A 236,454-nucleotide genomic window follows, 5' to 3' on the forward strand; every position below is an offset into this window, starting at 1 on the left:
AATTTTCTCATCCGAATAGCAATTCCGTCTAAGATTATTTTTGGGATGTTACACCTATAATCTAAAATATTTGGAAAATGAAATATTTGAGTAGAGAATCAATTGTCCATTAACTCATCTTGTTGCTGCATAGTATGATAGTATTTAAAATATTGTTGTTACATTATTGTAGAATGCAGTCTTGAAACTAACATTTTAGAAAATAACCTTTTACCTTTTCAATATATCTTTTATGCTTAGAGTTGATTATTTTTTGGGAAGGTATATTACACCTTTTAGGAAGGTATAAACATGATATACCTTTTTTATTTACCCCTTTCCCTTGGAGTTGCTCTAAGTAACTATACAAATTAACTTGACACGACACGATTACGACCAGAAAATGATATTACACGATTAAAACTTGATTAAAAACATGTTATAACATGATTAAAAGTTTTTTCACAATTTAAATCAAAATAATAAAATTAAGGTATAATATATTTTAAGTAATAAAAATAATTAAAATAATAATTTTATTTCTTATCGGATAATTCGGATCCAACTTGACCTAACCCACCCAATAAGGACCCAAACTCGATAATGCTTGACCCAAACCCATTAATTTCGTGTGAATTCATATTGTATCAAAAATTGATAACCTTAGTTGGATGGATAGAGTAAAATTTTTAAAAAATAATAAAATAAATAATTAATTAATTTGAACCACATTTTGCGATTGAAAACTGCTCACAATAAGACCACGAAAACAACCGCAACACTGGTAACCCGCCGCGGTCGCAACTATTTTCGGTCGATGGCCGCAAAACATACACTCTACAATAAGGCCTGGATTTTCAGCACATGCGGCGGCCATAAATAACGGTCTTATTGCTAATGCCCTAACTCTTTCGTAATTTAGAACTAGTGTTGTGTGGTCTATCTCACTATACATAGGTAACATAGCACATAAGACTATGCAATTATGGATTAATATTTTAATTAATGATTAGTTATTCTAATTAAAACTTAATTATAAAATTTAATACTACCATATAAATTAAACCTAATTAACTAAGAGTGAGTAGTGCACTACGTGCACATACAAGTCTTGCACGAAAATATGGTACTCCCTTCATCCCACAAAAGATGTCACACTTGTGGGATGACACGGGATTTTAGGAGGTTTTGTTTTGTGTGTTAATAAAGAGAGAAAATGTAATTTTTATATTCACGTGAGAGAGAACTTTTTCCAAAAAACGAAATGTGACATTTTTTATGGGACAAATTAAAAAGGAAAGGGTGACATCTTTTATGGGACGGAGGGAGTAGTAGATAAATATTGAGAATTTGATTATCTTACAAAGAAGGAAAACTGAGCATGATCTCGCAAGCTTTTTTTTTTGTTTGTTTGTGAGTTTTTTTTTAAAAAAAAATTATGTTCAGTTTAAATCAAAATTGGCTAAAGATGTTTGAGTGATATATGCGGAGGTCTAATTTTAGTTCAGCTATAAGGAAGTAATAAAAAGATGATGTTAAGTCTAGTTAGGAAATAACTAAAGAAATTAAGTTGTGGATGCACAAATCATACCCAGATTCAATCTATGAAATTTTAACAATTGAAAGAGCAGAAAAATTACATACTGAAAAAATACAGGTGATGCAAAGTCGTGTGTTCAAACACTAGGACTACTTAGTATGGTGGAATGGAATGACATTCCTACCTCTATCCCATTCATTTGTTTGTTACAATTTTTTTTCCTTTAGGAATCACCATTTCATTCTACATGAGAATAATCATTTCTTCCATTTAGCTAAGGAATGACCATTCCATTTTCATTCTCTTTTTTTCTTATTTTAAATTTTAACCAAATTATATTACATATTATATAATATTTCATTTCAATATCATCTTAATTTAAATTTTTAAAATTTTATATAGTAATTTTGGAATTTCAAATGATTGAAAAAAAATTCCTAATGCTACACACAATATTCAATATTTATTCATACGAGAATTTTTTTATTTTGATAAAGTAATTCAAAATGTTCAATATTTCTATAGTACCAAATTATATCAAAAAAAATTAATTTGACCTAATTAAAAATTAAAAATTGAAAATTTTTTAATCAAGGAATAACAATTTCAATCCATTTGTTTTCCTTGAACTTACCAAATACAAGAATGTAATGGAATCCTTATTTCATTTTCATCCCCATTTTCTTCTTATTCCATTCCATCATCCCAAAAAAACCCCTCATAGTCCATAGATATGTTAAACGTGTTATTAGAACCCATGTATCATTGTTCTAACGATTTGTGAGATACCCATGTATCATTGCTCAAAACCCATCATCATCTTCGTCAATTGTCACCGATTTATGTCACAATTTATCACCTTTGAGCGAATATTCAACAATTATACGATGTTTGATAAATTAGAAATTGATATCTAAATTTTGAATAATGAAAAACAATATTTTTTTTTTATATTTTTCATAAAATAAATGGTCCGAATCTGACGCTTGAATACTAGACTTGAAGAAATTGAAAAAAAAAAAAAATCTGATTATGTTGGGCCTTTACCAACACTTTGGTTTAGTCTACCCCTTTTAAAAGGCCCAATTGAAATGAAAATGACGAGCCTTTTAGTTGTTTAGCCCAGCATTTAACTAATTAAAGGACACAATATTACTGTATTACTTCTGCAAAATTTGATTTTCCGTGTTAGTGATTTTTAATTTCTTATTTAATGGATATTTAATACTTGGTCATTCCAGATATGAAAATTATTATTATCACTAAATCAACAAAAAATGGAATGAAAATATTATTATCACTATTCACTAATATCAATTTGGAAAAATTCTGGTCGTTACAAAAAAGCATAATCCAAGTATTGAAGAGAGAATATTGCCTTACAGTTACAGATCATAATGATATGACTCATATCACGTGATAGTCAATAAAAAGAGTGCAAGTTTAGGAATGTTCAAAGATTTGGTTTTGAAAATTAAGGGATGAAAGTAATTAGTAATTACTACTCCATTAAATTGTCTGAGATTCAATTGATGTAATAAAAAGTCCCAAGTATAATCATGTAATTGAGGTCAGAATTTTAAAAGCAAAGCAATTGACTGAAGACTAATTACGGCCAACCAATATATATATGATAACGTATTAGCAAATAGTAGTATTAAAATAAGTAGTCCATGATAAAGCTTTGAGAGTATAATTCTTCGCAGTGAAGCTTAAGATTCTGAAAGTTGAAAACTGCCCTTTCCCATCATTCCAAGTAAGTCCCTATCATTTCTGTTCATCATCGTTTGGCATTATATTATAATCCACATTCTTCATATATATTACTTGTAATTTCTTTCAATCCTTTTCACTTAACTTGTGAACTATACGTCATCAATTACGTCATATATATAAGATATAATTTATACTTTGAAAACTAAGCGTAAATCATAAAATCAAGTATATGCATTATTTTATCTAGGCGGCGCCATGTATAAGAAGAGAATAAAAAGAGAATAAAATTAATACCAACCATTTAATAAATATTACACCCATCGTTACTAAAAATTTGTCACATATTTCTATATTTATTCGTTCATAAAAATTTATCATCTTTTATTTATTTTTACTATTTTTTATATGAATCCCACATTCTGATAACTCATTCAAACTCACATTTTATTAATATAAAACTAAAGATGTGTTTCATTTAGATAAAACACAACCATTTTGCAATAATACTTTTCTTGATTCCCATTTTTATTTGTGGTGTTTGAATTAATGACATGTTGTCGATAGTCCTTAACAGCACATGTTTGATTTGTTATTTGAAGTCACATAATAGTAGGAAATTCAAAAACTATCCTCTTATTTTTTCTATATTTCTAAGACTGAAGGCTATATTAGTAATTCCAGATAATTTAAGATTGAAATACTGTTGTATAGATTATTATCACCGAAGTTTTCATGATAATAAAACGATAATTTTCCAGCCTTAATTAAACAGGTCCTTGCCCATTGAACGACCACACATGAGATTTAACCAACAAATCAAACACTAGATTGGCCATTTAATGCACTTTAAATGTCTCCATCTAGCTACCAATTCAAACACATCCTAAGTATATAAAAATAGAACACACATTACACTTATATTTCAATTTATTTTCTATTATTTTTTTAAATCTATGTCGGGTCAAATAGTGATAAATTTTGGGTACGGGATGGGAGTACATGGAAATATTGTAGTAGTAGTATATTAAAATTATGAATTGAAGAGCATGACAACCTATTTAATTAGTTGTCCATTGGTTGCTTTCAACATGCATCTTTCCTCTCCCACAAATATAAATACAACATGTTCACCAATACTTAGACTCCACCTAGTCCTTAACTAACAAAAAATCTCATCACATCACACAAACAGAGAGAGATGCAGAAGGCGATGCATCAAGCGATTCTGTTAATAATGGCGGCGGTTGCGGCGGTGGCAAGTCACGGGAGGACGCCGGAGCAGGAGGCCGACCGAGTGTCGGGGCTGCCCGGGCAGCCACCGGTGAGCTTCGAGCACTATGCAGGGTACGTCACCGTCAACGAGAGCCACGGAAGAGCACTGTTTTATTGGTTTTTTGAAGCCACCAAAAATCCTCAGAAGAAACCTCTCGTCTTGTGGCTCAATGGAGGTATTACACTTACATTTTCACAAACACACACACACGCACTGATTGATTTTTATTCAACTTTTAGTTTTTAGTTCATTTCTATGCTAAATAATTAACTAGTACTAGCATACAAAGTTATTTAATTAAGAATCTATTTGTACTCCATTAAATTAGGAGAATATGTAGGTGAGGCTCATGGGCCAAGCTTGCATTATTCATTTGGAGAGAGTAACAAAAAGAAAATACAAGGAAACTTATACATCAGTTGGACCAATATATTATAGTCAAATTGTATAATTATGAAAATGGTCCACACCACATTTACATGTAGTTTGGACCCTATTGAGTTATTCTACCTTTCACACGTCATTCTTTTTATTCCAACAATACGTATAAATCTAAGAATTGGATGAAATAAATTTAAATGTCCTATCAAAAGATTATTATATTTAGGTTCCGTTTGGTATGATAGATGAGTCTAAAATAGAAGAGTCATCTAGGATCAACAGCCATTTGATATTTAGTAAGCCTGGTGACTCTAACGACTATTTTTTATACTAACAAACTATATCAAGATAAGTTATTACGAAATCAAGTTAGCACATCTTTGATTATTAAAATATGGAGCACTACATTAATCTAATTTTGAATTGAAGCATTACAATAATAAAAACGCTAGAAGCAAAGAACTTGAATTTTTTACCACGTTTAGGAAAAGCTATCGGTGTCACGGTTATATTATACGTAATATAATAGTAGTAACATTTTATTAATCTAGAGCAAACAAGATATCTCTCAATTTATTTTACTAAAATAAGCTAAACACGTGTTACACATCCTATCAATTATTGCACATAGTTGATATACTTAGCCAAACCCTCTACATATGTGGTATCACATGACTCGTGATTTGTTTGTCTTTCATATTTTTGTAATTAACTAATAATCCATCCATGAAAGATATTTTTTTTTAGAAAAAAAAAAGAAGAGTTATTTATTTATTTATGTGGTACTAGACATGTATGTTAATTATGAAAGAAACTCGACCATGACGGTAGGCGGAAAGTTAGAGTCGTATATCCAACATTGAGGGGTTTTGCAATAAATGAATATACATTGCCCCATCTTTTATTTAAAACCATGTCTCATAATTTGGCCCATGTTATGCCATACCATCACGTCCACATGCAACTTGTGTTTAAGGAAAAGAAAAGGAGCATATGTGTAATGTGTGGTTTAAATTCCACTTTAAATCCAAAATATCTACCAAGTTGTTCTATAGATTGTGTGATTGTTTTATTAGGTGCATTCTCTATAGTAACTACAAATTTTGGCAATACTTAAAGATTCTTGAGGCAGATGTGAAAAGACCATCGCATATTTGTTATATACATGTATATCGTTGGCAATTAAAACTATAATATAACTGTTCCATATCAGTCTAAAGAGATAACTAAAATCACTATATAAATCTCATGGACCCTCCTATCTCCAATTGTTTTAGGATGTAATCGTCATATATATGTATGTATACTAGTACTTCCTAGAGTTGTTGAAGCAACAACTAGGTCTACTCTCCGAGTCGGAGTAACCGTTCAGACCAGGTTAGCTCGCCGCTCGCCTACATGGTTCTACTGGGCTAAAATTCATAAAACTCAATTCGAATTAAAATTAAACTCGACCCGTTGAGTCAAATCAGATATATTTTGACAGCTCAAATATTCTCTGCGCCCACCTATAATACAATTTTGACTTAATTTCTACTGCACTTGCACTAAATTATAAGGTAGGATATTTATTTTAATAGTACAATGATTAATTGAATTTGTAATTTCAGGTCCAGGATGCTCGTCAATCGGATATGGGCTATCAGAAGAGTTGGGACCTTTCTTTCCCCAGAAAGGGAAACCAAAGCTTAAATTTAACAAAAACTCATGGAACAAAGGTAGTAGTTCTATAATAATTTCAAATAGTTTCCTAACTACTTATTTTATACTATTAAACTGTGAATGATAATAATTACTATTATTTAATCTACATATGAATATTATTTTATGACGCAGCGGCCAACTTAATATTCCTAGAATCCCCTGTTGGTGTTGGATTCTCATACACAAACACAAGTAGTGACTTAAAGGAGCACATTGGTGACACTATTACTGGTAATATTAAATTCATTTTACCATTCTCCTATATTTCATCTATATTTGTTGTTTCAGCTAAAATAGGTTTCTAATTATGATTTAAAATAATGTTTCATGCTCTATATGATTACATATACTCCTCCGTCCCCAGAGAGTATGAACTTTGGGTTCACAGGTTTTAATGCATTATTGGTAAAGTAAGAGAGAGATAGATAGAGAAAGTTTTTTAAGTAATGTTAGTCCCTCCTCATTAGAGAGAAGAGAGTTTCCAAAATTGAAAGTTCGTACTCTTTGGGGACGCACGAAAAAAGAATAGTGCATACTCTTTAGGGAAGAGGGGGAGTATTTATTTTATGGTAATTTAACATCGACTTGATGTTTTTTATGTAATCAGCTTTGGATTCATACAATTTTCTGTTGGGCTGGTTTCGAAGGTTTCCGCAATTTAAATCTCATGAATTCTACATTGCTGGGGAAAGCTATGCAGGTAGCTACCTTAATTAAAATCATATTATTTATTATTTTTAGTTTTACTATAAGGAAATTATTAGTACATTAAAAATAATTGTTTATATATTTGAAAATGTTCAGGACACTATGTCCCTCAGCTTGCTGAGTTAATAATAGAGAAAAACAAAATAGCATCGGAAGACGATCATATTAATCTGAAAGGCATCATGGTAAGATTTAATTATTTCATCATCTTCAATTAGTTATTAGCATTATAAGTTAACTAATCTGACTACATGTAATAGATCGGGAATGCAGCAATCGACTCTGAAACAGACCAAAAGGGCTTGATTGACTATGCTTGGCATCATGCAGTTATATCTGACAAACTATACGAAGAAATCAAGAAAAAATGCAACTTCAAATTGGAAAATGTGTCGAGCGATTGCAACAACGCTCTTGATAAATACTTTGAGGTTTATAAAATCATAGATATGTACAGTTTGTACACTCCAAATTGCGTCGATAGCAATTACACTACCATTTCCGAACCTTACTCGCATTTTAAGGAAGGTGTTCCAAAGTATATATCCCACATTGTAAGTCCCATGCTCCACTAACTTGGTTCGACCTTATAAGGTAAAACTTATTATTCTTTTATGAATTTTATTTGAAGAAGGGAATTCACGGAAGGGCGTTAGCAGGGTACGATCCATGTGCTTCGGTATATACTAAGGACTATTTCAATAGGCGAGATGTTCAACAAGCTCTACATGCTAATGTCACAAAAATCCCTTATGAATGGGTACATTGCAGGTATGATCAACTTTAGTTTTATTGGTTTTATTATATTATGAAATTTCATACAAGAATGATTATGCACAATGCAGTGATATCCTCGAATATAAAGACGAAGGCATCACTTCTATACTCCCAACTATAAAAAGAATCATCACCTCAAATCTAAGAGTTTGGGTATATAGGTAATTTGCTAATCAATTAGTAGCTTTAATTTCATTTGCTTGATCTGAAAGACTAATTTGTGTATGTAATTATGTTAAAGTGGAGATACAGACGGTAGGGTTCCAGTAACATCAACGAGATATGCTTTGCGAAAGTTAAAATTGCATATCCAACAAGACTGGACTCCTTGGTTCACGAACAATAAGCAGGTAGCATATATAATAATTCCAAATGTCATAACTACTTGAAATGTTAATGTATTTGTATTACTACATATTAAGGTGGGAGGATGGACGGTGGAGTATGAAGGGTTGATGTTTGTGACATTGAGAGGAGCAGGGCATCAAGTTCCCACATTTAAGCCGAGGCAGGCGTTGCAAATGCTTAATCATTTTCTCAAAAACAATAAACTTCCTTCTCTTCCCTTTTGACTTGATTTTTCTCATTTTATATTTCCTTCCTCTAATGTTAAGGAAGAAAATCAAGTTTGCAAATAAATTATAGTGCAACTCTCTTTTCCCACTTATCTCTCTCCTCTCTATTTTTGTAACCTGTTTTGTTCTGTTCATATTTTTGCTAGTAGTACTTTTTAATTACAAATAATTAAAAAGTTAAAATATAACATAACAACTTAGAAATCAAGGGTGTGATTGTTTGGTTGGATGGAAAAAATAGTGGAAATGACATAAAAGTTGTCAATCTCGTGTTTATGGATAAAAAACAAATTTAATGATTGGTATTTGGCTTTGACACATTTAAACTCTAGTAAACGCCAAATTGATATAGTGAAAAGACCACCATAGCATCAACTTATAATTTTTTTCACACATTGTCCTTAATAAATAATTCAATAATGAGGAGGCTCCTCCTCCTTTTCAGGTGCCTCACTGTCAGAGATCCTTCTCCGACTTTGAGTCACTCACTATCCGGACCCTAACTGCATCGATTCCTCTACTCGTCCATATGTCTTTGCTTGAATGGGAAAGAAACAGTCCCATGTACTTTTGTTGTATTATGGGAGAGTAAAATTTCTCATCTTTCTTGTAGGAAAATTTTATCTTGAAATCTAGTTTTCAGTCCTGAAAAGTTGCGGGACAGCTACATTTTTCCAAATCCTCTATGTAATTTTATGTGAAACCAAACAAAATTTAAAAGACAGGAAAAACTGATATTCTTTTTTTTTCAACCGTCCAATCAAGCCTTAAGAATTCCATGGGTCTGATTAGTGGGCTGAAAGCCTATAATACAGCCCAATTTTATCTTCATCCTCATTGGATTTAGGTTTGTAGTAGTAGTTTATTTATTCCGATTGAATTTCGTTAATTTGATTGATATTTATTGAGTCGCACAAAGATATGATGTATCATTGATTTTGCAATAAATGTCATGCCATTTAAATAAATTAGAATTAAAACCCTAAATAAACGTATTTTGTTAAATGACCAATAAATAAGATGTAAACTATTCTTTTATACACACGTACGTATCCCAAACAATATGTGCTTATTTGAATTCTCTAGTTCTATATATAAATGTTTATGAAGTTTTTAAATTATACTATTATCCACTATTATAGAGCATAAATTCTAAACCCAACTGAAGTAAATAATTAGTAAAATCTAAAAATTTCAAACTTAAATTTGCTGGGCTTATTGAATCAACATGCATCGCCACAACTTTAAAAGTGATGCAACACGTAATAACTGTAATTAAATAGGATCAACTGTCTATAGACATGGGTACTTGTCTCCATGTTCAATCAGTAGTTGTTGTCACAATTATATATACAATCAAATGCTCATTGTTTGTGGCACACTAGCAAATATATAAATATAAACAAATATTATACTAATACCCACCAAATCCATTTTGATTCTGTTAGCATTACATTCAGGTATATTAATTTAATTTGAATTGTCTGTCGATTTGTTTTCATTTTTTATGGCCAACAATTAAGAATAATTAACACACTAGGCTAGCTGTTACATTTAAATTCATTATCCACTCTTTAGCCCTATCCTAAACCAAGCGATTAGGTAGCAATTAATTCAAAGCCGGCCCCTGGATCCCCTAATTTTACATAATAAAATAGGTTCACGTGGTTGCATATTTATTTGACGACACATAAACCATAAAACATTTAACTTGGAGTTGAAAAATGTGTACATGTGAGTGGTTTTTTCTTCAAGTGAATAAATCTCACCAAATGATTCATTAACTTATCTTCAGAAGTTACCCATCACAACTATGTATATAGACCTGCCCAAGGTTTATCGAACCGGCGGTTAAAATCGAAACCGTAACCGTCGGTTATGGTTTCGAATCGAAACCGTGAAAATTTACCTGAACCGAAACCGTCGATTTTTGAACCATGGTTCGGTTCAGATTCAAATATTTTCGAACCGAAACCGTGCCAGAACCGCAGGTTCCACGCGGTTTCAAACCGGAACCGCGAAAAACCACCGAAAAACTGTGAAATCAAGCCGAAACCGCAAAAAAACGGTGGTTTGAAACGTGAAAAACCATAAAAAACCGCCGAAAAACCGTCGATTCGGAACCAAAACCGAAACCGCGAAACACCCTTGCGGTTCGGTTCCGGTTCAACAATTTCCAAAACCGAAACCGGCGGTTCCGAACCGTAATCGGCGGTTCCTGAACCGTGGACACCTCTGACTATGTAGTAGGAGTAGAATATTGTGATCCATTGTGGTGGTTCCTTGTACGTTTCTGATATATATGGACCGTTTCTTTGAGGAACAAAATGAGATTTATAGTGATTTATTCTCTCATTATTTTGTCTGGTCAGGTTGCAGAAGACTTGGGGCGAGGGAATCAATTTTTCAGTACTATAAAAGTTGAAATATTGAGCATTGTCTGTTATTACCAAAAATATTTTGGTTTATATTAAATTGTATTATATCTATATTGAGAAATACTAGTAGATATTATGACGTCATTTTGCCTCCCGGTATTCATTTAGCGCACTTGTGTGTTAATTCCTATCTGCAGAAGAGTCAAATATTGTATCCAAATCCAATAGCATAATAAAAAACAATTTTTTCTAGTTATCAAATAAAAAATTTAGATGTATAAGATAATATAGGGGACAAACGGATAGCCTAATTATATTTAGGCCAGCACGACATAAATTGCTAATTAGCTAGCCGAAGTACGAACATTAATCTTTTCAACAAAGAAAAATCGACCACTAATTCATAGGTTTTTTAATCTACTTTTCAATTTAATATTGTACTTAAGATATTGTATATATACTTATATACCACCCATAACCCATTGCTCCAAAATTAACACAAACATGAATTTACATAATATTAATAAAACCACCCATGGCCATGGGCTCTAAAAGGAACACTCTCATTTGTTTCCGCATCTAGAGAATTGACACGGTAAAAATATATTACTAACTGAATTTAAAATATAGATATTGGTGCCTAATATCGTAAAATTTTTAAAATTTAATCTTTTCCATGAAATTTGGCTTCATTAAAATGAGATGGATAATCAAACCTCGTTTTTAGAGGCATTGTAATCATATTAACATCATTTTTTTATGGTAACAATAATTAATGTGATTTTATGACAAATGAGATGTAGCCGAATTCCGTGATGTTGAAAAATTTCAACTATTTAAGTTTATGATATTATATATCCTATTTAAAATTTTGAAAAGTATTGTGATATGAGGCACCAATACCTCTTAATATTGAGGTTGTGTAATTGCTTATGACATGCAATGTGAATTATATAGTGACCAAATAAATTATAGCAAGTGTTAATTTTGCAATAAATTAAAGAAAAATATTACTATGATCACCACGTTTATATAAAATACTAAAATTTCAAACAAGTGAAAATCACATACTACTATTAGTATTAAGCAATGAACCATACTTACCGAAATTAACAATTACCCATTTTAACAAATATAAGCTCCTCCATCTAGCTGGACGGGACCATCACAAGTATCTCAAATTTTGTCTATTCTCTAATTGAACCTGTTGTAATTCTCTCATTTTAGTGATAACATTCTATGCCTCAAAGAGAAGGGTAAAATGTTGACGGTGATTCCTAAACTACCTTTATTATTGGTAAATACACGATACATATAGTAACTACTAATTTACAACATAGCATCCAAATAATTTCCGTGTTCTTATAAAAACATTCGATATTAAAACAAACACTCGTAAAATTAAAAAATGTATACAATTATCTTGAGAAAAATAAAATAAACAAACACCCCCAATTTTAAACAGGCTCGATCAAAATTAAAATCACCCTACCAAAGACAAAAATGTAAAAGATGAAATATACCACACCACCTAACAAAATCAAATTCAAGTGTCATAGGTGTTGATTCCGATGGAGCAAACCTTGCAAAACAACCCTTTTCTTATACTCCCACGAATCAAAATCAACGCCGTCGCTTTCACCGCTTCTGAATTTAACGGCGTACGATTCGTCCATCTTCGGCCTAAATCGCGGCACGAAGTAAAACCATGCTGCCGCGCACACAATCGCCCACACTTTCCCCCAAATTATCATCACCACCAGAGTCACCGATACGATCACCGCTCCAACCGTCGAGTCAACCGGAGCCGGCGCCGCTTTCTGCTTCCTCTGATGTATAATCGGCAGAGAAACCGAGTGCGACAGCTTGCGTTGATTATTATCCGGCCGCTTTATTATCGAACTCGTGGTTGTCGATTTCAATTCGTCTCTGTTTTCGCGCATCTGAAATTTTTGCAGATGTGATTAATTTTATGTGAATTGTGATAGATTAAGAGATGATTAGTTACCTTATTAGTAGTAATTAGTTGATCTGGAGATGGAGATGCGATCTTCTTCTCCTCCTCATCTTGTTCCACGACATCAATTTCTCTACTCTTCAGGATCTCCGGCGGAGGCGCGGCGGTATATTGATCGTTGACCGGAGGAGGAGCAGGTCTCGAGTGGCGGCCGGAGAGTGATTTTCTGTCGCTGTGATCGGCGGAGACTTTATTGGAAATACCGAAGCAGGCAGCGAAGGAGCAGAGGAAGCTGCGTCTCTTTCCTCTTTTTCTCTCCTTTTTGGCGGCAGCCATGGGAGAGAGCGAGAGAAGAGAGAGGGGAGATGTAAGCTGCAGCCTGCAAATGCATGAAGGGTTTTTCTTAATATGTATGCTTAAACCAACACATTTTTGGCCCCCACGTTTTTTTTTTCTTTTTTTCTTTTTTTGTTTGTTAGTTTTTATACTGCATATATACAACGGTGTGAGTGCGTGGTGTAGTGCAAATGGTTTTATAACCTATTGAATTAGGGAAAAATGAAATGTATGGAATTTGATTTGGTTATTTTCTGCAAATTAAATGTTGGATTGGTTAATTATGAATAGACTGTGACTAGCTGACGTGACTTTGGATTTGGAGAAATACAACACTACAATTTCCTAAGTCATCGAATATAAATTAACTTGTGTGCTCTACTAATAGTAATTGCATATTTATTTACTCCTTTTTTTCTTTTCTTTTTTTCACTTTTTTCGTAATTGTGACTGACAGTGTGTAAAAAACACTGAAATTTTACTCGTTCAACCTTTTTTTCACAAAATGACTTAGGTAAATAATCTGTGACTATTTACAACTCCAAAAGAAATAAATTAAAATTATTTTTCGTTTATTTTTCTTTACCCATTTTGACCAAATACCTCATAAAAAGTAAAATGAAATTTAAATCTCTAAAAATTAATAATAATAATAATAATAATAATAATAATAATGTCTTATTTACGACGTGAATTAGTTCGTACTATAGTGATACCAATCCTCAATTGATTGATAGAATAGAATATCCTTGTATACAAAGCTGACGACTATGAATGTAAGATAATAAAGTAGTAGTAGCACTAACTAGTAATATATGATTGGAGAGAAACTACGAAGGGAACGTCCACAAGAAGCAAGATACTAATTAAATCGTTTTATGAATTCCAAATACTAGTACTAATTAATATCCTAATTATCAAATCATCTGCATATATAGGAAGATTTGATTGGGCAGTTAAGTCTTAGTTATTATTGATTAAAAAAACGATTCTAACATGATATTCAAATTGACCGATTCAAAGCATTAATTTAAAATTTATGAGCATACATCGTGGTTTAGCTAAAGAAAAACACACTGAAAACGACCTGCCCTCGACAATATACGTGTAACGTGTGTAGCAGTTAATTTAATCTCTGTATAAGTATAACAGAAGGTAATAACTTACTTATATTTAAACTATATCCGTTTATCATAAAAATAAGAGTTTGTAAAGTAGGTAATTTGTAACAAACGACAAATTGAGGGTCGACAAATTTGAATCAGAAGTTCAACAGATATGGAATACCTCGCTATATAACAACAGTTTCAGTTGCCACCTTTGAATTTTAATAATGTTCTAAATTAAAAATGCACAATTGAGCACCTCTTTTTAGTGTAATCCGTCAAAGTTTTAGGTCATCATATCAAATACTGCCGGACCGAGATGTGTGGGGCCCTTAGGATTGGGGTTTCAACCTTTTTTTTTGTATGATCATATTACATATATATCCATGTACAAGAAAATGAATGAAAGTTGATACAGTTGGATTTGTTCTTAAATTAATGGAACATCTATCAATTACTCCCTCCGTCCCAGATTAAGAGTCACTTTTTGCCATAAAAGTCCGTCCCAGTTAAGAGTCACATTTAGTTTTATCCATATTTGGTCATTCAATTTTACCTCATTATTCATCAAAATTACATCAAAATGCCATTATTTATATTTAAATAAACTAAAACAAAAATTAAAAGTAAAAAGGGACCCACCTTCAACCAACTTTACCATCTCACTTCATTTATTACACACTCTACCATCTCACTTCATTTATTACACACTTCAACTCTTTCTTAAAACCCGAGCCATAACAATAAGTGACTCCAAATGTGGGACGGAGGGGGAGGGAGTATTTGCTTCCATCTTTTTACAGAATGTCTCATCTCTTCACCATCCTGGAGGCTATGGCTCCGACGTTTCGCAAAGCTCCATCACCATCGTAGAGTCCGCTAGCTAATACGTGAAGTCGAGACTTCAGCACTGCATACAGGACAGACCTACACAAACGGCACGTCATATACCAATGATCATTTCTCCTCACAGTTCAAATCATCCAAGTATAACTTTTCAAAGAGTGATCTACTAGCGTGATGTTCGTTATCAGCTTTATAATTTCATGATTCATGTATCCAAATAGATGACGGAATCCTCCTAGAGGTGGAAAAGCATGCAACTGGATAAAAGTTTCTAGTTTTAAGGGACATGAACCTGAGTCATCAACATCAGAACAAATCTATGATTCGTTTTTTCTCAACAATGCCAATGAACTGTGTCTCTGTGCTTAATTAGAGTTGTTGAGGCCCGAGTAGGTTGACAAGTATACCATACTGAATAGATGACAAAACAGAAGCAGTGGCCTAAAATGATCGGCGAAACAAAAAATATGAATACATAACCTAGGGCATCGGAGTGTCCAGCTTCAGGCATATATCATGGGAAAATAGAAATAAAAATTTGCATACGATGCATATTTTCTTCATGTGCTTTCCAGTCATATATGTAAATATACACGCACACATGGCACGTGTGTGTCAGGAATGTTCCCCTTAAAGCAATGTGGCATAAGAACATGAACATACCTTGTTTATTTGTAACCAATTGTTAATGCAGTCTGAATGGTAGGAATGTTTACAAGAAAGAAGTGTCAACATGTCGTCATCTTCAAAGTCTAGCCTACATATCACACAGCTGAAAACCCACCAATAAAATGCTGTCAGCATACCAGCATCATTGCAATTTATTTGGTATATATATACTCCATATACAATTTCATTTTTCAGTTCAGTGTAGATGGAAAGAAAAATTAGAAAAAAATCAACAAATCAGGGCCATTTCATCTCAGTTTTGATTTAAAAAGATGAAAATAATAATGATATGCTCCATTGAGGAATTAATCATAATGAGCACCCCTGGTGGACTAGTGGTGATAGGCAAATAATTATGTCTGAAAGAACAAGTTTACAGTACTTACGAATCACTGATTACTTCCTGGCTGCCTTGTGATTTATAGTTAATTGATGGCAAGGATGCAATCGTCTCTGCAGAAAGGCCCCTGCTTTCTGTTCCAACGATTTCACCCAGAGCAAGCAGCTCCTATAACAGTATGACGCAAAGATAACCATGAAATGGAAAGTAAAGTATGCTACAAGAATAAATATAAAATACATTCATAATCTAAGTTACCTCATATGATAGTTCATCCGGGTAAACCTCCTCCCATGCATCCTAAGGATTGGTATTTGGTAACAGGATTAGGCATGGCACAAGCAAATTAAGTATATGCATTTGCAGTTCCAGTGAAATAACAGTGCTGATGGCCAGGTGTAAGCACAGAGATAAACAGATGAGATACTGCATCAAGCTGTGCTACAGTGCCAAAGTAGCTAACTACATGAAGGATTCTAAAGTTAAGATGCATATGCTCTCAAGTTTCAACCACAAGCATTTCCAGAAACATGTTGGCAGAAACATATGCCCTCTTTCTTACAGTTTTAATAGCATACAGGATGATAAATACGTATTATGTATAACAGAAACTCAAAGACTCAAAGCATGATTTCTGGATCAGCAGTAAAACATGGATATAACCTTCAACTCAGTTGAAGCATAAATATAGTATATTCCCCGTCCCTGGTCTACAACTACACTACAGTCATACGAAGACATATATATGACAAGCAGATCAGATTATACCTGAGAATCACCACCATGATCCTCTTCCTCTTCCTCTTCATCTTCACCTTTGCCAAACAATCCATATTGGAATAGTTCAATCTATGTCAGTAATCACACAGTTCTAATACCCAGTTGAACTAATTAACAAGCAAGTAACCAAACAACTATTAACTTGGACTCTCACTTTCATTCATCCCAGCTAGGGCCAACAATCTAGCTGCCATGTCTTCATCTACAGAATCTTGCATGGCTCTCGCAAATGCCTCATCGTCAGAAAATGCAGATGGATCCAATTCAACATCTTGGTCGTCATCATCTTCTCCTTTAGCATGAGCATGCTCGTCAAATACATGTCCTTCACCATCGCCCACCTCAACATCTGACTCTTCGTAATCCTCTTCACTAGCATCGTCATGCTCGTAACTCTCGGCTTCCCAACTCCCATAATCACTGCCACCATCGACTCCCATTCTCAACATCATGTAAGCTCTTTCCTGTTTCAAAAAATCAAGGCTTCAACTGATTTTCAAAATTAATAGAATGGATCACATGCAAAAATATCCCACCGATCACTGCCATAAAACTGATAAGGAAACAATTCAGCAAGGGTGAAGAACTACGTTACCAAATGCTGTGCAAAAACAGGGAATTATAAAGGAAATATCGAACACCGAATCTAAATGTTTCTCAAACGAATATTTTCACCAGAAAACACAACTAGCTGATGCTACGGGTACGCTACGTACTTGTAAATTAGCTAGGGTAAGAAATCAAAACCCTAATTACAAGAAATCAAGCACGGCGACAAAACTGGAAAGAACAAAATAAAGCTACCGTAACGCAGAAAAGGAAGCGAAAACAAAATTACCTGTTCCTGGAGAGTACGAGCAAGTGCTAGATCGGCGTCAAGTTGACTGAGGTCGGTGAAAGGAGTTCTTCGGGGGCGATTTCCGGCGATAGGGTTATCATTGTCGTCACTGGGATTGCAGCGATTGTTGGTGTTGCCGGAATCGGCCTTATCATTGGTGTTCTCCATGAAGATGATCAAAATGCGAAATTGGGGCGTATGCGTGTTGCAGGAGATGTAGGAAGAGGAATTATTGAGCAAGACAGTAGTACGATTTTGGATATTCCGAGTTTCAAATTCTGTTTTATACCGCTATCGTTTTCACTGTTTTAAATGCTGGGATTAATTGTTTATTATCTAATACTCCGTTCCTAATTTTTGTAATTATTCCTCTTTTTTTTTTTTTTTTTTTGCTTTCCAATTTAATTGCCTAATTATTGGGCCGGGCTATCGAGCTTGAGCCCATTAAAGGTTTCTATAGACGGGTCGAATTGACTTGGGCCGTTCACCCAGCTCGGGAATACCACATAGGAATATTTATATTACTCCCTACATGATTTCTCGTTGATTTCGGGCCATTTCCTATCACTCTTGAAATTGGAATATAAAATCAAACAAAATTTGTTTCTTTCTCAATTGTCACACAATATCAAAAATTGAAACTAATATGACACAATTAAATATGATATGATAACAAAACAATATAGTTTTTGACAAAATAATGTTGAGTGCTAATGAAAAGGTGACGATATAACCGAAATAACGTTTTGTCGATCATATTTTATTTTTCCATATTAGTTTCAACTCTTAAATGTCAATCATCCCTTTTAGTATATGTTAAGACTGAATATTCAAGAGACGTACTTCGTCTTACACATTCTCTAGATGAAAATGTTCTTTTAGCAAGAGTTACTTTGTCTTACATTTTCCTCATATCAAAAGGTTTAAAATTGAGAACCAAACTTTTTCGCATACACGGATTGAAATTGAGCAATATTTGAAAATTTTAGTTTAATTGATAATCTCGATTTATTTAGTTCGATGACTGATTAACCACCGTCTAACCGCCAAACCTACTCATCAGCCTAGCAAATAAGCTTTTGGGACTATTTCTTGCTATGGATCTAACTTCTACCTGTTGGCAAGTGGGTCTTTAACTATGTACTTATATAAGATAATTGACGTTTTAGATGTGAAAAACATGGCCAGCTTGAGATTTCCAAATCTCTATTTGGACAACGACAATGTGATTCTCCTATTTTACATGGGTGGTGCCCCACTTCTATATAGAATTGACTATTAAAATGCAATCTTGTTTCAAATTAGTGATGCATTATTAATGTACTCACCCCTTTTCTAGTGTCTTCTCATAACAGCAGGCACTCACTTGTATGGATGTATTAACACTTATGGAGCAACAATAATGCTTTCCACTTTCCAAGCAAAAATGTAGGTCACTTTTATTTTATAATTTTCAGGTGATAAAATATAGACCAATACTTTTGTAAGGAAAAAGGGTAATGCTTGAAATATGAATTTATGTCGGACCATAATGTCGCAAAATAAGGCATATTGATTTGTCTTGCACTGTTTCATAGGTTCTTTTGTTTATCTCATAGAAGTAGTAAATAAAAAGAAGTTTTGTATAGTAAATAAAATCTATCATCTGTGTGCTTCACCCTTCTTTTTTTTAAAAGAACTTTGAATGATGATAAAATAAAAAAGAAATAATATAGTACTATGTGTCAAAAAATAAACAAAGATATAGTAATAGATTTTGGTATGCGAAATAATTTAGGAGTCCGAAGTAGGCATACATTTCTTGCACGGACATTTATTGCAAAAATATTAATAATATTGCATGCTTTTAAAATGAAGCCGAATTGTGTGGCACCTGCCTTTTCATTTATTAATTATTGCCTTCAATTTGTTCACCCAGTTCCCATTTCAAATATACAACTCTATGTCACTTGTAAACTGCAAACAACTTTATGTCACAATAATTGACATCTACTACCATCTCTCTCACGCGCACATGCACATGAACATGCACACGAGTAAAAATCCATTGTCTGGATATATAATCATGAAATAGTATGTCCAGTCAATCATAATTATAAATAGAAAAATAAAATATTAATCACTTTGTCCCTAAAAAGTATGAAAATTTGATTAGACACGAATTTTAACGCATGGTTGGAAAAGTAAAAAGGACATAGAAAAATTATATTAAAAGTAGTGTTAGTAAAGAGTGAGGTCCATATTATTAGCAATGTAGTTGAATTTTTAAAATTTAAAAATTCATATACTTTTCAACTATAAAAAGAAAATATATAGTTCATGCTTTTCATAGACAAATAAAGTAGTAATATTTTTATAACAATAATGCTATGTAGACACATTATGGCCACCCACACAAGGGTATAATAATACTTAAACACTATTAAAATATTTTAAAAAACTAAACCTAGTTGTTAGTGCATAAGTATTTTACAGGATAACCTTTCCTTTAAAAGCTCTATATTTTGCATTAATGTAGGACTCTTTATTCTTTTAGATTTTCTTCAATAATACAAAATTAATATCCGGACCATATTTTATAAATAAAGGAGATTAATACGACTAAGGAGTAAGGACGATAATTTATATAGTTTGAATTAATGATGATTTATAAATCAAATGATCAGAATATAATTTAAAAGAATGATAAAAGTAATAATGTTAATAATAATAGTGATATTAACACGTTAGATACTACTACTACTACTACTATTATTCGATTATATCACACCTTCAAAATCTTATTTATAAAATATCATAAGATTATTATAATTTTATATTTGAATATTATTAAATAGATATATAAGTATGTTATATGAATATAGTTTTGTAAATTAGGGTATGTAGTACTCCTATTAATTACTCCCTCCGTTCATTATAAATAGATCACATTTGCTATTTTAGGATGTTCCTTAAAAATAGACTAATTCTATTTTCATCCGTCCTATAAAAATATGGATATTTTCATTTATGGAAAGTTATCTCTATTTATTATCCATATATATTAAGTTATTTACAACTTATATCACTACCATTAAAATATTAACACTAATGGAGTCTTATTATCCACTAGTGCTACTTAACTACCATTTTCCTCTCTCTTACTTTATAAATTTTATCTTAATTCTTGTGTCATATCATATGACCATATTATGGGGAACGGATGGAGTAATTTTTAGGGATGGACTGAGTATTATTTATGATAGAAGGGTATAACATGTTTAAACTATTTTATAAACACGTACTATATTGTTATTAATCGACAAAATTTTAATTTTTTTCAATTCATATATGAGATATCGATTAATATTTTGTATTGATTCTAAACACGAGGTATAACTTAAAGCTACAACATACACCAAAAAGTTAACTTATTAAACACATATGGTTTAAGAATTAAATTTAATATTAACAATATTGAATGTAAATTCGAAACCAAATTCACATAATGAATAAATAAATAACAGTACATAAAATTAAAACAATTAAAACATAAATACATATACAAACTAAATTAAAACAATTAAAACATAAATACATATACAAACGATACGTAAAAATATAATTAAACAATAAATAATAGTATAAAAACGGTGCAAGTTTATGATAACAATAAGTAATTCAATTACTAAATGAGTTTAACTTGATCATAGATAAATGTAAATATTAATATCACACAGGAACTTGGATTATGATAGTTCAGTTTGATATCATAAGATATTATGTATAGTATTATATATTTATTTATTATATTATGATGTACTGCATCATTGTAAATTATTAATAAAATTTAAAAATAATGCATGTTAAGGATAAATAAAATCTCAAATTTACAATTGAATTTAAGATCAATAGAACCAGTAGTCGAATTTGAGATAGATTGGATATCTCACTCATCTGAATGAATACAAGACTAAATGAAATACCAAATTGCTCAATTAAATATAAAATCAAATTATATTTTCAATTATTAAACTGAATTTAAGATTAAACAATTGATAATTAAATTTAAATTTACAGTCATTCAGTCGAAATTAAGATAAACTGAAACTTCCAATTATTTAATTAAATTGAATAACAATTGAATGAAATCTACTAGTGCGAACTAAAATACCGACTAAATTACAAACTTATATGATTATAGCGGAATTATCAATTATCCCATCAAAATAAAAAATACTAATAAACTAAAAAATTAATAAAAAGTAAAATAGTATTCATTTTCAATTAAATATGTTAGTGATATTACTTTTAATTGGAAATGTCTTACTACTTTATTATTCGGTTTCCACTGCAATATGTATATTAAGTCACCTTCAATAACAAATACTATGACTAAAAAGAAATAAAATCTGAGAAAATAATAGAAGGAATAATTAATATAAAGCGTATATAGAAAATAATTGATTTGTTGTAGAGAGCTAAGCATATATTTCTGGATGATTTAATGCAGAGGGTAAAATAGTCATGGATATTTTGATACTTTCTAAGTGCATTAAATTTGATTGTAAAATCTGATTATGGCCAGCCATAATGTGGCCATTTAGCATCACTCTTTTTATAATTATGACTAATTAAACACAGTACGACAATATGTCTATACTATTAAATTTTTATTCCATTTAATGAAGCAAGGAAAAATTAGTAATGGACTGGATTTGTTCTTTTTATAGAAAATGAAGTGTTTCATTGGTGGCGAATTTAGGAGCCCTTGATTTTCGAGAAGAAAATTTCGTATTGATAACATCGAAATCTCAAAGGAAAATTCACAAGTTTAACAAATATCCTCCGTAGTCAACTACACTCCTAAACTTAATGCTAAAAGACACATTAATTGTTTGACTTAACAAAACAAACAAGTTCAATAGTAGTACTATATTTAATTGCTGAGAAACCACAAAATTAAATGGTTAATAAAAGGATGATTGGTTAGCAATGGATCCAATGATGATTTAAATGTGCAAGAATTGATGAAAGAAATGTGACTTAACACTTGGTTCGAGGGAGTTAAGCGTGCATGTAAAAATGGATTCTTTGTGTATGAATTTAAGCAGCAAAACAAAAAAGAATTAGTTCAAGAAATAGAAAAAAGAAGGCATTTTTGGGTCTGTGTTTATTTCACGTGATGCTTTTCAGCCATGTCCCCGTGAGCATGAAATTCGAGGAAAGTGCAAGCGCCCACTCTTCCTAGAGAGAGAGAGTTGAGTAGTAGAGATCACAGATTTAAATTACACAAACAAACTGTTAGAATGGAAAGAATCAATTACCAAAGTATGGAAAAATTGGTGAAATATTTTGTGTAGAATACGTTTATTTACTTTCAGCAAATAGGTTGTTTTCTTGTATTCCTATTTAAAAGAGATCAGTTACTTACAAGAAATAATCTTTGAACACAAACCTCCATTAGTGAAACACCCTGTATTGAGTGAGTAGGGATAAATCGCCATAAATTTATACTCCAAATTCTTGACTCTTGTTGTGGGCGCTTGCTTGTCTCTCTCTCTCCACTGGTCAAACCTAATGTGTAGACAGCGACGCTAATTGGCGCTCTTGCTTTACACTTCACTGCCCCCCCCAATGATTCACAATAATCTTGTGTCACTCTCCTATAATTACACTGCTAGATCTGGAGATTCCACCACTTATCTTGATGCTAAAGCTCAAGACAGAAAGTTGTCTCCTTTTCGAGCCTCTATGTTTATTTTCTGTTGATCAAGATTTTGAACCAAATGATTATACCCCTTTCTGTTTATTCTAATCACTGATTTGAGTTTCTATCCAAGATTGCACCTTTCAGGATAAAGCAATGCTCTAGTGCATTCATTCGAGTATTCATCAATGGCTGTTGCTCTCTCTCTGTTTTTGTTGGTGTTGGCTGCATTTCCGCAAGTGAGATCAGGTGATGCTGAGGCTCTGCTCTCTCTCAAAGACTCCATTGATCCATTGGGATTGCTGCAATGGCGGCAGGGGATGGATGTGTGTGAATGGGAAGGTGTGAAGGAATGCCTTAATGGGAGAGTCATGAAGCTTGTGGTTGAGGGGTTTAATCTGAGTGGGAGATTGAATGGGGGGAGCCTTAATCAGTTGGATCAGCTGAGGGTGTTGAGTTTCAAAGATAATTCACTTTCTGGGGAAATTCCAGAGCTTTCTGGACTTGTGAATCTCAAGTCTCTCTTCCTCAATGACAACAGATTCTCTGGGGAAATCCCAGCTGGTCTCTCCCGCTTGCATCGCCTCAAGGTCGTCGTGCTGTCTGGTAACGAGATATCCGGCCACATTCCTCGTTCATTTCTTGACTTGAGTAGATTGTATGAGCTATATTTGCAGGATAATCAATTGAGTGGTGGTGTTCCTCCATTTACTCAAAATAGTTTGAGATTCTTTAATGTGTCTAATAATCTGCTCTCTGGGGAAATCCCCAAAACTCCTGTATTGGTTAGGTTCAATAGTTCCTCGTTCGTTGGTAACACTGATCTGTGTGGCGAACAGATTGAAAAACCGTGTAGTGTTAGTCCATCTAGTAGTCCATCACATTCAGTAGCACCCCATAAAGATTTAGGGCACAGTAAGAGGAATAAGAAGCTTGTTTTGATCATTGCAGTAAGTATAGGAGGATTTGCCTTGTTATGTACTGCAATCGTGCTTCTAATCGTGTGTTGTAGGAGAAGGGGGAAGGGAAAGGGGGAAAGTGATAAGGTGGTTGCACGAGGGGTAGATGAGGGGACACCTAGTGGTGTTGGTAGGGATGATAGTGGTAGGGAGCAAGGGAGATTCTCGTGGGATCAAGGGGGAGAGGGGGTTGGTGTTTTGGCATTCCTTGGGCCCGGTGACCAATTGATGAGCTATAGTATGGAGGATTTGTTGAAGGCCTCAGCTGAGACATTGGGGAGGGGAACGATGGGGAGCACTTACAAAGCAGTGATGGAGTCGGGGTACATTGTGACCGTTAAGAGGCTCAAGGAGTCGAGGTACCCTAGGATGGAGGAGTTCAGGAGGCACATTGAGATTCTTGGTAGGTTAAGGCATCCTAATCTGGTCCCCCTCCGAGCCTATTTCCACGCGAAGGAGGAACGCCTGCTCGTGTATGATTATTTCCCAAATGGCAGCCTCTTCACTCTAGTACATGGTAAGCTGCATCTTTCACTTCAATTACTTGAAATGTGTCTGGTTTTTGTGCTGTTTCTGTCATTATTTTCTACTTCCTGCAAAACTTTTGTATAAAAAGTGATGAGATAATTATGAAATACTCTCTCTCTAGCAAACCAGTTTTCAAGAACACATTGTGTTTCTCTCTTGCTCATGTAAATAAATGTCTACTACTTTCATTTGTGCTTGCTAGAACTGAACTTTTACACAAACAAGTCTTGATTCATACACTGTACTAGTATATATCTTACATTCATCTTTGGTCATGCTTTAAAAAATGGTTCAAACTCGACATTAGAGGTCACTTGAAAGAGAGCAAACCACTTATCATGTTTCTTACTTCTAACACTCCATCCATCCCCGAATAAGAGTCCTATCTAAACGAATTCTATCCCGTACAAGTGGATACTTTGCTTACTCAAAACCACTTTTGCAGGAACAAAATCTGCAGGTGGTTCAAAGCCTCTGCATTGGACATCATGTCTGAAAATCGGAGAGGACTTAGCTGCCGGATTGGTTCACATCCATCAAAACCCGGGCCTAACCCATGGCAACCTCAAGGCCACCAATGTTCTTCTGGGGTCCGACTTCGAGTCCTGTCTCACGGACTATGGCCTAACCCCCTTTAGGAACCCAAACTCACACGAGGAGTCCGGGGTCTCCTCCCTCTTCTACAGGGCCCCTGAATGTCGCGACCCAAGAAAGCCCGTGACTCAAGAGGCTGATGTGTACAGCTATGGAGTCCTCCTGCTGGAGCTGCTGACTGGAAAGACTCCTTTCCAGGATCTCGTCGAGGAGCACGGCTCGGATATACCTAAGTGGGTGAAGTCGGTCAGGGAGGAGACGACGGAGTCTGGGGATGAGCATTCGTCGGGCAATGAGGCGTCCGAGGAGAAGCTGAATGCTCTTGTCAACATTGCGATGGCGTGTGTTTGTGTCGAAAGTGGGAGCCGGCCGGCCATGAAGGACGTTGTGAGGATGATCAGGGAGGCAAGGGCGGAGGCACAGGTGCATGTGTCGTCGAACAGCAGTGATCACTCGCCCGGACGGTGGTCGGACACGGTGCAGAGCTTGACAAGGGAGGATCATTCAAGCATATGAGTGAACATGAATGTGATGGTTTGGTTTCATGCCAATATATGCCATGATGATTTTGTGTATTCTTTTGTTTCTCCAAAAGTGTATTTTTGAGGTTAGATTATATTTTTATTTAGTCATTGCTCTTTGGCTTGGGATGTTTGGCTTTTTATAAATGGTTTGTGACGTTTGGAATACAAGACGGTCTCCTTTCTATTTGTCATGATTCTAATTTCTAACTAAACTATTTTTGCTTCTGGATTGATAATTTTAAATTTTGATTTCTAACAAATATAGCTATAACTTTTCTTGAAAGACACAAATTTAATCACACGCATGATTTATAAATCGAAGTCGATCAACACTCAACTCACTACTAAGGTCGAAACATCTGCATACAAGACTGAATAATTAGAGTAATTTATACAGCCATCTTCAATCAATTTTCCTTCTCATTGATGAAATCTCATCCAAAATCAGACTAGACATTTATTGGGAATAAATTACAACTTCAATAGAACCATGATTGAATGGGTGGCTGCAAATTTGATAAGCATAACTTCTGTCAAATGCTAGTTTCTAGTATTTCACATTTACATATAGAAGGCGGGCTGTGGCGGTAGCTAACTAGTTGTCTCCGAAAACAAGGCACTATCTCATCTCATGCTCCAAAACAAGGCGTCTTGTTTCTTTGCGACCATCTGCATCTGTTGCACCTCCACCAAAAACAATCCCAGCCTTCAAACATCTCCAAAACCAATTATAAACGAGGCATAATACGCTCTTTCTCCGGGAGATGTATGCTAAAAGCTGGTGTGACCTGAGTTATGAATGTTCATCAGCATCCTGGCTCCTGCTTCAGAGGTATTGAACTTGAAGCACCAAATGTCATGCGCTGGAGATATGAAACAGAGAGAGGCAATATCAGTCATGACCCATTGCAATGAAATACGATAAGATATATTGACTCTGGTCGAGGCTGAGCTAATACTCTGAATTTCTTATCATTTACTATGGTTTATTTGTGTGAAGGAAAACATATACTAGCAGCAGATGTTTCATTGCAGAAATAAGAGGAATCTATAGATGAGCCAAAAATGAACATTCGATACTTGTTACAGGTTCTCAAGCTATTTCCAATTTCCATTTTCAATGTGATTATATGATTTATTGACATTAATGATAATCCTGAAGAGAAGCAGCAGGACATACCTGAGATGAATATGGAAAAATACTACAAACAAGTTCCTCATTTAAGAGAACAGGAAGTGGTGGCATTTGACTCATAATCCCAGGCATGTGTTTCATGCTGCATGAATAAGAGGTGAAAACTATAATCACTTAAAAAAGTAAGTTACACGTAAGGGACCAACAAGAGTGACATACTCATTCAAAACTGTCGTTAAGTTGTTCCTCGTACGGAAAAAGAGATCAATGTTTTCCTGCAACTGATACATGGATGTCAAGATCAGGAGGGTCTGAACACAAGTGAAGGATTTATGAAGGAAATAGATTATCAAAAAGTAAATCGAACACAAATAGATCCACCACCTATCAATACTTCATACACAAGACACAGACCCAAAATGCCAGCCACAAGTTTCTTTTCACTTCGTTGATTATATATTTGATTGGCAGTGAACCTAATAAGAACCAACAACCACATCACATAGCATCCATATTTATGGAGCATCTCATAGAAAGAAGATACAACTCAAGATCATTGTCATTTTATGCTAACAAAAAATATCCAGCAAAAAAGATACAAATCATGCACTTTATTCAAGTGCAACTCAAACGACAAAAAAACTTCTAAGTTGAATCTGATTTTCCAGAGGAAGATTGAAGAATTCCGTGTACTCTTAAAGCTGGTACAGGTTGATGGGGCAAAGAAACTTTTATAAATGCAGATTTTCTTTAAGGGAGTCTTTAGGTAGGATTCACGGCCTGACTTATAGTTGCAGTTTCTAAATAGGTTAAGATCCAGTACCAGTTACCTACTTGGTGATAAATTCCATTTCAAAGGATTAGTAGATTCTAAGCTCATATATTACTCGAGTAGTCTTCGTAATTTGGAATGTAATTGTCACCAAAATTATTTTGGACTTTTCGATGGGTTTTTTCAACATTGATACTTGATAGGAAAGTACTATCTTCTCTTCTCTCTAGCTTTCTCTCTGCTTTTTATGTTATCCATCCAAAGATCCGATTTGTTTACATCATTATCATATTGTACGTGACAGTGACCATCCATTAATAGTGAAGAGCAACTGGCATTCCAATATGCATAAAGTTAGCATTGAATAACCATGTCAATATAAAACAGGGCAAACCAAGTTGATATTATGCTTCTCCTCCAAGGTCTTCTATTACAAGTACAAGACAACCAACATAATATTGATTTCAGAGTCGCACTCCCGACTTAGATTTTAAACTTTGAGGCATCGAAAATTCAAGTTTCCAGTTACAAAACCACAAAAGTAAAAAATAGCTGAAATTTTCAAAATGGGCACTCTACTTTCAGTTACCAGAATCATCCATTTCATGGTGAGAAGTTCATTGCATATGTCAACTATTTTGTAGAATTAATAGGATATATTAGATCAGATACATATTGCTAAAAACAATCCTAAAATAATTAAGAAAAAACATTGTTTGGGATAAACATCGTTATTAACACAAACCACATCCACTGTTGATATAATTTCACTGAGAACCGGATAAAGTTCCAGCAATGTTATATTGGTATTTCTCAAGCAGCTGATTCATGTAGCACATGAAACAATTAATTAGATGTTGATAACGCATCAATCAGGACTGGGCACTATGGTATTTCAAGCAGAAATGTTATGGCAAAAGAAAAAAGTTTGACATCATTAAAATTTGGCTTCTATGTGTATGGTCAATTGAGCAATCTCCGGGAATTTGCATAAAAAGAGTGAGAAATTTATCTCCGTCGGAGAATGGTACTTATCAGGTTATACATGATTAATTTCACATGGAGAACTTATGGTCAGGAAATATGTTCATTTTCCAGCTACTATTGGCACAATGGTACTTACACATTAAGACACTCTATCATCCCACCCCTGACCACAACAAATACATTCTTTATTATTTAATTCCTTGCTAGCTGCTTACTATCCTTACATTTCTTGGTCTTCTATAGCTATGAAAAGTGGTTGGGGGGGAGGGGGGTGAGTATACTTAGAACCGGCTTGGAAAATTGATCTAAATTTGATTGAAGACATATCTCATTCACATAAAAGAACTACAATTGTATCAATATACACCAGCATAGATTTCATAATGAAATTTACAAGGGACTGCAATGCTTTATTCCTTCAGGGTTTGAAGGTGCATTACCTTGAGAGTTGAAAGATTTGCAGATATTTGACCAAAAGCATGGTTATTTTCTTCCAATAGATGCCTGGCTCTGGAACTAAGTACTGAAACATATACGGAAAATTAGTTCACTACATTAAAAAAAGAACTGAAACAGGAAAGCGAATGGAGAAAGAAATAAAAGAAAACCCCCATGACTCCAGTTTATGGTCATAGGCAAAAGTGATGCACAGTGTGTGCAGGCTAAGTAAAACAGCAAGATATAAAAGATCTCATAGTATCACGAAGTTGTTCCAAGTAAGAAATAAATCCAAACCCTGGATTATAAAGAAATCAGAGCAATCCCAATAAAAAATGAGACAGACCTCCTGAAAATATGTAATCACCACTTTGATTATGATGGTTTGAAGGTAAAGAATATGCAGCTAAGTTCACCGATGGAGATGAAGGGACATAATTCTTCAGAGATGCCTCCATTACTGTATCCTGAGAAAATAAGTAAGCTTTAAACAGCTAATTTCTCATAAGAAGATAACTGGTGAGTCATTATCAGACAAGCAGTGCATGGTAAGGTAAGAGCACGTTTTGAATAATAGTGTACAAGTTCAAACATTAAAGTATTTTTGGGCACTTCAATTGGTAAAGGAAAAAAATTCAGAAACATAAAGTGAAAAGCAACAGAAAAACTATACACTATAAAAATGATCAAGGTAAAGTATAAGTATCTCGAGGCCACAGCCAAAAATTTTGTAGCAACTAGCATTAGAAGAACAAAATTCAGAAGTACATGATACTTGAACAAGATTTCACGACCTGAGTTTAAAATTAAGCTCATCTCCTTTCCTTTTCACTTCAATTTTACCCTTCTGTAATTGTGCATGTGTGTTTTGGTATTTTTTATTCGTTTTATTTATTTGGGGGGAGTGGTGAAGGCCCATTGGACTACCCTGCTGTCCCAGAGGTATAATCCCACTTCCCTGTGTGGAAGATCCAAACCTGATCAGGCAGCTTGCATTTCAATCAACAAAAACCCAATTGCTTATCTTTTCAATGCATTGCTAGGATAAACATCGTCTTAGGCCTCAGAGGAGTAGTTTTTCTCCACTTGACTTTCTCAATGCTAAATATTTCTAAATTCGCAAGTCACAAGTATACTACTCTTTTCAAAATTAGTGTCTATAAAATAAGACTTAAAAAAAAAGCATTCCATGAATTACAGCAAAGAAGATACAGAGAAAAGCAACATAATGAAAAGTACACACAAGCAAGAATAACACTAATCTACCTTCATGTGCTTCATTTTCTTCCCGAAGCTTGGATCCTCCTGTTTCCTTCGCTTTCTCTAAAAGACAGCAGTCTTAATTAGGCAACTAAACTAAAAGAAGTTGAAACACTCTAAATCAGGCACAGGAAAAGTACATGGCTTTGACATTGATATTAATTATAAAACTAGTATGACATTTTTTGGGTATACACAACAATAAATTGGGATCTCCACATGTAACTTACCATCATCCATCTACACCGAAGAGCAACATCACGTACAGTTTTGTCCTGGAGGTAGGCAGCTATCTTAATATACTGCATAATATGGGGCTCATTCGCATACCTACAGATTGAAGTAAATTATAACAAATGATATAAGTCAACCTTTTGAAACTAAAATTAGATAGACACTGATAGAAAGTAAATCTAAACAAGAACTCCTTAAACAACACAAACTACATACAGCAAGAAGACAGTATGTGCAGCAGAAAAAAAGTTCTTCGTGTTTTAATAGAGGGATTATGTGAAGCAATTGCATCAACCTGAATTGTATGAGTAGGAAACTGGTGCAGCTGATACACCTCAATAATAGCAGCTTGACTACTCATGGCATTACAACATTTTTATTGATTTGGACAATCTAGAGTATACCAGTTTTCCTTTAAGAAAGATACCTCCCTATAATATAAGTAAAAGAATTTCAGACATTGTTCCAGCTTAATAGTATTAAGTACTAACAGCTGATCCACAACAAAAATCTCAACAGATAAGTTCTATACAATGCATTACGTCTAGTGGTACTGTCAGGGTGCACGTAAAACAAAATTTAGGATAACCCAAATTCACATCCAGCTTGGACATATTCAAACGATCAGTGATCATCGCACCAAAGAGAAACAAAATGCAGTTCAGGATCATACAGCAGCAGCTCATTATATATCGAGTAAAGAAATCCACGTGCATTTGAAACCTAAAATAGCATCTAGGTTCTAATCCACTTCCATCAATTTCTAATGGCCCCATGCATTAGGCTTCTATGACTGCAGATTGATTAAAAAAATATGTAGACCGATAGGGAAAACGATCACTAGCAACTAACAAACATCACACGCGTGCTTGTGTACAATTATACTCCTTGATCAATTATGATCGTGCAAAGTGCTCTTCAAAAATGTGGACAAAACTGGTTTCCTTTAATAATCATCTAGAAGGAACTACCTACTTGGCCAGACCTTCCTCCAGCTTATACTGTTCCTCAACAGACCACTCCACGGCCAGCCCCGTGTCGTGCTTCAATCCCGGCACGGAGTCCAGCAAAAGCGGGGACGTGGAAGGGCCCGGGGAGTTGTTCTGCGCCGAGAAATACTGCATCCCCCCGGCAGAGCAATCGACTGCGCCCAAATTCAAGCTTCCCCCGGGGCTACTGTAGTAATTAGGCATGGGAGCTAGGTCATACCCTGCGGAGCCGCCGCCGCTCATCCCCCCGGCGCCAGATTCGTAGAGCGCGCCGTGATGGTGAAATCCGGGGTTGAACTCACCCGCCATATGCTTGTGAATTCGTCTCGGTTGAAATCATAAAAAATCGCAGCTCCACTTGGATTTTATGGCAACAGTTGGTTGGATTTTGGGTCTCCTTCGCATTACTAACCGCCACACTTAGAATTCCAACTCCAATTGCAATTGAAAGCAGAAAAGCGCACTTCCAGTTGTCTGATTGCGTTTGCGACTGTGTGTGTGTGTGAGAGAGAGAGAGAGAGGGGGACAGGGGATTGAAGGAGGAGAGGTGGAATGGAGATGAGCAGGCTATGGGTGTTGGACTGTTGGTGTTGGCTCCTTTTTCTCTTTTGCTCTGTAATTATTGGGTACTGAAGATGCATACATAATTTTGCTAAAACTTATGATTGGCTTTCGGAAATATTATTCAAATGGATATATATAAACAATCAAAAGTGGGATGAATGGATATTTCTCAATGTCACAACTTTCTTCTGTTGCAATACACTCTAAATATTTCTACCACTTCTTTTTTTATTTTTCCACCCTTTATTTTTGCTTACAAGTAGGGGTGCAGAATTATATCGAAACACTGGAAATACCGGACTTACCGTATTGAAAATACCGATTTTTCGGTATACCGTAGTTTTCGGTGAGGTAACTGTATTAGATTTCCTATACCGTGGTATGCCGAATCGTCAATCGTCGATATATACCGACACTTTGGTATACCGATTAATTATTACATATATAAACATAGGTTTGTGTTAAAATGACAACAACTCTTAAAGTGACACCACGTATCCAGCAATATTATAAACACTACACAGCAATACTATAGATTGTTGTCTAGTGTCTAGCGTATTAGATATTGCTGGCCGAGAAAAAATTGTTGTAAATTGTTGTCTAGTGTATTGGATATTGCTGTCTAGTGTATTGAATATTGCTAGCCGAGAAAATTTACCCTGGAGCGTTTTTTATGATTGCCACATGGCAGCTGATTATTCGTCCACGTGTACAAATAATTGGCTAGGAATGGTGGTATGGTGTTATTTTAAGAGGTGTTGTCATTTTAATGCATCCCTATAAACATATATGTATGGGTGATGTATTCATTTTCAACATGCAAATATTGTTCAAAATCAAAACACTTGTTATCCATTGGATCTTGTGATCTAACAATTAGATTAATGTCACGTGTCATCTAATAATATAGATTATTAGTCTAATAATGTAACTTAACTAATAATGTATACTATTTTAGTAAAATAATGTAGTAGCATTTTAGTCAATTACTCAATGGTCATGACCTTAACGTTCCCCATATATATATATATATATATATATATATATATATATATATTTATTTTATATTTATACTAAAATTTAAAAAGAATGACTATATGAACAAGATTTTGATTATGGTGAAGTTTAATTCTTTTGGACTTTTTGAATTAGTTGAACACTAGAATTGTTCTTTTGAATATTTTGGGTATAGTAGATTTTTTTTCCGGTATAACAGATATAACGATATGTCGTACCGCATTTGGTATACCGCAGAAGTACGTTATACCTACGGTATGGTAGCGGTATCAAAAAATACCTTACCGAATTTCCGGTATACCGAAAATTTCGGTATGGTATCGTTATGGTGTTTTGTCATATCGTAACTTTCAGTACGGTATACGATATGACACTCAAAGTACGGTATACTGTACCGAACCACCCCTACTTACAAGTACCATGAACTATATAATGTCTTCCATAAAAAATCATGTATATCTAATAATTGAGATTTTTAAAAAGTATTTTAAATCATAAGAAGCACGTACATATATTTTTAATGTTTAATGTTAAATAAAAAATTGCATGCAATTAAACACAAAAATATGTTGTTCAAATAAAATATAGTATCAAGTAAATTCCGAATTTTACAATTTTAGTTTATTTGTATTTCAACTGAATAGCCTCATATAGTTTAAAGTTTATATCCATGCTGAATATATACGGTTGGACATGGAACAATTATTGGGCACAAACATGTCGTTGAACCTTAACATAAAATGCATAAAATGAAGTCATAAAATTGTTTGAATCTGACCTTTTCATCATGTATTCAGATTATATTCACATATTTTTATGTTAATTTTACACACGAAAAATTTACTCTTATATATATATTATAGTATAATACATACTTGAACAAAATGCATGAAATTACTATAGATGCTTATATTGAATACTTATACACTCCGGTAGATTTTCACGTAATACTACTATTCTAACTAATTTCAGGACTACCATATGCGTTTATTCTATAGAAAATTGTGACCGCTTTCTGTCCAAATATTATTAGAAAATAATAATATACTACTTCTACTTATATTCCAATGATTGTTTTATCTTGTTCATAGGAATAATATATTACAATAATTCATGAGTTAATATTGCATTTGAATTACTTTTAAAATAATTAAAAAAAGAAATAATAAATAAGTTTAATCAACACGTAAAAAGAAGCTAATTAGATTACGAAGTTCATAGATAAATACCAAATCAAATAACTTATTAAATCAAAATATATTAGTATAAGTAATTAATGAAAAAAAAATTCATAAAATGACCTAATGAAATAAAATGCATTAATACATAAACTTAATGAAATAAAAATTTATAAAATATATAGTATAAGGACTTATAAATATATTTTGTTTTTTTAAACTCGCAAAATATCCAAATAGTAGTGCTACCTACATCATAAGATAAGCATTAACATAACATGCAATAAACCACTATCTTTCTGCAATTAAAGATTGAAATAGTACTACTGAAAAAAGAAAACTTGTGAATATGAATCATCATGTGTGCCATAACATAACATGCAATAAAACAAAATAAATAGTACTACTAGTCAAGAATGGGAGATGCAAATTGGCTCCAACACAGCTACCAACCAATTGACGTCATGCATTTCGTGTGATTTGTAATCATACAATAAACAAAAGGACTCCCATACATGTCTCCACATCTATAGACCATGCCAAATATAACAAGTTTTCGAACTTCCAAGATACTCCATTAAGAAATAGATAATAATATAATATCTCATTTTTTTTCTTTTTCCTTTTTAAGGTTAGTACAACAAAAAATAAATTATACTCGTACAAGTATATTCACCACCTTTTTCGGTGAGGTGAATTTCGAAATGTTGTGGAGATGAGCAATGAGAAAGCTAATGTGTGTTGATAAAGTTGATGCATAATTGAATTTGCGAAGTTTCTATTTTTATTGAAAATTTATATACTTTTGAATTTGTAGACACGTGTGACACAGAGACTTAACATCTAGCACGTCATATACTATATAACTTAGCAACAATAATACTTGTTGTAATTTTGAAGTTATTTATGGCTCGTAGTGGAAATAAGTTATCACATTGTCATTTTGCACTTGTGCACTGCGCCAGTGACGGCCATTGTTCCATACCTACTGCAGCCCCCACAAACATTCATTTGCCTATAATTTATACTAATAGTAGTAGAAATAGAAATAAAAGTTCATGCGAAATAATTCCAACTATTTTTGAGGGCGTAATAATACGTCTATATTTTATTACAAGCATTTCAATCATAATACAACTGAGAAACTTACTCAAGTGTAGTATAAGTGACTATTGTTTCGGCAACACAAGGAGTCATTATCCCACGCCAACAAGATGTGTGAATGCATGACGAAACAAACTCATGTGACATAACATTAAGAATATGCATCGATGCTATTGGCCTATTGGACTTTGCGAACATGGTTGAATATGTGTAATAGTGTTAGTTAGGAGCGCACATAAAAATATTAGTCAAGGGTGTGATTCTTAAATTTTATCTGAACATATAAATTTTGTCTGATTTATATTTGTAGTGGCGTTTTCATAATAACTTGTAGTATTAAGTTTAGATAGATTTTAAGATTTTGTAAGAGAAGAATATTTAAAAATAATTTTAAATAGGACTTTAGCTCCTTCAATCTTCATGTCCTCGTTTGCTATTCGACAAGCACACTTAATTTGGTATTATGTGTTAAAAATTACTGTGCAGCCGAAATAAATCAACCAAATTAAATAGAAATTGAGTTAGGTAAGGGTAGGGCAAAAAGTACAGTAAATCTAAATGTATAGTATCACGAACAAATATACTTGTACTACCACATTTATGACTAATTTAAAGATATTGACCAGGTATAGAACTTCCTACTACTAGTGGCTGGGATAACAAATTTCAGCGTTGACTAAAAATGGAAAAATTGGGAATTGTTTTTAAAATGAATAATGGGCTGAAGTTGATTATGCAATACCTGGGCCGAATATAAAGTGTATCTAAGAAAATGTTGCGCTCGCCAAAATAAAATGACGAGCGTGCAACATGCTAGTTTGAAGGAAATGTCATAAAAATAAATTTCCTAATCTAGAGTGTTAATTTTGCATAAATTTCTATTGCCATAAAATAAATATCAATATACTAATATATAAAATTAGTAATTGAAATATAGAAAACAAAGGTTATTAGATAAAAAAGTTAATATTAAAGACTCAAAATCTGATAAAACAACTAGGGTTATTAGCCTCTAAAATTACGAATTTGATCTATATGGGAAAGTCATGAACTTTGACGTTAAGCTCATTTCTCCCAAAATCGATTTTCGTCCAAATGAAATCAAATTTTTTATGGCATGCCATAATGTTTTACGTGGGCATACGAGACATTTAAAGTAACGACGCCATTTCTCTAACCTCAAAACAACGTCATTTCATGATTATTTACAATTAAAATCCTCAAATTTCTGGTCAATTTCCTATATCTTTCAGCAATACATCTTATTCCCCTTCTACTCATCTCTGTCATCAATACATCTTCATCTTCTATGTCGCTCAATTTTGTTCTTTTTCATCTCTTTGGTGAAGTTGTTGTCACCATTCGTCAATTTTCAAATATTTCAACCCTCGTCTCTTTTTACCAACCCGCCTCTTCACACACATATATTTACGAAAAGCCCTTCATTTTTTTCTCACAAAGTCTGGTGAAACCACAATTGTTGATGGCACTCTTTTGGTCCATTGATATTAGATCGTGTTTTTTTTTAAAAAAAATTGCTCCAGCCGGGAAGGGTTTAGGGTTAGATCGTGTTGTATGCGTACTATAATTGATTTTGATTTTAATTGATGATTTTAATTTTTGCTGAGATAGAATTCTCATTCATAACTAGTGATCCTTTTCAAATGGGTGGTCGCAACGACAATGTCTGATGGTGACGATGTCATCAGTAATTGAAAGATTAATCCATGGTAATTAAGATATACTAATTACATACATCCGTCCTGCAATATGAGTCCTATTTGGTTATGACACGAATTTTAAGAAATGTGAAGAAATATGGATTGTATAAATTAGTGAAATACGAGTCTCACTTATGTATATTGATTTTATTATAAAATGTGAGTGTAATAAGTTGATGTAAGAGCGTCTATAAGGGATAAAGGTAAATTGAGAAGATATATTTCTCATTTACCTTCTCAAAAAGGTAAATATACCTTCTTAAAAAACCAATGTACTCCAAGAAAATAAGGTAAATTAAAAAGGCAAATAAAAATAACTAATATTTTACCCTTTCTACCAAGAAGAGGTAAAGAAACATTCTCAAAATGAAAGAATATAATACCTCCTCATATACCCTTTCCATTGGAGCATGATTTTTTTTTAAGAAATGGTAAATATGCTAGTTATTTTACTTTACCTTTCTATTTACCCTTTCTATTGGAGATGCTCTAATGTGAAACCTACTTATTATTTACGGTAAAAGTGAAATAAGACTTTTATTGCATGACGAACTGAAATGACAAAACATGACTCTTATTATGGAGCGGAAGGAGTAGCACGCAATGACGAGAGAGAAAATTTCACAAGCAAGATACGGTAGCATAAAAATTTGAAATTAATTTTAAATTTTTAAATGATACAACGTCCTTTCATTAAAAATATTTTGGCTATAATGTCATTTAATATCCAGCGCACTAGTAATTTCGTTGCCACATAAAATTTAATTTCATAGGCATTCTAAAATAAGAAAAATTAACTGCAATATCAAAATTTATGATTTATTATTTTATTACCTCCATTTATTAAATTCAGGAAATGTACCAAAATTTGTGTAAACTTTTTTATATTTTAGAGTTCAAATAATTTCAACTATCAAATGAAAATGCGTGGATTATTGTTATCATTACAGATTTTGATCGGACTATCCATATGATTTATTATCTCCATTTCTATTGTTATTATTATTATTATTATTAATTTATTACAGAGTTTGATCGGACTATCCATATGTTTTTTACCCGAACCCGACTGTGGAGGTTTAAGAAAATGGTTCCCTTCTTCTGCTACAGACCTCTTCACCGCCAAAACCCTACTATCCAAATCTCATTCCTCGAGAATAAATTGGGCAGCGTCTTCAACATTTCTGCCGTTATTTACGATTGCAATGAGTGATTGGAGTCCGATTTCAATCGGAATCGGATCCCATGCCTGACCCGCTTTCATGCTGCACCGGTTTTGCCTGCCATGTCCATGCTGCTACGCCGGCTCAAAACCTCTCATTGCCGTTCTGTAAGCTCATCGCTGTTTAATTCTTCATGCTGTCTGTTTTCCGGAAATTTGTTAGCTTGGGCCACTTGTTTTCTGTGTTCTCGTTGCTCATTTTCGACAACTTCAACTTTTAGCAATTTTAATGGGCTTTTTCATCGCGATACAGTAGTTAAAATTGTGAAAGAAGAGAGGTGGGATGATTTTCGCCTCGTCGGATTGTTAAGTTCGGCCTTGGCCCCCGTTTGGGTGTCTAGATTATTGATTATGCTGAAGCAGGATCCATTATTGGCTCTTAGGTTCTTTAAATGGGCTGAATCGCAGAATGGTTTTCGTCATACAGTGGATAATTATTGTGTCGTTGCTCATATACTGTTCTGTTCGAGGATGTATGGAGATGCGCACAATGTGCTCAGGCAATTGGTTACATTTCACCGAGACAGGGGAGGTGATATTAGGCGTCTCCCTCTGCTTGCTATCGTGGATGTTTTATGGGCGAGGAGGAATGTTTGCGTGCCTGGTTATGGGGTTTTTGATGCATTGTTCAGTGTATTGATGGAGTTGGAGATGTTGGAGGAAGCTAGGCAGTGTTTCCTGAGGATGATAAAGTTTAGAGTGATTCCGAAAGCAAGGTCTTGTGATGTTCTGTTACGGAAGTACTCTAAGGTTGCAGATGGAGTTTCGGCAAAGAAGTTTTTTAGTGATATGATTGGAGCTGGAATAGTTCCATCGATTTATACCTGTAACATAATGATTGGGATCTTGTGTAAAGAAGGGGACTTAAAAGCTGCGAGGAGCTTGTTTGAGAGGATGAAGGACATGGGCATCTCTCCGGATGTTGTTTCTTATAATTCGCTCGTAGATGGCTATGGAAAACTTGGTGAATTGTGCGAGGCTGTTTGTGTATATGAGGAGATGAAAGCGGCAGGGTGTTCTCCAGACATAATTACATATAACACATTGATTAATTGCTTTTGTAAATTTGAGAAAATGCCACAGGCGTTCAACTTTCTTAGGGAAATGAAAGAAGGATGCATTCGACCTAATGTTGTAACTTACAGCACATTCATTGATGCGTTTTGTAAAGAAGGGATGTTGCAGAATGCTATTAAGTATTTTGTTGACATGAGACGAGTTGGTCTGATTCCTAATGAATTTACTTACACTTCTCTGATTGATGCTAACTTTAAGATCGGAAAGTTTGAGGATGCCCTGAAGTTTGTAAAAGAAATGGTAGAAGCTGCTGTGAAGTTGAATGTTGTTACCTACACAGCATTGCTCGATGGGCTATGTGAAGAAGGGAGGTTGCATGAAGCAGAAGAAGTTTTTACGGTCATGTTGAAAGATGGAGTAGTTCCTAATCAGAAAATATATACAGCTTTAATGCAAGGGTACCTTAAAGCCAAAAGGATAGATGATGCTATGAGGATTCATGAAAAAATGAAAGCGAATAACATCAGACCAGATCTAGTTTTGTACGGTACTATAATCTGGGGGTTTTGCAATCTGGGAAGGTTCGAAGATGTAAAACCATTGTTGGTTGAAATGAAGGACTACAATATAGAGGTTAGTCAAGTAATATACACCACACTAATTGATTCCTATTTCAAAGCTGGAAAAAACGTAGAAGCACGGAATATGCTTAATGAAATGCAAGAGAGAGGTATGGCACCAAACATTGTGACATATTGTTCACTAATTAATGGTTTATGCAAACTGGGATATGTCCAAGAAGCAATTGGTTATTTCCATAGTCTCATAAGTGTTGGTTTGCAACCAAATATTGTCGTTTATTCAGCTCTAATTCATGGTCTCTGTAAAAATGATCGCGTTGAAGATGCCAGAAAGCTTTTCCAGGAAATGCCTGAGAAGTGCTTGATTCCAGATAAAATTGCATATACATCTCTGATTGATGGAACCATGAAGCAGGGAGATATTCAGGAAGCTTTGGATCTGGTGAGGCAAATGACTGAAACTGGTTTGGAGATTGATCTTCATACCTACACATGTTTAATTTCCGGGCTCTCAAGGCATGGACAACTTCATCAAGCAAGAGATTTGCTTCACGAGATGATTGAGAATGGAGTTCAGCCTGATGAAGTTGTTTATGGATGTCTGATACGTAAGTACCATGAGAATGGCAACAGCAAGGAAGCTGATGCCTTACTGAATGAAATGATCGAAAAAGGTCTTTCTCCTGTTAAAAGTGTGCTGCTGGAAAAAACATACGGACCTGAACTGACATAAGCGCCTTTTCTGAAGCATCAATGAATCACTCTATATTGAAGCATGAGAAACGTAGACAAACATTTCATGTTTGGTTACTCTCATATTCCTGAACTTCCAGATTGCTGTTAGGGGTAAGCACTCAGCAATGATTCAGAGACCCTGACCGTATATGCAGTGTTTGCAGGTATACCTTTGTCTTCACTAGTTCACTCCATTCTAGTTACCACTTTTACGCAAAATAATTAGTAGCTATGTCCTAGCAATGATTTTGAGAGAGGAGGAAAAGCATTAGCCACTAATGTGTAACACCCTGCCTAAAACTCCCATGATGTTTCTCACTTTTTTTTGCTTGAGCTTGGATGAGATCAATATGGTCCTCATATATATTGTTATTGAGTTTGTTTAAGTAGTAATATTGACTTGATGATTAGTTTTATTCTGGACATGATATTGGCATATTCTACTTTTTTTAATTTTTTGCTGATGCTTCTAGGAGTCAATACAATTGCTTCTTACATTGGTCCACTGCTAATTGCAACCTTCACAAACTTTTTGTCATCAAACGACTAAAACTTGAGATGGCATCATGGTTTGATGATTGGATTTATCATCTTTGCAAAGAATTTGGAGTCACTATCTCAGAGGCATTGGTACGTTTGGTGCTCGTCGGATCGGCATCAGACATCAGTGTCATGGCAGGTCATGGCATTGATATATAAAAATCTCTGGCCTTGAAGTACAAGGACTGGTAAAATCATTAACTACATCAATATTGTCATTGAGATAATTGCATAGATTTCTTGGCATTTACATGGCATTTGGTTGCTCCCATTTCAGGTTACCTTTGCTTTTGGCACCTTGCACAAGAATTTAGGGGCTGATCCATCTCTTGCTGCTTTCTTCTCCACCATATTTGTGATGATAAGTGAATCTTTCACATGGAAGCCAGAGATTTGCAGACAAAGGCCTATTCAGAGGCTTCGAAGAGTGTGAGAGTCCTCACGTTGCATTTGTGGTAACTGACTTTCTGATAAAAAAACTATTTCATCGTATGGAAATAGAAAGAGGTTTCTGAAAAGTACCTCTATACAAGCTCAGCTATGACTTTTCTTCTCTTGACACATTAGTTTCAGTTGTACCTTTGGGGTGTGCGTCTTGTTAAGGACACCATTAACATCAGCTACAGTTCTCTCAGCTTTAGTTAGTCACTTTCCGAAATCTTCAACAACCTATCTATAATCTGACGAGTTTATGTATATGGTAGCTCAGTCTAATGTTTTAATTGATTGGGTGCAAAGTTTCGTTAGGGAAGAAGATTTGATGAGATTGATGCACACTCATACTTAAGGTATTGAGATCGAAGCTGCATAATCTGCTTTGGCAGCAGGATAGCGGTGCACATTCTTGACATTGATTTGTAAAGATTCCTGATATTCCAATTTAACTCTTTTCTTGCTTGGAAAAGAGTGTTTGTGCAATAGCATTTCTAGTTTAGAGACTTGATATATTTTCCTCATCTTATATTCAGTAGACTTGATAGTTGATGAATCACATTTAGTCAATGTTGAATGAAGTAACTTCAGATCTTTTATTACTTCTCTACGAAACATACGGCATTGATGCTCTTGGCCAATTGAAATACTATCTGCTAAATTTTAGATGTTACATTTTGCTAACCTACAGTAGGTATTTGTGGTACCTGTAGATTTGCATTGATGTGCAAGTGTTTGCTTGGGATTGTGTGCAGTTCTATGCTTAGTACTATATACTAAATCAAGTCTTCTTAGCTATAGAAATGAAATTATGAAGAGAATACATCGAAATTAAAATTCTCATGGTTGCTATTAAAAATGCAGTTATGACTTGTGATGTTATTTTCTCTTTTTGGTTTGAATGGAATCGTAATTTCTAAATTGATTTCATTAACCACACGCAGGACATTCGACTAGATTGTATTCCTCAATTAATAGTTAAATACACTTTCGACATTTTAAGCTATTTGTGAAACTATATGGATTTTTTATTTTAGAAAATATACACATGTATAATAATCCAGCTATGTTACTTTTTAATTTTTATACATCCAACAATTTAAATGTTATTAGTACTAGATTTAGAGTACTTTATGTTAGATGAGTTCATTTTACATATTGAAAGTTTACGTTAGACAAGTTATTTTTAACATATTAAATGTGATTAATGTTCATTATAGAATATACTATGTCAAATATATTAGACTTCTGACCTATAAATCAAAGTAATAATCAAAGTGAAATTGATAGTCACATGGTGGCCGAAAATTCTGAGTCCATGGTAAAACATCCAACCATCAACAGAGTTTGAGAAGAATTTAAATTTGGACTCTACAGTTGGATCACATTATTTAAATTGACGAAATACTACATTTATTGAATTGAATTGAATTGAATTGAATTGAATTGAATTGAATATATTTACCACGATGGTATGGTAATTGCCTAATTGGTAAAGGATATTTGAGGCAGTAACCCAAAATTAAATTCGATGGGAAATACTACGAGAGAAAACTCAATCTTCATCATAATAAGCCCTAAATCCAAACCCCCAAATGTATGATATATGAGGGGAATCCACAAAGAATGGAAATGGCGAAGTGAAGAAAGGGGATCTCTCTCGTCAATTCATCATCTTCCATTTGTCAGAGTGTGGTTGTGTAATTGCATAACGAAACTGCATGAGAGTATCCGCCTCACCATTTAAACCCTAGATCTCTCTCTCTTCCTCCCTTTTTTTTGGTTAATAATGAAAACTGGTGAGCTTAATGGTGGGAGAATGGCGGGAGACGCCGCACCTCAACCTCCTTCTGCCGAAGAAGAAGCGCTTAAGAAGAGCACCGATTGTGTTTACTTTCTCGCTTCTCCTTTAACATGCATTAAGGTTTTTTTTTCCATTCACTTTTTCTCGCCTTTTTTTTTTATGATACCGCATTCGCTTGTTCGTCGCTTTCTCTCTCTCCTGCCTGAACACTATCTTTCTTCGGTTTCCAGGCGTAGCAGCATGATGCAGTGATGAATATGATTTTTTTTAAGGCTTTATTGAATTAAACCTGTCAATTTGATTATTTTCTTTGTATGTGTGAAGACTTAAAATTACTGGTGGTTCAAACAGCTTTGGAGATCTAGAGTTTTGTTTATTCGTGATTTTGCCGATTTTTGTTAGCCATGGATAAACCCTACCTTATTTTTTTAATACTAGTAACGTTTTCCGCTTGCGGCTAATAGTATCTTTTTGACATGTAGGAAGTTAGTTGCTAGTATTTGTCACTCTGTTCATGTCCCTTTTTGATTTTTATCTTGAATCGAGTCTCGATAGAAAGGTATATGCTAGTACAATCTGTACTAGTAAAAGGTTAGGATCCTGATTTGGTTAAAATTAATCATCATCTATCAACCCTTGCATGTTTTGTTCCATCCGTTGTATTAGCTGTTTGAATGGTTTATTGGGACTGGAAGTTTAGGGATTGCTTGTTAGTAGTATTGTTTTATTTGCTAATTATTTTTATAAATCATTAGTTCTATTTTTCAGGGACATGAGTGTGAGTACCGACACAGTGACTTCGCTAGGCTAAATCCAAGGGACTGTTGGTTCTGGTTAAATAGTAACTGCTTGAATCCAAGCTGCGGATTTCGACATCCGGTTAGTCATTTACCTCTCTTGATTGTAAATACCCAGCCTGAAGTTCAGTTTATTTAGATCCTTATCGTGAATATGATATATTGTCCTTAAATAGAGTAATTTGATGTATAATATATATGCAGATGAGAGTCCAAGCACTTCATGACATGCTTAGATAGTACAGAACATGAAATGACAGATTATTAGGTTGACATGGATTATTTTCTAACACTAGTTCTAAATTTTGTTCATCAGCCACTTGGTTTACTTGGAACACAACTACCAACACCCTCAGGGTCTGCCCAACCACTACCACAGACAGCCGCTATGACTCCGGTGCAGGTCATGGATGCAAATAGCATACAAGGGGTGCCCTGTAAATTTTTCCAAAGTGGGTTATGTCTGAAAGGTGACTGGTGTTCTTTTACTCACACACCGAATTCCATGAGATATAAAGCATCAGTGGTGCCTGTTAAAGCAGTTGCGACTGAACCTTCAAATCTCAATAAGGTTGACATCTCAGTACTGGGAAAGAAGATTCCTCCACCAACAAATAAGAGCAAACCTATCATGTGTTCTCTAGATCAACAACTCGCAGCAGGTGAAGTGAAACCTGACGTCCGTAGTAATGAACTTCCTAAAAACAAAAGGATGATCGAAACATCGTGCATCAATGAGCTTCCTGACTATAATAGCCGTCTTGTTTCTAATGAAAACGTGGTCCGTGTTAAACAGCCTTATCAAATGGATGACCCTGGGATGATCGATGACAAGAATGTAGGAGATGACTCAAGGGAACCCTCACCTGGTTTTGATGTTCTTGTTGACGACGAGGGGAGAGATTCTGATTTTTTTCTAAGTGAAGACCAATATGGGATGTCAAGGGAATATGAGGCACAGAACAATAATGAAAACAATAATTTGACCGAAGAAGATATATTTGCTGAAGCTGATAATGATAGGTACAGGTATATACATGGCTATGAGCCACAAGGGTACCCCAGGGGTCAATATGGTTTGGAGCAGAACAGAGCTTCATCTGAGAGGATGTCAGCAGGTCACAATGGGAGGCCTTATGGTAGGGGTGAATTAGATCTACGAGATTGTTTGACAAGGAAGAAGCAGCATCATGGTTTGAGGTCTGTAATTTGTCGTGAGCAGGTTCGTGACAAGCTTGCTAATGATCATAGCCATGAAAGATATGCTCCCCGGCATGAGGATGCTCTTAGCAATCGCCTTCAAGGGAGAATAAGGTTTCCACGAAGATCATCATATCCAGCTGATAGGGAAATGATTAGGCGAGCTGACAATGGTAGACTGTCTTCTGCCAACGGATGGAAGAATCATAAAGGCCCTCACTTTAGAAGGGTTAAGAATCATAAAGAATCGCATTACACTACGGATCAACAGCAACCAGTTAAGAGAAAATATGACACCCTTGAAAGAAATGGGAGCAGTGTTTCTTTTGAAGGGCCAAAGCCTCTAGAGGAGATTCTGAAACGGAAGAAAGGAGAAGGAACTGTCAGCATTAGGAATTCTTCCGAGGGTGAAAATGGTAGTAGGATTGGTGAGAGTTCAGTGTATGAACAGAGGGACTAGGTGGTGGGGTGGATTTTGATGAGTATGAGAGTGATAATGGTGAAGAGGAGGAACATCTTGATGGCAATGGCGACGAGTTTGCATAGAAGCTGGGTGTTATGTAGACCTGAAAGGAAAAATGAGATTGACTGATTCAATTCGTTTTTTTGATAATTCTTGGATATTTGTTTTGGGGTAACAAGTAGAGAAAGATGGTTGGTCCCCTTTGGTCAGTGGGAGTTTTTTTTTTTTTTTTTTGTTGCTTTGCAACTCCTCCTGACGGTATATTTTTTGTGCTACTCATTAACACCACCATTACTCAATATACTACTGCACTCTGCACTGCCTTCCTCACCTGTATTTTATTTTCCTTATTTTTCCGTTTTGTTAGTTTGCTTTCTCAAAACTAGAAGAATGAAGAAAACAGAAGTTAGAAAAGTTGATAATACTAAGAATAGGAGATGGATGGTGGTAAGAAAATTTTCTATAAACCCAGAATGCAAAACTTCACATACAATATGCAACAATAAACAAAAAAAGGGACCTCAAAAGCAGCTGTACCTAAACAAGAGTTTTTTTTTAATTTTACTTAAATTTGAAACAATTAAGTAATGGTGCACGCCATGCCATGATCAGCATCCAAAAAACAACATACGTTACAGATTTCAACATTAGAAATAAAAAGGAGTCATCATCTGCAAAATAACTTATCAATAATGCAAACCTCTATTCTACATCAACTTGTCGACCTCCTGCAAGCTCTAGTTTTGCATTGGGTAACGGGAATCATTGATGTCAAATTGCCGATTTCGGTTCCAAAACTAAAACCACTGGTTCGACCTTCGGAAACATTGAGTGGTTGAAAATCCATCCAAGAAAAAGGGATGAATCAACTATGATAGGAAAATAGACGATCTTGTAACGAGGAAGTCTACGATTTCTACACATAACAACGTGTTTATTTTTGTAACGATGTAGGTGGTGGGAAATACATCTGCAATTCAAGTGGAGTTCGTAGTTTCTTTAACTATATAGTAATTTTCATTTTTTTAATTTATAAATTCATTTAATTGGAAATTACGAGAAATGTGAAAAACAAGTGAATAATGTGTAGTGTTCAACCGTTGGATTTTCTTATTCCAACTAGAGAGTGTTCACTCTAGAATTGTCCAGACAAAATCACTTCATCATCCCACATTTAAGACTTACAATAAACTTAGTATACATTTTTTTTAATTTGTACTGGTACAGTATTTTTCATTTGATCCTACTTATATTATCTGTTTATCATCAAAAAAATGTCCCTTCTTTTGTCCCATGATATGAGATAGCAAAGAAGAAAAGCTGTCAAAAGAAAAAAGTAGAGGCAAAAAACAGGCCCCCAAAAATCAGAATAAATTTTGGAAAAAAGAGGTCCCCCCGTCTTGCAATCTTATTCAATTTTTTTTCTCCTTTTGGGTGTGAAAATGAAATCTGGTGGAAAGATATTGACCTTATTCCCTACATAAGAAAAAAGATTCTTATGCTTATGACAAATTTAATAAAGTAAGCCTTGATATCTATAAAAATATAGAGTTTCCACATCAAAAAGAAGAAGATATAATGGTTCCAAGAAACCTCACCCACACAAACCAGGCTTTTATCTGGACTCAGAAGTGATTCCATCATCATAAGGAATAAAATATATTTTGATCCTGCCATTCTGAGCTTTATCTAAAAATATTATTGGGATGATGTGACACAAAGTTTTCTTGATATATATAGTGGATTTTCAGATTTTAATCATGAGATTTATTAAGATATTTGTATTGCACGTATGGTAATGTTAACACGAGATCAATATACAGTAGCCTAAAGGCATTTTATAGTGGGGGTAGTACTACAAAACTAGTAAAAATATTTTACTACTACCATTATTTACACTGTACACACATATATGAGACATGTACCAAATCTAATCACATGTCTCAACAATGCAACAAAATCTCAATGTAAGAAACTTTATCATATATTTTCAACTTCCAACATGTCTACACCTATCATCTATTTATAGACAACTTGCTTTACATAGAAATGATTTAATTTCTACTCAAAAAGCTGGTTTCCCATTTTTAGGCTTTCTGATACTCATGGGTTAGATTTTGACACATGAGAAATAGTAAATTTTAGATAATTTGGGCAAACTAGAATTTACCACCCACCGCATTCATTATGTCACAATCTTTGGTCCACACATTGGATTTTGATGAGATAAGCAATTTTATTTGATCATGCATTCTATCTTTAAATATGTATCTTGTCTCAGAATTTTATGAATCAAACTTTCTATTTTCATGAAACTTCTAGAGATAAAAGGGTAAAATTGCTCACTTGTAAATTTTGACTACTGAGGAGTAAGAACATTTTTTATTTAGAGAGAAATAAAAGTAAAATTAATTAAACACTCGAATGCTGCATTTGTTTATGAATAGAATTACAATTAAGATAGATCATACTCCAACAATTTAATCAAGAACAAGATTAACAACTTATGAGTCGTATATATGATAAATCAAGATGATAAAAAAAACACAAGAAATGTGAGAATGGCAAAGCTGAAGAAGAACAGAATGGACAGAGACAGCACAAAGAGAAACATCATCTGTCTGTGTCACTCCATCCCTCAATCTACATACACTGCTAACTGTACAAATAAAAGTCACTGTCACACTCTGCAACCCCCCACTCACCACTCAACCCTCATATACACTCCCCTATGTCCATCTATCCATCTATATAAACATACTTCTTCCACCAAATTTAACTCCCAACATAGAAAAATTAGAAAAAAGAGAGCTCTTTTTGGCCAGAATGGGAGGAGGAGGTGAAGTAGATGTAGCTGCGCAGTGTGAGTCAAATGGTGCAATTGTTTATGGGAAAAGGATGTTGAAGAGATTGGTGTGGAGAGTGAGAGCCGAGATGAGGAAGATGAGGAAGAAGCAGAGGACTGATTTCAGCTTCTGCTATGATCCTTTGAGCTATGCTCTCAACTTTGATGATGGCAATTTTGGGTTTTTTTGTACATAGATAGTGTTTCAATTTCTGCTATGCTCTTGTACAGCTCTTTTTTCTTTTTCAAGAATGATGTTGTGTTCTTCCTATTTTGAGGGATTAAGTTGTAATGAAGTTGCTAATTAATGGACTAATGTTAGCCGGTTAGGTTGTACTCCTACTAATTATTTTGTTGGAATAGAGTTTCTGAACATATTAAAGTCTCCATGCTTTATGTGAAAAATATTACTACTACTGCAGTAGCAGTGGGATTTGAATCCAGGTTCATTGTGGTCCTCACAAATAGAAATGACTCAACTATGGGGGAAACTCAACTATGGGGGAACATGGGAGTAGCATTTTATTCCTTTTTCCTCCATCCTGCTACAAGTAAGACGCTCCAAATCGGACATTGTTTTGCAAAAATGACAGAGGGAGACGTTGTTTTGCAAAAATTACAGAGTACTTTTTAGATTGGAATTGAATTATCTATGTGTTTCTGGTTTAGTGTTCTCTAACATTAATATCTCTAGCATTAATAACGGTAGTACTCCATACATTAGTTTAACGGTATTACTGTACTTAGTTGTTTAATGGGCCGGGTCGGCCCAACCCAGGTCAGGCCCACCATCAAATATTTTCTAATCCAAAATTTTTATGTTACTCCATCTACAAGACTACAACAAAATATTTGAATGAATATATCTTTTATCCATTTTTATAACCACATGGATTCCAAGTAGACTGCTTTTCGGGATATGGATTAATTTGGATATTAGTAATTTATTGTCACATATAATAATTCACCTAAAAATTGTTACTCCCATTACGGCATTACTTATATTAACGACAATTACTTTTGATAATTAATACTTACTTACTCCCGTACAACATAAATTGTTAATGGAACTTTTTTCTTTTGTTTTATTTAATTTATTTCCATCCTTTGCAAGCATGAAGGAATAGAGCCAAAGCTACAAGAAATCCAGCTCTTGAGGCGGAGTTGTCGACTCAATCTGCTAAAACCCCCAACTACTAAACCTCGATTGCATCGAACCCTACTCCATTTTCTTCAAATCTCCTCCTTCCCACAATTCGTTCCTCCCATCTCTGTCTTCTACGGAGAGTGCCCCGATCAAGATTGGATTTTTCCCGCTCACTTCTGAGGTACCAGCTCTCCTGACAAAGATTTATACTTTCCAATTAATGGGTCTGACTTTGTTTCTCTGTTTGTTCCTTTCAGCAAATTAACTGATTCGCTTGATCTGACAATGGACTCCGCGGCCATGACATTTTGCAGCAATTCAGTTTGCTCGCGCCCCGTGAGTAATCTGATTTAGCATATCTTTCTCCAGCACATCTCTTCTTGCGTATGAAGTTTTGATTTTTCGTTTTCTTCTACGCCATTTATTGCATGCTGAGTAATGTAATACTATGTGCTTTTATCCGTGCGATGCAATTCGATTTTGAAGGGTTCTTTGCTCTTTGATAAAGTAATTGGACTTCTTAAGATGTTTGATTATTGAGTGTTTGATCCGTCTAGAACATGTTTAGGATGTCATGGGCTGTGATGTCTGCGTGATCCAAGTTAAACCATGTAATTCATAGTTTTGGCCTTGTTTCTAATTTTCTGATGTATTTTGCAATGAAGGGTTTATTCATGGAGGCTACGCCTGGAATCAGGAGCTCCCAGTGTAGCTTCATGACAGGGAATAAGTTTAATTTCCTTCGTCAGAGGGTCCAGGCTTCTCGGACTGGTACTAAATCTGGAAAGCGTGGTGGCGCGCTTGCAGCCACATGCCGTGATGATAAAATTCTGGTGGCTAACAGAGGAGAGATTGCTGTTCGTGTCATTCGGACAGCCCATGAAATGGGAATCCCTTGTGTAGCGGTTTACTCAACAATCGATAAAGATGCACTTCATGTGAAACTTGCTGATGAGGCTGTATGCATTGGAGAAGCACCAAGCAGTCAATCGTAAGGACTTAAACATTATCAAATCATATCACTCCATCACAATTATAGGAGGACTTAAACATAAAATTCTTGATTGTAGTGAATAAACTAAATTTCTTTTTCTTTCAGTTACTTGGTAATTCCGAATGTCTTATCTGCTGCAATCAGCCGTGATTGTACCATGCTTCATCCTGGATATGGGTTCCTTTCTGAGAATGCTGTTTTCGTTGACATGTGCCGAGAGCATGGGATCAACTTTATTGGGCCAAATGTAAGTTTCAATTTAGAGTGTTTTTATAGGGTCAACATCATACCATCTATCCTTAAATGTGGCAAGCTTTCTTGCCAGCAGAGTTGGCCACTCTGTTGCTACATTATCAGTGCAATTTGGTGAGATATTTGGATAACTGTTCTAGTAAGTTATGATTGTTAACATTTTGTTCCCTTGTTTAGATTTTTGGTATACTTTATTTTCATATGTTAAACAATTTCCTTCCATGGCCATTAGGCTTTTGTCCATATCAAGTAACCTCTATATTGGAGGAAATTACTACGGAGTAGTATATTGTAGCCTTATATGGTTAACCTTCTTCCAATTGAGATGTGGTTTTTCCAAGTTATGGCATTCTATTTATAGTCTCTAAAGTTCCTGGATGCATTAAAACTATTGGTGTTGAAACCTGAACTGCAGCCTGACAGCATTCGGGTGATGGGTGACAAATCAACAGCTAGAGAAACAATGAAGAATGCTGGAGTTCCGACTGTCCCTGGAAGTGATGGTTTGTTACAGGTACTGCTTTTTGTAAAGAATGTTACTTTATAAAACTTATCATAAGAAATCCAATATTGAATCATCATTCAATTCTTCACTTTTTATTTTCTCTTTATGAACTACTTTTTGTTCTCAGAGTACTGAAGAAGCAATTAAACTTGCTGATGAGATCGGTTACCCTGTCATGATAAAGGTATGTTTAACCTCTTGACAAACCAAAAGTACGAATGTAATTACTTGCTCATTTAACTGGAGGCATGATTTAATAGGTAGCATAGATGTTCATGCTAGTCAAAGAGACGTAACATGGCCCATTAGTAACAAAATTTTACAAAGAATTCTCGGTTTGACTTAGCTCACTAAACAGAATAAGAGCAAGAAAATCTGTTGGAAGTTAGAACTTCTTAACGAACTCATATACTCAGTTGAAAATTTGAAATTATATACCATCTTCTTAATTCGTTTTATCTTGTTTCTGGTTTATGTTACTTTGACCATATAGGCATATATACTCAGCTAATTTGGTTTTATATTAATAAAGTTCAAAAATATTGCACTTGCATAAAAAGTTAGCCCTAATATATACATGGGCTTCTGCATGGGAACTCCATGGGAAAATCTACTACTGTGTATGCTAATTTAAGGCTTTTATTCTCTTGAAGGCAACAGCAGGTGGCGGAGGACGTGGAATGCGCCTTGCAAAAGAGCGTGATGAGTTTGTGAAGTTGATGCAGGTACTCCATTTCTTACATTGCTGGGTTAATACACTGTTGACTTTTTTTTTTCTCCGTGGTTCAGAATATGACTACCTGAAAAAATGAAACAGTGAGATGCACATCATAAACCTATTTTTTACTGTGTTTGTGGAAACGATCCCTCTTCCACAAAAGATCTATTTTCAGATGCCCTGCATGCTCATAGTTGTGCAAGCCAATGACTGACTATTTGTGACTGACATTGTGCTCTATAGTTTGTGATTGACTGTTTGTTACTGTCAAGCACACTATTTCTTTTTTTCTTTGGAGTCGCATGGTAAGTGAACAAGTTACAAATAGACGTCACCTTGATTTCTTTTTGTTCAAAACTATACTTCGTCGAGGTTCTACCTGGTGTAGGAGTATGGTTTTGGTTAGAGAATCTCCAGTGTGTTTGTTTGCTTGTGTATTATTTCCAGAATGTGGTGTCCCTTGAGACCTAACAATAATTTTCTTGCAAATTCTTCCATGCATTTGACTATTTCATTGTGATCAAGTATCTGCTCATTTTGACAGCAAGCTAAAAGTGAGGCTGCAGCTGCATTTGGTAATGATGGTGTATACCTTGAGAAATATATCCAAAATCCAAGGCATATTGAGTTCCAGGTACACTTGTATTATTATAACATAAATTTTGAATTTAACTTGATGTCGTTTTAACTGAAATAACCAAACTCAAAATGCGGATTATATGGTATATATTGACCTAATTGTTCTATGTTTATGAAGCTATTGCGCAGTGAAACTTCTCGTTGAAAGTATTTAAATGTATGAGAATTCTTATACTCCCTCCGTCCCCATAAATTGTCACTAGTTTCCTTTTCGGTCCATCCTCAATACTTATCACACTTACTTTTTGCCACATTTGGTAATGGACCCCACATTCCACTCACATTTTATTATAAAACTAATATATAAAAATAGGACCCACATTTCACTTACCTTTTCTACTCACTTTCCAATACATTTCTTAGTACCCGAGTCGGGTTAACTTGTGACAATTAATGGCGGACAGGGGGATTATTTCGTTTTCCTGCTATTGTATCTTTATGTTGACATTTTTGTCTTAACGAGCTATCAGTGACACCTTATGGTTGATTATGCCTTGCAGGTTTTGGCTGACAAATACGGTAATGTCGTACACTTTGGGGAGCGTGATTGTAGCATTCAGGTAATATAGCCTTTATTCCATGCCAGACCTTTCTGCTAGGCTTCATGGTGTGAAAGCACGTGACTTTCTAATTGCGTCAATCCCACAAATTTTAGCTGTTTAGTGAAAGCTAAAGTAGCATAGATTTTCTCTGTAGTGGACATATCATAACAGCAAACAGTATTCGTTTGAGCTTTGATCAAACACCATACTTTAGACCAGTACTTAGATCAGTCTGGGCCCAGTCAATTGTGGAATCATGACATATTAACTTTAGTTATTATTTTCCATTGTAGAGGAGAAACCAGAAATTGCTAGAAGAAGCACCTTCCCCTGCATTGACACCAGAACTTCGGAAAGCCATGGGTGATGCGGCAGTTGCAGCAGCTGCATCCATAGGCTACATAGGCGTCGGTACAGTTGAATTCCTCTTGGATGAAAGAGGCTCATTTTACTTCATGGAGATGAACACTAGGATCCAGGTGAAAAGATCAAGGCTTGGATTATCTACTACTCCCTAAATAAACTACCCGTCTCATGTCATCCTTGGCATTCTCCAATAATCTTTCTCCTTGGTCTGATGTTAGGTTGAGCACCCTGTTACTGAAATGATATCCTCTGTGGACCTAATTGAAGAACAGATTAGTGTAGCACGGGGTGAGAAGCTCCGTTACACACAGGTAATTTGAAGGATCTTTATGATGTATGACACCCGGAAAACAAAGTGTAATCTTCAATGATATGAGCATTTGTATATAGGATGACATTGTGCTCCGAGGACACTCAATAGAATGTCGTATTAATGCAGAAGACGCTTTCAAAAATTTCAGACCGGGACCAGGTATCACTCAATTGTGTTTTTGTGTCATTTTGAAATTCATCATGAAATCAAATCCACCACCGAGTGAAATTATTCGATCATGTTACTTGAACAGGGAGAATTACTACTTATTTGCCGGCTGGAGGTCCATTTGTGCGAATGGACAGCCATGTTTACCCAAATTATGTGGTTCCACCGAGCTATGATTCTCTTCTTGGAAAGGTTGGCTGATTATGTGTTTCGGACGCTTGTAATTTTTTTAAAAGCATTTCTTGGACATCTAGCTGAACTGCTTCTTACTATCATTTAGCATGATTGAGAACCTGCAACGTTATAATATATTGTTCGATGCAATCTTATATATCCTTGTTTCCTTTATCAGTTCATTAGTGTTTTCTTCCATATACCCTAATATGTACGATGAATCTTATACTTCAGCTTATTGTCTGGGGTCCAACGAGGGAAAGGGCAATTGAGCGCATGAAAAGGGCTCTTAATGACACCATTATTACAGGTAAAAGAGACAACTTTAACAACCTAAACCTGATCCTGTCTTTATATTTGAAATTATTCGTTGTGCTTGTGCATCTGGTGGCTTTCTACATACCTCCGGAGTCTTGTGCTCAATTTACTGTTCATTAATACGTTGATATCTTTCCATACTGAGATCGTTAAGTTCTTAAATGTATCTCTGTGGCCAGGTGTTCCAACAACGATCGATTACCATAAGCTCATCCTAGAAGTCGAGGTATTCATCCATAGGAATTTTCTTGGGCTTGCTTTCTTTAATAGTCTAAACAAACTTATATATATGTATTCATCTCTACATGCTCCAGGACTTCAAAACTGGCAAGGTGGACACTGCTTTTATCCCAAAACACGAAGAAGAGCTCGCTGCGGTAAGCTACCAACTCCTTCATAGGATACAAAAACCAAAAGGGCCTATTCCAGAAAGTGTGAAGCGTATTATTGGTTTGTTTTTTGTGATTGCAGCCGCTGGCGGATGAACCTTCTATGAGCCGGAACGAGCTGATCAGCGCGGCCTAAACTTTGTTGTGTGGACGGACCCATGCTCGTGTTCTCAAATGTATTTTTGTTTCTATTTTTCTTTTATTACATTGTCAAATGAGCTTCATACCAATAATTAGTTTGCTTTTTGGTAGAAAACTAAATACAGTAGCATAACTGCCGCCCTTTTGAACAATTGAAAATATTTATTGTTTCTACTTTCTATGTTGTTGTCGAGATTATTTAAAATGGGGTAAAGAAAAGAGTGTTGCACGGTCACATTTATTGTGATAAATTTGTACAACACATGGCATCACGTTAAACAGTTGATGTACAAATCAAGAATAGCTGATTTCGGTTGAAGTGGGCTCAATTTTGTGATAAAAGCTACCCCTCTAATTAATAAATTTTGAATATTTCTTGACTTACTATACAGAGCCCCAAATTATTGTAAAAAACTCCAGCGTTCTAAAGTTAAATGATGAAAATTTCTAAAAGTTAATATGAAATTTTATAGTATGCTATCAATAGAATTTTTTCTTTTTCAAAGAATTCTTAATTTTATAATGAGGGATTTGTTTTGAAATCTCAAACTATTTAAATACTACTACAAAATAAAGAAGTTGAGATGAACAAAAAGAAAAGAGTCAACTGATATAACATTGACGAAAGCCGGAAAAAAAATAAAATGTCTATCTATCATAGCACGAAAACTGATTTTATAACCCAACTCAGAAAAGAAATGAGAGAGAGAGTGGATTATTGTAGTACTGTCTACCTTCCTAAAAATGCTATGCCAAATACTCCCTCCATCCGCTATTAGGAGTCTCATTCTTTGGCGACGCGGATTTAAGAAATGTGGACGGATGAAAGTTAGTGGAATAAAGGTCCCACTTGTATATATTAATTTTAAATTAAATGTGAGTGAAATGAGTTAAGTGAAGGTGAGACTCTATTATCATTTAGAGTGACCACAATGGTGGTCCTCTTGGGCATGCCCAACAAACTTGGCCCTTGCCCATAAAACTTGGCCACCACAATGGTGGCCCTCCATACCACCAATTAAAATTATTTTCTTAACATTTTTTTGTTACATTTTAATTTTAGTTATAATAAATATTGTTTGCATATAATAATTAAAACACATAGTAAATATTATAACAAAATTTTCGCTGTAATATTATAAAAGGGAAAATTATACAACGAAAATTTTCGATACAACACGAACAACAAAGAGAACCGATATCACGCGGTGCCCCCTCCTCTACGGTTCCAGACCTCTTCAACCAAATCAGCCTGCAGTGTTGAATGTGATATTTCACTCCGCATATCGGTGAAGCGCTGAATCAAATATTCATTACTACGTGGTACATGTTAGAGTTTGTATACTAGAAATCAGGTTTCGAGTGATTGAATACTGTAAAACTCTTATTTTATTTTCCAATAAATAAAACAGATTATTTTTTGTCATAATGTTGTTATGTTTTACATTTAATGGATGTTAATGCATGTTTAAATGTATAAGTTAACTTAACAAAGTCTAAGTCTTTGTTTTAGTAGACCGGTTGTGAGCGTCGTCCACTTTAAGGTAATACGGTCAGTTCTAAACAAAGAAAAAGATGAATTTCACAACCTAGATGGAATTTGACTATCCATCGAGAAAGGTTGCAATGTCAGTCCGCATATTTCTAAGCCTTACTAAAATAAGATGACATTGGTGTGGTATAACACTGAACGGATCTAACAGCAAGACTTGCCTTAGGCTATCTACTGAAAGGCAAGGTCTTGATAAATATTTATTTCTTAATCAATGTAGGTTAGCATTGAGCATACGGTATTGACTATGCACTACTTTGACTTATCAAATGGTGCGGGTTTTTCGTAACCCAATGATCCTGATATATTGGGTAGTGGTGATCAATATCTAGCGGTGCTAAGATTGCTATTATATTGAATTGTGCGCGAGCTGAGTCTCGTTTGATAATGTCCTCAAGAGGAGCGCGAAACAAGGTTTTATTATTCGGAACCTAGCTAGTTGGAGTGTGATTACTCTATGAATAATAAATAAGCGTTTCATGCTAAGTCCACTCTTGGAATTAATAAGAAGTTAATTAATTAAGTCAATAGCAGACATTAATTAATTAATGGACATTTTAATCTTAAGTACGGGAAATGAAAGATAAACGGAAACCCGGATTACTTGTAATTTCGGATTTGGATGGGGAGAGTTCAATATTACTTCTGTAGTGGCTGCTCGTAATATTCCAATTATAACTTATATTAAATTGTGGGTTCAATTTAATTAGTAAAAAGTAAATTGGATGAGCCCATATCCAAAACCTTCCATAGATCCCTGTCTGGGCCCAATAGAAACTTAATATAAATAGGAGAATAAAGGAGACAGAAAACACAATTTTTCATCATTGTAATTTTCGAAAATTCCCCTCCCAAGCTGAGGAGATTTTCGAATTCCTCTCCTATTCCAAAAAGGATTTCTTCTGTCTTCTTTATTTAAGTCCTAGTATTCTAGTAAGATCAGTCCACACTGATATTGGGATACAGTTCGGGAACCAGAGAGAAGATTTGTGGTTTAGTACTCAAAGCATCACGTGGAGAAGAAGCTAGCCATCTTCAATTCTTTGGAGAATTAATTAGGTATTTTCTGCTCCGTAGAAAAGCATGTTTTAGGTTTCAAATATTCTTAAAGCATGATTAATTCAAGTTATGAGCATGATACATGTGATAATTACGCGAATAGCTTTTGTCTAAATAATCTGCTAAATAGATCTAACTTTTATGTGATTAATTTATGCGCCCGCTTCCGCTGCCGGTTCCAACAATTGGTATCAGAGCCAGTCTTTGGCTCTGATTATTTGGATTTAAATTTCGCGAAATTCATGTATGCATGTATTATTTGATTACGAAGCATGTTCTTGTGTTTTTGTTATTTTTGTATATGCATGTTGAACTCAAGAACATTCAAATCATAGAACTTGAATTATTCGAACGCACGAGATGTGCGATTCGTCGGCGCTTACGCCGGGACGAATCGCACTACATGCGATCGAAGTAGGGTTGTCGAGCGAGTGGGAGCCGAGGGTCGACGGACTTGGGGCGACGCGCCGGCGAGCAAGGGCTCGCGCGCACCGCCGGCCAAATCCGAGGGAAACCCTAGGCGGCACCCGCACGAATTCGACGAATGCGTCGAGCGAGTGGGAGCATAAGGAGCGATCCACCGGCGATGCACGGACGATTTCGTTTTGTGTGCATCGCCGGCGAGACCGCCCAGCCATGCAACTCCCGGCTAAACGCGACGGGGTCTGGGCACGAGACGACGGAATAGTGGCGACGTGATCGCGAGCAGAGGAGCTCGTCCACCCCGCCGCCATGATCGCGCCTGCCTTGAACCTCCGGCGCTGAAATGCCGACGATGCGATTGGGTGGCGAAGCCACCAGAATCGTGAAACCCTAACCCTAGACACCGCCTGAACCTTAATTCGCGCGAGGCGCATCCGGAGCAGCGCCACCCTCCGCGGCGGCTACTGGTTGACGCCAGATTGATGTGAAGCAAAGGAGACGCCAGAGCTGCGCGGCTCCAGCCGCGGGGAAAGCTCAACGGCGACGCGGTTCGCGGCGTGCAATCGCCGCGAATTAGGGAGGAAGCGGCGCGCCTAGTGCGCGCACCTACCGGCGGCTCGCCGCCCCGGCGAGCGCCTCCGGAGGATATCTTCAAATCTTCGTCGTGTAGATTCAAGCCAACCTCGAATCGCAAGATATTGACGAAAGATTATTTTAATGATTATTTAATTGATTAATTAATAGAAATTATTAAAAATAATATTATTTAATGAAATAAAATATTTTGGGAAGATTTCCCTAGATTTTAGGAATATTTGGATTATTTTCTATATCTATGAATATTTTATATCCTAGATGATATAGATAAGAATAATTCAATAGTTTCCTAAATATATTATATCTAGAATCTATAATAAGATAGATATATATAAGATTACATTAAATAATATAATTTAATTCTCTTCCTAATTTTGAACATGGAAATTATATGAATTTAATTTTTCATGTCTAATTAAGATTATAAATAATGTACTTTATTTTAGATATATCATATAGTATGACATGAATAAGAATTAAATTCTAGAACAATAATTCCTAAACTAAGATATTAAAGATAATAAAAGTTTTAATTATCCAGTCAATTAAATACCAACAGAATTTAATTAGTCTTAATCTGCCTTAAGGCTAAAGGATAATTAATTAAAACCATAACACAATATCTAAGCGATAATTATGAACTAAAAGTTTATATATGGTCTCCATCGGTTGGACTGCCAAATTTTGTGAAGCTGATTTTCTAATATTATCGCCACCTACAGAGTAGGGACAATAATCCTACGAAAACAGTAAGTTCATAAGGGCGGACTTCTCAAATAATGAATAGAATGAACTAGAAAGTGGTTCCTAATATTATCGCCACCTACAGAGTAGGGACAATAATCCTAAGGAACTACGAGTTTCAGAGTTCAATCAGAATATATGAGATAGCTTGGTTTTGTTATCAACACATGAACATTGTTATGGGAGTGTGTTGTAGAAATAAAATTCTGTAATGCTAAACCTGATGGTCGTGCTTAGGCAGCATTAGTTATGTCGACCTCCAGAGGAGGAAGCTATTGATATGTCGGTGTTGTGACCAGTAAATTGTCAAAATTTTAATGCGTATTAACCTCCAGAGGAGGATACAATTTATTAATTTGGCTGTTGTAAGATTTTGAAAAGTTTTATGGTTAATCTACTCAATTTCCTTACATAAGTTTATGACAAATAGTAAAATCTTCTGTTTGCAGTGCAATAAAATCCGTCAAGATGTCTTTTAATCCTCTTTCTGCCATTCTCAAAGAAAACAAACTCGAGGGCCAAAATTACATAGAATGGAAACAAAACTTGGATATCGTTCTCACAGCCGAAGAGTACAAATTTGTGCTCACTACTCCACGCCCAGCTGTGCCGGTAGCTAATGCCGCGCAAGCACTGCGAGATGCACATAGACGGTGGCATAAGGCGACTGAGATGGCTAAGTGCTGTATGTTGGCTTCTATGTCATCAGTACTCAAGCATCAGCATTCTGCCATGGAAACTGCCGCCGAGATCATGACAAATCTCGCAAATCTTTTTGGTACTCAGAATCGAACGGCTAAGTCTCAAGCCTTTCGGAGTATCATGACGAAGTCTATGAAGGAAGGCTCGTCTGTGAGGCAACACGTCCTCGAGATGATGAGTCACCTCAACCAGATTGAGGTTTTGGGAGGGACGATCGATCCCGAGTCCCAGGTTACTATAATCCTTCAGAGTCTTCCCCCTAGCTTCCAACAGTTCAAGCTCAATTTCGAGATGAACAAGCGGAATTACACTTTGGCAGAGCTGCTGACTGAACTTCAGTCGGCGGAGGACCTTATGATTCAAGCTAAGGTAGCTATGCTGAGTTTGGCGCCTAATTCCTCTGGCTCAAAGCCTAGAAAAGGAAAGAAAAAGGCACCCAACCCAGTGGCAGCTAAGAATGCTAAGGGAAAGAAGAAACAGCGAGGTGACAAGAAGCCTACTGGAAAGTGCTTCAAATGTGGAGAGAAGGGTCATTGGAAGCCCGATTGTCCTAAAAAGGGCAAGGCTACAGGTATGCACCATGCTCTAGTAGTCGAGTCATGTTTGGATTTGACATCTACTCATACTTGGGTTATTGATACTGGAGCAACTGATCATATATGTTTTGATCCTGACTTAATGCAGGTGACAAGACGACTACATGATCGTGAGATCGAAGTCCAGCTGGGCGACGCTACGAAAGTGGCGGCCGTTGCAGTGGGAGACTTTTATTTGCGTTTTTCTAGTGATAGATTTTTGATTTTGAAGAATGTTTTGTTGATACCTTCTTTTAGAAGAAATTTAATTTCAGTTTCTAAATTGTCTTTTGATGGATATTAGATTTCTTTTAATGACAATTGCGTTATTAAGAAAGATGGTTCTTATATCTGTCGTGGTATCATGGAAAACAATCTGTACACAATCACTTCTACACAATTTAATCAACGTAAATCAGAACTCAATGCTACATCGAAAATTTCTAAGAAAAGAAAAGAACCTTCAACTTCAATGAATGAAACGTACTTATGGCACCTTAGACTTGGTCATGCCAACGAAAGAAGGATTCATGCGATGGTTGATCAAGATCTTATTAAAGGTCTTGAGAAGGAACCGTTTTCGAAGTGTGAGTCCTGTCTCGAAGGCAAGATGACTAAGAGACCTTTTAGGTCAAAGGGGAATAGGGCCAAGGAAGTACTTGAGCTCATCCATACTGATGTGTGTGGACCAATGTCAACCGAGGCAAGGGGCGGTTTTCGATATTTCGTCACCTTTACAGATGACTACTCGAAAATCGGATACATCTATTTGATGCGCTACAAGTCTGAAACTTTTGACAAGTTCAAGGAGTTTAAGTCTAAAGTAGAGACGCATCATGGTAAGAGTATCAAATGCCTGCGATCTGATCGCGGAGGCGAATACCTAAGTGCCGAGTTTTTGGACTATTTATCAGTGGCGGAAATTGAATCCCAAACGACTGCGCCGGGCACATCCCAGCAGAATGGCGTGGCTGAAAGAAGGAATAGGACCTTATTGAATATGGTCCGCTCGATGATGAGTTATGCACGGTTACCTGTTTCGTTTTGGGGTCATGCTTTACTTTCAGCAAACTATCTCTTAGACAACTTACCCTCTAAATCAGTTCCTACTACCCCATATGAGTTGTGGAATGGACGAAAGCCCAATCTGGAACATCTCAGAGTATGGGGGTGTCCGGTTCATGTATTGGAAAAGGATCCAACTAAGCTGGAATCTAGGACGGAGGTTTGTGTGTTTATAGGATACCCTAGAGGAACGAAAGCTTATGAATTCTATAGTCTCAGAGATCAGAAAGTGACTGTGAGCACTCATGCCACATTCTTAGAGGAAGACTATGTAATGAATCATAAGCCCAGTAGTGAGATAGCTCTTGAAGAGCTCACTCAAGTTACAACTTCCATTAACCAAGAACAATTACCTAGTGTACTAATAATTCCAGAAATTTCAACTAATACTCCAGATATTGTAGTGCCGCGCCGCAGTGGGAGGGTCTCTCATGAGCCCGATAGATACATTGGTTTGGGAGAGTGCATGGATCACTCCTCGGACAGCAATGTACTTGATCCCTGGAATTTTGCAGAAGCGCAGGCAGATGTCGATCATTGCGAATGGGTGAAAGCAATGGATTCGGAACTACAATCAATGGTAGACAAGGACGTCTACGATCTGTCTGTCCTACCCGAAGGTTGTACTGCCATTGGGAGCAAGTGGATATACAAACGTAAACGTGGACCCGATGGACGAGTTAAAGTCTTTAAGGCAAGACTAGTGGCTAAGGGGTATACCCAAAAGGAGGGCATCGATTACGATGTGACCTTTTCCCCAGTGGCCATGCTCAAATCGATCCGTATACTTTTGTCTATAGCAGCTTACATGGATTGGGAAGTATGGCAGATGGACGTCAAGACTGCGTTTTTAAACGGGAGTCTTGAGGAGACCATCTACATGGAACAACCCGAAGGCTATGTGGTAAAAGGCAAGGAACACATGGTTTGGAAGCTTAAGAAGGCCATTTATGGCCTCAAGCAAGCATCTAGATCATGGAACCAGTGTTTCGATCAAACAGTTCAAAAGTTTGGATTCGAAAAATGCCCCAATGAAAGCTGTGTATAAGAAGGTTGAAAAAGGAAATGTTGTGTTCTTAGTTTTATATGTAGATGACATTCTTCTAATTGGAAACAATAAAAAGATGTTGTCATCAGTGCGAACTTGGTTGTCCAGCCAGTTCGAGATGAAAGATATGGGTGATGCGGGACACATTCTCGGAATCAAGGTTCTTAGGAACCGAGCTAAGAGAATGTTGTGCTTATCCCAAGAATCTTACATCGATACAGTACTTAGACGCTTTAGCATGCAAGATGCCAAGAAAGGTTTTCTACCTTTTAGACATGACATCCATTTATCTCAAGAGATGTGTCCTAAGACAGCATCTGAGATAGCAGAGATGAGAAGAATACCATATGCCTCGGCAGTTGGTAGTCTCATGTATGCTATGCTTTGTACTAGACCCGATATCTGCTTTGCTGTTGGCATGATAGCAAGATATCAATCAAATCCCGGCCAAGGACATTGGACTGCCGTAAAGAACATACTCAAGTACCTTAATCGGACTAAGGACTATGTTCTAGTTTACAATGCAGCCGAGCTCTGTCCTTTAGGATATACAGATTTAGATTTTCAATCTGATGTAGATTCGAGGAAATCAACTTCCGGATATGTGTTTACCTTAGGAGGTGGAGCTGTAATATGGAAGAGTGTAAAGCAGAAATGCATTGCAGACTCTACCATGGAAGCCGAATATGTGGCCGCTTCGGAGGCTGCAAAAAAAAAAAGGCTGTATGGCTTAAGAACTTCCTTCTGGACTTAGGTGTGGTTGCGAATATGCCCAAGAGCATCACCATTTATTGCGATAATTCTGGTGCTGTGGCAAATTCGAGGGAACCACGGGCTCATAAGGCGAGCAAGCACATAGAGAGGAAGTATCATATCATTCGAGATATAGTGCAGAGAGGAGACATACAAGTGGTCAAGATTGAGTCAGAGAACAACCTGGCAGATCCTTTCACGAAGGCATTAGCGGTAAAGCCGTATGAAAGCCATGTTGAAGGAATGAGAGTTCGACTAATTCAAGACCTCAATCCGCTTTCAGTATAAGTGGGAGAATATTAGACGTTAGCACATTTTTTTTGTATACTCGAAAGTGTTTTGAGTATAAGTGGGAGATTGTTAGAGTTTGTATACTAGAAATCAGGTTTCGAGTGATTGAATACTGTAAAACTCTTATTTTATTTTCCAATAAATAAAACAGATTATTTTTTGTCATAATGTTGTTATGTTTTACATTTAATGGATGTTAATGCATGTTTAAATGTATAAGTTAACTTAACAAAGTCTAAGTCTTTGTTTTAGTAGACCGGTTGTGGGCGTCGTCCACTTTAAGGTAACACGGTCAGTTCTAAACAAAGAAAAAGATGAATTTCACAACCTAGATGGAATTTGACTATCCATCGAGAAAGGTTGCAATGTCAGTCCGCATATTTCTAAGCCTTACTGAAATAAGATGACATTGGTGTGGTATAGCACTGAACGGATCTAACAGCAAGACTTGCCTTAGGCTATCTACTGAAAGGCGAGGTCTTGATAAATATTTATTTCTTAATCAATGTAGGTTAGCATTGAGCATACGGTATTGACTATGCACTACTTTGACTTATCAAATGGTGCGGGTTTTTCGTAACCCAATGATCCTGATATATTGGGTAGTGGTGATCAATATCTAGCGGTGCTGGGATTGCTATTATATTGAATTGTGCGCGAGCTGAGTCTCGTTTGATAATGTCCTCAAGAGGAGCGCGAAACAAGGTTTTATTATTCGGAACCTAGCTAGTTGGAGTGTGATTACTCTATGAATAATAAATAAGCGTTTCATGCTAAGTCCACTCTTGGAATTAATAAGAAGTTAATTAATTAAGTCAATAGCAGACATTAATTAATTAATGGACATTTTAATCTTAAGCACGGGAAATGAAAGATAAACGGAAACCCGGATTACTTGTAATTTCGGATTTGGATGGGGAGAGTTCAATATTACTTCTGTAGTGGCTGCTCGTAATATTCCAATTATAACTTATATTAAATTGTGGGTTCAATTTAATTAGTAAAAAGTAAATTGGATGAGCCCATATCCAAAACCTTCCATAGATCCATGTCTGGGCCCAATAGGAACTTAATATAAATAGGAGAATAAAGGAGACAGAAAACACAATTTTTCATCATTGTAATTTTCGAAAATTCCCCTCCCCAGCTGAGGAGATTTTCGAATTCCTCTCCTATTCCAAAAAGGATTTCTCCTGTCTTCTTTATTTAAGTCCTAGTATCCTAGTAAGATCAGCCCACACTGATATTGGGATACAGTTCGGGTACCAGAGAGAAGATTTGTGGTTTAGTACTCAAAGCATCACGTGGAGAAGAAGCTAGCCATCTTCAATTCTTTGGAGAATTAATTAGGTATTTTCTGCTACGTAGAAAAGCATGTTTTAGGTTTCAAATATTCTTAAAGCATGATTAATTCAAGTTATGAGCATGATACATGTGATAATTACGCGAATAGCTTTTGTCTAAATAATCTGCTAAATAGATCTAACTTTTATGTGATTAATTTATGCGCCCGCTTCTGCTGCTGGTTCCAACAGTACACCCATCTGCAGGGGAGGGGTTGCAATACCGTGACTTGTGCTAGCACCATCTTCCGGTGCCCAGCGCTCTACAGCAAAGCCTTCATCATCAATTATCATATTGTGCAATATGATACACGCAGTCATGATGTCTGCGACATCATTTTCGTGCCATAGTCGAACTGGACACCGTATAATGGCCCATCGAGCTTGGAGGACTCCAAAAGCCTGCTCAACATCCTTCCTAGCACCCTCTTGTTTTTTTACAAAATAGGTCTGCTTCGGCCCAACTGGTTGTCGAATCGTCTTGACAAACACGGGCCAACGAGGATATATTCCATTGGCCAAATTGTATGCCCTGTTGTACTGCGTGCCATTGGCCACGAAGCTGACCTGCGGACCCTCACCCCGGGACTCATCATTGAAGGGATGCGATGATTGTAGAATGTTGATGTCGTTGTTCAATCCCGCGACACCAAAATACGCATGCCAGATTCGCAAGCGATAGTCAGCAACGGCTTCAAGGATCATCGTGGGATGTCGCCCTTTGAAACCAGAAGTGAATTGCCCCTTCCAAGCCACCGGGCAATTCCTCCACTCCCGGTGCATGCAATCGATGCTGCCCATCATGCCCGGAAAATGATGCACTGTCCCGTGCATATTTATCAGTCGCTGGCATTCCTCGACCGTTGGTTTCCGTAGATACTCCCCTTTGAAGATTTCTTTGATACCCTTGCAAAACTGACTCAGCGTCTTAAGGGCAGTCGTTTCGCCCATCTGCAAATATTCGTCGAACATGTCAGCAGGCCCGGCATAGGCAAGCTGCCTAATTGCCACCGTGCACTTTTGATATGTCAACAATCCGGGTCGACCGGTGGCATCATGACGCAAGGTGAAGCATCTGTACCGCTGAGACAAACAATACGCAATGTGGATGAAGAGTCGTTGCGACATTCTGAATCGCCGACGAAAAATGTTCGGCGGATAACGGGGGTTATCGCCGAAGTAGTCTTCCAGCAACCGCTGGTTGGCTCCGGCATGGTCACGGTTGATATACCGCCGACGGTAGATCGGCCGAGGGACCGCCGCCGCCGCCTCCTCCTCGTCCGCTTCAGCTTGCACCGCTGCAATGAGTTCTTCGAACTCCTCATCGATCGCTCGTTGAAAATTTTCATTGTCGGAATCCATGTTTTGAAACTAAATTGAAATCAATTGGAAAGAGTGGAGTTTGGTTTGGGGTAAAAAAAATGGAGGAGAAATGATGAATATATAAAAAAAAATTAAAAAAAATAAATAAATTCGGAGGCCAAGGACCGCGGCTCTAGGCCCCTACAGTGGTGGGCCGAGTCGCGCGCCCAAGAGCCTCGGCCTGGCCGAGAGCTCGGCCCTCTCTCGTCCACCTCGCGCCTGGACCGCCTCCGGGCCAAGGGCCGCGGCCCTCCCACTGTGGATACTCTTATAGTAAGAGTGAATCAGGATTCCTATTTGTGGACGGACTAAAATGGAAAAATGGGACTCCTATTCACGGGCGAAGGAAGTAATTATGAATTTCATATACACGTACTCCATGTTTATCGTTGTGTCATAAATCCATGAACTTCACCAAATTATAATGTTTCATATTAATGGTTTAATTCATTCGGTAATGAAACTGAAATTCAAATTATTCATTTATTTGAAGATGGAGAGCGTGTTTTGATTCGCTACTTCCTACTTGGTGGGCCCCACTTCCCTTTGTGTATTTTCTCAATCAAAATGAACACCCTCTGCTCCACTACCCCACTAGTTTTTGCACCCACACAACCCTCCCTTTCTCTCTCTCTAATATAATATGCTCTCTTATTTATATTTTCAAGATAAACTTTAGAAAATATGAATTCAAAATATTAGGGAAATATTAGTTATATTTTTATATATTAAACAGTATTAATCAAATGATTTAAAGGATAATGTGATATGCTTATAAATTTTAGGAAATGAAGAGTGCTAAAAACTATCAAACCTTTTGTTGACGGAAGGAGAGTGTGTAATGTTTCCTTTTTTGGGCGGTTTGATTTTTTTGGATATCCAATCAATGCCATCCCGAAATTTCATGTAACCCCAACCTTTTCTTTTTATTTCCATTTTCGCATCTCTGCAATATGACTCGTGCATTTAATGAAGGCTTCATTATTATTGGGATAATATATTTCTGCCTCCTAAAGTAACTTTTTCAGTCTCTAAATTTTTAAATACACTAATATGGACAATCATGAATTACTAATAAAATTAGAAAATTGTACTAGTACGATAGTAACTAAATAGTACTACTACTCCAGTAAAATATATACTAATTTAATTTATTATATTGTTTGATTAATCATTAAATGGTTTGATTCTTTAACGTTGTACTTGTTAATTATGACGTCTACCACCAAACAGCTTTATGTCATACCATGAAATGGTTTCATTATTTTTCACAATAAATCAAGCGGTTCATTTATTGCTTTTAAATTTATCTAGATGCGTTTTTCTCTATGATTAATTACTAGTGGAGTACTACTAATCAAAGAGAAATGATATGCTACCTCTATTACGGGCTCCTTATGTGAGCAGCACTCTCGTTTGACACATATTTATTGTTGTTCATTTCTATTTATCTATTTGGTTTGATTCTAATAAATTAAAATATGTTATTACAATTTTTAATTTTATAGAATTCATAAAATCAAAGCTCGATTTGCTCGATTTCTCTATAATTTCAAATAAACGAATTAAATAATAAATCAAGCTTTGATTTTTATGGATTTTGTGAAATTAAAAATTGCAATAACAATTTTTAATGTATTAGAATCAAACTAAATAGATAAATCGAAATGAACAACGCTAAATATATGTCAAACGAGAGTGGTGGCCACATAAAAAGCCCACGTAAGATATGTAGCTTATCATCCGCGTTAATAAAACAAACAAAAGTAAAATAGTCTAAATAAAATGCGTTTTTAACGACTTTCCAAAATTAGATTGAACGTTCTTCCCTACTCTCTAAGAAGATTGGATTTTTAAAAAAGAACCCTCTAAGAAGATTGGATTTTTAAATTATTTAATGATCTTTCATTGGCCTTCTTCATAACAAATAATTGACTGCCAATACCATCTCTATGTTTTATTTTATGGCTGAAAAACTTATTCTTGAAACAACGAAATCCAGTTTGAGATTAAAGCCCTTTAATTATCCATTAATTCTTAGTATTCTGTTGTGTGCAAGCTTTTGGTAAACTGTCAAAAGATGGTTATAAAGTAAATATCAGTTGAAAAGGTTGTGATTCTTTCGAGTATGGATACATTTTTGACAGATTTGTACGCTTCTTCCTGTCTTTGTCATGTGTTATTGAAATGGGTGTTGGTAGGAAATGAGAATCACTGAGTTTGGACCTCTTCATCTTTTTTCTCTCTTTGTTATTGCAAAATGCTGAAAGGGTTTTTCTGACTTCTACATTCTTCAACTCTAAATGTGTAGAAAGTTTTGGTCTTTATGTATGTTGCTCTCCCAAAAAAAGAGGGCTTTCCCCGAAGAGAGAGAGAGGTTGAACTGTAAAAGTTTAGTGTAGTAGAATTGATAGTATTTGGCAGTGGGCCTGTGCAGTGAAAAGAGGAGCTATCAAAATATGGGGTGCTTGGCCATTGGTAATTTGTAGGGATGAGTGATGGCAATTTGAGTGCTGTTTTTATCCATTCTACACTTCTGGGGTTTCTTGTTTGGTACCAAGGTGGTCTCTTTCACACTTTACACACCTCTAATTACTCTCACTACTCAATATACACTCACCAATTAAAAAGTCTCCATCTTTTTCTGTTCCATAATTGCAATTCCTTTTTTTACTAGTAAGTAAATGCTTTCGTTTTTATGATTTTCAGATATTTCTCATGCTCTCCTAACCAATATTGCCTTTTTCTCATCAATAGGGGCTCACCATTTCACACACACAGTCCAGTTCTTGAATTTGCCAAGCAAATTTCACTCATTCATCATTCACTCCACCACCACTTTCCCCCTCCTCTGTCCTTGATTGCAATAGATTGGCTAGATCCCAATTCCAAGATTTAGCTTATTTATTTCTTGATTGCCTTGTTGAGTTGTTGGTGGGAGTGGGAATAGTTCTGCTGAGGGGTGTGAAAAAAACAATCTTTTCAAGAACAAGAACTGAAATTCTAACAATCCTAGATAGATGCCTGCTGTTGATACAAGTAGCTCTCTGTGGAGTAGGGAGCAGGATATGCAGTTTGAGAAGGCAATAGCTGCTTATCCTGAGAATTCTTCAGACAGATGGGAGAAAATTGCAGCTGACGTTTCTGGGAAATCAGTGGAGGAGATTAAGCAGCACTATGAGCTCCTAGTGGAAGATGTTAGCCGCATAGAATCCGGTTTTGTTGAGGTTCCTAGCTACAATCCTTCCTCAGATGGGTCATCCAGCCTTGCTGGTGATGATGTGCCTGCTAAAAAAGGCGGCAGTTTTGGCCATTTAAACTGCGATGCCAAGTCATCCCGCTCCGATCAGGAACGCCGTAAGGGGATTGCTTGGACAGAGGATGAACATAGGTAAACTTCCATTGTTCCTCAGTTTTGACCAATTTAATGCCACTATCACATAATTTGTTTTTAACTGGAACTGTGTAGAGGATGAAAGAAACCAGGCCAGTGATGAATGCAGATTATAGCAAATTTCATTGATTTGAATGCTACTTACATCTCTAATCTGAGCCAGTGATGATTTTTTGTTACTGATTTTGCTATAACTAACTATATCTCTATCTGTATTTTGATATAAGTTGTTATTAGCAGCCCTAATGCCTAGGTTGTTGCTTTGAGTTCAGTTTCATTGATTTCTTTCTCTCTATCCACAGTTCTGCCTTTCATTCTTCTTTGCAAAGTTAAAAGCAGTGTTCCAAATCTACTGATATTGAGATAGTTTGTTGTTTGATTCATGAAAACTGGTATTCTGTGACTGCTTGTCCAATTCCAACACAAAGTCTCTATTTTTATGATTATTTTCCTTGTATATATCTTTGCTCTATGAGGAGATTGAACATTCCCAACTGCAATAGTTGCTATTTCTGCATCATCTCACCAAAACACTCCTTTTCATTCAATCACCATGTTAAGCAGTCAGGAAATTTCTGCTGTTGATTTGTAGTACTTAGTTGTTGAGTAGCTCTTGTGTGGAAACTGAGTGCTCATTTCTCTCCGTTGATCTCCTCTGTTACACGTTCTGAAAACTCGACACCAGCTACATTTAGGCAAATAGTGAGGAAAACATGGATGTGATAGTTGACTGATGGTGTCATTTTCATGACCTCTCCCAACAGATTGTTCCTCCTTGGTTTGGACAAATACGGAAAGGGTGACTGGAGGAGCATTTCTCGTAACTTTGTGGTGACGAGGACCCCCACGCAGGTGGCCAGCCACGCTCAGAAGTACTTCATCCGCCTCAACTCCATGAACAAGGACAGGAGGCGTTCCAGCATCCACGACATCACCAGCGTTGCCAATGGGGACGTGTCCGTGCCCCAAGCTCCAATCACCGGCCAGGCCAACGGAGTCCCACCTGTTAAACCCGGAAAGCAGGTGGTGGGTGGTGCAGCAGCTCATGGAGTGACCATGTATGGCGCGCCAACCATGGGGCAACCCATAGGCGTTGTCTCAGCAGTCGGGACGCCAGTGAGCCTCCCTCCACCACCACACATGGCCTATGGCGTGGGGACACCTGTCCCGATGGTGCCTGGCGCCCCGATGGCGTACCACGCCTCGGTTCACAGGTGATCATTCTCATCATCCATTGGTTGGTTCACAGGTGATCATTCTCATCATCCATTGGTGATGAATCATATGGACTGATTAGTGATTTATTTCCACTTGAGGAGTAATAAATTTTCCATTTAGAGCATCATTTTGATATTATTTTTGCTTATTAATGTGGGAAAAAAGATCTGTATAGGTGATTAGGATAATATGGTTATACTGAGACTTCAGAAATTTTAAGCATTAATTAGCTGTAGCAGAGATTTATATTAATATGAGGAAGAATGAGACTTCGTTTTTAATGGTGGAATTGGTTAACTCTTCATCTCCTTCTTGTTTCTCAGGTACCATTTCTAGTTAATAAACAGATAAAAAATTAGTACTTACTATTAAATTCTTGGAATTATATTTCTAGGAATTTTTTTATAGATAATTTAGGTAGGTAAATGCCTATAAATTGGTCCTATGACATCCAATGTCACGATATTCATTTATTGGATAGTACTATGAGACAAGATATGAATAACCAAAAAAAGAATGACATACAAGTCCAATACTTTTGCACCAACTCCTAATAATAATAATAATTATTATTATTATTGTTATTCGTTGTCATTTTATTATGGAGAATCAAAAATAATAATTGGAGTTGTAGGACTGAAGGGTCTGGTCAGGTCCGGTCGTCTACATCATTGAATCGCCACCATTAATATAATTTATTGTAATCTACATCATATAAAAATCTACAACAGCGCCCACCATTTATTATGAATCTACACCATTCATTTCCATCTATATCTTATGTAGAGAATCTACATCGTTTGAATAGACCTCTATAAAAATATAAACAGTCACAATCCTTGAACATCTACTTTTATTTAGTTGCTACTATTTTACTTCTTCTTTGAAATCTCAATCACACTATGGTGAAGATAAACATCTTTGTTATGTGTAACTTAGTATACACATTTTCCAAAATTATTCTTTTTAGAATACTTAAAACACAAACACAAAGAAAGTGAGTGAGAATACTAAAGTCGTGTTAAAGCATCTATCTGAACATTGCTACAAAAAATACTAAAGTCGTGTTACTATTCATGATATTTTGAGCAATCAATATTGACCCCAAAATGTTCTAAAATTTTAATGTAAGTTAATGCACCTAATTAAAAGCCCAAGCCCAAATAAATAATTTAATCTCAATAAAAATATCGCTGCCAAATCGGTTAGGAAAACTTACAATGTCTTTTTTACTGGACAACACAACTTTGGACAAACTGTGAACAAAGTAAATTAATGCTATTAACATTAACAAAAATAAAGTAAATAAAAAATATTCAAATAACATATCATTCCAATAAATACCACTTTTGTTTTCTATTTTACAAGATACAGCCTGAGCTTATATATCATGCGATCGCATAGTGCATTATTTAATTCAGTGGCGGATCCAGGATCCGAAAACGGAGGAGGCGGAATATATAGTAGTAGCTTGATTTAGTGCGAATATGGCTATTTTTTTCGTTGTTCGGGACAACGCCGGAGGCAAGCGGAGGAGGCGGACATGGTAGTTTTACATCCCGATAAGGGGAAAATAGTCGCGCGGAGGGGGCGACCGCCCCCTCTTGCCCCCTAGATCCGCCACTGATTTAATTCTTGGTGTGGAAAAAACATGTTAATAAAAATCATTGTTATTGTTTCCGAAAAATACAAATATAAACATGCCAAGATTAATAAAATACTAACAACTTAAGTCATGCACATGCCAAGATTTGATTCTGAATGAATTATTTAAAAGGGTATATAAACATGTAAACTTTTTCTAGATTAAAAAAGATGCACTTAAAAGAATGCTGATGTAATGGCCTACTGATTATTTTTAAAAAGTAAAAAAAAAATTGCCACTATTTTCCTTTTGTCATGCATGGTGTTTCTCAGTGTGTGACTTACATGTTAAGCAACAATTTAAATTATTATCTTATTTTTATTTTATTAGTTATTCCATATTTGCTTACCCCAACTAACTAACTTTTTCTGGTCCAACTAAATTTATCACTCTTTGATGTAAGTATAAAAAACATATATATACCTAATTCCATGTCTATGAGTCATCTAACATATCACATGCTCATCATCATTTTACTTTTTGCATGGTTTGGACGTTGCTATGCAGCCGAAAGTAATTACGATTTTATTTTTTTTTCGTATTCAAATATATTTAGTAGTGTTAAATTGAACAACTAACATATCAATTTCAAACCATTAACTTTAATTTATTCATCATTCTCAAATTTCATTTTGCACTTTCATTACCTCAGTTTCAGAGAAATCGAATAAAATAGATTTTACCAACTTTTAGGAGTTTGTCTGATTTTTATGGTAATCAGGTCCAGAGATTCCTCATTATATTTAAATCAACAATACTTCGCAAGTCAATTCTCAATATATTAAAAAAAACATTGAACCCCATAGATTAATAATCACCATATCAAGCTTATTAAAAGTTTATACTCATAAAAATAAATTTAGTATTCTTTCTTTCGCAACCAAGTCTTTCTATTTTAATTCGTCCATAAATATTAATCACCTTCTATTCATGATAATGGTAAGTTTATTTCTATATAAGATGAAAATCATTCTCCACTAATAATAATTCAATCAGTCTTTTGCTTTGTCACTCTCGTACTTTACACATTTCGGACTAAAACTCGGTCATTTGTTACCAAGTCTATTATTACACTTTACATAATTTCTTGAACATGGATCTTGAACCAAAAAAACAAAGCACTCAAAATCTTATCAAGATTCTTTTGCAAGATTGATTTTGGTAGCAAATTGGACAACCCTAATTTTGGTGGGTGCATTAAAATTTGAAGATGGTGGGATGGTTGCATCAGAAAGGGGCTAAGCCAGCTCAAAAGGTGTTGCTTACACACACATTTCCAAAAACTTGCAACATGTTTGGTCTCTCTTCTAAATTGTAAAACAGCTCATTCCTAACTTGCTATGCACCTTTTTCTTTAGGCCTCTACTCATCACATATATGTCAATTTCAGAGCTTTGCTTTGGTCCATGAATACATCAGCCCCTTTATATTGAAAGGTAGAACCCAAAAATGAATATTTTTCAATATTATCTAATCACTTTAAAGAAGCAATCAGAGAAACCAACTTTGTCAAAAAAATGAAAAAAGGCTCATATCTTCCCACCTTGCACATTTGGTGACACAAAGCTGACTCATGGAGCTAAAAAGTTGAGATTAAACCACTGCTCTTCTTCCCTTATATATTGCCTCGAAGGCATGCTCGTATCGTACCAGAGCAAGTTTCGGGCAAGGGAGAGACGAACATTCTAAAGCATCTGCGAGCAATGGAAGTGAAACATATCAGAGCGAGGTTTGGGAAGACGAGCATGCTAAAGGAACATGCTTTTGGGGCTCCGATCAGCTCATCAAAGTACGCATTCGCGTATAAGGACAGTTTGAAAGAACTTTTACCTGATCCTGCTGCACAATACCAACTGCTGCCTTCTCCGGCCAATCATTATTCCAAGATACGAACTGGTGAGCGATTCGTTCTTGATCACTCTGATATTGAAGAACAAAATGAAAACTGTTTATCTGAATCTGACCTTTACAACCTTGATGATATTGCAGATAGAGGAAATTCAGTGATTGCTAAGATGATCAAGCTCAGCAAAGCCATGGATGTCATTGCACAAGGAATCAGAGAGCATGGTATACACTCAGTGAATGTAACAGAATCTATGATCACATCTTCAATTTTTCCTGATATACAAATGTTGATGATTCCTGCAGTGAGACTAGGGCCGAAATTGAGTGAAACGGTTAAAGGAAAACTGAGTTTAGGCGCGAGGATCCTGCAGGTGGGAGGAGTCGAGAAAGTATTCAAGCAGAAATTCAATGTAACAGATGATGAGAAACTGTTGAAGGCTTCTCAATGCTATCTATCAACGACAGCCGGGCCAATAGCAGGACTCCTCTTTGTTTCAACTGAAAGAGTCGCCTTCTGCAGTGAGAGATCCATCAGAGTCTCATCCTCAAATGGAAAGCTGCTAAGAGCACATTACAAGGTAAGATCATCGCTTCGCTTCAGTGTTTCAAACTCAAATACATTTATATTTCAGCCAAAAATAAAAGTATATATACATGCAGGTGATGATCCCCCTGAGGAAGCTAAAGAGAGCACATGAAAGTGAGAACGCGAAGAAACCAGCAGAGAAGTATGTGCATCTGGTGACAGGGGACAATTTTGATTTCTGGTTCATGGGATTTCTCAACCATCAGAGAACATTAAAGTATCTCCAACAAGTAATCCACCAAGCAAGATGAGAGTTGAGACACAATGATCTTTTTGGTTTTAACCTAGTACTAGTATTTGTTGTTTCTTGTTTCTTGTTTCTTGTTTCTATCCCTCATCTTAGGATGTGTAGTGTAGATGCTAATCAGGGCTATACTCTCTATCCTGTACAATTTGTGAAAAGATATAATCTAGTACTAGCAATGATCAAATTCACTTCTTGTGAAAGATCAAAAGATCAAGGGTAGCAATTGTAATTAATATACTTGTTTCCAGTACTCAGCCACTCTGATCAAGATCAAAGAAGTCGCAGGACATTTAGTAAATATCCCACAAAAATTAACCTTACATCCTACTGGAAACTGCAATCCAGCCTCGTACCATCTTACTTCAGTTACATCAATATATTCAAGAGCTTCACAAGACTTTAAAAGCTTCCGGATTCCATCTACTGTCATTACTTAACCTCACAATCCTCAAACTCAACTTAGAATCATCTATTCCCATTTCCCAACCCCTGAAAAGCAGCATCCAACATCAACAAACTCAGCTTAGAATCATCTACTGCGTGTGCAGTGTGTAGTACAATTTAAAAAAAAAAATAGTTTTCTTTAAATCATAAAATTGAGATGGTATTGAATTTAATTACTATAATATAAAATAGTAATATGTTGTAGAAATTTGTTAAAATGTAAAATAACAAAAAGGGATAATGGGATGGTTACTCCTTGGCTAAATGGAGTAGTTCCTAAGGAAAACTGAATAGAATGGAAGCATAAATACCCTTCAATTCAATTGTATCAAGAATGTCATATATTGTTGTTGAGCCAATAATTTCTTTTTTACCTAAAATATCTTACTTTATTCGTCCCATAAAAATAGATACTACTACTATTTTAAAAAGGATAAGCAATTGAAGTATTGTTAGTGAAAATTGATGCTCGTCTCATTATAGAAAAAAAATACTAATAGAAGTAAACTACTCTTTTTTATGAGAGCATCCACAGTGGCTTTAGGCTAGCCATAGGCCAGCCACAAACTCCTCCTGCCACATCATCAGCACTAAAATTCCTCCTGCCACATCATCAGGACAAGCAACTGGACAAGCAATAGGCTAGCCACAACAATCCAAATTAAAAAACAACTAAATTTACGGAATTAAACACAAAATACGGAATAAAATTTATGACACATATATGGGAAAATTCATTAATTTCATTAAAATAAAAAAAGTACATTAATTAAAAAAAATACAAAATAAAAAAAATACATAAAACAAAAAGACTATCGTCGTGCAGTCCTCCACGCCCACAACTCTTCAATTAAATCCTTTTGGAGTTGAATATGAGCATCCACATGGCGCATGTCAGCATGTGCCTGGAGGCGACCGATTTCATCGTGAGGTACCCCCTTCGTACGTTGGGGGTGGCCACGCCGTGGCTTGGACTGGCTTCATCGTCATTGGCCCAACTAGTCAGTTGTACACCTTCATCTTCGACTATCATGTTGTGCATGATAATACATGCGTACATTATAGAAGCAATGAGTCGACATGCCACAAACGCGTTGGACCCCTAATTGTCGCCCATCGGGACTGGAGCACACCAAATGCGCGTTCCACGTCCTTGCGCGCCGACTCCTGTCGTTCCGCAAAGTAGGCCTGTCCTCATTTGAGCATCTGATCGTTTTCACAAAGATGGGCCACCTAGGGTATATCTCATCCGCCAAGTAGTAGCCCATATCATGCCGGTTGTCGTTGGCGACAAAACTGATGGCCAGACCGACGCCCTGGCACTGCTCGTTGAAAAGGAGCGACGAGTTGAGGACGTTGAGGTCTTTCTTCGACCCGGCTACCCCAAAATACGCATGCCAAATCCACAGCCGATAATCAGTTACGGCCTCGAGGATCATCGTGGGATTCTTTCCCTTGTAACCGGTGGTGTAGAACCCCTTCCAGGCAGCGGGACAGTTCTTCCACTCCCAATGCATACAATTTATGATGCCTAACATCCCTGGGAACTCATGCTTCTCCCCGTGCATCTGCATCAGATCCCAACAGTCTGTCGGGGTAGGGCTTCAAAGATACTGATCCTTAAATATTTCAACGACGCCCTCACAGAAATACTTCAGACACTGCAGGGCAGTCGTCTCACCGATGTGGAGGTACTCGTCCCACATGTCTGCCGCGCCTCCGTAGGCCAACTGCCTGATTGACGCAGTGCACTTTTGAATAGGGGTGTGGCCGGGTTTGCCCGCTGCGTCGTACCTGAACTGGAAACACAGGTATCGACGCTCTAAAGCGTCAACGATACGCATAAACAGCTCCCTGCGCATCCTAAAACGCCGCCTGAAAAGTTTGGCCCCAAACCGCGGCTCCGGAGCGAAGTAGTTGTCATATAGCCGCTGATGTGCAGCTTGGTGATCCCGATCAATCACTGTTCGGCGGTGGACAACGGGTCGAGGTCGAGGTACCGCCGGCTGCAAAGCCCTTTGTATCAACCGATCTATCTCACCGGACGTATAGGCCTCCAATGCTTCGTCCATTTGCCGTTCGTACTCCTCAGCATCTCTACCACTACTACCACTACTACCACCCGCGTTACTCATTTCGCGTTGTTGCTCTTGTACAGAAATTAGGAGAGAGAGAAAACTCGTTAACACAAGTGGTGCGAATAAAAATGACGTGAAAATCGCATATATATAGTGTTTCGAAAATTTAATTAAAAAAATAAATTGCTGGCCGATCGTTCGCCAATCACCCGCCTGCAATGGCGGTCAGCCGATCGGCGAGCGCATAGGCCAACGCTTGCAAACCGGCGTGCGCTCGCCGAAATTCTCGCCGAAATGGCGCTCGCCTATTTCGGCACATCCCAAACTATTTATACTATTTTTATTTTAAGTAAGAACCGGGACAGTTAATTAATACTCCATATTAGAGTTAATAAAATGGTCTTTTATTAAGTTATCTCACATTATACTTAAAATAATAGTCGTAATTTAATTAAACTAAAATTCAATCTCAAATTTCTAATCTAAAATGAAAATTTAAAAGTGCTAGTAACATAGTATAGAGGAAGTACTACACCTCTATTATTGGAGTAATTTTGTTATTTTTATTAATTTTCGAAGCTCTGCATTGAGACAGGTAGACAACATTAAAAATCAAATCTTATCATTTGAACTCAGTTAAACGTGAGACAGAGCATTCTAACCTTGTGCTCAAGCTTTACAAAGACTATTATTAACAAAAATTCAATCTTTTCATAACTATACACCTCGCAACCTCGTAAAAACTTCAGTTCATCCCCATGCTGGTTCTCCTCCCCCACCATTTCCTTCTCGCCTTCTCAGCCGAACCCTCTTCGCCTCCGAGCTTGTTTAGTATCACTTTCGTCTCCCTCAATCTCGACCCGTAGTCCTTCTTCCACGCTTCGAACATCTGCTTCAGCCTCCGGAGCTCATGATCCGGGTCCAAGCTCGCCTCGCTCTGACCCGACTTCACCTCCACCAAGAACTTGGCATCATCTCCGAATACCTGACTCCTCTGCTCGAACTCTTCAGCCAGCCGGCCAATGACACTTAGCCCGGCACTTGTTGATCTTCCCCCGTTTTCATGGATCCTCAGATTGTTGCCCGTGTCCCGGCTAGACTCTCTTTCTTCCATTTCATTTACTGAGGCGTCTGAGCTTCTCTTGGAATCGTCGAAGGCAAGGCTCTTCTTTGCAATGGAAAGGCTTGACCGCAGCGATCTCATCTGCTTCTGCCACACCTCCTCCATAGACTTCATTTTTAGCTCATATTCGGACCAGCGATTCTCGTACTGCTGAAGTCGTTGGTGAAGGATGTCGTTCTCCTCTTCCTTCTCTCGCAGGGCGGCCTCAGCCCGGAGAACACGGCGTTGCAGTTCGGCAAGGAAAGATGATTTTACCGGCACTTCTTCTGGTTCATTATACTGATCCACAACAAATTAAAGTCATCACATCAACATGTCCCATTTCTACATTATTAGTACAAAATATTTGTTCTAACACTGTTTCTTCACATTCATAACCTAATCTGGAGTCAATGCATACAAAAAGTCGCAATAAAATGTAACAAAACGCAAATCTGAGTACCTTTCTTCCTCCTGATTGCACCAATCCTATGTCTCCTGAGCATCTTCTGACCAACCAACCGCGGATAACTAGAAAAAAAAGGCGAAAATGGGAATGTAAATATGAGTTGTTAGTAACACTTTCAACCCTATAAGGTCTCCACAAGGAACGGAATCACAAACATAAATCGAAGCAATGTCGAGTTTAATCACACTATCACTTTCAAGAAAGCAGATGTCGAGAATTTAGAAGACTTTGCACGTAGATTTCAAAGATTAAGCATTAAAAATGCATAGGCCAGTTAAACTAGCTAATGTTCAGAATTTGCGAAAACTAGTTGATCAAGTTTAACGAGCTATCTAGTATTATAGTTGTGTGGAATAACACAGATGATGATTACCTGATTGCATTGAGATAGTTGCCTCCCTTACTCTGTTGAACTTTTTCCTCAAAATCCTAGCTCTGGCATGCTTTTGGATAGATATAGCTGCGCTATGCCTGCGTAGTATGCCTGCATACTCCTTTCTAACTCTTTCACCACGGATAACTGCATCAAGAGAGGTTCCCCATCAAATACGGTTTTGTAAGGCTAAAGAAAGTTAATACATATCCACGAGGACATACATGACTGTAATGTGGCAATCCCTCTCCTAAACTCCCTCAGCTGGCAACGAGCCTGATGGCCTCTAAAGCAACTCTGGACACGCAATATCCCATGGAGAGTGCGATTTCTTGTATCTTCAAGTACCCCAATCTATACGTTGATTTAAGACCAAATATTAGCCAAACAAACAGATTGATTGACTGCTCAAGCCAAGAGGTGTGCAACTAAGGTCACACATCAGGACTAAAACAAGCAAGTTCCCTAAATATTCTGACCTGCCCGGTTCGGAAAAACAATTTCGTGTATCCAACTTGGTACATCTCGGGGAGAATGTTGAACTGATGAAGAATAGCTACTGAAACACTGAGCGGGTCCTGAGACGCTACATGCTCTAATAGAAGAAAACCATACCTGATGAAGGGAGGAGATTGGATGGATAAACATAAAATAGAAGATAAAGAGTTGCACAATATTTATTTATAATATCTCTTTTACCTTCTTGCAAACTTTTGATGCGACATTCTGGTGGGAAAACCAGATCTTGATATCCTGACAACTTCTAAGACTCCACAACACCGCAACTGTTGCAGTATGAGTCCTTGATTATAGTCACCAGGAGATTGGAAGTTGTTGGGCTTTATACAGCGTATGAAGTGTGGAGTCGTGCTTTCAAGACGTTGCATTAACTGGAACAGTTGGCTCTGAAAAAAACAACATTAGCAAGAAACCATCATGATCAATGAGTAAGGGAAAAGAGAGACAACAAAAGAAGAGCACTTGATCTAAAAGAACAAAAAATCCAAAAATTGGATAATTCCAATTCACCCTCATCTCCAAGTTTGTTTAAGTGTTTGAATTAAATAATAATATTAGACTAAGCACCAAAATACCTCCTAACTCTACAGCTGTAAAATACACAAGTCGGCATGGTTAGTAAGACTTGCTTTACCTTGAATTTTGTCGTAACACTTAATTTTTGTGAATCCGCTCCACCAGATTTATGTAGTGCCCCTACTACAGGCTTCTCAGATTGATTGCGCATGCTGGATGCAAAAGCCCGAGGAAGAGTGCACGTGCAAGAAGAAAGAAGTTCGATTGAATCCAAATGGAGTAAATCCCTGTTCTTCTCAAGAAAACCAGTGGTGTCATATGTAACCTGCCATCAGAGATGAAGTTATTGATTCTCCAGGAGATAAAAGGAGTGTTCAAATGAATAAAATTAACTTCTAGAAGTGTCTTCCGATAGTATGAGAAAGTGATCATGAGATAATAGAGCCAGCAATCGAAGTGGCAATGCCAGTAGTCCACTTCCATTTTACTTTCATAATGAATAAATTTATAGTAAGATAAAAATTTAATACTAGTAATATTTTGAAAATTATCCTAGGGACGACATGATTTGAAGCGGCGATATGTCGCACCCTAAACAAACACGGTACCAATATGATAGAAGTGAATACCTCTCCAGCATAATGGCAAACACGAAAAACTTTCTCCCTTTCTCCTTGAAAACAAGGATTTGAACTTAGATGTTGCTTGAGCTTATTTGCAAAGCTCAAATCTGTACCATTTGGAAAGGTTGATTCCTCATCAAGCAGTGACTGTAACCCTAATGGTTTCTGCACCATACAAAACCATTCAGCAGTCTAGCAGAAAAAGAAAACAGAATACTCCAGAGCATAAAGATCTTGATGTTATTCATATAAGATATAAAATTCCATCCACCTTAAAGAACTTCTGACCATGATAAGATTAGAGATACATCCACCTAATTATAAGAAAGATACAAGTAATCTAACTAGTACTGAACAAGACTGGAACAGAGTGCTACAGTTTTAAAATCATATTTGGCCAAAAATATAATAAGAGCATTAGTTGCACAAATGTTGACAAGGTTGAATGTCAGACCTTCTCAAACAGATTAAGGCAATCCTGATTGTCTTCAAAATCAACTTTTGCCCAGTCAATACCATCTTGAATGTATTCCTGGAGAAACGTTTAAAAGATTCAAAATCAGGCCCCATTCTAAATATGTAAATAATACTTGGACCTTCATAACACATTAAGCATGCCACGCGATAATATCAGAGCGCATAGATGCTTGGATCAAACTTTGGAGAAGAAATGACTCATAAATCTTCCAGTGTACATAAATTGCTTTCATAGACCAAAAGTGTGTGTTGCAACTAGACTAAAGGGCAGAACATGAGGTTCAGGTTATCCGTATAAAAATATATATATGCATATGGATTATTTAGTGTTTACTAGGAAAGTATCTGGCATGTGCGAAGAGAGTTTCAGGGCATCTAAGTCCTTCATTTTTTAAAATAATGAATTTATGTGTCATAAAGATATTTAATTCACCTTCTGAAATACGAAAAATGGTTTTCACTTTTCAGAGATAAATAGCAAATTATGAAGAAAGTGTGAAACTACATTTAAGTAGAGACATGACATGGTTACCTCTTGCTCCAGTTTAAACAAGTGGCGATTGAAGTGTTGTTGTAATCTCTCGTTGGCATAGTTAATGCAGAACTGCTCAAAACTATTTCGCTAATAAACAGAATAAAACAATCATCAGAAGAATATAAGCAAAGATTAAGAGACAAGTTGAAGCATATATAAAACACTCACCTCAAATGATTCAAATCCATAAATATCAAGGATACTGATAGATCTGCCTGTACGCCTCTTGCCGACTGCTAGTGATTTATTTATCTGTTCCACTAGCCAGTCAAACAAACATGCATAGATCGATTTTGCCAATGCATCTCTTGTATCCATGGCCTGTGATACCAATGTAAGAATAAAAAATCAGGGCCTTTGGCATGTGTACAGGTTGAAATTCCACAATCCCTTGGCATTTCAAGATTAAGTAGTTTCACACAAACTGTCCAACCTGTGCTAGAGTGAGTTTCTGAATGATTGTATCATTTCTTCTCCCTACTCTCATTTTTCGAGTTGATAATGCCAGCTTCAGTTCCTCCACTTTGCACCCAATCAACGTGGCAACAGTGGTTAGACCTGAAAATGGGATGCCCATGTATTATCAACAAAATTCATGCATCTTGCAAACATTATTCGAACCACAAGCATAATCAAGAATTTCAAATTAGCTGCACCACATTGAAACAAGTTGCGAACTATTCAATGATCAAGTATACGTTCTCTTTAACTCATGAACATTATTGCAACACCCAGTGATAAAATGAAATATGCAATATTGAAACTTTTTAGCTATGGTAGACATAAACGAATAGAGGTTTTCTTTCTTTATAAAAGGAAAGCATAGCACATCGGCATTGCCACACTTAACAAGATAAAATTTGTTTATTTCAAAAATAGATTCAGGCAGATTCATTTTAGGATATCCACCCTGATGTATTCTCACCTTCATCAATCACTGGTTCAACGTGATTTTCACTATCAACTGAAGTAAATGAGACATTTCCAAGCCATAGTACTGCAGCCAGCATTGCAAATACGCTATCCTGATCTTCCTTACTTACATGAACAATGTCCAGAGCGTCCTGATTTTACAACAGAGAACATATAGCTGAATTAGTTTTAGTTCAACAGTGCAAGAAAATGGATGAAGCATGGTGAGAGCAAGTCCATTAGGATACCAGTACTATACGAAATTGTTCAGCATCATCAACCCCGGATATCTTAAAGCAATTGCTTTGCCTCAAATACTTGAACTCATCAGCATTCTTTAAGTTCAATTTGTCTGCAAAAGAACAAGAAAGTACAGCTGAACGAAAAACATATAGCCATGACAGAAGAAAGGGGCAACAGTGACATACAACCAAAAGCAAGCAGATATAGGAAGGGGCAAGAGAGATGAAACAAGGATAATGGTAAAGCTTTACCTTTTAGGCTAGATGAAGCCCCAGCACAAAGTTGATAAAATATATGATATGACCTTTCTCCCTCCGAACATTGAACAACTCTTGACTGTTCACAAAAACAATCCACCTTATTTTTCTGTGTACTGTATACCTGAGAGAAATATCTAATAGAAAAGTTAAGTAGATTTGTAATTACCTTCTCTAGCAAAACTGTATGGAACAAGGAACCGCATTTGACGGAGCACCAAAAAAGAAGCAAATTTAGAAGGGTCTCTATAATTCTGCAACAGTGTGCAATTATTTTATTAAAAGAATATGTGTGGTAGAAGTAATCTTACAGGTTTGAATCTTGGCACCCGATATTTTTCCAGTTTCACTGAAATGGATTTCGATCAGTTTTCCCTGCACATAGTCTTAATTACTTGAACTCACAAACAGCAAAATATCGGGTATGCACCCCAATAGTAAGTTGAAGTACTGATATTTCATGCTAAGCAACCAAGAAATAGAGGATGGCACAATAAACAACTTACAAATCGACTTGAGTTGTTATTTCTTAATGTCTTGGCATTACCAAAAGCTTCCAGAATTGGATTCGTCTTTAGTATCTCATACTCGATGCCACTACCACCTCCCAGAGCAGCCAAATATTGCATGGCTATCTTTGCAGTCTCGGTTTTTCCAGCTCCACTTTCCCCACTAGATAAAAAAAGATGGACAGAACCAAACTTGTCAAATATTATCATTACATGTATTAAAAAAGACATTAAGTGAGAAACAGCCTGCATGGATATTTAAGTACACTAGTTATTGAAAAAGAATATGTATAAGGAACCAAGATTCTGCGAAACAAAGTTGGCTGCTAAATAATCAAGGGCAAAAAAATTGCATGTGCAACTTGGATAACCAAAAAAAGACTAACCTTATAATGATAGATTGGTTTACTTCATCTGCAGAGAGAGGATAAAACAAATTATTGAGTTAAATTAATTTCATCAAACTTTTGCTTAGCATTTCAGGATTAATTTACCTCGGATCATTTCACGCATAGCGGTATCAGTGATGGCATATACATGAGGGTTGTCCAAAGATTTGCGCTTGTAAGCTTCAATATAATCATTTCCATATAACAAGACTTTTTTGAAGGGATTAACTGCCACCAGCACTGGGCCTGCTTTAGTCTGAAATAAACTAAAAGGTGAGAACCCAGTGTTCACTTGAGCTAGAAAACCAGGAAATCTCATGAAAATTTCATCACTAACATACTAACTTACATAAATCAAATCACGATCATATCTATACTGGAGATTGTACAAAACTGACGGTTCATTTAGGTAACTTAATTGCATAAGATCATCTACACCATCAAGAATATCAGGATTTGCTGGTGTTAGAGTTTCTGACCTCACTTTCAGTACCTACACAAGGAAAATTGTTAAATGAAAAACAAAAGGTAGCAGTTCAAGAAAACACAATAATGGAAACCAAAATTTTGCTCACTTTTCCCTCAGGCAATGTTATCACTGAATCGTTACCAGTAGTCTGAATAACTGTCCCCAGCTCCCAGTTACCATCAGGAAGCTGAACCCACGACTGAATTTTCTGTAAAATAAGCTCACAATTCAAAGATGATCACATCATAAAAATGAAAAGTATGATGTTCATATAAAGCTCTTTCCTACGTAAAGTTATAGGAACAGCAGCAGGTTCTATTCCACCATTTTGGTAATTTAAGAACGTATCATTAAGCAGATAAAGTGATGGCGTGTCACACAATAGCGAACAAGTTCTATGAAGGAAGGAACCAGATGAATAATTGAGACAGTCTCCAAGGACACGTATGAGAAATCAGGGTTACTCATAGAAACAGACAGAATAAGTGCCTCAAGGAATGTAAATGGAAATGTCCTCTTGACATAAACAGCTTCTTGGGATTTTTTCCTCTCAGTCTTGCATGGATGGCAAGGCATGCTTTAGTGTTCATTTTCTCTGTCAATTAAATAGGGTCTGACGTAATATTGGAAAGGGTAAAAAGATATATCCTCTGCATCAGTCTCGGTCATATCACAGAAACATACTATTGTTTCATTTTATAAATGTGACATCCAAAACATTAAGCTATTTCTCAATTTTAAAATGAAAATCAAATCATGCTCTAGAAATGCTTCACTCAACCCTATACAGCAGATTGCAAAAATCCAAAAATGTTTTGACTTTCAGCTAGTCATTCTATCAAACCCTCTCTTTAGCATACGAAAATGCCTTTGTTTATTATTACCTCTGACTAAGCAGAGCCTTATTCTTGAATTTCTTTTGTATTTCCATGTTCCCCCTTAATTGCATAAGCAAAATTAAGACACGCTCAGTCCACACAAGCAGATGTAGCTTCAAAAGGCAAGAATCCCATTTCATGATATGCAACGGAGACTAACAAACGAAAAATAGAAAAGTAATATTTCCATAAGTACCTTTTTCGATGCGTGTGGGGTGGTGTCACTCCACTTCGAATCAGTATATGATTGCTTAATCGGCCGCACAGGAGTACTTATATCCTTACTATCATCACCATCATCAGCCAAAGAAGCCCCATCTTTGTCAGGCACGTTCAAACTACCATAGGGTGATTCATCACTATCATGACCCCTACCATTAGCTGCCCCATCTGAGCTATTTCTCAAATTTTCAGCATTTTCTGATATAGTATCAAGCAACATTGTCCTATCTGCACCTTGATTACCCGCATACCTAAAATCAACGGGCAACGACTTGATCGACTGATAGGAACGCTTATCATTAACCGCAGACATTATACTCAAGACTTGAGAGGGTCCTCCAATTCAATCAACGGCAATCAACACCCCTATAATTGGATCAAAAGGGAGCTTTTACCTCCCTTTTTGTTCTTCAAAAGTGAATCCTACTTCAAATCTAAAAACATATATACCTAAAAAACACTCCACAAAATTGGGCAAAAATGATCCAAATTCCCCCAAGCAAAAAGACACTCAATACAAATACAAGTCCCTTTACAAACTGAAAACCAAAGCTCTAAACAGATTTTAACCCCCGATCGCTCAGTTGTCGTGAAAAAGACAGCAAATGAATTGGAAAATGGAAATGGGGCAATTTGAAAATCAAAATTGCATGCAGTAAAGATGGAGAGAAGAAAAGCGTTACAGAAAGCAAAGACGGAGAGAGATATGGCGGGAGCAATGACAATATAATACTAATAATAGGATGGATTTGTAAGCAAATTGTTCAAGATATGGAGGAAGATGAGATGGCAGAAAACAGAAGTAGCTTTTTGCTTTGGTTATTCCTCTTTTCTCTGTTTTGGTGCTTTGTTATTGGACGCTTTGAAAGGCAAGTATATCTATGGTTTTGGAAAGCAATCAATTGATTTTTCAAAAAAAATTAGATTGCTGTATTTGCATTTTGCGTATATTTCCTCCACTCTGTGAAATAAGATTTTGTAGATTTGGGATTATAGATATTCAAATCTTGAATAGAAGACCATTTCGCATTTGGTTTGCCGCCTCGCTGTAACAGTGACAACGAAAACTGACGTTTTTTTAATCCAACGGCGGAGATTCAAAACAGCTCTGACTCCCTCCACCGTCTTTCGCTTTCCTCATTTATTCATACTAGTTAATTACTCCATATTATTAACTCTAATTACTGTCTTAATTGTCCAACACAAAAATACCGCTTATTTTCACTATCCCCTGCTAAAGTAGTCGTGTTTTATGCTTTAATAATACAGATTATAATTTTGATTCATCTTGAAACATCAATTCATGTTTCCTAATTCGTAGACACAGTTACAATATAATTCATGCGTTTATCATCTATATTAAAATATAAATAGTAGAACTACAATTAAACAATTAAATTGGAGTACTCTTTTTGTCAATAATGTAGACACAATTTGGAAATTTTGCCGTCCGTCATGACTCATGGTGGACTGATGATCTAATTTCAAGTGTGACATCAGCAACCTTGTTAAAAAAGATGTTTCATGTTTATTCGACGTCATTTTTATAATTATCACAGAATATTTGTTTCAATTAATAATGCTTTGGTCTATGATTATTAGTTTTCATATGATTATTTTTCTTCTTTTGAGTGGGTCTGCACAATTAAACTTAAACGTCATGTTATTCTAGTTTCTGAGTAAACAATTTTTTGATAATACCGATTTATTCAAAAACTACAATTTTACTAATGATATATTCAAGTACATTTCGCATTCAAACACTAACCTAAGTCAATTTCTAAAAGTAAGCTATCTACTCCTTTGTGTCCACTTTTTAAATATTTTAGTCTTAGGGCTATTTAGTAGTTTATGTCACGAATTTTGATTAAATTTCGAAATTTTCCATGAACTTAAAAGTTTGTCGTAAGTATTAATAACTTTGATCTAATTTGGGATTTTCTATAAATTATATTTCGGCCAAATCGAATTATATGTGACTCATCGGGAAATCTATGTGGACTAAACGGACAGAAAAGAAAGGACTATATGTCATCACAATAATATACGAGCGCACGCGCAGGCCGCAGGCGTGCAAGGGTCGGTTAAATATCGGAAATCAACAAATCTATGTGACCAAATTTTGTACAACAAAAATCTAATTTATTTGACCAAAAATAGGTTTATTTATGTATTTAATTAAAATATTTAGATGCATATATAATACATGGAAAGTGCATAATATTGTGGTCATATATTTATAATTTTTGTATAATTTTTTTATTTTTTTAGAATCATAAATATAATTAGTGCATACTTTAATTCAAATATTAAAAACAATAAAAAGAAAATTCAAATATAAATATAAAAAAATGAGGTTAAAGGCTAATAAGTCTTTTTAACTTATCCACTTACTATATTTATAATTTTAATATATAACTAATCCATCAAATTATTAATATAACCTTAATATAGTAATTTTAATATATAACTAATCCATCAAATTATTAATATAACCTTATTTTGATTGTACAAAATTTGGTCGTTTGTCGTTACTCTATTGAAATACACATTACGATTTGCATATTAAATCAGTTCACATCAAGTCTATGGTCTAGAAATAAACTTACAAACTGCTGAAAACGGTGGGGTCATTTTAATCATGACTATTTAAACTCTCGCTTTTGAAATTTCAATTAACTTTAATTTTTGTCAATCACAATCATTAGGTATATGGTGATTGAATAATGATCCATTAATTACGAAAACGAAACTCGCGGAGTTGAATATAAATAAAAATTATAATATTTCATTCGTTATTGAAAATTTTTCATTTCATTTTCATTTTCGTACGTCCCTAAAAATTTAGCACCTTCCACTTTTATTATTTTTTGTTGTAATTCCACATTCAAGTAATTCATTCTCACTCACATTTTATTATAAAATTAATATATAAAAATAGGACTCACGTACCATTAACTTTTTCAACCCATATATTTACATTTCTTAAAACTCGTGGCGAGTCATATGATGACGAATTATTAGGGACGGAGAGAGTAATAAATAAGAATGAAACTCGTTTGGTGGAGATATAGATTAAGAGCATCCATAATAGAATTAGGTCAGCCACTCTCTCTCCCTGCCACGTCAGCAGCACTAAAAATCCACCTGCCACATCAGATTTAGGCCAGCCATAGGCCAGCCGCAATAAAAATAATTCAAAAACAACTACATTTACGGAATTAAATTTACGATTAAATTGCGGAATTAAATTTACGAGACATATACGGGAAAATTCATTAATTGCATTAAAAAAAAGTACATTCATTTAAAAAAATAAATTACATAATAAAGAAAAAAACTATCGCCGTGCAGTCTTCCGTGCCCACAACTCTTCAATTATATCCTTTTGGAGTTGTATATGAGCATCCACTTGGCGCATGTCGGCATATTCCTGGAGGCGGCCGACTTCATCGAGAGGTACCCCATGTCGTACGCTAGGGGTGGCCGTTCCGTGGCTTGGACCGGCTTCATCGTCATTGGCCCAACTAGTCAGTTGTACGCCTTCATCTTCGACGATCATGTTGTGCATGATAATGCAGGCGTACATTATTTGGGAAACGCATTTGACATCCCACAAACGCGTTGGACCCTTAATTGCCGCCCATCGAGACTGGAGCACACCAAATGCGCGCTCCACGTCCTTGCGCGCCGACTCCTGTCGTTCCGCAAAGTAGGCCTTCTTGTCATCCGTCGTGTGCCTGATCGTCTTCACAAAGACGGGCCACCTAAGATATATCCCATCCGCCAAGTAGTAGCTCATATCATGCCGGTTTCCGTTGGCCACAAATGAGACGGCTGGACCAATGCCCTGACACTTCTCGTTGAAGAGGGGCGACGAGTTGAGGACGTTGAAGTCGTTGTTCGACCCGGCTACCCCTGTTAGGTTTGGTATACTGAAAAGCATGTTTCGAGCAAGTTTCGCATGAATAGAATCTTGCTTGTATACGTAAAACTCTGCAATCCACTTTTAACCTGATTCAGTATTATTCGAGTAGTCTCGCACGAATAGAATCACTATTATTATTACATTGTGTTTGCTTTTGCATTTATAAGTTGTTTTATAAACATTTAAATGCATAAGAAGTAAACAAAGTCTAAGTCTTTTGCTTAGTAGACCGGTTGTGGGCGTCGTCCACTTTAAGGTAACACGGTCAGATCTATGCAATGCTTTGCAAAAGAAAAAGAAGAATTTCACAACCTAGATAGGCTTTGGCTACCTATCGTGAAAGGTTGCAATGTCAGTCCGCATATTTCTAAGCCTTACTGAAATAAGATGACATTAGTGTGGTATAGCACTGAACGGATCTAACAGCAAGACGTGTCTTTATGCTATCTACTGAAAGACTAGGTCTTGATAAAATATTATTTCTTAATCTACATATGTTAGCATTGAGCATACGGTATTGATTATGCACTACTTTGACTTATCAAATGGTGCGGGATTTTTGGCAACCCAATAATCCTAATATATTGGGTAGTGGTGATTAATATCTAGCGGTGCTAGGATTGCTATTATGTTGAAACGTGCGCGAGGTGAGTCTCGTTTGATAATGTCCTCAAGAGGAGCTCGAACAAGGTTTTATTATTCGGAAAACTGGCCAGTTGGAGTTTTATTACTCTATGAATAATAAATAAATGTTTCTTGCTAAGTCCACTCTTGGAATTAATAAGATATTAATTAATTAAGTTCATAGCAGACATTAATTAATTAATGGACATTTATATCTTAAGCGCGGGAAATAAATAATAAACAACGGAAACCCGAATTACTTGTAATTTCGGATTTGGATGGGGAGAGTTCAATATTACTTCTATAGTGGCTGCTCGTAGTATTCTAATATAAGCTTGTATTAAATTGTGGGTTCAATTTAATTAGTAAAAAGCTAATTGGGAAGTTCATATCCAAAACCTTCCATAGATCCCTGTCTGGGCCCAAAAGGAACTTAATATAAATAGGAGAATAAAGGAGACAAAATGATCACAATTTTTATTCTCAAATTTTTCAAAAATTTCGAACTTTCCAGCTGTGGAGGATTTCGAATTCTTCACCTATTCCCAAAATGATTTCTTCTGTCTTCTTTATTTAAGTCCTAGTATTCTAGTAAGATCAGCCCACACTGATATTGGAGTATAGTTCGGGAACCAGAGAGAAGATTTGTGGTCTAGTATTCGAAGATCATCATCGTGGAGAAGGCGCGAGCAATCGTCGATTTTTTGGAGAATCAAAATCGATAACCCTAAACCGTAGAAATCATGTTTAGGATTTATTTCCTATGAGCATGAATTATTTGCGTTCTAGCATGCAATTATCTGTTTAACATGTCAATTGATTAATCGCATAATCGGTCAAATAGATCCTACGTCCGATTTATTTGTTTTGTACAAGTCTTCCGCTGTGCAAGGGGCTCCAAACCCCGGCAACCCCAAAATACGCATGCCAGATCCACAGCCAGTAATCAGCTACGGCCTCGAGGATCATTGTGGGATTCTTTCCCTTGTAGCCGGTCGTGTAGGCCCCTTTCCAGACAGTCAGACAGTTCTTCCACTCCCAATGCATACAATCTATGCTGCCTAACATCCCGGGGAACCCATGTTGCTCCCCGTGCATCTGCATCAAATTCTGACAATCTTGGGGAGTAAGGCTTCGAAGGTACTGCTCACCGAAAATGTTTATCACGCCCTGACAGAAATACTTCAGACATTACAGAGAAGTCGTCTCACCGATGTGGAGGTACTCATCCCACATGTCTGCCGCGCCTCCGTAGGCCAACTGTCTGATTGTCGCCGTGCACTTTTGGATAGGGGTGTGGTCGGGTCTGCCAGCCGCATCGTGCCTGAAGCGGAAATAAAGATATCAACGCTCCAAAGCGTCAACGATACGCATAAACAACTCCCTGCGCATTCTAAAACGCTGCCTGAACATGGTTGCTGGAAACCGCGGGTCCGGAGCGAAGTAGTCGTCATATAGCCGCTGATGTGCAACTACGTGATCCCGATCAATCACTGCTCGGTGGTGAACAACCGGTGGAGGGCGAGGTACCGCCTGCTGTTCCACCCTTCGCATGTACCGCTCCATCTCGCAGTTCATGTAGGCCTCCATAGCCTCGTTCATCTGCCGTTCGTACTCCTCAGCATCCCCACCACTACCACCATCGCTACCGCCGCGTTACTCATCCCTCGATGATGCTCTTGTACAGAAAGTTAGAGAGAGAAAAAACTCGTTAAAACAAGTGGTACAAATGAAAATGAAACTAAAATCGCGTATATATTGATTTTCAAAAAAAAAAAAAAAACTGAAAATAGGCGCTGGCCGATCGGCACGCCACAATGGTAGCCAGCGCCCTTGAATCGGCTAGCCCACGCCGATTTTCTGGCCAATTCGCCGCTGGCCGATTGCAATGGTTCGGCCAGCGCCGCGAATCGGCTAGCCGGCACCATGGATGCTCTAAATAGGGTATCATCATCTTCTGAAGTGTACAATTGTTGATTTCTTTGAGTATCCATAATTTGAAACACTCAAAATTCTTTTATTAAAAATAGTAGCGAGCATTTCTTTCGACCAATAAATATCGTCCAACCATTAATCTCCTATATTAGGAGTAATTTTCAGCTCTAACTTAATTTTCATTGGTGAAGACACTCTTTATACAAAAACCGTGATGGTTTAGCAAAATATGTATCCAGTGGCAGTGGTACTCATGGTTCGATGGTGGGTCGATTGATGAATTGATCCCTTCCACACCTGTCGATGGCTATTGCATAATTTGATTTGTGGAACAAATGAGTTTATTTCATTTGTGGCGTTTCATAATCTCACACTAGTATTTAGTTGACGTATAACTTTTAATCTCTCATAGTATAATACTGCATCAAATTTACATAGCTTCCATTTTTTAACGATTTTACGTTTTCCAACACAGGAGTGAGTCATCGTTGGATGATTTGAATACTTTAATGCACAATGGGAATTTTAATTTTTTTGCACAAAGATTAGAAAAAACAAACTTTTATGCGATTGATTTTAATTTTCAGAAATAAGTTTTGTGATTAAATTAAAGTTGATGACAACAATTCCTATAAAAATAATACTGTCGTCGAAAAAAGTAAAAAACAGAGCTATATTCTTCATAATTTTATTTACTGAATAAAATATTTGGATACATAGTCATTCTACTGTAACATGGTTAACCAGATGTAGAAAATCAAATGATTAATAAAAGTAACTACTAGTAATAACCCATGATATTGTATGCAGAATCATTTCACCCGAACATGGCTTGTTTTTTTATAGTAGTAAAATAAAATAATAAAAATGGAAATGAGAACAATATAATGACGAAAAGGAAAAGAAAAGAAATGCCCCCATGCAGGATCGAACTACAAACCTTCAGTTTACAAGACTGATGCTCTACCACTGAGCTATAGGGGCCACTAATTTTCAAATTCACTAATTTGAAATATATTAGTGATTAAAGTAGAAGAGAAAATGATTTTAACAGTAGAGGTGGAATCGAAGTGAAGAAGTAGAGTAGAATTCGCAGCGGTGAGAAAGGAGTGTTGAAAACGTGTGATAAATAAGAGGCTTTTGGCCTTTCATGTGGCTAAGTCTTTTGGCTTTTTATGTTCTTGTAACCTCCATTTGGTTTATGATGTCCCTTAATGCTAAGACCTTTGAGTTAGCCTCCCCTATCCTATAAATAGGTGGAGTTTGGAAGAGGGAAAATACACCAACAAAAGCATTACATCCTCTCTCAAGCTCTACATCATAGTGTGCATCTTAGGAGCATTGCATAGCTCGATTCTCGGAACTCCATCAAGTTCGCCGGTGCCTAGCGGGTTTGAGGTGCTTCTACACGCTAGGAGGAAGTCGTTTTATCTTTGGGGGCAATACGTCATTCCGTGAGCACTAGCCGGGGCGTAATTTGTCTTGCGGAAAGAGGGCTTCCCTCGACTCGACTTATAGTTCGGTCTGCTTTATTATTTTCGTTGTAATTTTCATTCCAGTTATTGTTATTATTTTCCTTCGATTATAATAGTTAGAGTACCGCCTGTAACGGCTTAGGAATTTTATCCCTTTATTTCCAACAATCGCAAGACAAATTAGTGTACTCTTCTAAGACAGGTTATACCAATCGAAGTTGGAGGAAACATGAGCTCCAAAGCTGGAATGAAGAAACGAACAGTCGCAATGTCGATGTGCAATGAAGTGGTTAATTCCTTGAGATCTATTTTCTTGAGAATTGTGTTTATCGTTTGTCATTTGACAAGCAAGACCAATTTAGACTTGGTAGTAATAATTGGGATGCATGTGGTGTTGAATATACCAATGCACATATGGTTCAATATAATTGTGTACTTATTGATGGAGACAATATTGTGCAAATTATTTGAACGTGTTGTTATAAACAACAAAGATCACGAGGTGGTCGCAATGGTCTCCGACGTGGACCATGGTAATAATCCAAATGAATGGTTTGTTGATACGGGTGCCACATGTCATGTGTGCTCCAAGAGAAGCGTTTTTTCTACTTACAAATATGTTGGAGGTAGAAAAGTACGCATGGAAAACCAAGCCTCTTCTAAGGTAGTTGGTGTGGGTAATGTGTTCCTAAAACTAGGATCTGGAAAGGTTCTTACCCTTAAGGATGTGCTGCATGTCCCGGACATCCGAAATAATTTGGTGTCAGGCTCACTTCTAGTAAATCATGGATTCTCACTAGAATTTGAGTGTGAAAAGGTTATATTAGTGAATGGGCTTTTTGAGTTGAATGTTACAGTCATTCACCGTGGAAAAGCAATATGCAATAAAGAAGATGACACATCCTCTTATTTGCTTGAGAGCTCTGATTTATGACATAATAGATTGGGACATGTAAATCTAAATGCTATAAAAAGATTAGTAAATCTTAATTTACTAAAAGTTGATAAGTTTAACTCACAAGAAAGATGTGAAGTGTGTGTTGAAGCCAAAATGGCTAAGCTGCCGTTTCATTCGGTAGAGCGGAGCACAAAACCTCTTGAGTTGATCCATACAGACGTATGTGATTTGAAATTTGTGCAAACAAGAGGTGGTAAAAAGTATTTCATCACATTTATAGATGATTGCACACGGTATTGTTACCTTTACTTATTAAGAAGTAAAGATGAGGCAATTGAAGCGTTTAAAGACTTCAAAAATGAAGCCGAAAATCAACTTAATTGTCGAATTAAGTGTGTTCGAAGTGATAGAGGTGGTGAATATGTGGCGCCGTTTGCAGAATTATGTCATGCAAGTGGTATAATTCACCAAACCACGGCTCCATATTCTCCTCAGTCGAATGGTGTTGCTGAACGCAAAAATCGAACACTTAAAGAGATGATGAATGCTCTATTGATTAGTTCAGGTTTACCCCAGAACATGTGGGGGGAGGCTGTGTTAATGACGAATTATATCCTGAATAAGATTCAACTAAAAAGTAGGGATGTGACTCCCTATGAGTTGTGGAAAGGCAAGAAACCTTCGTATTCATACCTCAAAGTGTGGGGGTGCTTAGCGAAGGTAGAAGTGCCACCTCCAAAGCAAGTTGCAATAGGCCCTAAAACAATTGATTGCATCTTTATTGGCCATGTACTTAATAGTAGTGTCTATCGTTTCCTAGTCCATAAGTCAGCTGTGGCTGGCGTGGCTGAAGGAACAACGATTGAGTCAAGGAATGTTATATTCTTTGAGAATGTTTACCCTTGCAAGAGGCAGGAGAATCGTTCTAGTGAAAGAATGATGGATGAATCCACTAGTACTAATCCTCCAAAAAGGACGAGGTTAAGTCCTGAGAATGTAGAACCAAGACATGGTGAAAGAGTTAAAATTGCTAAGACATTTGGTCCCGACTTAATAACTTTTATGTTGGATGATGAACCAAAGTCGTTGGCGGAAGCGCTGTCTGGCCCAGATGCGTCATTCTGGCAAGAAGCGATCAATAATGAAATTGAATCAATTATGGGAAATAACACATGGGTGTTAGTAGACTTGCCAGAAGGTTGTAAGACCTTAGGGTGCAAGTGGATCCTGAGAAGGAAATATAAAACTGATGGTACTATTGAAAAGTACAAGGCTCGCCTAGTTGTGAAAGGCTTTAAGCAGCAAGAAGGATATGACTTCTTCGACACGTATTCACCCGTTACAAGAATCACTTCCATTCGGGTGCTTCTTGCGATTACTGCTTTGCACAATCTTGAAAACTGCATTTCTGAATGGTGAATTGGAGGAAGAAATTTATATGGAGCAACCTGAAGGGTTTGTAGTACCTGGCCAAGAAAGGAAGGTATGCAAACTAGTGAGGTCTCTATATGGATTAAAACAAGCGCCTTTACAATGGCACTTGAAGTTTGACAATGTGATGTTGTCAAATGGGTTTACTATCAACGAGTGTGATAAGTGTGTTTACATTAAGAACATAAATAATGGGTTCGTTATTGTGTGTCTTTATGTGGATGATATGTTGATTATGGGCAGCAATAGTGCCATTATCAACGACACCAAAAATATGTTGAAAAGCAATTTCGACATGAAAGATATGGGTCTAGCTGATGTGATTCTCGGAATCAAGATTAAAAGGAATCCTGAGGGAATAGCTTTAACACAATATCATTACATTGAGAAAGTGCTTAAAAAGTTTCGCTCCTTTGACTGTGAGCCAACTAAGACTCCATTGGAACCCAACGTGCATTTGAGTAAGCACACGGGTGAGCCTGTAGCTCAAGAAGAATATGCAAGGATCATAGGGAGTTTGATGTTTATCACAAACTGCACCCAACCAGATCTTGCGTGTACGGTGAATAAGCTGAGCCGATTTACGAGCAACCCAAGCAAGGAACATTGGAAAGCTCTGCGTAGGGTTTTGAGATACTTGAAGTATACTCTTAACTTTGAGCTGCAGTACACAAACTATCCCCAAGTACTTGAAGGGTACTGTGATGCAAATTGGATCTCTGATTCAAAAGACTCGTTCTCGACGAGTGGGTATGTGTTCACTGTGGGGGGTGGAGCTGTTTCGTGGAAGTCAACGAAACAGACGTGTATAGCTCGATCCACCATGGAATCTGAGTTTATCGCTTTAGACAAAGCAGGGGAAGAAGCCGAGTGGCTTAGAAACTTCCTAGAAGATATTCCATGTTGGAAGAAGCCAGTGCCGACAGTAGTGATACACTGTGATAGCCAAGCGGCTATAGGGAGAGCACATAGTGGCTTATACAATGGTAAGTCTCGACACATTCGTCGGCGACATAATACCGTGAGGCAGTTGATCACAAGTGGTGTTATCGCAGTTGACTATGTAAGGTCGGTGGATAACTTAGCGGATCCGTTAACGAAAAGTTTAAACCGTGATCAAATGCATAAATTTCTAAAAGGAATGGGACTGAAAACCATATTTTAAAAGATGATTATAGTGGTAACCCAACCATACGATTGGAGATCCCATGAGCTTGGTTCAATGGGAAAACAAAACTATATGACTCTAGTTGTAACACTCGGAAGATATTTTATCTTCGCCCATTCTTTTGAAAGCATTGAGTGTTGTAACCTGCATGTGGTAAGAGGCTAAGTTTTGACTTTTAATGATTCTTAGAAGCCTCGAGGAGGTGGGTATTGCAGGATGCCTGGAAAAGAATTACCTATGTAAGTGAAGAAGTGTGGGCCGCTTCAACATGTGAATCACTTATGAATCCAAAGTGGTGTTCCATGGCCAGTAAAGGACACAAACGTGAGAACTGATGAGTTTGTAAATAGTATTGTGTCAATATTATTGTCTCGGTATACACCAAGGAGGAATGGTTCAAGGCATCACGTCCACCAGGCCGCCGGTATGCCCGATAGTGTTGACTATGGAAAGTTTAAAGCCCCAAGCTACTATTCCAAATGCAATATTGTTTCCCGAGAATTGAGCGAAGAGTCTGCATGCATGCATACACGTCTTGTGTTGGTTTGAGCTGGCAGTGCTCTAACCAATGTGGGGGATTGTTGAAAACGTTTGATAAATAAGAGGCTTTTGGCCTTTCATGTGGCTAAGTCCTTTGGCCTTTCATGTTCTTGTAACCTCCATTTGGTTTATGATGTCCCTTAATGCCAAGACGTTTGAGTTAGCTTCCCCTATCCTATATATAGGTGGAGTTTGGAAGAGGGAAAATACACCAATAAAAGCATTACATCCTCTCTCAAACTCTACATCATAGTGTGCATCTTAGGAGCATTGCATAGCTCGATTCTTGGAACTCCATCAAGTTCGCCGGTGCCTAGCAAGTTTGAGGTGCTTCTACACGCTAGGAGGAAGTCGTTTTATCTTTGGGGGCAATACGTCATTCCGTGAGCACTAGCCGGGGCGTAATTTATCTTATGGAAAGAGGGCTTCCCTCGACTCGACTTATAGTTCGGTTTGTTTTATTATTTCCGTTGTAATTTTCATTCCACTTATTGTTATTATCTTCCTTCGATTGTAATAGTCAGAGTAACAAGGAGTTGGAGAAGATGAGCGTGGAGCCTGAGGGGATTGAAGGAGCAGGTCGATATGGAGGTCAATCTACTCCAGGACAGTCTCAACAACATCCGCTCCGCCAATGCCCGCCTCCGTCGCCCTCCACGACCTCTCTCTCCGCCCCCGAGGTCCACACTCCATGATCTATTCCTATTTCCTAGTATTCATGGAGTTTGACGGTCTCTTCATTTAATTTTTTTGTGGCAGGGAAGAAGATGCTGGCGCCCTTGACGGAAAGTTGGATGATGCGGAAAAGGTCTTAGTGGACGTCGGCACCGGTTATTTCATCGAGGTTAGCGCCACCAATTTTCTCTATTCACTTCAATATATCATTGTACGTATATTGTTTTTTATTTTTTGGAAAGTAGAATTGTGTCTTCGAGCCCTAGCTTTTATTTCGCAGTTGATCAATTAGCATGCCTTGCACTTCACAATGTGCTGCTTTTACAGCTCGCTCTTTGTAGTGGTGGATCTCTTGAAAATTTGCTGAATTTATGGGGCTTTTTTTTGTTTTTCTTTGAGGTTGTGATTTGTCTCTGCTGTGCTACATAATATGTAAATGTGAAAGTTTTGTGTACAGACTACAGAGGCTTGATTGTGTGTTTATTGCTGGAAAGTTGAACTTACTCCCCCACTTCTATATGTATGATGCATGTGTGAATCTTAAGGCCATGCTTGGTATGATGGAATGGAATGAGAAGGGAATGGAATGAAGATGGGAATGGAATGAAGGTGGGAATGGAATGACAATTCCATTCCATTCTTGTGATTGGTGAATGTAAGGTTTACAAATGGAATGGAATTGTTATTCCTTGATTGATTTCATTCCTATGCTTGGTAACTACAAAATAATATATGAATGGAATGAAATGAAATATGAATAATTAATATGTTGATTCTATTAAAAAAATATTTATTCAAAAATATTTTTATCAATATTTTGGATCATATAAATTTGTACGATACACGTAAATGAGTGTGTGCATATGTGGTGTATGTATGTGTTGATGTGTGTGTGTATATGTGGTGGTGTGTGCGTATTTGTTGCTGTGTGTGTTGCTGCGTGTATGTTGTTGTGTGTGCTGTATGTGTTGCTGCGTGTGTGTGTGTGTTTTGCTGTGTGTGTGTGTGTGTTGTGTGTGCTGTGTGAGTTGTTGTGTGTGCGTGTGTGTGTTTGGCTGTGTTTTGTGTGTGTGTGTGAGAGAGAGAGAGAGAGTTGCTGTGTGTTTTTGTGTGTGTGAGTTGCTGTGTGTTTTTGTGTGTGTGTTTTTCAATTATTAAAAATTTTAAAATTTTAATTTATGCTAAAATTGGGATGATATTAAATTTATTTATAATATTAAATAATATTTATATAATTTTGTTAAATTTTAAAAATAAGAAGAAAGGAAAATGAAATGGAAGGGAATGACCATTCCTTAGCTAAATGGATGGAATGAGTTTTCCCATGTAGAATGGAATGACCATTCCTAATGGAATGGTGATTCCTAAGGAAAATTTTTACCAAGCAAAGGAATGGAATGGAGGTAGGAATGCAATTCCATTCCCCCATTTTATTCCATTATACCAAGCATGGCCTAAGTTGTTAGTCTTTGGGAATGGTAAAAGAACAATATGGGGATTTAACGGCACAAAGGCAATGCGGCCTTTTGGGTTGGATAAGATAAAGTTTCTGAACCAATTTAATAGGATATTGCATAATAGGGACTCTTTATGTCTTATAGTGAGGTTAGAAAGGGTGGCAAATTTACAACTTTCTTGAGATTATCGTGTAAACTCTTGATGATGCATGGCATGCTCCTTTATTACTTATAAAGCCAGAGATGCTGCTTCTTTAGTTGATATTCTCATCCCATTTTAATCCATGTTTCTCTTTTCCACCATGACATTATGTCAATATGTTCACAATGGAAAAGCATGAAATTACTGTACCAATCTCAAAGTATTTCTAAAAGTCACATAGGTTAGCACACTGACTAATTCCATCAGTATTTAAAAATTATAAGATGCGGATCTTTATATAGTAGTAGTAATATAGGCTATATAGCTAATATTCTGTGAAGTTGGTCTATATCTTTATGTTTGCTTCAGAAGTAGTAGACTATTCTCTAGTCTCACCCTTATCCTAACCTGTTATTCTGTTGATACAATTTGTACTCTTTCATATCATCTAGCCTTGCATATTTCTGGAGATAAATCCCCAACTTAAAATAATTTTGTTGATTGAAGTCCTAAGTCTGATGTTTCAATCTAAGCAGAAAACTATGGTAGAAGGCAAAGATTACTGTGAGCGTAAAATTGCTCTGCTCAAGTCGAACTATGACCAACTTCTCGAGGTATGTGTTCTGAAAATTCTCACATCATTTTTCAGATGCTAATATCTGTTTATTGATATCCTCGGCCGTATAAGTGAGAAATTACTCAAGTTACGTGGGTGGAAGGCAGCTCTTGATATTTTGTCCTTTTTTCTTTAATTGACCTTGTTTTTCTAAATAAGATGCCAGTTTTACCTCATATTTTTAATTTGCAACCTCTCTTGCTTTTGCATTTTGAGTAATCAACATCCAATTAGTGTGTTTCGTCTAGGGGAGTGTACATCTTACACATGGAATATCACCTTAAGGACATTCTCTCGACATGAAACCTAAAGATTAGTTGGTAAGGTAGAAGCTGGCCTATAACAAATTTTCATCAAAATCAGATTAGTAGATTAACATTGAATCTCAGGGACCCACAATACTGAAGCACTTAGTGACAGTATTCAAGTCCTAATGTGAAGGAGATGACATTATGGCTTTTGTTCTGTGAATCATTATCAAGTGTCAAACTGATGGAATTGTGCCACAGCCGCTTTAAAATTATTTGCTCATGCTACTAATTCTCCTCTTCTCTGACCTTTTGCGTAATTACTCCAGTGTGCCAATTTCATTCATTATGATTGTATATTACATGGAGCTCTCACACTTAAAATGATACTCCCTCCGTCCCATAAAAATATGTGTACCGTCCCACAAAAATATGCATTCTATTTTTGGAAAGTTATACTCCTGTCCCAAGATAAGCAAATCATATTCCTTTTTGGGATGTCCCACTATAAGTGAGTCATTTTCCTTTTTAACAAAGAATCTCCAGTGACTTTATTCTCTACCTACTTTATTCTCTCTTTACCTCTCTACTTCTCTCTCTCTTCATACTTTCCTCTCTCTACTATAACTCTTTCAATATCAATTCCTTAAATCCCGTGTCTAAAAGAAGTGCTTCGCTTATCTTGGGACGAAGAGAGTATCAATTTAATAATGTAGGTCCCACTATTTACTAACACTACTTTAACTATCATTCTTCCAATCTCTCTAACTGTGTCATACCATTTTCCTCCTCTCTCTTACTTTTACCAATTTTGTTTAATTCTCGTGCCATACCTATTGTCCATGTTTTTATGGGACAGAGGGAGTTTACTATAATACGAATACTCTTGAGATCATAATCAAAACAAAGCTAATAAGTCACAAAAATATTGTGTTAAGACTGTAGATTTCAGACTACAGGTGAGCAATACAAAGCCTATTACCACTGTATGCAATTGGTATCTTGGTCATAACTGAAACTAAATGCAGGTGGCCGCAAAAAAGGGAAGTATAGCAAATGAAGCAGGGGCTATATTACAAGCAAAATTGAAACATTTGCCCCCCTCACAGTGATTGTGTTTTAGATTGTAACAACTTGCCTTGGTATGTGCCATATTTACATTTGGTTCTGCTTTAGAAACATATAGTAGATGGTTTGATAGGAGCATAGAGAGTTAAAATGAATATTGCTGTTTTGGGATGGCAGTTTCCGATTGTATTCATGTTTTATGCTATGGATGTGCGTAACTAATCAGTTAGCAAAATTCCATATAATTTTCTTTTGTTCATTCAAATACAGAAGTAAATAATTCTCTGTATACTTTAGAACCGCTTTGTTTCATCTAATAGAGCAAGAGAACCTTAGTAGAAATTCAAAAGGCAAAAGTCATGCTTCGCTGGGAATAACATTCAAGAAATGATAGATCTCATCCTCGTCAATAACACCCACATCCGTTGAGCAAACTGCACAGCAGACGCGTTTAAATGTCTCAGCTGCACCGGTTTGATCTGTTTCAGCTTGAGAATTTCTTGTGTTCCTCTTTCGTCTACTTCCTGGTTTTGGCACTTCCTCCTTTATTCTACAGTTGACAACAAAAACTGCTCGGTATTGGGTCACGTACTTGTCATGCCTGCATTAACAGAATGTAAATTTTTAAGTTAATAATCCAAGAGTGGATATAACCTGATTATGCATACATGAGTCCAGTGTTGATGCAGAAATTCATAAGTCCGATGGTGTAGATGCATCGGATTTTTGGGAGACGAACCAAATGGTAAAAAATCATAGGGAGTATTACATAAAGTCACTAGCTAATATTACATTTGAATACACAAAACTAAAGTCATACAAGCAAATAATACATTTATTTTTCAAACACAATATCCAGTAGTTTGCGTTTTATCCCTACATCCAGTGGAGATAAGTCATCTTTCTCCAACAACTTAATTAACATTTTCTCTTTCATCTTCATATCGGTTCTTTGTATCTTTTCACACTCTAACTCCAGACGAGCCTTCTCTAGCTTAACCTCATAATCTATGGCAAACCTCCATGCTCGAATTTCCGTAGCTAATACTTGGCAGAATTAGATTGTGTTGTCTTACATTTTCCTTTTCTTTTTGCCTTGCATCTGCCAATAGGCTGAGAAATACTTGAATTTTCAGATAAGGGAGTTTTTGGATTTGAAGAGATAAAACTCTTTAGATGCAATCCTTGTCCTTTTTAAGTTGTGAACACTTTGTTGATCAACAACATCAATGTAATGAAGAACATGTGCTATATCACAAATACTCCAGTTGGGATGATAACTCATATGCAAGGGTTGATGAGAATAATTTGGTTTATATTTATTTTAAGCATTATTAGAATCAGTGGCAATAGCCTAAGCAGCCATTATTAGAATCAAGCATAAGGGGATTGGAGGCCTTCATATTTATGAACTCTTCAACAATGTCCACAAAGCTCAAGAGAAATTGAGCCTATTCACCTATTCTTCCTATTTCATTTTTCTTTTACTTTTTTAAAAAAAAAAAATCTAACCTACATTGAATCAATTTACAACTAAGGCAGCAACAAAATGGGAACGTAACTAAAGGAGGTGTAAAAGGCACTACATTCATATATTTGGGGAGTTAAAAGAAAATATGGAGATTAATTACTAGAGAATCAACAAAGGGTTTGAGTTTCCCCAATGTAATCGGAAATTGGAATGAGAAGAGAAGAATACCTCTGGCAATCCAAAGAGAGGGTAGTGAAACAAGCAGGGCAGCTGAGCACAGCGTCGGAGGTTCGGCCTCCTCTTTGTTTCTCAGCCCATGATTCGTTCTTCTCATCCAATTTTGGGTCGTAAAATTCGGGCTTCGTGCTGTAATCAATCTCTTCATCATCCGATACTACACCCAACAAAAGTCACAAATTAAACCCTAAACCCCCAAAAATTCACAAGACGAGAAGGTAGATGGTCACCTATTTTCTCAGAGTCGCGATTGGGGGAATCTTCAGCTTCAATTTTTTCATTCATTTTTGCAGCCTCTGGAATTTTAAATATTTCGCTTGTTTTTTCGTATTCCGAATATGCGCAGAGTACTAATACTATTTTATATATATGCGGCCTGCATGCACGTGACGAACAAGATCTTCAATTAAAATTTGTTTAAAATTTATCAATAACAATTGAAATATAATAAATTTAATTTATAGAGTATTCTGGAGTGCGCCTCCAATTTTATTTTATTTTTACTTTGGACCGCTGATGAAATTAAAATCACAAATTTTAATTGAAATTTTAGTTAAAATGAACTTATGCATATTAAAGAATTTCCCATGAGTTCAATTTTTCCCTAACTAAAATTTGACGTGACACGTATAATAAAAATAAGCAAAACAATCAACATAAGAATCGCTTTTGATCAAGTGTAAATGATGATATTATTTTGTGTTTTACTTAGTTAAAAAATCTCTCATACATTTTACCGAAATTCTAAATCATATTCAAATACCAAATTTTGTAATTTTAGGAACCAATAGTCCTTTTTTTTAATATATATTCCATTGTGGATTGAACTTTTTTTTAGCTAAAGACACATTTAATTTTACTTATTTTATTCTTTCTTTTATTTTACCATCTCTTCTTTCTCTTATTTTATTCTCTCATCTACTTTATTTATCTCACTAAACACAATTTTTTTTAAATCCCGTACAAAAAAGAAACATATCAAATATCGTGGGATAATTTTTTTTAAATCCCGTACAAAAAAGAAACATATCAAATATCGTGGGATGAACGGAGTAGGTACTTAATAGGTAATTGACGATAATACTACAGCATGTAGGGCCTTCTTAGCATGACTTTAAATTTTTATAATTATAATAGTACTACAAGTCTACAACACAACATTTCACCAGGATGATGGTGAAATTAAACTGATGTTGGCAAATCTATAGGCCCAAAAGCTGCACTAGCATTTTTCCAAGACAAAACCTAATACATTGGGGGAAAATATTTACACAAACAAAGTAGCAAAATGTTGGTGATCATTTCCTCTTTTTGTCATCTGGCTTGACAATCTGAACAGGAGCTGCTGGTATCCTGATCCACCATTCCTTCAACCTTCTCATCCCTCTTTCAGTATCTTCCCTTCTCAACGGCATATATCTCGTGAAATACTCCAGAAAACCCATCAAGATCACATATCTCACTGGCACAAATACAAGTCCCAAAGCCATTGCAATCAACACCACACTCAGCTTATCCGTCGCCTGCCATTCAAAACACAAAACTCATTGTTACAGCAACAGCATCTAGTTTTAGAAGAGCGGCGAATATACCTGTGGTGCAACAGCAAAAAGAAGTGCTCTTATTTTTAAAAGAGCGACATTGCCACTTTGAATTAATGACTCAACTTGCGATATTGCTTCTTGTAACAGTAGCAGCTGCTCCACTGCATTCTTACTAGGGGGAGCTACAATTTTGCACGCCTCCAGTTGTCTTCTTCTCCAAAAGTATTTGCGCCACAGCATCACGAGTGCCATAAATACCAAAATGGATGGTACTAAGTACTTGCTCCAACCCCTGAAAGTTGTAATGCACCTTTTACATACAGTTACAACTTGCAACAGATTTGGTACAACCCCATTTTGTAGATGCTACACAATTTTAAGCAAACAACTCTCTTTATAACTTCTCAAATTGCCTAATAATCACCAACAAGTCTATGAATACATGTCTGAAACCTTTGCCTTAGCTATATCCTATTTTTGAAGATCAGAGGAGAAACTAAAATTCAGCTGAACATTAGAGGATTCCTATAGCTTATAACCCAAGCAGGAGAACCAAAGAATTTCCCTTAGTGGGCTGTGGACTAAAAGAATTTTTGGGAACAGCATGCCCATCTCATATAAACAACTTAGATCAACAAAGTGTCCAATTCTAGAATTTTGGAGATCATTTTCTCATTTCTTCCAGGAAAGTATCACTCAAGCAAAAACGGGTGTCTTCTTAAATCCAGCATTTAGGAGCAAAAATAATTTTGAAAGAAACAAGCAAGATTGTGTGTGATTATTACTACAAGAACTTTGCCTGAGAGCATATTGAATAAAATGGTTCAAACAAGACATGCACACAGACATGATGGTAATTGATCAGTTGCAGTTAAACCAAGTTGATAAGGTATTCTGTGTGACCTGTGATGTGATAGGAGTTTTTGTAATTCAAACATTTTTGACAGCCTGTGACTCGAAGTGGCATGATCTTGTGCCGTTGATAGAGTAAGAGTAGTGCAGCAGTGTAAGAGAAAGATATGACAGTGTTTCTTACCTAACTATCAAATAGCTAAATATTACCACAAACACCAATGACTTGTAGGGATCGTTCCAGGAAGCCAGACGTTCAATCCGGCCATATATCTCAAAAACTGGGAAGAGCAACTCCTGCAGACAAAAGGCTATCATTTATCAGGGGAAAAGCAAGGAACAAGATACATGTAACCCAAGAACGGTATTCACTTAACCGACCAAACAAAGTCATATTATCTACTTCTAGCACCTATTGGTGGCATTCTCCAAGAGGAAATATGATCTCATATTCTTATGATATGAAGAATAATCACTGTTAAATTTTCTTTCATGAAATTTGCCATCAGATAAACACATTAACAGTAAGAAACGGGGTGGAATTTAGGCAGCATTTACTGTCTGTGGGCATTTGGCAGAATCTTCTCTTTAGTTTTCCCTTGTACTTACTTTCCATCTTTCACATGTTTATGCAGCTGAAATTTAATACTAGTATACCTTCTCTGCCACAAAAAACTTTTTAGGAATACTAGTCCATCTAAAATGGAATATAGCTTTCAAAATAACCATTCATGTGAAGTAAACTCTGACAATTAAGACTTGTTAATCAATACCTTCCCGATAAGGCAAAAAAGAGAACCAAATTTTAATCATCTAGAAAACCAAGTTCACTTACAGAGGCAATTAATAAGTCAATCAAAGAAGCATCATTAATTAAAATATAAAATTAATAGCTTACAGCATCATACACATTATATATTTGCCAGCAAATTGGAGAAAAAGGTTCACTTATATGCTAAAACGGTTGAACCTGCATCAAGAAAAAAGAAGGAAAAAAGAATGTAACTGGAAAATTAATGTAATAAGGGAACCTTCATCACTGCTACATTTGTATCGATCCCTTCAACTTTCACTTGATCCACAGTGGCTTGAGCAGCTTCAGCCTTTCCAGTGTCCTGTTCCAACTGCTTCACGACAGCTTCTAGAGGATTTGCTACACCAACATGAAGATTCCCAGCGGGATATGTTGCTTCTACATTTACTTCTCCCTCTTTCGGTGAAACAATTCTTAGTCTAATAAGCGTCAGAAATGCAACAGGGAATATGGGCTGTTTATTTGCTTTTGGAGAAACAGAAACCTCTTGTTGGCCAGCACTAGGAGTTATGAGGGCCATTTGACTCGCTAGAGTTTCTATTATCATATCTCCACCTGGAAGACTTTCAGCCAAGTTAAAACACAACAATGCTTTGTAGTTGGACAATGAGATGCGGAAGGCCTCTCTAACTGCATGAAACTGAAAAATTCCAAGAATCGCCCGAGCAAGCACTTCTGATTGCTGATTTCCCTTCAAACCATATTTCCTATTGAACCTGTGGGCCCGTAGAATCTCCAGACAGATATCTAACCAATAGTCTCTCCTCGAGCAACCTTTAAATTCAGGAAATTCCAGATACACAGGCTCTGCTCTATACCAAAACTAGAGTCAAGACTCACAATATAATTATATTATTTAAGACTACATGTATATTGTGTAAATGAGCTAGGGACCATACGTGGTTGTTGACTTGTACATAACAGCTTTATCAAAGAGACGAGCACCCAGTGGTCCAGTTAATTCAGGCTTTACAACTTGTTTCGTGTCAGTAGCTAGATCATATTTTACAGCTTTGTCATATATACCAACGCCAGGCTCAAAGTAAAGGGCATGGTTTGTTAATGTCAACCGCCCTAAAATGGTCAAACAAGATGGACAGCCAATATAAGATAATGGTTAAATGTTAGATGGTTAACATTTCAAATATCAAAACTAGACTACATCAAATAATTATACGCAACACAAATCATATTGCAAACCTTTAAATTTTAAAATTGTGAAATCATCTAACAATTACTTATTTTTCTAAGTAGATACATTCAGATATTCATTATTAAAATCATTTTAAGATGTACCAGAGGATATAGAATAAAACAATTCCATACAATGCACAGTCGTTAAAGACATAATTGAGAATATAACTGTTCTGTCTGAGGTGATACTCTTATTTCCTGGGTGATTCATTCAGATATTATCATATTACAGAGAATCTTAGGCAGTTGCAAACGGCCTTAATGGTTTTGAGTCTTTTGACCTACTAAATCAGCTCCAAAAGGAGACGTTACAGCTTACCTGGCCATGCAGACATGCCAATATGCTGTAAAACTGGCTGTGTAGGAACTGTGCCATCAACATCTATAATAATTTCATCATCAGCAAGTGAAAGAGCGGCAATAGCCTGTGGTCCCAGTGCATTTTGTGCTGACTTTGCAACCCTGCACCACAAGTAGGAGTCACTAAGATTTCCGGAACATACATAATTGGCAATCCATCCCATTTTCAGCTAAAGCCCAGATGAAAAGATACATGCACCACACTATAAATATTTATTAAAAAAATGCAACTTGGGGAAATTATCATTTAAAACAAATGTTAAACAACAAGTTATCAGGGTGCATACGATGCAAATAGTTTTAAGCACATTTGTTTTTGCTGTAAAGTACTCAATCAAATGAAGGCAAGTTGAGAGGCTCTCAGCATCTACGCATCACTAAAGGTAGTTTTGTTATCTTTCAGTCGTTAAATTTTGATAGAAAATACTGAGATGAGATTCATTACAGGGATTATATCCATCTTTGAACTTAACAAACTAACCCAACTACTTCAGATCTGCTACAAATCAAGTTCTTTAAAAAGATCAGGCAAAGCAAATACAAAGAACATGGAGGAAGTTAGATAAAGGAAGTGATGCATACTTATCAAGACTTCGAAGGTATTTGTCGTATATCAGAAAATGAAGTCGGGAACCTGAAGAACTGGTTAGAACATCAAAAAGATTGTGAACCGTGGTTACATCTGCAATAACTGGACAGGCAGGAGCTATCCGAGCAAATGCCTCTGGCCCAACAGTTTTCTTGTCATCAACCTTATGTTTACAATAACATAATTGACATAAATGGTGCTGGTAATATGATATAACAAATTCATAAATAAAAAATTTCCAGAACATATGTAGCACGAGTTTCTTAATAGTCAATACTAACACTGAACTCATTTGAGTGATAAAACCACCTGAAAAGCCATTTTGGTTGAATTGGAATAAAATAATGACCAACCATCTTCACCCTCCACGTCCTGATTGCTGCAAGAAGCTGTTTCCTGCAATGACATATTACTCATGAGACCAAAAGTGATAGCGAACTGACAATAAAACAGGAATTCACTTCACACACCCACCCTCTTGTGAAAAGTCTAAATAGTGGAGTACTCCATTAGTACAAAACAATTCAAACAATCATCTGATAGACATTATACTTTTGGCAAAGAAAATATTAGTTCCAATCGTACTTTATCAATGAGGTTACTATCAACACCAGGATCATCCCATGCGACCATCATGTCAAATGTCAGGTGGCAAAATTCCTTGTCAGTTAAATAATTGGGTTTTGTGGTGGCCAAATGCAGTGCTTTATATGAGCAGAATTCAAGGAAGTTCCTAGCATAGGATGGAGGTTGCCTAAGATTATCAGGTAGCTCAACATCGAATAGGGCCTGTAACTCTTTGGCTGATATGCCAAGAATCCTACAAGAAATTTATAGAGTTAGAAATCATTCTTCAAATGGACATAACTCATGCACAGCACAAGGAATCAATGAAGTGTTTCTAAGGAACAGTAGAAACAAAATTATGCAGTAATTACTATATTAGCTGTACTTAATGGCAATGATTCAACCTGCACCATGGAATCATCTTCGAATTGATGAAGGGAATTCGCAAGTGAAGTAAAACTTACAGGCAATACAGGCAAACATAAAACAAAAATATACAACCCCTTTAAAGATATCATAATATAACGCTATCCCTTGTCATACATTAATGTGTTGATACAAAGAAACATAGTGCCAACACACAACATGTGTGCCGATACAAGTATTCACATGTTTTTTAAACCCTATCAGCTAGTATAGAATAGATCTAACACACTACAAAAGTTCATGTTCGTCACTATTCCACTTCTTGTAAGAAAGAAAGAAAAGCAGAGAACAATCATACAAAAATAGTTGGATATTTTCAAAACAACTGGAAGTTGGAGTGAGTCACTTGAATTTGTGTGTAGTTGTTTATCTCACTTCCTTCTCTCATTACATTGCTTCATCTTAGGGTATCACTGTTTTATACTATAAGGGCAAGAAATTGGAGTGCATTGAGAATCAAATTAGCGAGACCACCTATTGACTAGCCCAAATTACCGAGACGATCGTATGATCCTGTTAAAGTAATTGCACCGAGAGAAATGACACCACCGTTACCGTACAACACACAAACATATCAGGAAACAACAATATCTACCATACCAAGTGTATTCAACATAGAATGGCACAGAAGGGTGAGAGACAGAGTCGAAATCAATTACTTGGAGCAACGAGAAACAACGGAGTTGGTGTGAGGTGCGAGAAAAGGAAGCGGCGGATTGTCGTTGGGAGGGTTATCGGCAGCGGCGGCGCTGGTCTTCTTTGAGAAAATTGATTTCAAATTCCAGAGACTGTCGTTCTTTGGCGCCGGCTCTGCATTCTCCTTGTCCATTGATCTCCGCGGAAATAGAAAAACCCCAAAGTTTTTGAGGATTTGGTTGCTGGTTTTCAGTTTATTTTGCCGACTCAATCAAACAGATTCTTTTCTTCGTCATTCATACTCCTAGTTTACCACATTTTTACGTAGAATTCTAAAAACAAATCTTTATTTCTAGTACTAACTTATTTTTAAATCTAATTAAATTAATATAAAATTTAATTTTTCCACTAATAAAATATTAACTCGTAAAATATTAAATCTAATTAAATTAGTAATAAAATTTAATAATGACTCAACTATGAAGAAACTTCCCGAAATAGAAAAATGACTCAACTGTGAAGAAACGGAGGGAGTACTTTTTTACCTATAATAAAAATAAAGTCGGATTAAAATTATAAAATATTCAAAAGTTTAATTTTTGTTATATGTAAAAGTATAGTAAAATATTTTATCAATTTTAACAGTAATTTTTATATAGATAAAATATTGTTTATTTTTAATAGTATTAAATTAGTTAGATTAATCTAGCTAATTAGATTCATAATTAAGTAACTAATTTAGTCAGAACACATTTGTTAAATTTTAAAAAATATATATAATTCTAGACCAAAACATATTGTTTTGAACCAAAATATTTTCTAGATCAAATATAAACGACCAAATTGAAGTTTAGTTTTTCTAAAACAAAACACTTTTGACAGGTATTATATTTTGTAAAATTTTTTGAAGAAATATATTTACCTTTTTTCTGCACAAAAGGTAAATACAGTTACTATATTATTTATATAGTATTTATCGGTTTATTATCGTTTTTTAATAGCTGAGCCATTTTTTCACGTATTTTAAAAATATTATAATTAAAATAAGAGAAAATATGAATACTATGAACAATCTTCCACTGAAAGTGGATGAAGTATTTTTTAAGTAAGGTTACCAGCAATCCACACACGTATCACATAGACAATCCATAGAACGTCGTGCATTTAGTTTCTGCGCGTTAAAGATTTGACCAGTTTAATTTATTATACTACTCCCTCCATCCCATTAAATATGGGACATTTACTTTTCGGCACAAGATTTTAAGTAGTGTTGTTTTATGAGTTAATGAAGAGAGAATAAAGTAAAAGAGAAAAAAAAATAGAGCGTGTATTGTTTTCATTTTTAGAAACGTTTCATTTCTAATGGGACAAACTAAAAAGAAAAACATTTCATTCCTAATGGAATAGAGGGAGTACTCCCTCTGTCCCCCATTAGGAGTCACACTTCTGTTTTTGCACTCGTTTTATAAAAATGATAATAAATAGTTAAGGTGGAAAAATGGTAAAGTATGAGAAAAAATAATGTAGAGAAAAATCTTGTATACATTATTCTCTCTTACTTTAACATTTATTCACTTTAACTATCTATTACAGTATTATTTTTATAAAGCTGAGTATAGAAACGGAAGTGTGCCTCCTAATGGGGGACGAGGGAGTAACTAGCAGTAGTAATTAATAACATTAGTGCACAACTCAAGGCAAGCAAAAATGCTAGTCATAAAAGTAAGTAAAATAGATACAGTAACACTTATTATAAACAATACCTAAGCTAACCTTATAAGCATCTATTATTTTAGAATAATGAACCACAATAACAAAATAAATCGATACGAATAAAACTAACCTTACTCTTACGCATCTCTTATTTAATGGTTGAAGAATCAGAAGCATATGCTTTAAATATACAAAGACACTGCATCCCGAAAACCTCGCGTACACAGTCAGCCGGATTTGATAGAACAAAAATCTTAGGAAAATTGTATACAAAGAAGTGGATATATTCTCTTGTTATGCTAACTTCTGCGTAGAGCAAAATTGGTGCAATAGATGCAGCATCAAGATGCATTGGCTGAATCATCACTTAATTTTGTTTCCTCTTCAGATTCACCGACCATCTTCTCTAGTGAATCCAAATCCCCAACTTCTGAGACAGTGTGCAGCCTAAGCTTTTCAGCATCCTCACTGAAAAAAGGATAGAGAAAGAGGTACAGCTCTTTAATGGCCCTGATGGTAAATCACAATTTCATGTATGTTTAAATTTTTGGAGATGCTACTTACTCTGTCACACCAAATGCTGTTTTTACGTTTAAGGAGCTGTCTCGGGAACAGAACTCGGGAAGCTAATCAATGACACAAGAAGAGATGATCAGCCAATGCAATGACATTAACTTCAATAAAGTTTATTACTACATCTGATCTGACTATTGTACCCACCACATATGTGTAGAGTTGGCAAGATGTTAAAGTGGTTTCAAGACCATGATGAAGGATGAATATGGGTTTATATATCGAAGATCAAATAAATCAAAGGCAACAATCATTTCTAACATATTCTCATAGGCAAATGTAATGCTGCTGCTATCGAAGTAGAAGTTTACCTCAGACAGATAATAGATCTTTCCAAACAGAGCTTGCACAGCTAGTTTCCTTTTGAATCCTTTTTCAGAATATCCTGATATATCCATGACCACCGGACCTGAAAATGCATGCAAATTCTAGATCAGTAAATGAACTTGGTGAAGATCAATTAGCTGTTATAAATCTAAATCCCAGTAGATCGGTCTCTTCAAGGGCTTAAGGAAGTAGGGTACTAGTTACTAGGAAAAGACGAGAAAAACAGTTCTACCTTAACCAGCAATTCAGCAATCGCTCACACACACAGCGCTAGACGATATTTGTGCTAAAGTCTCATCGACAGCTATGAACAAGTTCAGATATTTTTCAGGTTAAGTGCAAAATTAAAAGCTGTATATGTTATTGATTGGTCTAGAAACAACAGATGTTTTGGACACTTAAATCAGACGATAATCAGCAAAAAGTTCACATATGGTTACCTTTATCGTTGACAATCCTTCCTGAAATCTCATTCAGAATGCCAGCCACTTCAGAATCCTCCAACTGTGTTTCTTTCCTGAGGTGGATCAGATTTGCTATCAGGTCTGGATTAAATGGTTTCTCGTTCAACACATAACGGATGTATTTACGCAAAATCTCTTTCATGTCAAAACCTGTCTGCAAATACAACACAAAAAATAGATGAAGCAGTTTGCATGGCACACATGGTTCTCTATCAACACACTTGAAGGGAAACAAATGACTAGGGTATGTAATAGTACTATATTTTAGCTGGCACTCCCAGGGAAAATTGTAGTATCACTTGATATCAACTACTGGCGGAATCTTTTTTTACTTTTTAGGGGACAGGGAAATGTCTCATGGATTTCAATAGGGTGTTTCTCAGAAACTTCAATGGGCATGGGAGGTGTAAACTGAATTAAGTTTTGACTTCCCATTCTTCTAAAAAAGATTTAAACAGTTTTATGGAAATAACTTATTCATGGATTATGCTTGCTATGTGTGACTCACCTTTTGCATCAGTTCCTTCAAAGCTGACTGGTTTACTTCACCGATTCCCTTAGCAAACAGCTCATCCAGAGATATGCATAGCATAGCATTTTTGTTGACCTGAAAATTGCTAATCTTGTCAAGCAAACAAACATGAATACAATATATTTTCATAAAGCCTCACTACTTCTAAACGTATATTACTGACAAGAATGGCTAAGTGAATGTAATAAACCACTTTGCTTATTACTATCTGTTAAAGTAGTTACACAGCTATATGCAAATACAAAATAAAGGAGAAAAGTCAGCAAATCACAGGCGGAAGGTGATTTGCGACTTGGCTGGATCATCAGCTCTCTATTGTAAAGAACTGAAGTACCACATCCATAAGCCTTGTACATTTTCTGACTGTTTCTGCTTCATGCTACGTATTGTATAGCCCTTCCACTTCTTCTTTTCCTTCCTCTTACATAGAAAGATAGAACCGGTTCAATCATTCCCTTCTGGTCGGAGGATAGGATCAGCATTTACTATTCAGCTGTGTTGTAACAAGTTTTAGCAACTACTGAGCATATCTCGAGCCAAAATAAGTTGTACTATAAGGCTATAAGCCTATGACAGTTGGGTTGTCAAATACATGGAGGTCCAATCCAGTTGAACCAATCTCCGAATGTGAGAAAGTGAGAGAGGCTTATTCCAGTTACCAATATGGGCGGGAGATATTGAACGATTCGAAAGTTAACATTAATCTACTAAAAACTGACGCATTGCATACTGTACTCATCATTTGTCATTGCACCAACACAAGGATTGCAATTTTCGGGTATTCTACCTTTAAAAACAGAGAACATGCTACAGTTAAACAATCTCCACATGACCATCATCGGTTCTACCGTTCTACCAAACACCAGTACAGTTATCACGCAAAAATGGCACTCCGATAAACACAATGTACGCATTGAGATAAAGTAAAACAACATAACATTGAAACTGCCGAAAGAGGGGAATGCAAACCAACCAATTTGCGGCGTTTCTCTCGAGGGGAATTGAACTTCCTGACGGTCTTCACGACGGCAATGACGAAAGTGACGCCGAGATAAGCCATCGGGATCGCCAGCATCCACGGGAGCGAGCTCTGCCCAACGCGCGGCCCTGGAATGGTCTGAGTGACAGAGCCAGTGAACTCGACCAAATCCAGAGCCTTCTCCTGTATCCACGGAAGCTCCTCCTCCACTTCCTCCTCCTCCTCCGCCTCAGCTTCCTTCTTTGTATCGATGGTGTTGCTCTTGCCGCTACTGGCCGCCGCTCTTACTAATACCGGGCGAGAAGCAGCAGAGGATAGTGTCAATAACGGAAGTGTGGGACCGAATTGAAGGGCGAAGGGTTTGCGATTGGGAATTAAGGATAAGGGTTTGGGGAATGGGGAAATGGAGGAATCGATTGAAGTGTGGGAAGAGCTGCAGCAGAAGCTGCCATTGCAAGTGGTCATGTTGGGTGGAGATAGAGATGATATTGGATGATGTCGGATTTCAACGGTGGAGGAGTAGAATGCCGACGAGGCGGGCGGCGGAGGGCGGACTTGAATCGGCGCAGGCTGCCGTCTAATGTATGGGGTGAGGCGAGGGTTATACCTTCTAGAATCAGTAGTACAGCTATTAATGTATGTGCAACAATTTCACCTTTTTGAAGTTAATTTCATTTTCTGATTTTCATGTTAATGTTTCATAGGCTATATGCAGATACTAAAATAATTTTAATAATATAATTATAAGCATTGAGAGTGAAAAAGATGAAGGACAATTTTTATATCTATCTTGTTTCAATTTTCCAAGCTGTTAATGTAATCCACTAAAATTATGTGTTAATTTATAGGCTGAAACATTGGATAAGAGGGGCTTTTCTATACCGTAAAAAATTAAAAATAATATCGGCTATTCACTAAAACAAGTATTCGCACAAATCGCACAATTAAGTTAGATAAGAGCACTTACAATGTCGGGAGTGAAATAATTTTAAAAAGAAAATTTATGTACGGTGGGGTTTATGATAGTTTTACTCTTTTTTCTTCTGTCGTGCTGATTTTTATCATGCGTTTAGTTGGTTCTTCGGTAAACGTCAAATCTTCTTTATTTTGTAACTGAATGAAAGGATGAAACAAGTCGACAATTTCTTACATCTCGTAGACGTAGTGAATAATAGTGGGGCTTGGGATGAAAAGAAGAAAAAAGAACATAAACAAACTCAATTAAATTAGGAAGAAAAGGCAACCATCCAGATTCATAGTTAAACTGAAACTGTAGGCTGCTGTATCCATCTCACTTGATGCAATATATACAAGGGATGCATAAATAGCCTTGGCTGATTTCCTTCCACCCCATCTCCCCTTCTTAACAAAAACAACAATATGAAAGGGACATAAATAGTCAAGCTTTCAAACCAAAAACTCTCTCCAATGCAGGTTTTGGACCCTCCTGGTCTTCATTCCCAAGTAACTGCAATCATTGAGTTGGCAAGACCTGATTCCTCAAATGTTGAACTGACATCAAAATCCAATGTTGTTGATGCACCAGGAATAGCTTGGCTCAGGCGAAATGGCCGGTTACCATCTTCCTTCAGCTCAAAGGAGCAGAATGACCATAGCAGTTGTACCAAATGAACGATTAAAAGGGATCACTTGAAAGCAAACTTGGTACTGCAGCACTTGGTAAGACTAAGAGGGTAATGGTGGTGTGTAGCAGGAGGAAAGCATTAATTCCATAATAAGTTGATACTTTGCATGTGATTCTCACTGACAAGAGTCTTAGAGGAATGCTATAATATTTGATACAGTACACAACAACACTAAGTGTCTTAAGCAAGACTCCAAAAGAGAGATAGTAGTACGCAGAAAATTCCACTGGATTCTGCGCCCATCAAGGAGACGCACTCCAACCTTACAAAGCAGACTCTTGTCACATTTCGGTTCATCAGGAAAAGGTAAATAAGTTGGCCTCTTCACTTGTGCCTCAACAGTGGGATCATCCACTTTCTTGGGTTGACCTACATCAATCGTCTTCTGATTTTCCATAGAGATAGCCAGGGCTCTCTGCAGGTCCTCATCATTCTCAATAGTGTTATCTGCAGCTGTTGAAACATTTATAACAATCATCAGTAACTACATCAAGTCAGTACATCGTTACTAAATGGACGCTTGAAGTCTTCCTGCAGTACTCAGTTAGGCAGAGGCCATGAGGAATGCCTATTTTTTTAAGAGATGGTATTATATTAATAAAACTGTGCAATTGAACTCAACAATTCAGTTTGTTACAATATACGCATGGAAGCTATTGAACAAAACATTAAAGTCAGTAAATCAAGGCATCCATGACGCACTAGAACAATTAAGATGAGAAGTCATACATTCTCTGCCATGTATTACTGGCCCATCATCAAGTAAAGGAACTTAATAAAAATTCTAGCTGACAATCTTACACTTTCTTTGTATTAACTAGCTTGAAAACATGAAAAAATATCATCGACAATTGAAGAGAGGTTTTAATCAGAAAATATCCTTTTGCTAGAATATGACGATTTTCCAAAATGGATCAACTAGCCATATCAGTTGCTGCCAAACAAATCAACACGGAAATTACCATTGGGTACAATATTGAAGTTCATGCTTATTTACTTGATTTAATTATACTTCGTAGGAAGAGATCTTCAATCATTATTTTATTGAATCAATACTACCAAAACTTATTCACAAAACCACCAAAATTGCACAATCAGCAAAAAATGATGATTAACAAAGTGACAATATTATTTGGAACATTCAGAAACAAAAATCTTGATGTTATCCAGCATATATTGACATATTTACATGAACATTTTTCTTGAATAATGATTAGTGATTTGCATATGGCAAGCAGAGATTTGATGTAGAAGTAGAAAACCTGTAGTTAATTGAGGATGTGAAATAGGAGACTTCAAGCTTTCTCTGGGTCGTTTATGCGAGTGACTGACATGAAGATCTGAGGGGCTACCGTCCATAAATTGTAAAAGATCCTAAACATGTCATGACCAGAAAAGTATCAATGCACAACCCTAAATTTAAAGTATGTAGTCCTCCACGGGCATACACGTTTAGTTTCGGAAAAAGAAATAGTTGAAAGAGAAATACATGGAAAACTCACCTCCAGCAAGTTTTGTGGCTGAATCATTCCACACCAAGAGCGCATTTTTTGACCCGTTATGGGATCAATCACCATAATGACTGGAATAGAGTCTAATTTGTAGTAAGTACAAACTTTGCTCCCCTCTTCTGTATCGTCGTACACCTAAAGCATATTAAATGTCTGGAACTTAACAATTAAAATAAAAAAATCATCTAGGTTAATAACTTTTAGAGTGTTTTTAGCTACCAGTGTTTATCACTAAAATTATTACACGAGAAAGAAGAGTGCTCAAGAACATCTATATCTGCTAAATTTTAGAAATCACGGCCATAATTCCAGATGTTATAAAATACAAATGCCATCATACATCAGTTGTGCCCCGTGTGCAACCATAAAGACATTAAAATTGAACACAAACAACTTTTTTCCCTCTCATATTCCAGCACTCAAAATATGAATGCATCTTTAAATTTTCGTCTTGTTCATCAAAAGCATACATAGCATACGTAAAGTGGAACATGCAAGAAATGCGACTGTCCTATCACAGTATCAACATAAGAACATCTTGATGCAGAAAACACACAAGCCTTAACATGATTTCTTATCATGTAGAGATTAAAATAACCCTAAAATAAATGTAAGGCCCAGTGTTCCAAATTGACAATTAACATATGATAACACAAACCTGCCAGAAGACGAAGTATGTCTTGATTGTCTGAGAAACAGCTTCATTGGCCCAAGTGTCACAGTTAAGCTGCAAAGCAGACAAAAATATAATTGTTTCAGATAGTAAGAGAGAAACACTGGGGGAGGGGAGGGAAGGGAATATAAAAGCAAGTACCATATGGGAGCTAAATTCCTTGGTGGACTGCATGTTGACTAGGAGCCATTTGTTCTGATCTCTTGCATTATCTTTAGCCTGAAACAAAATAGACCAACATCAAATAACAAATCAAACAATGAACAAATCAGCCATACAAGAAGTTTTGTGAACCAGGTTCTCAGCAACTCAGCAAATAGTATTCTCAAACATAGTTTTCTATCGATTATGACTTTCTGAAGTTAAAGACCGAATCAGATAAAAAAGATGTCATGTTAATGTCTCCTTTGAACCTGGTTTTTTTTTCTCCACTCACATTAGTGATATCTCAAATGAGTTGGTGTTTAATTTTCTCTTTTGCTTATAAAGATTGTTTCTTCTTATTTTCATCACATACATAGGTATCATTCACCAAATAATTAGGCATTACTAGTCAAAAATCAATTACACACTTTCCATCCAAGTTTGATATTAATACCAGTGAGTGCTAAAAGCTGCTATACCATGTTAAAACATAATTAGATACAAATTACAGGCAAGGTTTTTTTACTGAAGCTCAGAAGAGAAAGTGTAACATTCCAAAAATGAGTCTAGATGAAAATTAATATTTTAAATATATATGTGTGTATGAATTAATAATTTCGCTATATTAAGAGACCTCTACTTACTAAATGATCCTAGAATGTGGTGCAACAAAAGTGTGGAATAATATAAATATTATTAATCATGTGATATGTATATTTAATTCAAATAAAAGGATTTCTAAATATATTTTCTATTTTCCAATTTTGATGATACACGTGTGATGTAGATAAAGTGGGGAAAATAAGTTTCCAATGTGTTGTATATGTAGAACAATCTAGAGATTAGTTAAATAATTGTACTAAATTAGAAAATGACATTTGTCCACTCTTATCTCCATTAAAATAAACAAGTATTTAATATATGAATATAAAGAAAAGGTTGCTAGAAAATTCTAGAAAAAAAAAAAGTTAGCAAAATAAAAGACCTTCAAGTCCCTCTTTGGGGTACTCTCTCGGTCTCCCTCACTCAACAAAATTAAGAAAATTTTAGGATATATTTCAAAGAAAATTCGCTATGAGATCGTGTCTTTGGGAGCAATTGAGATTTGCTACGAGTTCGTGTAATCGAGGCCATGTTTCAAAGAGAATTAAACAAGATCAGGTCTTTGAGAATATATTAAGTAGGGGTGCTACAGAAAGTGGGTTAAAAAAGAGTTTGAATTTCGACCTTTAACACCCGACCCCACCCAAAGCAAATGAAAACCCAAGGTTATATATACATAAAATACATTTTACCTTTTCAAAGGGGTCATGGTACATTATGACAAATGGAGGACGATATAAAGAGGCAAGATGATCCTGAATTTTATCAACAACAGAAGATGATGAGCCTTGTTCCGCTTCTCATATTCCAGGTCGCTTCATTTCCTCCTGAAAATTGCGGAATGGAACTACAGAATGAGTTCCATGAATCTCCCGTTCTTAGTGTTATGCTGGATAAAGCAAAATGTGATTAAATAATACCATAGCATAGAAGTTTTAGCAAACTTTATTATTACATTAATTATACCTGGTAAGAAAAAATACCAAATAAAGAAGTTGACAGTAACAGTTCCTTCAGATGATATGTCTAAACTAAAAACTACTTCTCTGAACAATGCATGAACATATATTAATACAGAAAAACATATATTAATACAGAATACTATATTATACAAAGGTGCCAAATTAACAACCTGCACATAGAATCATGGATGATGCTAAATGATCAGCTTGACAAGGAAAACCAAATTTAGAGAAGTGGAAAAGGAATGTTCTTATAAGATCTGACATACATTAAACAAAATTAAGTAAAAATGGGTCATAAAATAAAGCTATAGACATCATAAAAGTGTGAAAAATTATGATTTAGCAATTAGAAAGGTTGGATACCTATAAAGTATTGGACTATCATAAAGAACATCTCTTTTCACAAGTAAGAGCAACCACTATAGGGGCGGCGCGTCGGCCGCCCCGGAGGCGGCTAAGCCGCAGCGGTCTATAGGGGGGCACGCGTCCGCCCCGCGGGCGGACGAAAATGTTGGGGCGGAAGGGCCATCGCCGGCTTTGCGGCGAGGACGGGCCGGATGAGACAGAAAAGCGGCGGCCGCCGGCTTTTCCTTTTTTTTTTTTTTTGAAATTTGCAGAGATGGGAAAAAGTAGTAAGCTAAGAAGATGAGAGGAATTATTGAGGATGAGATGAAAAATGGAGAGAGATTTGTGAGTTGGCTTTGGTATATTGTAAGGTAAAGAAGTAAAGTAGGTTGTTTGGGTGAAGAAGATGAATTCCAACTTGAGATTTCATGGATGTCTCGTGAATTCTCGTTTCTAAAGTGTTGTATTGTATTGGAGAGAGAGAGAAAGAGTTTTTATTAGTTTTTATATGTTTTTTTTTTTAAATGTTCGTTGTGTAATTTTCCGGTATCCATTAATACAACGAATATTTGGTCTCATCGTACTTTTTAATTTTATTATTATCTCGTTTTTTAATTATTTTTAGTCCGATAATTTTAATTGTAATTGAATTAAAATATACAACAAATAAAATAAAGTGAAATTTGTCCACCAAAAAGTGTCCACTATTAATGCGGATACTTTTTTTTGTGGCTGTGGACAAATAAAATGGGGCTATGGACAAAAAAAAAAAGTTGTCCACCTATAATGGATGCTCTAAAGGTGCCCGCACACCGTCGGTGTCATCTTGTCTAACATCTGGACCACCCAAATCCTTCTCTAAATCATGAAGGAGCACATCATTTCCCAATGGAGAACCCACAGGAGGTTGACCTGTCCTGCGTTCATTTCCAATAAAATAAAGTTGAATAGCTTCCTCAAGCTTCCAGCTAGTAGCCTGCATCAAATGAATTTTTACGTTAAATTAATGAGAAAACTATCCAAATCTGATATGCTAGCAACAGCATATACTACAGTATTAGTGTTCCAAAACATAAAACAACAAGGCATAGACACACTGCAGTTTTAAAATATCACTATAACAATAAGAGAACTCGTGAAGATATCTGGACAACACACAACAGGCATAGAGATCTCAAACTATTCCTTTTACAAGATAAAGGTTCCCTCCCAAGTTGTAATTTTGACACAAAAATATTTCAGCAATGCATAGGACTGAAAGTCATTATGGTTTTGACCCCTGCTTCAAACAATCTTATTAATCCTTAAACAGCATTCCTTACCCATCAGATGTTACTTGCAGTTGGTGAGATTGCTCAATCCCGCTGATTAGAAGAAAATTCAGATTCCCAATGCTTCACATCAGAATTATTACTACTACCAAAAAAACAAAGAAAAGCCAACATCTTCAAGAACCATAAAGGCACATTACAAGGATTGGGAACAAGTTTAAGGAGAGACATTGGCAATGTAGGTTACATGAATAAGTAGATCGAGTTTGGCAGTAAAAAATCTGAAACATAAAAAAAAATAAAAAATAAAAACAGAAATCCAAAGCACCTGGAGGAACTGGCGAGCAGTGCCAGCGGTTTGGCCGACGGCGATCTCCAAAAAGGAGGAAACCAAGCTCTGCTGATCCACAGCTGATACGACGCTCTCCATTGGCGTTTTGTCACACCTAATTATTGGAAATTAGATTCTTGGAGAGAGTATGAAGGAGAATATCAAGAGTTTTCAGAGAGATGACTCTCAAACAGTGTACTAATACTTCAACCGGTAGAATCGAACTCCCTCCATCCCATAATAGATGACATACTTGGAAAATGACACGAGATTTTAGGAGGTGTAGCGTTTCTTCATAGTGGAGGCAAACTTTTTGGCACGGGATTTTAGAAATGATTGTTGGGTGTATTAAATAAATAAATTAAAAAGTAAGAGAGAGGAAAAGATAGAGAGAATAAAGTATAAAGTGAATAAAGTTGAGAGAGTAAAGTAAGAAGAAAAAAAATTACCACATATGAAAATGACTCACTATAAAAAAACTTTCCGAAATAGAAAAATGACTCAACTATGAAGAAACAGATGGAGTACTTAGAGCATCTCCAACGGCGGACGTCCGGTCGGACTTCCGCGACGGGCGACCGGGACGTTTGCCATTGGAACACATCGCCTCGGATACGAACGTCCCGTGAGGACGTCGGATATCCGCGCGACGGGTGGGCGGACGTCCGCCATTGTGGCGTGGGTCGGACGTCCGACTTAAAGTTTAATTTTTTTTAATTTAAAACTCTATAAATACGGCTCGTTGTACTTCATTTCATTCCGTAAATTGAGTAATTGTGATTTTATTTTATTGCGGAAAGTCATAGTGGAAGTCCTACATTGTGCAGTGGGATGAGAAGTCCTAGTGACGTGACAGGAGGTTTTTGTGGGAAGTCCTAGTGAGAAGTTTGCCACCGGAGATGCTCTTATATTAATGCGAGAGAGAACCAAAAAAAAAATGTGGGGCAAACTAAAAAGGAAAGTATGACATCTATTGGAGGGAGTATTACTCTCTTCCCTTCGTCCGTATAATTTGTCACCATTTATTCCAACACGATTTTAAGAAATTTAATACAAAGTGGATTTGGTTGAAAAAATCATTGGCACGTGGATCCTACTTTTATATATTAATTCTATAATAAATTAGCAGTAGAAATGAGTTACTGGAAGGTGGGGTCCACTATAAAAAGTACTCCCTCCGTTCCCTCATAGTCGAGGCGGAACTTTTCGGCACGGAGTTTAAGAAATGAATATTGACTGTGTTAAATAAATAGATAAAAAGGTAAGAAAAAGAAAAAAGTAGAGAGAATAAAGTAAAAAGTGAATAAAGTAGAGAGAATAAAATAAGAGAGAGTAAAGTAAGTAAGAGGAAAACGTTACTATATGGAAATGACTCAACTATGAGGGAACTTCCCGAAATGGAAAAATGACTCAACTATGAAGGAACGGAGAGAGTAATAAAAATAAAAGATGATAAATTTTTAGAAACAGATGAAAATGAAAATAGACAAATTCCGAAGGACGGAATGAGTATAATATACTCACTAGTTTTTACCAAGCACATTCTATTAAACATATTTTCAATCTCATTTATTAGTATAAAACTAACTATTATGTCCTATTAAAAATAAAATATTTTTTAATATAGAAATAATTACATTTCTATTTTTTTACTAATTTATGAATAACAACACATAAAATCATGCGTCCAAAAACAAAGATTTCACATTTAACTATATTTTTTTAAAGTAGAATTTTTATATTTTACTACATTTTTAATTCCCTTTCTATTACATTTTTTTAAGTGCTGAGTCAACGGATGATTATCAATAGCACATCAAGGAAATATTAAATTTATTTAAAAATTAATTTTAGCCCAAAAATTCAATACGTTTGTAGATAACTCATTTAAGCAAACGATCTCTTAATAACAAGGCCCATATATAATTTTGGCCCAATGCAAGTGTTTACCTTTTGCTTATTAATTTCTCCTGGTTTTCGATCGAAAATTGGGCGGCGGGGAATTTTGACGAGGGTAAAAATGTCATTTAACACGTGATATAGTCTAGGTTACCAAAAACTTATTTTTATCTAGTTTTTAATCTTGTTTGACAAACAAAAACTTATTTTCACCTTTCAGGTTATAACAAGATTTGAGGTAATTTCCAGGTATTTATGAGCGTTCTATGTTCAAGGAGTATAACTCTTGGCAGCCATATAATTGATGTTGGGCCCACACTGTTCAATGTAGGATTAGGCTTAAATGAATTCTTCTAATTAGGTGGTATTTGTATCTCCATCGATTCTCGGGCTCAGAATTGAAGACAACAACACTCCACATGCATCCCTCTCATTTTCGCTTCCCCCATTCCAATTATACCAAATGTGTTGGGTCATTTTGATAAGCTCCTATTGAACAGAAAATTAATTACTTAAAACAAAATTGCCCATAATTAAAACACGGCTTATTTCTTTGTCATTGAACACTTGTCCGAAGTTTTAATTATGTAGGCCCAACAACACTAAACCATCCTATGTTTTATTTCTACTCATCCCAAATCAAAGAAACTGAATATGTCCTAAAGAAATTACAATAAACATATAAATGAAATATGATAATCAACTCGTGAAAATGAGTACTTCTCCCGTCCCACAATAGGAGTCATATTTAGTACGAGCACGTATTTTAAGAAATATAAACAATAGTGGATTAGAAAAATTAGTGTAATATAAGATCCACTTTTTTATATTAATTTTATACTGCAATAAAATATGAGTGAAGTAAGTTAGTGAAATGTGAGACGTACTTACCATTTATAGTAAAAGTGAAATATGACTCTTGTTGTGGAACGAATCGAAATGACAAAATGTGACTCTTATGGAATGAATGGATAAAAGGTGATGAACTCATTTGCAATCAAACCCTAATTTAGCAGTCAAGCCCGCTTGCATAGTGTCCCCAAATAATATACACCGATAAATCATCTGTTCAAATTCAAAAGTGATTATAAAAATTAACAGACAACACTCACATAGAAGTGAAACGGTCACAAAGAAACTGCTCATACATGCCATTGTAACTAAAGACAAAAAAACACAGCTCAAAATGGCTACTTTAAAGTTTGAGATATGTATATCTTGGTTCCGATTTCCACTATATACTTGTGTTCTTGCAAGAGGAATCATGTCCTCAAAAGTCTCACATCAAACTATGCATTCAGATTCTCATTGCCGATCTCAATTTTCTGGGCAGGTTTGTCACAAATTCATCCAAACGCGCGGAGAGAACTGCGTAGAAAATGAGGATATAAGCCTACCACTAATAGCTTAGGGAAATTAACATGTAACGTGTTACGTAATGCAAATGCAAAGCACCAATATATAAGTATAGATTGACTTCAGGTGTTGGTAAATGATTAAGGGACCATTTACTAGTAGTACTATTTAGGATTTACAATATACATGATTGAGTATTTTACAAGGATTTCTGCAATCCAGTAAAAAGTAAGGTATCTCGCATAGTAAAAGTAATCAAGGGCTTTAGGATATCGCAGAATTTTCAATCCATCTTAATAAACAACAAATTAGCCTATAGTACTATTTTTGTCTATCGAGCCATATCCTGAATTGTAAACGCCCCTAAGTGCAGAAGATGTCTAAAACTCTTTTCAAACTATTTAAAACTAACAATCAAAATCTGGACCATTAGAATAGTGAGTCAGTTAGAAGCCTTTTTCTATTCGTCTTGCAGGAATTGAGATGGGAACTAGGTTCACTAGCAAAGGATTCACGACTGAACTTGATATGAAAGACACAAGCATCATGGAAAGAATGACGATATGATCATGTCAACAGTGATGAAGTGGATATAAACTCACCTTGTCCACGCCCTCCAAGTCACTCACTCTCTGCAAGCAAGATGAAGAGCTCCTCATCAGTTATTGCTCCCATCTCCATGGCCCTTTCTAAAGCAGTGCAGCCTCCACCATCCTTTATAGACGCCCGTGCACCTCTGGTTAATGTGTGGAGCAAACAAAGTGAGACTACCATCTGATAACGAATCAATACCTTCACAGATAATATACACAACATATGAAATGTGATGTATGACATTTTTTTTGGAAGATGACATTATTATTTATTATGAAATACGGGAATGGCATGTTACTGTTTTGAACCTTGCTTTACAGTGCATTTGACGGTTAACAATATGAAAAATGAACAGTACAGAGCTTCGAATAAAACCAATACCCAGGAACTCATCTTTAAGGAAAGACTGTATGTATGATACTCTTCTTGCTAGTTAAACCAGGCAATAGAGATAGATAAACAAAGATCTTTTAATAAGGATTGAAGATTACTATTATTACTTTTTTGTTAGAGGATTACCTTCTTAGCAAATACTTTGCCATCACATTGTTTCCCTTCATGATGCAATGTTGCAGAGGAGTTCTGCCATGATAGTCATGCTTATTCACCTCAGCACCTAACTGCAACAACAGCTCCAGCATAACCAAACTTCCACCATGGCATGCCAAATGCAATAAAGAACAACCCTGCAGACAGCTACCGGGATCACCAGAAGAGTTTATCCTCTCGCATGTCGCTGGATCGGACTGTTTTATTTTAGTATCATGGGAGCATTCATTTGAACCCATGTCATCATTGTGCGAACCGCAGGCAACCATGTCTTCGTAGGTTGAGTTGACTATATTATGATCTGATGCTATAGTGAGTCGATACACTTCACGCAGATTATTGCTTCTAACTGCCTCCCAGATGGTGGAAGCAGACAGATTTCTGGGTGTGCCAGCTTCTTTATTTACAAGCAGTTTGCCGACATACTGCATCATTGTAACCAAAGACTCTCAGTCTTCTAAAAACAAGTTGAAAGCAACGTGAAAGAGAGGAAGGACAAGAATATCACAAGGATGTAAGACCAAATACAGTCTTTCCATATCAAGTCCCTTGTGCGACAATCAAGCGGAGAGATATTGGCTAAATCCTCATTGTACTGCCCTCCCCCAACAACAAAAAAAGAAAAACAAGGACAAGAATATCCATATCAATTAAAGAAAGGACTCGTCCCCCTAATCATGCCAATTATGAACTATTGAATCTTCCTGATATGCATTCCTTTCCGAAGTGCATGCACAAAAGAAAAGACTATTCCTACCTCAATTACCATATCAAAGTTAGGCAAGCACATGTAATTTGTTTCCATTAGAATACTGGGGATATTTCTAATAGTTAGTGTACTGTAAAAGCTAACATAAGCAGGATTTCTGAAGAAATATACCTTTGCTTGAATGTATAACTCCTTTTGATGAGATGTATCCTCTGGGCCTGGTTTGGTAACAGCAGGGCCTTCACTCTCCATATTTCTGCATTTAGTGATTTCATAAATCAATTTGGACTATTGTAATCAAAACAATTTGGAAGTGATTAGTAGTTTCTTCATAAAAAAAATTAACTAGAAGTATAATGTGTGTGGGACATACTGTCAGTCCCAAGTCTCCATGGTATATTTTACCAGGTTGAATCAGTAGAACTCTGCAGATTACCTATTTTAGCCGGTTCTCCTCGGACCTAAATAACATGAGCCAAGCCTCCTCTAATTCTTCACAGTTCACATCATCATTGTTACTGTTACCGCTATTATCTAATGTTAGTTGTGCAACCCAGTATCCTCAAAAAATTTCTCTTCATGAATTATCCTGAATGTGTACTTGTGTATATAGTTTAGTTCTTTTGGGAGTGTTGCAGATTAAGTTTTCATTTCCTAGGTTATAGGTAGATATTTCAGGTATGCCATTTTCTTGTACAGTGGGTAAACCTTTTTGTATACTAAATTCCGTTTCTACCTATATTTTCCATTAATAATTTAGGAAACACCATATTCAGTAATAAATCAGAAGATAGTCAAGTTTCAGGTAGAGGTCCTTGTAACCCTCTTTACGTATGCACTTTGGTTGCAGTAAAGATTAAAGAAACTTACAAGTTTTTGTGCAGAGGAAGCAACTCCTCCCAGACAGAATTGCAGTATGTATTACCCAGTATCTGGAATAATTCCAAGACAGTAGGTTCCCAAACTTTGACATCCAAGGTGACTGACCTAATCTGTAAATGGCAGGCAAAGAATATTTAACTTTGGCTAACGAGGATATGGAAACTTGCAATAGAGAAAACGAAGTTCAAGTACATCTGATTTTAAACCAAAATACAAATGTCATACTCCCTCCATCCCACCATAAGTGAGGCGTATTCCTTTTTGGGCCGTCCCACTATAAGTGAGGCATTTCCTTTAATGGAAAAAAAACACTCTATCTCTCTCTCCTACCTTTTCTCTCAACTAAACACTACTACCTAAAAACTCGTGCCAAAAAGAAATGTCTCACATGTAATGGGACGGAGGAAGTATCTTTTTTCTGTTTTTGGATAAGAGACAATTTTATTTTTCTGAAAGTGAAAGAATTGTTCAAAAGGCCTTAGATGTTGAGAACATTCTAAGTACAACATACAACTCAGTCGCCAACTACCTATAATGCAGTAAAAGCTTCAAACTCCTTACGATTTAACACCCACCAAACAACTCTAAAACTTAACCCTATCATGCACCTATTCTTAAAATTCATCTGTATCCTAAAAAATCAAATCGTACTCCTTTTAAGCCAAAAGTATCACCCATCACTTCCCCATTTTTCTGATAAAGCCTCCAAACTTAGAGAAAAACAAGAAAGTATGGTAACATACACAGTAAGCCCAATCCCCCAGAAGTCAGTCAGTATACATAACTTATTACCAAGATTGTTTGAAATATTTGAATAACATTTGTTTCATTTTACATGGAATAGCACAGATTATGTATTTTCCAAAGATGTTAAACTAATTCAGAACAAAGAGAAGATCAAATACGTAATAACTAAAACAAATTACAGAAAGAAGTACATCAATAGATATTAGATCCAACAACATTATATCCAAAGGGGATTAAGTATATACCTTAGATATGTGAACTCCAAGATTACGATGGATCCCTGAGCACTCGATGCATATTAATACGCCAAGATTCAGAGATGCCCAATCCGGTCCTGAAGCACTGCATTCAGCACATTGGTCATTCCCAGGAACTTCTCTCAGGATCCTGGAGACAGAATCAGCTCGGTTGACTCTTGTGTCATCTGAAGTGCTTCCAGCAATATCAAATTGTTGATTAAAAGACGCACCGGAGGTATCATCACCAATATTCCCCATATCTAACTGTAAACAAAATAAATAAAGAAATGCTTTCGTTAAAAGAACTGCACTTTCCATAAGACATTTCAGACAATTGATTTACAAGTCTCATAAGTATACACTTCACCTGGTGCAGGTGAGAATTCAAGAGGGATGCAATGACTCCTCTGATTTTGTTCATCCAGTCAAGCCTATCAGCTTCAGTTTCAGCCTATCTCGGCAAACAAAAGATGAAACAACTAATGAGTGATGGACTATCAATAATACATCTAATTCTCCAGTACACAAGCGTGACAATTCGCAAGCTAAATTTGTCCTATCTAACATAATTTCCAGAAAGACGCAACATAACAGAAAACAGAAATTAATGATGGCAGTGGTACAAAAAATTAAAATTTCGAACATCAATGTACTTGAGCATTCTCAACCTATTACCTGTAATGTGTAAGTTTTGATTGGTGAAATTATTCGAAAGCATAGTCGTAAATCAGTATCCTCAGCATCAATCTTAATTGTTGAAGTACGCAAATCCACTGTGCTACAGCCTAAGCTTTCTTCACCCATAGATGATTCTCGGTGGTGCCTTGATCGGAATCTAGCAAATACACGATGATTATTCTCAGGTGGGTGGGAAGGATGCAGTGAAGGAGAAACCTGGGAAGTAGATGAAATTAGCATGACTACTTCAACGAGAAGGTGCTGAAGCATACTACTCGCCAGATCGAGTGGGCAGAAATAAGATATACAATTTCTTGTCAAATTTTGTAGAGAGGTATTCAATGGACAGAAATATTTAAAATTAACTGACAGTTAACAAGCACAGACCCAATTCTAAAAGGGATTTCATGTTCACAAACTAAATAGTACTGATTGAAATCTCAAAACTCAGGTTTATAACTCTACACTTCATGCTGGCATGCTGAATGCAGATATACATAAATAGCAGTGCTCAAACATTCACATCAAAGTGCACATAGAGAGCATATCACAGGAACAAATAGCAGGTGACTGAAAAAAAGTAGAAATAAGGGACACAAATATGACACATAAGAAATGCAAATCATTGATTTGAATATCACAGTGTATAGCATACCCCTGGTCTGACACCTTTGTTTCTGTAATAATATAAAGTCCCCTGACTGTCAAGTACAAAGAATCTCCTCTTCCAATCTGCTCTGAGGCTTGAAGATCTTTTTAAAAGATACCCCTGCTTGATCGTCTGGACCTGAACAAATGAAATGGTGTATGATGTTTCATAAAGCATGAAGCATCATTTTTCACTAGTAACAATGCTGGGAAATTAACATTATGTGTTCAGATCCATTGGGTGTAAAAATGAATCCGTTCAACAGCTTGTGTTTGGATTATAACATAATTTTGATCATTCCGTACAATTTAATACTCCCTCCGTCCACAAAAAATAGTTCCATTTATGGACGGCACGGGTTTTAATGAGAAATTGGTAAGGTAAGAGAGAAGGAGAAAAAGTGGGTAAGGTAAGAGAGATAGGGAGAAAAAGTGGGTTAAGTATGGGAGAGAGGGAAAATGGCAAAATGGGACTTTTTTTCGTCGACGGAGGGAGTAAGAATCAGGAAATCCTGCTACCATATTCTCTGGCTCAACCCAGACTAGATATGAGTCACAACTGCACCTCTTTCATAGGTGAAGCTCTACAGCGTTAATATCATCCATAAACTTGACAAGCATAGTCAAATTTAAGACCCAACAGTAACGAGGAGTAAGTTCTTGCTCTGAATAAATGTGAATATTCATGTTCTTGTCTCTTCCTTGTCATTTAGATTCATTCAATCGCAAGTTTTCTTCCCCTAGTGCGGGGTAACTACTGATGAAGATGCTGGAACTAGCATATCCGTGGTCTGTGTTGTAAAAGTTAACCAGGCATAGCCTCTCCACGGCAGGTCTGGACGTTGGTCACTCATGCATTTATTCGTAAGTAGGAAAGTACTCAATTTCTGATAACAAACTGTTAGCAACACAACTCACCTCACCTTTAGAAGTGGCCAGTATAATTGCATCCTTGCTCTTATAAGCATCCACGCGGTATCCATTCAACCCAACAGCATTTGAGGAGGTTGCCAAATTATTTGATGCCTGCAACTGGTTCAGCTCTGATTGTGTCCTAAACTCCTGGATCCTTTTAGCAAGTTTATCTTGTTCTATTTTCGCCTGCTCCTTTGATTGCTGTGCATATGTCAACACCTGAACTTGTAGAGAGAATAGCTCTTAATCACGATGAGATAAACCAGAATAGCACATGCATAATGTTTTGTGCGCGTATGTATGTTTGTGCATAAAATAAGATGAGAGAGTGTTCCTGCAGAAAGAAGGAATAATCTAAATGATTACAACACCTAAGACTTCACTAAAGAAAATAGATACTAAAATATTTACTGTTGTATCCGAATGAACAATTCAGGAAAGATTGCATATATCATCTTACAGCTTTTAATAAATTATTCCTAGAGAGCGCTGGAAGGAAAAAGATTTGCCACTATGATCTAACAACTTTAAAACCAATTCATCATTTGCCTTCAAAATAAGACTTCCACGAGTTAGGATGATTACCGTACCTGGTGAATAAATGGCTCCATTTGGTTCAGTAGGTTGAACCCCTATAAACATATATTGACATTTTGCTCAGAATATACCAACACCATGCATGAGCAATAATAAAAAGTAGTAAACTGACAACATACCAATTTGTAGTACCGTAAGTGTGCATCCATAATTGCACTAAAAGATTCTAAGAACTCAAATTTCTTTTTAGCTTCAACATTCGTGAGAGCATTTACCTGAAATTCTTAAAATCAAAGGCAAGATAGCTCAAGTGATAGCTTATGAAGGAAAATTCGTATTAAAGAGTGAGAGGATCATTTGATCAGTATACCAAATTAAAGCGACTCCTTTCAAATGCTGACTTTGAGTTTTGTAGGTCCTGTCACATAATTAGCAGACAAGAGTCCATCATTTAAAGGTATTATAAGTTTAAGGTATAATTCAAGCAAGTCTATATATGATAATATGATTGCACATATGGCTACCTCACTCAATTAATATGACAAAGTAAAAGAAACCATGAAATGCCACCAAAATTGCATGGTAATGTGAAAGAAACCAGAGAACCCAAAGTTTAAATCACAGTCCATTTAATCAGTGAGACCAAGACAGGTCTTGCTCTTAGAACCCTGATGGGGAGTACAACTTAACATGCCTAATCAGTTACATGCTTCATCCATCACTAGCTAAGTACTCCTATTTTTTTCTATCAATTTCCCAATCCAGTATTGCAAGAAGAACTACCATGAGACACATAAAAAAGAGGTGAACCACACATACCACTGAGTCACTGACCACATCAAGGTGAAAAGATATTTAAATAGCTCACTACCCCAACAGTCAATTAAAATTTATGCTGTTAAAAATACATGTTTATACGGGAAGCATTTTTTTTTAAGAAATAGGAGAGTGTTTCACTCTTATTGATATGATACCTTAAAAGATGCATGGAAATCTGGTTACGTTAAAAAAGAGAATGGTTTTCACAAAGGTATATTAGATGAGATTAGTAGTGCTGCACAGATTTTTTTTTTAGTGTACTCTAAGATTTGCCAACTATGACTCAAGAAATCATGCAGCAACAGTAAATATAAGATTACCACAGAGAGTGCATTCCACCTAAGTTCCAGAGGAAATTTGAAATCAAAAGACCACGGCCCAAAAGTTATAAAGAATAAACTCCATAACAACGGTGTGTCAGCAGGAGTAGTGATAGATGAAAAAATGATTATGTCCATGTAAGTTCAAGCAATAAACATTTACTGAAAGATGATAAGCGTGATATGAGTATGAAGGAATTAGAAAACATACTTCTTCTAATTCAGCAACAACTTCATCCCGTGCTGTTTTCTTCAAAGAAGAAAACTTTTCCCGTGACTGACAAAACCAAAGTCAAAGAAAACTTAAAGAATAGTAACATAAATTGCATGTCTAAAAGAAAGTATCACAATACCAAATTCAAAGTACATAACTTGGATTTCACATTGGTATTATAGGTGCCAATCTAAATTAGCAACGTATGGGACTTTGACCTGATATAGACAATGTGAGGTGCAAACTTGAAATATGTGTCTCTAAAGGCTTGAAATAGGATTCTAAATTTTGAAGGTCATGAACAATTGAGAGAGGCAAGGATTTCTTGTAACTTATTGTGTGGTCTTTCAGCTAACGCACACCATGTGTGGATAAGGGGACTGCTCGCTTTCTTTAGCTCCTACCGATCAATATGGACTTATGGCTAGCTGGGTAGTATCTTCACCAGGTACATAGTGATGAAGAGGTGTAATATCTGAAGCAAAAACTAGCAATGCAGATATATTTAACTATTCCAGTAAAAGTTGGTCATTTTTTTATAATAGAACAACTAGGAGTCGTTTTATCAATGAAACATACAAGCATAAGAAGCCTGAACTGAATAAACTATCAGTGCTTTGGAGAACCAAATTACAACAGAAGCTTCAGAAGTGGTCCTGTGGGGGGAGGGGTATTGGCTGTTTGGGGGAGGGTATTGGCAATTTGACTATTAAAGTTTTTAAAAAAAAAGAACAACGTTAAGCATCAAGCCTTTGGGTCATTGGAATTCTAGCAATGACGTTTAAATACCTGGTCATACGTATATATGGCCTTGTCAAACCGGCGACGGGACTCCTGCAGGAGGAAATTTGTAAATAAGTATCATATAACAAGATATAATACTCCCTCCGTCCCATAGTAGATGTCACACTTGGAAGATGGCATGGGATTTTAGGAGATGTTATTTTGTGTGTTAAGTGATGAGAGAAAATACAGTTTTATAATTGATGTGAGAGGGGACTTTTTCCAAAAGAGGAAATGTGGCATCTTTTATGGGACAAACTAAAAAGGAAAGTGTGACATCTATTATGGGACGGAGGGAGTAACAATTAGCAGATTAGATATACCATTGTATCTCTCTCCAAATTTGATCTAGAAGCCAAAACCATATCATTCATTCATTCTACTATTAACTAAGAGCTGAATGCTGAAAGAAAGCAGATGCAAAAGGTTACTTGCCTCACGGATGCCCCACTTAATTACTTATCAATGTCAGATGACAGGCTATTTCCTCTAGAAATGCCATATCAATAAGGCAATGAGGATTCCATTCCTTCCACTATTTAATTTGATACAGGTCTTTTTTTCTAACACAGATCTCAGTTCCATCATAGAGGCTAGTGAAAGTGATAAACAGTTAATTTTTTGACAAATGAAAGTATAAACAGTGTATTTTTGGCAAATGTAATGCTACGAACTTTTGTCAAATTAAGACACTTCTTATAACCAAAAGATAATATTCCACGTGAAGCAAACAACTAGAGAGAGTATTTTTAAGTCTTTGATAGAAACATAACTTATAGATCAAATTTGGAGAGAGATACAATTATAATCATTGGTGGATGGGGCCTACCTTTGCATCTTGCAAATCTACAGACAAGAATTGAGACAGGCGGTCCACAAGAACATGCTCAACCTACAGTACAGGATATTCATCATCTCTCTAAATAAAAGAATGGGATTTACATTTTTGGTTTCATACAAATAATTCACATTTAAGAAAACATAACATACTCACTTGAGAACGGAGAAATTCCTTGTATGTAGCAAGCTCACGTAGCGCATTGATAAATTTTGATAAAACTGGACCTGTCAGAAAGTCAAGAAAAGGCAACAAGAAAAATACTCAAAACTCTGGAGGCCGTCACTCTCTCATGATACAAGAGAAAATCTCTGGAATGGCATTACCACTGTACTAAATTCATCAACATAACTCTAACAATATAACAAAAAAATGTTAGGGACGTTTGAGAAAGGAGACATGCTACCAGATAAAAGATCCTTTCTATTTATTTAATCATAAAAGATGGATCTTCTGTCTTCTGCAGAAAGCGTATGAAGTCTAATAAAAAAATGTATGGCAACAAAAACTAGATGCTGCGCATACATAGAATAAATTTCTCCATTAGACATAAAATGATATAGTTCATTATAGGTTTAAATTGGCTGCATGAGTTTAGTGTTTGTGGGGGTCGCATAATATTTCTTCTTCAAATGCACTTTGCATACCTCCAATGGATACTCCAAGAAGATCATCAAGCCCACCACCAAAGGCTTCTAACGATGCAGCAAAGCTCATGTCACCATTGAATGCTTCACCTAGCATATCCCTACATCATATCCCCAATTCAGAAAAAAATGCCTTTCGCAAATTAATGAAGCATCTAATATCTGGTCACAGCCTTTCTCCAGCATCATGTATGTATGTTAACTTTCGGCCAGATGAACAGCAAAAAATACTGACACATGACCTAGGTTGCGTCCCATGAAGATAAATAGATAAGGAAAAATTTGGGCGGAAGTAGGCATGGACAACTTTTATCATTACCCTCGGCTTTTCGAATCCATCAATTCCAGTTTAGCATCATATATAGCACTATGGTGAGCTATGCAATATGCAAAACACTACGCCTATCTCTATCAATCAATTTGAAGGGGTGGCCATTACGCCATTACACGGTGCCAATATCAGGAACTAAGAGTCTGAAAACCATAATAACAAATCAAGGATGAACTACAGTGTTCCAAATCTTCATTGGAGATGTGTGTAAACCTTTGTTTCAAATGGATCGAGCTATTCTTATAGTCTAACTACCAGCATTCATAAATCATCGCCCCACAACCAAGTTTATCACGAGTTCCCTAAATCAACACACACACACGGTATATGTATTCATGAATGTAGAGCACAATAATAAAATTGGAGATTTGTTAGCAGTGCAAGTTAAATTTAAGGTAGAGGAAATTTTCTCACGTGTACTTCTTACAGCTTTTGTACAACTTCTGGCATCGATCTCTTAACTCATCCGATGTCTGCTCCAGAGATCGCACCTAAACATCCGTCTCCGAATTAAACGAATAAAAAAATATGGAAGTTCTCATAAATTAAGCAGAACAAAATATAGGTACGCAAGTATTTTGCCTGTTTGTGGAACATGGGGGAATCGTCTAGCCTGATAAATGAGGCCATGTTTCTTCGTCGAGGAGTTCGGAGAAAGGGAAATTGAGATCTGGCGGGGAAAGAGAACTATGAAGCGAGAGAAAGATGACGAAACGACGTCGTTGTAACAGAAAAGGTTTCCTTCCTTGGTGACGCCAGCCTGTCGGCGAATGCACTCTCACTAATTTGGTGCCAGATTCAAGCACAACTCAGGTAAAATGTAGTCGTATAAATATTGAATTATATTAGAAAATCCACAAAATATTTTTTTGAACATTGAAATTTTAAGAAGATTTAGCTCCCATATTTCTCGAAACGTTTGTTAGTTTTATTAAAGGATAAATGGCTGGAAAAACTACAAAATTTGATTTGTTAATTGAGAAAGGATAAAGGTACATAAAATTTTTGGATATATTCGCAATTACCATGACAAAAAATTCATCGTCTATACAATGTGTAATACATTATTGATATTTTTAATTGTGAAAATCTAAATTTTATTAGTATTTTCTTAATAATTTTAAAAGTTAGATTTTCATAAGCTAAATTTTGCAAAAGCTATGCGCGGCTCGCTAATGATAGTGTAGATTCATTATTTTATTCTATTTTATTTATTGAAGAAGGGATAACTTATTCTTTTATCAGTTATAAAGTGGAAATAGATACTAAGTTAACACTCCCTAATTTTCAAAACGATGCATTATCAATTTATAACAATCCTTCTCGAATTTGATAGTACATTCACTTTAATTACAATTCACCAATTTTTAAATATAAATAATTAAATTATAGTTATAGTCTAATAGGAGTAGTCATGAATTCATGATAGATGTATATTAGTACATATTTTATCCAAAACTGTTTTATATTAATACAATACACAGTGATTTTTTCGTTTGTATGTAAGTATATAACTACTCAGAGAGATGGTAGTAATAAATACTACTACTATTTTACTATATTATCTCTAGTTATTTTGCTTAATTTTTAACAACCAATTTAGAATGAAAATCATTGTCAATTTTTTGATCATGAAGGATTGCGGTGAAAGCATTTGTTTTGTTAGATAAATATTACTACTACTATGAGTTCAAGCATTGCTGTATTCGAATCATGAATGAAATTCTATTTGTTATTATCTTATTCATGAATTTAATTTACTTATTCACAGTTATCATTTCCCACGCAATAATTTCATATACTTGATTTCGACTTTTTGATAGGCTATAACTTCTTTACTACTATCATAGATTCATAGAAACAAGAATCATATTTATCAATACATATAATATAATTTCCCAATTTATGGGATTATTATAGTTGGGCTTCATGACACCCAAACAATGCAAAGTCATCCCCGCCATTTATTAATTAAAGATCGTTGTATTATGCTCCTACCATATTACATCCGTCATTATTCAACCTATAACAAAAATATTAACATGCAGAACTTTATTCACAGTCAAATTATCAAAAAATCAGCATGAACAATTAATTAGTATGATACGTATAATTTAAAATATGAAATTATTGAAAAGCTTTATCCGTTTTCAGGGCCCAATTTGACATCCACCAACTCCACAAATTGAAGACAAAATTTGCCCATGACAGAAATGGACCACAAACCCAAGGAAATGTACAAATATGAGCCCATATCTATGACGTTTCATTTTCCTCTGCAAATTATATGCATTTATTAGTTAGTTGAGAAAATTATTAAGATAAGTTACTTTATCTAAAAATTACTAAAATAATTTACAAGGATGTCGCAAAATACATTCTACGGAGTACAATATTTTTCCGGCCCCACTAACCTTTATCTTGTACAAACAATATTGTGGGCATGTTAGAAGATGTATGCTAAATTTTCGATATATTAATATTTTTCAGTTCTAACACTATTAATTAAATAAGTCGCGTGAAGTTCCAAAATTGTTAAACATTTGTGAAGTGTGAACTCAAGTTAGTTTAGTCAAAGAGATGCAAAATTCAATGAATTATTGAGCTATACGGAGTATATTATACGTAGGCATAATTGTAAAACACATATATTATAAGATTCTCCTCGTAGTTTAATTATCTACAAATTGAATTAATTAAGTACATGGAGCTTAACTCGTAATGGAGTTTAGGAAAACAAATTATCACATAAGACAATATACGGAGTGCGTAACTTAGAGCACTCCCAATGGAGTTCCCTTATTTCTCCCTTATTTCTCCCTAACTCCTGCCACATCAGCGCCACATCAGCATCACATTTTATCCCCAGTTTTTAGCCAACCCCTACAATGGTTTCTCCCTTATTTCTCCCTTATTTCTCCCTAACTCAACATTTCATTTTTACATCATCACTAATTTAATTGTTTTATTTTTATATATAATAAAGCTAGCTTATTTAATTTATAAAGATAAATCAAATAAATAGTAATAAAGTTCGTTGTATTAAACACGGGTACACATTACAACGAAGAAAATTAAAAAAAAAAAAAGTACACGAATGGAAATAAAAAATCAAAAAAAAAATTCAAAGAAAAAAAAATTCAAGGGCGGTGGGCGCGGTTTCTATTTGCCCACAATTCTTCGATGATATCGTGTTGTAGTGCTTGATGGGCCTCCTTCTGGTGTATGTCCATGAACGCCTGGAACCGTTCATGTTCGTTGTGCGGTACACCCTGGCGGGCGGACTCGGTTGAGACACCGTGACTCGATGATGCAACACTTGGGTCGTTGGTGACGTCGAGGACGCCTTCGTGTTCATCTTCGATGATCATGTTATGCATGATGATGCACGCATACATGATATCGGCAATATCCCCCTGGTAGAAAAAGCGCGTCGGACCCTTTACCAGTGCAAATCGCGATTGGAGCACCCCAAATGCCCTCTCCACATCCTTGCGCGCAGACTCTTGCGCTCGGGCAAAATACCTTCTTCTATCTCCGAGTGGGCATCTGATCGTCTTCAGAAACACGGGCCATTGCGGATAGATGCCGTCAGCCAGGTAGTACCCCATGTTATGCACATTGCCATTGGCCGTGAATTCGATGGAGGGGCCTAATCCGTTGATCCGCTCGTTGAAAAGGGGCGAGGAATTGAGAACATTTAGGTCGTTGTTCGACCCGGCTATACCAAAATAAGCATGCCAAATCCAAAGCCGTTGGTCGGCAACGGCTTCAAGAATGATGGTCGGACTGAGCACGAGACGATGAATCAGAACTCATTTAATAAAGATGGAGAGAAAAAAGATTGAAAATTTGTGTGAATGAAGTTTGTGGGTGATGAATGGAGGAAGAGGATGAAATATTTATAGGGGTGGGATAAAATAGCCGTTCGGCCAAAAAAAAAAAAAAAAATTTTAAAAATCGCCGATTATCGCCGAGCGTCGCCCACAGTGGCCGGCGATCGCTCGGCGATAATCCGGCGATAAATCGCCACTCGGCGAAGCAACGGTAACATTATCGCCGAATTATCGCCGACTTCGCCACAATGGCCGGCGATAATTCGGCGATAATCGGCGATTTATCGCCGAGAATTCGCCACCTCCATTGGGAGTGCTCTTACAGTACTAAGTTTGTATGCTAAATTTTTCACCTAGTTTTAAAACCCAAAGATTGGTCCATTAACGAATTCATATATATTCAGATAATAACTAGATTTAAAATAATTACAGAGACCAATTAATAGTTACTATTAGATTTGTTGATCTAATGACTTTAAATAATGTGATATATATATAGAATTTTATTTTTATTGATTTTGGAAAATTTTATGATTGTCAATTGTATTTAGATGACCTTCCCTGAAATTATTTAAATATTTCTCGTAACATATTTTACGCTCTCAGAGCATCACCAATGCAAATAGGCCAGCCATAGGCCAGCCACTATCTCTCCCTGCCACGTCAGCAGCACTAAAAATCAACCTGCCACATCAGATTTAGGCCAGCCATAGGCCAGCCGCAATAAAAATAATTCAAAATATACTATATTTACGGAATTAAAATTACGATTAAATTACGGAATTAAATTTACGACACATATACGGGAAAATTCATTAATTGCATTAAAAAAAAGGTACATAGATAAAAAAAAAATTACATAATACAGAAAAAAAACTAACGGCGTGCAGCCCTCCGTGCCCACAACTCTTCAATTATATCCTTTTGGAGTTGAATATGAGCTTCCACTTGGCGCATGTCGGCAAATTCCTTGAGGCGGTCGGCTTCATCGAGAGGTACCCCACGTCGTATGCTAGGGGTGGTCGTTCCGTGGCTTGGACCGGCTTCATCGTCATTGGCCCAACTAGTCAGTTGTACGCCTTCGTCTTCGACGATCATGTTGTGCAGGATAATGCAGGCGTATATTATTTGGGAAACGCATCTGACATCCCACAAACGCGTTGGACCCTTAATTGCCGCCCATCGAGACTGGAGCACACCAAATGCGCGCTCCACGTCCTTGCGCGCCGACTCCTGTCGTTCCGCAAAGTAGGCCTTCCTTTCATCACTTGCGTGCCTGATCGTCTTCACAAAGACATGCCACCTAGGGTATATCCCATCCGCCAAGTAGTAGCCCATATCATGCCGATTGCCGTTGGCCACAAATGAGACGGCTGGACCGACGCCCTGACACTTCTCGTTGAAGAGGGGAGACGAGTTCAGGACGTTGAGGTCGTTGTTCGACCCGGCTACCCCAAAATACGCATGCCAGATCCACAGCCGGTAATCAGTTATGGCCTCGAGGATCATCGTGGGATTCTTTGACTTGTAGCCGGTCGTGTAGGCCCTCTTCCAGGCAGTCGGACAGTTCTTCCACTCCCAATGCATACAATCTATGCTGCCTAACATCCCGGGGAACCCATGCTTCTCCCCGTGCATCTGCATCAAATTCTGACAATCTTGGGGAGTAGGGCTTCGAAGGTACTCCTCACCGAAAATGTTTATCACGCCCTCACAGAAATACTTCAGACATTCCAGGGCTGTCGACTCACCCATGTGGAGGTACTCATCCCACATGTCTGCCGCGCCTCCGTAGGCCAACTGCCTGATTGCCGCCGTGCACTTTTGAATAGGGGTGTGGCCGGGTCTGCCAACCGCATCGTGCCTGAAGCGGAAACACAGATATCGGCGCTCCAAAGCGTCAACGATACGCATAAACAACTCCCTACGCATTCTAAAACGCCGCCGGAACATGTTTGCGGGAAACCGCGGGTTCTCTGAGAAGTAGTCGTCATACAGCCGCTGATGTGCAGCTACGTGATCCCGATCAATCACTGCTCGACGGTGGACAACCCGTGGAGGGCGAGGTATCGCCTGCTGTTCCACCCTACGCATGTACCGCTCCATCTCGCGGTTCATGTAGGCCTCCATAGCCTCGTTCATCCTCCGTTCGTACTCCTCAGCATCCCCACCACTACCACCACTGCTGTCACCCGCGTTACTCATCGCTCGATGATGCTCTTGTACAGAAAGTTAGAAAGAGAGAAAACTCGTTAAAACAAGCGGTGCAAATGAAAATGAAACTAAAATCGCGTTTATATAGGTTTTAAAAAAAAATTAAAATTAAAATTTGGCGCTGGCCGATCGGGCTGCCACAATGGCGGCCAGCGCATCGGCCAGCCACACGCGAACGGCTAGCCCTGACCGGTTTTTTCGCCGAAATGGCGCTAGCCTGCTCCAATGGTTCGGCTAGCCACGTGAATCGGCTAGCCGGCATTGGAGATGCTCTTATTCTTCATGTATACTTCAAAATCTTTTTATCATATTAAATAAATTTGTTTATGAAAAACACATCTTTTAGAAAAAAGAAATTTAATTACATTGATTTATAGTATACAGTAATTTTTATATTGATATGCATGTGTACATGAGGGATCACTAAGATGCCACCATATATTGGATAACACCATACCACCAATATAGTCCGTTAGATCTCATTTATGGACGTCTAGGATTAAATTTCGTGAACAGAACACGGATTGCAGTCTACTGTATTAGATATTGCAGTCGTGGTAAACTGCAATATTGTTGTGGGTAAGACTGCAATATTCAATGAATAACACTGCAATCTGGTAACGTAAAATTAGAAATTTCCTATTTTATCCCTCCGAGTTTTTACACGTGGCAGCATGACAAGCACACGATTTTCAGATCTAATGACCTAAAATGATGGTATGATGTTACAATAAAGAGAATTGTCATCTTAATACATCCTTGTATACATGTATTACATAATTTACATTATTATAATATGATAAATAGTATATTGATATTGATATTGTGCAACTGCGCCAATTAAAAAAATGTAAATCCGTAAAGTTAAATTGTGTTTTTACTAAAAGCACTGTATATAGATTTGAGTTCACTCTCTTTGTTGTGGCTGCTTTTCTTTTTTTGTTTTAGAAATGTTATTATTTTCTTTGTTTTCATTCTATTTTTTTTATAATAAAATGTGAGTAAAATAATAAGTTAATTAGTTGAATATGAAACCTACTTAACATTTATAGTAAAAATTAGTAAAAATGAACCTAATAGTGAGAAAAATGCAGTGAGAATTGCATTTATCCACGAGAAATAAGAATTGCGCACAAATACATAAATATTATTAATGAATGTATCAGTACTAATATAATATTTGTGCACTGTATTACTTTAACGTGAAGGAGAAAATGATCAATCATGATATCACGCATCCACTTAACTAAAATCCATGGAGTAGATTGTAAAATTTAGTAATGGAGTAGTGTATATATACTATATTAAGAATGATTTCCCAACTTGTACTGATACAATTATAGCATGAAAAAAAGAATTGGATGCTAGTTTGATGGAATTAATTGAACAATAGAATTTCCCAAGTTATATATATAAATGAGAGAAAATTAATTTGTGGCTGAAAATAACCTGGTTATAACAGAAACACTGTGCTACTCATCAGCATGGTCTCATGAGGTAGAGTAGCTTAATATTGTAATGCAACTTCGACCATTTACATGCTTCTTTTTGATTTAGTGCATCTTTTTTTATATATATTCTAATGCCGACGACTAAAACGTTATTAGTTATTAAACATGCTATAGCTAAGTTTTTAATTGATTTAAGCTCCACTTGCTCGAACATATTAATTAGCATATCATTATTTTTCGATATCTTTAATATTTATATTATTATGCCTAGTATGAGATATCTTACTATGCATGAGAATACGTAGCAAGTTTTGTTGTGACATATCTATATATATTCAACCTTTGGTTAAAACTTAAAATAATAAAAGAAAAAACATGAATTCATTTATGTAAATATATGTTCTTTAAACTCAATATTAACAAAGTAGTGAAAATGAATTTATTAAAAATCAGTAAGGTGAAGGCTGAATCTGGGATTACTACATGAGTTGGGAAAATCATCTTGAAAATTATGCAGATTGGTGTCGGAGTTTGTGAAGCGTTCAAATCTCTCAGACAAAAAGAAGTTCCCGAGGGCCCTAAGCTTCAACTTCACTCTTACTTGTGTGCTGAATATTGCTCTAACTGGTCTATGATCTGACAATTTTGATTCCACTCTTTCATAAGAATGCTGCTTCACTCCTTCACCTTGCCATATTATTCTGTCACACCTATTACAAATATATAACAATAATTAATCTTTAAATTTGTGTTCATTTATCAATAAAAAAAGTTACCATGCAGGAGCACGTTTCTTTTCGCCCTCAAATATGCCGTAATATTCATCTGAACCAGGATAGTATTTATATGTTGGCCCAAAATTTATGTTTCCCTCGTGCCAACCTTCCAATACTTGCCCTTCCGTCAGCTCCATCCTTAGCTGAATTTGTCACCAATTTAATAATTTTGTTAATATTCATTACTCAATAAATTAATAATTAATTATATTAAAAACTATATAGCTAATCATACTTGATCATGTTCCAATAATGCATTCCAGTCTCCTTCATAAACTAGCAGCCTTGTGGTTGATTCAGGCAAGGAGATCCTGTAATTTAAATCTCCAAGGAATATCACCCGGCTGCACCAAAAGAAATCTCAACCAAATAAATATAAATATAAGATGAATAATTAATGGTGTAATGCAGAATAAATTATGTTTAATTATAAGCAATTAGGGCAATGTTTATTCTTCTTTGATTAAAGTAGAGTAAATTAGCCGTATTGTAACATGCCTGAGAAGAAAGCAAAACAATTTATTTCTTTGTTTCAAAAACAAACCATATAATTTTGTTCCGAGGTGGTTAAGCTACCAATTAAACTAATTAGTGTCGAAAACAGTCAAACAAAAGCATTATTATTTATTTACACTCCATGTGATTAGCAAACCTAAAGTTTAATTCGACAGACGGCTTGAACGATATTGACAAGATTAAACTTATAAACCAGCCAATTAGTGTTGGGTTTATTGACTATTCTTGATCTCATTTTGGAATTTTCTCCTTGTCCTAATAGATGAACAAACACTAATCAAGTTTAACGATTATTAATTCGTAATCAATTGTTTGTTGTTATAACGAAAAGATCATTTAATTTGTCCTAATAGATAAACAAAAAGTAATCAAGATTATAATACATGATTATTCACTAATCGGTTGTCTGATGCTATAACGAAAAGATCTTTCGGATGCATTGTCTCTTCCAAAATCCACACATTTAATTAGTGTTTTTCAAAACAATAAATAAATAAGCGCATATATATATAAATATACCACCATAAATTGACTCTGATCAAAATTACCCTTACCACCTATCAATTAATTTCAACATGTTATAGTCATATTCTTTTGTTTTTAACTATTTAAAAAAATTAGTTACTTTTTATTTTTAATAAGTTTTCTAGTACAATAGATGCATACCATTCCTGAACCGCTTGTCTTTATTTTTCTTGAAAACATGTATCGTCCACTACCAAGACTATTAGCAATCCGTATTATATTAACATGTTGCACAAACATGTGGCTCAAATTATTTTAGGTTAAAAAAAGAGAAAAATATGTGGTTCAGATTATTTTAGGTTAAAAAAACAAAAAAGAAAATAAAGGTTAATAGGATTACTATTTTGAATTGGAAACGTACTCATGATGAAGAATATCCGTGGGGAGATGAAGTGAAGAACCACTGGAAAAAATGGTTCTTGATAATATTTCTTGGATATTTGAGTTTCTATATTTGTGATGGGCTTCTCTCCCACCTGAAGCCAGATGACTGCACACAAAGCAGAAGCTTGTTTCATGCAATCGAAATCTTACCGACACAGAACCCTGCACCAACAAATTATATTAATTTCATGCAAATTATATAGCTGGCTAGGTTTGAATTGATGATGGAGGAGTTACCTTATTTCCTAAACAACCCATTATGCCGCAGCCAACGCAGGAGACGCTGGGGTTTCGGATGTAGGGCCGGAGCTCAGCCCGAACCCAAACCGAAATTAGTATCCCAACCATTTGCTTACTGATGATGCATTTGAAACTCGAATATTGTTCATTTATTTTGTGTTTGGTGTCTATTTTCATGAGAGCAGCTCTTATTAGGGAATTCCACTTTATCGAAATCTTGCTCTTCTCCGATCCCAGCACGTTTCCCGCTCTCAAAGGCACCACTTCTTGAAAACTGATCATGTCATGCCATCTTAATTAAATTCTAGTCAATTGTGTCGCAACCTTTAAAATTTCTATTCATTTATTAATTAAAAAAAATGAATTTTACCCGAAAACGTAGATATCGCAGGGGCTCGTGTGGTCTATCAAGTCATCCACGGCAGTATTTTCCGTTGGTTCAACACCTCCAACGTTCCAAGTGCTAACAAAGACCCTTTTATTTCAATCATAAAAGCAAATGACTTTATTTTCTTTATCAAGAAATGAATAGAAATTAAAAGGTTAGACGACCACCGAGCCAACACACGCACACTAGCTCTATTACATTTATACGTACTTGTAATTTGGTGTCTCCTCGTCGGAATCCTTGAGGAGTGTGGCAGTGGGAGCGAAGCAAGGTGGGATATCCATGAAGGAATCGTCACCGGTGGGATAATCGGCGACGAAGTTGTTGCCTCCCAATCTCTTTTTGAAGATCTTGCTGGCCACTAACCTCGGCCACAACACCTGAATAATCAAGAATTAGTCATAATTAATCTGTGTGTACATGCTGTTTGTAACAAAGACGCTTACTTCTCCTTTGATTCCAGACATGACGATCAATGTTTGACGGCTAAATGGTTATAATGATCGAGACGTAGTATTTGGAGACAAAGAATACAAGGCTCATCACAGTTCAATCGTGTATATTTGAGAGAGAGAGAGAGAGAGATATGCAAGTTGGAATAGAAGAAAGAAGGTAACTAAACCGAGTGACGTATGTGGTGATTAAGGATTGATCAAATGAGCGCCGAGGAAAGAAAAAATAAGGTGTCACATAATTTATGTCTATTTCGCTCGTACAATCATAATCGTTTTATTTATTCAATTTAAATAGATTTATGCAATTTGTCTAATAATTCAATACAATATTAGTAGTATATACATAAACCCTTGATTCGGACCCGGCATAGGGGGCAGTTCCACAAAGAACTTTAACGACTCCAAAGCATATCAGTTGACATCACAAAATATATCGGTTTTTTATATTCAGTCAAGAACTGATATTAATGAATTATCGAAATGATACTGAGTCGGGAATTGATATGTTTTGTGATGTCAACTGATATATTTAAAAGAGTTATGAATCGAACCATCTTCTATGCGTATATATTGGTGCGTGTATTTTGAGTTACAGTTAGTGGGTGGACAGATACGAAAATTTTAAAATGCACGTTAACGTTACGCCATATTAGTCCATATTGGGATGAAATAACAAGAGATGTAAAAATAATTAAGCTGATTTTGAATATATAATAGTTGTCACTCTCAACACCCACAATCATGTTTGTTGAGCTGATTGGAGGAATATTGACATTGTTGGCCAATAGAAAAAAAGGGATGGGTCATTTAACTTATTTTAACAGACTTATATAAAATACTTTTTGTAATTTTGCGTGGTGGAATTTGAAAGAGATGTGATGGTGCATTTGTCTGTATTTGTAATGAAAAATTACAAGTAGCATTATAAATATTGGCATGCACAAACACACTGCCCGCATGCACAAACACACTGCCCCTACATGAGGAAACCTACCTGTAGCCATGTAGGTGGACTCTATATATTACCTATGTTTAAGCCGAAAATCAAAATATATATTGGAACTAATCTTGATTAGCGAAATCTTTATGCGCTCATCAAAATATTGTCTATTAGTGGCATGATTTTAATTTCATCAATAAATATGTTACACATCTTTAGGTGCAATGGATTGAGTCACTCACTTAAATATCTATCTAAGTGGTATAATGAGTGAAAGAGATAAAAATGTACTAGCCACTGCACAAGTTGAGGGAGATTATGTGGTTTTGAGGGGTTAATCCATCAAAGTTTTTGTTTGTGAAATGGGACTGATCCATCCAACACCATTTGACTTACAATTTTTGTCATCTTCTATTTGGTTTTGCCTGTCAATATTGAACTGAATATATTATACTTAGTCTCTGTTTTGCATTGCTGTGACCCAAGCCTAGCTAGCTACTCTATAGCTCGATTAATTAATTATACTTAACTAATTAATACAGCCTCTCTATTGTAATTTCTAGGAGATTATCTCCTCAGTATTATGGAAATTAGACAATGGTTTACGTGTATGGAAGTAAAAAATTTTACATGCATGCACGAATGAATATCAATTCACAGCATAAGGAAAAATAATGAGAAAATTATATTATCAGTTATACCGAATGTGTAACTAGTTAATATATAGATATCACTCTAGTAATATACTACTCCTTATACTACTTTTCTACTCCTATAAGACTCAAAGAAGAATCTTCTTGTAATTAATTAATTAATTTCCATAGGGGTATAATTTAAGTAAGTCATGATAGATGATGTTTATGTGTAAATTATATATATGTTGATTTTTTTATGAAAATGATAAATGCAAGAATTATTGTTCCAGATTATTTATATATTAACTAAGGAGAAAAAGATTTTATTTGATCCTCCATTATACCCGATTTATTGAATCAATAATAAACATGAGCCCTACTGATCAACGTAAGCTATAAATAATCCATTTACAAAATAACGAAAGACCTAATCCACAATCCCTAATTCTATTAGCCCCTCAACAATGCAATAATAACAACTGTATATATATGTATATCCACATCTGAATTATAAGTTCTATCCACATACCTAACCAACATCTTGTCTAAAGGTTCAAAACCTAAATTTTTTTATTACATTGTGAAGAGATCAAGATAAAAAACAATAACAAAAAATTTCAAAGAATTGAGAAAAAACACTGTTTTTGATGTGAAAGCTTATTAAACATATCAAGAATTAAAGGCTGTCTACGCCTCAAACTCAAACAGCCGATCGATCATATTTATTAGTGCATTATATTATGCATTAAACATATAATATGGACAAGTGCTCAAATTATGGATCGAAAAAAGAGAGAGACTATTATTTTCAACAGTATTTAGGTAAACGTAAGGCGATTATAATTTCATCAAACAAAGATTTATTGCTAAATGAGCTAGCTAGGATTATTTAGAAACAACAATATGAGAGTTAGTATATAGGCCACTAGTAAAGCCATATCTAAATACCAAGAAGGGTGACAAGAGCGGATCTTGCAAGTGGCTTTGGATCTTTGGGTGAGAAATTGTGGCCATACAAACAGTCATAGTGCTTTTATATAAATGGAAAATATTAGGGGACTTTTCAATTGGATTCACTATTTTTGGTGTGTACTTTAGCACGTACACACGACATGCATTACATTTCATAATTAAAAATTAATATAGTTTGTAACATATCTTAACAAAAGAAAGTAAATATGAAAAGTTAAATATCTAATACTTTAAAGTATAGTAAAATATCCACTTTTTTTCAATGAAAGACAAAAAATATCTAGAAGTATTAATTTTCATATGAATGAACTAGAAAAATAGTTATTCTTATATCAGTTATGTGTTTGTTTCTATGCATTATTTTGTTTAAAAGATTGATATTTGCTGTTTTATACTCATTACTTCTTTTACTCTTGGCCTTGTTTGAGGGCTTGGGTTGTTTGGAAAATACAAGAAAAAAAAATGCAAAGTGTTATTCGATCAATTAAAGTGACGTGTGAAATGCCCGACATTGTTTAGCCACTTTTAAAGAGTCATAGTCGCAAATGTCAATATTTTAAAAAAAACACTAGCACTCCTATAGAAGTGTACCCAATAGAATAAATATTTTTGTAATTTACCCTTATAAAATAAAAAATTCAACCAACCTATATAAGGATAAATAGACAAAAATACTTATTGAAAAAAAATAAGAAAATCAAACAATCAAAAGTAAGTTAAAGATAAATGGAGATCGATTCAATTGTTGTGTCGTGTAGAGCTATTCAGACTTTGTCTTAAAATAAAGTTTAACAAAATTTTTGAAAACTAAGCAGTCACACTCACACATATCATCTAGACGCTTCCACTAAACATCCTTTAATAACATAAAATCGGAGTAGTTTTCATATATATCTCCAAATAATTACCACTTAAAAAATTTTCCGCCGGTATGAGATACATAAGTATGGACCGAATATAAAGTTGGTGCGAATATCCTATCATACAACATCCAAAAGAATTAATATATTCTTCCTTAGCATTAAAATGGAAAACAATAATTAATAATCAATAAATTGTTTATGAAAGCTGGCCCAACATCCAAAATTGTTTTTATGAGCCCTAAGTATACCAAAAAAAGCCCAAACTATTTATTTTATTGGTTTAGACGAAGCCCAAATTTTGTTATCTTGTTTAGGGGAAAAAATATTACTGTAGTATACTTCTATAAACGACTTAGTATACTTCTATAAACGACTTAATTACATCTTAACGAGTATGAATATTATCTGCGTACCCTGATTGAACCCCCTCACGTGATGTCGGGTCGGAGTGTGGGGGCAGCCAAGGCGACGGAATCGCCTTTTTTTGCTGCAACAAGTATGAATATTTTCAGAAAAAGAATAACAACTTACAAATGCTTCTGACAAAAAAAAAAAAATTTAGAAAATTTAATTTTGAGTAAATTTATACCCCCTTCATAAAAAAAATAGACTAATAATATTACCATTATGGTCGTCCCCAAAATTAGACCAAGTCTAAATATGAAAATATTTTTAACTAATTATACACCACTAATAATGTGGATCTCACATTCAATAACACTACTTTCACTCATTTCTCTCACTTATTTTGCTAATTGTACATTAAAATTCGTCTAATTTATTGTCTAACTTTTTTAGGACTAAAGATGTGTTACGTTTCCACCGACATTTCCAAGTACCCACTTGGCCAATTTTCAAAGCCATAATAACTATCAGTTAGCATGAAATTTTATGATAGTCAATAAATTTTTCTAGTTGTGCTCTTACACACGATATATGCTAATTAAATGAGATCGTGAAGTCTAATTAGTTGGATTAGTCAAATAACTAAAAGGCCTTTTTGTTTTTTGTTTATAAGAAGAATATAGACGCCGAATATGATTATAAAAATATGTGGAGTGATTCACCAAGCTTAGGTAATATCTGGTAGGATATCACATTCAAAATTCGTCTCCCTATAGTAGTATTTTGCTGCCAAAGTGGCTTTATCTCCACCTAACAAAGTAACAAATCATATGGAAATTTAATTAAGTCTTAAGAAAAGTCAATGGTGTAAACCAATTATAAGAACTATTCATCCACTTTGGGCAGCAATTATAAGAATGTTTTATTCGTACTATTGAATAGAGAGTATTACAAAAGAGAAGTGATGATAAAATAAAGCTAAAGGTCTGCATCTATCTCCAAAACAAGAGGATGGGGTCCCAAAATGGAAGCCAAAGTGACCCCTTTGGCCTGTGAAAGTTGGCTAATTTTTTCTAAGTCTTGATCACTCAAACACCAATCAAATATTTGGAGATTTTGTGCCATCCTCTCTTTGTTGAAGCTCTTGCTTGCTATGCTCACTCCTTGCTCGTATACCCACCTCAATGCCACCTGAGCTGTGGTTTTTCCCATGGCTTTCGCGATATCCGCTAGAACTTCATTTCCCAGTATTCTGTCGTCTCCCCATTTTGTGTTGTTTGCTCCTAGCGGAGAGTAGGCCGTCACGTGAACCCCCCTTTCCTTGCAGAATTCCCTCAGCTTCTTCTGTTGCCAATATGGATTCATCTCCACCTAAACCCAAAATAATACAATAGGATGATTAATTAGTCAAAACTCAAAACTAGCATGAGAGAGTATATATTGCGTAAAAATCAAAATATTGTTGAACATCAAACTAACGTCCATCCTATGGGATGAAAGTACAAATAATTACCTCCACACAAATTAGGAGTAATTTCACATTCTCATTCTTAAGTATAATTAGAATCTTAAAGAATATGACTAAACTATATTCTAAATAATAAAAATTGAGTATATATATTAGATTAGTTATGTGGAAAATTAGATGAAGTACCTGATTGAGTGTTGGTGGGATTTTGGCAGTGGAGAGAAGTTGATCAAGGGTTTTGATAGAGAAATTACTAACACCTATGGCTTTTGTGAGGCCTAAATTGACGCACTCCTCCATCCCTTTCCACGCACCCTTGATATCCAAAGGCTTGACGATTTCAACCGGAACCGGAGTTTTTCTCACCATTTCCGTCAGCCTCACCGGCCAATGGATCAGGTACATATCCACATACTCCACTTTCAGATTTCTGCATTAATATTATTATTCAATTTGGTTAAATTAAATTACTCCATTAAAGTAGTACTCCATAAGTGTATTACTTACTGGAGGCTCATTTTGCAAGCGGGCACGATCTGGGTGGGATCGGTGAAGCTGGCCCACAGCTTGGTGGTGATGAAGAGGTCGCTGCGTGACTCAATGAGGCGGAGGCGGATTGCCTCCGCCACGGCCTCGCCCAGGGCCGTCTCGGAGCCGTAGGCGAAGGCTGTGTCGAAGTGGCGGTACCCGGCCTTGATCGCCTCCAGCACCGCCGCTTTCGTCGTCTCCAGGTCTGCCATAGGAAACGACGCCGTTCCCATCCCAATCACCGGCATCGCCTTCTCCATGCCGCCGAGCTTCACCTTTGGGATCACGGCCATTTTTTTTTAAATTTCTTTTGTTGATTTGCTTGTTTACTGCAATGCTTATTTATATAGATAATTGAGATGCATGTATTTGTGGTCGTTGTAGGTAGTGCCCTAGAGCCAAACTGAATGCCTACTAAAATGGAGGCGCGGACCAAAGGCAGTTTTTGCTAATTAAATTCTTGTTTTTTACATCTTCTCTGCCATGACTAATATCATGAGACTATCCATATAGGATTAAATTGTTGGATTTTAGTTGGATCCATCTAGGATTAAGTTGCAGGCCATATGGACCAAACATGATACATATTTAATCATGAGATTTAGTCTCAGCAACCGAACACCCCCGTAGTACTAAATTAATCCGACTTTGATTTGTTTTTAAATATAAAATACGTAGTAACAGATATACTTGGAATTAGAAGTAACATTTTCTTATTATTTGAAATATTTAATCAAATATGAAGATAATTCAACGACTTTATGAGTTCCAATTACATCATATTCTTTATATGGAATTAACCACCAAATTTATTCGTCCCTTTCTAAAATACCGAGATTCCGTGCGAGAGTTGCGTGCAATTTTGAAGGTGTGCGTTTGTGACATGCATGTTATAATATTATACTCCTTTCATTTATAAATGTGATAGGCACGAATGTATCTATATTAGTATTGAAGCTTATAAATCATAGAGTTAACTTATAAATTACTTTTTCGTTTACCCTAAATAAAGAAAAAAAAAAAATCCACAATTTCTCCTTTCCAATTAGAAAGCGAAATATCGTGGAGTACTATCGATTTTACTACTTCCAGAGTCAAAGTCATATCCGTGACTCTTTTCCATCGGTCCAATCATTATTATTATCATTATTATTATTATTATTATTATTATTATTATTATTATTATTATTATTATTATTGGAGAAGAGGAGCTTTGAGTTCAAACATGTGTTCATACTGAAAGTACTCAGTGTTCACCATGGAATATTCTGCAATTAATATTTTTCGTATTGATCTAGAAGTTTTTATGAATTTGATATCTAAAATCTTGGACTGTTTGATATAATTAAGATAAAAGAAGATACGGATACACACTTTACATTAAATATTTTTAAGGTAAAACAGTTATAAGTTATAACGGTTAATCTAGGCCATCCAATGCAAATATTTTTCTTCTCAAATTGTTTTTAGCCGGGGATCTTAGAAAGAAAAGAAAGTACGATTAATGTTTACGGAATGTGATCAAATGAAAACTCTAAATATTGTACAAACTCAAAACTATGATCTAGACCATTGAAAAATATCAACAAATCATAAAAAAACATCAACAAGAAAATGTCAACAGAATTTCAACGGTAGTCAATGATTGATGTTGTGTTGATACTGTGTTGACATTAAAATCTTGAAATTTTATACTGTATTGATATTGTATTGAAACAATGTTGAAGCTGTATTGAGAAATTTTGAATTTGTAAAATATAAATTTACATTCTATTACTACCCTACTATCCTAATGTTTACGTACATATATTTGGTCCGGTGCGGGGTAGATAATATTAAAGTAATACTAGTACTTTTTAAATAGTTGAAGATGTACACCGTTTTATTTTGTTGATGAAAGTAAAGTTGTGTATTGTTGACTTTTGTAGTAAGTGCCAAAAGCTTTATTCATGTTGCAGTTATTAGAAGACGGGTAGAGACGGCTACGATCAAGGTTTCTAGATTGGGCTAACAATATTAGTATTATTATTTTATTTAAGAGAGGATGACTTTGATGTTTGAGTCCCCTCAATGCATAAGAAACATAGTATTACTCATACATTAAATTAGACAATTTTTATAGTACTAGTACTATATTTTATTATAAAATATTGTTATAAAATAAAATTTGTATTAGTGTTGATAGATCAATCAGTAATTTGCCAAATCGTTTCAGAATAAATCAAGTTCTATTTCCGTGTACAGACAGTTGTTATTTTTTTGCTGTTGTGATTTTACTTTTAAACAAGTTTAACATTTAATTATATATAAATAACTTGCATGAAATCTAATTCAGTCATTACTTTGCTTATACTCCATGACTTTATATTTATTACATACGTTTGCTAGATTTAAAATTTATAGATTTATGTATAAATAAAAAAAAATCAAAGCTATATACTCTTCGATCAATTTGTAATATTAATAAAAATAAATTTACAATTTTTTTTGGAAAATAGCTCTAAAATTAATTATAAGCTAATTCAAATTTATTTATTCTTGATATTAAATCAAATCTTATTACAATCTTTAGCTTAAAATAGTTAGAAAATAAAATAAGTTCAGGGACAACAGATGAAAAAAAAAGTACTCCTTATGTGAATATTTTTCATTTTCTATAAACTTGTGCCTTGTGGTAATGTTTTTCAAATTACAAGAACCTAAAAGGTGGACTACAACTGAGGGTCTGAATTTACATGTTGTAAAAGAAATCCAATTCCTTCTGAAAGTTGTCTTGCATTTCATATAGTATCCTATCATATATATGTGATATAGTTTCATTTATATAAAGCCTTTTGCATTTTATAATTTTGATTTGTCTTAGTTATAGATTTGTGTTATTGGCACTGGTATTTACTAAGCGTGATGGCCTAAAATAAATAAAAATGAATGATTGTTTTGGATTATTATGGTTTGATTCGAAAAATTAAAGATGTGCATTTTCTTTTTCTTTACTGCATCATGTCTTCTTTCGTCGTCAATATCGTGACAACCGTTTAAACTATTTGATATTTAATTTATAAAAGAGATTATTATCATTTTTTATAATAACTAATATACTAATATATACTCCCTCCGTCCCCGGTTAGTCGCACGTTTACTGTTGGGCACGGAGGTTAAAAAATTATATTAAATAAATAGGAGAGATGAAAAAAGTAGGAAAGATAAGAGAGAGTAAAGTAAATGATAGAATGAAAAAAGAGTGATTAGATGTTTTGTCTTTTGTTAAAAAAGGAAAGAGTGCAAATAACTTGGGACGCCCAAAAAGGAAACTAGTGCAAGTAACGCGGGACGGAGGGAGTATTCAATAAAATCATTACTCAAAAAAAAATTGTCGTTCACTAAGCCGCATATACTTGGATTGTATCAGCAAAATTTGAATAGAAGGAACGCGTGGAATGCTTTGTTCGATCTATATCATAATCGGAATTAATTATCTAATGGAAAAAGGCTGATGTATTTTCTACTATTGTGCATATTTTAAGTAATTCAAGTTTGCGTGCGCGGATGGTTTTGACTTTGGATATGGAAAATTCGTTTGTTGGACTTTAATAAATATAGTAAGAACTAGTATCTATTGTGGCCCATAATCAATTAATGTCACGGCCGCCTTCACTCTTTCTCATTTTTTAAATACTAGTACTAGCTAGTACTCCCTCCGTCCCAATAAATATGAAACGTTTGTTCTTCGGCACAAGATTTTATGTAGTGTTGTTTTGTGAGTTAAAGAAGAGAGGAGAAAGTAGAGATAAAAATGTTTCTATTTTAAGAAACGTTTCATTTTTAATGGGACAACCCAAAAAGAAAAACGTATCATTTCTAGTGGGACAGAGGGAGTATATGCTAAATTTCTATTTCGTGCTGTCATTTCGTTAATAAAATTGTGTCGTATGTAGTCCATCTAGACAATTAAAAAGACCATTAGATTAAATTAGCATTTAGAGAGACACCTTCGTTTAATAAGTAGGAGTACTAATTTAGCTGTTTACCGTTGTTTGTTTAGTTTGGCTTTGCTAGGTCAATAGATCATCAACCAACACAAATCTATATTTAGATAATATGAGAACACAAATACTTGATCTTCATTTGAATTATTCCAATGTTGCGTCATGCGTGTGGAATTCAATGGCCTCAAATTTCTCACGAGTTAGTGGGGCTCGAATGATACAATATAGGTTAGTTGATTATATTTCTTGAAGAAGTAATGAAATATCATTAGGTCGATGGTCGAATTATGGCGAACTTTGAAATTGAAAATATTAAATTACGAAATTTTAATTTTTCTCAATTATCTCATCCATGCATAAAATGTCATCTTTTAACGATATTCAAGACGACATATTTAATTAATATAATACTATTTTATTTATTTTATATTCCTTCACTTTCTAAATCATCTTCTTATTTGATTGAAATATTGTTGTTTTTAACCTCCCAAAGAGATGTCGATATTTGCACGGATGTGACAATTGAGAAAAATGAAACTTTGTGATTTAATATCCAAATTTTAAAATTCATTAGGACGGACCAAAATTTGATCAAACTTCGTGATTTAAATAACAATTATCCTTAAAAAAACATTTAAAAATGAGAATGCTCATTTACGGAGTATTAAAATTTCACTGGAACGGAAATGGGACTTTATACAAACTGAATTTCATGAATTATTCGTTAATATGTTCCTTATATTTCAATTCACACCTTCTATTAGTTTTATTTAACTTTAACCATTAACTAAAATTAAGTTGTACATCCAAAGCACATGAAAATTTAATTCTACAAAATCATAAGCATTCTACACAAGTCGAAAAATACAATTTAAATGGAGAACAAAAGTTAAACCACAGAACCTTTAATCTCAAAGAAAAGTTGCACCAGACGAAAACGATTTCTTGGTAGACCCTCTTCTTTCAACATTTTGTGGAACTCATCAAATTCTTCCAGTGTATCAAAACCAAAACATGGTTGAAGGTCTTGATTACCGAGACTCTCTTGTTCCATCACTATTCTCACCGTTGAAATCGCAGCAGACACGCTGCAGCTTTCCAATCGAATGACTTGAAGTGTTGGTATTTCTCCAATATCTGAAGGGACTAGGCTCAGTTTAGATGCACCGCAGATATGAAGAGCTTCGAGTATTGGGAAATGAGAGCTGTTTGCATTCCAGTACACCAACTCATCACAATCAGACATCATCAACACTTTGAGGCTAGAGAATTCCTGGTCACACTGCTCCCACTTAGATCCTTTGACAGAATGCAGTTCTAAATATCCAAGATTGGACAAGGATTTGATCCTCGTGTTCAGTTCTTCCCAATCAAGATGACAATTCAGCAAACACAACTCCTCAAGCGAGCTTGGGAAGCTCAAGCTTAGAACGACATCGCGCCACTCTGATTCAGAACCAAAGGATAACTTCAGCGATTCGAGTTTACTGAAGAGGGTGAGATTGTGAAGGCAATATTTCGAGCTTGTTTTGGGATGCTCGTAATCTACAGCCAATTCCTTTATGTTGGGAATTCTTTCGCAAACCTCTTTTGTCAATCTCAAATTTTTCACTCCCACGAGTCTTTGTAGGTTTTCCAAAACAATGCATTCTCGTTCTCGCTGCTTGAGAACAGGGTCAGCAAGACAAACTCCATCGAGCTCGAGATGCTTGAGCTGTGTCATCTCCCATATCTCATATGGTGCAGTAACACACACACCATCGTGATGTATGATTAGTGTTTGTAAATTCCATAGTTGGGATATTGATGAGAGAATCAGGTAGGGGCCGGGATAACAACAGGTAACGTAAAAAATAAGACAGCGTAAGTTAACTTGCTGAAAATGAGCAGCAGGGAAACATCTTCCTCCACCCAAGAAAATATGAGTGGCATAAGCTGATACCCTCAGTAATCTTGAGAAAAGTGAAGACCTATCAAATTCAAGCTGCCCTAGCCGTCGGGGACGGAGTATAAGAGAACGGAGGAGCAATGGGGGTGATTCCAGAGCACCAAGACTCTTCCCCTCTGGAATCACAATGCGATGTTCCCTTCCTACACCTTGTGTGGTATCAAGCACACACATAAATTCCTCTTTCTTGGCTACCTTCAAACACAACTCTCTCACTATATCATGGATAACGCAAAATTGAGCTTTTCCATTCCACCTCCTTTCAACAACTAAAATGAGATTCCTGTCAATCAAATCTTTCAAGTAATCCTCTGCCACCTCCTCCAAACTTGAGGATCCATTTGGTTTAATAAACCCCTCAGAAACCCAATATCTGAGAAGTTTAGAGGCATCAATCCTTTCATCTTCCTGGAAAATCCCCACGTACAAAAAACATGGCTTTAGACAAGCAGGGAGGTGGTAATAACTCAAACTAATTATGTTCAAGCACTGCTCATCTTCCCCTATACTCGAAATCGGGTTTATAAAACCAGCAACCTTCTCCCAATATTCGACCGCCCTAGATGATCTTCTAAGATGCCCACCAATCACAACTATCGACAGAGGAAGTCCTCTGCATCTTTTCACTATCTTCCTCCCAATTTCCTCTAACTCGACAGGACAATCTTCTTCTCCGAATGCCTTTCCACGAAACAAATCCCAACTTTTCTCCTCATCCAGAAAGTTCATTTGGAGAGGGGATGAGCTAAGATGAGCTGCCAAGTTTGCTAGCCGAGTCGTTACAACGACACAACTCCCATTGCCATTATCCGGGAAAAACATATGTGTATCATCCCAAGCTTCCAAACTCCACATATCATCTAACACAATTAAATACCTTCTACCCCATAGCAATTTATGCAACTCTTCTCCTAATCTACCAGCATCCCCATCGGTTTTTCGATTCTCAAAAAGTAGCTGTGTAAGAACATTGTCTACACTAAATTCTTGAGATATTGTGGCCCAACAGCGAATATCAAAATGCTGCTGGATAAGTAAATGGTTATAAACATTTCCAGCAAGAGTAGTCTTACCCATTCCGCCCATCCCCACGACTGGGACGACGCGCTGACTGGAATCTCCTCCGGTGAATGTGAGCATCTCCATAAGTCGAACAACGGCAGCATCGAATCCCACCATCACATTGTTCCCTAAAGACCTAAATTCCGATGAAGTATGTGGCGAATATGTGTTAGAATTAAACCCAATTTTGGATTTATTAAACTGCTTCGCCACTATCTCGACGACAAAGTGCAGATCTTCAATTGATTTCTGCAGATCGAGCGAGAAATCAGGTGATGGGGTTCCAGTAAGGAGTTGATCAACTACGTGGGATTCGATCACGTGGTGAGCCGCGTGAGCAGCGGATGCGATTCGGGTCTCTAAAATTTCAGCGGATTCTGTGGCGTATCCATGAGAATCGAAGGTTTCCATAAAATCGATCAAGGAGTGGACGATTTGGGAAAGGGTAGTGATCTGTTTGGTGTCGAAAGAAAAGGAATGAGTGGGATGGTTGGGAATCAGCTCCAAATCGTTCATGAGCGAAACTAGAGCTGCGTAGGCTGCCATCGATCTCTAATTTCAGTGGGAAAGGAGGCTCAATACTTGACTGAGAAGCTTCATTCATTCAAATTTAGTCTTGCTCATGCTTTTACTTTATTCAGTGGCATTTCTCTTTCGTCCCGCGCTTTTTCTTTTACTAACTCACTCTGTCCCCTATAATTGTCAATTTAGTTCTGGCTATGAGTGACCAAAAAATTCAAAAATCGAATATCCAAATCGAATCAAATTGAAATTTTGATATTTGCTTTGATCTTTTTAGATTTTTCAGTTCTGATCTGTTCGGTTCAGACAGAAAAAGAATAAAAAAATCGAAAAATCGAATTATATTTTAAATATAATATTATACAATATATATTCTACAAATTATATTTTTAAAACATAATATTATACAGTATATATATATATATATAGGGTCTTGTTAGGTTGAGATTATTTAGCTAAATTGAGAAATGAGATGCAATATGGGCCACTAATCCACAAGATTAACAAAATGTCAACAAATACTACATTATGTCAACAAGGGGGTATAATTGTCTTTTCATTAAATTGTGTTTGAAATCATTTTCTAAAATCCTCTCTAAAGTTCTAGCTACAAAGTCTTCAAATCTTCAACATTCAAATATTCAAATCTTCAAATCTTCAACATTCAAATCTTCAAATCTTCAAATCTTCAACATTCATATCTTCAAATCTTCAAATCTTCAACATTCAAATCTTCAAATCTTCAATATTCATATCTTCAAATCTTCAACATTCATATCTTCAAATCTTCAAATCTTCAACATTCAAATCTTCAAATCTTCAACATTCATATCTTCAAATCTTCAAATCTTCAACATTCAAATGTTCAAATCTTCGAATCTTCAAATCTCTTCAATATTCAAATCATCAAATCTCTTCAATATTCAAATCATCAAATCTTCAAATCTTCAACATTCAATAAAATAACACTTATAATTCACATATCAATACCGAGAATATCGAATGTCAACAACACGTATTAAAATGTCAACAACTAAAAAACAACACTTACAATTCACATATCAATACCGAGAATATCGAATGTCAACAACAAACATTATTTATGTCAACTACAATGTCAACAACAAACTTTATTTATGTCAACTACGATGTCAACAACAACTTTATTTATGTCAACTATTATGTCAACAACAAATATTTTCATGTCAACGACGTATATTATTTATGTCAACAGCAATGTTTTACTTATAATTCATGTCAACAATAATGTTTTACATATAATTTATGTCAACAACATTTTTCATAAAATTTATACCAACGATCTATACATGTCAACAACATTTTTCATAAAATTTATACCAATGATCTATATAATTCATGTCAACAACAAACGTTATTATGTCAACGAGCTATATAATTCATGTAAAAAATAAAAATTTTCATGTCAACAACTTATATAATTTATGTCAACAATACTATTTTAGGCAATATCACAAACACCTTATCTACACAACTCAAAAATTCCAGCAACATAATCGAATTAAAAACTGCATCCATATATTTCATAAATTTCATCGTACAATTAAACACACGCAAATTTAAATCTACAAATATTGACAAACACCAAACCCAGCATGGCTCCGAACAAATACACAAAAAATACAACCTAAACTCAACTCTTCTCACCATCACCCACAGCTCCATCTCATCCACAACTCCCACACCTTCCACAACATGACTCTCCACATCTTTCTCCACCACCAATCACACTATTTCTATTCAATTTTTACAGTGAACAAACACTTCATTTATTGTTCAACATATGAACACAACAATCACTTATTATCTCTTTGCATCATCAACAATCATATACACAATAATTAATGTCAACCACAAATATTTTCATGTCAATAACCTATATTATTTATGTCAACAACAATGTTTTACGCATATCAACAACAACATTTTTCATAAAATTTGTGTCAACGACTTATATAATTCATGTCAACAACAAACGTTATTATGTCAACGAGCAAATGCAAGTGATTTACGAAGCAGATTTGAGAGGCATAAATCGATTTAAATAAAAAATTGCAAGATCTGTGCTGAAGTCGCGAGATAAAAGCGAAATTCAGCATTGAAATGAGCAGAAATCAGTATTTTCAGATTTTTTCCCAAATGTTCAAGCATTTTGATAAAAACAGCGAAAATCGTGAAGATGAACCTCAAAATAGTCGACTTTTACACAGAGCTCCGGCGAAAAAACAAAGGTAGCAATTTCTCTTACTAAAAATCAGTTCACATCCAACACAATTGATAATGCAAAGCTTAATACCTCCAAATCCATACTCGAATCAACAATTAAGCTTCCGGCGAAGCGACGGCGTGAGAAGCGAAGCTGTTCGGAGCTTCGTACAGCAGGAGCGGCGAAGCGCGGTGAACAGCGGCGGCGTTAAACCGCGCGTGAGAGAGAGAGGGGGCTTGTCTGGAGGCGTCGAGGATTTTCCTTTGATTGTATTCGAGGATTTCCTTCGGATTGGATCCGGCGGAGCTTGATTTGTCGCCAGAATTCGGCCACCTCGCCTCCTCCTCTTCCCGCCACCGTCCACATCATGATCCTCCGCCTTCGCCGCGCCGATCTCTATCTCCAGTTTCGCCTTCTCCGCATCATCGTCTTCTCCGAGCTTCGATGTCAGCTCGCAGATATGCTCAATTCAACACAAATTCAAAAATTGAAGCTCAGTTTTCCCTGCCGCCGTCCAGATACTGATCGTCCGCCTCCGCCGCGCCGATCTTGATCTCCGAGCTTCGATTTCAGCTCGCGGATCTGCTCAATTCAACACAAATTCAAAAACTGAAGCTAAGGTTCGTGAGATGGAGATCTTCGTGTAATTGAGAAGAGGATGAATCTAAACCCCTTTCCTAACTAAAACATGGAATTACTATTCTACCATTTCATAATAAATTAATCTAAAATTATTTTTTATGTGGCAAAATCTGGACCACTCATTTAATAAAAATGAGTGGCTGATATTGCATCTCATTTCTCAATTAGCATAAAAAATCTCAATTGATCACAATCCTATATATATAGGTACATGATCAATTGAGATTTTTTAGGCTAATTGAGAAATGAGATGCAATATCAGCCATTCATTTTTATTAAATGAGTGGTCCAGATTTTGCCACACAAAAAATATTTTTAGATTAATTTATTATGAAAGGATAGATTGGTAATTTCATCAATTGAATTCAAGGAGAGAAAACACTACAATAGCTGCTTCAAATCCTTCTTCTCTAACATCTGCTTCTCCACGATCATATCCACCATCGACCTCCTGAAATCCCCCAGCGGATCCTCCGATTTCTTCACGATCGCGAAGCTCTCCTTCACCTTCCCCTCCACCGTGCACGTAATCAGCTTCTTCAGCATCGACAGCCTAGTCGGCGCCGGCGAAGGCGAATTCCCCTCCACCGCCGCTCGATTCGACGATCAAGATGATCTCCTGCTCCGGCGGCGGGGATTTCTAGGGTTTGCGGCGTGCGATTTCTCTCCGATCAGATACAGATCGGAGGAGCATCGCGGAGATGAGGAGGCGAATTCCCCTCCGCCGCCGTCGATGCTCTGGAGAAAGTCGTCGAGCTCGGCGACCAGATCTCGAACCTCACCCTCGCCGACGCTCAAAAGCTCGTCGAGTACCTCCAGGACAAGCTCGGCGTCTCCGCTGCCTCCTTCATCTCCGCTCAAATCGCTTCTGGAGATCGTCTCCCACGAGATCTGCAGCAAGACGAGCTCGTGCACGCTGAAGCTACTGGTGCTGATGCTTTCATTTGCTTCGTTTCTGTTTCTGATCAACTCCAATATGTAAGTGTTGCTTTCATTTGCTTCGTTTCTGATCCAATTTGCTAGATCTGTTTGTGAAATCAGTGCCTTTGCTTTGTTTTGCTTGATTTCGAATCAAAATCATGTAATTTAATTCTTAACTAACCTTGATTTTGTCTACGGCTTAAGTGAACATTTAGTTTTCAAGTTGATTTTGTGTATTTTAATTCGATTGTGTTGCTGAAATTTTTGAGTTTTGTAGATAAGGTGTTTGTGATATTGCCTAAAATATTATTGTTGACATAAATTATATAAGTTGTTGACATGAAAATGTTTATTTTTTCCATGAATTATATAGCTCGTTGACATAATAATGTTTCTTGTTGACATGAATTATATACGTCGTTGGCATAAATTTTATGAAAAATGTTGTTGACATAAATAATATACGTCGTTGACATGAAAATATTTGTTGTAGATATTAATTATATATAAAATGTTATTGTTGACATAATAGTTGACATAAATAAAGTTTGTTGTTGACATCGTAGTTGACATAAATAACGTTTGTTGTTGACATCGTAGTTGACATAATGTCTTTGTAGTTGACATCGTGCGAAAATGACAATTATACCCCCTAGTTGACCTAATGTCTCAGTAGTTGACGTTGCGCGTTGACATTTAGTTGTTGACATTTTAATACGAGTTGACATTTAGTTGTTGACATTCTGGCTATTGATATGTGAATTATAAGTATATCAACTTGTGGAAAAGAAAAATCAATAGGCCAAGTATAGGAAAAGTAAAATAAGGGAAGAGAATGGATTTTCTATGAGGAAAGAAAAAGGAAAAAAGAAAGAAAGGGGTAAATAGAAAGAAAGGAAAATGGAAATGAATAGATAATGATAAGTAGTAGAAATGAGACGTGTCGTCTAGAGAAATAAATGGAGAAAAATATAAAAAGAATTTTAGAAAATAGAAAAAGAGAGTTGAGATAGAAATCAAATTAGTCTCTATCACTCTACTTTCTCTATCTTCACGTCTCTCTCCCTCTCCATTTCCATTTTCGCTCCTGCTTTCTCTCTTCGTTCACGTGTTCAGCTACACCTCAACGCCGAGCTCGTCGGCGAAGTCGCCGGGATGCCAGAACTCACACAACTCACCCCAAGTCCTAATTTCCCTCGTTTCTCTCCATTTTAGAGATTGAATTTCAATCCCACTTTGATCCAACATCCAAAATAGTTATATCGGAGGAAAACCAAGTTCCAGTGCAAGTAACAAAGGAGATGACATGATCTTGGAGTAAACGAATAAATTTATGGAGTTTTATTGACGTGTACAGTCTGTACACATATTCTATAATTTAATGCCTTTTACTTTGTTTAAATATTACTACATGTGTTTATGTGATTAGGTTTGTTATGTGAGTTGACAGGTTTGTTATTATATGAAATGGTATATTGATTAATATTTGATTGAGAGATGTAATATAGATAGATGGTGTACGACTTTCCTGGTAACAAAGCTATTGTTTTGTAATGGATATCGACAAAAAATTTAGGGACTATATCCTAAAATGTGATTACACTACGAGTTTAAGCTCACCCCTTCTTCTCCTTTTGCAGAGTATAGTAGTGAGGAGTCTCACTAGTTGGCAGCTGCACGTCATTGCGCGTGTCTAGTCATTGCGTGTATAGTTGGATAGAGTTTTATTATAACATGTTGATAATTATTTAATAGTGTGTATCTGTTTGTCGGATTCAAAGGAAAAAAAATATACATACGGAGAGTTGGGTTCTTATTAAGAGGTTGAGCTTTACCAAAAGGTGGCACCAATTATTCGGTTTTGTAAAACGAGTAAGGGGTGTTACAAATTCAATAAAATAAAACTCAACGAGTGGTGTGAATAAGATGAAATACAACAAGCCATATATATGGAGTTTGTTAGTATGTCTTTTTTTTTAAACCTAAATTTAGGTCAAAACAAAACAGAATCAACAAAAGGGGATTAACAGAATCAAACCAACAGAGTCAGCTAAAATAGTCATTACAAGGCCTTATCAGCGTTCAAAAGAGAGGATTACAAAATTAACTAGGTTTTAAATGGCACTACAAAATACTAATATATAATTTAAAAAGTGCATGTGCAAAACCGCATCCTCCTCGCTAGCCTTTTCTCCTCCTAAAATCAGCCTACTCCTCGTCCTTGTTTTCTTTGTATTTTTCAATTGCAGCTGAGTATCTTTCGCTCTTCTTCCGATTCCCCCCCTCCTTCAGGAATTCCTTCAGGAAAGGGATCCATTCACGCCGACATCCATATTTGCCCTCCATATCGTAGTAGTTGTCCTTGTCATCGGCTTGGAGCCTCTTCAGGACTTCCTTAAAGTTCTTTTCGTCGATTTTAAGTTTTCTGGGGCAGGGGTTGAATGACATGCATACCTTGAACTGTTGCTGTTGCTCGGTGCAATTTTCGCAGAAATCACACCTCTTCGTACAACACTCCTCGATCTTCCACTCCGTAGCCTTCTTTATCCTGCATTCCTTAATCGGACAATCCCGACGGTGTTTGTCAAACCAATGTTTGGTTATGTCAAAGGGACGATTCAAAATGACGTCCTTGCACGCTTCGTTGCACCGTACAAGTTCAGTTTGAGGTTTTTTCTCGGCGATTCGTTAGCTTTGATGGGATATGTAAATGAGAACGATGTGAATGAGTTTGTTAGTATGTCTTGAATCTATATTGTTTGCCGCTAGCCAAACGGGGGTTTCGCGTACACAATATTGGTGAACCACGTAAATTTATGTCTCTTCGTTTCTGTTTCTTATCAACTCCAATATGTAAGTTTTGCTTTCATTTGCTTCGTTTCTGATCCAATTTGCTAGATCTGTTTGTGAAATCAGTGCCTTTGTTTTGTTTTGCTTGATTTTGAATCAAAATCATGCAATTTAATTCCTAACTAACCTTGATTTTGTCTACGGCTTAAGTGAACATTTAGTTTACAAGTTGATTTGTGTATTTTAATTCAAATGTGTTACTGGAATTTTTGAGTTGTGTAGATAAGATGTTTGTGATATTGCCTAAAATATTATTGTTGACATAAATTATATAAGTTATTAACATGAAAATGTTTATTTTTGCCATGAATTATATAGCTCGTTGACATAATAACGTTTGTTGTTGACATGAATTATATAGGTCGTTGGCATAAATTTTACGAAAAATGTTGTTGACATAAATTATATATAAAATATTGTTGTTGACATGAAATATATGTAAAACATTGTTGTTGACATAAATAATATACGTCGTTGACATGAAAATATTTGTTGTTGATATTAATTATTTGTAAAATGTTATTGTTGACATAATAGTTGACATAAATAAAGTTTGTTGTTGACATCGTAGTTGACATAAATAACGTTTGCTTTTGACATCGTAGTTGACATAATGTCTCTGTAGTTGACATCGTGCGAAAATGACAATTATACCCCCTAGTTGACATAATGTCTCAGTAGTTGACATTGCGCATTGACATTTAATTGTTGACATTTTAATACGAGTTGTTAACATTTGATATTCTGGCTATTAATATGTGAATTATAAGTATTATTTTTTAGTTGTTGACATTTTAATACGAGTTGTTGACATTTGATATTGATACGTGAATTATAAGTGTTATTTGTTAGTTGTTGACATTTTAATACGAGTTGTTGACATTCGATATTCTCACTATTGATATGTGAATTATAGGTATTATTTTGTAGTTGTTGACATTTTAATACGAGTTGTTGACATTCGATATTCTCAGTATTGATATGTGAATTGTAAGTTATTTTTTAGTTGTTGACATTTTAACACGAGTTGTTGACATTTGATATTCTCGGTATTGATATGTGAATTATAGGTGTTATTTGTTAGTTGTTAACATTCGATATTCTGGCTATTGATATGTGAATTATAAGTGTTATTTGTTAGTTGTTGACATTTTAATACGAGTTGTTGACATTCGATATCCTGGCTATTGATATGTGAATTATAAGTGTTATTTGTTAGTTGTTGACATTTTAATACGAGTTGTTGACATTCGATATTCTGGCTATTGATATGTGAGTTATAATTGTTATTTTGTAGTTGTTGACATTCAATATTCTCGGTATTGATATGTGAATTTTAAGCGTTATTTTGTAGTTGTTGACATTTTAATACGAGTTGTTGACATTCGATATTCTCGCTATTGATATGTGAATTATAAGTGTTATTTGTTAGTTTTGACATTTTAGTACGAGTTGTTGACATTCAATATTCTCGCTATTGATATTTGAATTATAAGTGTTATTTTGTAGTTGTTGCCATTTTAATACGAGTTGTTGACATTCGATATTCTCGCTATTGATATATGAATTATAAGTGTTATCTGTTAGTTGTTGTCATTTTAATACGAGTTGTTGACATTCGATATTCTCGCTATTGATATGTGAATTATATGTGTTATTTGTTAGTTGTTGACATTTTAATACGAGTTGTTGACATTCGATATTCTCGGTATTGATATATGAATTATAAGTGTTATTTTGTAGTTGTTGACATTTTAATACGAGTTGTTGACATTTTAATACGAGTTGTTGACATTTGATATTCTCGTTATTGATATGTGAATTATAAGTGCTATTTTTTAGTTGTTGACATTTTAATAGAGTTGTTGACATTTGATATTTTGGCTATTGAAATGAAAATGACGATAATACCCCCTAGTTGACATAATCTACTTGCAGTTGACATTTCAAAATGAGTGGCTGAAAATGCATATCAATTCTCAATTAAGCTAAAAAATCTCAACCTAACAGGACCCTATATTAGTTCTATACTCCCTCCGTCCTGCTTTACCAGTCACATTTACTTTTTCGCATTTATTTTATTAAAATGATACTCCTATAAATAGTTAAAGTGGAGAATTGGTTAAGTAAGAGATATCATTTTTATAAAACGACTGAAAAAAAGTATTCGGGACTGCTAAAGCAGAACAAGGGGAGTATAAAATATGAGTGAAATGAGTTAGTGAAATGTTAGTCCTACTTACCATTTATAGTAAAAAGTGGAAGTGAACAATTAATAGGGGACAGAAGAAAATGACAAAAGTGGGCAATTAATGGGAGACGGAGGGAGTAGTAATCTCTAGGAGCATCCACAATAGCTCTAGACCAGCAATAACCCCGCATATTCACAACCCCAGCCAAGCAACAGTCTAACCGATGCCCTAGCCCAGCAAATAAATTGACAAATACTCCCTCCGCCCCAAAGAATATGCACTTTGGGGACGACACGGGTTTTAATGTAAAATTAGTAAAATAAAAGAGATGTAGAGAGAAAAAGTAAGTAAAGTATTGTTAGTGGATAATGCGTCTCACCTCATTAGAGAGAAGACACTTTCCAAATTAGAAAGTACATATTCTTGTGGGGCGCACGGAGTATGAAATTAAATTGGACAAAAAATGGAGAACGTGCAAACATAATTCAATAAAATAAAACTCAACGAATGGTGTGAATAAGATTAAATACAACAAGCCGTATATATAGAGTTTGTTAGTATGTCTTTTTTTTCAATCTAAATTTAGGTCAAAACAAAACAGAATCAACAAATAGAGGGGATTAACAGAATCAAACCAGCAGAATCAGCTAAAATAGTCATTACAAGGCCTTATCAGCGTTCAAAAGAGAGGATTACAAAATTAACTAGGTTTTAAATAGCACTACAAAATACTAATAAATAATTTAAAAAGTGCTAGTGCAAAACCGCCTCCTCCTCGCTAGTCTTTTCTCCTCCTAAAATCAGCCTACTCCTCGTCCTTGTTTTCTTCATATTTTTCAATTGCAGCTAGTATTTTTCGCTCTTCTTCCGATTCCCCTCCTCCTTCAGGAATTCCTTTAGGAAAGAGATCCATTCACGCCGACATCCATATTTGCCCTCCATATCTTAGTAGTTGTCATTGCCATTGGCCTGGAGCCTCTTCAGGACTTCCTTAAAGTCCTTTTCGTCGATTTTAAGTTCTCTAGGGTAGGGGTTGAATGACATGCATACCTTTAACTGTTCTTGTTGTTCGGTGCAATTTTCGCAGAAATCACACCTCTTTGTTCATCACTCCTCGATCTTCCACTCCGTAGCCTTCTTTATCCTGCATTCCATAATCAGACAATCCCGGCGGTGCTTGTCAAACCAATGTTTGGATATGTCAAAGGGACGATTCAAAATGACGTCCTTGCACGCTTCGTTGCATCGTACAAGTTCAGTTGGAGATTTTTTCTCGGCGATGCGTAAGCTTTGATGAGATATCAGAATAGGAACGATGTGAATGAGTTTGTTAGTATGTCTTGAATCTATATTGTTTGCCGCTAGCCAAACGGGGGTCTCGCGTACACAATGTTGGTGAACCACGTAAATTTATGTCTCTTCGTTTCTGTTTGTTTTGATTACTCAATTACTCTATTCTGTCAAAATATAGTTTAAATAAAAAAAATCGAACAGCTCACCGATCACCTCTCATCAATGCCTTAGCTCTCGGGCATTTCTCTCTCCTCCGTTCGGATGGCCGCTGGCAATAACGCCTGAAACTACAACTGCTTACGCGTTCTAAAAGTAAACAAGTAAAACTGCAAACAGGTCGAGCAGATTTACCAAATCAAACTGGTCAAGCGGAATCTAAACCTAATCGCGTGACGTCAACTTCGTTGTAAGAGCTGACATCAAAACTTAACCCACAATACTATTGACTAGTATAGGGAAGTAAGGATCGATCCCACAAGGAAAAACGTGCTAAGAGTGTGTTCGGGACGTTTCGGAAGGTTTAGGTTGTTGTCACGTATTCTAGTGGGTTAGGCTTAAATCTACTGGATTCGGCATAATTAAGAAACTATTCTATCTAACTGACCTAGAGGACTGAAGAAAGTATGGAAACATGCCTACAAAAGTATTGGACATGAAATAACTTGTAAATTGAAGTTAAACTACCTAGAGCACCTGTAACTGAAGGAGCACGAAACTTTCCCGAAATAGCCAAATAAAACGTAAAAGTGATGTAACACCCCCTATCCAACTTACACTCAGTCGAATAGGTGACGTCACAAAGAGGTATCATAAATTATGGTGAATTAAAAAAAATCCAATCGTAAACCAATTAAATAATTCATGAGAGTTCTAAATTCGTTACACACACAGCGGAAGCTATTGCTACGACAAGTATTCAAATTCTATACATGGCATATCTAACACGATTGGACACATACATCGCAAACCATGATCAGTAACTCTCTGTGGATGTAGTCGTCGTGCTAATCTGATATAAAAGAATATCCAATGACATTTTCTGAACCAACAAAATTGCAACACTTCTAAGACTTTAATCCTAATCCTCTACAAGTAATAAGCACATTATTATATTATTTAGGTCTTACATTACTAATTCTGTTTATCCGCCATTTATCCCATTATTACATATATATTTGTAATATACTCCCTCCGTCCCACTGAAGATGGCCCACTTTCCTTTTTAGTTTGTCCCATTCAAGATGACCCATTACTTAAAATGGAAACCCCTTTATCTCTACTTTATTCTCTCTCTCTTACTTTACTCTCTCATCTAACACACAAAATAAAACCGCATAAAATCCCGTGCCGCCCAAGGAAGATGACTCTCTCATCTAACACACAAAATAAAACCGCATAAAATCCCGTGCCGCCCAAGGAAGAGGTCATCTTCCTTGGGACGGAGGGAGTATTTATTTATCAACACGTATCAGAATTCAATATCATATTCCCGATAACTAACATATATTCAAAACTAACGGTGCACAACATAACAATAGAATATCTAAATTAATTAGTTAACTAAAGTTCAAATGTTAGGTCAATTTGCATCAATAGGCACATAGTCACCACAAATCACATCACACAACCATTGCACCATCATCATGTTCAGTTTAACCTCTTGGATACACAGATGATTTACCAAATCAAATCAATATCAATCAATCACGCGTAATCAAGCCCAACGTGAATACACGCATCACATTATTTATTCTTCATCCACGTGCTTGGCGACACCATAGGTACACTAACAGTATATGCCCCCGCGTGAGGCCCGACCGAAATCATATAATATTTTCACCGCGTGTGGACGGATCGAATAAGTTGCAACACAGTGCACTCATATACATGTACCACCTGGCCGTATAGCTCATGGGGCAATTCATCATATATCATCATGAACCGCCTGGCCTTATAGCCCCATGAGTGAACATAGTGCACCCACATACTTATACCGCCTGGTCATATAGCTAATGGGGCAAATCATCAAATATCATAAACCACCTGGCCGTATAGCCCCATGAGTAAATATGGTGCACAAAACATATCATTGCCACCGTGCGTGGCCCGATCGAATCATTCATGCCAATTATTCCCAGCGACATCAACCAAGCACGTGGCATCACATTAATCATCATGTTAACGCGTAGATTCATCACATTCCTAATTCATTCGTCAATTCATTCATTACCATATCTCATCCAATATTTTTCCATATTTTGTGCCTCATGTCCAAGTATACTAATGCATCGCAAGCATAAACAATCAAATGTAAATCATAAGTTTACGATTAACACGTAGCAGCATATAGCACCACACAAGAGAATTAAGCTATTAAATACTGATTATATCACCTGATAGACTTATAAGCATAAGCCCTTAACCACCTTAACGTTCAAGTCACTGCAAATCCTTCTTCCTTTTTACTGTTGCCGATAAACTTTTCGCTTCGTTTACTACTCACACAAAACTCATAATAATATCATAACCTCAAATTATTCTTTAAGCTTTAACAAACTTTTAATTCCTATATTTCTTTCACTCTCAATCTTATTCCCTCAGAGCATGTTCAGTTTCTTTGGTATGGAACAAATAGAAATAAATCTTGATTTGATATATATGCGTGGAGCCCACATATTTGAGACTAAAAACAGGGTTCAGTGTGCAAGATTTAAACTCAGTTTTGCCTACAAATAATTTATTTATTTATTCCATTTTATGTCTTTTGACGAAAATGACCTTAAAATTTTAAAATTCCCAAATATCAAACAAGATTAATCTGCACGGCAGGCGACAACACGTCGGAGACGGAGCTGAATTCTGCCGATCTCCTTCAAATTCAGTAAACTTTCTGGAAGTTATTTTCTTCCATGCGCAGTGTGGAACCTCTTATAAACCCAGATTTCACAGCAAACTAATAGCAGATGTGGCCGTCTCCTCCGCGCCGCCCCTGCTCATCGTCGTCCAGTCGCTCGGGTCCTGCTCACTCGGCTTCGATTCAGCACCGTCAGTGCTTGAATCGCTGTCCGACTCATCTCCTCTCCCTCTTCTATTCAATCGCTGTCATCTCCTGCACCAACTCTTGCTACTGCGTCGCCGCCGACGCCGCCGCTGCGTCAGTCTACCACTCCCCACTCTTCCATCTCGATCTCACTCTCCTTCGTCTTTCGTGGCGCCTCGCCGGCGTCTAGCGGCTGCCGCCGCCTCGCCCCCAGCACCCAGCGTTCTTCTTAATCTCTCTGCTCGCTTCTCCACGTCATCGGCGAGCAGCTCCTCCACAGCGCCGTTGAGCAAGCGTGGATTTGCCTAGAGTTCAATTGATTTGTGAATGTGGTAAAAGAGGGGAAAATTGATGGTGAGGGCCTCAGAGGTAGAGCTGTAACTAAGCCACCATTTCTTGGAGTAATTAATTGCCAAAGATTTAAAACCCACATCCATCCACAGATTTGTTTTTGGCTATTTTTTATATGAATAGTGCGGGCCTTGATAAATTCGAGGGCTTGATAGAAATGTATCTCGGAAACTGAACAATGGATATGACCCCTAATTGAACCCATTTCCAAGCATTTCTAAGCATTTTCGGGAAACTGAACGCGTCCTCAATTTTATTCAATAGTGCTCATTAACATTTCATATTTACTTCATAATCTCATTTATTCATCATCTCTCAATATTAGAATTACAAATTACTATTGACGCGATAATTATTCATAGTCAAGTTCCATTATGTTACAAATTCACTAAATATACTAAATGGTTAATAAAATTCTAAATTCAATTCTATATACTTTTAATGTCTTATTGACCACATATTTCATTTTCATACTTATTTACGTCATTAAACTATCTAATTAAAGTAGACAAAGCTTCTGTTACTCTTCTCCCGATCTCATTATACAATCCAAAGAATATAACTTTAATAAATTCATATAAGTAACCATATCATTAAATTAATCCTCAATTTAATTATACATCATCATCCATGACATATATTCACTTTTTATCGATTTTATCTCATTAAACCGTTCAAATAAAATTTCTAATGTTCCACCACTATTTACAACTTATTATTAGGGCTTAACATTTTAAGTGATATAAATATTTTATAAGTAGTAAACATCCTTTATAAACTTTCCCATGAATTCATGTTATCCTTTATACTTCCCCACGGTCCTAATTTCATCAAATCAAGTCTAGGACTCATTTCCATAGTCGAAAAGTAAATTAATTCATTAGTTATATGAGTTTAATTTCCCTTTTTAATTATGCTGCATTACTGATTCATAAACCATGCCTCAAACATCAAAGCTACTCTTATATCCTTTCTTGGCCCAATTTGTATAATCATTCGGGTGTTAGTCTCATCACTTCCATATAATTATAATTTAGACATAGCTATAAATTTTCTACATTATATCAATAATCATCATAGTACCAAATAAAATCCATAGCCTATGTTAACCTCAAAATTATTTTGGCATTCATTAATTAGACTTCATACAAGTTCAATTCTTATTCATTAAGTATCTTTAACATACAAGAAAACCTATATTTATCAAAGCCAATAAGAATTCCAATAACACTAAATAATTCCATAATCTTTGTGTCTTATATAACCAAAGTTAGAATACTTAATTAAGTCCAATTACATACTCTACTATTTAGCCTTTTACAATCACGTATATCTCTATGTTCCAATAAATTATTCACATTGCTAATCACCTACAATTTTCAAATTCTAGCCTTCATAACTCAAGCTATGTAAATCAAACATTAGAGATGGAAGGTTACCTCGATTATAAGATCTCATAGCAAGTCTCGATTTGCTCCCAAGGACACGATCCATTAGTAAATTCTCCCTCAATTATAAGATCTCATAGCAAGTCTCGATTTGCTCCCAAGGACACGATCCCTTAGTAAATTCTCCCTGAAATATGGCCTAAAAATTACATAGAAATTTTCTTATTTTTATTTTTGGAGAAGGAGACCGGAGCCTCTTAGCCAAGAGAGAGAAATATGTATGATGAATTCCTCCTCCTCCTCAAAAGAGCAATTATGTATATATATAAATATTCTTTATTATTCTAGAAAGTTTCCAATAATAATTAAATATTTCAAATAGTATGTCGGTTAGCATAGTATATTTATATATACATATTTTTTTAATTTACACTCTTTAGTACATTCTGGAACATTAGAGCACTCCCAATGGAGTTCCCTAAAAACTCCCTTATTTCTCCCTAACTCCTGCCACATCAGCGCCACATCAGCACCAAAATTTATCCCCAGTTTTTAGCCAAGTGCTACATTGGTTTCTCCCTTATTTCTCCCTTATTTCTCCCTAACTCAACATTTCATTTTTACATCATTATTTTTTATATTATTTAATTTTCCCTACAAATGTATTTAATAAATAGACTAATAATGAACAATTCATCGTTGTATTAATCATTGGAAAATATAATACAACGAGAAAAAAAAAACTACAAATAAAAAACGCAAATAAACAAAGATTTAAAAAAAAAAAATCTAAGACGGAGGGGCCGGAGGGGCGTCGGGATCGAGCCCCAGCGTACTCTGCAGGTGTTGGATGCATTTCCAGAGGGCCGCCTTTTCTTCAGGGGTCCCGCCGCCGGTGAAGTACAGCGTGTACATCTGGGTCAGATTGGCGACATTGCTCGAATAAGTGGCTTTTTCTAAGTCGATGACGGATTCCGACGCGACTTCCGACGTTGCGCCCTTCCCCTTCCGCCTCCCCTTCGCCTTCTTCACTCCCTCCGGGCGCTCGTGCGGACCATCCCCACTCAAGTCGATGTGGGCCGCGCTCCCCTCGCTCTCCGAAACGCTAAGTCGCGAGCGCACCGATTTCCCGTGCAGCGCGTCGTGCATTCCCGTCCGGAATTTGGGGAGATCCTTCAGCTTATCGTAGATGTTCCAATACTTGAAGCCCTTCGTCGACAAGTACTGGCTACTATACATCCGGATGGCCTCATCTCGGACCATGTGCTCGTTCTGGCCACTCGTCATGTGAGTCATCAAGTTAGAATAAATACCGTTGAAGTGCCCGCAGTCCCTCATGAGGCGCTCCCAATGCCGACGGATCGCCTCGCTGCCATGGTCCTTCATTGAGGCAGTCTTGTGGCTCCTGTACTTCGCGGCAATCCGCTCCCAGAATATGATCTCAGTCTGGTAGTTGCTGCGCTCCGCGTCCTGTGACGTGTCCGCCCAGCAGTCGGCTATCAGCTCGGACTCTTGCAGAGTGTAAGTAGTCCTTACCCGCTTCGGCCTCTCATCGGAACCCGTATCAGTCGCAGCCGACGACGCCGGCGCCTTCCCCCTCCCGCTCCTAGAAGGCGGCTCGGTGGGCGTTTCTTCCACCTCGAAGTCCTCCGCGCTCAGTGTCGCGGCCTGAGATTCTTGGTCGCCTGGGGTTGATCCGGGGGTGTCGAACTGGGGCCGATACACATCGTCGGCTGGAAAGGGCATTCTGCCGGCAGAGTTGAAGTACGGAGAAAGTCTCCGCGCCGGAGGAGTCTGCAAAGGAGACGGACCCCCGTATGGAAGTTGGCCGGGAGGAGAACCCATCGCCAACAACGACTGCATCCACTGCTCGTTTGCTTCATCCGTGTTGGGAATTTGTGAACTCGACTCTTTCCCCTTACCCTTATCCTTACCCGATCGGGAACTTTTCTTCCAAAAGCTCATAATTTTGATGAAAATTGAAGATTGGGAGAAGAGATTGAAAATGGAGAGAATGAAGATTGTGGGTGATGAATGGAGGAAGTGGAGGAAATATTTATAGGGGTGGAATGTAAAATAGCCGTTGGGTTCAAAAAAAAAAAAAAAAAATTTTAATTATCGCCGATTATCGCCGAGCGTCGCCACAGTGGCCGGCGATCGCTCGGCGATAATCCGGCGTTAGAACGCCACTCGGCGAAGCAACGGCAACATTATCGCCGAATTATCGCCGACTTCGCCACAATGGCCGGCGATAATTCGGCGATAACCGGCGATTTATCGCCGAGAATTCGCCACCTCCATTGGGAATGCTCTTACACATGTAATCTCCATATATTTCCTCATTTATATAATATTTTATTGTAGGATCAATTTAAAACAATTAGTATTCTAATTCTAATTTACTTATGTAGTACTAGTAAATATATATATTTTCTAATCTTCTGTAAACTTGCAAGCAAAATTCAATTTCTACGAAAGAAAAACTTACCACATTCTAAGTGAGATGTATTTTAGTATTAATTTATTATTTTACATACCTAATATAATTTACGTATTTTCTATATTTATTTAATTATATATGTTGCTTAACCATAAATCTATCATTTCTTTTATTGGAAGACTAAATTCGCATCAGTCTATTTTCAGGGTGTCACAAGTGAAGTAGGGACCAATTTCCCTAACTAATTAAGCTGTGAAAAAGCGTAAAGAAAAAAACAAACCGCAGATCTGAATCCTAACCACCACTACTTTATCTTCTTCATGTAATCAACGCGAAACAGAGTAAAACAGAATACTCCTTCCGTCCACAATTAAGAGTCTCATTTCTAAATGGCGCGGGTTTTAAGAAATGTTAAGAAAAGTGGGTTGAAGAAAATTAGTGGAATAGGGGTCCCACTTGCATATATTAGTTTTAAATGATATGTGAGTGGAATGAGTTAGTGGAATATGGGGTCTCTTTACCATTTATAGTAATTATGAACCGGGACTCTTATCCGTGGACGGACAAAAATAGAAAAACGAGACTCTTATTTGTGGACAGAAGGAGTAACAAACACCATTGAAACAGAGCATGCTTCAGAACAAGACATAAAAGCGAAATTCAAGGTAGGAATACCAGATCTACTCTACTTGACCAAGCGGAATTGATAAACGAACAGTAGTAAGCCATAATCATGCACATTCGAAACAGCATAACTTAGATTTACAAACTTAAACTCTGATCTAACGCGGATCCACTGAAATTTAACTTCATAAAACTCAGATTCATGAAATCAGACTTGAATTCAACAGATTTCAACACCCTACAACTAACAATTGCTAAACGTATCCAACAAAGCAAAATCCAAATATCAACACCATGAGATCCAAAGAAATATCAACAAAAACATCCATAGCATCGGATATAAGATTAGATCCACGAAATCCAACTTCGAGATTCACAAGCTAAGAAGTTCAAGACTTTAAAATACTTAAAAAAAAAGGAAATCATCCAAAGCAGAAAATAAAGGATTGTTTCTTCGCCCACGTAGGACGGTGGAACACAAGTATCACGAACTAAGGACACCACCAGCCAGAAATAAACTCCCCTCCAAGTACGCAAAATTAGAAACTAAGAAAATGAAATGAAAATGAGCTCAGGAGACTTGAGCTAAGAGGGAGAGCTGCTTGTCTTCGATCTCCATCCCTTTATATGAGGAGGCTTGAGGCTCTAATCCCTAAGGCACTCTCTCTCTCTCATTTGATGCTTGTGCCCTTAAAGAGGTATCTTTGAAATCTGTTCTTTTTCTCCACTTCTTTCTTCGATCTCCATCCCTTTATATGAGGAGGCTTGAGGCTCTAATCCCTAAGGCACTCTCTCTCTCTCATTTGATGCTTGTGCCCTTAAAGAGGTATCTTTGAAATCTGTTCTTTTTCTCCACTTCTGCTCTTATGGCCGTCTTCATGATTCTCCTTGGTCAGTTTGGCGGCTTGTGGTACTTCACTTCAAATTCTGCTTGATTTGCGTCTGTCTGGTCGATTTGCAAAATGTTCCTGGACCCGACAGATTTTCTACGTACCTGAATTCAAAATTACACATTAGCTCCCCGAAAGCACAGAAATTCACCTTAGAACAAATACACGAAACTAGCCTTATCAGTGCCTAGCCGCACACAAGTGGCTAGAGCCTAGACTAGGGTGCTATTGTGGATGTTCTAATTAGTAAATAGATATATACATATATTTTTCTTTCACTTATTTTTACTTTATTTTTTATTTTGATTTTAATTTTTATATATATTTATTTTATTCTTCGTCGTATCTCAGTTTCATGTCACAATTTCAATTCTTCTCCAATTTACTCCATATTTCTCTTTGTATTTCAATCATTTTATTTTTTTCACTTAACATTTTTTTTTTGCGGATTAAGGTTGGAAAGGCGGAATACGACTAATCCTGTTCAACTGGGTTTGCGGATTAAGGCTGAAAGTCTCTCAACAGGTGGGAGGGTTTGAGTCTGTGACCTCAAGATCACCACAGTTTCGCGCTACCAATTGTGTTTGATTTTTATCTCTTTTTAATTAGACTAAAGTCCGTGTTTGGCTATTAATTTCACTATTTATTTGGCTATTACTCCTATTTATTTGGCTATTCCAACTTTCAAGTATTTATTTGGCTATTAATTACACTATTTATTTGGCTATTCCAACTTCCAAGTTTCAATTATTGTGTGGTTGGTTGGAGGATAGTGTTTTAACGAGTACACATATAAGAAGCTTTTCCCATATTGGTGGGATAGTCTTTTCTTTTCCAAGAATGTACACTGTTTGGTACAAATTGCCCACATTAAGAAAACTAATTAACGTGTGTTTGTTACAAGCCTTTCTACAAATTGCCACATGTGAGAAATGATAGAAAATGACTATAAAACAATAAAGTATAGATATATGCCGAGAAGTATATAGACATAGTACAAAAGAGTAGTAGGTGTAGGTGTATTTCATTACTCAACATAAGCCACATATATATAGTACTCCCTCCGTCCCGGCTAAGATGACACATTGCTTAGCCGGCACGGGGTTTTAGGAATTATTGGTTAAAGTGTTTAATTGGAGAGAGAGAAGGTGGGTGTAAGTATTAAAGTAGAGAGATAAAGAAAGATGGATATTTTAATAGGAGTGAGAAAAAGTGGTTGAATGTATTAATTGGAGAGAGAAAGTAACCAAAAAAGGAAATGTGTCATCTTAGTTGGGACAAACTAAAAAGGAAAACGTGTCATCTTAAGCGGGACGGAGGGAGTACAAGATACTAAGCTAGACTATGTCACACCACCGATGTGGGATACTAAATATTCTTAATACTACTAACATTCTCAACAATGACAATGACCCTGAATTCAGTAGTGGAATGTCCATCTGCCCTTGTTCATACTTCATCCGGAAAAAATGGCGGCTACAACCTTCTCTTTCGCGCCATCGTTTTCTCTCGACCTCCCTGATCCGAGGTGAAGTGGCGGTGAGCAAATGGATCAATGCTCCAATATTGCTCCTTACAATCACGGCCAACACATTCTTCTCGTCCTCCTTCGTCACCTCCACTAGGTCGTCGAGCACCTTGTGCTTCACCTCCAAATGGCCTATCTGGAGGCGGGTGTAGAACTCCTTCAAGTTGCCATGGATTGCAGCCTCCGGCTCTGCACAGCTACTCGTTGCAGCAAACGGGAATGACACCTCCCCTAGCACCCATGTCTTGATCAACAGCCCACAATCACGAAGATTAAAGTTCCTAGTAATCGCATCAAGATCACTCTGCATCCGAAGCTTCCCCTCATATTTCTCTCTCACACACAAATCTGTCAATTGAATCACGTCTTTCAACGTCTTGACATGGCCTGCAGCTGCTCCTTGCACATAGCATTGCAACTACCTAACCCACAACATCAAAACACACAAGTGGAAAAGAAAAGAAGAATATGAGAAAGTTTCTACCTTTGTTCTTTGCACAAAACATTAGTGTGTGTAGTTTCAATCGACATCTAAATCGCGAAGGGAATTAGGAGATTAACTTTTGAATTACAGTCGAACCTCAATTAACGATTGCATGTACCAAATTGGTGTACAGAGGATGACTAATTGAAGCAAATTACATAAATTGCATGAACAACAGGTCACACGAAGACTAATTCAAGTGGAGAGGAAGTGTAATTGAAGTACATGCGATTCCAATGAAGTAGAATATGAGGAAAACGAATCGATACATATATTTCCATATAAGTGCACTACGCCATCAGTGAGGGGTAACGAAATTTCACCATACAAATTTCCCAAAATCGTCGATTATCCACATCAAGTGAACTATGAATATGAGTAAAACGAGCTCACCTGAATTGATAGAAATTGAACCGGGGCTTCCAAATGCGTGCGTGTTTTGGAGTCAATTTCAATCTATGCACATATAATTCAATTTGAATCGGAAGCGAATTGGTAACACCCAAATTAATAGAAGCGAGATTGATCCTCTTTGAAGAATTCAACACCATCGACATACTCGGATCGGAATTCGTTTACAACGGCGGTGGCAACTCGTATTGAGGCCCTCGCGAAGCTGCCATTATATGAAATCAATGAGACAGTTGAAAGGGTAAAATGGGTGAAGAATTTGTTTTCTAGGTTTCTGAGAAATACCACCAATTTTCGCCAATAGTGTTTTTTTAGAAACGTTGATTGTAATCTCAACTCTTGTGAAACCCAACGAATTTGTACCGGGTCGCCCGATTATTTTCAGATCTACAAAACATGAGAGAAGGAAGGAGAACAATGTTTTATGCGCTCATTTCTTACTCTATACCCCCTACCATTTAGAGTATCTGCATTGCGTTAGGCTAATACGACGGACGTACCGAAGTAGGACGAACTCTCATCCGCGGACTACGTCGGCTAGTCCTAATGCTAGCCGATCACTCGTCCGCTATTGCGTGGACAAGCGATCTGCTAGCCGATTTTTATTTTTTTAATTTTTTTTAATTTATACTCTATATTTACAATTCGTTGCACTTCATTTTTTTTAAATATTTGATAAATACCAATAATTAAAATGAATTAATCATATTTTTTTTTTTATAATTTGAACTATGTGTTTAATGAAATTCGTGTTGAATTTTTAGTTCTGTATTTGTGAATTTGTTTGCTTGGCTAGGACGTCGGCTAATCCTAATGCTAGCCTATTTTAGGCTGTGAGAAGTCCTAATGATATGACATATTGTGAAAAGTCTAGTACTGTGGGCAGTGGTGTTTTAAGATAAATTCTAGTGATAGGCTATGGTCTAGGGAGTACTACTAAGAGCATCTCCAATGTTACATAGACCAGCAATAGGCCAGCAATAGGCTAGCCATTCTCTCCCCTGCCACGTCAGCAGCATTAAAAAATCTACCTGCCACATCAGATTTAGGCCAGCCATAGGTCAGCCGCAATAAAAATAATTCAAAATATACTACATTTACGGAATTAAAATTATGATTAAATTACGGAATAAAATTTACGACACATATACGGGAAAATTAATCCATTCCATTTAAAAAAAGTACAAAGATTAAAAAAAAAGTACATGATTTTTTTTATAAAAAAAAGGCTTCCACACACGAGCCCCGCCACTCTCTACTCCTCATCGCCTTCGCCGTCGCCGCCGTCCTCTCCGTCGCCGCTGCCGCTGCCGCCACCCGTGGTATCTGAGCCCATGTCGGAACCCCCTAGTCGTGCCCTCGCGACATCCAAATCAACCCACATGCTCTCGAGCATCGAGTGAAGAAACATCTTTTCCATAGGGTTAGTGGCGGTCCTCCAATCTTGGAAGACCTTGTACATCTGAGCCCGCGTTTGGTTACGCGAATGGAGAGTGTACTTGAGTGGGGCGGCGGGTGGGAGGGCGGAGGACTGGACCTCGCGGGGCGATAGGGGGGATCCGCCCCTTGCAGCCCGTTGCGCCCGCTTCTTTCCAACCGGGCGGGGACGACCAGCAAATGAAGAAGGGGATGGAAACTCCTCAGCATCCGGGGGGAGGTCGTGGGATCCGCCGCTGCTGCCGCTGTAGTCGCCGGTATAGTTCAGTCTCTGCTTCTTCGGCCACCCAGCGTCGCACCCCGCACGGAACTTCTCGGAGTCCTTCAGCAACAAAAAGCACTCCCAGAAGTGGAACTCCTTGTACGTCCCCGCCAAGGGGAACTGACTCTCGGCTATCCTCCGGGCGTCCTCCTCATTCTACCCACTAGTGAGCTGACGGAGGGCGTTGGCGTACAACGCCGAAAAATGGCCGACCGCGGCCCTTATGCGCTCCCACCCCTTCCGGACCTCTTCCCCGCTGAAGTCCTTCCCGTGCGGGCAGTGCCTCCTGTAGGCAACTCTAATCTTCGCCCACATGTTGACGACCCGCTGGTTGTTCGCAACCAGCGGATCGTCGCACACCTCCAACCACCCCCTGGCCACCCCAGCGTACTCATCCTCCGTCCACTTCCTCCGGCCGGGGGTGTCGTCAACAACGGGCTGCGACGACTCGCCGACCGCCTTGGCCTTCCCCCTCGTCTTCTTCTTCTTCGCCGTGGCCCGCCCTGCTGGAACGGGAGTGTCCGGATCGCCGAGATCGATCCCCATGTCATGCAATGACAAAAGGTCATCGCCAGTGAACTGCGTCTCCACTGGGGTCGACGTTGTGGGACGAAGCCGTCAAAAAATCCATAGAGGGACGATAGACCGTGTCCCCCCCGGTGACCCTTGCATCCCCCCGTGTTGCATCCCCCCCTTCATCCCTCCCTGCCACATCATCCCCATCATCTGCTGCAGCATCTGCTGCTGCATCTGGGGCTGCATCTGGGGCATACCTCCCCACCCGCCGCTCCCCTGCCCCCCACCCGGCATCCCCCACGGCATACCCCACGGCATACCCCCCTGGTTCACCCCTGCAATCCCCCGGCGCACCGGCCATCATCCCCATCAACTGCCCCCAAGGGACGTTAAACCCTGGGCCCATCTGCCCGCCCCATCCAGATCCCACAGGTACCGTGGGAGTCTGAGATCCACTCGTCACTGGACTGGACTCGTTGTTGTGATCCATCGCTCGATAATGCTCTTGTACAAAAAGTTAGAGAGAGAGAAAACTCGTTAAAACAAGTGGTGCAAATGAAAATGAAACGAAAATCGCGTTTATATAGTTTTTTTTTTTTTTTTTTTTGAAAAAAAAATTCGGGCGCTGGCCGATCGGGCTGCCACAATGGCGGCCAGCGCATCGGCCAGCCCACGCCGATCGGCTCGCCGATTTCCGGCTAGCCGCCTCCAATGGTTCGGCTAGCCGATCGGCCAGCGACGCGAATCGGCTAGCCGACCATTGGAGATGCTCTAAATTGTCAATTCCCTCCAACAAAAGCATTTAAACTTTGAAGAGCGCGCTCTCGCCATTTTCTCTCAGCCAGACACCAGATCAGCGGCGCCATGAAGAGAGCTCGCTGTACATGCCTGCGATCTAGAGTGATCGAGTTCCTCATTCGATCTTCTCAGGTCTGCTATCTGTCTTCTGCACATATATTTTGATTTTTTCTTAAATTGTGTAGAATTCAGCATGGATTTGAGTTTCTTTCGTCTGTAATTCACTGTAATACATTTGGAAAAAGTTGCTGGAAGTTTCTCCAATTGTCAAGTACTCGGCGCTATCGCTCTTCGCCGACCGTTTTTACCCTGCTCTCTCCAGGTAAGTCATATGCATCTATATAATTTTTATTTTTCACGATTTGGAAGAATTGATGTTGCCGATTATTGCGAAAGCTGTAGCTATATGCTTAAGGCAGAGATGGCTAGTATGCTTTTGCAGTAAATTCAAATTTTGTTTTACCTTTTTATTGATTGATTGTGCTAGATGATTAAATGCATATCTGATGTTTGTATAACTTTAGGTCTTGTAATATGATCGATCACGCGCAGCATCAACTATTGTACTATATGATTCAGCTCGTTTACTATTGAAAATCTTGCTCAACTAACATATTAACACACTAAACCCTATGTCTGTGAATGAATACAGTAACATTTATAATTACTCGCATACTTTCTTACTCTGATAACAGAAGTACCTCGATTTTTTTTATCACTGTGATGTTGATATGAAAGATGCTTGCTACATTTTTGTTATCTCTGTACGCCTCACACGAATTGCTTGTATCTTGAATTTTACAAGGAAATGTGCATGTTTTCCATAACTTTTGTTTGAACATTGATGATAAATGTGAAGGCATCTCTTGGTTTTGTTTCTTTCATCTAGTACAGTGGTGTGTGACAGAGATCTTGAGATACTGTTTCAAGTTTCACAGTGCTAAAACATTTCTTTAATGCTGGTATGAGATTTAAAACTATTATCTGTTTTTCTTTCGTTGGCTATGATTCCCCTGCCTTCTGCTAGATGATAGAAGTTTCAAAAGGTTTTCACATTATTAGTCTCACAAAAGTTTATTTATTTGTAACTTTCATGCTTTAATAGAAACCTTCTCATTCACTCAGTTAATTTATTGGAAGGCACCAACTCTTCACATTGTTATCTTATTCTGTTTATATGCCTCTTGAAGTGCTAGGTTTTCTTCAGACTCGACCTGGTTCACATCTTGATTGATTTCATCCCTTTTCTTTTTGTTTCGTATGACATGCTTTGAACATTCTTTGTATTGGCCACTTGGGTTTGTTTTTAGATGTTTAGATCATCTTTCGTTCCGATCACTTACCAATTCATAAAGAGGGCATATGCTAATGTAAACAGTAAGCTTATTCACAACCAAGATACAAATCTTGAGACTATTTGAACCTGCCCGAATTCGTTAATCTGATACTGCACTGGTGGCGTTTATTGATTATTTCTTTTTATTTTTGGAAAATCCTTCAAAGACTCAAAGACAGGAAGGTGACAAAAAACTGGCTTCTGCATCCAATTGAAGAATGTAACTTGCAGCTATTTGCTCTTGTTTCACTATGGATATCTAGCAAAGTAGGTACATTGTTTATCAGCCCAAATACTACTTCCATCTTTCTTGTCATTAAACTTTTGTTAATTTTCAGGTACATGATTCACCTCCTCTATCTGTTCAAAAATTCAAATCCTTGGGAGACAAGTTTATCAAGGAGCAACATTACACTATGGGAGATATTCTGGAAGCTGTAAGATAGTTGTTTCAGTAATGTTTATAAGTTCCTGCTCCATTTTCCATTAAGCATGATGGCTGACAAGAAATCTGCAGGAGATAGTGTTAATGCAGGTAACAGTACAATGTGCTATTCCTTACTGATGCTATTTTGACTTGTTTTTGTTATCTGGATCACCTTACTGTTCGCCGAGTAATCAAATTGCTTCAAGGTTGTGCAATTTGGGATTGGCATGTCAAAAATTACTTTTTCTTCAGTTGAGGACCTTCTTGTTCAATTCAAGTAAGCTTTGTTACCAACAATGAGTTCTTTCTGCCCCCTCAGTTTGAAACAGTTTCATAAACTGATTATTTTTGGTTGACTTAGGGCAATAGCCCAAGTTGGAGAGCATGTGAAATTTGAAGCTTGTATGGATGTTATGGATCTGCTTTACGAAAATGAAGAGACATCAGTCCTTTACAGCTCTCCTGAGGCTCTGGCCGCATCAGTAGTGGTATGTGCTAAATTTCTTCAGCTGCCATGAGACCTATTATGCATTAGCATGTATTCATTTTGAAATGATCCTTCCACACCCTTCTTAGGTTGTTGGCTACATCATTACAGTGCCTCCACAAAGGTGGGAGTTTCCAGTTCTGCCTTGGGGTAAGATTTCATCAATTACCAAAATAGTATTTCTATTCTCACTACCATGTTAACCTTAGAACATGCATCATCAGTACTAGCTGCTAATCTGAAAGCAACAATAGGTTTTAAATGAAGTTCATAAAATTTGAAAATGAGGATTAGACTTCCATTTTTTCTCTTACATCATTCAAGACTATAACTGCCTTTAATAGGTTAAGTTTTTTCATCATCGTCTTAGTATGTAAAAATTTTACGATCGAGGAAAAATATTTTGAATTAGAGAAATGGAGCAACTGAGCATTAACTTAGGTGGTGTTCATGTGCAAGGATTTGAACATTTATAGATTACATTTGATTAATGATGTTTATAACAAGATCATTCGTGTGTAGATTTAGATTTACTACATAATTGGAAAATCTCCTGATAAATGCAGGCTAGACTTTATTTTTTCAACTAAAAAATATTCCAAGGCAAACACAATCTTGTGGATTTTCTTCTGAAATCTTTATTTTATTTTTCATTCAAAGTGGGACATAAATTTTTGTTTGGGTTGGTACAGTCTGGCATTTGTTGAGACAACCAAGTTAACTGAATAGGAACATATTTTCCATACTTGGGAAGACAATATGGTCATTTCGCATTGCTTGAGAAGGATTGTTTTAATGAAAATCAGTCTTAATTGTGCATAGAAATCATTAGATTAATCACTAATTGAACGAATTGATTATTCATTGACGTTTATATGGTTGGTATACTGCCCCCTTCTACCAACCACCCATCACCATTATTTGGTTTCTTCATTTCATCTATATGCCCATCTTTTCTCAAAGTCTGCTAAAACACCAAACCAATCTCTTGGTCAAAGTTTCACATAAGAATCCAGCTTGAGAGAGCCTGTTTTCTTAGATACCGAGCTCACCATTAACAGCTCTTTTAGTCATAATAGTTATTCTTATTCTTTCAATTGTTTAAAATGTTGAACCATCCCTCGTGGAAGTTGTATACTTGTATATAGATCATTTGACTCAACCAGTGTCTTTCAAAGTGAAATTGCCTAGACACATAGTATCTCGTACTGCACTCAGTCTACCTAGTAAATAGGTATATGCATAAATCAGCGAGTGACCAAATTGATGTTTTATGTGTGTTTGTATCTCAGAAATTCACACAAGCCACATTAGTATTTTCTACCTAGCAAAATATTACTGCAACCCCCTATTACTTAGTAATATCAGCAGTCGTTATTTTAATTTACATATCTGCATTTAAGAGCAGCTAGGTTGTGGCTGTCTAAATTTATTTGTGGTCGAGCTTTAGCAATTACAACAGTATTGTACCTTACAATTGCCGTGCGGCCTAGATAAGATAAACAGAGACATAGGGAGATTTCTGCCTAACTGTCATTATATGCCCACAACCATGTAGAAGCTCCTGTACCCCACTATTATCAAGGGTTGCTGTTTATAACATAGTTTAATGATTAGCTGTTAATCTAGATAAGTCCGGATCTCTGGATGTTGATTGAAATCCTAATATGATTATATTTCATTCAAACTGTTTGCTTTCTTTTCTTGTTGATACTCCATAAAAAATGTACAAGTACTTAAACAATATTTGTTCCTTCATATTCATATTTATGCATGCTATAGATTTTCAGTCCAATAACAAGAATGTGGCAATGCAATTGTGTGATTTTATGAACTAAAAATTACTATACCAAATTGTAGTGAAATTTGTTACATCTTGCAAAGAAGAGGACATACTGGATACTGTCAGGGTGATTCTGAAGCATATATTCGAACCCCAAGCAGACTATTATGTAGCAAATGAGTAAAATGTAACATCTGAATCTCTGATTATGAAGGTGAGATAAAGATATTTTGTTGATTTTGTGTGGTTTTGAAAGGTAGTATTACTAATATTTTGACATTTAGGTACCCAGTAGGACCACCAAAGGACTATCCATGATTCCGTCCTATCAAGAAGACATGAATTTAATTTGAGCTTTTCCACTTGGTGCCCTACCTGCATTCCCAGACTCATTGATGTTTTTTGTTTACCGAATACTTGAATAAATTGGGGTGACATTCTATATTTTACGGTTTTATTGTGGTGGATAAAATGGGTTAGCATAGCTGTATGGCATTTAATTCACTGCAATCTTTTCTTGTGTTTTGTAACGGCATAATTCCTATTCACAGGGCCCTGCCTATGCACGAATTGGATTTTGGACTCTCTCTTTACCCCTCAGTTATATTGACAGACCAATTTTACCTTTTGATTTGCTTCGGGCCTACTTTATTCTGATAGCTTCAGTTTCTAAAGTTGTACAAGTATTCGATAAAATAAAATAAAAAAGTTGTTTGGGGTTTTGTTGCTGTTGGGGCTGCTGACAAGGCTGATAAGGAAAATGCGGCATTTGACGTGTGTTTTGGTTGGTATGACGATATAATATGTGCTGTATTCACACCGGTCAAATTTCTATAGTTGCATGCATTTGATGCATGTATTTGTATATAGATTACTCCCTCCGTCCCCGATTACGAGTCACACTTTGACCGGACACGAGTTTTAAGAAATGTAAAGAAAAGTTGGTTGAAAAAATTAGTGGATTGTGGGACCTATTTTTTTCTATTGGTTTTATAATAAAATGTGAGTGAATTGAGTTAGTGGAATGTGAGACTTACTTACTATTTATGGTAAAAATGAAGTGTGACTCATAATTGGGGACAGACCGAAATGGAAAAGTGTGACTCTTAATCGGGGACGGATGAAGTATTATAGTATGCACTTCTTTCACCTATTCATTCGGGTATTTATACAGATATGAACATACACTACTCCATAATATTTTAATAAATATGGATGGATCAATAATGACAATGTGATAATACCAACAAAATAAATATGTTCTAATATTAATGCATGGAACAAAACGACATTCACTTCATTTAAGTCAAGTCCATAAATTCATTCGGGTGATATAGAGTTGTTTTAATTTATTTTTTAAGAATGTAGTAATATATACTTGATTTTAAGGGAAGAAGGAATTAAATTTTGTATATATCAGGGGTTTGAGTCTCTCGAGGTAGTATTGGTTCTCCGAATAAAAAATTGAGACCTTGTATAATGCATAGTCATTTTATTTGGAGTAATGTGACTTACTGTAGCAAAGCGATTTAGCACTAATAATACAGTTCAATTGATTCATTTAACATTCACTCAATATATTCTTTAAGTAGATTCAATTAAAGATTTTGTTTAAAATATAGACAAATATGGACTAGGTAATTACGTCTTATAGACTTTTTAATTCTCAACACGTCCAGATGAAGATGATGGTCTAACTTTTGGAGAGTAATAAACTTCATCCACCTTTTGCGCTCTTCCCTATCTTACCTCCTTCCTCCCCTTTACATTGAACAACAGTGGCAAAGCAGCCCTTTTCTTCTCTGGCACGACCTTTAACCACACTCGATCCCATGTTTGATTTAAGCCGATCATTTGTAGTCAAAATATATGAAATGAGATATAAATCACACTTTTCAAAAAAAAATTAAGAGAAATTTTAAGAAAAACAGCTTAAAATTGGGTCACAAATAAAGAATAACAAGTACTACTCCACTAAAGCATCCCAAATGAAATTGAACTTAAATTGGCCGTCCAAAAACATGATACTACTACTGTACTACATAGGGTTGAGATTATATAATAATGGTCAACCATAGTTTTGAAATGTCAACTGTACCAGATGTCCTCTAAGGTTAAGGACACACAAAAGAAGACATAAACATTAATTTACTTGAATAGTATAGCCTTTTATTATTTTCAACAAACTAGGCCAAAAAGCTTTGAGTTCACATATGTTTATCTTGAATCGGAAATGGTCCCTTAAGAGCACTCTCAATGGGTCGGCGTTAAATCCGGCGAAAAATCGCCGATTATCGCCGGATTATCGCCGGGCGTTGGAGTGAATTCGGCGATAATTCGGCGATAAAACTCCCTTATTATCGCCAACTCCCTTATTATCGCCGAATCATCGCCACCCACTGTGGGCGCGATTCGGCGATAAATCGGCGATAAATTTTTATTTTTTTTTTAAATCTTTGTTTTTTAAATCTTTGTTTTTATGGTTTTTATTTGTAGTTTTTTTTAAATCTTTGTTTTTTATGATTTTTATTTGTAGTGTTTTTTAAATCTTTGTTTTTTTAAATCTTTGTTTTTTATGGTTTTTATTTGTAGTTTTTTTTTCTCGTTGTATTATATTTTCCAATGATTAATACAACGATGAATTGTTCATTATAAATCTATTTATTAAACACATTTGTAGGGAAAATTAAATAATATTAAAAATGATGATGTAAAAATGAAATGTTGAGTTAGGGAGAAATAAGGGAGAAATAAGGGAGAAACCATTTGAGCAGTTGGCTAAAAGTTGGCTAAAAACTGGGGATAAATTTGGGTGCTGATGTGACGCTGATGTGGCAGGAGTTAGGGAGAAATAAGAGAATTTTTAGGGAGAGCATTGGGAGTGCTCTAAATTGTAATGCAAGTTTAGTAATAACAGCCACATATTTTTATCATAGGTGCTATATGTGTCTGGCTACAAAAGAATCAAATTCTGTTTTTTGGGACCAATTATTTGTTAGTAGTACTATTTTTAATAAAATGATATAGACAGTAGAGCTAAAGTTTTGGTAGTAAAATAAACCCTATTCTCTTTAGTACTAGTATATGGGAAAATAAGATTAGATCATATACTATATTTTCTTAGTAATTCTAATTCTCTCTTTAGAGCACTCCCAACGGTGCCGGCTAAAAGTCGGCGTTTTTTCGCCGTCTATCGCCGAGTTATCGCCGACCAATGGGAGAGGTCGGCGATAATTCGGCGATAAATATATTTTTTGTTTTTTTTTTTAATTTCCCCCTATAAATACACACCTTCTCTTCATCCTCTCCCCATCCTCATCCCTTTTCTCTCTTCATTCTCTCCTCATCCTCATCCCTTTTCTCTCTTCATTTATTTTCTCTCTCTCCATCTATATTTAATTTTCGTCGTTGTAATGTTTAATTTCCATATATTTAATTTCTATTCCTGTACTATTTTTTTTATTAATTTTCGTCGTTGTAATGTTTACCTTTGTTTAATACAACGAACTTTATTACTATTATTTGTTTTGTCTTATAAATTAAATTAGCTAGCTTTATTATATACAAAAATAAAACAATTAAATTAGTGATGATGTAAAAATGAAATGTTGAGTTAGGGAGAAATAAGGGAGAAACCATTGGAGCAATTGGCTAAAAGTTGGCTAAAAATTGAGGATAAATTATGGTGCTGATGTGGCAGGAGTTAGGGAGAAATAAGGGAGGTTTTAGGGAAACTGTTGGGAATGCTCTTATCGATGTGAGGCATTGATTTATTTATTTTTTTCCATTTTCCAATACCTCCACACAAACCCTTCAAGGTGAAGCTTGAATGGTGAGACGGTGTATATTTTATATATTGATTGATCTATCGTTTTTTCAATTCGCCTTCCTATCAAAACTGTTAGATCAAAATTTTTTATATATTTCGATCCAAATAATCTATAGGATTAGTTTAAGCTTCAGCCATTGGCAGATATAAGAAGAGCCAACAAGAGACTCAATCCCCTACTGAGTTAATTTTTGTATTCCTATAAATATCATCAACTTTTTTGGTTATTTATGTGATCATTTTGCAAAATCTCATATCATCACTATAGATATAACTATATTGCAAAATTGAGAATATATACACAGCTCATACCAAAACAATTTTTTGTCACAATGCTAGAAGTCATGTGAGAATTATATATAGTATAATGCATGATTATAATTTAATTTTCATATCCACGTGAGATATTGTATGCTTTTCATTTTCAAACACTATTATATAGAAAATCTATTTGAAAAAAGCCACTTAATTGGTCACCTTATTGTTATCTTCTTTTGTTCTTTTCTTTTTCGATCGGCACAGATGATGAAAAGGAAAGTGGTTGCACTACAATTAAGATAATTTATCTTCATCTATATAAAATGCAATGAATACCAACACATTTAATTAATATTCCAAACTTTCCCACTTCCTAAATAGGGAGTAGTAAAACTTTTCTTGCAAGTTAATCAATACTACTGAATTAAGTACTAGTTGGTTCATCGTCTGTTGTATTTGTATACTTTTTTACGGTTGATTGGCCGTCCATGCACACATTTTCATCCTTATGCAAATTTTATAAAATATTTTAATATTATTATTTTGAATATTTTCTTATCAAATGCTCTTTTTCTAATGTAGTCATTGGATAATTGTCATGTTTAGCATACCAATCAAATTGAAGTGCCAGCGCATTTTGTTGACATCAATTATGGTGTTAAAACATACATTACATATTAAAAAGAGGTGATATTATTGTAAAACAAATTTAAGTTTGTCCATCCTACAAATAGTGACGTAAATTAATTTCCAGATACATAATCTCACCCAACTTTACCAGGATATATGATCAATTATTAGACTACCAACTAATTGAATTGAACTACTACTCTTTAGATATTCTAAAAGATTATGATTATAGCAAATAATCTCCTGGAAGAAGGTCCATAATCATGAGGTGGTTTATTTTACCCATTGATATTTAATCCAAGTTCATAATCATGAGGTGGTTTATTTTACCATTGATATGTAATATTCAACTTTTTCAGGAGGGGTAACTGGTAAAGATGGAGATCAATCATCATAATCACCTTTTATGTTTCACCTTTTGATTAGTATACCCATACTTTAATTTCAATCATGGAAAGAAAATAAAATTAGATAGATGTGACAAGAAATGGACCCCTCCATCGAGAAATATCACTGTATTATATGATAGGGCACCAGCTTTTATATGATTATTTATCATTTCCTTGGACAATGAAAGTTGAACAGAATGCAATGGGTACATTGTCATTTTCTACACTACTGTCATATTCTGCGCTTACAAAACAGGTAGAAATAGGCACGCCTCAAATATATTACTACTAGTATATCTTTTCCTTCAATTAATTGTATAGTAAACTTCAATATGAATGCTATGATTTTATCTAGATTATAAATATACATGGCATCAATTAATCTGCATGAACTTATGTTTTAGGCTCCCTCGTTCCCCTAATTCTATCTTTAAAAATAGAGATTTTGAGGATAATATGAATTTTAATATAAAATTAGTAAAATATAGTAAGAGAGAAAGTAATAAAGTATTAATTGAAGTAGTGTTAGTGGATTTTGTACAACATCATCAGTAATTTAATGCGTGGTTAAGAAATTTTCAAAAATAAAAATGAACTAATTTTATGAGATGAATTTAAATGGTAAAAGAAAACTATTTTTTGGGTATGAATAAATTATATCAAAATTAGTAACGTGTCTCATTTAAAAAATAGAAAATAATACGCATAAAATAGTGTAACATGCTTTAAATATCTACAATACGTTAGGAAAACATAAAAGCTTTATATTTGATTACTTGCAATTATACTAAACTATTGGTTTGAGGATGAAGGACTAGTCATAGTTGATGGCATATATTCTCTTGATAAAATTCTTTCACTTTAGATGTTGGTATACATTGTATGTTATAAATCATCATAATATCGTCATTATTGAGTTTGGTTACATTATATTTTATTAGGCAATGATTGGGCTGGAGCGACCTAATCCACTACATTATGCATCCTCAATATATGTAATAAAGTACTTTGACATTGTTATAAAACCATAATTGAGTTTGGTTACATTATATTTTATTAGGCAATGATTGGGCTGGAGCGACCTAATCCACTACATTATGCATCCTCAATATATGTAATAAAGTACTTTGACATTGTTATAAAACCATAATTGAGTTTGGTTACATTATATTTTATTAGGCAATGATTGGGCTGGAGCGACCTAATCCACTACATTATGCATCCTCAATATATGTAATAAAGTACTTTGACATTGTTATAAAACCATAATTGATTATAGTTATACTATAATAATACAGTCCCATGCACCATATATATAGTAACTGCGTGTTTGGTCATGCACAATTTAGTTATATTTGAGGTGTCTATTTAGACATTATTGCACACGTACCCTACTTAATTAATTCAACTTCTTCTTTTCTTTTTCAATGACAAACAAATTCCGAATATTTTTAGTTAAGTAGAACTCTGAATAATATATCCAAATAATGATCACATGTAGATTGTTTTTCTGGCGCATTCGTATCAGTTATAGATTAGACAGTTGTTTTTGGTTTTTCGGTGTCATATTATATATACTAGTACTATAAAGATCATATATTCAATCGATCATTTCAAAATTGACTGCTTTATGTTCGATTTTTTACTTTTTAGTTTGTGATAGTTTTTCTAAAAATGTGCACACTCAAGGAGTATATAAGATTATTTGAATTTCCAATTAATTAAAAATGAAATATTTTACAAACTAAAATGATGTTCATTTAATTTATTTACTACTCGACCCTCTTACCATTTATATTTGGAAATATCAAATTATCTATTGGACCGTTAATGCCATCACATTCCACATTCATCTGGGATTTTTGAAAAAAAAAAACATTCATTTAAAAAAAATTAGACTTGTAAATGGTACTCCCTCCGTCCCCCATTACTTGACACGGTTTGACTCGGCACGGGTTTTAAGAAATGTAATGGAAAGTGTGTTGAAAAAGTTGGTGGGATGTGGGTCCTACTTTTAAAGTATTAGTTTTATAATAAATGTGAGTAGGAATGAGTTAGTGGAATATGGGGTCCACTACCAAAAATGGAAAAAATGAAGTGTGTCAAGTAATGAGGGACGGACCAAAATGGCAAACTGTGTCAAGTAATGGGGGACGGAGGGAGTATGAGTTTTAATGCGCAATTAGCAAAGTGAGAGAGTGAGAGAGAAGAGGAGGAAAATATGATAAAAATAGTGTTAGTGGATGATGGAATTCACATTTAGAATAATATATAGCGTTAATAGTGATCTAAAACTTTCTATTTTAAAAAATATTAGTATAATTTAGTGGACGACTCAAAATAATAAAATTAATCTATTTTGTAGACACGATAGTACTACAATATTGTAAAATGTTAATTTGACTATGATATAGTAGTACTACCATATTGTAAAATGTTAGTAATTTTGACTGTGCTATAGTAGTACTACCATATTGTAAAATGTTAATTTTGACTATAATACTAATACTTTCTTCGTGATTAAATAGTGTGAATTGACTTCTATAAATAGAGTTATTGGGTCACGCACGAGATCTAATTAGCTGAGTTTTCCTCCTGAAATACAGATTGAATTAAGCATTAGTATGCATAATCTTTATTCAAAAGCTAGAGTGATATATATATGAGGTGATGATTGGACGAAAAAAGGATACAATGGTCAACTAATAAAATTTTACTCTATTTGATTCTTTTATATACTCCATATAAGTGAGAAACTGGATACACAAATAATGATAATCTTCTGTTTATATGCATTTAAAATAATCGTAGATGAAGTTAAATTTAAATAATACGAAAGACAAAAGACATAAATAGGGCTATTTATACGTAAAATAATTCGAGTAAATAGATTGATGACATGTTTCCGCAAAAATGGTCGGCTTGACGTAAAAACAAGACGACAGTGGCGGTAGTGAGAGATGGAGTGGAGATAGCAATTCCGCATGACTAATGGCAGATTATATACTGTAAATAATTAATGAAAAATATTCCATTCCAAAATCCTCTCTATAGATTAGCATAGAATTCGCACAGATCCACCTGCATTTGCGCGCAAGTTAGCCAAAATCACCACTGTCATCATCATCATCTTCTCCTTCTGTTTTCCACCTGCGTTAAAAGAGTATTAAAATGCAGCAATAGTTGTGATTGTGATAGCTGTTGCCGCCTAATAATTGGGTTGGCGCTACCTCCTCCTCCTCCTCCTTCATTTCTTTTTAGTAGTACTCTTATACCTAATTTTTCCAATTTTCTCCCTTTTCTATAAACTAATGAAATTAAACAACTAGACGCAAACAAAAAAGTCTGTTTTCATCCGCGGGGTTGGTAGTTGTGTGTTCATTTGCGTTGAATTTAGCTTCAGATCTGTTAGCGGCAGAGAGAGAAGTGGAAATGGTGGAGCATAGTCTCTTTTTGGCTTCGCCTTTTAACAACACATGTAAAGGAGACAGTGAGAGAAGGAGCCTTGATGCTGCTGCGCTTTTTCCTTTTTAGCTGTGAAAGCTAATATTCTCTACCTTGCTTCTTCTTCAGGACTGTAAAGCTCAACCCTTTAAAACATTATTTTTTCCAAGGGTTTCTTTTGCCCTTTCTCCTTTGCTCTGTTTGCCTTCTGCACATTGTTGAGTGGTGGTGGTGGTGGGAAGAAATCTTAGAAAGGGAAGCGTTTAATCAGTGGTGAAAATGATGACTGCTGCGTTTGGGAGTGATTCCATCAGTTTCCATACAAGCAATACTTGTAATACTCTGCTCAAAGAACTTCAGGTTTCTCTCTCTCTCTCTCTCTCTCTCTCTCTCTCCCCCCCCCCCCCCCACACACACACACGCACGGCGTTGAAAATGTTGAATTTTGACATCTTAAGTGCAATTTCCCTTTTTGGTTTTCTTGAGTAGTTTTCATGATTTCTGTTTAACTTTTTTACTTTGATTTTTTCTTCTTTCTTTTTCCATTTGTTAAAGGATAAGGGTGGAAATCTATGTATGTACTATCATGTGTGGATATGTAATTTATTACTAGTAGTACTTCATAAATTTTTCTGCATTCCTTTTTTCCCCTTCCAAGTTTTATCTTGAAAATTTTCCTCTCCAGTAAGCCTCTGTTTCTTCAGTCTCAAGAAGAAAGATTAATTTTTTATAGATAGTTTCTCTGTTAAAGTTTATAATTTGTATATGACCTGTATATAACCTGAGTTTTCTAATGATAAAGAAAAGATGTAGTACTATTTCATATCTCCTTGTTTGAATATCACAATATTTTTGTTTCCTTAGGTAAGACTGTGATGATGGTAATAGAGTGTGATTTACTTAGTGGTTTTGTTATTGTTTTGATGCATAGCAACTATGGACTGAAATTGGGGAGACTCAATCTGATAAAGACCGCATGTTAATGGAGCTCGAAAGAGAGTGTTTGGAGGTATACAGAAGAAAGGTTGATGAGGCAGCAAATGCCAAGGCTTGCCTTCATCAATCTATTGCTTCCCTGGAAGCTGAGGTTGCAATGCTTATTGCAACTCTCGGGGAAATCAACATTAATTCGCTGGTAATGAAGCGGGTTTAGCACTTAAAACAATCAGCACTACCATTTTGCATACTTTATTCTTTAATCCAACCTTCTTTTTCTTCCTTCCACTGAAGTATTATAGAACATATCGTCCAAGAATGCATAATAAGTACCTTTCTACTTTCACTTCCAAATTTGGCAAAGCCATAGTGATGGTTTGAATCACATGATTATGAGTGAAGCTGGACTATGCACCCAATTCTTGTCAAATGGACTGAGCTGAGTAAAACAACATAAAGCAGTACAAAATCATGTTTATCAAAGCTTTGAAAATTTGTCCTACTTGTTTTTGCTTAATTAATGAAGTTTTCTACATATTATTACGAGTGGCCCGTAGTTTGTAATCGGCTGAATGACAACTCCCTTGATTCTGTATTCTTGTGGCGCTATATAAAACATTTATGGTGTATTGCATTACACTGCATCTGCGATAATCTTAAATTCTATTCTGTCCTGGTTATGCTATCTGTGTTATCTAGGCTATTTGTTTACTGAGCTTTTCAGCTCCTTGTTGCATTGCTTAAAATTGCATTAAGAGACCAAAGTTAGAACCATTCATTATTATTAATATCAACTCGACTTCCATTATAAACGTTTGATTGGTTATATAATATTGATGGGGTGATATTTTCCTAACCAACAGGTGCAGTCTGACAAGAAAGCCCAATCTTTGAAAGGGAAACTAGCCTCAGTCAGACCGTTAGCGGAAGACCTAAAACTAAAGAAGGAGGAAAGGATGAAACAATTTGCAGATATCAAGTCACAAATTGAGAAAATTAGCGGCGAGATCTCTGGTTATGGCAGTACTGCCAGTTCCATAAGTGCCTTGACTATGGAAGAGCAAGACTTGTCAGTGAGAAAACTCACGGAACATCAATCAAAACTTCGTGTTCTTCAGAAAGAGAAGGTAGACGAAGTAGTGCATTAAACATGAAAAATTCATGCAAAGAGTATAATCTGTATTGTGCATCCACTATTTCTGCATCTTTCCAGTCTTTATAATGAACTATATAGCATGGAAACTTTATATGGCCTTATTATTTAATTTGGAAGTGCTTTATTCACAGTTTGAACTACTGTTTTCGCTGAAGGATACTGTAGAAGTCCCAAAATTGATCCATTAGTTGCAACGGATATTTTGCTCGACTCTGGTTTTAAAACTACTCTTCTTCTTCTTGGCAGTCTGAGCGTCTCCAGAAAGTCATGGATTATGTTAACGAAGTCCATACTTTGTGTGGTGTCCTCAGTATAGATTTTAGCCAAACTGTGAGTGATATTCACCCAAGCTTGCATGGTTCAAGTATGGGGCTTGTTACGAATATCAGCGACAGCACATTGGAGGGACTTGATCAAGCTGTCCTTAAGTTGAAAACAGAGAAAAAGTTCCGTCTTCAAAAGGTATTTGGACTCTGGTAGTCTTTTGTCTGAATATTTTATTTTCTTGCTCATTAAGAACTATGGTTGCTGCAGTTGAAAGATGTTTCTGGGTCTCTCTTTGAACTCTGGAACTTGATGGACACATCGAAAGAAGACAAGGCTAGCTTACTGAGAATTACTTCTGTCCTTGGTTTGTCAGAATCAGAAATTGTGCAACCAGGCGCTCTTTCGCCGGAGATAGTTCAGCAGGTAGAGAAGCAGTATGAACTGCCCAACTGTGCGGCTTCTTTCCAGCAACGTTAGTTGATTATTTTGGAATGTCATCTGTGACAGGTATCGGCAGAGGTTGAGAGGCTCACAAAACTAAAAACAAGTAGGTTGAAGGAACTTGTGCTGAAGAAGAGGTCGGAGTTGGAAGATATTTGTTGTAAAATTCATATTCAACCAGATCAAAGCACAGCTGCTGAAAAAACCAGTGCATTGATTGATTCAGGTGATTAATCTGTTTCAATAAGTACTTCTCGTCTCTCATCTCTCGTCCCTCTCTCTCTCTCTCTACAGTCTTGTTGATTCTTAGTAAAATTAAAGGGTGGAACTCGATCATACTGCAGGCTTGGTGGATCCAAGTGAGCTCTTAGCTAACATCGAGGCACAAATATGTAAAGTCAAAGACGAAGCTTTAAGCCGCAAAGAAATAATGGAAAAGATAGACCGGTGGCTTTCTGCATGTGATGAGGAAAAGTGGCTTGAAGATTATAACCTTGTAAGCTACCATATCATGTTTAGGATGTGCAAAACAGATATCAGAGTTCTGTCATTACCAATTTATCATTTCTTTTTTATTGATCTTCCAGGATCACAATCGTTACAGTGCTGGAAGAGGTGCACATATAAACCTTAAGCGCGCAGAGCGAGCCAGGATCATGATAAATAAGATTCCAGGTACTTTATCGGACTGTTGATGATATCTTTCCATATCTTAGCTGATCGTATTTCTGGGGTTAATGAGATAAAATTTGCAGGTGTGGTTGACAATCTAATTAGCAGGACTCTTGCATGGGAGAAGGAGAAACAGAAACTGTTTCTTTATGATGGAGTGAGTGATTTAAATTCTTTCAATAAATTGCAAGTTTTTGAGTGTTTTGCTCATTGTAATCTGCCTGTAATATGCAGGTGCGTTTGGTGTCAATTTTGGAGGACTACAAACAAGCCAGACGACTCAAGGAAGAGGAGAAGAAGAGAGCTCGGGTAATTAAGATTTGATTATCTTTGTGAAATTCTTTGTTGATAACATGGTAAAGAAATAAAAGAACATTTTGTGTTGGCTTGGCGATAGAGTGCTTAATGCGCCTTATGTTTCCTGAACAATATGCTTGTAAGGAAAACAATCGAGCAATAATTTTCAGTGGTTCTCATGTTCTTTTGCCCATCTACCTTTTCTCAATTTAGGATCAGAAGAAACTGCAAGATATGCTACATACTGAGATAGAATCTATATATGGGTCTAAGCCAAGTCCCAGGAGAAGCAACAGCTTCAGGAATCAAAACGGTCATCGAGCATATGGGAATGGATCGGTGACACCCTCGCCTCGTCGCAACTCAGTTGGTGCTGCAACTCCCGAGCTCCTTACACCACGTTCATATTCAGGACGCCAGAACGGCTATTTCAAGGAAATGAGAAGGCTCTCCACTGCACCTCTGAACTTTGTTGCTATACCCAAAGAAGATACCATCTCATTTTCCTCTATTGGTGGCTCAGAGCCCGAGTCCCCTCCTCAAGTCTGAAGTATGTAGACATTACTGATCACTGTCTTGGTAGTTCTTGAAAAGTATCAGCTCATGTCTCAGTTTGTTGTGCAGATGATGCGGTGGAATCGACAGAGGCTTGTCAATATAGGTGATGCACACCATCGTTTTAGCGTGTATTTAACTTGCTTCTTGCTGATTTATGGAAGTGTGGGGTAGCATAGTATAGTGTTGCTTATTATAGGAAATAGCTAATTGCAAATACTAGTGTATTGTGCTGTCGAATTAGGAGGGAGTTTTATGTTATTGGCGTTGGTTTGCTTGTATATAGGGCTTGCGGTTGTGGCCAGAGTTTTATTTTTTTTAGAGTAATCTGCTGATAAAGATGTTTGCGTTTTTGGATTATTGGTGTTTGCTTGGAAAGGTTAAAAAATGCAATTGCTCTAAATTCACATGTTCTAATGTAGTGTAGGATTAAGTACAGCGTTTGCTTTGATCTACACTAAAGACATTGTTTGAACTGTGTGTAAATTGGTTAAACGGTAGAGTGGTTAATGTTTGAACTAAAGGTAACGAGTTTGAGTTTATCATGGCGTGACCTTTAAAATTTTATGTTTATTTGCCAAAACTAAAATTAGACAATGCCTACTCATCAATGCTAAACGTTTCAATTTTGGGAATAAAATGTCATAAAAATTTTCGGCTCACCAAATGTCGATGTGGTATTCGAAAATACACGTGCCCTAGTATATATACATGGCATTTGTATCTGATGTGTAAATTTTAGGGCTATTAAAGAAAACAAAACGTCAAACAAAATTGATCATGCCCAAAATCTGGTTATCATGATACTTGTATTGACCTTGTCATATTTGATTCTGATGCCCAAAATTTGGCTGGCTTCTCTAAGATCCTTCATAGAGAATCATTCTTATCCATCTCATTTCTATCAGCTCATATGGTAAACATATCATAAACATGCAATATCAAGATAAGATAGTTTTTGTGAAACTTCTTGTAGTAATAACAACAGTTAGTTAGCAATTTAGCATGACATCTTTTATACTAATGAATCCATCAAACTTCTTGTACTTCTACTTTGAAGTTTGTTTCAGATCATATAAACTAACTTGCACAAGATATAAAAATATCTTGACACAGCTAAGTTATTGCGGACGACGTGGTTTTTTTAATAAACCCAGCTTGGTCAAATAAGTTTGGTACAATGCCTCTCGAGCAACTTGATATTCTTATACTCTATTCTACCCAATAAACGGACGTGCTCATGTTTAGGTAAGTTCAAAAAACGTGTGATTACTGCATCTGCACTGAGGCTATTTTTTTGAAAAGTTAGTCAACTCTCCTTAACTTTGGTATCGAGGGTAATTCAAATCCGCTCAATATCATATAAGAAATGGGCCTCTCAACTTCATATGAAAGGAGGGTCATCTATTCTTTTATAAATGAAATAGAATCATCACCAAGTCATGTGAAATGAGATTTAGAATTTTAACAAAGATATAATTATTCAAGGAAGAGCACTGCAAAAAGCGAACTTGATTATTCAAGGAGTAGTATATAGTAAGGCCATGTTTGGTAGGGGTGATAATGGAAATCCATGAACAAAAATGACTTGTTCATGGATTTCCATCCCTAGATAAGTTATCACCCCTACCAAACATGCCATAAGTATGCGGAGAGAAAAAATCATGAATCATATAAACTCAGACATTTGCCGTGTCTTTTCCTCCATAATGTCTCACTCTCTCTTTTCCTTGGTCTTCCCCATCTTCCTTGTTGTTTCTCTCTTGTGTCCATCCACAAGCAGCAACATTGCCATTGCCATTGCCAAGCCTAACTGCGAGAGCAAATGCGGAAACATAACAATCCCATATCCATTGGGCATTGGCTTGAGCTCAGGCTGCTCAATAAGCCCCTGGTTCGACGTCAACTGCGATTCCTCCTCCGATCCCCCTAACCATTCCTCTCCAAAACCAACACAGAAATAGTCGACGTGTCCAACAACGAGCTCCGCGTGTCGCCTCACCTTGTTTCGACAGACTCGGCCACAAAACCGACGGTCTAGAATCTCGGATCAACGTCTCCGTTCAGCTTCTCAGACAAGAACAAGTTCACAGTGCTCGGCTGCTGATCAACGGGATGCATCTCAGCTTGCTCGAGCATCAATGATCTGGCCGACATTGGAGGCTGCCAAACAGGCATTCCAAAGGGATTGAAAAGTTTCAATGCAACTCTGATTCCTGTTATCGATCGCGTCAAGATTTGGTCCTTCGCCCCCTGCGGATACGTGTTTCTTGGAGATTCGAGTGGTCAGGGTTGCTGACCTCAAAGACCCGGGTTTCGGGAACAGGATCGTGGAGAATGTGCCTGTGGTTCTTGAGTGGAGCGTTGGCGAGCAGAGTTGCAAAGGAGCTCGAGAATCACCTGCTTTTGCTTGTCATGGTAATAGCGATTGCGTTGATTTCGATATTGTCATCAAGGATTTCAAGGGAATCCATATCTTAGCCCAGGATGCACAGCTGCTTTCTTTTATAATTTCGAAAAGAAGTACTCCTTCCGTCCCAAGATAAGTGACCTACTTCTTTTGGGCACGAGATTTAAGGAATGATATTTAAATAAGTTAAAGTGGAGAAAGTAAAGTATGAGAGAGGGAAAAGTAGAGGAGAGAAGAGAAAATAAAGTAGGTGGAGAATAAAGTAAGAGAGGTGACTTTTTGCTAAAAATGGAAATAGGTCACTTATAGTGGGACACCCCAAAAAGGAATACAAGTCACTTATCTTGGGACGGAAGGAGTATATTTTTTTGAGAAATGATAATGAATGAGTTAGTTCTATTGTGTCGCAGATATTAACATATGTGAAAGTTATCCGTGTCATGAACATGGGATCTGCAAAAATTTGGATGGCACTTTCGACTGCACCTGCAAAAAGGGATACTCGGGCGATGGGACGAAGAACGGGCATGGTTGCATAAAGAAGTCTATGTCTCTTATTGCCAAGGTTTCTTTAGGTAACAGATATTAAGAAAAAGATGTTTATTATGTTGAATTAAGAGACAGAATAAAGTATAAGAGAGAAAAGTATGACATAATAGAAAATGAATTAATTAAATCGTGTATAGAAATGACTCAACTATGATGGAACTAAAAGAGTGCTATATTTCATGATTTTTCTTGATTCTATTTTCGTTTTTTTTTAAATGGATGGAAATAATTTGCAGGTATCATTGGCTTATTGACATTAGTTACTGGTATGATTGTACTAATCTTTGGAGTGAAGAAAAGGAAGCTTATGAAACAAAGGGAGAAATTCTTTGTGCAAAACGGTGGTGTGCTTCTGAATCAATTGCTCTCCTCAAATGAGAGTAGTGTGAAATCACCAAAGATCTTCACAACTGAGGAGCTAGAGAAGGCGACAAATAACTATGCAGAGGATCGGATACTAGGAAAGGGTGGTTATGGCACAGTCTACAAAGGGATTCTCCGTGATCATCAAGTTATTGCAATTAAAAAATCAAAGATGATTGATCAAACTCAAATCGAGCAGTTTATTAATGAAGTGTTAATCTTGACACAAATCAACCACCGGAATGTGGTCAAACTGTTGGGGTGTTGTCTAGAGGCAGAAGTCCCTCTCTTAGTGTATGAATATGTCTTAAATGATACACTCTTCCACCACATCCATAACAGTGGAGGGATGCCTTGGTTTTCATGGGACAATCGTTTGAGAATAGCAACTGAGGCTGCCGGTGCATTGTCCTATCTTCACTCTGCAGCTGGAATGCCTATTATCCACACAGATGTCAAATCTCCCAACATATTGTTGGACGAGTACTACACAACTAAAATTGCAGATTTTGGCGCGTCAAGATTGGTTCCCGTTGATCATACAATGGTTTCCACTCTAGTCCAGGGAACCTTAGGTTACCTGGATCCAGAGTATTTTCATACATGCCAGTTAACAGAGAAGAGCGACGTATATAGCTTTTGGGTTGTCCACAAAACACAACAGTTGTAAATTGGGCTGGGATGTCTGAGACCACCCATAGCTAGGCCCGTCCAAATCAAGTCAACATCAAGAGTAGAGATGGAATCAAATATTCATCTTTTATCACTAAAAAAACTATTAAGGATATTTTTTAGTGCAATTAAAGATGTTAATTTGTGTTTCTAACATTACAAAAAAATCTCTATTTACTAGCAAAAAATTTAGTTGCTAATTGTCATAATTCCGCTGGTAAAATTGGTTAGCAGCGGATTAACAACAGATCTACGACACTACTAAAAAGTTTGTTGCTAAAATTTAGCAACAGCTTAAATTGTGCTACTATTGTTTTAGTAACGAATCGGCAACATAATGACTTCGTTGATAATTGTTGGCATCAAAAAGGGATCGAAAACTTTAGCAACAAATTCAGTTCATTACTAACTGCTAGCAGCGGATTAGCAACGCCCTTAATCCGCACCTAAATTGTTGGCATAAAAAAGGGATTGTAAACTTTAACATCGAACCTAGTATGTTACTAATTGTTAGTGGCGGATTAACAATGCACTAAATCCGCTCCTAAATTGTTGGCATAAAAAAAGGGATCGAAAACCTTAACAACAAACTTAGCCGTTACAAATTGTTAGCAATGGATTAGCAGCAAACTTAGTCCGACCTAAAATTTTCGGCACTAAATAGGCACCGAAAACTTTAGTAACATACTCAATTCGTTACTAAGTTTAGCAAAGAATTAGCAGCAAGCTCAGTTCGGCCCTAATGTAATATTTTTTTTTAAAAAAAATCACCGATTGGTATGTTCGCTACTAATTTTAAGTTTTACTCATTACTCCCTCCATCCCACAAAAATATGCACCATTTCCCTTTTAGTCCGTCCCACAAGAATATACACTTTCTAAGTCTTTTCTCTCTAATGAGGTTGTTGCAAAAGTTTTATTTTTTAGAGTATTCAGCTGATAAAGATGTTTGCGTTTTTGGATTATTGGTGATTGCTTTGAAAGGTTCAAAAGAGGTGGCCAAACCCAACCGGACCGGCGGTTAACCGCCGGTTCCCAACCGGCGGGTCGGAATTGGAACCGGACGACGGTTCCGGTTTGTAATCCGGTTTAGGGTTTATAACGGGCCGGTTACGGTTCAAAAAATATGAAACCGGTTAACTAAAAATATAGCCGTCGCCGGTAGGTTCCTAGGGATGCAGGCGTAGGGCTGAAAAAGGTCGGAAAACCGCCAGTTTGGGTCGGAAAACCGCCGGTTTGTGTCGGAAAACCGCCGGTTTCTGACACAAAACCGTTGGTTCCCGATGGTTCAGGGCTAGGGTTGCAGGCGTAGGCGTAGGGTTGCGGCGTAGGGTCTGAAAAGGTGTCGGAAACCGCCGGTTTTCGACCATTTTCAAAGTCTCTTTGGATTTTACTATAGAATTTAAAAGTTATAACAATAAGATTTAAATAAAAATAAATAAAAATAAGAACCGGAACCGGCCCGGAACCGCTGAAAAACCGGCGGTTAGTAGACATGGCCAAACCAAACCGGACCGCCGGTTTCTAACCGGCGGTTCGGAACCGGAACCGGAACCGGACGACGGTTCCGATTCGAAATCCGGTTACACGGTTTTTACGGTTCGGTTACGGTTCAAGAAATATGCAACCGGAACCGGCGGTTAACCGCCGGTTCGGAACCGCCGGTTAACCGGAAAAATAGCCGTTCGCCGATAGGTTCGTAGGGTTGCAGGGGGTAGGTCTGAAAAAGCACGGTTAACCACCGGTTTGTGTCGGAAACCGGCGGTTTGTGTCAGAAAACTGGCGGTTCCTGACACAAAACCGCCGGTTCCCGCCGGTTCAGGCGTAGGGTCTGAAAAGGGGTCGGAAACCGGCGGTTTTCGGTCAGAAACCGGCGGTTTCTGACCGAAAACCGGCGGTTTCCGACCGTTTCAAATTTTGAATTTCAATTTTTTTTTTTTTAATATCAGATTTTCCCCCCATTTTTATCTATAAATACCCCCTTCTTCATCACTTCTACTCACCCTATTCTTGTGTTAACAAGGATTTCTTTCTCAATCTCCAATTCTCTATTCTCTACCTCATTCTCTCAATTTGCTCTCTACTTGTTTACTTAAGTTGTTCATCAATTTTCATAATTTGCACTTCATATTAGTTACAACTTACAACTTGTTCAACACTTCAACTACATTACTATAAAAAAAAATATGTCTTCTTATCGTGGTGGTGGTGACCGTGATCGACGGGGCAAAGGAATTGCAGAAGATCAATCTACCCGTCCGAGAAAATCACGACGACCTACTCGTCGAGAAATTTTGGAGGAGGTTTCCCATGCTGAGGCTGTTCGCTTACAAGTAAGTTATAAAATATTTTGCATATTACTTTTTTTATACATAAAGTCATAACTTAATAAGTTTGAGTTCATGATTTTTCTATGTTCATCATCTTCTAAATTCTAATTCGTACATACTACGTATACTATTTGTAGATGGAAGAAGATCGTCGTGCAGCTGCAGCCATTGCACTATCCCAATTGGGTGGTCATGGCACGGTTGGCGCCGAATCCGATGCTGATAATTACATCTCGGTCGATGATTACGATATTGATGATGTTAATGTTAATCTGAACGATGATAATGAGGACAGTGACGGTGGTGACCACGAAAATGAGGAAATGCCCCCCCCCCCTTCACAAGACGGCCGCGGAGAAAAAACTAAATATAAATCTGATATATTTGTGAAACATTTCAAAAAGGTCCCAATAGTTTCTTCCGCTAATGAAGTGCCGGTATTTTTTATGGCATATTGTAACTACTGCACCAAAAAATACAAATTCAAGAAGTCCGGGGGATATGGCTCTCTCATCCGTCACATGCAGACGATTCATCCCGAACTATATGGGCATACCGCTAGCCAAACCCAACTCAACTTCCAAAGTGCGAGTGCCCATGGCTCCACCTCCGGTTCGTCTCAAACAGGTACGCCGTCCTCCGCTCTTTTAAGATATGATCATAAGCATACTACTGACGTTATGGCTAAATTTGCTGCCATGCATCATCTTCCTTTTGGTATTTATGATAATCAAGATTATGAAGATTCGATGAAAGAGTGTTATAATTTGAACTCAAAAAGACTACCTAGAACTAGTATTCAACGATCTACCAAAAATCAATATACTGAAATGAAAAAAGATTTATCACGATATTTGAGTAACTTGGGACACAAAGTGAATATTTGCTCTGATGTATGGATGATACGCTCGGATTTTGCACTGTTTTAAGGCCATTATTTGGTCCGTTTTTACTATCAAAATCACTCTACATGTCCATTATTTGCATATTTTATACATTTTGGTATTTTGACGTGTTTTGTGAGAAATGTGCATATTTGAGCCGAAAAGGAGAGTAAAAACGCATAGTCTGGAAATCTGGAGTCAGACGGCGACCAGCGACCGCCGCGAAGTTGTACGGCGACCGCCGGCGCCCGGCGGTCAGAGCCATGTGGCGGTCCGCCTCGGAAATTTACGCTAGGAGAAGAGTCTCGCCCGGCGACCGCCGGAGGACATGTGGCGGTCCGCCACCGAAGGGTCAGAGTCTCTGGACTCCAACGCGGCGACCGCCGGCCAAGGTGCGGCGGCCCGGCGGAGAAAGGCGGCGAATCCGACCAGCCCTAGATTTGCTCCAAGACTTACCAAATTTTGAAGATCTTTTCCTTCTATGATGAGGAATAATTTTCCCCTATAAATAGGACCTCAAGCTTCATCAAAAGGGAGAGAACACATTCATAGAGAAAGAGAGTTACTACTTGCAATATTCATAGAGATCAAAAGCTAGAGTACTTCAATTGTGCAAGGAGTTGGAGAAGGATTTCAAGAACATCAAGAACGACAAGGATTCTACCTACGGGTTTTATTTGCTTTAGTTTTATGTTCAAATTGTTTTCCCTTCAATCTATGTTTTTAGTTTATTCAATTATGTGTAACTAAACTCATAGGATTCTAGGGATGTGTTAGTAGCAACTTTGGTTATACAATTCCGTTTTCTATTTAATATCCGTTTTGTTTTTACTTTGTTTCTTCCCTAAGTTAATCATGATGCTTCGTAATTGAGTGACACAATTATGTATGATTTAATATAACTTGCTTCATAACTGTAACAGAGTTCTAGCGAGTTAGATTCACTTAGTAGACACTACAGTTAGCTTCCTTTAAAACGGCACTGTTAATTGAGAGTGAGGACTTTTCAAGGGTCTTAGGAGCTTTTTGGAGTTACGTATTAGGATTGACAACCCTAATGTTAGTAATCAACGTTTGTATCGCATGAGCATAAGCTAGGTGACTCGTCCTTTCAAAGTATTAACTGTGCTAGGGTATTGTAGTTTGGAATTTGTATAACCATAAAAGTGAAAGCACATCCCTGGAATTCCCTTATCTCTATACTTTTCTCTCCGTGATTTGCTTGCATTTAGTTGTTTACTGCTTTTAATATTTTCTGTTTTCAAAAATTTTCAAAAAAAATTCTTGTTTCTCCAGATAGTAATTGAGTTCTAGTAGGAGATAGACACTTTGTGTACGTCTTCCCCGTGTTCGATATCCGGTACTAACCTTTTGCTATACTATACCTACTCTGTATACTTGCAGGTATTTATAGTGCAAATAAAAAGTGCATCAAGGTTTTGGCGCCGTTGCCGGGGAAGACAATTCACTTTGGAGTAATATCTTCAAACGGATAATTTTACTACTTTGGATTTTTATTGCTTTCTGTTTTAATTTTTTTTTTAGTTTAATTTGTTTTTGTTTTCGAGTCTTGCAGGTTTTGTATGCGAACGCGTTCTGGCAAGTACATCTTAGAGCCGCTTGATTTAGAACTTGAAAGAACTCGTAGAATAATAAGAAGTGAAAAAGGATCAGGAACAATGGGTGACCGAACAGATATTGAGAAGCTGCATGAGATGGTGAAGTTGCTGATGGATGAGAGAGATGCGGAAAGAGCAGCCCGAGAAGCCATGGAAAAGAAGAACAGAGAAACATTACCTGTGATGAACATGTTCAATCATGGGAATATGATCACTTTTCCTGACGGTCCTCGTATTGATGCTAACAATTTTGAGTTACGCATGCCCCTTATCCAAAGGGTCGAGCAAACTCCTTTTGCAGGTAGGGCGACTGAAGATGCTAACCGCCATCTCTCCAAATTCGTGGAAATCGCAAACACTTTGAAATTTAATGGTGTCGACGACGATGCCATACGGGTAAGACTTTTTCCATTCTCATTGATTGATTCTGCTAAGGAGTGGTTTGAGTGTATGCCACTAGAAAAGGTCTCCACATGGAAGGACATCGTAGCTACCTTCCTCGACAAATACTACCCGCCAGGCACTATTTTGAAGCTCAAGAGTGAGATCTTTCAGTTTATACAAGGCCATGACGAGCCCCTCTATGAGGCATTTGCTCGTTTCAAAGCTCTTCTTTGAAAGTGCCCAAACCATGGTTTTTCCATAGACCATCAGGTAGGAATCCTCTATAATGGATTTAATGAAAAAATATGTGATATGCTTGATTCAGGGGCAAATGGAGGATTTCTAAGAAAGACAGGAGAGGATGCCATGGCGGTGATCGAGGAGTTCGCCACCAACAATCGGGGGTGGTCGAAGGAAAGGCATGCCACGAGAAGAGTAGCAGCCATAGAAGAGGCCGAAGAAAGTTCTTTTGCTAAGGAGCTAGCAGAACTTAGAGTCAGGATTAATCAAATGGACGTCTCGAGGAAGGAAGATCCAATTCCGGCAACTTCCATAGTGGCGGTCACGGCACCCGAAACTGCCGTGTCAACTGTGGAAGAAATCAACTACGTGCAAGGAGGCGGTCCCAGAAATTACAATAACAATTATCGCCCTAATCAGTGGGCGGTAATTTCAATAATTATTAATGGGAACCGTCCGCACCCAAATCTTTCTTATTCTAACAATAATTACTTGCAACCCGCTGCAGGATTTAATGTTAGCAAAGGAGGAGTGGTTGAGCCGATGAAGAAGGAAGACAAGTATGATCAAGGAATCACGAAGATTTTGGAAGTAATTACGCAAGATAGGAAGATTAATGACACCAAGATCGGAGTGGTCGAAGCAAGGATAAACAACCTCGAGCAAGGAATGAACACGATCTCGGCAACTATAACCAACATTACCACTCAAATGGAGCAAATTCAGAAGAAGTTAGATGAGGATAGAGCAAAGGCAGCAGCAAGAGTGGATGATATTAACAAGAAGTGGGTGGCGAAGCAGAAATCTGGGGACTGCCCAGTCGCCGGCGGACCGCCGCACACCCCGCAGCGGCCCGCCACTGAGACGACAGAGTCAACCACGCAGAAGGGGCTTGTTCGGAACAATGGAATTGTGCTCCCTTTCCAACCAAGGAGGAAGTTTAAACTCGAGGAGCAATTCAAACATTTTTTGAATATATTTTGCAAAGTTCATACTAATATTCCCTTGGTCGAATCATTGCAGGAAATTCCAAAATATGCAAAACTTTTGAGGGAAGCGGTGATGAGAAAGAGGAAGCCGACCAAAGCCGACCTTAAGCTACCGCATCATTGTAGCGAAATCATCCAAAAAGAGAGGGCAGTAAAGCAAAGGGATCCGGGCCAGTTCATTATAAGATGCCGGATTGGAGAAGGGAAAGTTGACAAAGCACTGTGCGACTTAGGATCGTCCATCAATCTCATGCCACTGAAGTACTACGAAAAGCTCAACATCGGGCCACTCAAATCTTCAGACGTAACACTCAGGTTGGCCGATAACTCGTCCATCAAGACTGTAGGTATGATTGAGGATGTCCTAGTTAAAGTTGATGATTTTATTTTTCCCGCCGACTTTATTGTGCTTGACATGAAAGTAGACAAGAACGTCCCTCTAATCTTAGGGAGAGATTTTCTTGCCACTTGCAAAGCTTTGATTGATGTAGGCCGTGGCGAGATCACAATCAGTGATAATCATAGTCAATCCACCTATAAGATTGAGAGCGAGATGCTAAAATTTGAGGAGGCAAAGCGGGCAAAAATGGAACAACAGTGCAGAGCAGTCATGGCTACCGACTTGACCAAGTCCAAAGATCCCTTTGAAGCGGAGGATCCTTCTACCTCCACTATCTACATTGTCAAAGAGGTAAGACATTCTTCTAAAAAGGGTGATGCTAATTCTTCTACATCTGCTCCACAGAAGAAGAAACAGAAGGGAAAGAAAACACCCAAAGAGGACCCCGAGATATACGTCATCAAAACCAAAGAGGGGAAGTACAAGTGGTGGAAGAAGCTAGGGACCAAGTTGCTCCCTATGCCAATTTTCAACACTCGAGTTTTTGATCCGCCCAACTAGTGGGCCACTTCAAGTCGAGCTAACGACTTTAAACAAAAGCGCTTATTGGGAGGCAACCCAATTTTCTTTTACTTATTATTTTTTTTTCTCGTTTTTTTTTTATTTATTTATGTTCTGTTTAAAAAAAAATAATAATAATATACGGGTGGCGGTCGCCGCACTTAAAGCACGGCGGTCGCCACACGTGTGTTAACATGTGCAGGAAGGATCGGGCCTAGGGCAGGCTTAGGGCGGGCCAGAGTAACCGCTGCACGGGCCGCGGCGGCCCGCCAGGATTGCTGTTTATGAAGGCCCGTGTGGCGGCCCGCCACGAGAGACGCGGCGGTCGCCACACGCAGTCCAGAGACGGGATTGCTCCATAAAAGGATAATGGGATCAAAAGGGAAACCGGAGAATGCGAAGAACTATGGCATTAGCCTTGCCACGGAAGAGCAAAAGGCTATGTGGAAGAAAGTGTCGGCCCGAGAAACGGCACCTTCTAGATATCCCCACGATTACCCTCTCCAAACTTTGGGGATCATGGAGGATTTTTGGAAGTTGTGCGACGTGGGTGATGGGAATGGCCTCGTCTACATGTTCCAAAGGAAGTGGCCATCGTTTCGAAAGTATACTCTCGAGTTCCTTAGCTCGCTAAAGGTCACTAAGGATCGCCGCCAAAATATTCCACTTAGCATCGATTTCCGCCTTGGGAACCGTTGGCACTCGCTCACCATGGAAGAGCTTAGTGGGATCTTCCATTGCTTCGACCCCAACCCCGAAGAGGACAATGAATATGAATTTTCCGAGGTTTGGGGGGCGATGACGAATGAGCAAGAGCATGCAGCGGGCTATGCCAAGTCTTCATCGATTCGCAACCCCGTCTTGAGGTACCTCCATCGTGCTATGACTCAGCTTATGTTTGCTCGTATCGATGGGGAAAGTGTCTCCCAAACGGAGCTCAACGTGATGTGGTGCCTACTCAACAAGAAGGGAATCGATTATGGGACCCTTTTTACTCACTATATGGATAGGATCACGAAGAAAGGCGGGGGCGTCATTTGTTGTGGGGGATTGATTACGGCAATTGGCGAACATTTGGAGATCTCTTTTGCCGGTATGACGGAGGATTGTGGAGAAAGGTTTATCACCTATGAGGTGCTATTTTCGGTGGGGCTTTTGAAGACCGATTATTGGGGTCAAGGGTATTTTATGCAAGTAGCGGGGGATCACTTTCCCGTTCCACTCCCGCAATTGACCAAGGTCGATGTTTGGGCGAACCAAGCCAATTGGAAGCTCGACACACCCGCCCACCGGAGAGCTATCGAGGCTAACCCCGTAAATGGGGAATTTAGAAAGAGGAACATTCCCTCTCGCATTCCTCAATTTGAGCCCGATGAGGATTCCGCGTTTGATGCCGTTGATAACTATGAAGAGGGCGCGGAGCATTCACAAGCTCAAGGGAGTGAAGCACTGCCACCACCGCCACCCCAACCACGACGAGAAGAGGAAGAAGAAGAAGAGGAAGTGGAAGGACATCGCCGCCGGACATGAACGAACCGCCGCCGCGGGAGGCCAAATCCGGGAGAAGAGTTTCAAGCCAACACCTCCACCCAATTAGGAGAAATTTTCTCCTATATGCAAAACATGTCCAACACTTGGGACAATCGATGGGCGGAACAACAAGCGGAGAATGCCTACAACCGCCAAGGGTGGACGGCTCAAGGCGATTGGCGCACGGCGGAGCAAGAATTTTGGGAGCAACAACGTTTGGAAGACGTTCATCGGCGTCAACAATATGAAGAGCTCCGAAGGATGGCCGCCGAAGCTAGAGAGGAACGAGAGACAATGAGGAGTGATATCACGTACCTCGTTGGAGCTTTCGAGGATCTTAGCGCCCGTTTCCCTCCACCTCCTCAAGATTGAAGAAGTCAAGCTCGATGACTTTAAATGAGCGTTTGTACCATGTTTTTGGATATTTTTGAGACAATTTATTTCCTTGTTTTAACAATTTTTGCTTTAATTTTAAGTATTTTTGGTTTTGGTTTAATTTTGTGCTTTGCAAAAATTTTCGCAGGATCTGACCTCTCCGTGGCGACCGCCGCAAGCGCTGCGGCGGTCCGCCACCTGAACGCTGGAAAGCATCTTTGACGTACGGCGACCGCCGAACAGCTGCGGCGGACCGCCACCTGGGCACAATTTTCCAGCGCGATTTTTCGAAATTCTTCGAATTTTCGCCCCGCTCAACCTCTACGCGAAATTTTTCAGGGTACGTTTTTTTTTTTCAGTAGTATACTCACGTCCCTACCGACTCTACAAACTTATTTTACACTTTGTTGTAAATAAGTTTGGGGGGATGAAGTGGTGGACCGTGAGTTTAGGGTTTTCTTTTTGTTTGTTTTTGCTTTAATTTTTCAAAATCCCGTAGGAGTTTTTTGTGTTCTAAAAATGTTTTCTTGAATCCATGTCATGAACATAACATGAAGAACTTAGAAACACACATGCTTAGGGACACATTAGACCGAGTTGCCAATGATATTATATTCCATTTATGTTTAAGTGTGGCTTAACGTTTTGATATGATGGTTTGGTGAAAAGGTGCATAATTAGTGAATTGCTTGTTCGCCTTGAATCGTGCTTATACCTTGTGAGATTTGAGCCTTAAATTCTTTCTTGTGTGATTTATCTGTATGCATGTATATGTTTCTAGAACTTGCTCCTAGTCTGCCTAAGTTTACATAGTGTTTAAGTTGATTTAGGAGGATGTTAGGCCGTCTTTTCTTAGCTACTTTTATATCCAAAATTTTCGACCCTCTCAAATTTTTCCTTTGGAGCCAATTTTGAGCCTTTAAGCCTTTTCTTTGGAAGCCAAAATAAATGGGGACAATTCCTTGGGTTGGTATAGTTTTTGTTATCTTCTTTTGTAAAGGAATTGGAGAGATAAGGAGAAAAGTTAGAGAAAAGTAGTGTGCTTAAATGTTGAAAAGTACAAGTTGTGAAATAGTAAAAAAATTCAAAATATGTGCTTGATTCTAGAAAGGATGCTTATAAAAAAAAGAGAAAGAAAGGTTGTGAAAAAGAAAAAGAAAAAAAAAAATTCGAAGGATTGAAAGTAAGTTGAAGGAGAAAAATAAAGTGTTAGAAGTGCCTTAAGTTTTAGAAAAGTGGAGTCGTCTTAACTCTACTTGGGATATTTTTGTATTTGAGTCACTTTTTAGCCAAATATTCCTCACCTACCAAAGAGCCTACGTTACAACCGAAAAGAAAGACCTTTCGGACTTTTGATGCTTAATCACATTGAGTAGAGGAGGGATTAGACTTTGAGAAAGCCTATGGTAAACTTTGCATGATGCATGATTTGAGTGATATACACTTTACCTTTATACACTTTGAGAGTGAGAGAAAGAACACTTCCCATCTTTGGAAGTTTGCCACATGTGAGTGCTTGAATTCAAGGTGTTCCACGAGTTAGTAATGAAAGTGCACTATTAAGCCTTGCTTGATTTGATTGTGTTAATTCATGCTTAATCTATTCTTTCATCTTTTGAGGCAATTATGACGTCTAGTCCTTGTGCATTCCGTGCGTCTATTCTTGTGTCTTTAGTGTTTTGTTCGAGGACAAACAAAAATGTAAGTTTGGGGGAGTTGATACGCTCGGATTTTGCACTGTTTTAAGGCCATTATTTGGTCCGTTTTTACTATCAAAATCACTCTACATGTCCATTATTTGCATATTTTATACATTTTGGTATTTTGACGTGTTTTGTGAGAAATGTGCATATTTGAGCCGAAAAGGGGAGTAAAAACGCATAGTCTGGAAATCTGGAGTCAGACGGCGACCAGCGACCGCCGCGAAGTTGTACGGCGACCGCCGGCGCCCGGCGGTCAGAGCCATGTGGCGGTCCGCCTCGGAAATTTACGCTAGGAGAAGAGTCTCGCCCGGCGACCGCCGGAGGACATGTGGCGGTCCGCCACCGAAGGGTCAGAGTCTCTGGACTCCAACGCGTCGACCGCCGGCCAAGGTGCGGCGGCCCGCCGGAGAAAGGCGGCGAATCCGACCAGCCCTAGATTTGCTCCAAGACTTACCAAATTTTGAAGATCTTTTCCTTCTATGATGAGGAATAATTTTCCCCTATAAATAGGACCTCAAGCTTCATCAAAAGGGAGAGAACACATTCATAGAGAAAGAGAGTTACTACTTGCAATATTCATAGAGATCAAAAGCTAGAGTACTTCAATTGTGCAAGGAGTTGGAGAAGGATTTCAAGAACATCAAGAACGACAAGGATTCTACCTACGGGTTTTATTTGCTTTAGTTTTATGTTCAAATTGTTTTCCCTTCAATCTATGTTTTTAGTTTATTCAATTATGTGTAACTAAACTCATAGGATTCTAGGGATGTGTTAGTAGCAACTTTGGTTATACAATTCCGTTTTCTATTTAATATCCGTTTTGTTTTTACTTTGTTTCTTCCCTAAGTTAATCATGATGCTTCGTAATTGAGTGACACAATTATGTATGATTTAATATAACTTGCTTCATAACTGTAACAGAGTTCTAGCGAGTTAGATCCACTTAGTAGACACTACAGTTAGCTTCCTTTAAAACGGCACTGTTAATTGAGAGTGAGGACTTTTCAAGGGTCTTAGGAGCTTTTTGGAGTTACGTATTAGGATTGACAACCCTAATGTTAGTAATCAACAGTTAGCTTTTAGTGAAATTCCAACTGTGTTTTTAATTGCTAAATGCTTGGATCCGAAATGGAAATTAGCTGGCACAACTAAGATCTTAGATTTCTATTATGAAAATTTGCGTTCTATTGATCTTAGTCCACTTCAAAATTTGTCTTTTGATGATAATGAAACCTCGAGAGTTTTTGAACTAACCATTCCTGATAGATCACTTGTTCAAGCTCAATTTGAAAGTAGTTTGCGTACTCTCTTTGCCGAATATGAAGAAAAGTATAACCGTACCCACCAAATTTATCCACGTACACAACATGCTCCTCAACCGCAGCAATACGGCGGTTTTGGTTTTGCTTATGATGACCCCGATGCTCAATCACAATTAGCCGACTTATACGGCTACGACACAAGCTCAAGTTCAAGGTCCACCTCAATGGGATCGGTAAGCGAGTTAGATTTTTATTTGGAAGCACGCCACCATACTTTTAGTGATGCAGGTCCGACACCCGCCCAAATCGACGTCCTAGAGTGGTGGGGAACACACGAGAAAGATTATCCCATACTTGCGTCAATGACTAAGGAGATCTTTGCAGTCCCGGCTTCCACTGTAGCCGTCGAGTCCGCTTTCAGTGTTGGAGCATGTGTCTTGGACGTGAGAAGAAGCAAACTCTCCGCGAGAAATATGGAAGCCGTGATGTTACTTGATGATTGGGGAAAAGCTGCAAGGAGAGCGCAATAACCAGATTGGGATGCTCGTGAAGAGAGTGAGGAAACCTTCACCGACACCGAGGATGAAGGTGGAGAATGAAGGCCAACCGTCGTCAACCGCCAACCAACAAGGTAAGCAAGGTAAGAGAACTACGTGGACTTTGATTCCTCAATGCAATTGAGCATTAAGGATACGTAGGCACCTCAACTTAAATTTTAAATTTAAGTTGAGCTCAAGTCCTTTTCCTTTTATTTCTTTTTTTTTTTCTAATTGTTTCAACTTTACTTTTAATATGTTTTTTTTTAATTGTAATTTTGTATTTAAATTTTAAATTCAAGTGTATAGTTGTAGTATTGTTGTATTTTGTAACTTGTAATTGTAATATTGTATTGTAGAAATTTACATTCAAAGTTTCAAATCAATAAAATTGCAATTATTTATCGTTGTCGATTCTCTTTGGATTTTACTATAGAATTGCAATAAAAGTTATAACTCTAAGATTTAAAAAAAAAAAAAAAAAAAATCGAACCGGAACCGGTGAAAAACCGGCAGTTAGTAACCGGAACCGGAACCGGCGGTAACCGGCGGTTAAACCGGAACCGGATAACCGGTATCCGGGCCGGTTACGGTTCATGATTTTGACGAACCGGAACCGCCGGTTTTCGAACCGTGGCCACCACTAGCGGTTAGTAACCGAAACCAGAACCGGCGGTAACCGGCAGTTAAACCGGAACCGGATAACCGGTATCCAGGCCGGTTACGGTTCAAGTATTCGACGAACCGGAACCGCCGGTTCCGAACCGGAACCGCTGGTTTTTGAACCGTGGCCATGTCTAGTTTAAATAGTGCAATTCACATATAGTGTAGAATTAATACACATTGATCTACACTAACGAAACTAGACGTGGAATCCGTCTATTTATGCTCATACGTGGACACACAACAAACCCCAACTACCTAATGCTCTATTTCCTTTAAAAACCTCATAATTTCAAAAACGGAAAATGCATAATTTTAAGGGAAAGATCGAAATAATTGCTAATATGAGGAGAGAGCATTCTTTTCACTCAACCACAACAATGGTGGATCCATTCGTGGAAGGCCCAAGAGTCCACACATCAGATCCAAAGTGGGCTGTGCCCGTCAACATCAGGTGTTCACTGCACGATTTTTTCAAAGAAAATGATACCTAACAAATTGCTGCCAGTCCAATTATATAGTAAGGGTGCGTTTGTTTGGTCTGATTGCTTTGGGTCAGATAGTGTTAGGGCAATCAACAAAACCTTGATTGTTTCACTTTACCATATCTTCACCGAGATTTGGTTGGTATGATTCATACCACCAAGAGAGTTATACATGCTTTGATTCAGCATTCAAAAATCTGAGATAGCATATAGAATGGACACAATTATCCTCATAAAAACTGCTTATTTCCAGCTTTGTCCTCATCAACCCTAATTCATTTTTGGATACAAAATAAAAGACCCGCCCCCAATTTGAAGAGTGAGCGCCACTTTCCCCACTTCACAAAATTGGAGGACCGCTTCCCCTGAATCAAATTCCGATAACGTGCTGCGTTTTAAGATTCACCGGTATGTTTTCTATCAACCTTCACTTCGGATAGGGCGACAATTTCTGTTTTAGCCCAGATTATTAGGTAAATTTTGAAACCGTTTCGGATTGTAGGCTGGGTTTGTTGTCATTGCGACCAGAAGCAAAGCTTGATTTTCAATGGCATCTCAATAGCTAGGAGGTACCGAAGAAGATGGTAGCCCATCACACGAGGGTAATGATGTTTCACATTTTATAATGTTGTGTGGAACGAACTCGGAAAAGAGATGAAGACGCAATGTTAATGGGCTGTAGTTTGGTTGCAGGCAGTACCGACGTGGGCAACACAAAGAATGTGAGGGTCGATAGGACCCGGCGAACTTGGTCAGCTCGCGAGGAAGAGATACTCGTGGCTACGATGAAGGAATTGGCAGCGAAAGGTTGGAGGGGAGATAACGGTTACCGGGCAGGATATCTAACACGTATTAAGGAGGCGATCCAGATCGAATATCCCAATACTGATATCCTCCCTCACCCCCCACATTTACTCGAAGATATCAACTTGGAAGAAGAATTACGGGTCACTCATGACGATGCTTAACCATAGTGGAATCGGGTTCAACTCGGACGGTAACTACAAAATTGAATGTGATGATGAACAATGGGTTCACTTTGTGAAGGTATATGATATTTTAACTCTCCAACATTTTGAAAATAAAGGCTCCAGAATATCTTATGTCTATGCATTTGCTACATCCTAGTACGTTATGTTAATGGGATTGGGATTGCTATGCTCCCAAGCATTTGAACTGTGTTCACAATTGGTGTTCACAATTTTTGATGCTCATAATTAATCTACCTTGGTGTTCACAATTTTTGGAAGAAGTGAAGTTCAGTCTCTCGTTTTGCTCTAGTGATGATAATTTCAGAAAGTATGTAGTTGTTGGGGTTAAAAAAAAAAAGAGAGAGATTTTTTTTAAGTAAAACTCTTAAATGTAGTCATAAAACTTAAACTTTTTTGGAAATTATAGTAATGTTCTCAATTAATGCAATTTATATAAATAAGAGATGGCTCCTTTTATCACCATTGTTGTTTATGAGAACACCCTGCATAATTGTAGCAATAATACACTTAGTAAAACATAGAAGGCTCAAATATACTTGTGTTAACACAAAAGCTAAGTTGTATATTGTGGAACTTGGTTCGTCATACGGATGTTGATCTTAGTTTGGTGCCAAGTATTCCATTACCCAATATTAATTCCAATTAACTAGTAATTGGTTTCATTTAAAAAAATGGGGCCTATCCAGAGCAGGGATCAATATCCAAAATTGGATAGAAAATGTCCACATTAATTATAACAACTTTGAGTACAAACGATGATTCAGTGAAATGTATTAATTCTTAACATGCCAACAAGTGAAAAAATCCACACGAATACTGTCAATACGAATCTAGAAGGTTACAAGTAGATAACGGCATACACGGTTACATTGCAGTTCTCTCCGCCCACATAGCTCTTGTAAGATCATCTCGTTTCTTGGTCCATGCTGTTGAAGGTTCAACGCTACTGATATATTCCATATTATCCGAATCAAGCTCGTTTTCTTCCTCATCGTTTGCTTCATTTGCCAGCTCTGCCTCAATTGGATCTACAGCCATTTCACCTCTGATGTAGTTGTGTAGTAGGAAGCATGCTATGATCAAGCCTGTTTGAACATCTATCGGGTAGAAACTTGCAGATCGGAGTATACCCCATCGCATCTTCAGCACCACAAACGATCGTTCGATGACATTTCGGGCCTTTGTGTGTCTCAAGTTGAACAGCTCTTCCGGGGTTTGTGGTGCTTGCCTACCAGGGCCCCATTCCTTCAAATGATAATGCACTCCTTTATAGGGGGTCGTAAACCCCTCGGCATTTGCATACGCGTTATCGCAAAGGTAGTAACAACCTTACACAAACATAAGCAACCGAATGACTACATTTGGCTTGGCGCCTTTTCAAATTGGATGGTTACTGCAGTATACAACCAGCATATGATGCTCATAATTGGTTAGATTTTTACCTTTAGGCACCTTTAGACCGAGGGGTCTACTGACTGCTTCCCGCAAAATCCTTGAATCGCCGGCGGACCCCTCCCATCCTTGCAGAAGGTAAGTGAAGCGGAGGTGAGGGTCACATACGGCAAGTGTGTTTGTCGTGATTTGCCCTTTCCTGTTTCTGTAACGAGGTGCGTCAGCAACCGGAACTCGTACGTTGATATAGGTGCCATCTAATGCGCCAAGACATCCCTGTATTGATTAACCAAAATGAATTAAACAGAGATATATGAATTCTGCCAGTGTGACTAATCTTAAACATGGTGTTGTAGCGTGCAAACCTGAAACCAATTCCAACGCCGGTCAGAGCAAGCCTCATCAATAGGAGTGGGCTTTGCTAAAAAAAGATTGTGAAGCGTCAGCACTCCACGGAGCACAGTGTGTATGTACTTTGATACGGTTTGGGATGACCGCATGAATCTGAACCCAACTATCCGAGCCTTCGTGTGGTGGGAAAGAACACATAAAAACATAGAAACTTGTTCTTCTACAGTGACGAACTTCTGATCTATCAAGCCTACACGATCACAAAGAATACGACAAAGATGCCCAAATGTGTTCCTATCCATCCTTAAGTTATCCATACATGCCCGATCACTGACACGAACAAGTCTATCTAAATGCTTAACATATTGTGTCGAGCACATGACATATTCCAAGCCTATCCCATCGTTTGCGCTTGCGAGTTTCTGGGCCAATGAGCGTGATTATAAAAGATATGAGCAACATATTGATTTGATGATTCAGAAGTATTTCCTCCAATAAAATCAACACGGTTGTCAAATCATGACGCCTACGTTCACCCTGATGAAGCAAAACAAGATTTGTAACTGAACGCAAGGGGTCTAAATTAGCATAAAATCCTTAAACATGTTCAATGTCAGTACACCACCACATCTTCAACAAAAAAAGGTTCAAACCACTTCGGAGGAGTGAGTGTACATATGCACAGAGGTGCTGCCAGTCAGTGAAATATAATCAACCTCTCAAATATCCCATATCAAATGCAATTGTACACAAATATGCAGCAGTTAATTCTATGTAGTCAAGTATTCAAACCCATATCAACTTTCATGAAGCACAACAAACTTTTGAAATCAAAAGCAACTCATACGATGTGAATTATGAAATACAATCCAAAAAAAACATAGGATAGTGGCCAGCAATCAATTATAAAAACTGCATTTCAAACGAGTTCAAACATCCAAGAATTGGGCTTTCATTCGGCCATTTGCCTGAACTGGTTCATAAAATCAAAATAGCGACCAGTCAGACGGTTGAGATGAAGACGTTTTGCTCAATTGAACTCCGCATAATTTTAAAATCGATACAACCCACGTCTAATTGGATAAGTTTGGGTAAGCATCGAACTAATTTAAAACAAATACAATGTCCATTCACGACTCACAGTGTGTACCTTACGAATGTCGTCTTCAATAGCCATTAGAATCGAGCGAGAGTCGACCTAATCTGCCGAGTAATCGTCTTATTAGTTGAGCGGCCTGCACAATATGAACAGATTTCAATTCAAAACAAAGTAATACGAGTTCAGAGAGGAATTGCAGTAAATGGGTGCACCTCAATTCGTCGGCGCCGCGGATTTTTTCACAGAACGACGACGGGCGCCTGGGGCAATTTGAGGACCATGTGATATATCAAATTGAAATTGGGGCTAAATTCGAAGGAAAAGGGAACGAGGGGAGGGGTGTAGTGGACATTTGAGCAAAACGAAGTCTAACCAGAAGAACGACATAGTTCTTATCGGGGAGTAAGGGCGGGGTAGCTCAATAAGGTTTTGGTAGGTTGCTATCATAATTGCTACCGGGTCAGTGGGTATATCCCGGGTAATTGGATTTGTATATCATACCAAACAAAAATAGGATAGTGGTAAGATAGTGTGGCCTAACAGACCAAACAAACGCACCCCTATGTGGAGTACTATTTAATTATGTTCCTAATTGTTTGTTCATTATACTAACTGCATGTGTTCTAAGTTACGTAACGTAAGCTCTTCCTGATTTCAATAAACACTCTTGTTTTCTTGCCCAATCATCCTCAATTTCCTCTCCAATTTTAGATATATAAGCTGACATATTTTGTTCTTCATGTGAGTAATTGATTAATTGTGATCTTGACTTGTATCTAATTTATTTTCTTTTTTCTAAAAGTACTGGTAAATGCATTTTTTTTTTTTTTGTCTCAGTGTTATACTGTATTAGAGAAGTAAACAACCGAAATTGATCCTTTTTGGTCGAGAGTTTAGAATATTAGTACTCCATAAGTTTCTTTCTGAATTTTGAAGAGTTGCGATATTTTATAGCTTTATATGTAAATTAGTTTTAGATTGTTTTTGCTTGATTGGCCATCTTATAAGCCAGAGTTTATCATTATTTAATTATATTCAGCTTTTCTAGATAAAAGTACATTAGCATATGAAAAACATACTTTTATGTAAAGCTATGGTCGCTATAGACGTATAGTCAATGGACCTACATGCATTTATTTAACTTTAAAATATTCAAATTTTGCGACTATAGTTTTTAAAACCCTACATTAGTTACAAATCACAATTAGTAGGTTGCTAGAGAATCATGTGGAACCGTCAATGATATTCGAGTCATTAATGAATAATTTGTTACCACTTGCAATATTTGAAAGTTCTGTTAAACACGACTCAGTCGGCACATGATACTTTAAATTGAAGTATCAATGATAAAACAATTTACTTATGCAATATATTCAAGTGCATTCAACAAACCCAAATTACTGAATTCAAACCTGTCTGTATAACATAAAAACTGAATCCATGTTAGAAATCAAATACTAAAATCGCATTGATCACAAAAATACACGAATGAGGGAGAGACAATGAACACGTTGATTAATTGAACCATGGGATACTTATTAAATAATGAATTATGTATATCAATTATCATGATTGCCACCAAACCTCCAAATCCATTTCAATATATTAATCATCAAATAGGGTATAAATATACTCACAATAGATGTATACACAAACGTTTAAAATGAATCCATTGGATACCTGTAATTAATTATAAATCATACTCCCCGCATTCTTAAAATATGTACACTTTCTACTTTCATCCGTCCTATAAAAATATAGATATTTCCATTTATAAAAAATTATCTCAATTTATTATATATATATATATATAGGGGAGTGTTATATTGCTAACTCAATGCTTAATTGCTAACTACAACTCAATAATAGCCATTAGATGTTCAAATTAAAGGCCTAGATCATCAACCACGAAATGTCAATACGATCAACAAAAAACGTCAATAAGTCATAGGATTAATTCCAAAAAATATCAATAGGGGTATTAATGTCAAGTTAATTATGATTAACTTTTAAAAGAAATCTCAAAACTTTAAATTCATATAACATATATCAAATTAAAGATAATTTTATAAGGATTCCAACGATATACTACATGCACATGTTCTGACGTCAAAATTTGAAAAAAAAAATCTAGAATTTTCGTATTTTTCGTACACAGGTTAATGTCAATGCAGCTAAGATAATATGTCAATATAAAGCATATACAATGTCAATCCTAAATTTGTGTTGACATTCTCAAAGCATTGTGTTGATATTTTCGAAACACTATATTGACATTTTCATCCAAAACCCTAATTTGGCGTTTTTTTTATATCTTTTTCGATTAAATTAATAAAAACGAAAATTACACGTGGCAAATTGTAGACCACACATTTTTTAAAATCATGTGGCCTTAAATTAGTTGTAGTTAGCAATTAAATGATGAGTTAGCAATTAATCACTCCCCTATATATATGTATATATATAGGGTCTTGTTAGGTTGAGATTATTTAGCTAAATTGAGAAATGAGATGCAATATGGGCCACTAATCCACAAGCTAAACAAAATGTCAACAAATACAACATTATGTCAACAAGGGGGTAAAATTGTAATTTCTTTAATAAAAAAAAGCGTGAAACATCCAAACTGATTTCAAACCAATTTCTAAAATTTCTCTAAAATCTCTCTTCCAAAATCTTCAAATCTTCATCTGCAAAATCTCGCTGATCTTCAAAATTCAAAACGTAAACATTCAAAATCTCGCTGAACTAAATGACGAATGAAGAGGAAAATCTGAAAGACGGATTGGTAGGAAGAGAGGCGGTAGACGCCGCTGGAGGCTTCTCGGAGGAGGATTGGTCGCTCGTTGATGAAGATCGGGAGGGTTTCGGTGGTGGAGGAGAGGAGGAAGGTGAGTATGTACACGAAGAGACCTAATCGCTTCTCGATCCCCAATTTGTCTAATCCGATGTTGATGTAGATCGTGCCGAGCACGATTCCGACTCCTATGGCTTGCAATGTGTTGCTGACGAGCAATTGCTTCGTTCTGTAAATCAATTTCCAGAATCGGAAGGATAGGAGTGTGATTTCGTGGATTCTCGAGCTTCCAGATCTGATTTTGTGTTCATTGGAGGAGGAGAGATGGATTCGATTGATTTTTCTGGCTACTGCTCCGGCTGTTCCAGTGGTTGGAGGTCGGTGAGGATTTCCATGGCAAATTTGAGGGGATCGAGCTAAGGGGGGGGGGACGGTGAAGCCGTTGGAGAGGAGGAAGGCTTCGAGGGAGGAGTTGTCGCCGTGGTGGATCACGAAGCAGCAGCAGCCGCCGCAGGGCGTGCCGCCGGAGCTCTTCTCCGTGCTGCAGTAGGTGAAGAGAGCGTTTGTGCCGTTTTGGAGCCACCAGCAGCGCAAGGGGGCGGCAGAGGTGGTGGAGCTCGATCGGATTCTCCAGGTGTTTGATGAATTGATTCAGAAGGTGTGTGCGTTTATGCGTGTGAAAGTTTAGAGTGAATTGACTCTCTAATCTAATTATTAAGATTCGATTTTTTTCCAGAATAAAATGTTCTTTTTTCTTGTTTATAGTGATGGTTGAATGTGTTCTGTTTTTCTAGCAAATGTTTCCTTTCTTTTCAATGAGGGATTTTTTTTGGTGGATTGTTTTTCTTATTCTTGAGCCGAAATTGTTCTTGATGGAGTTGCTGTCTTTCTTAATTCTGCTGATTTTTTATTGGTCTTGATATCTTACCATATCTAATTTCTCTCTCTGTTTGCCTCTTGAGCTAAGATTTCCATAGCTTCTTGGTTCCTGAAAGAAACATATTGATCTATTTGAGAGAAAGAGTGAGTGAGAGAGAGAGAGGAAAACATCTTGATCTTGTAAGGAATAGAGTGAAAAGCAGCACTCTCAATATTGATGATGACGATGATGATGATGATGTGCAGAGCCATAAAATAGTAGTTATCTTTTAATTACAAGAATTGTTTTAGTTGTTGACACTATATACAAGTTGTTGACAAGATGTTGACATTTCGCCTTCCGATATGGAAGGCGAAATGGAAGGCTTCTCGATCGACGCTGCCGAGTTCCCCGATTTCTTAGGCGTCATTCTGCTCGATAGCATTGATTTCAACGATCTCTTCCTCGGAATCGAAGACGGCTACGTTTTGCCCGATCTCGAGATGGATGCCGAGAGCTCCTCGCCGACAGCATTGATTTCTACTCTTTGTTGGATTTTGTAGTGAGATCTGCAATTTTACTCATTTTTCCTGAATTGGAATTTGTAGATCTAAAAATTGGAACAATAAGATTTGTGAGATATTGAATCCTCGTGTCGAAATTGTTAAATTTTTTAATTGACTAATAGATTTTGTGTATGTTGGTGGAAGCTCTGCGATGTTTCTGAAAGTAAGTAATATGTCAGCTACACTTTCAAGTCATGTCAACTACACGTAAAAGTCATGTCAACAATTATATGTCATGTCAACTACACTTTCAAGCCATGTCAACTACACTACAAGCTATGTCAATAATAATTATAAGCCATGTCAACTACACTTTCAAACCATGTCAACTACACGTACAAGTCATGTCAACTACACGTACAAGCCATATCATATCAACTGCACACACATATAATGTCAACTATGTGTACAATCCATGTCAACTACACATCAAATGTCAACAACTATGTAGTTGACATCAAATGTCAACAACTGTGTAGTTGACATAAAAAAAATAAAAATTTTAAAAAAAAAATTAAATTTTTTTTTTTTTTTTAAATGTAAAAAAAATTAAAAAAAAAAAAACCATGTCAACTACACGTACAAGTCATGTCAACTACATGCACAAGCCATGTCAACAATTATAAGTCATGTCAACTACACTTTCAAGCCATGTCAACTACACTTTCAAGCCATGTCAACTACATGTCAATTGATATGTGAATTATAAGTGTTATTTTTTAGTTGTTGACATTTTAATACGAGTTATTGACATTCGATATTCTAGGTATTGATATGTGAATTATAAGTATTATTTTTTAGTTGTTGACATTCGATATTCCGCCATTTTAGAAATGAAATGACGATAATACCCCTAGTTGGCATAATCATGTCAACTATACACCTATAATGTCTACTATAAGTGGTTGACATTTGATGCAGCCACTCATTCATAATTTTCGTGCGATGTCAACAGCGTGTAGTTTATGTCAACTAGGGGTATTATCGTCAATAGCTTGCACATCAAATGTCAATAGCCTGCATCAAATGTTAACAACTTATAGTTGACATTATATGTGTATAGTTGACACGAATTATATATGTAGTTGACATTATATGTGTGTAGTTGATATGAATTGTATATATAGTTGACATGGATTGTACACATAGTTGACATGAATTGTAAATGTAGTTGACATTATATGTGTGTAGTTAACATTAATTGTATATGTAGTTGACATAGATTATATAGGTAGTTGACATGCATAGTTGATATTAAAAAGGGGAGATAACTAAATCTTAGCAACTAATTTTCAAATGAGAAATATTACCAAACAATCAGAGTGCAAAATATTTCATGCTTTAATTTGGAGAAATAAAAGAGAGAGACACGTAACATTTGCCTCAAAAGCAGAATTCTTTACGTATTTTCCGTTCCTTTCATACTTGATAAATCATCCAACGACAATAAAAAAATTGTACATTTAACATTTCTTCAATATCGAGAATATCAAATGTCAACAACTAACAAATAACACTTATAATTGACATATCAATACCGAAAATATCGAATGTCAACAACTCGTATTAAAATGTCAACAACTAAAAAATAACACTTACAATTGACATATCAATACCGAGAATATCGAATGTCAACAACTAAAAAATAACACTTATAATTCACATATCAATAGCCAAAATATCAAATGAACTAAAACAAAGTTGAGATATCACAGTTAACAGGCAAGAAAAAGCAATAAAACTGCCAGACATCCAATTCAATCATCAAATAAAAGTTCAATCATCAAATTGGTCAATCATCTGCGTCGGACTCACTACCAGAGGAACTCCCTGAATCAGAATCTGTAAAAAACAAGCTCAAACGAATGAACATCTGTTTCTGTTTCCGTTTTCCATACTTTCACCCCCAACACAATGTAGAAACGCAAGAAGAATCAGAATCAATACCACTCGAGGATGACGAATTGCTGCTTGAGCTGCCAGAACTGCTTGAGCTAATGCTGCCATTGCCTCTGCCATCATTCTCCTGTCCAACAACACCATCATTCTCCTGCCCAACAACACCTTCTTTCACAAACTCAATCTCCACAACAACAGGGAAACTCGTTGCTGGCATATCGTCATCAATATCTACATCTTCTTCATCATTTTGTTTCATCATCTTGCCACAATCATCATTCTTGTCGCTCAATGCGCCCTACACAACATTACCAACAACATGAATAAACAGTGAAAACACCACAAAAAAGACAAAAATCTTGATGCAAATTTAACTTACCACATCAGCATCAGTAACAGGACTGGAGGGAATAGAAACTCCAGCAGTTGGATTGTTGTTCATCATCAACGCTTGCAGCTTTGTCTTGCTCACCATCTTCTTCGAATTGGTCACAAACCGATCAAGTTCCCACAACGTTTCCGTATCAAGAGCCTCAATATCAAGCTCAATTTCATTGACATCCTGTGCCAAATGCTCATCCCTCTTCCTGATTATCTGTACAAGTTGAGGCATCTTCTCTTGGGGTAAATTCTGCAACCCAAATCCAAGTTTTGTTGACATCCAATTCCTGATAATACTTCCAATTCTATAAACAAATCAACAATTAAGCTTGCAAAAAGTTCAAATCCTATAACAAAAGTAAATATTGGAAAATCAATCTTTCAAATGAGTTCACATCTAATACAATTGAATCATCTACTGCAAAAATATGGTAATATGGTTGCAACAGAAGCAAAAATCTCATAAAAACGTTGATAGCAAAAACACAAGTTAATAGCAACTCATCAAACCATGATCAAGGAAAAACAACTACTTAGTCTATAGTCATCACAGCAAACACTACAAGGCAAAAAAAAAACATAGACGTATCAAAATGCCTCTATTTTACAGAAATCAGTAAAACATGAAAAGAAAATAGATGAATTTGAATTAAAACATGGTACAACCACAACAAAAATGCTTGTTTCAAATAAATAAAAATGGAAAAGAGAACAAAGAAATTCACCTAAACATGATCTACTTTCCCCAAATAACCACACAGTGTTAGCTCAAACAATCAAAACATGAAAAGAAAATAGAATTAGCCAGAAAAGTAGAAACAGAGTATGAGAGATGCGGTGAAATGAGAACAAAAATTGAAGTGCATCTCACCCTATCAAACGATTTACTCCCAAATTTAAACAGACATGCAGAGTGAGCTTTCAGGTTCCTGTTTTTGTGAAATACTCCCAAAGTTCACCATCTCCGATCAGCATTTCACCTTCTCCGATCACCTATATGTAGTTGACATTATAGGTGCGTAGTTGACATTAAAATTGAGAATCTAACTCTTAGCAACTAATTCCCAATTAGGAAATATCACCAAACACCTAGAGTGCATTATGATAAAGCTTGATTCCTCACTCCAACACAATTGATAATCTAAACCTAAAACTTTCAATTCCATAAACGAATTAATAATCAAGCTTGCAAAAAGTTCAAATTTTATAACAAAAGCAAATTTTGATGAATCAATCTTTGAAATCAGTTCATCCAATTCCATAATCTGGCGGTGGTATTGAATTTGTCTCATCTTTAATTGTTGAATCTGCAGCTGCAAAATCTTCAAATCAAATTCGTTGGATTCATTGAAAAGCAGCAGCTAATAAGATGTCATCATCACTCCTGTCAGCGAATCCAGCACTAAATTCCAGTAGATCGTCGATGAGGAGACGGAACAAGAAGAAAATCCATAGCCGTCCGCGTTAATTGATTGATTATTAGATTTCGACTTCGTCAGCTTGTCTGCCGTCACTTTAGGCGACGGCATCCGGCTCCCTGCTGTGGCAGCTCTTCCGGCGGAGACATGATCGAGCTGCCACCACCTCGTCGCCGTCATATCAGCGCAATCGCAAGCGCAGACGGCGCTCAAACATGCGCTACATGATCGCTGCAAGCTCAATTCACAGCTGCCACAGCCTCTGTTGTTTCACCCTACGTTTCGAGACGGAAATCGCACACCGGCGCATCCGCGCCGCGTCACCCCCACGGCGGGCATAAGCTCTTCTTCAGCACTCCCCAATTGATGCCTCGCCGCTCAATTGCAGTCGAGATTGAGAGGTTTTCTTCTCTGTTTTGGGATTTTCAGATCGAAACCCAATTTTTCTCTCCCAACAATGAATCAACATTTACCATTCTACCCTTTCATATTAAATTAATTTAAAAATATTTATTGTGTGGCAAAATCTGGACCACTCATTTAATAAAAATGAGTGGCTGATATTGCATCTCATTTCTCAATTAGCCTAAATAATCTCAATTGATCACAATCCCATATATATATATATAGGGTCCTGTTAGGTTGAGATTTTTTGGCCTAATTGAGAATTGAGATGCAATCCCAGCCACCCATTCACAATCTTCGCGCGATGTCAACAGCGCCTGGTTTATGTCAACAGGGGGGTATTTTTGTCATTTTAGTTCTAAAATGTTTCAGCTGTATTCAATACACGCCGTAAAACTCTCAAACATTTCTCTGAGTTCTCTCCCAAATTTCTCCTACAATTCTGCATCTTCTCTTCCCTTCGTCGCTATTCATCTCCTAATCTTAGACTTCATTCAGTTTTCTACATCAATTAATTTCCAAAAATGAGGATCGAAGAAGTAGTTGAAGTTGAAGCACCGATTGTAGCCGGAAAAAGGCATTCCAAATAGGCGGTCGTGGAAGCGAATTCTTCAGGTTAAGAAATTGATTCAAATTTTAAGTATATTGCTTCGATTTTAGTGTATTAAAACAGATCTGGATTTGTTTTCTTCTGAATTCGATTTCTGCTGATTTTTTATTGTTGATTAGCGATGGTAGATTCGGAAGAGGGGGAAATCAACAAGGCTGCTGGAAAAAACGAAAGAGAACATGCATCTGCTTCCAGTTAAGGATTTGTTTTAATTTTTAAGATTATTGACATTTCATACAATAGCTATTGACATAGTTATGATAATAGACTTGTGTTTCTATAAACAGCATATACTTGTTATTGAGATGATATTGTATACTGTTGACATAGTGTATGCTTGTTTGGATTGCTGTTGACATTATAAACTTTAACAATTGATATAAAAGTAATAAGATAATTATGTTTGCTTTAAACATGATATACTTGTTATTGACATAGTGTATACTTATTAGAATCGTTGTTGACATAGTCAAATTGACATAATAGTAACCAGATAATTGTGTTTGCTATATATGAGATATACTTGTTATTGACATTGATTTATTATGTACTTTATCTATTGACATAATTTTAAGAATATACATGCACTTGTTGTCGATAGGGTATACTTGTTATTGACATAGATTTATTATGTACTTTATCTATTGACATAATCGTAATAACATGCATGCATTTGTTGTCAACAGGGTATACTTCTTATTGACATGATATCGTGTATAACTGATATTGATTTATTCTGTTTGATTTTAAAATTTTTAAGATTATTGACATTTTATATACTAGCTATTGACATAGCTATAATAATATACTGTTGACAGTAGTAGTGTATGCTTGTTTGAATAGGTGTTGACATAATTATATTGACATAGTGTATGCTTGTTTGAATGGTTGTTAGGATGACTGTAGAAAACATATAAATGTTTCTAGGTCATGTTGTTGCTCATGGACCTTTTAGGGAGGAACGGCTCCCCTGTTTTGGTGTTGGTCTTGGATGGCTCTTGTAAGTTTATCTAGCAGTCATTGTCTACTTAATTATTTCAAAAATGCTTTTCTTAAGAGATAATGTATGCGGTGCAGCTGATAGTTTTATGATAGTTGAATGATTTACCATCTTGTTCAATGAAATAGGAACTTCTCTGATTTTGCTGCTTTTTTGCTAGGTTTATTACTAGTTTCTTTCTGGGTGCAATCCCCTGGTATATAAGAGCTTTTCTACTGCTATGTGTCCGTATGGATGACAGGGAGAAGCCTGGACTCATTGCATGTGGTATAGCTGTAAGTCTTTTCAATCTCTACTAGAATCTCCTCAAGTGTCAATTCATGGATGTTCCCAACAGTTAGGGTCTTAGGGATGATGTGTAATCATATTTTGGTGTTTTATGCCTGTTTTTTTTATCCAGTGGATTTTGTAATTTTATTGTCTCTGAATAAGTATATGAGGTTTCTCTTGTCAATCAGTACCCCCTCCCACCAGTCATCATATGTGTTTTGCTTCTTGATGCAACTGCTTGAGTTGATATGCACTTGGAAGCCAAACGACTTCACTTGAATCTGTGGCCGACAAGTTTCTTCATTTGTCCAAGACGTTCCTTCAAGACAAGCCTGATACTTTTGATCACTGGAAAACAATATCTGAATCAATAGTTATTGCTGAAAAAGAAAAGGAAGTTCTTGAAGATTTGACCGAATTTCCAACTTTTAAATTTGGTCATTTCTTTGATGAAGTAAGTACATCATTTTGTTTACATACGTTTCTCTGAGTTGACATTAGATTACTCCTACAGTTTATATACTAACATTGTAGAACTAATTTACAAGCAGTATGCAGAAGAAAGAAACAGAGAAAATATCCCTACATCGCCAGGTTATGATCCTAAAGGGGTGAGCCAATGAATCAGCCTCTCCTATCTCACCACCAGCTGCAAGCCCAATGGATGACGCACAAGTTGAAACGAACAAAGAAAAGCAACAGGAGAAAAGGAAAGAGAAAGTAGAGAATATTGTTAAAATAAAATAACTAAAACTAAGATTAAATAGTATATTGTTTTTATAAAATGACTGAATTGTTGTTGACATGGCTTGAAAGTGTAGTTGACATTTGGTTATAATTGTTGTTGACATGATTTGTACGTGTTGTTGACATGACTTATAATTGTTGTTGACATGGTTTCTATGTGTAGTTGACATGACTTATAATTGTTGTTGACATGGTTCTATGTGTAGTTGACATGGCTTATAATTGTTGTTAACATGACTTATAATTGTTGTTAACATGGTTCTATGTGTAGTTGACATAGTATGTAACATAGTTGACATGGCTTGTACGTGTAGTTGACACGATATGTACCGTAGTTGACATGACTTGTATGTACCGTTGACACGATATGCACCATAATTGACATAATTATATTAGTTGTTGACATGATTTTTAATTGTAACTAACCTTAAAAACATGAATTATAATTGAGCATAATT

At 36.6% G+C, this 236,454-nt stretch overlaps 21 protein-coding genes, 2 long non-coding RNA genes, 2 other non-coding genes and 3 pseudogenes across 38 annotated transcripts; 12 read left to right on the forward strand and 16 right to left on the reverse strand.

Moving 5' to 3' along the window:
- The first annotated feature begins 4,355 nt into the window (after window positions 1-4,355).
- Window positions 4,356-8,741, forward strand: LOC125203951 (serine carboxypeptidase-like 34). Of its 2 annotated transcripts, none has more exons than XM_048102478.2 (10): window positions 4,356-4,683; window positions 6,500-6,607; window positions 6,726-6,824; window positions 7,201-7,293; window positions 7,398-7,486; window positions 7,562-7,855; window positions 7,936-8,072; window positions 8,147-8,239; window positions 8,320-8,428; window positions 8,501-8,741. In XM_048102478.2, exons 1-10 carry the CDS (start codon window positions 4,434-4,436, stop codon window positions 8,648-8,650), a joined length of 1,422 nt encoding a protein of 473 aa, XP_047958435.1. In that variant the 5' UTR covers window positions 4,356-4,433; the 3' UTR covers window positions 8,651-8,741. The 2 variants fall into 2 exon arrangements, with proteins under 2 accessions (XP_047958435.1, XP_047958434.1); XM_048102477.2 differs by having other exon boundaries at window positions 4,360-4,683; window positions 7,933-8,072.
- A 3,632-nt stretch (window positions 8,742-12,373) lies between these two features.
- LOC125204375 (uncharacterized) lies at window positions 12,374-13,499 on the reverse strand. Its single transcript, XM_048103028.2, has 2 exons — window positions 13,040-13,499; window positions 12,374-12,974 (listed from the first exon to the last, which is right to left on the reverse strand). Exons 1-2 carry the CDS (start codon window positions 13,322-13,324, stop codon window positions 12,585-12,587), a joined length of 675 nt encoding a protein of 224 aa, XP_047958985.1. The 5' UTR covers window positions 13,325-13,499; the 3' UTR covers window positions 12,374-12,584.
- Window positions 13,500-15,050: 1,551 nt separating this feature from the next.
- Window positions 15,051-18,176, reverse strand: LOC125204037 (E3 ubiquitin ligase BIG BROTHER-related-like). 2 transcript variants are annotated; one of them, XM_048102578.2, is made up of 7 exons: window positions 17,904-18,174; window positions 17,220-17,529; window positions 17,054-17,100; window positions 16,544-16,585; window positions 16,332-16,453; window positions 15,940-16,048; window positions 15,051-15,357 (listed from the first exon to the last, which is right to left on the reverse strand). In XM_048102578.2, the coding sequence occupies exons 1-7, from the start codon at window positions 18,069-18,071 to the stop codon at window positions 15,310-15,312; spliced, it is 846 nt and encodes a 281-aa protein (XP_047958535.1). In that variant the 5' UTR covers window positions 18,072-18,174; the 3' UTR covers window positions 15,051-15,309. The 2 variants fall into 2 exon arrangements, 1 of the variants encoding a protein (XP_047958535.1); XR_016132406.1 differs by having other exon boundaries at window positions 15,326-15,357; window positions 17,054-17,114; window positions 17,904-18,176.
- Window positions 18,177-23,171: 4,995 nt separating this feature from the next.
- Window positions 23,172-26,383, forward strand: LOC125203496 (inactive leucine-rich repeat receptor-like serine/threonine-protein kinase At1g60630). The gene is made up of 2 exons (XM_048101848.2): window positions 23,172-25,068; window positions 25,525-26,383. Exons 1-2 carry the CDS (start codon window positions 23,781-23,783, stop codon window positions 26,187-26,189), a joined length of 1,953 nt encoding a protein of 650 aa, XP_047957805.1. The 5' UTR covers window positions 23,172-23,780; the 3' UTR covers window positions 26,190-26,383.
- Window positions 26,384-26,535: 152 nt separating this feature from the next.
- Window positions 26,536-32,679, reverse strand: LOC125203378 (uncharacterized). Of its 2 annotated transcripts, none has more exons than XM_048101710.2 (8): window positions 31,999-32,679; window positions 31,020-31,119; window positions 30,796-30,852; window positions 29,876-29,996; window positions 29,532-29,614; window positions 27,552-27,607; window positions 27,378-27,474; window positions 26,536-27,060 (listed from the first exon to the last, which is right to left on the reverse strand). In XM_048101710.2, the coding sequence occupies exons 1-8, from the start codon at window positions 32,319-32,321 to the stop codon at window positions 27,004-27,006; spliced, it is 894 nt and encodes a 297-aa protein (XP_047957667.1). In that variant the 5' UTR covers window positions 32,322-32,679; the 3' UTR covers window positions 26,536-27,003. The 2 variants fall into 2 exon arrangements, with proteins under 2 accessions (XP_047957667.1, XP_047957666.1); XM_048101709.2 differs by having other exon boundaries at window positions 27,552-27,613; window positions 31,999-32,678.
- A 6,020-nt stretch (window positions 32,680-38,699) lies between these two features.
- Window positions 38,700-42,627, forward strand: EMB2794 (Tetratricopeptide repeat (TPR)-like superfamily protein). 3 transcript variants are annotated; one of them, XM_048104433.2, is made up of 4 exons: window positions 38,700-38,926; window positions 39,202-41,315; window positions 41,625-41,879; window positions 41,969-42,627. In XM_048104433.2, exons 1-2 carry the CDS (start codon window positions 38,859-38,861, stop codon window positions 41,147-41,149), a joined length of 2,016 nt encoding a protein of 671 aa, XP_047960390.2. In that variant the 5' UTR covers window positions 38,700-38,858; the 3' UTR covers window positions 41,150-41,315; window positions 41,625-41,879; window positions 41,969-42,627. The 3 variants fall into 3 exon arrangements, with proteins under 3 accessions (XP_047960390.2, XP_047960386.2, XP_047960381.2); XM_048104429.2 differs by having other exon boundaries at window positions 38,714-41,315; window positions 41,969-42,146; window positions 42,430-42,627; XM_048104424.2 differs by having other exon boundaries at window positions 38,714-41,315.
- A 988-nt stretch (window positions 42,628-43,615) lies between these two features.
- LOC148923344 (zinc finger CCCH domain-containing protein 17-like) lies at window positions 43,616-46,717 on the forward strand. Its single transcript, XM_048104436.2, has 3 exons — window positions 43,616-44,047; window positions 44,696-44,806; window positions 45,041-46,717. The coding sequence occupies exons 1-3, from the start codon at window positions 43,913-43,915 to the stop codon at window positions 46,382-46,384; spliced, it is 1,590 nt and encodes a 529-aa protein (XP_047960393.2). The 5' UTR covers window positions 43,616-43,912; the 3' UTR covers window positions 46,385-46,717.
- A 3,618-nt stretch (window positions 46,718-50,335) lies between these two features.
- On the forward strand, window positions 50,336-56,077 carry LOC125207347 (biotin carboxylase 1, chloroplastic-like). Its single transcript, XM_048106642.2, has 17 exons — window positions 50,336-50,560; window positions 50,637-50,715; window positions 51,045-51,370; window positions 51,479-51,620; window positions 52,041-52,139; window positions 52,258-52,314; window positions 52,784-52,855; window positions 53,393-53,482; window positions 53,988-54,047; window positions 54,323-54,508; window positions 54,614-54,706; window positions 54,786-54,867; window positions 54,962-55,068; window positions 55,285-55,360; window positions 55,548-55,594; window positions 55,683-55,745; window positions 55,840-56,077. Exons 2-17 carry the CDS (start codon window positions 50,665-50,667, stop codon window positions 55,891-55,893), a joined length of 1,605 nt encoding a protein of 534 aa, XP_047962599.1. The 5' UTR covers window positions 50,336-50,560; window positions 50,637-50,664; the 3' UTR covers window positions 55,894-56,077.
- A 10,132-nt stretch (window positions 56,078-66,209) lies between these two features.
- On the reverse strand, window positions 66,210-67,412 carry LOC125206366 (uncharacterized). The gene is made up of 3 exons (XM_089061466.1): window positions 67,059-67,412; window positions 66,807-67,001; window positions 66,210-66,617 (listed from the first exon to the last, which is right to left on the reverse strand). Exons 1-3 carry the CDS (start codon window positions 67,410-67,412, stop codon window positions 66,210-66,212), a joined length of 957 nt encoding a protein of 318 aa, XP_088917592.1.
- Window positions 67,413-70,094: 2,682 nt separating this feature from the next.
- On the forward strand, window positions 70,095-72,305 carry LOC125203290 (transcription factor SRM1-like). The gene is made up of 2 exons (XM_048101602.2): window positions 70,095-70,803; window positions 71,571-72,305. The coding sequence occupies exons 1-2, from the start codon at window positions 70,433-70,435 to the stop codon at window positions 72,022-72,024; spliced, it is 825 nt and encodes a 274-aa protein (XP_047957559.1). The 5' UTR covers window positions 70,095-70,432; the 3' UTR covers window positions 72,025-72,305.
- A 2,846-nt stretch (window positions 72,306-75,151) lies between these two features.
- On the forward strand, window positions 75,152-76,600 carry LOC125204588 (putative GEM-like protein 8). Its single transcript, XM_048103279.2, has 4 exons — window positions 75,152-75,565; window positions 75,659-75,739; window positions 75,821-76,095; window positions 76,178-76,600. The coding sequence occupies exons 1-4, from the start codon at window positions 75,373-75,375 to the stop codon at window positions 76,352-76,354; spliced, it is 726 nt and encodes a 241-aa protein (XP_047959236.1). The 5' UTR covers window positions 75,152-75,372; the 3' UTR covers window positions 76,355-76,600.
- A 2,870-nt stretch (window positions 76,601-79,470) lies between these two features.
- Window positions 79,471-88,325, reverse strand: LOC125206367 (myosin-1-like). Its single transcript, XM_089061719.1, has 23 exons — window positions 87,340-88,325; window positions 86,372-86,473; window positions 86,146-86,289; window positions 85,902-86,052; window positions 85,794-85,821; window positions 85,405-85,570; window positions 85,210-85,273; window positions 85,068-85,081; window positions 84,893-84,977; window positions 84,647-84,750; window positions 84,412-84,550; window positions 83,920-84,044; window positions 83,655-83,807; window positions 83,484-83,573; window positions 82,929-83,006; window positions 82,481-82,639; window positions 81,970-82,176; window positions 81,516-81,721; window positions 81,296-81,431; window positions 81,041-81,170; window positions 80,817-80,963; window positions 80,438-80,505; window positions 79,471-80,274 (listed from the first exon to the last, which is right to left on the reverse strand). The coding sequence occupies exons 1-23, from the start codon at window positions 87,676-87,678 to the stop codon at window positions 79,618-79,620; spliced, it is 3,492 nt and encodes a 1,163-aa protein (XP_088917845.1). The 5' UTR covers window positions 87,679-88,325; the 3' UTR covers window positions 79,471-79,617.
- Window positions 88,326-94,764: 6,439 nt separating this feature from the next.
- Window positions 94,765-94,836, reverse strand: TRNAT-UGU (transfer RNA threonine (anticodon UGU)). Its single transcript has one exon. It is a non-coding gene; the product is annotated as a tRNA-Thr (tRNA).
- A 4,204-nt stretch (window positions 94,837-99,040) lies between these two features.
- On the forward strand, window positions 99,041-103,859 carry LOC148923346 (prefoldin subunit 5-like; annotated as a pseudogene). The gene is made up of 5 exons (XR_016132879.1): window positions 99,041-99,063; window positions 99,885-100,044; window positions 100,124-100,208; window positions 102,175-102,252; window positions 103,531-103,859. The product of XR_016132879.1 is annotated as a prefoldin subunit 5-like (transcript).
- LOC125206368 (E2F-associated phosphoprotein) lies at window positions 103,840-105,610 on the reverse strand. The gene is made up of 3 exons (XM_089060474.1): window positions 105,509-105,610; window positions 105,270-105,435; window positions 103,840-104,171 (listed from the first exon to the last, which is right to left on the reverse strand). The coding sequence occupies exons 1-3, from the start codon at window positions 105,561-105,563 to the stop codon at window positions 103,928-103,930; spliced, it is 465 nt and encodes a 154-aa protein (XP_088916600.1). The 5' UTR covers window positions 105,564-105,610; the 3' UTR covers window positions 103,840-103,927.
- Window positions 105,611-106,378: 768 nt separating this feature from the next.
- LOC125206090 (uncharacterized) lies at window positions 106,379-112,568 on the reverse strand. 5 transcript variants are annotated; one of them, XM_048105392.2, is made up of 10 exons: window positions 112,284-112,567; window positions 111,217-111,451; window positions 110,941-111,027; window positions 110,625-110,794; window positions 110,002-110,144; window positions 109,388-109,562; window positions 108,706-109,300; window positions 107,859-107,971; window positions 106,946-107,114; window positions 106,379-106,801 (listed from the first exon to the last, which is right to left on the reverse strand). In XM_048105392.2, the coding sequence occupies exons 1-10, from the start codon at window positions 112,451-112,453 to the stop codon at window positions 106,577-106,579; spliced, it is 2,082 nt and encodes a 693-aa protein (XP_047961349.2). In that variant the 5' UTR covers window positions 112,454-112,567; the 3' UTR covers window positions 106,379-106,576. The 5 variants fall into 5 exon arrangements, 4 of the variants coding, with proteins under 4 accessions (XP_047961349.2, XP_047961348.2, XP_047961350.2 ...); XM_048105391.2 differs by having other exon boundaries at window positions 106,871-107,114; window positions 112,284-112,566; XR_007173906.2 differs by having other exon boundaries at window positions 106,665-106,801; window positions 106,871-107,114; window positions 107,885-107,971; window positions 112,284-112,568.
- A 1,525-nt stretch (window positions 112,569-114,093) lies between these two features.
- Window positions 114,094-117,478, reverse strand: LOC125208503 (ribosomal RNA small subunit methyltransferase J). Its single transcript, XM_048108139.2, has 6 exons — window positions 116,843-117,478; window positions 115,846-115,944; window positions 115,314-115,491; window positions 114,858-114,955; window positions 114,538-114,599; window positions 114,094-114,441 (listed from the first exon to the last, which is right to left on the reverse strand). Exons 1-6 carry the CDS (start codon window positions 117,311-117,313, stop codon window positions 114,315-114,317), a joined length of 1,035 nt encoding a protein of 344 aa, XP_047964096.1. The 5' UTR covers window positions 117,314-117,478; the 3' UTR covers window positions 114,094-114,314.
- Window positions 117,479-118,050: 572 nt separating this feature from the next.
- LOC125206369 (plant UBX domain-containing protein 7-like) lies at window positions 118,051-124,519 on the reverse strand (annotated as a pseudogene). The gene is made up of 10 exons (XR_016132451.1): window positions 124,335-124,519; window positions 123,517-123,711; window positions 122,754-122,809; window positions 122,118-122,314; window positions 120,820-120,897; window positions 120,664-120,732; window positions 119,997-120,140; window positions 119,757-119,868; window positions 118,702-118,947; window positions 118,051-118,478 (listed from the first exon to the last, which is right to left on the reverse strand). The product of XR_016132451.1 is annotated as a plant UBX domain-containing protein 7-like (transcript).
- Window positions 124,520-127,226: 2,707 nt separating this feature from the next.
- LOC125207205 (ADP-ribosylation factor GTPase-activating protein AGD4-like) lies at window positions 127,227-138,843 on the reverse strand. 2 transcript variants are annotated; one of them, XM_048106449.2, is made up of 20 exons: window positions 138,625-138,843; window positions 138,470-138,533; window positions 137,712-137,812; window positions 137,221-137,291; window positions 137,056-137,118; window positions 136,233-136,277; window positions 135,441-135,506; window positions 134,461-134,508; window positions 134,270-134,365; window positions 134,144-134,185; window positions 133,557-133,772; window positions 132,646-132,777; window positions 131,988-132,206; window positions 131,680-131,763; window positions 131,319-131,576; window positions 130,315-130,436; window positions 129,616-129,700; window positions 128,706-129,160; window positions 128,195-128,328; window positions 127,227-127,604 (listed from the first exon to the last, which is right to left on the reverse strand). In XM_048106449.2, the coding sequence occupies exons 2-19, from the start codon at window positions 138,490-138,492 to the stop codon at window positions 128,214-128,216; spliced, it is 2,241 nt and encodes a 746-aa protein (XP_047962406.1). In that variant the 5' UTR covers window positions 138,493-138,533; window positions 138,625-138,843; the 3' UTR covers window positions 127,227-127,604; window positions 128,195-128,213. The 2 variants fall into 2 exon arrangements, with proteins under 2 accessions (XP_047962406.1, XP_047962405.1); XM_048106448.2 differs by having other exon boundaries at window positions 138,457-138,533.
- A 7,062-nt stretch (window positions 138,844-145,905) lies between these two features.
- On the reverse strand, window positions 145,906-149,016 carry LOC125208125 (DNAse I-like superfamily protein). Its single transcript, XM_048107684.2, has 8 exons — window positions 148,819-149,016; window positions 148,583-148,752; window positions 148,355-148,459; window positions 147,982-148,258; window positions 147,722-147,906; window positions 146,555-146,663; window positions 146,320-146,462; window positions 145,906-146,253 (listed from the first exon to the last, which is right to left on the reverse strand). The coding sequence occupies exons 1-8, from the start codon at window positions 148,837-148,839 to the stop codon at window positions 145,986-145,988; spliced, it is 1,278 nt and encodes a 425-aa protein (XP_047963641.2). The 5' UTR covers window positions 148,840-149,016; the 3' UTR covers window positions 145,906-145,985.
- Window positions 149,017-153,479: 4,463 nt separating this feature from the next.
- On the reverse strand, window positions 153,480-154,965 carry LOC125204589 (D-galacturonate reductase-like). Its single transcript, XM_048103280.2, has 3 exons — window positions 154,558-154,965; window positions 154,237-154,480; window positions 153,480-153,953 (listed from the first exon to the last, which is right to left on the reverse strand). The coding sequence occupies exons 1-3, from the start codon at window positions 154,869-154,871 to the stop codon at window positions 153,561-153,563; spliced, it is 951 nt and encodes a 316-aa protein (XP_047959237.2). The 5' UTR covers window positions 154,872-154,965; the 3' UTR covers window positions 153,480-153,560.
- A 4,397-nt stretch (window positions 154,966-159,362) lies between these two features.
- On the reverse strand, window positions 159,363-162,208 carry LOC125206370 (putative late blight resistance protein homolog R1B-16). The gene has a single exon (XM_048105635.2). It carries the CDS (start codon window positions 162,118-162,120, stop codon window positions 159,454-159,456), a length of 2,667 nt encoding a protein of 888 aa, XP_047961592.2. The 5' UTR covers window positions 162,121-162,208; the 3' UTR covers window positions 159,363-159,453.
- A 4,617-nt stretch (window positions 162,209-166,825) lies between these two features.
- Window positions 166,826-167,744, forward strand: LOC125208063 (uncharacterized). The gene is made up of 2 exons (XR_016132244.1): window positions 166,826-167,255; window positions 167,545-167,744. It is a non-coding gene; the product is annotated as an uncharacterized LOC125208063 (long non-coding RNA).
- A 7,127-nt stretch (window positions 167,745-174,871) lies between these two features.
- Window positions 174,872-177,311, reverse strand: LOC125204079 (uncharacterized). Its single transcript, XR_007173485.2, has 2 exons — window positions 177,070-177,311; window positions 174,872-175,584 (listed from the first exon to the last, which is right to left on the reverse strand). It is a non-coding gene; the product is annotated as an uncharacterized LOC125204079 (long non-coding RNA).
- A 9,056-nt stretch (window positions 177,312-186,367) lies between these two features.
- Window positions 186,368-191,026, forward strand: CYCJ18 (cyclin J18). 2 transcript variants are annotated; one of them, XM_048103672.2, is made up of 10 exons: window positions 186,368-186,540; window positions 186,654-186,730; window positions 187,912-188,011; window positions 188,083-188,181; window positions 188,262-188,279; window positions 188,378-188,448; window positions 188,533-188,659; window positions 188,748-188,808; window positions 190,519-190,655; window positions 190,734-191,026. In XM_048103672.2, exons 1-9 carry the CDS (start codon window positions 186,475-186,477, stop codon window positions 190,623-190,625), a joined length of 726 nt encoding a protein of 241 aa, XP_047959629.2. In that variant the 5' UTR covers window positions 186,368-186,474; the 3' UTR covers window positions 190,626-190,655; window positions 190,734-191,026. The 2 variants fall into 2 exon arrangements, with proteins under 2 accessions (XP_047959629.2, XP_047959628.2); XM_048103671.2 differs by having other exon boundaries at window positions 186,373-186,540; window positions 190,726-191,026.
- Window positions 191,027-198,571: 7,545 nt separating this feature from the next.
- Window positions 198,572-203,675, forward strand: LOC125206089 (65-kDa microtubule-associated protein 6). The gene is made up of 12 exons (XM_048105389.2): window positions 198,572-199,351; window positions 199,923-200,126; window positions 200,791-201,054; window positions 201,330-201,545; window positions 201,618-201,773; window positions 201,858-202,017; window positions 202,136-202,287; window positions 202,379-202,466; window positions 202,547-202,620; window positions 202,698-202,772; window positions 202,974-203,310; window positions 203,385-203,675. Exons 1-11 carry the CDS (start codon window positions 199,271-199,273, stop codon window positions 203,307-203,309), a joined length of 1,806 nt encoding a protein of 601 aa, XP_047961346.2. The 5' UTR covers window positions 198,572-199,270; the 3' UTR covers window position 203,310; window positions 203,385-203,675.
- Window positions 203,676-205,024: 1,349 nt separating this feature from the next.
- Window positions 205,025-207,307, forward strand: LOC125206371 (wall-associated receptor kinase 2 pseudogene; annotated as a pseudogene).
- A 5,366-nt stretch (window positions 207,308-212,673) lies between these two features.
- Window positions 212,674-212,780, reverse strand: LOC148923347 (small nucleolar RNA R71). The gene has a single exon (XR_016133080.1). It is a non-coding gene; the product is annotated as a small nucleolar RNA R71 (small nucleolar RNA).
- Between the last annotated feature and the right edge of the window lie 23,674 nt (window positions 212,781-236,454).

The sequence above is a fragment of the Salvia hispanica genome, chromosome 6, assembly GCF_029641045.1.
Source record: "Salvia hispanica isolate PSC_SH4W2 chromosome 6, Shi_PSC_v1, whole genome shotgun sequence".
In the NCBI taxonomy this organism is placed as follows: domain Eukaryota; kingdom Viridiplantae; phylum Streptophyta; class Magnoliopsida; order Lamiales; family Lamiaceae; genus Salvia; species Salvia hispanica.

Excerpts from the sequence above, each read along its gene's own strand:
- LOC125207347 (XM_048106642.2), top strand. The coding sequence starts at position 50,665 with ATGGACTCCGCGGCCATGACATTTTGCAGCAATTCAGTTTGCTCGCGC. Across the intron at positions 52,140-52,257 it reads GAAGTGATGGTTTGTTACAG|AGTACTGAAGAAGCAATTAA; the intron begins GTACTGCTTTTT and ends TTTTGTTCTCAG. Across the intron at positions 54,707-54,785 it reads AGAAGCTCCGTTACACACAG|GATGACATTGTGCTCCGAGG; the intron begins GTAATTTGAAGG and ends ATTTGTATATAG.
- LOC125208503 (XM_048108139.2), bottom strand. The coding sequence starts at position 117,313 with ATGACCACTTGCAATGGCAGCTTCTGCTGCAGCTCTTCCCACACTTCA. Across the intron at positions 115,945-116,842 it reads GAGAGAAACGCCGCAAATTG|GTCAACAAAAATGCTATGCT; the intron begins GTTGGTTTGCAT and ends AGCAATTTTCAG. Across the intron at positions 115,492-115,845 it reads TGAAGGAACTGATGCAAAAG|ACAGGTTTTGACATGAAAGA; the intron begins GTGAGTCACACA and ends TTGTATTTGCAG.
- LOC125204375 (XM_048103028.2), bottom strand. The coding sequence starts at position 13,324 with ATGGCTGCCGCCAAAAAGGAGAGAAAAAGAGGAAAGAGACGCAGCTTC. Across the intron at positions 12,975-13,039 it reads AACTAATTACTACTAATAAG|ATGCGCGAAAACAGAGACGA; the intron begins GTAACTAATCAT and ends CAAAAATTTCAG.
- LOC125203951 (XM_048102477.2), top strand. The coding sequence starts at position 4,434 with ATGCAGAAGGCGATGCATCAAGCGATTCTGTTAATAATGGCGGCGGTT. Across the intron at positions 6,825-7,200 it reads CATTGGTGACACTATTACTG|CTTTGGATTCATACAATTTT; the intron begins GTAATATTAAAT and ends TTATGTAATCAG. Across the intron at positions 8,240-8,319 it reads CTAAGAGTTTGGGTATATAG|TGGAGATACAGACGGTAGGG; the intron begins GTAATTTGCTAA and ends ATTATGTTAAAG.
- CYCJ18 (XM_048103672.2), top strand. The coding sequence starts at position 186,475 with ATGAAGAGAGCTCGCTGTACATGCCTGCGATCTAGAGTGATCGAGTTC. Across the intron at positions 186,541-186,653 it reads TCCTCATTCGATCTTCTCAG|TTGCTGGAAGTTTCTCCAAT; the intron begins GTCTGCTATCTG and ends ATTTGGAAAAAG. Across the intron at positions 188,449-188,532 it reads GACCTTCTTGTTCAATTCAA|GGCAATAGCCCAAGTTGGAG; the intron begins GTAAGCTTTGTT and ends TGGTTGACTTAG.
- LOC125206366 (XM_089061466.1), bottom strand. The coding sequence starts at position 67,412 with ATGGATTCCGACAATGAAAATTTTCAACGAGCGATCGATGAGGAGTTC. Across the intron at positions 67,002-67,058 it reads CATATCAAAAGTGCACGGTG|ATGGGCGAAACGACTGCCCT; the intron begins GCAATTAGGCAG and ends GAATATTTGCAG. Across the intron at positions 66,618-66,806 it reads GGGAGTGGAGGAATTGCCCG|GTCAGCTTCGTGGCCAATGG; the intron begins GTGGCTTGGAAG and ends GAGGGTCCGCAG.
- LOC125206090 (XM_048105391.2), bottom strand. The coding sequence starts at position 112,453 with ATGGACAAGGAGAATGCAGAGCCGGCGCCAAAGAACGACAGTCTCTGG. Across the intron at positions 107,115-107,858 it reads TTTAGCTATTTGATAGTTAG|GGGTTGGAGCAAGTACTTAG; the intron begins GTAAGAAACACT and ends TACAACTTTCAG. Across the intron at positions 106,802-106,870 it reads TTTTTGCTGTTGCACCACAG|GCGACGGATAAGCTGAGTGT; the intron begins GTATATTCGCCG and ends TTTGAATGGCAG.
- LOC125207205 (XM_048106448.2), bottom strand. The coding sequence starts at position 138,672 with ATGGCCTCATTTATCAGGCTAGACGATTCCCCCATGTTCCACAAACAG. Across the intron at positions 134,366-134,460 it reads AAAGGAGTCGCTTTAATTTG|GTAAATGCTCTCACGAATGT; the intron begins GTATACTGATCA and ends TAAGAATTTCAG. Across the intron at positions 134,186-134,269 it reads ACTTACGGTACTACAAATTG|GGGTTCAACCTACTGAACCA; the intron begins GTATGTTGTCAG and ends ATATGTTTATAG.
- LOC125206089 (XM_048105389.2), top strand. The coding sequence starts at position 199,271 with ATGATGACTGCTGCGTTTGGGAGTGATTCCATCAGTTTCCATACAAGC. Across the intron at positions 199,352-199,922 it reads CTCTGCTCAAAGAACTTCAG|CAACTATGGACTGAAATTGG; the intron begins GTTTCTCTCTCT and ends TTTGATGCATAG. Across the intron at positions 202,018-202,135 it reads CAGTGCATTGATTGATTCAG|GCTTGGTGGATCCAAGTGAG; the intron begins GTGATTAATCTG and ends ATCATACTGCAG.
- LOC125204588 (XM_048103279.2), top strand. The coding sequence starts at position 75,373 with ATGGAAGTGAAACATATCAGAGCGAGGTTTGGGAAGACGAGCATGCTA. Across the intron at positions 75,566-75,658 it reads TTATTCCAAGATACGAACTG|ATAGAGGAAATTCAGTGATT; the intron begins GTGAGCGATTCG and ends ATGATATTGCAG. Across the intron at positions 76,096-76,177 it reads TGCTAAGAGCACATTACAAG|GTGATGATCCCCCTGAGGAA; the intron begins GTAAGATCATCG and ends ATATACATGCAG.
- LOC125208125 (XM_048107684.2), bottom strand. The coding sequence starts at position 148,839 with ATGTCTGGAATCAAAGGAGAA. Across the intron at positions 147,907-147,981 it reads TGGGTTGTTTAGGAAATAAG|GGTTCTGTGTCGGTAAGATT; the intron begins GTAACTCCTCCA and ends TTGTTGGTGCAG. Across the intron at positions 146,254-146,319 it reads AAGAAACGTGCTCCTGCATG|GTGTGACAGAATAATATGGC; the intron begins GTAACTTTTTTT and ends TATTTGTAATAG.
- LOC148923344 (XM_048104436.2), top strand. The coding sequence starts at position 43,913 with ATGAAAACTGGTGAGCTTAATGGTGGGAGAATGGCGGGAGACGCCGCA. Across the intron at positions 44,048-44,695 it reads CTCCTTTAACATGCATTAAG|GGACATGAGTGTGAGTACCG; the intron begins GTTTTTTTTTCC and ends TCTATTTTTCAG. Across the intron at positions 44,807-45,040 it reads GCTGCGGATTTCGACATCCG|CCACTTGGTTTACTTGGAAC; the intron begins GTTAGTCATTTA and ends TTTGTTCATCAG.
- LOC125206367 (XM_089061719.1), bottom strand. The coding sequence starts at position 87,678 with ATGTCTGCGGTTAATGATAAGCGTTCCTATCAGTCGATCAAGTCGTTG. Across the intron at positions 86,053-86,145 it reads ATGATCGTGATTTGATTTAT|ACTAAAGCAGGCCCAGTGCT; the intron begins GTAAGTTAGTAT and ends AGTTTATTTCAG. Across the intron at positions 80,506-80,816 it reads AACTATCTCAATGCAATCAG|TTATCCGCGGTTGGTTGGTC; the intron begins GTAATCATCATC and ends TTTTTTTTCTAG.
- LOC125206368 (XM_089060474.1), bottom strand. The coding sequence starts at position 105,563 with ATGAATGAAAAAATTGAAGCTGAAGATTCCCCCAATCGCGACTCTGAG. Across the intron at positions 105,436-105,508 it reads TCGCGACTCTGAGAAAATAG|TATCGGATGATGAAGAGATT; the intron begins GTGACCATCTAC and ends TGTTGGGTGTAG. Across the intron at positions 104,172-105,269 it reads CTCTCTTTGGATTGCCAGAG|GCATGACAAGTACGTGACCC; the intron begins GTATTCTTCTCT and ends CTGTTAATGCAG.
- LOC125204589 (XM_048103280.2), bottom strand. The coding sequence starts at position 154,871 with ATGGCCGTGATCCCAAAGGTGAAGCTCGGCGGCATGGAGAAGGCGATG. Across the intron at positions 154,481-154,557 it reads GCTTGCAAAATGAGCCTCCA|AAATCTGAAAGTGGAGTATG; the intron begins GTAAGTAATACA and ends ATATTAATGCAG. Across the intron at positions 153,954-154,236 it reads TCCCACCAACACTCAATCAG|GTGGAGATGAATCCATATTG; the intron begins GTACTTCATCTA and ends TTTTGGGTTTAG.
- LOC125203290 (XM_048101602.2), top strand. The coding sequence starts at position 70,433 with ATGCCTGCTGTTGATACAAGTAGCTCTCTGTGGAGTAGGGAGCAGGAT. Across the intron at positions 70,804-71,570 it reads TGGACAGAGGATGAACATAG|ATTGTTCCTCCTTGGTTTGG; the intron begins GTAAACTTCCAT and ends CTCTCCCAACAG.
- LOC125206370 (XM_048105635.2), bottom strand. The coding sequence starts at position 162,120 with ATGGCAGCCTACGCAGCTCTAGTTTCGCTCATGAACGATTTGGAGCTG.
- LOC125204037 (XM_048102578.2), bottom strand. The coding sequence starts at position 18,071 with ATGGAGAACACCAATGATAAGGCCGATTCCGGCAACACCAACAATCGC. Across the intron at positions 16,586-17,053 it reads ATCATGGTGGTGATTCTCAG|GATGCATGGGAGGAGGTTTA; the intron begins GTATAATCTGAT and ends ACCAATCCTTAG. Across the intron at positions 16,454-16,543 it reads CGGATGAACTATCATATGAG|GAGCTGCTTGCTCTGGGTGA; the intron begins GTAACTTAGATT and ends ATACTGTTATAG.
- LOC125203378 (XM_048101709.2), bottom strand. The coding sequence starts at position 32,321 with ATGGCGGGTGAGTTCAACCCCGGATTTCACCATCACGGCGCGCTCTAC. Across the intron at positions 31,120-31,998 it reads CTGGAGGAAGGTCTGGCCAA|GTATGCGAATGAGCCCCATA; the intron begins GTAGGTAGTTCC and ends TTCAATCTGTAG. Across the intron at positions 29,615-29,875 it reads TGATTACATATTTTCAGGAG|TACTTAGTTCCAGAGCCAGG; the intron begins GTCTGTCTCATT and ends TATATGTTTCAG.
- LOC125203496 (XM_048101848.2), top strand. The coding sequence starts at position 23,781 with ATGGCTGTTGCTCTCTCTCTGTTTTTGTTGGTGTTGGCTGCATTTCCG. Across the intron at positions 25,069-25,524 it reads CCTCTTCACTCTAGTACATG|GAACAAAATCTGCAGGTGGT; the intron begins GTAAGCTGCATC and ends CCACTTTTGCAG.
- EMB2794 (XM_048104424.2), top strand. The coding sequence starts at position 38,882 with ATGTCCATGCTGCTACGCCGGCTCAAAACCTCTCATTGCCGTTCTGTA.